The sequence below is a fragment of the Schistocerca piceifrons genome, chromosome 11, assembly GCF_021461385.2.
Source record: "Schistocerca piceifrons isolate TAMUIC-IGC-003096 chromosome 11, iqSchPice1.1, whole genome shotgun sequence".
In the NCBI taxonomy this organism is placed as follows: domain Eukaryota; kingdom Metazoa; phylum Arthropoda; class Insecta; order Orthoptera; family Acrididae; genus Schistocerca; species Schistocerca piceifrons.
In genome coordinates, this window is record NC_060148.1 from 63,013,500 (window position 1) to 63,276,541 (window position 263,042).

The 263,042-nt window shown below is 41.4% G+C and overlaps 1 protein-coding gene and 1 non-coding gene across 7 annotated transcripts; both read right to left on the bottom strand.

Annotated features, from left to right (window-relative positions):
• Window positions 1-105,128: 105,128 nt before the first annotated feature.
• LOC124720463 (26S proteasome non-ATPase regulatory subunit 10-like) lies at window positions 105,129-221,678 on the bottom strand. Of its 6 annotated transcripts, XR_007006165.1 has the most exons (6): window positions 221,564-221,646; window positions 193,619-193,716; window positions 157,059-157,205; window positions 129,397-130,162; window positions 114,094-114,389; window positions 105,129-105,277 (listed from the first exon to the last, which is right to left on the bottom strand). XR_007006165.1 is itself a non-coding variant. In XM_047245816.1 (4 exons), exons 3-4 carry the CDS (start codon window positions 157,190-157,192, stop codon window positions 130,856-130,858), a joined length of 621 nt encoding a protein of 206 aa, XP_047101772.1. In that variant the 5' UTR covers window positions 157,193-157,205; window positions 193,619-193,716; window positions 221,564-221,646; the 3' UTR covers window positions 130,790-130,855. The 6 variants fall into 6 exon arrangements, 2 of the variants coding, with proteins under 2 accessions (XP_047101772.1, XP_047101773.1); XR_007006167.1 differs by lacking the exon at window positions 105,129-105,277 and having other exon boundaries at window positions 113,350-114,389; window positions 129,397-129,563; XR_007006164.1 differs by lacking the exon at window positions 105,129-105,277 and having other exon boundaries at window positions 113,350-114,389.
• Trnat-cgu lies at window positions 135,645-135,719 on the bottom strand. The gene has a single exon. It is a non-coding gene; the product is annotated as a tRNA-Thr (tRNA).
• Window positions 221,679-263,042: the final 41,364 nt, after the last annotated feature.

The window sequence follows — 263,042 nt, forward strand, 5'->3', positions numbered from 1 at the left end:
TCTACAACTATGAACACGTGCTCATCTTCGCTTCTTGGAAACACAACTCTTATAATGAACAATTGCTCATAACTTTGAAGGCATGCATTTTAGAGTAAATACACTACTGGCCATTAAAATTGTTACACCGCGAAGATGACGTGCTACAGACGCGAAATTTAATCGACAGCAAGAAGATGCTGTGATAGACAAATGATTAGCTTTCCAGAGCATTCACAACAAGGTTGGCGCCGGTGGCGACACCTACAACGTGCTGACATGAGGAAAGTTTCCAACCGATTTCTCATACACAAACGGCAGTTGACCGGCGTTGCCTGGTGAAACGTTGTTGTGATGTCTCGTGTAAGGAGGAGAAATGTGTACCATCACGTTTCCGACTTTCATAAAGGGCGGATTGTAGCCTACCGCGATTGCGGTTTATCGTATCGCGACATTGCTGCTCGCGTTGGTCGAGATCCGATGACTGTTAGCAGAATATGGAATCGGTGGGTTCAGGAGGGTAATACGGAACGCCGTGCTGGATCCCAACGGCCTCGTATCACTAGCAGTCGGTATGACAGGTATCTTTTCCGCATGGCTGTAAGGGATCGTGCAGCCACGTCTCGATCCCTGAGTCAACAGATGGGGACGTTTGCAAGACAACAACCATCTGCACGAACAGTTCGACGACATTTGCAGTAGCACGGACTATCAGCTCGGAGACCGTGGCTGCGGTTACCCTTGACGCTGCATCACAGACAGGAGCGCCTTCGATGGTGTACTCAACGACGAACCTGGGTGCACGAATGGCAAAACGTCATTTTTTTGGATGAATCCAGGTTCTGTTTACAGCATCATGATGGTCGCATCCATGTTTGGCGACATCGCTGTGAACGCACATTGGAAGCGTGTATTCGTCATCGCCATACTGGCATATACCCGGAGTGATGGTGTGGGGTGCCGTTGGTTACATGTCTCGGTCACCATTTCTTCGCATTGACGGCGAACAGTGGACTTTACATATCAAATGTGTTACAACCCGTGGCTCTACCCTTCATTCGATCCCTGTAAAACCCTACATTTCAGCAGGATAATGCAAGACCGCATGTTGCAGGTCCTGTACGGGTCTTTCTGGATACAGAAAATGTTAGAATGCTGCCCTGGCCAGCAATTTCTCCAGATCTCTGACCAATTGAAAACGTCTGTTGAATGGTGACCGAGCAACTGGCTCGTCACAATACGCCAGTCACTACTCTTGATGAACTGTGGTATCATGTTGAAGTTGCATGGGCAGCTGTACCTGTACACGCCATCCGAGCTCTGTTTGACTCAATGCCCAGGCGTATGAAGGACGTTATTACGGCCAGAGGTGGTTGTTCTGGGTACTGATTTCTCAGGATCTATGCACCCAAAATGCGCGAAAATGTAATCACATGTCAGTTCTAGTATAATATATTTGTCCAATGAATACCCGTTTATCATCTGCATTTCTTCTTACTTTAACAATTTTAATGGCCAGTAGTGTATTTACTGGACATTTTTTCTTCATTTGGTCCATACAAGTACTTTCAAAAATCTGGAAAGCAAAGATCTTGCAGCAGAAGAGATTTGCTTCACAGTATCGAAGATGAAAAATTGCTCGTCGCTCTTAAGGTACGTATTTTCGACCCTATGTTTACTGAGACTTTTTTGCTTTTAGTATCGTGTACTTTCAACTGTATGCGTTTATGCCTTTAACTATGATACGCCCTGATATATATATATATATATATATATATATATATATATATATTTTTTTTCTGATCTTGATGAAATTTAACAGACTTCACCTTCAAAGCAAGAGGCAGATCTCTGTTTACACAATATTTCGCAGTCCGGATTGAAACATATATGTATGTAAATTACAAAGTGGAAAGGCTGTTATGAAAAAACTCTAAAACTTCTTGGTCGATTTACGTGAAATTTCCACAGGATCCCCTAATGAACATTTGGGTGGACCTAAACTGTATATTTTTTAATACAGAGAACATATAAATGAACATATAAAATTTATAAAGGAGAAACGTTGCTACCAAACATCTCAAGAAGTACTTCCCCGATTTATATCGAAGTTCTTGCCCGATTTACATCAAATTCCTAGATTCAGATGAAACCATGAGCATAATTAAGAAAAAGTTAAATGTGTAACAAACGAAGTATATCGAGGTACACTGGCTGTAATTCCTATCGTGAGATTGAATTACAGCGGTGATACCCGTCTTGGCGGTGGTACCATCAGACTGAGGAAACCTAGAGAATCTGACAGTAATCTGACAGCTCAAAGTATTTTTTGATTAGTTGCTGTTTTACATACGACATACACCGTACAGCTCCATTTTTCAGAGTCACTTTTATAATCAAAAACCACTGTGGTATACAAACGCTAAGGCAAGTAGTGGATATAGTATAGGACTGTTGATATTTTTAAAACTATTGGGAATCCGAAATATCGATATTTAAAAATATATAATTATATACAGTCGATATATCGAGAGAAAGGATCGACGTAAAGACATGCCGATGGAAAAAATGTTGATGAACCTGCCTCTAAAAATTTCGGCTGCACATTGTAAATATCGTGCTCGTTTTAGAGCTTGTAATGGTACTTGAATTACGTAACCATTAAGGCACCTCAACTCAACCTCTCGATACCAGCAATATTCTACTGTGTTTCTGTAAAGTAGTTGACAAATTTCTGAGACAACATTCTGATTTGATTTCATTAATGTAGAGGTACTTTGATACATCGATATGTTTGTATTGGAATGATATTATTCTTATGTATATTCTTTCTTTTGTCACTATGATCTTTGACGTACTTGTAACTCTTGATTTTTGGGCGCGCAAGCAGTTTGTTAGAGAGTCGGACCTTGAGAGGGTCAAGTCTTGGACGTCATGTTGGAAAGACGCATATTGTCGTCAGATTATAAAATGTGAACTTTAACGGTGAGGAAGATGTTTTCAAGTATGTTTTGTATTGTGAAGTGATGTTTTTGTGTGTTACGTGATATTGCAATAAAAACGATTAAAAGGAAGTGTAACTTAAATTCGGAGTGCTGATTACTTTTTTTACATCACCATTGTCCTGCAAAAGTGTAATCTTCAAGAATGGTTTGTGAGACACATGTATAAAACTTTTGAATATAGCAGAATAAAAACCTAGGCCTCTTTGCATCCGAGCTTGGAATCACCACCACCTAGATTTTCGGCGATTGAGCCGTGATTTTACAACGAGACCAGCGTGGGAAACACGAAAAGATGAGTGCCTAGTTTCTTCATTATTACATGAAATGTCTTTATTAACTGTGCTCTAATGACACCTGCCACATAATAACTTTGTTGTTGCCCGAAAATGCAGTGTTTAGCAGCTTGAGCAACACCACAATCATTATTAAATTTTGACCTCTGTTGTGGAAGGGTTGTTAGAAGCTCTATATTTAAGTATTGACTTATTGTTAGATATTCTGTACATCAAGACGCCAGCAGACTGCCTATCCCCCTCAGAGCAAGAATTGAAAGGAAAACGACGCACATTCACGCTCGGCGATAATCGCTTTGCTAACAATGGTAATGCATGTAAGCGGCACAATAAAAGCTGTCCGATGGATGGGTCCGTCGTTCGGTTTCGTGACGTATCGGATTTGTTCAGAACACTTATGTCGACTTCCCTGTTCTTTTTTTTTCATGTCTGCTTGCGACCTAGCAGTTACAGTGTCAAAATTTTGTGGTGAAGCTAAACGTTGCAGTTTCTGTTGGAAGCGCCAGTTACCTTAGCATTTCCCCTCACACGTTTCCGCCAACCGCAAAGACCAAGTCTTGTCATTTAGGTTTTTGTTCATCATTTCCAGCAACTGTTTTTTTGAACAATGCCGAGCCGGCCGCTGTGACCGAGCGTTTCTAGGCGCTTCAGTCCGGCATCGCGCTGCTGCTACGGTCGCAGGTTCGAACCCTGCCTCGGGCTTGGGTGTGTGTGATGTCCTTAGGTTAAGTTAGGTTTAAGTAGTTCTAACGAGGGAACCTCCCCATCGCACCCCGCTCAGATTTAGTTATAAGTTGGCACAGTGGATAGGCCTTGAAAAACTGAACACAGATCAATCGAGAAAACAGGAAGAAGTTGTGTGAAACTACGAAAAAATAAGCAAAATATACAAACTGAGTAGTCCATGCGCAAGATAGGCAACATAAAGGAAAATCTGAGCTCAGAAGCGCCGTGGTCCCGTGGTTAGCGTGAGTAGCTGTGGAACGATAGGTCCTTGGTTCAATTCTTCCCACGAGTGAAAAGTTCAATTTTTTATTTTCAGTTTATGTGACAAACTCTTATGTTTTCATCATTTTTTTGGGAGTGATTATCACATCCACAAGTAAACCTAAATCGGGCAAGGTAGAAGAATCTTTTTAGCCATTCGCCAAGTGTACAAGTTAGGTGGGTCGACAACATATTCTTGTCATGTGACGCACATGCCATCACTATTGTCGTATAGAATATATCAGACGTGTTTTCCTGTGGAGGAATCGGTTGACCTATGACCTTGCGATCAAATGTTTTCGGTTCCCATTTTAGAGGCACGTCCTTTCGTCTACTAATCGCACGGTTTTGCGGTGCGGTCGCAAAACACAGACACTAAACTTATTACAGTGAACAGAGACGTCAATGAACGAACGGACAGATCATAACTTTGCGGAAAGAAAGTAAACTTTTCACTCGAGGGAAGCCGGCCGCGGTGGTCTAGCGGTTCTGGCGCTGCAGTCCGGAACCGCGGGACTGCTACGGTCGCAGGTTCGAATCCTGCCTCGGGCATGGGTGTGTGTGATGTCCTTAGGTTAGTTAGGTTTAAGTAGTTCTAAGTTCTAGGGGACTTATGACCTGAGATGTTGAGTCCCATAGTGCTCAGAGCCATTTGAACCATTTTTTGAACTCGAGGGAAGGCTTGAACCAAGTACCTCTGAGACATCAATGAACGAACGGACAGATCATAACTTTGTGAAATGAAAGTAAACTTTTCACTCGAGGGAAGACTTGAACCAAGTACCTCTCGTTCCGCAGCTGCTCACGCTAACCACGGGACCACGGCGTTCCTGAGCTCACATTATCCTTGATGTTGCCTATCTTGCCCGTGGACTACTCAGTTTGTATATTTTCCTTATTTTTCATAGTTCCACACAACTTCTTCCTGTTTTCTCGATTGATCTGTGTTCAGTTTTTCAAGGTCTATCCACTGTGCCAACTTATAACTAAATCTGAGGGGGGTGCGATGGGGAGGTTTCCTTGTAAGTCTAGGGGACTGATGACCTGATATGTTAAGTCCCAAAGTGCTTAGAACCATTTTGAAGAATGCCGATGTGGAGAAATAGCACACTAGTTGCGTTAAAAATTTGTTTTAATGGATCTGGTCTGCTGTTTCTTCACATTGGAAAGTCTTGTTATTCCATTCACACCACCACCCCCTTGTGCAATAGATGTTGTTCATTGTGCCATCTACACAGGTTGTACATAAATTCTGGGAACACTTTCAATTATGTACTGGACAAGAACCAAACATTGTACAGATGTCATACAAATGTCATATTGAAGAGAAACCCTGAACCTTTTTTTCATGTATAACGCCACAGCTTAGTTTGGTAAATTCCCGATAGTCAGCTGCCGCATCGATGGATCGGTCGTGTTACAGGAGACAGCTGTTCCATGAAATGGCCACCCCGAACACCAGATATCACTCCATATGACTTTTTTCTGTCGGGGCACATTAACCACTGGTGCATGTTCCACCTCTACCGCGTGATGTAGCAGAGCTCCGAGAGAGAATACGAGAAGCAACTCCCACAGTCGATGATGCCGTGCTGGGACGGGTATGGCAAGAATTCGATTACCGTATTGAAATCTGCCGGCTCACTCATGATTTGCATATGTAATGTAAATGTTTGTAAAAAACTTTCGGAGTTTCTCTTCAAAATGCAGTACGTATGACATCTGTACAATGTTCAGTTCTTGTGAAATGAGTTATGGAAATGGAAGAGGAGGTAGATGAAGATGAAATGGAAGATACGATACTGCGTGAAGAGTTTGACAGAGCACTGAAAGACCTAAGTCGAAACAAGGCCCCAGGAGTAGACAGCATTCCATTAGAACTACTGACAGCCTTGGGAGAGCCAGTCCTGACAAAACTGTACCATCTGGTGAGCAAGATCTATGAGACAGGCGAAATTCCCTCAGACTTCAAGAAGAATATAATAATTTCAATCCCAAAGAAAGCAGGTGTTGACAGATGTGAAAATTACCGAACTATCAGTTTAATAAGTCACAAAATACTAACGCGAATTCTTTACAGACGAATGGAAAAACTAGTATAAGCCGACCGCGGGGAACATCAGTTTGGATTCCGTAGAAATGTTGGAACACGTGAGGCAATACTGACCCTACGACTTATCTTAGACGAAAGATTAAGGAAATGCAAACCTGCGTTTATAGCATTTGTAGACTTAGAGAAAGCTTTTGACAATGTTGACTGGAATACTCTCTTTCAAATTCTGAAGGCGGCAGGGGTAAAATACAGAGAGCGAATGGCTATTTACAATTTGTACAGAAAGCAGATGGCAGTTATAAGAGTCGAGGGACATGAAAGAGAAGCAGTGGTTGAGAAGGGAGTGAGACAGGTTTTTAGCCTCTCCCCGATGCTATTCAATCTGTATATTGAGCAAGCAATAAAGGAAACGAAAGAAAAGTTCGGAGTAGGTATTAAAATCCATGGAGAAGAAGTAAAATCTTTGAGGTTCGCCGATGACATTGTAATTCTGTCAGAGACAGCAAAGGACTTGGTCGAGCAGTTGAACGGAATGGACAGTGTCTTGAAAGGAGGGTATAAGATGAACATCAACAAAAGAAAAAAGAGGATAATGGAATGTAGTCGAATTAAGTCGGGTGATGCTGCGGGAATTAGATTAGGAAATGAGACACTTAAAGTAGTAAAGGAGTTTAGCTATTTGGGGAGCAGAATAGCTGATGATGGTCGAAGTAGAGAGGATATAAAATGTAGACTGGCAAAGGCAAGGAAAACGTTTCTGAAGAAGAGAAATTTGTTAACATCGAGTATACATTTAAGTGTCAGGAAGTCGTTTCTGAAAGTATTTGTATGGAGTGTAGCCATGTATGGAAGTGGAACATGGACGATAAATAGTTTAGACAAGAAGAGAGTAGAAGCTTTGGAAATGTGGTACTACAGAAGAATGCTGAAGATTAGGTGGGTATATCACATAACTAATGAGGAGGTATTGAATAGAATTGGGGAGGAGTTTGTGGCACAACTTGAGTAGAAGAAGGGATCGGTTGGTAGGACATGTTCTGACGCATCAAGGGATCACCAGTTTAGTACAGGAGGGCAGCGTGGAGGGTAAAAATCGTAGAGGGAGACCGAGAGATGAATACACTAAACAGATTCAGAAGGATGTAGGCTGCAGTAGGTATTGAGAGATGAAGAGGCTTGCAGACGATAGAGTAGCATGGAGATCTGCATCAAACCAGTTTCAGGACTGAAGACCACAACAATAACAACTGCCAACTGCTAGTAGGAATTCATTTGTTAAAAAAACTGTAAAACCTTTGGAATATTGTTTTCTTCCGCAGACTGAGAGAATCGTAAGGTTACCTCTGATGTGATCGCACGTATTTTTATATAATAAGCGCGAACTACGTAATTTTGGCTTTGTTAATGTGAAATATCAAAAGACTGTATGATGTACTAAAATGTGAGAAAATATATTTACGTAAAAAAAAATTCTGCAACAACAGTCTTCAAACTTATTTAGCTTGAACCAACCACGAGAACCAAATGTGAGATATTCAGCTTCGAGAAGCAGACCTCTCAGAATCTTTATGAGGACTTTGCTTATTAATTACTTGGACTGAACATTGTTTAATGTGGACAATAACTGTTAGTAGGAAGGGGACGGGAGGTTACAAGTCGTAATATAGTAGCAAGAAAAGTCACAAAATTGCATTTTCCACATGCAGCTTGTATTCGCTAAGCGTATCAACAAGGCATGGGGCCGATCAGTTTGTGTGGCAGTTATTAAACATTCCTGGAGACGCCGGTTACTGCGCCTACACGTGACGGAGAATGTAATGAAAAAAGAGCAATAGAAAATGTTGGTTCAGATCGAGGACTACTGAAGTGAATAAAAGAAACGCTAGAGAAGTTCATCAACAGTAATTAATGGAAAAATTCGGCTTAGAGGTCCTTCTAGTGAAGAAAAGTGCGATAAATGATAGAGAAGATGGTAATCAGTAGACCGTTCGCCTGGTGCAAGTCTTTCGAGTTGACGCCACTTTGGCAAATTGCGTGTCGATGGGGGTGAAATGATAATGATAAGGACAACACAACACCCAGTCCCTGAGCGGAGAGAATCTCCGACACAGCCGGGAATCGAACCCAGGCCGTTAGGTATGACATTCCGTCGCGCTGAGCACTCAGCTACCAGGGGCGGACATGGTAAACAGTGAAACTTCCTGGCAGATTAAAACTGTGTGCCTGACCGAGACTCGAACTCGAGACCTTTGCCTTTCGCGGGCAAGTGCTCTACCAACTGAGCTACCCAAGCACGACTCACGCCCCGTCCTCACAGCTTTACTTCTGCCAGTACTTCGCCTCCTACCTTCCAAACTTTACAGAAGCCGTCCTGCGAACCTTGCAGAACTAGCACTCCTGAAAGAAAGGATATTGCGGAGACATGGCTTAGCCACAGCCTGGCGGATGTGTCCATTATGAGATTTTCACTCTGCAGCGGAGTGTGCGCTGATATAAAACTTCCTGGCAGATTAAAACTGTGTGCCGGACCGAGACTCGAGCTTCTGTAAAGTTTGGAAGGTAGGAGGCCAGGTACTGGAGGAATTAAAGGTGTGAGGACGGGGCGTGAGTCGTGCTTGGGTAGCTCAGTTGGTAGAGCACTTGCCCGCAAAAGGCAAAGGTCCCGCACACAGTTTTAATCTGCCAGGAAGTTTCATATCAGGGCACACTCCACTGCAGAGTGAGAATCTCATTATGGTAAACAGTGATTAATAAATAAATGTGGCTCATATGTCCAGCTGTCGAAATAAGTTCAAATGGTTCAGAGCACTATGGGACTTAACATCTATGGTCATCAGTCCCCTAGAACTTAGAACTACTTAAACCTAACTAACCTAAGGACAGCACACAACACCCAGTTATCACGAGGCAGAGAAAATCCCTGACCCCGCCGGGAATCGAACCCGGGAACCCGGGCGTGGGAAGCGAGAACGCTACCGCACGAGCACGAACTGCAGACTCGAAATAAGTAAAGAGGGATATGGCGAATGCAATTAATAGAGAAAAAGACAGAATTAGATTGCCAGTAAAGAGGAAGAGAGGAGATGGCGCAGATAAGGATCGAGTCGGTACTTACCGTGAGCTGAGCGGCTGGGCGCAGTACTTGTCTGTGCGGCGAGGTAGAGATAGTGCGATCCCGCGCGGGTTGAGACAAACACGACGCGACACCGGCTGTTTAGCCAGCAGCTGGGCGGAAGACACGACACAAACTTCGCCTCGACGCCACTGGCAAGTGTCGGGGAGAGAGTGGTTTCCCTGAACGCAGGTGAACCCCGGACGTCTGCGCGTAAAGCCGCGACTGGCGACTGAGGAACGCCAGCACAGAAACACTGGCGCGTCACAGTGTGGCTGACGCAGCACTGGCGTAGTGGCGCGCCAGCGAGTGTTGCGAGCGGTCGCACGTGCGGAGAAAGAAGCGCCAGTCATAGGTAAGCCGCGCAGATAAGATAGCGCGGACAGCGTGGCGCACGAGGAAAACAGCCCGCGGCGCCTACGTCACGTCACGTGACACTGCAGGTCTTAAGGCCGGCTGCAAGATGAGAGGCAGGCCCGTGAGGTGGCGCAGGGGGGCTCACGCCAAATTCTTCACGGCTGCGTGAGTCACGGCGACAGTCATCGCAAGTTGGATCGCAGTTTCAATACGCAGTTTGCTGAGGAACTTTGGCTCTGGCAGAGATGGCGACTACTTCTGCTGTGTTAATAGATACAAGTTCAGAATCGGATTCCGATTCTGAGTTTGAGTTCGAAACGGTGTGTTACGTCGCTCTGATGAAACTGGCTACAGGTTCTCACGCCGAAGAAGGCACGAGGAGGAGCATATGGCGTGAGTCAGAAGGGGCAGAGTAGCTGGTGAGAAGAGCCCTTGCCGTCGCCAGGGCTACTGTATACAGGGTGTTACAAAAAGGTGCGGCCAAACTTTCAGGAAACATTGCTCACACACAAAGAAAGAAAATATGTTATGTGGACATGTGTCCGGAAACGCTTACTTTCCATGTTAGAGCACATTTTATTACTTCTCTTCAAATCACATTAATCATGCAATGGAAACAGACACAACAGAACGCAGCAGCGTGACTTCAAACACTTTGTTACAGGAAATGTTCAAAATGTCCTCCGTTAGCGAGGATATGTGCATCCACCCTCCGTCGCACGGAATCCCTGATGCGCTGATGCAGCCCTGGAGAATGGCGTATTGTATCACAGCCGTCCACAATACGAGCATGAAGAGTCTCTACATTTGGTACCGGGGTTGCGTACACAAGAGCTTTCAAATGCCCCCATAAATTAAAGTCAAGAGGGTTGAGGTCAGGAGAGTGTGGAGGCCATGGAATTGATCCGCCTCTACCGATCCATCAGTCACAGAATCTGTTGTTGAGAAGCGTACGAACACTTCGACTGAAATGTGCAGGAGCTCCATCGTGCATGAACCACATGTTCTGTCGTACTTGTAAAGGCACATGTTCTAGCAGCGCAGGTAGAGTATCCCGTATGAAATCGTGATAACGTGCTCCATTGAGCGTAGGTGGAAGAAACTAAAATGAGCTCTAACATGGAAATTAAGCGTTTCCGGACACATGTCCACATATATTTTCTTCAATCGTGTGTGAGGAATGTTTCCTGAAAGTTTGGCAGTACCTTTTTGTAACACCCTGTATATAGCGAGAAGTGAGCAAATTTCATTATTATCAATTAACAGAAACCGTATTTTCGTGGCAGAAACAGAATCCTATTAGTCATAAGGACTAACCAATAACAAATCAATTTAAGCAGTGCTCATAGAACTTCGTGTCATCACTTGGACGACAGTTTCGATTCTATATTGATATCAAAGATGTGGTGAAATTCATCTGTTCCGCTTTCACTGGTAGATTCGGAGGGCTACACGCTACTAAGGAATGATATTGTAAGGAAGCTAGGCATCTTTTTTGATAAACATTAACCAGGACAGAGCACATCACGAAAATTTGCTACAGAGTTTTAACAATGTCAATGTAGAATGTTAACGAATTACAATCCAACTTACCATTTCGTATGTCCGTTTCCTTGGCCACTTCCTCCCACTTCTCAGCGTTCAGTTTCGTTTTCAAGTAATCTTCATGGCTTCTATCATACAGAACTTTGCGCACACGTACGGCTTCAATTAGCTTTTCTTCCATTTCGAACTACCAACAGCCAGAACCACCGTGAGCCTCGCAGTAAACTGCGTACAGGAGACTGCGGTCCGCAGGGTCACCAACGCAGGAACTGCGTCACGTCACGCTGCGCTCTAACGTGAACTCATGAGTCACCCGGCGTCACCTCACGGACCCGCGTCTCATATTGCGGCCAGGCTTTAACACGAGTGCCGGCAGCCGAGTAATTATTTGGTCGGTCGGTTGTTTTGGGGGAAGGGGACCAAACACCGGGGTCATCAGTCCCGTCTGATCAGGGAAGGATGGGGTGGGAAGTCGACGGTGCCCCTTCGAAGGAACCATCCCACCATTTCCATGTAACGATTTAGGGAAATGACAGGGAACCTAAATCATGATGGCCGGACACGGGTTTGAACTGTCGTCCTCCAGAATGGGAGTCCAGTGTGCCACCTAGCTCGGTAGAGCAACTTTGGTGCCGAAGTTCGTAGTGTTCGTGTTTGCGTGTTGATGCCTGATTGCTACAGGTCCATTCATTGACTGTCATGTACTACACTACTGACCATTAAAATTGCTACACCACGAAGAAGACGTGCTACAGTCGCGAAATTTAAGCGACAGGAAGAAGATGCTGTGATATGCAAATGATTAGCTTTTCAGAGCATTCACACAAGGTTGGCGCCGGTGGCGACACCTACAACGTCCTGACATGACGAAAGTTTCCAACCGATTTCTTATACACAAACAGCAGTTGACCGGCGTTGCCTGGTGAAACATTGTTGTGATGCCTCGTGTAAGGAGGAGAAATGTGTACCATCACGTTTCCGACTTTGATAAAGGTCGGATTGTAGCTTATCGCGATTGCGGTATATCGTATCGCGACATTGCTGCTCGCGTTGGTCGAGATCCAATGACTGTTAGCAGAATATGGAATCGGTCGGTTCAGGAGGGTAATACGGAACGCCTTGCTGGATCTCAACGGCGTCATATCACTAGCAGTCGAGATGACAGGCATCTTATGCGCATGGCTGTAACGGATCGTGCAGCCACGTCTCGATCCCTGAGTCAACAGATGGGGACGTTTGCATGACAACAACCATCTGCACGAACAGTTCGACGACGTTTGCAGCAGCATGGACTATCAGGTCGGAGACCGTGGCTGCGGTTACCCTTGACGCTGCATCACAGACAGGAGCGCCTGCGTTGGTGTCCTCGACGACGAACCTGGCTGCACGAATGGCAAAACGTCATTTTTTCTGATGAATCCAGGTTCTGTTTACAGCATCACGATGGTCGCATTCGTGATTTGCGACATCGCGGTGAACGCACATTGGAAGCGTGTATTGGTCATCGCCGTACTGTCGTATCACCCGGCGTGATGGTATGGGGTGGCACTGATTACACGTCTTGGTCACCTCTTGTTCGCATTGACGGCACGTTGAACAGTGGGCATTACATTTCAGATGTGTTACGACCCGTGGCTGTACCCTTCATTCGATCCTTGGAAACGCTACATTTCAGTAGGATAATGCACGACCGCATGTTGCAGGTCCTGTATGGGCCTTTCTGGATACAGAAAATGTTCGACTGCTGCCCTGGCCAGCACGTTCTCCAGATCTCTAACCAATTGAAAACGTCTGGTCAATGTTGGCCGAGCAACTGGTTCGTCACAATACGTCAGTCAGTACTCTTGATCAACTGTGGTATCGTGTTGAAACTGAATGAGCAGCTGTATCTGTACATGCCATACGAACTCTGTTTGACTCAATGCCCTGGCGTATCAAGGCCGTTATTACGGCCAGAGGTGGTTGTTCTGGGTACTGATTTCTCAGGCTCTATGCACCAAATTGCGTGAAAATGTAATCACGTGTCAGTTCTAGTATAATATATTTGTCCAATGAAGACCCGTTTATCATCTGCATTTCTTCTTGGTGTAGCAATTTTAATGGCCAGTACTGTATATGTATTTCACTGTTGCTATCCGAGTTTGCCTGTTGTCATCTTGTCTTTTGGAGATGGTTAGTGAAGCTGTGGACGCTGGATTATGGAGTGCCAAGTGGAGAAATCGGGGGGCATTTCCGACATATTCTTCTGTTTGAGCTCAATAGAGCAATAGTGGGGTAACAGCAGTGGAGGCTACCAGAGAGATTTGCGCCGCGTTTGGGGACAGTATCACTGGACAGAGAACTGCAAGAAAATGGTTTTCTCGTTTTAAGGAGGACCGTTTTCACATCAGTGGCTCTCTGCATTCAGGGAGACCTTCTCGGTCAGACGATCATTTAAACACTTTAATCCACAATGCACCGCGCCAATGTTCTCGAGAACTAATCTGGTGAACTGTGACCATTCCTCCGTCGTGTAATATCTGCAGGCAATGGAGAAGGTTCAAAAACCGGTTCTACGGCTACCACACGGTCTGAGGAAAAATTGGCAGGTAGCCATGTGTGCACCTCTGCACGCTCGTCATCAAGTGGCTCTTGAACAACGCCGACCATTGCTATCCTACACCGTTACTCATCACGAGAAATGGTGCCTTTATGCTACCATTAGGAAAAGAAAGCAATGGTTGTGCCCAAACAGGGCATCCACAAAAGATAATGCTGCGCATCTGGTTCAAATGATTCAAATGGCTCTGAGTACTATGGGACTTAACTTCTGAGGTCATCAGTCCCTTAGAACTTAGAACTACTTAAACCTAACTAACGTAAGGACATCACACACATCCATGCCCGAGGCGACCATAGCGGTCGCTCATTTCCAGACTGTAGCGCCTAGAACCGCACGGCCATTCCGGCTGACTGTGCATCTGGTGGGACAGTGTCGATTTGGTGTACTACAGATTGCTTTCCTGTTTGCTGACATTTATTGCCAACAACTGAGACGTCTTACAGACGCAGTCAAGGGAACAGTGACCTGGAAGACTGTGTGAAGTGGTGCTACCCCACGATAGCGCGCGCCCGCATTCTGCTACACTGACAAAAAGTGGTACACAGGTGTTGGGTTGGGAAGTCACTCCACACCCGCCTTATTCACCTGATCTTGGCCCCACAGATTTTCACCTTTTCCACACTGTATCGAACAGCCTTCAAGAGACTTCTGGACGAAAATGCGCTCCAAACGTGGGCCAGTGAGTTCCTCACCTCAAAGCCATGTTATTTCTACAGTTGCCAAATCGACAGCTTACTCCGTCATATTTTCCTTTCTTGTTGTTTACTTACCCCAAATGGGGTAAGTACCACTCTTCACATGACAGTTTAAAATCTGGCAGAAAAACTCAGATAAAATATGACAGCAATTTATAAAATATGAGGAATTTAACCTTAACTTGGATTGCAAAAAGAAATTTAAAAATGAGCTATACTTTATGAGATATTCACTCTGCACAGCAAGACAATTCGTTCACTTGTCAGGAAGTACATGATGGTAATTGCACATATGAGGATCACACAGCCATAAAGTCACACATCATAAGCATACATATTTCTAGACGCAAAAATACATACCACGCAAACATACATACACACTGGTGAAAATACATAACATCATGCAAACTCATAGTCCAAAATTACATGCACACTACCGAGCGGGGTGGCGCAGTGGTTAGACACTGGACTCGCATTCGGGAGGACGACGGTTCAATCCCGCGTCCGGCCATCCTGATTTAGGTTTTCCGTGATTTCCCTAAATCACTCCAGGCAAATGCCGGGATGGTTCCTCTGAAAGGGCACGGCCGACTTCCTTCCCAATCCTTCCCTAATCCGATGAGACCGATGACCACGTTGTGTGGTCTCCTTCCTCAAACCAACCAACCAACCAAGATGTACACTAGAGGTCTGCATACTGGGGACTTTGTTTGCTTCCGAACTGTGCTCAGGTGTGGCTCGTTTTGGGCATGAATGCTCGGAGTGGGCAGTCTGTGGTCTAATGGGACGCTGAGGGGAATGCAGGGCAGCCGCCACCCGGCCTGGTGCACTTGAGAATTTGATGTTACAGCTGTCATAGCAGCTGTGCGTGTACAGCCTGGTATTGGTCCTGATATATTCCCACCAGCTGATGCAATTACACTCATATCAATTTAGTTTTGTTGTACAGATATTTTCCTGCATGATAACAAGTAATGCTTTAGACGACAAAGAAAACAGTGAAATAGTTAAGCATAGCACACGTCAACTGCACTGAAAAACTACCATCTCAGTTCTCTGTCTCATCAAAGTATGCATTCATTATCTTTTCACATAAACTCATGCTCATAAATTAAGGATGATTGCAGAATGTGGTGCCACACAACGTGGCACTACACAAAACTGGCGCTAATACCATAGGCACGTAGGTAACACAAACGACACAGGTCTGTAAGTCCACAGTATTGGTGATAAGTTGAGAAAACCGTCACGAAACACTTGTGCTACAAAACGCCACTGTTTCGTGTGCATCTACCTTGACATCAATATGGGATATGATCACCATGCACATGTACACAGGCCGCACAACGAGTTGGCATGCTCTGGATCAGGTGGTCGAGCAGGTGCTGGGGTATAGCCTTCCATTCTTGCACCAGTGCCTGTCACAGCTCCTGAGGTGTCGTAGGGGTTTGAAGATGTGCAGCAATACATTGACCGAGAGCATCCAAGACGTGCTCGATGGGGCTTAGGCCTGGAGAACAGGCAGGCCACTCCATTCGCCTGATATCTTCTTTTTCTTGGTACTCCTCCACAATGGCAGCTTAGTGGGGCAGTGAGTTATCATCCATCAGGAGGAAGGTGGGATGCACTGCATCCCTGAAAAGGTGGATGTACTAGTGCAAAATGATGTCTCAATACACCTTACCTGTTACAGTTCCTCTGTCAAAGACATGCGGGGGTGTACGTGCACCAATCATAATCCCACCCCACACCATCAAACCATGACCTCCATACAGGTCCCTTTCAAGGACATTAAGGGGTTGGTATCTGGTTCCTGGTTCAAACCAGATGAAAACCTGGCAAGAATCACTGTTCAGACTATACCTGGACTCGTCCGTGAAAATAACCTGGGACCACTGTTCCAACGACCATGTACTGTGTTCTTGACACCAAGCTTCACAGGCTCTCCTGTGACCAGGGGTCAGTGGAATGCACCTTGTAGGTCTCTAGGTGAATAAACCGTGTATGTTCAGTCGTCTGTAGGCTGTGTCTCTGAAGACAACTGTTCCAGTGGCTGCGGTAACGTCCAGAGCAAGGCTACCTGGCAGTACTCCGTGGCCGTCTTCGGGCACTGATGGTGAGATATCGGTCTTCTTGTGGTGTTGTACACTGTGGACGTCCCGTATTGTAGCACCTGGACACGTTTCCTGTCTGCTGGAATCGTTGCCATAGTCTTGAGATCACACTTTGTGGCAAACGGAGGACCCGTGCTATGACCTCCTGTGTTTGACCAGTCTCCAGTCGCCCTAGTATTCTACCCCTAATAACGTCATCATTATGTGTTCTCTGAGCCATTTTCAACACACAGTCACCATTAGAACACTTATTCGCTGCACCGTAATCTGACATGCCACTGTGCGACGTCCGCAGGTCAAATGCACCGCATGGTGATACCCCGAGGTGACTTAAACCCGCAAACCGCCTACCAGAGCGTTGTTTCACCGTGTATCAGCATTATCCTTAATTTATGAGCATGAGTGTAGTTTGTGTATTTATGAAAAGTCGTCTCTGTGCAGTACATTGTGTTAAGCGTAACCTTAGCATTTGCGGTAGCTTTAGTTTTGATGGTAACTATTTTAGTCGTTTCGTAATTGGCCTAAAAATCATCTAGCAGTAGTGTGGTATATCATATTGAATGGGAATAAGTAGAAAAGAGACTTCCTGTGGCTGCAGCTACCGAGTTAACGCAAGGGAAATGGATACGTGTAGCGGACAGCAGTTACTTTTGCCTGCGAGCGCGAGTGGTTAGTCTGTGCAACAGTGCAGCTCGCTCGCAGGACACGGTGGCCGATGCACAGTGACCTGGTATCGTCAAAAGTGCTGGGCGAGTCCATTCGTTTATTCGGAAGGGGAGTCCGACAAGTGTTTGCCGCCTTTAGGCCGGTCAGCGATGACAGTATCAAGGCGCGCGCACGCTGCAATCTTTTTCAAACAATTTTATGGAAACAGTTCAGTAAAAAAAATTTCATTTTTACTTTACTTATAGAGCTATATGTCAGGTCCATCATGATGTGCCCATCATTTCGTTAATGGTCATAGTTATTGTGATATTTACGTGAAAATAAGACACTGTCCAGAATTCGAAAAAGTTTTGCAATAAAATATAGGGGTCCCCATGATTTTTGCGTCTGATGCATATTACATATGAAACTTAGCTAACATATTGAATTTTGCTTAGAGTTGGGTACAGGTCTCTATCTGTCACGAGTCTCGAGAAAATTGATCTGACGCAGTGCACTCATTTGCGGTCCATCTGCTCCAGCATAAAGCCAGAGTGGAAAATGCACAACACTCCTCATATTTCATAAACGATTTGAGATAGCGAAATGAAATTTTGGCAAATGATAGCACTCACAGGGGAGATGTATAGGTACATAAGGAAAAGCCCCTACAAGCTATGACAAAAATTTGAAACCAGTGATAATAATTATTATCGCGGCCGCTGTAAGCGTCGATAAAGACATATTTTGCTACGCCAGAAGGCGAATAACAAATGATAAAAAAAAACTTCTTTCAATTTTTCTGTCAATTACTACAGAGACTGTCTTAAGTTCTCTTGGAGAGAAGACGTTTTTCTTGTAAATCAATGCGCAGTCTGAATAATAATCATATGAAAATACTGAGTCTCAAAGTTCATTTTTGTGCAATACCACGAAAGTTTTCCTTCCTTCCACACATTAACTCAATGTCAGGTCAACAAGCGGCCTGCATCAGAAGAGGAAGTCTAATCAACAATTGATGTTGCACACACGGTCAAGAGATAAATACTTATGATGGAAGAAGACGAATATAAGCAAGGATACCAGACGTAAATTCATGACACCAATGGTTCACAATTTACGGGATTTGTGAACTAAACGTGAAGAACTATTTATTTGCTGTAAAAATCCTAAAAAAAAATGAAATATGCCAATAGTGCACAGAGAGTATTTTACCATATCGTTATTGTGCAAAACTTAATCATCTGTCATTCCAAAAACTACAGGCTTTTTCTGTGAAAGTCGTCATTAATAAGGACAATTGATTGCTGGTGAAATTAGAAATACTGTGGGGTTTGGAACAACATATGCGACGACATCTCACTTTTTTTGCATCAAGGATGTGCTTTTTCCTGAGCTATTGACTTTACTTTTCCTTAGTTCCTCACTTAATAACCTTCTGTTTCAGAATTCTCTGTCAACTGTAACTGCAGAACATTTTAGTGAGGTGAGACAGTATAAACTCCGCTGTGTTTTGGCAAAAGAAACAAATTTTGTCATGGCAGCCAGAGGAATGTGTAGGTTTTCACTCTGGACAATTCTCTGAAAGTTATAAATGGTTAACAAGCCAGACGAAAATAGATCACTGCATTTTCGGCGGAATTCTTTTTAGATACTATCGAAAGCAGAGGTGACAGTTGCACTTTCTGAATGGTCACCGTGCAAGTGTGGGCGCAGAGGGGGGTTCCACTTAATAATTACAAACAATGCAAATGCAGGCTTCAGTTTAGAACGGCGCACCCTTCCCAGCGCTCGGCATTTCCCCTACAGCACCTGCTCGCTACCCCCACCACCAGCCACTGCTCTCCCCCTAGCCCATATAGTGGCCACAGTATTTTGTGCACACTATAGTCGCTTTATGCTGCTGTGCGAGTGAGGTTAGACTCGGTGAAGTACGGTCGAGTTTGCTATTTGGGAGAGATAAATGTAAAAACAATTACTGTGACTGTTTCCTTTAATTTTTGTAAATTTACGAACTGGAGTTGTACCTATCAGCCAGAAGGAAAAGTAGATGTAAAGGGAAATACAAGTAAATGGCTGTACTCAACCTCGAAAAAATATTCAGAATCAATTCAAACTATAAGGTATGTTTCGTGAACATTATTTTAATTAACAATCGTGGAAAAACTAGTAGAAGCCGACCTCGGGGAACATCAGTTTGGATTCCGTAGAAATGTTGGAACACGTGAGGCAATACTGACCTTACGACTTATCTTAGAAGAAAGATTGAGGAAAGGCAAACCTACGTTTCTAGCATTTGTAGACTTAAGGAAAGCTTTTCACGATGTTGACTGGAATACTCTCTTTCAAATTCTAAAGGTGGCAGGGGTAAAATACAGGGAGCGAAAGGCTATTTACAATTTGTACAGAAACCAGATGGCAGTTATAAGAGTCGAGGGACATGAAAGGGAAGCAGTGGTTGGGAAGGGAGTAAGACAGGGTTGTAGCCTCTCCCCGGTGTTATTCAATCTGTATATTGAGCAAGCAGTAAAGGAAACAAAAGAAAAATTCGGAGTAGGTATTAAAATCCATGGAGAAGAAATAAAAACTTTGAGGTTCGCCGATGACATTGTAATTCTGTCAGAGACAGCAAACGACTTGGAAGAGCAGTTGAACGGAATGGATGGTGTCTTGAAGGGAGGATATAAGATGAACATCAACAAAAGCAAAACGAGGATAATGGAATGTAGTCGAATTAAGTCGGGTGATGTTGTGGGTATTAGATTAGGAAATGAGACACTTAAAGTAGTAAAGGAGTTTTGCTATTTGGGGAGCAAAATACCTGATGATGGTCGAAGTAAAGAAGATATAAAATGTAGACTGGCAATGGTAAGGAAAGCGTTTCTGAAGAAGAGAAATTTGTTAACATCGAGTATAGATTTAAGTGTCAGGAAGTCATTCCTGAAAGTATTTGTATGGAGTGTAGCTATGTATGGAAGTGAAACATGGACGATAATAGTTTGGACAAGAAGAGAATAGAAGCTTTCGAAATGTGGTGCTACAGAAGAATGCTGAAGATTAGATGGGTAGATCACATAACTAATGAGGAAGTATTGAATAGGATTGGGGAGAAGAGAAGTTTGTGGCACAACTTGACCAGAAGAAGGGATCCGTTGGTAGGACATGTTCTGAGGCATCAAGGGATCACCAATATTGTATTGGAGGGCAGCGTGGAGGGTAAAAATTGTTGGGGGAGACCAAGAGATGAATACACTAAGCATATTCAGAAGGATGTAGGTTGCAGTAGGTACTGGGAGATGAAGAAGCTTGCACAGGATAGAGTAGCATGGAGAGCTGCATCAAACCAGTCTCAGGACTGAAGACCACAACAACAACAACTTATATATTCAGAGTTTCTTCTTTGGTGTGAATGAAGCGGGCTAATGTGATTACGAACTTGCAAACTTTTCGTAGTCAATTTTTTAACAAACAAACTTTCGAACAAAAGCAAATAATAAATACTTTATGTGGAGAAATCTTGTCTCATGTGCCCAATCGATATAGACAGACAGATATTCAGCATTCACAGGCCCTGCAGAGCATGTGCTGCTTCTACAAACTGCCTCCATTCCTTCCTGTTTTGTGCTCATTTCTTCCAGGTGTCTTCAATTCCCATGGCTGCTAGGTCCTTCGCCAGGTCGTCCATCCAGCGCTCCCATGGTCATCCAATGGGGTGTTCGGTGTTTCGTTTCCCCACTAGTGCCATCTTCGCCTTTCTTCCATCTGGCATACAGGCTACATGGCCAACCCATTGTATTTTTTTGCTCTTTATCTTCTGTAGGATAGTTGGTTGTCGCATCAGAAGGTAGATTTCCTCGTTTTTCCTCCTCCTTCATTCTCTGTTATCTAAAACTGGTCCCCATATCTTACTCATTACTCTTCTTTCAAATATTAATAGTTTTTCCTTTTCTCACTTAGTCATTGCATTACTGCTGAGCATATCACTGTGTCATAGAGTTTCACCTTAGTGTTCACTGAGATCGATTTAGAGCCGGGCGTCTCTCTGAGGGAATGCATGCATTTAATTCCCACTGCTATTCTTTCCTTGATGTCCATTTTTATGTTGTTTTCCATGGTAAACCAAGATCACAAGTATTTGAAATGTATACTCTCTTGAACCTCTTGCCATCTATCTCAATAAATTCTACCCGCTCTTGTCTTCTTCCCAATTGCATGAGCTCTGTTTTGTTTCAGTTCACCTTTAGCCCTACCTTCCGTGCGTAATTGTCCATTTTCTGCTACATTGCTTTCAACTCGAGCTTTCACTCACTTAATAGTACTATGTCATCTGCATATGCGAGACAATTGAAGTTACCGTCCATCTCTACTCCAGCCCACTCCTGTTGCCTACACTCTTTTGTTGCAGTACTTTCTCTACGATGACATTTAACAGAACACATGAGAGAGCATCCCCTTTTCTGAGGCCTGTCTCAGTCTTGAATGTTTCTGATTTGGCTCCTCGGAAACGTACTGCTGCCATACAAGATTGCACCATTTTCACTACCTTCTCAGGGATTCTGAAGCTCTGCATTGCATTGTCTAGGCTATTCCTGTGGATGCTGTCATACGCACGTTGAAAATCGACGAACAGGCTGTAGATATCTTTATCATATTCCCAATGTTTTTCAAACAATTGAAAATGTGATCTATTGTCGTACGGTTTGGTCGAAAGTCAGCTTGGTACTCCTGTATGTTGTTCTCTATAGTTGGAATTTTCTGAGGATAATGATGGACAGAACTTTATAATACGTTACATTCAACAAGCTGATTCCTCTGTAGTTACCGCATTCCATTTTGCTTCCCTTCTTGTATATTGGGCATATTATAGCCAATTTCCACCCTTCTGGCAGTGTCTCCTTCTGCCATATCAACTGGATCAGTTTATATATCTCTACGTCTAAGCTCTCACCTCCCTCCTTGATTAATTCTGATGTTTGAGTCTTTTTGATTGCGATTTTCACGTCTTCTTCACTAACTTCCCATTCTCCTTCATCTTTCCTTTCCTCCGCAATGTTTGCAGATAATATGCCTTCTTGATCTGGGCGATTCAACAGTTCTGAGAAGTATTCTTTCCATCTTCCTACAATTCTTTCCTTGTCATTTATCAAGTTCCCGTTCTTATCTCTAACGAAAAAAGTTGAGCTCTGAAATCCACGTTCCCGATTTCCCAATCAGCAATGGAAAACTGTTACTGTATTTAGTCTCTGTGTAGTTTATGAATGGCTGAATATTTCAAGTTTTAACCTAAGAACTTTTTCTGATGCTGTGAATGACAGATTGCCGTGAAGAACGTGCCAACGAGTACACACATCTTCGGAAATTTAAAGGAAGGGCGTTTCTCTCTACTGAATTTTTACTTATTTTCATTGAAAAAGTGCCAGATAACAAACCGACAACAGTTGAATAAAGAACTTCAATTATATTTATCACAAGAAATTCAAAGACTAATACAGACAATTCGTCGAAGTTGCTTCTCTTATGCAACAACTGGAAAGAGATAAGGTTAAACTCAAGTGCGGATTCATTAGTGCTTTTCTCACATTAATTTCCCCATTGGATGGAGGTATGTAAAGCACAACATATTAAGAGCAAAACACAATTAAAGACATTTCGTATTACAAAACTTGTCTGCATTTGGGCTGTTACATATGGTCTAAATTTAGGCTGCAGATAGATTTTGGACCACTTTGTCCATATAACTGACCTGTGCTGCTTTTGTTCTAGAATGCCGAGAAGTCAAAATATGGCCCAGAGGAAAGAAGCTAGAAATGGAACGAAAGAAGTATGAAATGAAACTAAATGGACACTGAAGTTGGCTAAATTATTTAATGTCCTGTAATCGAATTTACAAGCAATTAGTACAGCTGAAGCTCTCTAATCAAAAAACTTTAATGGAAAATTGGGGAAAACTTGTATTTGGTGTAGATTTGGAAGAGGAACTTGTGTCTTACATACTTCAAATAGAAGAAAATTTTTATAGTATCACACAAGGTGACCTACGTGAAATGACTTACCAGCTAACAACATGGAAGTGTCTACAACATATGTTTAAGAAGTGAGAGGCAAGAAGAGCTTGTATGATCTGTATCAAGCTTAAGAATAAATCGCTTTAATCACATAAAGTATGGAGTACTGTAAAACTATAGCGAATGATTCTCTAGTGTAGCTGGTCATCGACAGGGGAAAAATTCGTATACTAGCTGTTTGTTTTAACTTTGAAGAACTAAATGCCTTGGGAGACCCATCTTGTGTTATGAAAATGTTTTAGGTGAAAAGTTAATGTCTTCAAAGTGGAAATCTGTATCCACTAAAAATCGTCAACCCACCTCCACTGTGGATCAAATTTTTATTTTCAAAAGGGAACCCCTGTTTTTGTTGCAGATTCGGATTTCGGGCCAAAAATACGTAGCGTTTATCGGAAACAATGTTTTCTATTCGTAGATGGAACTGTAATTTTCGCGAGAGTTATGCCTGTTGGGCGGAAGAACATATCGCAAACAGTAACCCCTGGTGGTGAGATTCCAGGGGACTCACTGAAATCAAGTATTCTAATGGTGTGGGGATTGTCCACAATCAACGCTGAAGGGAACAGAAAACAACGTTACGTCAAAAGTAACGTACTTGCCACACTTTTAAATGTCTTAACCTAAAACTTTTATTTTACTATAAAATATGTAAAACTAGATTAAAGTTTAACAACTTTTTAAACTGTTTAGAACACAAATAGTTTACATTTTTCTCGAAAATGTAAAGCAGAATAAAATGAGTCGGTTATTAACAACAACCGGAAAAATTGAATTTGTTCAATTACAACGCCATTTACCATGAATGGACAAAAATATTGCAGGTAGGCCCTACACTCTAGATATTTTTGGCGCAGAATCTGAATTTGCAATAAAAATGGGGGGGCTCCTATTCGAATATATAAAGTTGATCTCACGGATGGTGGGTAGGTTATGGATGGGCAGTTTTGGCACACACAGATGTCCGTATTGAAAAAAAAAATTCACCTGGAACATTTTTTTCGTGTCATGCGTATTTTTTCAAGATATTTAGTAGTTCCAAGCAAAAAAAATCCTGTATATTTGGAATTATCTGATAATGGATGATTAAAATGACACTGGGCCTGAATTCATCGTCAGTAACTCAGTTTTAACTCATGAAGTGTTTGACACTATGGTAAATCAGCATGAACTGCATCTGCTTGTGATCGCAGCACTGACGCCATTTAATAACTGGCATTTACTTGCGAAAGACGACAGGTATCAGTGGCATTACCATTTAAAAAGTTTTTTTGGAGGTTTACTTGTATTTGAATCTCAGTGAGGTATGGTCTAAAATGTAGCAATCGGCTAGCTGATCACTACCACATTTTTTTCAGTACAAGGGTTCTAAATCAAATCACGTGCTAGACAGCTGGTGTCATTTCACAGTGACTGTTACGAATCATGAAAAGGTAAATGATTTATTAAGAACCTACAATTCCAAAACACCACATGTAAAAAATCAGATTTTTTTTAATCATTTACTTCTTCAAAATCGACAGACAAATGTTATGCAACTAAAGATTCATGCAAAATGACAATTAACACTTTCCTTTTTCCACAAGGAAAGTAAAGTTTTTGATGGAAAAATAAGTTCGCAAAACTTTCTGTCGTCGTCTTATACAGGGCGGTGGAAATTCCCGTTACAAACTTCTATGACATGTAGAGGGTAGTGAGTACATAACACTTTGAATATGAACCCATGTCCGGAAACGTATCGTTTCCGTTCTACAACAGTTTCAATGCAGATTATTATCTCATCCACACCCACATGGGGGATGTACTTAGGCGTGACCAAGTACAGTTGTTGTAATCCATTTGGAAAGACTACTGACTCGTTCTGTTATTACTTACGCATTTGTATTACAACTTACAGCTTATGGTTTACATTAGTCGACATCAACAGGAACCCAGCACCTACGGCACCAGCCGCAACGTACCGATGCATTAGAACAGCGGCTCGATGTGTTGTTACACACATTGCACCCCTGAAGCATGTCCTGGTACACTCTCTCCATCCCACCTGGTGTCTCTCCAGTGTCTTGTGCAGCGACCAGAACTCGTGCCAGCAGATCTTCCTCTGTCTCTACAGGTGTCTCATAAATTAGGCTCTTCGTATGACCCCACAAGAAGTGGTCCATAGGGGTTAAATCCGGCGATCATGGCGGCCACGCCATTGGATCACGACGGCCTATCCGTCTTTCACCATACTGTCTGTCGAGATGTCTCCGGACAGCCAGTGAAAAGTGAGGTGGTGCTCCATCGTCCTAAAACCACATTTCCTGACGGATGTTCAATGGCACAGCTTCCAAGAACGGGTCCAGTATGTCTCATAGGAAGACTAAGTTTGCGGGACCTGCGAACTTTGATGGAAGGGGGTATGGTCCAATCACATGACCGTCCAGAGTACCTGCCCACATGTTAATTCCAAACCTGTCTTGAAATCCCTGAACATACGTGGGTTGAGGAGATGTGTCCAGATAGCCAGTGAAAAGTGAGGTGTTGCTCCATCGTGCTAAAACCACATTTCCTGAAAGACATTCAATGGCACAGCTTCCAAGAACAGCTCCAGTACCTGTCATAGGAAGACTAACTTTGCAGGACCTGTGAGCTTTGATGGAAGGGGGTATGGTCTAATCATGTGACCATCCAGGATACCTGCCCACACGTTAATTCCAAACCTGTCTTGAAATCCCTGAAAATGCGTGGGTTGGGAAGATGTCTCCGGATGGCCAGTGAAAAGTAAGGTGGTAGTCCATCGTGCTAAAACCACATTTCCTGACAGACGTTCAATGGCACAGTTTCCAAGAACAGCTCCAGTACGTGTCGTAGGAAGACTAAGTTTGCAGGACCTGTGAGCTTTGATGGAAGGGGCTATGGTCCAATCACGTGACCATCCAGAATACCTGCCCACACGTTAATTCCACACCTGTCTTGAAATCCCTGAACATGCGTGGGTTGGGAAGATGTCTCCGGATGGCCAGTGAAAAGTGAGGTGGTAGTCCATCGTACTAAAACCACATTTCCTGACAGACGTTCAATGGCACAGTTTCCAAGAACAGCTCCAGTACGTGTCGTAGGAAGACTAAGTTTGCGGGACCTGTGAGCTTTGATGGAAGGGGCTATGGTCCAACCACGTGACCATCCAGAATACCTGCCCACACGTTAATTCCACACCTGTCTTGAAATCCCTGAACATGCGTGGGTTGGGAAGATGTCTCCGGATGGCCAGTGAAAAGTGAGGTGGTAGTCCATCGTGCTAAAACCACATTTCCTGACAGACGTTCAATGGCACAGTTTCCAAGAACAGCTCCAGTACGTGTCGTAGGAAGACTAAGTTTGCGGGACCTGTGAGCTTTGATGGAAGGGGCTATGGTCCAATCACGTGACCATCCAGAATACCTGCCCACACGTTAATTCCACACCTGTCTTGAAATCCCTGAACATGCGTGGGTTGGGAAGATGTCTCCGGATGGCCAGTGAAAAGTGAGGTGGTAGTCCATCGTGCTAAAACCACATTTCCTGACAGACGTTCAATGGCACAGTTTCCAAGAACAGCTCCAGTACGTGTCGTAGGAAGACTAAGTTTGCGGGACCTGTGAGCTTTGATGGAAGGGGCTATGGTCCAATCACGTGACCATCCAGAATACCTGCCCACACGTTAATTCCACACCTGTCTTGAAATCCCTGAACATGCGTGGGTTGGGAAGATGTCTCCGGATGGCCAGTGAAAAGTGAGGTGGTAGTCCATCGTGCTAAAACCACATTTCCTGACAGACATTCAATGGCACAGTTTCCAAGAACAGCTCCAGTACGTGTCGTAGGAAGACTAAGTTTGCGGGACCTGTGAGCTTTGATGGAAGGGGCTATGGTCCAACCACGTGACCATCCAGAATACCTGCCCACACGTTAATTCCACACCTGTCTTGAAATCCCTGAACATGCGTCGGTTGGGAAGATGTCTCCGGATGGCCAGTGAAAAGTGAGGTGGTAGTCCATCGTGCTAAAACCACATTTCCTGACAGACGTTCAATGGCACAGTTTCCAAGAACAGCTCCAGTACGTGTCGTAGGAAGACTAAGTTTGCGGGACCTGTGAGCTTTGATGGAAGGGGCTATGGTCCAACCACGTGACCATCCCGAATACCTGCCCACACGTTAATTCCACACCTGTCTTGAAATCCCTGAACATGCGTGGGTTGGGAAGATGTCTCCGGATGGCCAGTGAAAAGTGAGGTGGTAGTCCATCGTGCTAAAACCACATTTCCTGACAGACGTTCAATGGCACAGTTTCCAAGAACAGCTCCAGTACGTGTCGTAGGAAGACTAAGTTTGCGGGACTTGTGAGCTTTGATGGAAGGGGCTATGGTCCAATCACGTGACCATCCAGAATACCTGCCCACACGTTAATTCCACACCTGTCTTGAAATCCCTGAACATGCGTGGGTTGGGAAGATGTCTCCGGATGGCCAGTGAAATGTGAGGTGGTAGTTCATCGTGCTAAAACCACATTTCCTGACAGACGTTCAATGGCACAGTTTCCAAGAACAGCTCCAGTACGTGTCGTAGGAAGACTAAGTTTGCGGGACCTGTGAGCTTTGATGGAAGGGGCTATGGTCCAACCACGTGACCATCCAGAATACCTGCCCACACGTTAATTCCACACCTGTCTTGAAATCCCTGAACATGCGTGGGTTGGGAAGATGTCTCCGGATGGCCAGTGAAAAGTGAGGTGGTAGTCCATCGTGCTAAAACCACATTTCCTGACAGACGTTCAATGGCACAGTTTCCAAGAACAGCTCCAGTACGTATCGTAGGAAGACTAAGTTTGCGGGACCTGTGAGCTTTGATGGAAGGGGCTATGGTCCAATCACGTGACCATCCAGAATACCTGCCCACACGTTAATTCCACACCTGTCTTGAAATCCCTGAACATGCGTGGGTTGGGAAGATGTCTCCGGATGGCCAGTGAAAAGTGAGGTGGTAGTCCATCGTGCTAAAACCACATTTCCTGACAGACGTTCAATGGCACAGTTTCCAAGAACAGCTCCAGTACGTGTCGTAGGAAGACTAAGTTTGCGGGACCTGTGAGCTTTGATGGAAGGGGCTATGGTCCAATCACGTGACCATCCAGAATACCTGCCCACACGTTAATTCCACACCTGTCTTGAAATCCCTGAACATGCGTGGGTTGGGAAGATGTCTCCGGATGGCCAGTGAAAAGTGAGGTGGTAGTCCATCGTGCTAAAACCACATTTCCTGACAGACGTTCAATAGCACAGTTTCCAAGAACAGCTCCAGTACGTGTCGTAGGAAGACTAAGTTTGCGGGACCTGTGAGCTTTGATGGAAGGGGCTATGGTCCAATCACGTGACCATCCAGAATACCTGCCCACACGTTAATTCCACACCTGTCTTGAAATCCCTGAACATGCGTGGGTTGGGAAGATGTCTCCGGATGGCCAGTGAAAAGTGAGGTGGTAGTCCATCGTGCTAAAACCACATTTCCTGACAGACGTTCAATGGCACAGTTTCCAAGAACAGCTGCAGTACGTGTCGTAGGAAGACTAAGTTTGCGGGACCTGTGAGTTTTGATGGAAGGGGCTATGGTCCAATCACGTGACCATCCAGAATACCTGCCCACACGTTAACTTTACACCTGTCTTGAAATCCCTGAACATGCGTGGGTTGGGAAGATGTCTCCGGATGGCCAGTGAAAAGTGAGGTGGTAGTCCATCGTGCTAAAACCACATTTCCTGACAGACGTTCAATGGCACAGTTTCCAAGAACAGCTCCAGTACGTGTCGTAGGAAGACTAAGTTTGCGGGACCTGTGAGCTTTGATGGAAGGGGCTATGGTCCAATCACGTGACCATCCAGAATACCTGCCCACACGTTAATTCCACACCTGTCTTGAAATCCCTGAACATGCGTGGGTTGGGAAGATGTCTCCGGATGGCCAGTGAAAAGTGAGGTGGTAGTCCATCGTGCTAAAACCACATTTCCTGACAGACGTTCAATGGCACAGTTTCCAAGAACAGCTCCAGTACGTGTCGTAGGAAGACTAAGTTTGCGGGACCTGTGAGCTTTGATGGAAGGGGCTATGGTCCAATCACGTGACCATCCAGAATACCTGCCCACACGTTAATTCCACACCTGTCTTGAAATCCCTGAACATGCGTGGGTTGGGAAGATGTCTCCGGATGGCCAGTGAAATGTGAGGTGGTAGTCCATCGTGCTAAAACCACATTTCCTGACAGACGTTCAATGGCACAGTTTCCAAGAACAGCTCCAGTACGTGTCGTAGGAAGACTAAGTTTGCGGGACCTGTGAGCTTTGATGGAAGGGGCTATGGTCCAATCACGTGACCATCCAGAATACCTGCCCACACGTTAATTCCACACCTGTCTTGAAATCCCTGAACATGCGTGGGTTGGGAAGATGTCTCCGGATGGCCAGTGAAAAGTGAGGTGGTAGTCCATCGTGCTAAAACCACATTTCCTGACAGACGTTCAATGGCACAGTTTCCAAGAACAGCTCCAGTACGTGTCGTAGGAAGACTAAGTTTGCGGGACCTGTGAGCTTTGATGGAAGGGGCTGTGGTCCAATCACGTGACCATCCAGAATACCTGCCCACACGTTAATTCCACACCTGTCTTGAAATCCCTGAACATGCGTGGGTTGGGAAGATGTCTCCGGATGGCCAGTGAAAAGTGAGGTGGTAGTCCATCGTGCTAAAACCACATTTCCTGACAGACGTTCAATGGCACAGTTTCCAAGAACAGCTCCAGTACGTGTCGTAGGAAGACTAAGTTTGCGGGACCTGTGAGCTTTGATGGAAGGGGCTATGGTCCAATCACGTGACCATCCAGAATACCTGCCCACACGTTAATTCCAAACCTGTCTTGAAATCCCTGCACATGCGTGGGTTGATTGTTTTCGTACGCCCAGACCGGTTATTTCGAACATTCAGAACACAATCCTTTGTCAACCTTCATTCATCTGTGAAGAGAACTCGACGTGGAATCAGGGGCGCGTCGACGCAACGGTCCTTGAACCGTGTGCAGAAGGCAGCCCATTTTGGAAAGTCTACTGGACCCATAGTGTTTAGCCTTTGTAAGTGGTATGGATGGAATTTTTGCTCATGCAGGGCGTCCAAGACGGTACTGTGTCTAACAGCCACTACACGAGCAATTGTTCACGAACTCGTTGACGGGCTGTCTTCAATGCGATGCAGTGCACCTTCTAAAAATTCGGGAGTGTGGCATTGCTGAGGAGCACCACAGTCCTGCCTCCTCCCGGTGAAGTTACCCCTTTCTCGTAGCCGTTGTGTAACTTGGGCAAACAGTTTGTGCGAGGGAGTGTGACGGTGTGGTAAACGTTCGTGATACAGCCGACTAGCAGCTCTCCAGTTACCTCCAGCTTCGCCATACACAAGGAGGATGTCTGTGTATTCCGCAAACGTTTCCTCTGTCGTTGGTACACAGGTATTGACTCGGTCTCACAGCAGGGCGGACAATAAGTGACATCTGGGGATAGTTTAACGTAGTATACGTCAACGTGTCTATCCTGCATACCAGGGCAGGGAACTCTGAGACTTTTCTCTTGCCCTAAGCAGACATTGACGAGGTACACATCTGAATTGAAACTGTCGTAGAACGGAAACGGTACGATTCCGGACATGGGTTCCTATTCAAAATGTTCTTTACTCCCTACCCTCTACATGTCCTAGAAGTTTGTAACGGGAATTTCCGACCACCCTGTATATATATTGCTGTTTAAACTCCCTTATTTTTAATGTATGTATATGCTGGGTCGCAGCAGTTCTGGCGGCTAAGTATTACTGTTGTTAGTAACACCTGCTACGTGTTGCTTCAACGATTTTCTTGTTGTAGTCCTTTATCTATGTCTATTAATATTTAAAATACAGAGTAATGCTGCACATTTAATAGTCTTTCCCGCAGCAGGTTTTGAGTCATACATATCTTTCCAAATTATGTTTATAAATTTCATGCTCGTATAATGTGGTGTTTCTACATATAGTTTTAGTCTGTGTCTAGGTAATATGTAACTTGCTCTCCGTCTTGTCTCAAATAAGTCTTATGTTCACACTGTTGTTTCTTTTTAGCTCTCATCATAGCTCAGTTTTTTCCCCAAGACTAAAAGGTTTAAGTAGATTGGCCTTCTCAACCCAGAGAAAATTATTCTATACCTAACGATGGAAACATAATAGGCATAGTATACAGTTTCCTTTACAACTAAATCAGTCATATTACATTCAACAGTTATGACAAATCTGTGATTCTTCTGTCAGCTCAGTACGTTAGCCACATGATAACCCCGCGACATATCTTTGTACACTAATACACCACCAAGTTCAATACAGTTTGCAGATTTAAAGTTTTGTTGTTATAGCTTATTTTGCTAGTACATTGAGCAGATTGTTTCATGGTGAAGTTCAACAGTTTCTTTGTGGATGTACTGCAACCTTTCCTGAAACTGTACTGATTGTATAAAATAATGCTTGGGATTAATTGAAGCTCACATGCAGATTTTTAAAAGTTCTTTTAAAAACATTTGTAACTATGAGGTAGGTCCATAGTTCCCCATTTCACCTTTTTTCCAGTTTTATAGTCCATTTTCAGTATACTTTAATCAATCTGTAAAATGTAGCTCAACAAAAGACTGGTTGATTATGAGAAGAGTGGATGTGCAATACTATGACAGACCATTTTTATTATTGGAATCTCATCCCAACACATTGACTTAAAATTTTTTTTGTAGGGACAGTATGATTTTTATAATGGATAGCCTGCCAAAAACTGGACACAGATCAAGTATGAATAGAGGAAGAATGTGTAGTGAATTTTGAAAAAAGAAGCAGAATATATCCAGTGAATGTTCGAAGGTCAGATGTGCAACATCATGCCGATGTAAACAACCACAGTGTCATGGTAATGTGGTAACTTTGTTGGAATTCGAAGGGGGAAATCCATGTTCAAATCTCCCTTATGCACCACATTTATTGTTTTTTTTTTCACAAAATGATGGGCTGTTCATCCACTCATTGATGTGTCTGTTCACTGTATTCTGATTTGTGCCTGTGTCATGGTGCAATGTCCATTTGCAGCACGGAGGCATAAGGTTCAAATGGCTCTGAGCACTATGGGACTCAACTGCTGTGGTCATAAGTCCCCTAGAACTTAGAACTACTTAAACCTAACTAACCTAAGGACAGCACACAACACCCAGCCATCACAAGGCAGAGAAAATCCCTGACCCCGCCGGGAATCGAACCCGGGAACCCGGGCGTGGGAAGCGAGAACGCTACCGCACGACCACGAGATGTGGGCGGAGGCATAAGGAAGCAGCCTCCAGACACATGTACCTCCTATTTGTTCTATGCAAGTATCGCATGTTATGAGTCTTGTGTTCCATTTTGGAAGTGTTGACTCTTGCATTCCTTTGTTGCAACCTAGTTCTCAGCTGTTTATTTGTTGTTTTCATTTCTGTGGGAGGCCTATGCAGCATCTAGCCTGCTCCCACTATTGATCACATTTGCTCTGACAGTAATATATTCTTCTCACATGACTCGTATTCTATAACCATTGCAACTGCCAAGACTACAGAATGAGAAGAAACACATCAACAACCAGACAGAAAGTTCATAATTTTGTGGGGAAAAAAATAAGACTTGGTCATGAGGTACTTGAACACGTATCTCCAACTTTTGAGTCCAACATCATGAGCACACAACCACAATGCTGTGGTTCTTGCAGTTCACTTGTTGTTGCACATCTTGAGCTTGTTTCTATTTTGCTTCACTGTTTCTGTTTTGCTTCTTTTTTCACAGTGCAGCATATCTTCTTCCAGTTTTCATGCTTAATCTTCATTCAGTTTTTGAAGGGCTATCCACTAGGCCATTATACCACTAACTCTGAGGAAGGATAGGGGCAGGTGGGTTGGGGGTCACAATGGGGAGTTTCCCTTGTGAGCTTGATAAATGGGAAAACTTAAAACCTGAGCTATTTCTCTGGCATACTGGGATTCATATTTGGTAGTGAACAGTCACAGATTTTATTGCAATACGTGAAGAAGTCTTTGAAGGATTTGAATATGGCACTACACACTGTAACAACTCTGCCATTTATCGTTAGTCTAGAGGGGCATCTTCTCTCCATTTCGGTGGCAACATCATCACTTATAACAGACCAAAGAGCATTGATTCGTTTTTAGCATTTGAAATGAATCTGTTGTTTGTGGTACACTTAGCCAGTTTAACTACTTTGCCAAGTTTTTTGTATGTGATTATGTAGTAAAGAAATTCATGACTTCTGTTAACTTTTGACTGCATATGCAACTCCTCATCTTAATGTTAGAACATCTAATTCCAGTTTCAAACCATGATCTGCTTTTATGAAACTCAGTTAATACTTTTACAAAAGGGAAGCATTCACTGAATACATCCACAAATTTGGTTGTAGTAGTCCTTTGATGAAGTGTGTTCACTGACCAACCACATGGTATTGGTTTAATTTTTTAATTAACCCCTCTACATTTTCTTGACTGAACTTTCTACATCTTTTTGATGTACATCTGGAATTTAATTTTGAGAGTGATACTCCTAAATCTAGAATTTTTTTCTTTTCCACTGTAATTATAACTACTTACAATATTATAGAGGAAAACACTCCACATGGGAAAAATATATCTAAAAACAAGTATGCTGTAACTTACCAAACGAAAGCATTGGTATGTTGATAGAGACAAAAAAAAAACCACACAAACACACACGCAAATTTCAAGCTTTCACAACCCAAGGTTGCTTTATCAGGAAAGAGGGAAGGAGAGGGAAAGACTGAAGGATGTGGGTTTTAAGGAAGATGGTAAGGAGTCACTCCAATCCTGGGAGCAGAAAGACCCACCTTAGGGGGAAAAAAGGACAGGCACACACTCACGCACACACACGCGCATCCATCCGCACACACACAGACACAGGTAGACATATGTAAATGCAAAGAGGCTGGGCAGAGATGTCAGTCGAGGCAGAACGACAGGCGAGGCATGAGGAGCGGCGACCTGAAACTCGTGCCTCGCCTGTCGTTCAGCAGCACCTTTGCCTCTGTGCTTCCGCCTCGACTGGCATCTCTGCCCAGCCTCTTTGCATTTACATATGTCTGTCTGTGTCTGTGTGTGTGCGGATGGATGTGTGTGCGTGTGTGTGTGTGTGTGTGTGCGTGCGCGCGCGAGTGTGTGCCTGTCCTTTTTTCCCCCCTAAGGTGGGTCTTTCCGCTCCCAGGATTGGAGTGACTCCTTATCCTCTCCCTTAAAACCCACATCCTTTAGTCTTCCCCTCTCCTTCCCTCTTTCCTGATAAAGCAACCTTGGGTTGCGTAAGCTTGAAATTTGTGTGTGTGTTTGTGTGGTTTTTTGTCTCTATCAACATACTTACAATATTATGAAGACATGTAAAAGCAGTTGCTCTAACTGTTTGTTTAAATTAAGATTTAACCCATATTTGTCCTTGCAGTTGTTCAAATTGAAGCAAATTTGTCACCAGTTGTTGCATTCATGTTGAATTCAGCACATATGACTAGATTCACACACAGTTTTTAGTTTATGTAACAATGTTTTAAAGTATCTAAGAATACCAAGCTTACATGGTTCCCAGGGATGTTATATATACTGATGATTAATATGTTACAAACTTAAGTTCTATACAGCTACTTTCAAATGCAAATTCTACACTTAGGTGGCCAAAATTCTGTTTGATTTCAAGGGCTGAACTGGTATGCAAGTGTACGCATACCCATTTGCTCTATAGTAACTGTAGCCAGTTTGTAGCCTGTAAGTTTATAAAGAAAATTGATATTTTTAATTTTAGACCATTGTTCATTTAAACATATTACATTCGGTAATTGTTTCAATTTGCATATTATTAGGCTTGCTGATTTTTCCTTCTGAACGACCTCCAATGTTCAAATGCCTAATGAAATTACTGCTGTTAACATTATCACGAAGAGTGTCTTTAAAATAGTTTCTTTGTAAACAGCTATTTTCAGACAGCATTTCATGAAGAGCTTTGTGTGCATGTGGTGCATGTCTCTTCTTACCACATCTATTAAGGTGTTGTCTGTACATGGGAAACTAGCATTGTCATAAATTTTGTCATGAAGAAGGTTTAGATTTTTAAATTTTGAACAGAAGTAATTTAATCTGGGATTTGTTTGTTTAATTTCACTAATCATGCAAGACCAGTTCAGCAAATCAAGTCTCATAGGTGGATTCATTCTTATCACATTTGCATTCGGCAGCAACTGCAAGATAACTACGATTTCTCTTAGAGATGTATTGGTCTCATTGCATTAAACATTATTAAAGTCCACTGTGTAAAGAACAGAGTCACTTTTATGAGAATTGGCACATTCTTTTTCTATGCCAATTATCACATTTTGGACTTTGCCCCAGGCTTAACAACAGCTGGGATACTCAAGGTATTTTTAGCAGACTTTGATACAAAATTTGAAACATTGTGTGCATGGCCCTCATTCAATTTTTGAGCTTGGTCATATATTCATTTTTGTGTCACTGCAGAACTGCTGTTTGCAGTTTTTGTGTTTACTTTTGAGGAAGCATTTCTTTTAGCTACATTTTAGATATGTTTAGAGCATTATTCTTCACCTACGATTATTACACAGTTTGTTTCTAAATTGTCCTTTCCTATTTTTTTAGGTGTAGCACATTGTCAAGAATAGGGAACAAAGGGAACAAAACACTTAAAAGAAATTTTAGGAGGCAATAGCCAAGCTCTCAAGCGAGCACTGAGCACTGAGACGGGGCCATGTACTTGCTGGTGCTGTGGGGGCAGGCGCCTTCAAGGAAGCAGGTAAAGGCAAACTCAATTCCAATGGCACTGCATACAGCCTTCTGGGCAGCAACAAGTCCCAGTTACAAATGCCAGGTGAAACAAGGCTTCAAATCACAAGAACACAGCAGTGGAATCTTTTCAAAGAAAAATGAGGGTGTCAGCTGTAGAGGGTGATGCAGGAAGTACACATCACAGGAGAGTATTGTAGTGAGCCAGGGGTCACTCAGGGTCATTCAAAGTTACAGTCAGTAGCAATCCATCACACAGCTAATCACTATTCTTTAGTAGTAAAGAATGTGGAAGTGACATTGTTGTGTGATGGAGTAGGAGTAGTTGCTAGTAGAAATTTTTTAAGCACTACACCTCTCTAAGAACTTTACTTGCATCCCTTGTCTGTACCCTGTCAAGTTACTCAATTGACAAAAATCTATCAGTGTTTGGTTATTGTCTTCCTCATTCAGATATTTAGCAGCTGCTAATGGACCTACAACCTTCCCACATGGCTCTGCAGTTGCAGGTAATTGTCTCATTCTCACTTGCCTTTCAAGGGCATAACATACGGGCAATCAGGTTTTTGAGTACAATTGTGCAGTAAATGAGGCAGTTAATTAACTATCAGCATTGTAGGAAATTGGGTAGGTTGATTAAAAAGTACCCCTCATTGAGAGAAAGTGTCCTTCAATTACAGTCTGTTGTAGCCTCTGAGTTAATGGGATAGGCGAAAGAGGGAATTTTTGTAAAAACCTGGTCTGAATTGAGGTAGAGACTAATGATTTTGAGACTTGTAGCCATGAGCAGTTTTCCCAAACAGCAATGCAGATCTTCGCAAAAAGCAGTGCAGACCTTCATGAGTAGCAGTGTAGATCTCCACCAGATCTTCTGTGCAGTATTTGTTGAGAATTATCAAAGTAGACCAGCAGCTGATTAATATGCTCGCAACATGTTTGCAAGTCAGCAAGGAAAATCAGAAATGACAGTATAATGGTATTGCAGGGTTAATTAATTATGGTTCCAATTCAAGGAATGTACTCCAAGACTACTAGAGGCTTCCAATTTACAGTGACGAGTCAAATTAATCGAGAAGCTGTGTCTAGATCTGTTCGTACAGGGGTTGTATGATAAGTACATAAAAACCTTAGTTAGTATGAGGGAAATCACCTTATCTGAGGTGATACATATCGCATCTGCAGAAGAAAGTGCCATTGTGTGCCACAAAAAAAAAATCCATTTCAAAAAAGTACCTTTCAGTCTCTCGCTAAACAAACTATTAGTATACTGTATCATGACAAGTTAAGGAATAAATCCGTGAAATGTTTTAATTGCAGAATGCCAGGCCACATGTTGGGGGAGTGCAAGAATGGCTGGGTGGTATGCACAGTAGAAGCAAATCTAGGATTGGAAAGTAAAAAGAACCCAGGCCCAATAGATACAAAATTGTGTAAGGCCACTCCACTCCTAGTACCAGCAAAATGTACAACGTGCTACTTACCACAACATTCTGCACCTCTTACTGAATACAGACACCACATGCTTTAAATGTGATCAATGGGGACACTCTGCTTGAATTTGTTCAGTGAACCTGTGGTTAGCTCTCAGGAAACAACAGCCAAGAGGAAAATAATGACAGGCACAACAAAGTAGCGATAAATGTATATATGAAAGGATTTCCATGTAAAACATATATTTCAAGGAGTGGGCAATGACACAGATAATCCATTGTATGTCAAATTAAAGTAAAATTATCATAATGTGCTATCAAAATTGCTCATAAATCTTGTCATAACAAATTTTGACTACATTTCATTGGCTTGTATCTACTGGAAGAAGAAGTTTCTGAAGCTAATTCTTTACTCGTCTGCATCCTGTCAGCATGTTTAAAAGATCTGCAAGTGGCATATAGATTGCTCAAATAATGATTTATCTAAGTTCAAAGTATACACAAAAATTTAATTAGTCAATTTTTGCTCACTTTCAATACATTATACCTCAAAAGGAATTACTCAAATACGCTTATTCTGGCACAACTTTGCTGCATCAGAAAAAGTTGTATTATTTTTTTAGATATAGCATTTAAGAATAAATAAGCTTATATTTTTGGTACACTGAAAAATACACAGTCACATATTTGTGTTGATCTGTGGTGGCTTTGCCACTACTAGTCTTACTCTTCATAGTTCCAAAACCATAATATTTCAGTTAATTCATTCAGTTGCTGAAATGCAATTACAGTTCATTAAAGCAAGCTAAAATGTTGGGCCATTCTTGTTGCTGACCTGGAATGACAGAAATATGTTGATCTGAAAGCCTACAAACATACATTGTTGGCCAATAGAATGAATGTGCAGGTCTATTGGCATGCATTAAACTGACTAAGACATCATTTTCTTCATCTAAAACGTCAGTGACATTACCAATCCACCATTTTCCATTGTAAATACAGGCAATATATTGGCCTGTTTGTAAGGCTGCAATATTTCTGTGAGAAGCTGTTGTTTGACTTTGATCAACATTTGTCATACTACATGTGTATCATTGGAACTTGCTTTTCACTTAATGGCCCCAAGTTTTGATTCTCTCTTGTTCCTGATGCTGTGCAGCTGATTTTGAATCTTTCTTGCTGCTGAGTTTTTGATGCTTGACTTTCTTATTTTGAAACAAAAATGAATTGGATTCCACTGATATTCTTTGTGCAGTACTTAAAAAAATCGGTTGTTATCAAAATCTGGTCCTCAGTTGGCCTTTGAAGGCTTGCTCGCTCTTCCTGCTGCGCACTTTACAGTTCCTCCAACTTCATCACATGGAGATTTTCCATGGCTTGTAGTAAAAAAAGTTCCATTCAGCTGAGATCCCATCGTCATTTAGAATGTGGCAAAGATTCAGAAAATTTTCGAAGTTTTCATACTGTCTAATGACCCACCACTGTGTAAGTAGGCTGTTTATGTTTTCTCTATGTAAGTAGGCTGTTTATGTTTTCTCTATGTAAGCAGGCTGTTTATGTTTTCTTATTGGCAACGTTACGTAGCGCTCAATATGAAAATCACTGGCTGTGCTGTGTGCAGTCTGTGGCTGCTTTGCATTGTTGTAATACTCGCCATTGTAGTGTTAGGCAGCTGGCTGTGAACAGCGCGTAGCGTTGCGCAGTTGGAGGAGAGCCGCCAGCAGTGGTGGATGTGGGGGGAGAGATGGCGGAGTTTTGAAATTTGTCATGAACTGCTATATTTATATATGATGATATCAAGGTAAATACATTGTTTGTTCTCTATTAATATCTTTCATTTGCTAACTATCCCTATCAGTAGTTAGTGCCTTCCATAGTTTGAATCTTTTATTTAGCTGGCAGTAGTGGCGCTCGCTGTATTGCAGTAGCTTGAGCAGCGAAGATTTTTGTGAGGTAAGTGATTTGTGAAAGGTATAGTTTAATGTTAGTCAGGGCCATTCTTTTGTAGGGAATTTTGAAAGTCAGATTGCGTTGCGCTAACAAAATATTGTGTGTCAGGTAAAGCACAGTCCTGTATAATTGTTCAAAAGGGGACGTTTCATATGTCGACCCTTAGCCTAGGATACCTCACTGGAATCTTCTGATTTTTTCTTGTAGTTTGTGTATTTAGTGTAGCTTTTGTTTATTGCTAGCGCGTAATTGTAGAGAGAATCTCCTTTGTAGTTGTAGCCTTTCATTGTTGTACAGTAAAACAGTTGTGGCATGCATGTAGATTTGCACCAAGTATTTCGCAGCTACGCTTGCAATTAACTAGATATTATTTTCAGTGCTATGTTAATGTGTTCTCCCATTTTTGCACTTCAAATTGTGCTTTTCTGTGTTATCGTGTGAAATATTGTGACAATTATGGCATGTGAAAAACGTAACACTAGGCTCCAAACTAAACTGAGAAATAATAGTGACGACGAGCGTAGCTTATCAGCGCCGCAGAGTAATGAATTAACTAATGTTCAAAGTAGTAATTTGGTAACTGTGCACAGGGAAATGGAGCGGGCGTCAAACAATGGCGTGGACAGTGAAACAGGTAGTGAACAGGGAAGCATTATCGATCGATCGGTCGGCAACAGCTCGCCTCAGGAATCCGAAATGACAGGACACAATTTCGCAAATACTGTAGATTCAGGTTTTGGGTCATCACCGTTTTCTCAAATAAGTCAAGACACATTTTCTGCTTGTCAAAATGTGAATGTTGCCGGTGCAAATGCACTGCCAAAAAGCGTAGAGAAACAGATTCCCGACACTAATACATTATTATTGCAATTAATGCAACAAATGGAGCAAAATCAGAGACAAATGGGACAAAATCTTAAAAAGTTAGACACAGTGGAACAAAATCTTAAAAAGTTAGACACACTGGAACAAAATCAGAGACAAACACAGCAACAGCTTCAAAAGTTAGACTCATTGGAACAAACTCTTGAACAAATGCGTGAAGATTTAACTACTGAGTTACATAACATTGAATCGAAATGTCAAAAAGTCTGTAATGACGTAAAAACTCAAATTTGTGAGCATTTTCAACCTATTTTTTCGCGGCATGAAAAGGCATTACAGAATCACGAAGCAGCCATAAAAGAACTGCAAACTATTGTTCATGAAAATCATGAGACCTTGCAAGCTAAATTTGACTCAGTTGCATCTACCGATTCGGTTACGCAACTTGCAAAAACTCAGGAAAACTTAAAGAACACAGTAGATTCGATTTCAACACAAATGGACAATCTGAAACTTGGTTCAGAAAAACACATTGAGGAAATGTGTTCACTATCGGAGAAAGTAGCCGAACTTTCGGATCAGTTCACTAACTTATCTACGAAGGTAGATGATAATCTGAACGACACAAAACCGGTAGTCTTTAATGACACAGAAGAGTGCGAACAAATTAGGAAATTCAAACAAAATCAGAATCAAATTAATACGCAACACCAAAGAGAAATCCGGGAAGTACAAGATCAGTTGACTCAGGTAATACAAGAATTACGTATTTCAGAGGCCACTCGCGCTCCAATACGGGAAGAGGGACTTAGAAATACGGAACAACCACAAAATAATAACACAGGACACTTCGGAAGTTATGAAAGAAATTGGCAAGGTGCACCGAATTTTGAAATGGAACCGCCGAAACGACGTAACAATGACCGATATGCGACTCGCCGACATGATGACTTTGACTATAAGCTGTTCATTACTACACGTAAATTCAAAACATTTAAGAATTCTGGCAACGACATTCATCCACAAGCATGGCTCCATCAATTCTCTCATTGTTTTCCTCCCAACTGGTCATTAGAGCACAGATTAGAATTTATGTGTGGCTACTTAGAGAATGAACCAGCTGTAAGAATGCGATCGGTCATTCACGATTGCCACAGTGAAGGAGAATTTTACCATGCCTTCCTCTCAGCATATTGGTCTCAAGCCACACAAGACCGAGTAAAACATAGCATCATGATGATGAAACGTTTCGAACAATCTGAATTTTCCAGTCTTATGAAATATTTTGAAGACATGTTGCATAAGAATCAGTATCTTTCAAACCCATACAGCCCCTCAGAACTTATCCGCATTTGCTTAATCAAATTGCCTGAACATTTACGACACATTATTTTGGCAGGACGTTGCAAAGACGACATTGAAGCTTTTCAGGGACTGTTACAAGAATTGGAAATTGACACTGACAATCGCGGAATGCGGAAACAGGAACACAACAATTACAGGTCACATCCGTCACAATTCCTCGATAATAACTGGACGCGACAAGGCTATTCCCACAATACAAATCGTGACCAAAACAGACACCACCCGTATGACAACCGTTGGCAGAGTAGTAATAATTACAGGGAAAGATCACCTCTCCGCGGTAATGACTCTCACAGAGACAATCAGAGAAACAGACTATATGGGAACCAAAACAATTATTATTACGGGAGACAGAATAACTTGAGACGCAACGGTCCAGCGCGCAGTTACGATTCAGGGAGAAATTCTCCACCACTTAACCGACAAGAAAGAAACTACAGGAACTACCGACATGACGACAGACGATGTGATCGTAACGACAGACCTGAATTGCATCAGAACTGGCGGGATTCAAACAGAGCAGGGCCCTCTCGTCACGGTGAATTTGTAGAAGTTAGGTCTCCAAACCCCAATAACGACGCGCGCCAACAAAGAGACAATAGGCAATGACTCACACCGCTGGCAGCCACAAAACATACTTATGAAACTGACGACGCAGCTGCCGTAGCTAGTAATTACGTAAAAATGGAAGACATTAGGGACATCTTACTCCAGGAACACGACATAAAACACAACAACATTGCATATCCTGTGATTCACATTACAGTAAATGATGTAAAATTTACGGCAGTACTTGACTCTGGCAGTCCCATCTCAGTGATTAGTGAAACAGCCTTTAGCAAATGCAACAAATCGAACGATTGCCCCACACTTCCGTTACGTAAGATTAAATTGCAAGGTGCAATCTTTGGAAAAAGTGTAGATGTACGCCAACAAACCAACTTAGAATTCTTTTGTCAAAGCCACAGCTTCTCTATGAACTTTCTTATTGTTCCATTATTGTCGACGGAAATTATACTGGGAGTAGACTTTTTAAATGAATACAAAGCAATCTTAAGCTTTCACGATGCTGAAATAAGTTTAGAAAAAGAAGGTAAGTCAGTAGCTTTGAAATTTGAAGATTGGCTCTCAAACCATGACGAGGAAATTAATCGGCTTTACCTTCTGTTAGACAACAGTTCGGAATTTTCGACGGAACTTGACACTAACAATCACTCTGCAAGTACTGACAGGGGTGATATCGACGGCGCATTTGATACTAATGAGTTAATTCAGAATAAAATTCAAACAATTGAGAATTGTAATGACACTGATAGGCAGGACCTTTTTGAGATTTTACAAGAACATTCCACAGTTTTTACTCATAAAACAGGAACAATCAAGGGATTTCAATACCAATTTCGTGTTCGTGAGCATACTAAATTTTGTGTTAGACCATATGTAATTCCAGCACATTATAGGGACCGTGTTAGAACAGAAATACAATCTATGCTTGACGAGGGCATTATTGAGCCTGCAGTAAGCTCATACAACAATCCATTACATGTTGTTGAGAAGAAAAATGGATCGATCAGGCTTGTCTTAGATTCGAGACAAATCAATACGATCATTATTCCTGAAACAGACAGACCGCAAACGTTGGAAGAACTTCTTCAAAATTTTAATGGTGTAAAAGTGTTGTCTTCCATTGATCTCATATCCAGCTTTTATCAGATCGAACTTCATCCAGAATGTAGAACATACACAGCTTTCCTTTGTTTCGGCGTTTGTTATCAGTTTCGGAAACTTCCCTTTCGTTTGAACATTTCTTCAGCAGCATTCATTCGCGGGCTAAATTCCATATTACCTGAGTTCTTAAAACGTCACATCACCTTATATGTGGACGATATTCTAATAGCAGAAGCTTCATGGGAACTACATAATCGCATCCTCAACAGTTTGTTACGTATTTTTGCAGAATCTGGAATTACAGTTAACTTGGAAAAGTCTGAATTCGGTAGGACAAAGGTGAAGTTTTTGGGACATATTATTTCTTCTGAAGGCATTCAGCCGGATCCTGAAAAGTTAGAAGCAATCAGAGCCATTCCAGTTCCATCCACAAAAAGACAAGTCCGCAGTTTTCTAGGTCTCGTAAATTTTTACCGTCGTTTTCTGAATATGCAAATTCTTGTTACACCAAAACTTTGTTCTCTCACTGGAAAAAATACTATTTGGAACTGGGACGAACAAGCACAAATGGAATTCAATTCTTTGAAAGAAGCGTTACTTCACGCGCCAATCTTAGCTCATCCAGATCTGTCACAAAATTTCTGCCTTAGCACGGATTCTTCTAAAGTCGGTCTTGGTGCCCATTTATTTCAAGAAGCCATAGAAAATGACACTACCATTCAGAAAACCATTGCTTTTGCTAGCCGAGTGCTAACAAAATCTGAAAAAAATTATTCCGTTACTGAATTAGAAGCTTTAGCTATCGTTTGGGCATTTAACAAATTCCGTTTCTTTCTTTCTGGTAAGCACGTAAAAGTATACAGTGATCATCGTGCATTACAATTTCTTATGTCTTCAAAATTAAATCATGACAGGTTAAAACGTTGGGCATTGTTTCTACAAGAATTCCGCTTCACAAAAGTCTACATTCCCGGCAAGGAGAACATTGTTGCGGACGCACTGTCACGCGCACCGGCTGGGCTTGAGAAAAGTACCACAGAAGGCAACCTCGAGAAAAATTTCAGTATTCTTTACATTCAGAAAGTCGCCTTTGAAAACTTCATCACCACATATTTAAAGGACATTGCTCATGAACAAGATAAAGATCCGATTTGGAAAGACATCAAGAGCAAATGGCATGAAAAGACACACACACAGATTCGGCATTATTATCTGGTTAGAAACAACATACTGTTCAAACGCTGCACTGTTGATGACAAGCTATGGGTACTTTGCATTCCTGACGATTTTGTTAATAAGCTCATTTGGTACATTCATTTCAGCTACGCACATTTTGGTCCACGAAAATGTTATCATATTCTTCGAACGACTTGTTATTTTAACAATATGGAAAAAAGAATTCGAAGAGTCTTGTCTACTTGTAAACTTTGTCAAAAAGCGAAACCATCTACTGTCTCACATCGTGCTCCGTTGTTTCCTATTATTCCTTCTAAATTAAAAGAATTTGCTGCTGTTGATCTCTTGGGACCGCTTGTCAGAACATCCAATGGATTTTCGTACGTTCTAGTCGCTGTTGAACTTACTTCAAAATTTGTTTCTTTCACTCCGTTACGTAAAGCCACTGGACGATCTGTATCCAACGCCTTTGTTAAAAATTTCTTACGTGAAGTTGGCCACGTTGCTAAAGTCATTTCAGATAACGGACCGCAATTTAGATCTGCTGTTTGGTCACGCACGCTTCGGAATCATAAAATCAAACCTGTTTTTATTTCATTGTACTCACCACATTGCAACCCGTCTGAACGGATTATGAAAGAAATCAATAAGCTTTGCAGACTTTATTGTCACAGAAAGCATCAGCATTGGGACAGATATCTACAATTATTTCAAAATGTGCTGAATGCAATGCCTCATGATTCCACTGCTTTACCACCTACTCTTGTACTGAAGAATGAAGAACCACCGAACAGAATCAGAGAGCTTGTACCTTTCCCGAATACACGTAAACTTCGACACAAAGACATAATTGATTTGGCTCTTAAAAATATAAAATCTGCAGCAGACAAAAGGAGAAAACTACAGGGTAAAGCAAATGCAAAGAAATTATATATTGGTCAGAAAGTTCTCATTAAAGCTCATTCATTGTCACATAAGAAGAAACACTTGAGTCACAAATTCTTTCTAGTTTACAATGGACCTTACAGAATCCGACGTATACCACATGATAATTGCGTTGAAGTTGAAACTCTGCGTACTAGGAAGAGTAAAGGTTTACACCACATTTCACATGTAAAACCGTTTATTGAAAGATAATCTGCTTTTTAACTTTGTCTTTGCCATAAAACTTTTCACTTCACATTTCTAGTATGCTTTGTCAGATTTAGAATCTGTTAACATGTAACAATGTTTGAAGTGAAATATCCAGTCAAGAACCAAGAGAACTTATTTAAACAGAAATTACGAATGCATTGTTATAATGAACAGACGACACAGTGTTGTTAGTTGTACATTCTTGCTTGTTAGTTGCACGATTACGTAACGACTATCAGGCTTAGATACTTAGGACACATACTGGTACTGCTAATGAGATTTTAATGCAACTTTTGGTTTACTTGAAAATACATTCTGGGTTTAAAGTACTTTCTGTGAGATACCAGATGAGACAATAGTTAGTTTATGTGACAGCTACACGATGTTATCACGGCGCTACTAATGAGTGACAATTCACAATGTTGCTTTTGCAGTGTATCTGTTTTATATCTGCACAGTTTTCTGAATTCTTCTAGGAAGAAAAACATGTTTTAGTAGTGACTTTTGTGGTATAGCAACAATGAGACAGCCTTTTTCGTGGCATAACAATACGTTACTGTACAGTACTTTCTTCATCACGCCAATAAGCATAATAACTACGATATCTATACGCAAAGCATTTCACTTTTGTTTATCATGTGGTAAGTACATTGACTTCTGCAGAACTTAGCTTTCGGAGGACGATAACTACGACACTTCCGCAGAGATTATGTTGCGAGAAGATGCACAGTTAAGCGCTACAGTACACGCATTTGAGTGATCAATCTTATACTTAAAACACTTATTTTTAAATATTTTTTTAATTACAAAGAAAGTTTTCAGTAATACATTTCATTCCATTGCTGTAATTTGTAACACCTGGGAGTATAATTACATTTATCCTCAGGGGGGTACACACTTACTTTGTGTACCATGTGTGTGGCAACCACGAGGAACCCTAGCTAATATGGTATTTGCTTATACAACTTTACACATCGGTACCATATTTCTCTAACACACAAATTACACAGCTATCTGATCATGTAACTGAGAGATAAACTTTTTTATTACATCAGTGACATATGTTTACGCAATTACAGAGTTGGATTACTTCACACTTACGAAATTGTATTTTGTCTGTACTGTGTGAACTGTTCATATTTTTTTTGGAACCATTGTGATACTATGAGAGCTTTGAATGATGTATTTGGTATGGATTCATGATTTTTAAAGTACGTTTGAGGCAGATGACACTTTTGACATGAGCAGAGAATTTTTTTAATTATTGGAGGAAGCTACGACGATTTTGAGATTTGACTGAGGTTATTTTTACGACGACGATGTGTATTATGCTGCTGAGGTATGTTTATGATTAATAGGCTGATGCTATATGAGTTATTTGATTATGATACTTATCTGTTATGATGCAATATTGAAGAAGTGTCGACGAATAAGGTAAGGAGTAATGAATAGTGGTTAGGGACGCTGAATTGTGAAAAAGGATGTTGGAAACCGAGAATCGTACTTTAAGAGTTATGAAATGTGTGTGTAAATGCGTGACTGTATCACAATGCCGGCGAAAATTTTTTTGGACACTTATATTTATAGGATTTTCTTTCTACAGATTTGCAACGCTAATTCTTGACCTGTGAAATATTTTTATGTGAGACTGTCACTGTAGCGGAAACTGTTGTCGTAAATATTTCCGCAAGAAAATTAAGTGACCACCTGCACGTAATGCGTCGTGGGCGCCCAGCTGTGTCAGACGCCTGGAGAAAAAGCCACTAGCGCGTGCCTTTCAGAGCACAGGAAGAAAAAAAAAGGGAGGCCATTATCCTGGCCATTGTCATTCCTTTAGAGAAAGCATCGCAAATCCGACACGCTAATTACTTGGAAACATATCGTACTTTTTGATATTTACTGAAATGCCTAATGAAATGACAAGAAATAGTTTGTCTACACACCTGACTATGACTACTGTCTTTCTAGATGAGAGATTTTTTTTTTACTACTTATGAAATGCCACATGACTATTGAATGATATTTTTATGCTTTGCTTTTCATAGTTGCTTATTTCATTTGATATCTGGTTTCCAGCTGTGTTGCAGCATTGCTTTTATAAAATGAAATGCATTTGCTAATGTGAACACTTTCTGTCAACAGATCTATTAAATAATTATTTTATGATCCACATTCTTTAAAAAAGGAGCACTTGGAAAGGAAAGAACACTAAGAAGGAACTAGTAACAGTAACACATAATTTTCTTTTCAAGTACATGGTAATTTTTCTTTTTACAATCAGTTGTTGTGGTGCACCACTTTAATTACTTAGATATTAAGATGTGAATATACATTTCCCTTATTGTTGTTTTTCCTGAAATATTTTTTATGCTTGAGCTTTGTCATGCTTAGGTATACGTCATAGCATTTGCTGCTGCTGTTTGCCAGGCATAGTGTTACTGAATTTGACTTTGTGTTACTCTTCTAAGCTAGTTTTTCTTGTTTCCTGCACAGTGCCTTATATTAGTTGTAATTTTGCATTTTTTTGTTAATTTAGATTTACTGTAGCTTGCTTTGCAATTTTCCAATTTTTTGGTCATTGCTGTTTGTGTTACTTATTTTGTGCTGCTGCATTGCCTCGTCCCTTAGTTTAGCATCTGAGCTCAGTAGATTTAAGTTAGCTTAAGAGGGGGTAGCCTCTAAGAGAATGAGTTGCGATGAATTGGAAGAAATGCATTGAGAAAACAGGTTTAGGTAGGATTTTCTTGGAAATAAATGTTGAGGTAAGAAATGTGTGAACATATAAATACAGAAAGCATGCTTAGATAGAATTTTTTTGGTGGAAACAAAGGATGAAATAAGAGGAAAGATATATGAAGTTTTGGGTTGGACTGCAGTACCAAATGTTACACTGAAAACGAACCCTGTCCTTTCCTATTGGTGTTATCCCACTATGTGTTTGTGTACCCTTGTGTATTTGTTTTCTTCCTGTCTCTGTGTAGTTTCATAGAATTTTTTCTTCTTTTAGTATTAAGCTACATTCACTATGATGAGGAATACTGTTATCCTCAAATATAATTGGCATTAATAATATGTTATTTACTTTGTAAAGATGTTTAGACATTATTTATTCTGTTTTGTTTTAATGCTCATGTGTAAAATTGATGTTCCAAAAGTTATTCTGATCTTTTATGTATCTACTTATCTCATAATTCCTGTAACACTGATGTATATGTTTATTTCTATTCTTTTGTAAAGCCTGTACTACAAATGTTATCTGTATTATTATGTTCTTTAATGATGTATTTTGTACCTTTGTTATTGTATTTTTATGTTACCAAATTGTAATTGTTACCAGTTCTTCAAATTAAGTAACATTTCACTGCACACGTTTCTGTTGGTCATAGTACATGGACAATATGTGAGAAGTAGGGACTGATAGTGTTTGCACGTATGTTAATAATTCAGCAAGGGACTGGATAACAGCATTGCTGGTTCTAAGGACAATTCCAAAGACTTTGTGAGTGCACAAGTGGAGGTTTATGGACTTGCTATATTCTCTGCAAGACTCTTCGATGGTGATTGTGCACCTGTACAGTCACAACAGATGGCTGCTGGCCATCTCTACAAGGACTACAGTGGGTCTGTATCTTTGATGACCCACCAGTACCATTATCTCTACAAGGACTACAGTGGGTCTACATCTTTGATGATCCATCAATACCATTATTTCTACAAGGACTGCAGTGGGTCTGCACCTCTGGTGGCCCACCAATACCGTAATCTCTACCAGGACTACAGTGGGTCTGCTCTGTGATGACCTACCCACCAATATTCTTCAAAACTTCGAATGACTCTGCTGTGGGTTTGCTATGTTGTGGCCCATTACCTGTCAGCATGTCAACAGTCAGCACTGTCTTTCTGATGGAAGGACACTACTTCTTCAAGACAGCATGGAAATCCACTACTTCTGTGTGCATTTTCTTTTACTGCTCAGACTTTGAGAAAAACACTGCAATTTTACTGTGATGAATCAGGACTGTCTTTATAGACTGTGAGAAAATTTTAGCTTTTGACCAACATTGTATCAATAAGTGTGTGCATTTGATTTCTTTGTTATTGTAATTATGAAAAATTTTATCAAATCATTATTGGCCACTGCCCAAAAATATTTTGTAAAATTTTTTGTGGGGAGCATGGGGGCTATGTAAGTAGGCTGTTTATGTTTTCTCTATGTAAGTAGGCTGTTTATGTTTTCTCTATGTAAGTAGGCTGTTTATGTTTTCTTATTGGCAACGTTACGTAGCGCTCAATATGAAAATCACTGGCTGTGCTGTGTGCAGTCTGTGGCTGCTTTGCATTGTTGTAATACTCGCCATTGTAGTGTTAGGCAGCTGGCTGTGAACAGCGCGTAGCGTTGCGCAGTTGGAGGAGAGCCGCCAGCAGTGGTGGATGTGGGGAGAGAGATGGCGGAGTTTTGAAATTTGTCATGAACTGCTATATTTATATATGATGATATCAAGGTAAATACATTGTTTGTTCTCTATTAATATCTTTCATTTGCTAACTATCCCTATCAGTAGTTAGTGCCTTCCATAGTTTGAATCTTTTATTTAGCTGGCAGTAGTGGCGCTCGCTGTATTGCAGTAGCTTGAGCAGCGAAGATTTTTGTGAGGTAAGTGATTTGTGAAAGGTATAGTTTAATGTTAGTCAGGGCCATTCTTTTGTAGGGAATTTTGAAAGTCAGATTGCGTTGCGCTAACAAAATATTGTGTGTCAGGTAAAGCACAGTCCTGTATAATTGTTCAAAAGGGGACGTTTCAACTGAAGTAGTAAATATGTGTGATTTTTCCAAGGTGATACTTTTGATCTTCTATTAATTTCGCTATAAAAGTATGTACAGTGGTTACATCGTGCTTCATCCCGTCGATTATTACGCAGCATCTGATACTGTTGATGTCCATTTTATTTCTGAAGTACACAGCAAATGGGTGTAAATTTGCTTTGCTGTTATTCCAGTGAAAATCTTGGGCAGCATTTTGGAGAATAAACAAATAATTTTCCGAAAAATCCATTAGTACAATTAGTTCAGTTGGTTTGAGATGGTGCTTTATAATTTAATGATGAGGGCAAAGTTCGTCAATTTTTGAAATCAGACCTTCACTACAACCCTCAGTAGTCATCTGCTTGGTTTCTAATGTACCTTCGATCACTGTCTTCAAAACTACTTTCTTAAATCTTTTGCAGACTTTCTTTTCCTGGACAGATTTCACACCAAAGAAACATGCAGTCTTTAGATTCCAAATCTCACACTGTTTTGCCAACCAGGCTCTTGTAATCTTCTTTAACTCGACTGTTTTCAAATATCAATTTTACATTTTTGTGTAAAGTACAAATAGAGACCGAGTGGTTTCCTTTAGAACCAATAGTGATGCATCATTTTGGACTCAATTCACAAAGTTTGGAAAATCCAGTTTCAGTCCCATGTTCCTCGAAGTCAATATGCTGAAAACTTTTTTTTCTCAAATTATTGAGAAGACAGTATTTTTGCTCCAAAACTTTCTTTCCATCTATTCTACTTAATACACAGTCCTTTTTACTTCTGCAAATTTGGCTAAAATCTTCATTTTGAAAAAATGTTACTACTCTTTCTTTTACAGCACCTGGAATCTTCTTGCCACACCTGTTGGTTAGCTGCACTAATACACCATGTTATGCCTTTAACTACCTAGTTGCTTTTTCCATCCTTTCTGAAGCACCAGATTCTTGCATTGTCTTTTATTGTAGCTTTGAGGTACGAGTGTCAAAATCTGATTTTTTTTAGGCTGCCTTCACAATTTCAACTTTTCTTATAGTTCTTTAATCAGCTGTTTATAATCTGCTTGTACAAGCTGTTTGAAAATCTTTTGGGTCAAAGCATCAGCAATGTTATTCACAATTGCCTCTTGAGTTTTGCTTATTTTTCATTTTGTATAACCATTGGCATCCATTGTGGATACTCTCTGAAATTTTAGAGGGGAGACTCCAAAAGCAATTAGGCTTGTATCAAGTGATTCTGCTTCATCTCCCGACTGGGATGAAGATGAGAGTTTTCTGCTTCTCTTGCTGGAATTTTTTTCCTACAAGTTGGACAGACCTCTTGACCAGATTTCGCATTGCTGTTTGTCACAGCTTTCAATTGTTGTGCTGTTTCTGCATGAACAATTGACAAATCCTTTTTTAAAGAATGGTTCTTTGCACCAAGAGGGTTACAACAGGATCTCTGTAGAAATTTATACTTCTCCAAAGGTACTGCTTTGTGATGAAATCATATTTGTGCATTTTAAGTATGACATATTTAACTTCTTTCGTATAGTAATTATTGTTGTTGTACTGAAAGACCAGGAGCCTTGTTGATGTATATATATTTTCAGATAACGTAGAATTATCCACAAGGCCAACACTACCCAAACTGAAAAGTCTCTGATAGTCATTAAACTACAATTGAATTTTTACTTCCTATTGTCTTCACTTTCACTATTTGATAATGTAAAAGTTATGCATATCTGTAACTGGAAAAATTAAACAGTCATAGATAGCAAAAACTTTCACAGGGAGTTTGGCAATACAAAAGAAAAAAAATTAAATCATTAGATAAACTTTTCTAAAAAGTTGGATACTTTGAAATAATTTGTACTTGCAGAAAAATACATTTATGTAGTAATGGCAACAGCCTTTACATCATTTAAAAAAGCAAACATTAAATCTGAACATTCTTCACTACACAACAGTGTGCTTCAGAATCATTTTGGAGGCGAGTTTTAACACTCCACTGTTGCCACTAAATTTGTCTGTTGCAAAAATAAAAGCAACTTCTTCTGATCAAACAAAGTGAGCTCTTTCCAAAATTAGATTTGAGTGATCCCTTCTGAGATATGACATTTTGAAAATTAGCAAAATTGAGTAATTAAATTTCTGAGTAGACTTTGCACCTAGATTACTCAGTTATTATTTTAGCAATCTAGGTGCCACTTGCAGAGCTTTTTGACAGGCTGCAGGTAAGTAAAGAATCAGCTTGAGAAAGTTTTTCATTCAGCAGATACAAGCCAATGAGGTATAGTCAAAATTTATTATGATAAGAATTATGAGCAACTTTGACAGCACATAACTGGTGGGGAGGCTTGCATGACTCACCGATAAAGATGGCCGTACCGTACATGCAACCACAATGGAGGGGTATCTGTTGAGAGGCCAGACAAACATGAGGTTCCTGAAGAGGGACAGCAGCCTTTTCAGTAGCTGCAGGGGCAACATTCTGGATGATCGACTGATCTGGCCTTGTAACATTAACCAAAACGGCCTTGCTGTGCTGGTACTGTGAACGACTGAAAGCAAGGGGAAACTACAGCCGTAATTTTTCCCGAGGACATGCAGCTTTACTGTATGATTAAATGATGATGGCGTCCTCTTGGGTAAAATATTCCGGAGGTAAAATAGTCCCCCATTCGGATCTCCGGGTGGGGACTACTCAAAAGGACGTTGTTATCAGGAGAAAGAAAACTGGCGTTCTACGGATCGGAGCGTGGAATGTCAGATCCCTTAATCGGGCAGGTAGATTAGAAAATTTAAAAAGGGAAATGGATAGGTTAAAGTTAGATATAGTGGGAATTAGTGAAGTTCGGTGGCAGAAGGAACAAGACTTTTGGTCAGGTGATTACAGGGTTATAAATACAAAATCAAATAGGGGTAATGCAGGAGTAGGTTTAATAATGAATAAAAAATAGGAGTGCGGGTAAGCTACTACAAACAGCATAGTGAACGCATTATTGTGACCAAGATAGACACAAAGCCCATGCCTACTACACTAGTACAACTTTATATGCCAAGTAGTTCTGCAGATGAAGAAATTGATGAAATGTATGATGAGATAAAAGAAGTTATTCACATAGTGAAGGCAGACGAAAATTTAAAAGTCACGGGTGACTGGAATTCGGTTGTAGGAAAAGGGAGAGAAGGAAACGTAGTAGGTGATTATGGATTGGGGGTAAGAAATGAAAGAGTAAGCCACCTGGTAGAATCTTGCACAGAGCATAACTTAATCGTAGCTAATACTTGGTTCAAGAATCATGAAAGAAGGTTGTATACATGGAAGAAGCCTGGAGATACTGGAAGGTATCAGATAGATTATATAATGGTTAGACAGAGATTTAGGAACCAGGTTTAAAATTGTAAGACATTTCCAGAGGCAGAGGTGGACTCTGACCACAATGTGTTGGTTATGAACTGTAGATTAAAACTGAAGAAACTGCAAAAAGGCGGGAGTTTAACGAGGTGAGACCTGGTTAAATCGACTAAACTAGAGGTTGTACAGAGTATCAGGGAGAGCATAAGAGAACAATTGACAGGAATTGGGGAAAGATACAGTAGAAGAAGAATGGGTAGCTCTGAGGGATGAAGTAGTGAAGGTAGCAGAGGATCAAGTAGGTTAAAAGACAAGGGCTAGTAGAAATCCTTGGGTAACAGAAGAAATATTGAATTTAATTGATGAAAGGAGAAAATATAAAAAATACAGTAATTGAAGAAGTTAAAAAGGAATACAAACGTCTCAAATATGAGATTGACAGGAAGTGCCAAGTGGCTAAGCAGGCATAACTAGAGCACAAATGTAAGGATGTGGAGGCTTATCTCACTAGGGGTAAGATAGATAGTGTCTACAGGAAAATTAAAGAGATCTTTGGAAAAGAGAGAACCACTTGTACGAATATCAAGAGCTCAGATGGAAACCCAGTTCTAAGCAAAGAAGGGAAAGCAGAAAGGTGGAAGGAGCAAATAGAGGGTCTATACAAGGGCGATGTACTTGAGGACAATATTATGTAAATGGAAGTGAATATAGATGAAGATGAAATGGGAGATGTAATACGGCGTGAAGACTTTGACAGAGCACTGAAAGGCCTGAGTCGAAACAAGGCCCCGGGAGTAGACAACATTCTATTAGAAGTACTGACAGCCTTGGGAGAACCAGTCCTGAAAAAACTCTACCATGTGGTGAACAAGATGTATGAGACAGGCGAAATACCCGCAGACTTCAAAAAGAATATAATAATTCCAATCCCAAAGAAAGCAGGTGTTGACAGATGTGAAAATTACCGAACAATCAGTTTAATAAGCCACAGCTGCAAAATACTAACACGAATTTTGGAATGGAGTGAGACAGGGTTGTAGCCTCTCCCTGATGTTATCCAATCTGTATTTTGAGCAAGCAGTAAAGGAAACAAAAGAAAAATTCGGAGTAGGTATTAAAATCCATGGAGAAGAAATAAAAACGTTGAGGTTCGCCGATGACATTGTAATTCTGTCAGAGACAGCGAAGGACTTCGAAGAACATTTGAACAGAATGGACAGTGTCTTGAAAGGAGGATATAAGATGAACATCAACAAAAGAAAAACGAGGATAATGGAATGTAGTCGAATTAAGTCAGGTGATGCTGAGGGAATTAGATTAGGAAATGTGACACTTAAAGTAGTAAAGGAGTTTTGCTATTTGGGGAGCAAAATAACTGATGATTTTCGATAGGGGAAAGTACTGAAGGAAGAAGTCTGAAAAATGGGCATTATAAATGTGAATGTAGAGTCACAGAGGTAGGGCAATGGGAAGAAAAACTAACACAGTTAGACAATTATAGGAAGTAATGGTACACAGGCAAGAAATGCAGACAAGAGGTTATGGCCCACAAGTATTGGTGTGAGTGGAAAATGGACAAAGTATCAGGGGAAATACAGTAAATGGTTATTAATGAAAGTGATTTGCAAATAGAAAGTGGGGGAACTAGCCAGTGTGGAAGTTTGAATTCTACTGTAAATTCTGTGTGCCACAAAATTTTGCTGAGTTGCATCTAGTTTAATTAAAATTAGAAAAATTTGTTATAAGAAAACGAACTGAATTAATCACTGAATTGGTAAGCATTACCAATGTGTTAATATTAATTGTTGTGTACATAGTTCCGCGTAGTCAGCGTGTACACAACTTCCCCACTAGAGCGCGCCCCACTAATCACAACAGCGCAGGCGCAGCGCTCGTCCGTCTCCGCACTACGAGATGACGCTGCCATAAAGACGGACCAAATTCTGCTTCCGCCGATCCGCGTATTAATATGTAACGCAGCCAATGAGATTGCTGCTAATTTAGAACCTTTTCTCCTCGCGGATCACACTCGCGCAGTGATACCTGAACGCTCGAGGTATTATAACGAGTGTACAGACCTCTGATTAGTCAGTCTGCATTAGTCTGCATTTGTCTGTAGTCAAGTTTCAGTCTGCGCCTAATAAGATTATCATATTCCTGCAGATAGCCATGAAGATAAATGAATAGACACTTTGTCAAGTATCAGAGATATGTGAGAATAAGATTAACGTACCAAGACCAAAGGAACTTCAGATTTTCAATTGTAAATAGCATCCAGAATCAAGTAATTTCTATGCTTTTTATTATTTTAATAAATATGTGTGAAAATTAATCAAGTTCTGTTTAAAGTTGGTCACCGTCAATCTGCTACTCTAAGCGTACAAGTGGCATTTCTATTGTCTGACCTAACGGCAGAAGATAAACACGCCATGAGAAGACCACGAGACATATTGCTGACACTCGCCTACTTCGTTAGAGCGACAAGTCAAATAATCTGATGGTGTGTGTACCGAAGGTTTTACAGTACGCACACCACATTAATAAAAAGATCGAAGTGAGTAGATGGAATGAGAAAAAAAAAATAAGCTGCTCAGACAAAAATCTTGAAATATAAAACATACAGTTGCACTGCAGAAACACCATGTTGGATGCATTAAAATAATCTTACAGTAGGAGAGCTGTTTGTGTGGGAACAGTTATCATAGTTTATCAAAGTTCATTGACATGAAACACAATCTTAAAAATTCACAAAGTGATTTTAAAGCATGGTACGATGTTGCCTGTTATTTAACCATTAACTAACATGGCGCAGTCTATTTGACAGTGTACTTTTGTCAATAATTGCAATTTAGCTAGTTCCCTACCCATTACTGTGGCCATTGGCTTGTTAGCTTCAAGTTTAGTTGTGAGTTGACTGGCAACACATGTGGTGTTATTCCAGAGCTTCTATAATGTCAGTGACATCATTTTGAAAATTACTCGCAGTCATTTTTGACAACACTACATTGTTTGTGTAATTTCTTCTGCAAATACTTTCCTTACATATTTGCAATATTTTCCATTTCACAGCTTTTGAAATATGGTGGAACCTAGTAATTCTACCGGTAAAGTATATGATGCAAATAGCAGACAATGTGTGAACACTTCAGACCAAAACTTTGAGGAAACTGTGAGCAGATGTTTGGAGGAATCAGACGATAGTGACTGTGATGATAATCCTGACGAAAGTGAACCCATTGTGAGTGAGCATGACACATTGTCAGAACAAAGTGAATCAGAAAATTAGTCTGGTGAAAGTAGTGATCCATGTGACGAACAATGGAGAAGCAATTACTTCCATGGCAAAAATCAGTAAAAACGGGCCAAATCACCTCCGATCCGAGCTTTTAGAACTCCTTTCCATAACATCATCATGAAATTTCCATCCACCACATTGACTACAAGAGATCCAAAAGACCCATTTTCACTATGGCACCTCTATTTTGATGACGAAGTTCTCAATTACATCCTACTATGGACAAATGGTAAAATAGATTTCATCAGGCAGAAGTACTCTGACAAAAGCAAAGCTGAACTACAGAACCCAAATTTCGATGAACATTTGCCTTTTTTAAGACTTTTGATATATTCTTCTGTTTTTAAATCCAACCGCGAAAATGTAAATTATATATTTGCAACTGATGGTTCAGGTTGGGAAATTTTCAAATGTGTCATGTCTAGGAACTGTTTCCTAATGTTGTTGAATTGCTTACGGTGTGATGACTTTTGAAGTATAAAAGAGAGTCTCAAAGTTGACAAAATGACAGCAGCCTCTTTTCTCCTTAGAAAAATTGTGGAAAATTCCCAAAACTATTTCAATTTAGGCACATGTGCTACTGCTGATGAGCAACTCCTTTCCTGACATGGTAAATGCTCATTTGTGATCTACACGCCAAAGAAACCCGGTAAAGACAGTTTAAAACAGTTTAAAAATAATGTCCTTGGGGGATGAAAGGACCAGTTACTTTTATATTCGGTATATGTACACTGGAAAACGTTCTGATGATGATAAGAAACTGATGATACCAATGAAGCCTCTGTTGCATTTGTGTAAACCAATCTATGGCAGTAATCGCAACATTGCTGCTGACATTTGGTTCAGCTCAATACAGGCACTAGAAGAATTAAGGAAAAGAGGACTGTTGGAACTCTAAAAAAGAATGAGAGAGAGATTCCACAAGCACTCCTACCAAATAAGCATGGGCCAGTTGGTTCCTCTTTGTACAGTTTTACAGAAGGCACCACTTTGTTGTCGCATATGCCAAAGACAAACAAAGTGGTTCTTCTTGCTCTTCCATGCCTCATAGGATTTGACTTTTCATAAACCAGAAATAATATCATACTACAAGGCCACTAAAGGAGGTGTTGATGAACTGGACAAAAAGTGCTCCATATACTCATGCAGTCGAAGAACCAATGTTGGCTGATGTGTTTATTCTACTGTTTTTTGGACATCAGCACAGTAAATGGATATGTTCTTCAGAAGAGCAGATCAGATGAAGCTCCTGTCGGCAGAGGTATCTTCCTGAAAGAGCTCGCCTGTAGTCTTGTGCTGAAACATAGGCAAAAGCGAGCTCAGAACCCACGACTTCCACAGGAGTTACGACTAATGACCCGCCGGATTTTAGGCCCTCATGCTCCTACAGAATTAGCAGTAGAAGCAGAATTAGGTCCTAGGAATAGAAAAACGTACAGAATCTGCCCAGCCAGCAAGAAAGGAAGACTTCACATGTTTGCTACATCTGCAAGAGACCAATATGCATGCATTGCTGTTCCCAGGTCTGCAAGCACTGTTGTGAAAAACTGTGATTCGGAGGGCTCTGATTTTGCATGAGGTACTTTTCAGGTTAAAAACGTTACATACTGGAATGTCATGAAACTATAGGGGCTGAAGCAGGGAATATTCCACAATGTCCCACAGCAAATTCCATTTTTTCAGTCAAACCTGGCCAAGAAAAAAAAATGTGTTGCATTACTTATTAAGTGCCACTCATATAACTATTTGAATATATCATTCACTATCTTCACTAACATGATGCAGAGATTGAAGGAATCTATGGTGCAATAAAAGAAATTATTCAGATGGTGAAAAGAGGTGAAAATGTAATAGTTATGGGGCACTGGAATTCGGTAGTAGGAAAAGGAAGAGGAGAAAAAGTAGTAGATGAATATGGAATGGGGGTAAGGAATGAAAGAGGAAGCCAACTCGTAGAGTTTTGCACAGAGCATAAATTAATCATACCCAACACTTTGTTTAAGAATCATGACAGAAGGCAGAATACGTGGAAGACACCTCAAGACACTGGGAGATTTCAGGTAGATTATATAATGATTAGACAGAGATTTAGGAACCCGGTTTTAAATTCTAAGACATTTCAAAGTTCAGATGTCGACTCTGACCACAATTTATGGGTTGTGGACTGTAGATTAAAACTGAAGAAACTGCAAAAAAGGTGGGAATTTAAGGAGATGGGACCTGGATAAACTGAAGGAACCAGAGTTTGTAGAGAGTTTCAGCGAGACCATTAGGGAACAACTGACGGGAACATGGGAAGGAAATACAGAAGAATGGGTAGCTTTGAGAGATGAAACAGTGAAGGCAGCAAAGGATCAAGAAGGTAAAAAGATGAGGGCTAGTAAAATCTTGGATAACAGAAGAGATATTTAATTTAATTGATGAAAGGAGAAAATATAAAAATGCAGTAAATGAAGCAGGTGCAAAGGAATACAAACGTCTCAAAAATGAGATCAATAGGAAGAGCAAAATGGCTAAGCAGGCATGGCTAGAGGACAAATGTAAGGATGTAGAGGCATATGTCACTAGGGTTAAGATAGATACAGCCTACAGGAAAATTAAAGAGACCTTTGGAGAAAAGAGAACTGCCTGTATGAATACCAAGAGTTCATGTGGGAAATTGGTTCTAAGCAAAGAAGGGAAAGCAGAAAGGTGGAACAAGTATATAGAGGGTCTCTACAAAGGCGATGTGTTTGAGGGTAATGTTGTGGAAATGGAAGAGGATGTAGATGAAGATGAAATGGAAGATATGATACTGCACGAAGAGTTTGACAGAGCACTGAAAGATCTAATTTGAAACAAGGCCCCGAGAGTAGACAACATTCCATTAGAACTACTGATAGTCACTCAACCATCTGGTGAGCAAGTTGTATGAGACAGGTGAAATACCCTCAGACTTCAAGAAGTATATAGTAACTCCAGTCCCAAAGAAAGCAGACACGAATTCTGTACAGGTGAATGGATCTGTTTGGATTCCATTGAAATGTTCCAACACACAAGGCAGTACTGACCCTCCAACTTATTTACAAGTCTTTAACATAGTGCAGCGCTTCAGTAACCGAAAATTGTTCAGAAATTAAGAAATTCAGCCTTCAGTTGCAAGGTAAAATTTTATTCGTATACCTAGTGAACCGTGCGTGGCTCATGTTCGTGCCATCTTCAATTTATTATCCTATTTTACCTCACTGTCACCTCGTTATGTGAATTTGAATTACTGGTGCCACCGAGTTGCTGCTTTGCCTCCCCATAAGTGGCAGCAGCAGCGTTTATCAATATAGGCCCTGCCGTATTATCTTTGCTGGACTGTTATTACTTCCCGGTCGTTGTGTGTCACCCAGTGAGTTGTAACACACCAGCAGTGGAGTTCGGACCTGGCAGTCGGACAGTTGGGACGTGGCAGTAGTTTGGTCAGGTTGGAGTGGCAGGTAGGTTCGGATAGCCATGACTCGCCCGACTGTTGCTGGTACACGTGGCTTGAGTGGGGATGGTCTTGGGTGACCGTCAGTTGGTCGTGTTACCATACGACATGTATTTGCTCACCAATCGCTTACGGGTCGGCGGTGTGTGTGTCTCAACTCGTGTATCATCCTTGTGATTGCATAGTAACTGCTTTCAGCATTGGTCACGTTCTTCATCCAAGTGTTTGTGAAATTGTGTGTAGTATGATGTCAACTGCCCAGTTATTTTAGTGCTGTTTCCATGCTGATGTGTAGCAGTTGGTCGGCTGATACACTCGCATCGTAGCACCAGTGTGGCATGTACTGCCAGGGAGGCTCGGATAGCCATCACTCGCCGATGATTGCTGACACACGTGATTTGAGTGAGGATGACTTCGGTTGATTGTCTTGTCGGACGACATGTTTTTGGCCAGCGATTGCATATGGGCTGGATGTGTGTGCCGAGTCATGATTCGTCCTTGTTATTGCACAGTCACTGCTGTTAGCATCATCTCATTCTTTGCGCAAGTGTTTGTGAAAACGTGCGTAGTTCGTGTGATTTTGACTGACTAGTTAAGGTAATTTAATGTTGTTGCCGTACTGGCTCTGGGTTGGTCAGATGACATGGAGTAGTGAGGAAGGACAGGATAGCCATCACTTGCTCAATGCTTGCCGACCCACACGTTTGAGTGGCAATGACCTTGCTTGGGTGTTTGGTCGGTTGTCTGATTAGACGACGTGTATTTGGGTCGTCCACTGCTTATGGGTTCTCTGTGATCCATTCTTCTTGTTGTTCCACATTCTCTGCTGTTAGCATCGTTTCAGTTTTGGTGCGGATCTGATTTTGATCATTGGTCTGTTGACTGTCTGTCAGTTAGGTTGCCATCGGATTGAAAATGGTTGGGCCGATTGCCTGTCTCACCTAAGTGAGTGTTTGAATTCCATGCCAACCCTCTAACATCTGAGCACTCTTGGGTGTACTGTCCTTTTTTATTATTTGTTCTTGTTGTTGGTACTTGAATGGCTTCTGGCCAATTTTTAAATTGCTTTGCCTTGAGGCATAAGATTCTTTAGGCCGTCAGCCTAATTTAAAGGATAGCTTCACGTAAGGCCTTTGGCATTTTAAAAAATTTAATATTGTTGCATTTTAAGTGTTGGGCCTTCAGCCGATTTTGAGTTTGAGTTGTTTTGCTCTTAAGGCCTTAAGCCTAATTTAAAGAACTGTTTCACACCAAGGCCTTTTGCTTAGCCTTAACTATTGGGCTTTCAGCCGATCTTGAATTCAAGTTGTTTTGCTCTGAAAATCTCAGATTCTTTGGGCCTTCAGCCTAAATAAAGAGCTGTTGTAAGATAAGGCTTGCCTTTTAAATTTCTGATTATGCTTGCATTTTAAGTTATTGGCCTTCTGCCGTTTTTGAATTAAAGTGGTCTTGCCCTTAAGGCATGAAATTGTACAGCGCTTTCAGCTAGTGATCAAATTCCAAAAATGGAAGCTGTTTTTGTTGTAAAAAAATTTTAAATTTTTTTCTTGGTTCTTGTAATGTTTGAGTTTGAGTGTAACCGACAGCTGCTTATTTTGGCCCCTTTCCACAATTTATACTGCATGTCCAGTCCTCCTTGTTTAGTGGGGCATCTCACCCAGGTTTCGAAGCCAATAACAGTATCTCCTTCAGAACCTATAAATTGACCCGTATGGACATATGTTACACATTGAAATACATCGTGAATCTAATGATTTCTTAATAAAGAACATTGTGGTACTTACAAAAATTAAATTATTTTGGGGGCCAAATGTTGGCCATGTCACAGAATAAAATTAATACAGAATAAAGGCGCATCGTCCTAAGCTTATGTCTGTCAAAACTAAAAACATTAAGACAAATGTAGACAGAGCTACACCGGCCAGGAATAAGTCACATGTAAGCAACAGGGAAACTAGGCATCGCGAGCAGTTCCACAGCGAGGCTTGGCCAGCGGCCGAGTGCACATGCGAGCACAAGTGCAAGTGTGAGCACACAAGTGCAAGTGCAAGCGCAAGTGCTAGAGACAAGCTGTCTCACAAGTACTTAGAGGAGACGTAAATTGAAAACAAATTGTGGTGGGAAGCAGACATACAAATGGACAAACCTACCTATTGGTACAGTACATTAAACAATTTACCTGAGAACTAGCTACAATGTCAGGGCATGAAAATTTACATTCAAATATTATAATAAGAGGGCGAAGCCTCACTACAGTAGCTAATAAATTAGTATGCGAAACACAAGCGTGCGAAGCTTAAAGTATCTTGAACACAAAATTGGCAAATTAAGAAACATCTTAGCAACTCAGTGTCATTACCAGTATAATACAAAATACATAGAGACACAATGTACAATCGCACTATAATAAAGGGACAAAGCAGATAGGAAACAGTATCGGTCATTCGAATCAGACTGTGGGTCAACTCCACTGGAGTAAAGGTTGAAATCCTTCGAAATAATTTCTATTTTTTAGTTGCACCTGATCATTATGTAAATTATCTCTATTAATAATAAGATGTTTAAAAATTTGCAATTCTACAAGGGTGTCTAATTTACATCCTTTGACTTCATTACGCAAAAGTTCTGCATCTTTTAGAGGCTTCAGAGCATGGACCATTTGGACAAGATGTTCAGCAAATGTAGATCCTCGTGTTCCATCACCACTTTTAGTCAGCAGATGTTCTTTAAACCTAACAGACAGGGCCCTTCCAGTCTGCCAGTGTAATAACATGGAGATTCAGCACAAGTGATCTTATACACACCTGACAGAGATGATTTATCAGTACATTTAACAAGAGAACGGAACAAATTATTTTTAAGGTTGTTGGTGGTAGAGTATGAAACTTAACACCCTGGGTTTTTTAATACATATCAGTTCCCTTTGTAAGTAATATATCCTATAAGGTAGATCATTTATTAAAAAACCAGTAAGTAAGTTCATGTGTTGATACATATTTAGTTCACCATTTTGCAACTGCATAATCCTTGTCAAGTAACGGGTTTATTTTAATATCTTTTTATTCTTTTATCACCTTCTTTATAATTTGAAGCCCATGTGCAGAATATGTTTCATCACATTCCGCTTTATTCCTTCTTGCTGATCATGCATCATATGACGGCCATCTCCTTAATTTTTTGTCTTCAAATTGTGGGTCCTGTGCTTCAGTATCACTGCTGACGTTAAAGCTTCATTCAGTGATATGGTAATGTCCTGTCCGAATCTGGAAATTATAATCTCAGGGGCAGCAGTTTTTTCTTGTATGTGTTGTATTTGCTAAGACTGACTATACATGTCAATATTCAAATATAGCATGGAAAGTTTTGGCAGAATATAAATAATTTTGGAGTGTAACCAACAATTCACCAAATACCAGAAGTTTCGAGTTGTAGACAGACACATGTGAAAGAATGAAACTTTTTCTTGCTTATGGATAGAGTTACCACATGGCGAGGATTATCCTGAAACGTCCTCATTTTTAATTCGGTCCAGAGATTGCAAAAATGTCCAGAGTTTGAGAATTTTATGACTAGTGATGTTTTTTTTTTTTTTTTTAATTTAAACCTGTATCTGTGACACTGAATTTTTAACCATATTCTTTCTCAGCTATCCTCAGTGAGATGTGGTTACCATTTCTGCCGCAGCTTTTTACTTAGCCATTTGGCAACACAATGGAGCAACGTGTTTATGATGTTCTCATACGCCAAGCAACTTGTCTACACATTACTGATCATTGAATCTCTCTTCATTTTCTGTTTTGTTACTTAGCAATAGGCAAAAGAAGGTCTTGCATTTAATGTTAATCTGCAATGGGAATACAAAATTTTGGAACTGTGTAATGACAGTAACAATGAACATTTCTGTTGAGCACTGCATTCTAGAGAGTTTTCGGTCACTTTACCGACGGTATGAAATTGTCAAAAATAGAGTGCAAAGTAAAACGGGTAAGAAAGACACGACAGGACGAACTTTGAACTCAAACAACAAGACAAGTGAAAGTGAATCTAGATCATCTGTGTGTTCTAACGAGAGAAATGTTTCTTCAAAGTGTACTATAAAACCAGCAGAACGAGGGCACCTGGAGAACAACAAATATCAAGCCTGTGTATTAGGTGATAGTCATGCAAAGGGTGTGGAACAAATAATAAATAATCAGCAGTCCCAATTTAGCGTAAGAGACATTGTCAAACCTGGTGCTCCCCTTAATGAAATAGTAAATATTTGTGAAAACTTAGTTAAGACTGGAACATGTTGTGCGCTAATAGGTGGAGCAAATGATATATACAAGAATAAAAGCCAACTAGTGACAAGGGCACTTCAAACAACTCTAAAAAAGCTGTCAGATCTAAATTTAAAGGTTCTCGCTGTAATTGTGCCACATAGACATGATCTAATCGAGGAGTCATGTGTAAACAAAGAAATAAAGTCAACAAATAATAAATTTAGGAAGATCTGCTGTGCTTTTAAGTGTGCAACTTTTGTGGATGCAAACAGCTCAGTGAGAAATCATTTCACAAGGCATGGACAGCACAGGAACTATTATGGAAAAAAGATGATGGGTGAAAATATACTAGAAGAAATAACCTGTATATCAATAGAAAAGTTCCCTAAACTCCCACTCCAGATGAGGGCAGTTCCCTAAAATCCCAGTCCAGATGAGGGCAGAAGCAAAAGAAGTGAAAACCTTAGCAAGAATAACATTTGCTGAAGCACTAAAAACGTCAACATCTGCTATAGTGAATATTAAAATGTCATCAGCTGCCACAGCTAGTATAAACAATCAATCAGCATCATCCACAAGTAGGAAAAGCAACAGAAGCAAGAAACCTGTGGTACAACAGGATTTTTGGTATCCGGCCTTAATGAAAACTCCAAGTTAGCAGTGCTAACCGAAAGGAAAAATACCATCAGTGCTCACTCCCCTGTTCTAAAGACTATGACTCTAAATCTGCACTGCTTCAAGAACAAATTTTGTGAACTTGAAATAGCGATAAGTAACACCCAACCTGATGTCTTGTGTATTACTGAACACTGGTGTAAGGACCATGAAATTAGTAGTATTCATATTAATCCATTTAAACTGGCAAATCATTATAGTAGGAAAATTGCAAAAGGTGGTGGAGTTGGTATTTACCATAGACAAGAGTTAGAATTTAAAAAGATATGTGAAGCAGAGAACTTAAGTATTGAAAAGTTTTTTGAAGCTGGTGCTGTCCAGCTATATGGCCTGATGAAAAAAGTCATAGTCATAACAGTGTATAGGTCACCATGTGGAAACATAGAAGTCTTCTTTGATAAATTAGAATTGTTGCTAAATACTTTGTACAAAAAAGAAACTGATAATTCTTTGTGGTGATTTCAATATTAATCTTCTAGTTGAAAGTCAACAAAAAAGGCAATTTTGGACATATTAAAGAGTTTCAACATATCACCACATATAAACAATTCAACTAGACTAACAAACACCTCTAATAGCCCCATAGATAACATTTTCTCAAATATGTCAACAACTGACATAGAGGTAACAAACAGATTTAGGATTGTGTGACCACAATGCTCTCACCATTGAAAACCCTTTAAGGTTGAAGGAAGATAAAGGTTTAAATAATATTTACAAAAGAAACTTCTCTGTGGACAGCTGTCATCTGTTCATAGGTATCTTAGAAAATGAAAATTGGTTAGATGTTATGAAACAAACAAGTACAGATGAGGCATACAATGTATTTGCATCGATTTATATGATGAACTTTGAGATGTGTTTTCCAAAGAAACTGACCGGAATCAAGTCTACTGGACACATACAGTCAAGTTCTTGGATGACTCTTGGCATTAAGAAATCACGTGAAAACATGAAAAAACTGAATTCAGAGTTGAGGGAGTGTGCAGATACTGATTTTATATAATATATAAAAAGGTATAGGAAAATATACTACAGAGTAATTGCAAATGCAAAGTTACTAAGTAATGATATGGAAATAAAACAGTCAAGAAATAAAACTAAAATAGCATGGGAAATTGTGAGAAAAGAAACCGGGGTACCTATCAAAGGCAAGGAAATTATTCTAAAAGATGAGGAGAATAAAATGGCAGAAAAATATGCCATGCCTAACTATATAAATAATTACTTTTTAAATGTACCCCAGACATTAAGCAGGAATTTTGGGGAGCAGATTAAGATGAAAGCACCCAAGGCAGCCAGGAGTATGATGGCAGCTTCAGCAAATGAAAAGGAAGTTTTAAAAGTAATTAAAAGTCTAAAGTCCAAGATATCAGCTGGAGTAGATGAGGTGCCAATAAGACTAGTAAAGAAAACAGCTAATCAAATAGTGAAACCATTGGCGCACATAGCAAACTTGTCAATGGCTGAGGGTGTGTTTCCATAGAAACTGAAAATTTCTAAAGTCGTTCCCCTGTTGAAAAAGGATGATAAGCTTAAAATAGAAAACTACAGACCTGTCTCACTTCTCCCAACTTTCTGTAAGGTTTTAGGGATACTAATGAAATATAGTCACACATTATCTTAATACCCACAATCTGATAAACAGTAATCAGCATGGATTTCAAGCTGGGAGAAGTATCGAAACAGCTTTACTGGAATACACAAAAGAAATAATCAGTAAACTGGAAGAGGGAGAAAGTGTAGTTGGGATAAATCTAGATTTGTCAAAAGCCTTTGACAATGTTGACCACAGCATACTTTTGGAAAAGCTTGAAGCTATAGGTATCAGAGGACCAGTAAAAAAGTGGTTTGAGTCATATCTGGAAAAGAGGATGCCGGTGGTTGAAATTACAGCACCAAATATTAACCAAAAAATTAAACTAAGATCAGATCCAAGGGAGGTCACAGTAGGAGTATCCCAAGAAAGCGTATTAGGCCCCTTGCTGTTCCTCATTTACATTAATGATATTCAGGTGTCAGAAAGAAAATCTAGAATCATGATATTTGCTGATAATACTAGTTTAATAGTGATATGAAGCAGTCATTGCACAGTACTGTGGACCATGTCCTATAAGATATACAAAAATGGTTTAGTGCTAACAAGCTAACACTGAATGCAAAAAAACTAATTATGTGCAATATGGAAAAATATGAGAACATGACTACCTAAATCCCACCATGGAGGGCAAACAACTTGAGAGTACAGCGTGCAAAATTCCTGGGTATGCACATGGATGAGAAGATTAACTGGAAGGATCATGTGGTGAGCTTAGCACTAATACTAAATTCAGCATGTTTTGTACTTAGAATAATTTCAAGAGTTTGTAGTAATGACTGAACCAGATTACTATATTTTGGCTATTTTCAGTCCATTGCATCCTATGGGATAGTATTCTGGGGAAAAACAAATTGTCGTCTAAATGAGATTTTCAAATTACAAAAATGTGCTAATCAGATAATGACCCAGAGCCCACCTCAAACACATTGTAGGTCCCTATTTAAAGCATTGAAAATTTTAACAATTCCATCATTACACATTCTGAACTGTCTGTTAGTGATCAAAGGAAATCAGGACAAAATGAAAACCAACACAGACAACATAATTACGATACACAGCAATGTAAAGATCTCCACATACAAGCTGTAAAAAGGACCCAAAGTCAGAAATATGTATGTAATCAAGGCATCAAACTTTTTAATGCACTACCAAAACATATCAAAGAGCTGGAAAATGAGGTTAAATTTAAAACTGTTTTAAAGAATCATATGCTTGACAAATGTTGTTACAGTGTAAGTGAATTTCTACGCTTAACTGTATTAGAATATAAAGAACCACATGCTTGGCAAATGTTATTACAGCATAAGTGAATATCTCTGCGCAACTGTATAAGAATATATGTTTAAGTTAATGTGACAAATAAAATTACATCAGTGAATATGTCTGTCAAGCACATAACAAATTATGTTATAAAAACACTTATTAGTTGTATATTGCATTAAACATAAGATAGATTCATATGAATTCAGCATAGATAAAAATTTTGTGATATTATATAGTTGTTAAAATGTATCCTGGCAAATCCTATATGACAAATATGATCATTGGGATGATAATAAATAAATAAATAAATAAATGGGTGACATTACAGACCACATGAAAACAGTCAAATGTAGGAATGCTAATAAAGTGATTGCTTCACCAAACATAAGATACATTTTTAAAGCCGAAAACAGAAATAACAATGTTGTGGAATGTGTTCCTGCATTTTCATACCATGCTGCTAGACATGAACTCGGTTTCAAAACATCAGATTGCATATCTGACCTTGTTAGCCCATAATTTTCATCTGCTAGGACCAAACCAGATAGAGGTAATGTAATGTCTAGTGAGAAATACAAGTGAATAAATAAAGTGTAATGTTTAAGTACACAGTTAACACTTAAGTAATATGCTCCAGGTCGGTCCCAAAATATTTGGTATGCCTACTTTTGGATAAATACTTTAAAGAGGGTAGCATGTACATAAGCACATGTTCACTGACAATGTAGCTGCACAGGTTTTTGTGTGTGTGATACACATCAAACAGAAGGGCTTATAGATGTGCCATGTCTTCTGGTAAAACTGCAGGACTGTTGACAGAAAAGTAGAATAGATTACAGTAGATGATAGCACTAGAATTCAGATATACAGGGTGTTCATAAATTGCCATAACAAAGTTCTAGGACTTGTAGAGGAGAGTGGGTACATAATATTTTGAATAGGAACCCATGACCAAAAACATACTGTGTCCATGATATAGCCATTTGAAAACATTTTTTAAATAACTTCCGGGAATTCAACCAGGTAACACTTTCAGCGACATGCAGTCTACAGGAAACGTACTCACACCGACTTGTACTTACAGGCTAATAGTTGTCACCATCCGGCTCAGCGTGGAGGGGTACTTTGTACCTTGGTGCACAGGGCACATGGCGTTTCTGGCGCTGAGACTTTGCCATCTGAGCTGTCCCACCTTGAAGTTACATTTCGTCAAAATGGTTATACTGATAGACAGACTGAACGTTCATTGTGCTATCGACCAACTGTACATCGGGTGATTGATATTAATTCTGAGTCAACACCTAAGTCTACTGCCTTTTTGCCTTACATAGGAAACACGTCCAACAAGATCGGTCGTATTTTACGGAAATACGATGTGACATGTGTTTTCTGACCTCCATCTAAAATTAGAACACTTGTGAGTTTCTTTAAGGATGATCTTGGATTGCGTAAGGCGGGTGTGTATCGTATTCCCTGTAGCTGCGGCATGACATATATTGGTCAAACTATCAGGACCGTGGAGGACCGATGTACTGAACATAAACGGCACACACGATTACAGCAGCCAAATAGATCTGCTATTGCCGAACATTGCTTGGATGCTGGTCACCCCATGTTATATAATAACACCGAGATATTGGCATGCACGTCCAGCTATTGGGACAGTGTTATTAGGGAGGCAGTTGAGATTAAATTAGCGAGCAACCTCGTTAACAGGGATGGAGGTTTCTGTTTAAACTCTGTTTCGAATCCGGCTCTGTCCCTTGTCAAAAAACAGAGGGACAGAGTCAATGCCACCTCACCTGCGAATTCATAGTCTCACTATCGATAGCTCTGACTTTGGTCATCTTTGGTGACACTAGTGTTCAGTGCATGATTCAGTGTGTGTGTTATCTTTCCTGCTTCAGTCCGAGAACCGAGGTTTTAAATTTGCGTGTACGCCGACTGTCCGTTGCAGTTTGCCTTGAAAATGGCGGGGTGTTCTCCCGCCGAAATATCGGCGGTCGCTGAAAGTGTTACCTGGCTGAATACCCGGAAGTTATTTGAAAGTTGTATACGCCAGGAGAAACTCAGGTCTCACATTTGAAAACATGTTTGTTAGATAGGTATGCAACAGTGTGGTCATGGTGGGAGGGTGGTTAGGTGAGATTGGCATATGACATACGATGTCCATCCAACATCTCTGACCTAGTTTGAGCCTCATTTATGTGCCTGTGAGTGTTAGAGCAAACATGATGGAGCATGCATTTGCAGCTAAAGCTGCTCGTTGCCTATATTGGCACAATTACCTAACAGCTTCAAGAAAGGGTACTTTCACCATCAGCAGGCTTGACTGTGGTCCTCCAAGGAGGTGCCACACACCCAGACTGGAAGAAGCCATACAGCAGCAGACTGAAGAGAACCTGTCAACAGTTGCAAGACCACTTTCTTTGGCTATTAATGAATGGAGCTGAAGAACAAGTGATGTATTGGGTCATGCCAAATCAATTATTTATAAAAGTGGTTGCTTTAACAAAATAATTTTCAAATGGTTTTAGCACAGAAATGGTACATTTCTGGGTATGGGTCCAGATTCAAAATAGTATCTACTCACTACCCTCAGAAAGTCCTAGAAGTTTGTAACACCCTGTGTATAGGTCAGGATTGGTGATGTTTTCATAATACTTTATGAAGCACTCACTTGCTAGCAGAGTTTTTTTACTGCATACATAAAAATAAAAATTTAATGCTTAGGTCCTTTAAGTGGTGAGACGATGGATGTACTGAGGAAGGTCATGTGATCTAATGCTATTATTCATGAACTAGGGAACTATATTGTTGTTGTGGTCTTCAGTTCTGAGACTCGTTTGATGCAGCTCTCCATGCTACTCTATCCTGTGCAAGCTTCTTCATCTCCCAGTACCTACTACAACTTACATCCTTCTAAATCTGCTTAGTGTATTCATCTCTTGGTCTCCCTATACGATTTTTACCCTCCACGCTTCCCTCCAATACTAAATTGGTGATCCCTTGATGCCTCAGAACATGTCCTACCAACCGATCCCTTCTTCTAGTCAAGTTGTGCCACAAACTCCTTTTCTCCCCAATTCTATTCAATATCTCCTCATTAGTTATGTGATCTATCCATCTAATCTTCAGCATTCTTCTGTAGCACCACATTTCGAAAGCTTCTATTCTCTTCTTGTCCAAACTATTTATCGTCCATTTTTCACTTTCATACAAATGCTTTCAGAAACGACTTCCTGACACTTAAATCTACACTCATTGTTAACAAATTTCTTTTCTTCAGAAACGCTTTCCTTGCCATTGCCAGTCTATATTTTATATCCTCTCTACTTCGACCATCATCAGTTATTTGGCTCCCCAAATAGCAAAACTCCTTTACTACTTTAAGTGTCTCATTTCCTATTCTAATTCCCTCAGCATCACCCGACTTAATTCGACTACATCCCGCTATCCTCATTTTGCTTTTGTTAACGTTCATCTTATATCCTCCTTTCAAGACACTGTCCATTCTATGAAACTGTTCTTCCAGGTCCTTTGCTGTCTCTGACAGAATTACAATGTCATTGGCGAACCTCAATCTTTTTTTCCTTCTCCATGGATTTTAATACCTACTCCGAATTTTTCTTTTGTTTCCTTTACTGCTTGCTCAATATACAGATTGAATAACATCGGGCAGAGGCTACAACCCTGTCTCACTCCCTTCCCAACCGCTGCTTCCCTTACATGCCCCTCGACTCTTATAACTGCCATCTGGTTTCTGTACAAATTGTAAATAACTTGTTGCTCCCTGTATTTTACTCCTGCCACCTTCAGAATTTGAAAGAGAGTATTCCAGTCAACATTCTCAAGAGCTTTCTCTAAGTCTACATATTCTAGAAACGTAAGTTTGCCTTTCCTTAACCTATCCTCTAAGATAAGTCGTAGGGTCAGTATTGCCTCACATGTTCAAACATTTCTACGGAATCCAAACTGATCTCCTCCCGAGGTTGGCTTCTGCAAGTTTTTCCATTTGTCTGTAAATAATTCGCATTAGTGTTTTGCAGCCGTGACTTATTAAACTGATAGTTCGGTAATTTTCACATCTGTCAATACCTGCTTTCTTTGGGATTGGATCTATTGTATTCTTCTTAAAGTCTGAGGGTATTTGGCCTGTCTCATACATCTTTCTCACCAGATAGTAGAGTTTTGTCAGGAATGGCTCTCCCAAGGCTGTTAGTAGTTCTAATGGAATGTTGTCTACTCCCGGGGCCTTGTTTCGACTTAGGTCTTTCAGTGCTCTGTCAAACTCTTCACACAGTATCATATCTCCCATTTCATCTTCATCTACAACCTCTTCCATTTCCATAATATTGTCCTCAAGTACATCGCCCTTGTATAGACCCTCTATATACTCCTTCCACCTTTCTGCTTTCCCTTCTTTACTTAGAACTGGGTTTGCATCTGAGCTCTTGATATTCATGCAAGTGGTTCTCTTTTCTACAAAGGTCTCTTTAATGTTCCTGTAGGCAGTATCTATATTACCCCTAGTGAGATAAGCTCTACATCCTTACATTTGTCCTCTAGCCATCCCTGCTTAGCCATTTTGCATTTCCTGTCGATTTCATCTTTGAGACGTATGTATTCCTTTGCACCTGCTTCATTTACTGTGTTTTTGTATTTTCTCCTTTCATCAATTAAATTCAATATTTCTTCTGTTACCCAAGGATTTCTACTAGCCCTCGTCCTTTTACCTACTTGATCCTCTGCTACCTTCACTACTTCATCCCTCAAAGCTACCCATTCTTCTTCTACTGTATATCTTTCTCCCATTCCTGTCAATTGTTCCCTTATGCTCTCCATGAAACTCTGTACAATCTCTGGTTTAGTCGGTTTATCCAGGTCCCATCTCCTTAAATTCCCACCTTTTTGCAGTTTCTTCAGTTTTAATCTACAGTTCATAACCAATAGATTGTGGTCAGAGTCCACATCTGCCCCTGGAAAAGTCTTACAATTTAAAACCTGGTTCCCGAATCTCTGTCTAACCATTATATAATCTATCTGATACCTTCCAGTATCTCCAGGCTTCTTCCATGTATACAACCCTCTTTCATGATTCTTGATCCAAGTATTACTATGATTAAGTTATGCTCTGTGCTAAATTCTACCAGGTGGCTTACTCTTTCATTTCTTACCCCCAATCCATAATCACCTACTACGTTTCCTTCTCTCCCTTTTCCTACTACCGAATTCCAGTCACCGAAGACTATTAAATTTTCGTCTCCCTTCACTGTCTGAATAACTTCTTTTATTTCATCATACATTTCATCAATTTCTTCATCTGCAGAGCTATTTGGCATATAAACCTGTACTAGTGTATTAGCGTGGGCTTCATGTCTATCTTGGCCACAATAATGCATTCACTACACTGTTTGTAGTAGGTTACACACACTACTATTTTTTTTAATTATTAAACCTACTCCTGCATTACTCCTATTTGATTTTGTATTTATAACCCTGTATTCACCTGACCAAAAGTCCTGTTCCTCCCTTTTTAAATTTTCTAATCTACCTGCCCGATTAAGGGATCTGACATTCCACACTCCGAACTGTAGAACGCCAGATTTCTTTCTCCTGATAACGACGTCCTCTTGAGTAGTCCCCGCTCAGAGATACGAATGGGGGACTATTTTACCTCCGGAATATTTTACCCAAGAGGACGCCATCATCATTTAGGCAAGGAGATGTATGTAAAATCTTTTCCACTCCATTAGCTGGCAGGTACAGCTACCATTACAAGTTATTTCAAAAAGAAAAAGTCTTGTTTGCAAAATAATGATTATTAAATGAACGCATTTCACCCTTGTAGGGCTTCATCAAATTATGTAGTATTATCCAAAGAAGGATTAATCAAAAAATAAGGGAGATAAGGTGTGGACCATAAACCCACCAGCTTCTGTAGACATCTGAGGATGCTGCTGTGCTCAATGTCTATCCCTGGCTCATCCACTTTTTGATGAATGCGAATCTGCAGAATACTACATAACCTGAGGATGACACATAGTATTAAATAATCATTATTTTACAAGCAATGAATGTTTTCTTTTTGAAATATGTGTTTGTTATCTGCATGTCAAAGTTTGCATACTTGGTGAACATACAACATCTAGATTCTGTAATATTATTGGTCTGTAAGTACCAATCGGATAGGTTACGTATTAAATCATCAATTTATATGATGAGACCTATTCTTTAAAAGACATTTGGTTTACATAATTTACATAAGTGTAAAAATGTGCATCTAGCGGTAAAACTAATACATCGACTCTGCAGTCAGAGATACATTTTAACAGAAGCTAAACTAAGCATTCCGCTTCGATCTAAATAAAAAATATGACGTTAAGAACTTTTGTAGATCTTCAGATTTTATCGCACTTCTTCTTGTAATGTGACAGGGTAAAAAGATCTGTTGTGAGCCCTAAAAACGAGCGGCCTTGCCTGCGTGCAGACAACAGTTATTAATAGGTGTAAGTCAAGTAATTTATGTTTGATATTGTAAATCAGTAAGTTATTGTTATAAAAGTGTTAAACAGTGAAAGAATTGCACCGAAAGAAAGAGATAAATAATGTGTGTAATTTGTGATATAGACGTGAACTGAGAAGCGATCACAGGACAGGCTGAAATCTTATGGCACCAAAACAGACAGAAAATTAATTATGTAAGTTATACTGTTTATAAATAAGCCCTAATTGCTTGTGAGAATTATTCGAATATATTTAGTGTTTACCAGAATTCTTATTCTATTCTTTACTTTTCTTACCTCCATGTCATATTATTTTTATAAATATCAATCAGCCTTTGCTATAGCAGAGAATACTGCTGCATCCTTGTCGTAGACAGAAGGCCGTTCCTTGTCTTTCATACAACTCATAGCTGCTCCATTTATTAATGATTTCATTTGCAAATGCAATTTTTATTGTTCATTGTTAAAGGTCCCTTAGGTAATCATAAAATTCATACTGATTACGAAAAGGAATCCGGGTTGTTCTTTTCCAAATAACAGAAGCCTTTGCATAATCAAAAACTAACCTCCTTCGGACAACGATCAGGAGCTGACCAGTAGACGGTAGTCTTTGGCCTCTTTTGTATTTCCTGTGGCAAAGTTGTGCCAAACTGGGAACATGACATTCTAGTATGAAATACAACACCCATATACGTATTAGATTAAAACTGAAAAATTGAAATCTATCGATATTTAATTTAATTTAATTTATTTTTTTAATCATACTAGATGTGGTGCCCCAACTGCAACCTGATAAAAAATTAATCTAATAATAATAATTATTATTATTTTATTCTCGTTAAGCCATTACACTGATAGACAAAGTCTTACACAAAATACAATACAGTACATGCTATAAAAGAACAGAATTGTTAATAACATTACAGTTTAATATCACAGGACACGAAGTCCTTTATATTGTAGAATGGGTTTACAACTAACCAGTCATAAAGTGTTTGTTTGTATTGTTGCTATGGTAAATTTTGTATAGCTTGTGGAAGTTTGTTAAATTATTTGTGGCCCATAAGTTCATAACTGTTAACTGATTGTGACAGTCTGTGGTAGGGCATATAGATACAGCTGTTTGTTATTGTTCCATGACATCATCTGGTGGACATTTGGAAGCCTCAAATGAAGTACTGAACGAAAGTGTGGAAGTAGTAAAAATTTTGAAAAATAACAGCAGTGCACAAAACGACATATGTAAGTACGGTTTACATTACACATAAAATCTCGCGTTTTGTATTAAAAAAACTAATTTCCGGAATTTCTTTCCTTACAGCTTCTTTTGTCCAATCGCTGTCAATTTCCTTGCAGAAATGCTTATCTATGTAGTTAGAATTCATTTCTGACCACTCCTTCATGGAAAGTTTATTTGTTAGCAGTAGTAGCATCTTCATTGTTACTACGGTTAAGAACACAAGATGGATGCCATAATAGTAGGATTCAGTGTCTAGTAGGTGATTGTCACTTACTTTCAAAGCCAGGTGCCATCTTGTCTTCTGCCCGGTATAACTCTGCAATTGTCAGCTACTGTGGTGTGACGTTTGACTCGCAGTGTGCGCATCTGAGAGTTGACAATCCGCGTGCTGCGAAAGATTTCTTTGAGCAGTTACGTCACGAACTTGAAAATAAACATGTCAGATGACAGAGGCAAGCCGACAAATAGTGTGGATGACGTTGATGACACAGTTGTCAAGTCATACCCACTACGTTCGCAAACAGGAGTAAGCAGACCTGATTCGTGAATGGAGAGAACGACAGACGATGATAGTACGCGTGACGTATCGCCACAGCAATCATTGTCACAGCAAGAGGGAGAAAATTCGATGGTTGAAATGATGAGAATTACAAGAACAACGTGATAGAGAACAGGAGAAACGGGAAAGGGAAGCTTATAAATTACAAAACAACGTGATAGACAAGAAAGGGAACAAAAAGAAAGGGAAAAGGAACAAAGGGAAAAACTGGAAAGGAAACAAAAGGAACAGGAGACAGAGCAAAAATGATTTGATCTAAATACCACCATTGGTAATCTGACCTCTGTTACTGTTACAATGAAAACTCGGCTAGATAATGTTCATGCCAACTTAGAGGCAAGAATAAGGACAGTCACGGTGGGATGTATCGCGGAATTAAGTACTAAAGTTAATGAAAGGATAGAAGGTATTCTGCAGAAGGTAGATGCATGTGAGAGCACAGCAGGTAACGTGTACAAAGATTTCAAAGTACAACGGAAGTCTCAAAGAAGTCCGCTGAGGTCGGAGCTAAAGTAAACAAGCTTGCAGACAATGTCGTCACTCTGCAAGGCCAGGTCAATGACCTGACACAGGCGCTATCCGAAATAAACATTGAAAAGAGGGTGAATGATGCTGCAGCCAACGTACGTTCCACGATAGGAAAAGAATTTGTAGAATGGGTCGAGACTAAGCAACAGTACGTAGAAAACAAGGTTCAACACGACTTAAAAGAAGCCGTTAAGTCAGCCACAGTTGAAGTTTTAGCTGCTCCAGGTACATCAGGAGATACGATTCTCACTGAATTAGGAGAAATTCGTAGAGTTTTTCACCGAGATCTTCCTAAGTGGAAACGACATCCCACTGAGGAAACAAGAAGTCAAAGATTTTCCTAATGACAATAGAAGTGAGTATTCACACTTGCTTTCTTCAGAACATGAATACGATAACAGTCCCGTGTCTCGTGTAAAATTCTCTCCACTTGTTCATGGTCACAGCAGTAAGAACCCATAAGTATGCAACCAGAATGATCAAGTAACTCTTGTCGAGCTTATGAAAGAAGAAAGCGTTCTCAAGTACTATGTGTTCCAGCCTTTTCTGCCAAAGAAACGCAACATCCAGCCAATTTCTGAAGTCATTTAATGATGACTTTCCCGAGAGCTGGGATGACAAACAACGTATGTGCTTTATAGTCGGTTACATTCAAGGAGAGTGATCTGTCTGGGGAGCAGAAGTGATTGACAGATTTAATAATTACGCTGGCTTCGAAAAACAATTTCTGAACAAATTCTGGAATTCAGGCATACAACAACGTGTCAGAAAGGAAGTATATAATGCTGAACCGTTTAATACGAGAAGTGCTGATCTCCGTAGGTACTTTGAGAAATATCTGCGAAAAATATAATATTGGGACACGCCCAATTTCTCGAAGGACGTAATTAAGATCCTTAAGTCAAAGCTACCGGTATCAATCAGGGAAAAGTGCCGACGGAGGCTTTTGTCAGTACTTGACAACCTTGACATGATTCTAGAGGACGTGCGTGCAAGTGCGCGGAGTAATTGTAATCTTGGCCTGCAAACTACACAGCCGCACGGCGTAGGCGCAGACTCAGGTATGTCATACCAACCCAACAAAACTAAAGGACACAATTTGCAGTGTGATAATAACAAATACAATCGCCGCAACGGGAAGCAGAAACATAAATTTCAGGATCAAAACAGGTATCACCCCATATACCAGACAACACAACAGCAATATGGTAATTCACCGGTTAATTACAATGTCCGCTATTACTACAATAACGATCACCAAGGCAATAATAATAATAATTTCAATGGAAAAGGACGCTGTATTAATACCGACAGCCAACAGTAGTATGGCAACCAACCTAGTTTCCAGCACTGTTCTCAAGGGAGAAATGCTCAAGATCCTTCCATACAATACAAACAACGGTATGCTCCAAACTTTAGGAATAGTCCGCCACCTTTTACTAACAATCAACTTCAAAATCATGAACTTCAAACTTCTCGCATCTATGCCCGAGAAAACCGGCCAACACACACAATCTCGGCCGAAATTCCAGCAAATAGCCCTCAATTTATGTGCAATACGGAAGTAAACTTCCTACCAAGCGTACCAACCAGTACTTCAAAGGTAATTGTGAGCGAAATTCAACCTAATGAACATGCGGAAAACAAAAAGCAGCTTCTTTTTCTTGCCTCCTCAGGGAAGCTGTGGAACATGTTTGGGGCGATTTCGTTAGAGGACAAATCAACCTTATCCGATATGACTTGTTGAAAGAGAATGATGTTTTGAATGGTGAGGATTTTTGGGAAAACCAGGTTCAGGCCTCCACTATGATTCATATTCATGATGTATCACTTGTTGCTATAATAGATACTGGTGCCAATATCAATGTTTTGTCTTTATGTATATACAAGACAGTGTGTTATGTAGCAAAACTTCTGTCATTGTCAGTACAAGAGTGTACTGTACCCCCGGCAGTAGGCTCTGTGGTTCAAAAAGTGACGCTACGAATTCATGTACCAGTGAGATTTGCATCAGACACCGTACCATGTACTTTCCGTTGTTAAAAATCTGTCACTACTTTGCCTCCTAGGAATGGAGTTTCTACCTAAGAATCGTGTCATCATAGATTTCTATGAAGGTATATGCACTCTCAGATGTAGTGATAAGAGTATAGTCATTCGACTTATGAGGACAAAAGTTAAGTTGTCCAGCCAAGAAAATAAAGTAAAGCTCCGCAAGCTCACATCTCGACAACAATATTTCAGTTATTTAAACGAGTCAGGAGATGCGGACGAAGACTTTGACTCATTACCGATACATGAAGAATTACTGATGAAGGCTAATGAATCTGACGGATTAGGTGACCGACAAAGAAATGAACTATACGACCTGTTGCCATAATTTATCAATGTGTTTTCTAAGAAACCGGGAACTATAGCCAACTATGTATTCGACATGAAAGTTAAGCCCCCCAGCACCTACTGTAAAGCCACCTATGCAGTTCCGCAATCGTGCAAGGAAGCAGTACGACAGGAAATCAGCAAAATGTTAAAACTGGAAAATAATTGAGCCCTCTGACTCTCCATATTTGAGCCCATTATTGTCTATATTTAAACACGACGGAAGTGTTAGGCTTGTTCTAAACGCTAGGAACATCAACAAAATTATTGTTCTGGCGTGTACCCGGCCGGAAGCATTGGAGGAGCTACTACAAAGGTTTTATGGTATTAAATTTCTGACCTCCATCCATCTTCGAAGTAGCTATTGCTGGGTGAAGTTGTCGCCATCTTCAAGAAAGTACACGGCCTTTATGTTTGTAGGTCGGTCATATCAATTTCGTGTCGTACCCATTGGCTTGAGTATTAGTTCACGTGTCTTTATTGCAGCTCTTGACCATGTCTTAGATCACGATTTACTGCACAAAATAACTATCTATGTCGATAATCTCTTAGTAACCTCGACTTCATGGGAGGAACATCTTGACTTGATTCGGAAGATCTTCGTGAAGTTTGATAACTTTGCGTTACTGCCACTTTACAGAAAGATAGAACTAAAATTCCTTAGTCATATCGTATCTTCTGAGGGAATTTCTCCCGATCCTTACAAACTGACTGCTATAAGGAACTTCCCTGTGCCCTGCACCAAAAGACAATTAAAAGGTTTTCTAGGGTTAACGTCTTTCTTTTGTCGCTTTATACCAAATCAATCCATGAACAATCCAGTATTGCACAATCTATTTAAGTAAAACGTTCATTGGGCATTCACCTCTGAATGTCAGAAAGCCTTTGACAAAAACAAACAAGATCTTCATATAACACTACCGTCTGCTACTGCTATACCATAACCTTAAAGTAGGAGGCAGGTCGTGAAATATAACTATATAGTTAAAACAATTATGGTGTAAAGCAACAGAGCAGTGTTACCCTCTGAGAGGAATTTTGTTATGTTGACCGAGTTGTACCTAACGGAGGTGGCTTATCGGAAATTAAAGTCAGAATTGCGTAAATATTTGAAAAGTAACAAACAAAATTTTTGCCTATCTGCACTGTTTAACGGATAAAGAAAACGGTCGCCAGCCTAAATAGGCAAGAGAATGATTAACATTCTTGTTCAAGAAAATAGTTATTAGTAACTTTAACGGATAAACACAACCTATACTTTGTCACACGCGAGTGCAATGAAGTCTGACACATACATATGTTTACGGTAAGATTGAAGCTAATAGCTGGAGCAGCACAAACTACTGGCGATACCGAAACACACTATTACTTTCAGGGCTTGTTCAAACTGAATGGTCTTTATAACATTACTAATAATATTCACTGTAAGATCATAGATTGGACGTAAGTTCAGTATTACTTTTTACGCATTTTCCTAGCTGACATAAAATTTTAAATGTAATGCACTGCAAAATTATGAGCTGGTCACAGGTTAAGTCTCTCTCAGTTAAATACTTTACTATTTAAAATGAAAGTTAGTTGAAATTCACTAACAGGTTACTTCTCACTGTCTTTTGAATAAATAAATTATGGTTTTCATAAATAGTGATCTTCCTGTTACTTATTACCTAGCATTAGCACAATAGACAAACTGTGGATCCTGTTATACTATTGATATGCACTTCCAATACACAAGAATGAACATATAATTTTCTACTATTGCAGTTTTCCACTTTTACTACAGTGAAACACAATGTTGACAAATTTGCAAGAAACTGACTCACCTTTTAAAATTCACTACAGATCACTACTATGATCATTAATTAAGCAAAACTTCATAAGCTTCATTTTTATGAACTTTTAATCTTTAAAAGAAACAGCAAATTATCTTTATTACCACAGTCTTCTACTTTCAGATAAATGATTAAATAGGTGACTTTAAAACTTTACAAAACTACATTTACTGCTTCCCACAATTTCACCAAATCCACAGTAAATCTGAATATTCCCTTCTTATCAAAGATCAAACAACATGATGTAATTAACTGTCTAACTTTGAGGCTTTCATTTTTTTCCACAAAATAGGAGACTTGGTAATCATAGTTCAAATGGAGAGGAAACTGAGAGGAGTTGTGATAGGGAAAAAAATCAAGGTAGGTACATAAATTCAGTTACAAGTTACCTTATATTTGTGCACATTAAAACACCCAATAAGCTGATCCTTTACTGTACATTATTACAGTACTCCTTTACAGTGATTGCGTAATGTGGTGGCAACTGCATGTTGGTAGGTGGATTTGCAGGCAGAATTGCAGGACTCTGGCCCTTCTTGGTGGCGATGATGAATACCAATTCCAGAATCGCTCCAACTATTTATCCATCCATCCGAGGAATTGGAAAGTGGCAGAAAAAGCCTCTCTCAGAACCAGCACAATATGCAACTTTTACATGGCAGTGCACAGTTTGGTAGCTCGTCCCCGACTGACTCTTGTTCCACCTTTTCTACCTAGGCCAACCACAATTTGCACACGCTACACAGTTCCGTTCCTGAGGGGAACCACTACACCATTTTTATACAAACTAACTAAGAATCCTAAGTGAAGGTCAGCAGTTTACATAACAGTAACCAAATACATTAAATAAAACAGAACATTTGCACATATCGACATTTCTACAAAAAGGTATTCACATAGAAATTACAATTATATACAGTAAGTTTTGTGCCCTCCAAATGGGACAAAGAATTTAAATGACAGATATACTACATTGCATAGAATCAAGCCACGACATCAGAGTTTTAAACAAAGAAAAGATTTTACAATTTTGTGTTATCTATTCAATCAAACACATTTACAGAAGCTCAACGATGTTACATTAAACCAAAGCAAAAGCCAAAATAAATCCGTACAGCAATAGAGCTATGGTGTTACATTCGGAATAGCAACATCCTCAGTCATCCGGATTTGAACTCAGAATTCTGCATTTCTTGTGACGCCTCATTTCAAGGCTTGGGCGCTTGTTTGTTCCAGCGTAAGAAAACTGGAGATAAAGAGGAGATTAGGATAGTTAGTTTCGCCAGTCGTGCGCTGACGGTGTGCGAGAGATTGTACTCTGTCACGGAGTTGGAAGAATTGGCAGTTGTATGGGCGTTCCGCCATTACAGTTATTACATTTTACGGTCATCCGATCAAAGTGTATTCCGACCATGAAGCTCTTAGTTTTCTCCTTTCGTGTAAGCTCTATCATCCGAGACTTACTCCCTGGTGCATATTTCCACAGGAGTGCAATTTCGAAATTGTTTACGTGAGAAGTACGAACAAAATCGTTGCAGATGCATTGTCATGCATGCCGGAAGGTATGCCGGAGCCTACGGAACATTTAGAACAGGTTTCCAACCATAAGATACTTCTCATGAAAGATCCCTTGAATCGTACTTATTTTCTACATCTTTGCAGTCAAATGGGTACTCTGCAAGAAAGCGACCGTAAATGGAAGAAAGTCAAAAAACTTCTACAAGACAACCCTAATCATCGTTTGTCAAAATTTTATAAATCACACAATGGTGTTTTATTTCACTGTACATCTATGTTGGTGGAGCAATGGTGTGTTTGTGTTCTGAGGAGTACGTTGAATATCTCATGCGGCACACTCACCTATCCTGGGGACATTATGGCGCTGAGAAGTGTAAAAGGAAGATTTCTGCTTATTGCCATGTACCCAATATGCATAAGAGAATTAATAAACTGCTAAGCACTTATGTAATCTGTCAGAAGGCAAAGCCCTTGAATCTATCGAATGTCATACCTTTGAATCGTATCTATACTGAGCGTCCTAACCAGATAGTCAGTCTTGACTATGCAGGCCCACTTCCGAGAGGAACAGGAGGTGTTAAGGGTATACGGAAGGCCCTATGCTTACAATGTTAAATTGAGCTAAAAGTTAGAAACATTTTCTCATTTGTTATTTGGACGATACTCTTGATTTTTTCACAGAACACATAGATATGTTCTGCTTTTATGCTGAATTATTAATTTTGAAAAAATAAGCTATAGTTTTCAGATATTTTATTTTTTGTAAATGTTAAAAAAGTTATACATTTTAACAAGTATTTTAAAATTTACATCCATTAATACAAAATAATTCCGCATATCTTTTAATTCAGATATATTAGAAGGTCTTAAGGAACAACTACAGAAAATTTCATCTTTCTACTATAAATAGGCCCGGAGAAAATGTACCTTATACACAAAGAAACTAAAGTTACGGGAAATTAGCTTCAAAGTTTTTACTTCAGTACAAGCCTGCTCCATAGCTTGTATCATCAGAATCGTCCTCTTGATGGCTCTGCTATGCTGTCTAGCCATCTTTGAATACACTTTTATGGCATTATCTGAAGACCTGAACCGTTCCTTGTCCAAACAAAGCATAGCTGCGGCAGTTCGTAGTCCTACACAGAGCCCCAACTTCTGCAGAACTTTGCACTTTGTTATATTGCCCTGACTGAATGATGAAACAGCATCATAAACGCCAAATTGAAGTGTGTTTATACCCACAAACACAGTTTTAAGCAGTCTATTCCATATCACATGGTTCACAAACTCATTTGGATTTTGAGTCCGGCCATGAAGATATTTCTTTAGTAGACTAATATCTGCGAGGTCTCGGAATATTGGTTTTATTTCATCCATTATGGCAGGTGGCAGGTGATGAGGGTGATTTTGTTGTTTCTTAGTTACCTTGCCTCTGTTGTACTTGCACCAACTATCGTCTCCTTTTGGACATAGCCCATGTTGGGGATTCTCATTGTTTGAAGCTGTATGAAAAAAACATAGCCCAGATTGCTCTTCTCATTAATTCTGCATCTGCTGTATTCTGTCTTATTGCTAGACCATAGCACTTCTGAATATGATCTATTGTAGCATCTGTCAGTCAATTTTTCCCATCTAAAGTTTTTCCATCGCTCAATTTCTTGCCTTTCATGCTAGCATTGAGCTGTCGAAGTCTTGATCCCATCCTTTTCTGAACATGGCCAACACACTCCAGTTTGGAAATTTTCACATCGTTACCATAGGGTCTCAGTTCCTCAATTTCTTTGAAAGCCTTTGAGTCACCATCTCCAAGATAATTTATGTAGCTAACGTTGTACCGTTTTACTGAGCGTTGATAAATACTTCATACACCAGCAACTTCCATACCACCACTTGACCCATAGTAATTTGCCATGCACTCCTCTTCATGTTTATTTTTCATTTTCTCCATGCATCTGCAATGGTTGGAAAGTATTGCCACATCAACTACCTTACCAGTGTCCACACTTGTAGCTGTTACTACACCAGTCAGAGATGTGTGGCCTCTCTTCTGCCAGCTTCCATCAAAAGCTATGGACAAGTCTCTGCTATTATTATTTTCAACAACTGCTTCCTCAACAGCATCTTTCATGTTTTCCTGTGCCACATCTTCTACAGCAGAGCCTATTGCAATTATGTGTTTGTTAAATTTTGAAGGTGGAGTAGGGAGAATCACACCACACAACATGCCACCTGCAGCCCTGCCCTTTCCTATACACCGTAATCCATAAACAAGTCTAATGTTTATATCGTATAGTTTACCTGTATCTGCAGTAACATGTGAGGAATTGAAGAAAGTAACACTGTGTTTGCAATAACTGCACATCAACTCTAATTCACAAGCAAGTCCCACATGTAAGTTTGTTTTCAATGAAACACCACATTTTCCACATTGTTTGCAGCACACATTGTTCTCCAAAACGTCTGATAATAAAGAGACGTTAATTACCTCATATTTTGTAGTCCCAGCATTTAGTTTCTTGTATTCTTCCTCAATTCCAGCTAGTTTTCTTCTTGAAGCACTTTCCGGTGTAGTGGCAGCAGCATTACTCGATGTATCACTACCAGTGTTGAGGTTAGCCGCTGCTGGAACATCAGATACTGATGAAGATGAATCAGACCAATTTTTAGTACACTTTACTTTCTTGCGCCAATGTACACGCTTTCTAAATACCTTCAGACTAGGTCTTGGCATGTTGAAGGAAAGAAAACTCAAGGACTTCTTCACATACGACTTTCACAACAATGACATGGATGTACTCACAAAGGAAACAATACAAATGGTGCAGAATCTATTTTCAACTGTCTAGCAGTGTTGCCAACAGAAAAGCTAACTCTCTTGTGCTCAATTATATCTCTGGCAAGGCTGTCTATATCAGGTATATTTCGTGTCTCATATACAAGGTGTGGAACATCGTGTGTCGAAATTATTTTAAAAAATTATTTAAAATAGTTCTATTCACGTCATCCAAATATTTTATACATGGTATTAAACGGGAGAGTCTAAATTTTTCGAAAATGCATTTACCCAAAAATCGATTTTTTCATCGAAAAACTCATTCCATATACCCTTAAATACCTTGCTGTTTTGCTAGATCTCTTCACTCAGCACGTGCATTTATACGTGATGAAGTCTTCCAGTGCAAAACCTTTAATAAGACGAATAGAAAAGGATTATTTTCCTCGTTTTGGTAAGCAGGAAACCATGTTACCTGTTAATGCTTCAAACTTCTTTGGAAAACAGTGGAGACAGTTTCTTGCCAGTATTGGTACTAGACAGATTCTTATTTAAAGATTTAGACCCCAAAGTAACCTGACAGAACGAGTCTTCAAAGAACTTAATAGTTTTATTCGCACCTATGTACCGAACCAGCAAACACAGTGGGTCGATTTCGTTACTCCATTTGAATAGATTGTAAATAACCTTCCACACACTTCGACTGGTGTCACATCTTCAGATCTAATCTCCAGGTGAAAGGAAAGCAATGAATGGACTGATCCTATCCTCAAGACACAAGGTCCAGAAATCAACCTAGATAATAAGTTAAGACAAGCCCTAATCTCTCTCACAACTCATGCTAACTTAAGAAAAAAGGCATTTGACAAGGATATCAATAAAGTTCTGTCGTACCGCTTGAACGAGCGTGTTCTTCTGAGGACAAACTTCAAACCATCCCTCATTTTACGTAAAAATCGTAAATGGCAACACCTAGACGAAGGACCGTTTGTTATAGTCAAGAAGCCACATACTGGTTGTTATGTGTTGGCACATCCAGTCAGTGGACAAGTAAAAGGACTTTACTACCAAGTAGACCTAAAGAAGTACCATGAAAAACATTTTAAAAAATCATTTATTATGTTAAGCTGCAACTTGAAACAAGAGTGTGATTTGTTTAAGCCTAGAAAGTATGTGAGCTAACAGCATGTACATATATTCTGCAGGTGACGTAATTATTTGAGTGAGGTGGGCGCAAAGTAATAATGGAGCGTAAAGGATATGAAGTGATTGAAGAAGGTACTATACGTATTTGGAAAATAAGATTTTCTTAGTTTTAAGTTTCTTGAGCCATAGAAGTCTGCAGTCGTCGAATTGAGTAGGGATGTGCCGAAGTGCCACCTGCTACTTTATTTTTAAGTTATGGCAAATCCCTCTTTTACCAAGTAGTAAAGGTTTTCTTTAAATTCCTCATTCAGACCAGAATGTCTGTATATGTGAGATAATAACCTAAGTTAAGCTTTCAAAGGATTGATATTTTAGTCGGTAGAACCATGTACGATGCAAAACTGATACATTGTAATCTGTAGATTAAACAGAGTATAAGCAGCAGCAGCGACATATAGTTAATGTACAAAGAAATGAGTAATAGTACTCGCAACGGGAGAGCAACTTTACCTTATTTATTACTATGAGTCAACCAGGTCAAGAAAGATGCGTTTATAATGATAATTAGGTCCTGTATTTGAGAAATTTAGAGAGACTGTTCCTATGCCACGTGCATCATATAGAAACCATCGATACTAAGATACCTAGTAGAGGACTGAGATAATCTGCTTATATTCTACTGCTGTGTCAGCATGGCGTGATTTGGAGAGATATACATGTATTGACGATGCTTTGGAAGCTGATTTGTGCGACATTTTAATGCTGATGTCAAGTTATACCGCGTGAATGACATTAAAAGCGGTGTAGCCAAAGAATGAATTTGCTGAACTGATTATTTCACTTATTATCTACCTTCGTATCTTTTATTTCTTTGCATAATCCTATTGTAGTTTTGTTCTTTAGCATTCTTACCTTTCTACCTTACCCGGTAGGGGAAGAAATTTGGAAATTGGTTCAAAAGATTTGACGTGTGTATATTGACGATCGTGGCTCAATGGTTAATGCGTATCTGCAGTTACTTATCGAAACGCGATGTAAACCTGATTTGCTGTGAGCAAAAGCAGCCTGGGAAATATGAACAATTTTTTCGATTTCTATTGGCTGATGTTTTGAACGTAAACTGATCTACACGTCAAGGAGGGTACATTTTACTGATTATTAACGTAACGGAGTAAATGAACAAAGAAACTCAAAAAGGCTATTGTAGAACAATAAGAAAAGGAAAAGAATAAGATTTAAAATGCATATAAAATCTAATGTGCTTCAGAAGCACCAGTCAGAATAGCAAACCTATTTTCGTTAGGTCTTGGACAGTAGTTAAAAACTCTATGTATATTTTGTAAATAATTTTTTTTATAAGTGATTATAGCATTACCTGTGTTACTCTATAAAGAGACTTATATGGACACGTATGGATTGCTGCGTGTGGCTCACTCAGTGACAAAATGATGGACACATATATATTAGTGCGTGTAAAACCATAATCTGACACATGTATGGACAAGAATAACTAGCTATATGTCGTGTGAATCAGAACTGTGATAAACTTATGGACACGTGTGATATTCAGCGTGTGAAGTAGCATTATAAGTATTCTCACGTTTCAACGACGATACAATTACTTCCAGACAAAGGATAGACAAGCTATTGTACTCACCGCAACAGGTAATAGTATTCATTTTCATCGACGACTCTTCTTTGTCGCTGGTGCAGTCAATTTACCGTCCAGGTCGACCATGTCGCCTTGACTAGCTGCTCCAGTATCCACGATTCGACAAGATGCACAAGTTCTAAAACGATTAGGAGCCACTTAACTATCTGCCTCGTGCAGGACGCGGACTGCCAACGCTGTAAAACCGCCAGTTCGTTACCACGTGACTGTGAAGCACTGTGGCAACATTCAACGACTGCTCACCGGTCTGTGCTCAACAATAAACATTCCTCTGCATAACGGGCGCGAGCGTGCTCCTGATTTGAGATGAAAATGGAAATGAAAAATAATAAAACGTTAATTAACAGCGCACGATTTTACTACACTTACATGAAAAGAACACTAATGATGACTTTTCCCTAAAACTGCTACTGCAATATTGCTAAATACATTGCTTAGGAAAGACCTGTCCCAGACGAAACGTGTTTTGCTAATGCTTGCTAATGAGAGAATATGAAACCTACACACAAACCATGAATAATATATAATATATATGTACATAGTCTCTATAGTAATTTTTATTGTCTTAAATTCTTGCTCTATACTCCCTTAGATTAAGATACTAGTTAATGAGCAAGACCTAATACAGATTCTCTTTTCTGTATTTTCATGTGCTGAAACATGAATTGGAATGAGATTAAGACAGCCACCAAACTGACTCATTCGTCATTGAACTGGTCATCAGCTTTCCTGATTCCCGACACTACCCGATGGATCGTCAAGTCAAGAAATATCACTTGTCCCATCACACAGCGAAATTCCCAGTGCTTTCTACCAGAATGTGTAAAGGTGATTCCCAGTTACAGTACACAGAAAAGTGAAATATGATGAAAGAATATCTCAGTGAAAATCACCCCAGTTCACAAGAAATACCCCCAACCTCAATGTGAAGAGTGGTGTAGCTGCGAGAAAGACTGATAAAAGTTTTATGTTCTGTTCAAAATTGGTGGAAATGCACCAACACTTCAAATAAACTCCTACAAACTAATTTGTTTTCTTCTTGTAATTATTTGTGTATATATGTGTGTTTATATGTATTTACATTTGTATTAATACCTATGTTAGTATTTCAATGCTCCTATTGATTGAAAGTAATTCTTGAGAATACGAAAGAAGGAACCTATGTGAAATCCTTGAACACTTATGATGGCATCAGGTCACAACCAAGTTTGTTAATGATCAAGCAACTGTTATGCTTTTGACTACTTAATGTGAAACATATACCTTTATATGCCTTATGTTATGTTTATTTTGCTCCCTACAAGGAGAGATCCTTAAATACTTCATTCACTAAGTATGTGAATCCAGTAATATTACGATTGCGCGTGAGTCTTAAGGATCTTTCAATATCATTACTCCTCACACGGGAAGCGATGTAATATTATTGGACTTTCCGCCCTATGAAAGCTCTAAGTACCCTCGGAAAGGTATTCGCCTAGCTACGTATTAAATCATCAACTTATAAGATGAGACCTATTCTTTGAAAGACATTTGGTTCATATAATTTATGTAACTGTAAAGATGCGCATCTAGCGCAAACGCTAATACATCGACTGTGCACTTAGAGAAACATTTTAACACAAGCTAAACTGAGCCTTCCGCTTTGATATAAATAAAAAATATGACGGTAAAAACTTTTGTAGATCTTCAGATTTTATTGCACTACTTCTTGTAATATGACAGGGTAAAAAAGGACGACTGTGAGCCATAAAAATGAGCAACCTTGCCAGCGTGTAGACAACAGTTATTAATAGGTAAAATTCACGTAAGTTTTGTTTGATACTGTATATCGGCAAGTTATTGTTATAAAAGTGTTATTCAGTGAAAGAATTGCATTGAAAGAAAGAGATAAGTAATGAATGTAATTTGTGATATAGACGTGAACTGAGAAGTGATCACAGGACAGGCTGAAATCTTATGGCACCAACATAGTCAGAAAACTACCTATGTAAGTTATACTGTTTATAAAAAAGCCCTAATTGCTTGTGAGAATTATTTGAATATATTTAGTGTTTACCAGGATTCTTGTTCTATTCTTTTCTTTTTTTACCTCCATGTCATATTATTTTTATAAATGTCAATCAGCCATTCTTACAGCAGAGAATACTGTAGCATCCTGGTCGTAGTCAGAAGGCGTTTCCTTCTATTCTATACAACTCAAGCCGCCCCATTTATTAATGATTTCATTTGCAAATGCAATTTTTTATTGTTCATTGTCAAAGGTCCCTTAGGAAATTATAAATTTCATACTGATTACGTAAAGGAATCCGGGTTGTTCTTTTCTGAATAACAGAAGCCTTTGTGTAATCAAAAACTAGCCTCCTGCTGACAATGATCAGGAGCCGACCAAAAGACGGACATCTTCGACCACTTTCGTGTTTCCCGTGAAAAAGCTGTGCCAAACTGGGAACACAATATTCTAGTATGAAATACAACACCTATATAAGTATTAGATTAAAATTGAAAAAACTGAGCTATAAAAATATTTAATTTAATTTAATTTTCTTATCACACTAGAATTCTCAATGAAGCTGCACACTGAAAGCAATCCACATATAGCTGCTGTGGAGTCCAAAATTTGTTTACACCTAGATAAAGTGACTATACACAATCAGCAACATATATAACCTCAATGGGATACAATTGAAGTGTACGAGGGTTCAAAAGGAAATGAATAATGTAGTTAAAACAACTACACTGTCACGAAATCATGACACTGAATTATATACTTGACAAAAAGCATATATCATGATACCAATTTCAGTTCAACACTAGAGCAGTAAAACTGATATTCTCAAAATTCAGCTTCATTATCACTACACTTTTCACCATCTCCTTTCATCCACATACTCTTACTACCATGGCAGAGCATCAACTGTGTTACAGTAATATTTGACATGATCCTTATATCAGATTTCCAGCTGAATTACTTCCATATTACTGTAGAGTGGCTTTCATACCAGGTGTTAATGAACGGTTGCTCATGTGAGTTTGAAAACACCACTGAGGATTTTGTTAAAAAATAAAGTTATGCAGAACACAGCATGAAACAGTGTCCACGCCTGGAACAAAATTAATTGGGTTGAGCAGAACGCCAAGCTTACTTGCCATCATGCAAAAAGTATTTTTGGGGCCTGTTCATGCTCTCCTAAAATGACGTACCTGCAGTGGAGCCCAAGACCTAGGTTAGATTGGGAAATGACTGGTTGAGGACTGACAATGCCAATGAATGTGAACATCTGACATTTAGGTTATGGTGACACACTGAACATATTATTATGTTACTAGTGTGCAATACAAACCAGCTGTCTGCCATCAGAACTAACCATTTCAAACTAAGGTTGGTTGTTTTTGGGGGAGCAGACCAGACAGCAAGGTCATCGGTCTCATTGGATTAAGGAAGGACGGGAAAGGAAGTTGGTCATGCCCTTTCAAAGGTACCATCCCGGCATTTGCCTGGAGCGATTTAGGGAAATCACTGAAAACCAAAATCAGGATGGCCGAACGCAGGATTGAACCATCGTCCTCCCGATGACGAGTTCAGTGTGCTAACCACTGCGCCACCTCGTTCAGATTCAAGCTAAGGGCATGAACGGCTTCTCACAATGTTTTAACAAATGGGATTCCAGATTGCTACAGATGTCAGGAAAGAAGCTCAGAGTGAACACGTATTGTACTAATTTAACTGGATGGACGCTGAAAAGAACCAAATGAGCCTTCTGGTAACTGCAGCAGTGTAGTTAGAAAATCTGTCAACAGCAAACATAAGGAAATCCAGCAGCACATTCTGTATTTATCGTAGTTATGCGAGGCACTTGCTTTAGGTCAATAATAATGATAATAATAATAATAATAATGCTCTGCCAGTCGTAAAAGGCGACGAAAAGAACAAACCACTAATAGGGCTAACCCCCCTTTTAGTGTGATTACTTGGTTCAGGACAGAACTAAAGAAGCCTCGGAAAAGCGCCGTCATGGTCGGGGACAATGCTTGAACCCTATGCCCGCCTACAATGGTAACGAAACTGCTAGTCAACTGGAAAATGATTTAAATCCAAATAGAGGTGTTTGGCAGGATATGCTTCCTGCAACCACCCTAGAAGGAAAACAAAGACAGAGGATGAGATGGTCAGATGTAGTTAATCGACACCTCATGTTCTGTTATTACCAGGCAACAAACCTAGGAACCAACACAACTGGATACAGAACACAAGTATACACAACATTTATTACCAGATACCCAGAATTAAAATTTAAAACAGAACTAGCTGATCAGATCCATGTAATAATAAAAAATAACAGGATACCCCAGTCAGAATTAGAAAACATCAAACAACAAGTACAACAAATACTGGAACAAAATAATGTGCACTTAGAAGAAGAAGAAAATACAGTAATGGACACAAACATCCCAGAGAAAACAAACAAAGAACAAAACGCGTCAGTTAAACAATCAGAGGGAAACGAAATCTTAAGACAGCCACCAGAACAAGCACAAATAGAACACGAAGTGACACACATGTTAGATATAGCAGAAAAATTTCAGTTGACATATATAGAATACAAAGACCCAAATACAGACATTAGACCATTCTTGCATAGACCACCAAATAACCCACAAGTCGAAACAACAATAACAACTATCAACACAATCATACACAACAAAATAAATGAAAATACAACTATGGAAGAGTTACAACTACTGGTTTATGTATGGGGCACTCACTACACTAAATATACACACTAGGCAGAGATCAGAACCAACCAACACACAGAAGAAACCCACACAACCAGCATGGCAACACAGGCTACAGATCAGAATAGAAAAACTGAGAAAAGACATCGGACAGCTAACAATTTATAAGAAATTAAATATCAGACAAAAAAAAAGGTTAGGTAAAATCTCACAACAAGAAGCAATAGAGCAATTAGATGAAAAGAAGCAGAAATTACAAGCATTGGCCAAACGACTTAGAAGATACAAAAAAAGTGAAAATAGAAGGAAACAAAACCATACATTCAACACAAACCAAAAGAAATTTTACCAAACAATAGATAACACACACATTAAAATAGACTATCCACCAAACATAACAGACATGGAAGACTTCTGGAGCAACATATGGTCAAACCCGGTACAACATAACAGGCATGCACGGTGGATACAAGCAGAAACAGACTCATACAAGATGATACCACAAATGCCTGAAGTGATAATTTTGCAACATGAAGTCACCCAAGCAATTAATTCTACTCACAGTTGGAAATCCCCTGGAAAAGATAAAATAGCAAATTTCTGGCTAAAGAAGTTCACCTCAACACATTCACATCTAACTAAATTATTTAACAGTTACATTGCATACCCATACACATTCCCTGGTACACTTACACATGGAATAACTTATCTGAAACCTAAAGATCAAGGAGACACAGCAAACCCAGCTAAATATCGCCCCATAACATGCCTACCAACAATCTACAAAATATTAACTTCAGTCATTACACAGAAATTAATGACACATACAACACAGAACAAAATTATAAATGAAGAACAAAAAGGCTGTTGCAAAGGAGCACGAGGATGTAAAGAGCAACTGATAATAGATGCAGAGGTGACATATCAAGCTAAAACCAAACAAAGGTCGCTACACTACGCATACATTGATTACCAAAAAGCTTTTGATAATGTACCCCACTCATGGTTACTATAAATATTGGAAATATACAAAGTAGATCCTAAATTGATACAGTTCCTAAACATAGTAATGAAAAACTCGAAAACCACACTTAATATCCAAACAAATTCTAATAATATCACATCGCAGCCAATACAGATTAAGCATGGAATATACCAAGGAGACTCAATAAGTCCTTTCTGGTTCTGCCTTGCTCTGAACCCACTATCCAACATGCTAAATAATACAATTTATGGATACAATATTACTGGAACATACCCACACAAAATCACACATTTGCTATACATGGATGATCTAAAACTACTGGCAGCAACAAACCAGCAACTCAACCAATTACTGAAGATAACAGAAGTATTCAGCAATATGGCTTTTGGAACAGACAAATGCAAGAAAAATAGCATTGTCAAGGGAAAACACACTAAACAAGAAGATTGCATATTGGATAACAACAGTGACTGCATAGAAGCGATGGAAAAAACAGATGCCTATAAATATCTAGGATACAGACAAAAAACAGGAATAGATAATACAAATATTAAAGAAGAACTATAAGAAAAATATAGACAAAGACTCACAAAAATACTGAAAACAGAATTGACAGCAAGAAACAAGACAAAAGCCAGAAATACTTATGCTATACCAATATTGACCTACTCATTTGGAGTAGTGACATGGAGTAACACACACCTAGAAGCACTCAATACACTTACACATTCACAATGCCACAAATATAGAATACATCACATACATTCAGCAACAGAAAGATTCACATTAAGCAGAAAGGAAGGAGGAAGGGGATTTATCGACATAAAAAACCTACATTATGGACAGGTAGACAATTTAAGAAAATTCTTTCTAGAACGAGCAGAAACTAGCAAAATACACAAAGCAATCACTCATATAAATACATCGGCTACACCACTGCAATTTCATAACCACTTCTACAACCCTTTAGATCACATAACATCAACAGATAGGAAGAAAGTAAATTGGAAAAAGAAAACACTACATGGCACGCACCCGTGTCATCTAACACAGGCACACATCGATCAAGACGCATCCAACACATGGCTAAGAAAAGGCAATATATACAGTGAGACGGAAGGATTCATGATTGCAATACAGGATCAAACAATAAACACCAGATATTACAGCAAGCATATTATTAAAGATCCCAATACCACAACAGCTAAATGCAGACTTTGCAAACAACAAATAGAAACAGTAGATCACATCACAAGCGGATGTACAATACTAGCAAATACAGAATACCCCAGAAGACATGACAATGTAGCAAAAATAATACACCAACAGCTTGCCTTACAACATAAACTTATAAGACAACACGTTCCCACATACAAGTATGCACCACAAAATGTACTTGAGAATGATGAATACAAATTATACTGGAACAGAACCATTATAACAGATAAAACAACACCACATAACAAACCTGACATCATACTCACCAATAAAAAGAAGAAATTAACACAACTAATCGAAATATCCATACCCAATACAACAAATATACAAAAGAAAACAGGAGAAAAAATTGAAAAATACATACAACTGGCTGAGGAAGTCAAGGACATGTGGCATCAGGATAAAGTTGACATTATACCAATTATATTATCAACAACAGGAGTCATACCACACAATATCCATCAGTACATCAATGCAATACAGCTACATCCAAACTTATATATACAACTACAGAAATCCGTAATTATTGATACATGTTCAATCACCCGAAAGTTCCTAAATGCAATACAACATATACCACACAGCTAAAAGGAAGTCACGCTTGATCAAGGTCCACGTCACTTTCCATTTTTAACCAGACCTAAGGTCTGAGAAAGGAAGGAGGTAATAATAATAATAATTCCCTACATACAGATGAACAGAAGTCTGTAAACAGATTTCAGCTGGCATCAGTTTGAGATAAAGTAATAAATCGTTTAATAATGTGGCAGCCATTAAAAAGATCCAAGTTTAAATGGAGTGTCTTCCTGGTCTTGAGCCACACAGATGAAAGTCCACCGACCAAGGTTGCGCCAGGTCAGGAAACTTCTGGAGTGAAAAGAAATCTGCCACTTGTGTGGCCCAGCAGATGAAAGCTAACCGTTTGACCACCCACCAATTTGGCACTGCGACTACTTTTTTCAACCGTAGGCATGCTATTGTGATGTGCAGACCAGCTAAACAGACCCCCGTAGCATCACCATTACAGGCTTTCTGTAATGTCGTCTTGGAATGTCCCACTGCTCTTTCAGCCACAAACGCCTCCTGTCTATAGATTCCAATGGTTTATCAATATTTGTCTCACCCAACAGCTGGGTCAAGCTCTTCTCACTCAGGCTGACTGGGATAAGAAACCGTGGCAATCAGTGAGGCACGGTAGCTGTGGCAGTCAGTTTAGGTGTGGTAGCGCATTACACCTGGTCACTGGAAACCAATGTTGGGGGAAAGTGTTATTTTTTCTATTTATTTACTTGTTTTTTTATTAAGAATGGCTACAAACTTCTTATGACAGGCAAGCCTACCTAACAAATTTGTTTTGTCTTAGAACTATCAGGAGGATAAACTGGTGGAGATGTTTCTACAAGTACTTGTAGCAAGTTTCTGAAATAATCATACCAAAATGACTTGGAGAAGTGCCCTACCCCACCCACCACGCCCAGCCCTGCCACACAAAGCCAAGCCAATCCCCACCCGCCACGGCCAGACATGCCCCGCCACACCAAGCCTCACACCAGGGAGGTGATGCGCAATGCACAGGGAAGGAGCCCTCATACCGGGGAGTGAACTTTTTAGTTGGGCCTTTTTTACTATGGAACTTGGGAACAATACCAGATTATTGGGTTTATATTCCATGAGTGTAGCACCTTTGATGCTAAGTTCTACCTGTTTCTGTGTGGCTTTTCAGTTCTTCCCGCTAATGCATTTTACAATTACAAACAACTAAGTTGTGAGAGGTCTATGACTAAGGGATTTATTTGCTAGCGCACTCGAGCAGATGTACGAGGGAATCCACAAAGTACATTACGATTTGGAATTAAAAATAAATAAAGTGTCTGAAATTTTTTTTATATGTACAGATGAAAGCCACACTTAAATACTACTTTTCTACATAGTTGCCATTTAAATTAAGGCACTTATCGTAGCGATGGACGAGCTCGGAAATTCCTTCGTCGTAAAATTCGGCCGCCTGCGCCTTCAACCACGTGGCTACCTCTTCTTGAAGCTGTGTGTCGTCATCAAAACGCTGCACAGCCGACCACTTCTTCATTGCCGGGAATAAGTGGAAGTCGCTCGGTGCCAGGTTGGGACTGTAAGGCAGATGAGGAAACAACTCCCACTTAAAAGATTCGAGAACTTCACGAGTGGCATTTGCCGTGTGGGCCCGGGCGTTGTCGTGAATCAGCAAGATCTTGGGCAGAGTTTGGCAATACCTTTGAGAGTTTATTGTAGTGCCTCTTTCCAGGAAATCTACAAAAATCACATCTTTTCTGTCCCAAAAGAGGTAACCACGTGGTTCAAGGCGCAGGCGGCCGAATTTTACGACGAAGGAATTTCCAAGCTCGCCCATCGCTACAGTAAGTGCCTTAATTTAAATGGCAACTATGTAGAAAAGTAGTATTTACGTGTGGCTTTCATCTGTATATAACAAAAAAAATTTCCAATACTTTATTTATTTTTAATTCCAAAACGTAATGTACTTTGTGGATAGGCCTCGTAGTATCGATGGATTGCTCACGCGCTGTCTGCGATATGTATGCTGCAATAGAATCGCAGACCAGAGAGCAATGTCGGCTGCTGTAGGAGCAGTGTCGGCTGGAGTAGTAGTGGCAGTAGCTGGCAGTCGAGCGGTTGGGCCGGTCGTGGAGAGCGATGGCGGTGCCTGAGCGATGTGCTATAAGGTAAAAGCAGCTGCGCGCATATGTAATTTGTAACAACTGATTTGGTACTATCGTTACATAAAGTCCCATGTAAATGTTTTTAAGAAATCTTTTAATAATAATCTTTCTTATTACATTAACTTTTGACAATCATTCACCTGAATTTAAAGATTTTACTAATTTCTCCTATCCATGGTTACCCCGATTATCGTAAAGAAAAATCAGTTGTTTCTTTTTATGCATGAAAAATCTAGCAGCCAGCATTGCACTGTGCTGTGCCAAAAAATTTCTTATAGGACCAGATATATACGTGTTATCTGGCGACTTCATTAAGGTAAGAATTTTCAATTTATTCAGAATGAGTTTTTCAGTGCCATGATTTGCTGATGTCCAGATTTACCAGTTTAGATTCACAGTCAGTTAATTATTGAAAGGTTATATATGAGTCAAGGGCGTACCCAGGATCTGAACTGGGGGGGGGGGGGGGGGAGAGGTCATACTAGTCTCAGGAAACAGGACATACAGCACTTCTTATTAAATAAAACACTAAACCAGTGAAAAACTGCTTTTAATAAACATTTTAAATACAAGAATGCACTTGTACACTCCGAGAAAACATGCAGCATTTCTTATTAAATAAAACAGTAAACTAGTGAAAAACTGCGAATATCTTCTGGGGGGGGGGGGGGGGAGGGGGTCAGCTGCCCCCTGCCCCTCGTTGGGTACGCCCATGATATGAGTCACAATTTTATTGAGAGGTTAGTCACATTTTATTATCCCGAGGTTACGGAAGTAATCTGTTGGGAGGTTACACTTGGCGACAACCGGCCAGGATCGTATTTTTTTGTGAATTTCTGAGAAGTAGACGATTATATATCTGGTCTCATTTACCTAATCTTAAATGTAGTTTGCATCTGGCGCAACGCATTTAGTAATTAGTCACTCCTTCTTTCACAGGTCATCAGAAATTTATTGCTCTTTGTTGCTATTGTATTTGTTGCACTCTAGCTTTGTCTTAGTTTTATTTTCTGCCCACTTTTGATTTGTGAAAAAGCCACGAAAAATTGCCAACAGTACATCGCGATGCGTAATGAGTGAAAAAGCCGACTTGAACAATTTGGCTGATAATACTAGCAACACTCAGTCTCGTGGTGATAACCCTAAATTACAGATAATCAGTTTTTGCCGATCACCAGTAATGATTTTAATCTAAATGATGAGTAAACAAATTCAATTATATCCACAGTAAATTTAACGACAATTGATGATGCGGCACGTTCCGCTACAATGAAGGCTGCCCAGTTTGACACACCTGATTTGCAAAATTTACACAGTGAACAGATAAATGTTTCCAACGAAGATGAACAATGTACTCAAACACGTCAGATTTATTTGATTCCGATGTAGTGACCAACAGTGCACATACAATTAGCAAACCTTTTCATGAATGAGACAATGACCAAATGGATACACAAAACGTGACAAATGCAGATACACCACCATACAGCACAGAGAATAGACACGCTAATTTTGCCATTGATCAAGTTATGGCAGTATTGCTACGACTTAATGAATCGAACAAACAACTTAATGAAAATCCCAAACAGTCGAATGAAAAACAACAGTTATAAGCAACTTAATGAATCGAACATACAACTTAATGCCAAACAGTCGAATGAAAAACACGATAGGTCGATCAAACAAATTAATGAGAACCTTACACAGATTATTGAACAGATTACAGTCATTACCGTGCAATGTAATGAAACTAAAGAATAACTACGTAGGGAAATCGGCTTCTGCTAGGAACAGTAGTGAAGAAATTTCATCCGTTGCATAAGATACACAGTACGTAATTCACATGCAGCCACAACAAAATTACTTAGAGATGAAATTAGTGCATTTACTAAACAATGTTCTGAAAACGCAACACAGTTAGCGACGAGTTTAAATTAATGTCAGCAGAACTTTCACACACACTGGATGCGAAAGTCGACGAGAAATTTGAACAACAGAACAGCTAAATTAATCACCACCTACAAAATAGTGAAACGCGTTACTGTAAATTCATACAGGAACAGAACAAAGTAAAGAAACAAGTCTTGGAAACAATTACGGCTCAGAGACAGGAAGACAAGCGTAAGTTGTTTACGAAAGCAAAAACATACGTAGACACCAACATTGCTACAGTATCAGACGAAATCAGTACTGTCAAACAGTTGAACACTGAATTGCATGGTGAAATCTCCGATCTAAAAACAAAAACAGACACTGATATTCAGACTTTGGAAAATAAATACAAAGTAGACTTTCAGTGAGCAGCAGATTTGAACAATTGGAATTAATACAGAATCCCGATGCCATTAAAGCAGACGTTAAGAAATTAAACAAAACCACACGTAAAATGCAAAAACAAATTAGTGCTTGTGACACTAAAAATGACGATCAGGTAAAAGCAGTGACTGAAAAATTTGATGAAATGGCCAGTCGTATTGACGTTATCGAAAATAATAATGACACCAAATCAGACGACACGTCACCAGTTTCATTCAGTCAAACACCCGAATTCCAAAATATACAGCAGACAATCAGTGACATAGGTACGTCCGACAAAACATTACGTAGAAAACTGTCATCTTTACAGCAAGAAATGACAGGAATGAAAAATATTTCAGCCTCTAGCAGGCCACAGCATACGCCACATCATGAACATTTGTCACACTCACACAACCAGTATAACTTAGGTAATTTACAAAGAGTACGTGACTTAGATTCCGAAAAGACACAGACAAATAGATTCTCATACAATCCTGAACTTGCTCAGACATTCAGCACTTTCTATCCGTTAGGAAATTTAAGGTATTTAAAAATGATAGAACACAGATTCACCCTTTGGATTGGATACAACAATTTGCTTTTGCATTTCCAACAGCTTGCCCTGTAACGCTGAAACTAAAATTTATTTGCAGTTTTTGACCTCAGGGGATTCATTACACTTCGATGAATATGTGCCGTGGCGTGCACATGGCCTCGAGCCGTAGTAGTGCTATTTCTTCTTTAGTTTTCTGCATTGTTGCCTACTCTTTTACTATCCTTTATATCTAACAAAACAACTCTTCAACTATCGATCTATCTAGGATTATGAATGAGTGAAGAAAACCTGATATGACACGTTTCACCTGAAAGTGACAGTTTTTAATAGACGCTCAAGGAATGACAACCACCAGAACTTTAATGCCAGACAAAATTTTAATTATCGGTATCTTCAAATTTTTAAGCAACAGCAAAAACATGTTGACAACAACAGAGGTTTTTCCACACAACAGCGACAAAACCAACCAGTTGGCATACCTAACCGACAATGTGGTTTGCAAGGTCAACCAAGCTTTAATGTTTCGCCACCTACATGTATAGCCCCGGCTCCTCCAAATAGTAACGCACAGCAACGAGGAAATCACTACATACAGACACATCATTTCAACTCCAATCGCAATGCAGCGAATAGTAATGGCTATCATGATGTTGTTGTTGTTGTTGTGGTCTTCAGTCCCGAGGCTGGCTTGATGCAGCTCTCCATGCTACTCTATCCTGTGCAAGCTCCTTCATCTCCCAGTACCTACTGTACCTTCTGAATCTACTTAGTGCATTCATCTCTTGGTCTCCCTCTACGATTTTTACCCTCCACGCTGCCCTCCAATGCTAAATTTGTGATCCCTTGATGCCTCAGAACATGTCCTATCAACTGGTCCCTTCTTTTAGTCAAGTTGTGCCACAAACTCCTCTTCTCCCCAGTTCTATTCAATACCTCCTCATTAGTTATGTGATCTACCCATCTACTCTTCAGCATTCTTCTGTAGCACCACTTTTCGAAAGCTTCTATTCTCCTCTTGCCCAAACTATTTATCGTCCCTGTTTCACTTCCGTACATGGCTACACTCCATACAAACACTTTCAGAAACGACTTCCTGACACTTAAATCTATACTCGATGTTAACAAATGTCTCTTCTACAGAAATGCTTTCCTTGCCATTGCCAGTCTACATTTTATATCCTCTCCACATTTTATATCATCTCTACTTCGACCATCATCAGTTATTTTGCTCCCCAAATAGCTACTTTAAGTGTCTCATTTCCTAAACTAATTCCCGCAGCATCACCCAGCTTAATTCGACTACATTCCATTATCCTCGTTTTATTATTTTGATGTTCATCTTATATCCTCCTTTCAAGACACTGTCCATTCCATTCAACTGCTCTTCCAAGTCCTTTGCTGTATCTGACAGAATTACAATGTCATCGCCGAACCTCAAAGTTTTTATTTTTTCTCCATGGATTTTAATACCTAGTCCGAACATTTCTTTCGTTTCCTTTACTGCTTGCTCAATATACAGATTGAATAGCATTGGGGAGAGGCTACAACCCTGTCTCACTCCCTTCCTAACCACTGCTTCCCTTTCATGTCCCTTGACTCTTATAACTGCCATCTGCTTTCTGTACAAATTGTAAATAGCCTTTTGCTCCCTCTATTTTACCCCTGCCACATTCAGAATTTGAAAGAGAGCATTTCAGTCAACATTGTCAAAAGGTTTCTCTAAGTCTACAAATGCTAGAAACGTAGGTTCCCCTTTCCTTAATCTTTCTTCTAAGATAAGTCGTAGGGTCAGTATTGCCTCACGTGTTCCAAAATTTCTGCGGAATCCAAACTGATCTTCCCTGAGGTCGGCTTCTACTAGTTTTTCCATTCGTCTGTAAGGAATTCGCGTTAGTATTTTGCAGCTGTGACTTATTAAACTGATAGTTCGGTAATTTTCACATCTGTCAACACCTGCTTCCTTTGGGGTTGGAATTATTATATTCTTCTTGAAGTCTGAGGGAATTTCGCCTGTCTCATACATCTTGCTCACCAGATGGTAGAGTTTAGTCAGGATTGGCTCTCCCAAGGCTGTCAGTAGTTCTAATGGAATGTTGTCACTCCTGGGGCCTTGTTTCGACTTAGGTCTTTCAGTGCTCTGTCAAACTCTTCACGCAAGTATCATATCTCCCATTTCACCTTCATCTACCTCCTCTCTCATTTCCATAATATTGTCCTCAAGAACATCGCCCCTGTATAGACCCTCTACATACTCCTTCCACCTTTCTGCTTTCCCTTCTTTGCTTAGAACTATTTTTCCATCTGAGCTCTTGATATTCATGCAAGTGGTTCTCTTTTCTCCATAGGTCTCTCTAATTTTTCTGTAGGCAGTATCTATCTTACCCCTCATGAGATAAGCCTCTACATCCTTACAAATGTCCTCTAGCCATCCCTGTTTAGCCATTTTGCACTTCCTGTCGATCTCATTTTTGAGATGTTTGTATTCCTTTTTGCCTGCTTCACTTGCTGCATTTTTGTATTTTCTCCTTTCATCAATTAAATTCAGTATCTGTTCTGTTACCCAAGGATATCTACTAGCTCTCGTCTTTTTACCTACTTGATCCTCTGCTGCCTTCACTATTTCATCTCTCAGAGCTACCCATTCTTCTTCTATTGTATTTATTTCCCCCATTCCTGTCAATTGTTCTCTTATGCTCTCCCTGAAACTCTGTACAACCTCTGGTTCTTTCCATTTATGCAGGTCCCATCTACATAAAATCCCACCTTTTTGCATTTTTTTCAGTTTTAATCTACAGTTCATAACCAATAGATTGTGGTCAGAGTCCTTACACCCTTCTTACATGATTCTTGAACCATGTGTTAGCTATGATTAAGTTGTGCTCTGTGCAAAATTCTACCAGATGGCTTCCTCTTTCATTTCTCTCCCCCAATCAATATTCACCTACTATGTTTCCTTCTCTCAATTTTCCTACTCTTGAATTCCAGTCACCCATGACTATTAAATTTTCGTCCCCCTTCACTACCAGAATAATTTCTTTTATCTCATCATACATTTCATCAATTTGTTCATCATCTGCAGAGCTGGTTGGCAAATAAACTTGTACTACTGTAGTAGGCGTGGGCTTCGTGTCTATCTTGGCCATAATAATGCGTTCACTATGCTGTTTATAGTAGCTTACCCGCACTCCTATTTTTTTTATTCATTATTAAACCTACTCCTGCATTACCCCTATTTGATTTTGTATTTATAACCCTGTATTCACCTAACCAGAAGTCTTGTTCCTCCTGCCACCGAACTTCACTAATTTCCACTATACCTAACTTTAACCTATCCATTTCCCTTTTTAAATTTTCTAACTTACCTGCTCGATTAAGGGATCCTAACATTCCACGCTCCGATTCGTAGAACGCCAGTTTTCTTTCTCCTGACAAGGACGTCCTCCTGAGTAGTCCCCGCCCGGAGACCCGAATGGGGGACTATTTTACCTCCGGAATATTTTACCCAAGAGGACGTCATCATCATTTACCCATACAGTAAAGCTGCATGCCCTCGGGAAAAATTATGGCTGTAGTTTCCCCTTGCTTTCAACCATTCGCAGTACCAGCACAGTAAGGCCATTTTGGTTAGTGTTACAAGGCCAGATCAGTCAATCATCCAGACTGTTGCCCCTGCAACTACTGAAAAGGCTGCTGCCCCTCTTCAGGAACCACAAGTTTGTCTGGCCTCTCAACAGATACCCCTCCGTTGTGGTTGCACCTATGGTTTGGCTATCTGTATCGTTGAAGCACGCAAGCCTCCCCACCAACGGCATGGTCCATGGTTCATGCGGGGGGGGGGGGGGGGGGCATGATAGACGTAAAAATAATGAGCACAGTTTTCAGTGCACGTATTATAACAGTAGGTTTTATTATCAGCAGAATCATCCACAACCACAGATTATCATGAATGAACCAGACAGTCGGTATCATCCTCAGCCAAATACGCCAGGACTAAGTAACAGAAGAGTACAGATAGTTGAAATGCCGCAGCATCCTCCTGCAAATAACAGCACGTTAGAAAGAATTTGACTAGATACAGTACATGTTGCATCTTCCAGCAACGTAAGCAATACTTTTGATACACATAATATTGTTCACGAAAATGTTATTACTTTTGACGACATCCGAGACACATTTTTACATAAAAAACTAGTTATACAAAAAAACCATATCCCACCCTGTTATTGAAGTAAAGATTGGATCATCCAAATTTTCAGCAGTAATCGATTCTGGATCACCCATGTCAGTTATAAATCAAGAAACTTTAAATGAATGTAACTAAGAGAATACCTATCCTACGTTACCACTAGGCAAAACTAAAGTAAAAGGAGCAGTATCTGTAAAGGAGAAGATGTAAAATTACACACTTATCATTTTGTATTGCAGGTCATACGTTCCATACAAATTTTTGGATTGTTCTCTTATTGACAACAGACGTTATTTTAGGTACGAATTTTCTGTTACAACATGACGCAATTATTGATTTACAAAATTCCTATTTAATGTTAAAGAATGATAAGGTACAACTGGCATTAGAATTTCAGTACACTTTATCTGCAGAAGAACAAACAATTAATCGAACAGAGCTCATTTCTACATTGCGTAACACAGACTGTCATTCCACATTCTTCACAGATACATATGTACACAACTACAATACACCAGACGAAGCCGACTATGACGTTATGCAAATGATTTCTGATAAAGTAAAACAGAGTAATGCAAATACAGATGACGAACGTACTCAACTACGAAAAATTCTTTCACAGCAAGCTCCAATTTTTGACAACATCCCAGGTATTATGTCCGGTTTTATGTATGAATTTCAAATTAAGGGGCTCCGGAACGCCCTATACTTGCAATGTTAAAATAACGCTTATAAATTACATCTTTCCTCACAAAGTATTTGAGGTAGGAAGTTGAACTTTTTACAGATTATTTATTGGAATATGGGCTACAACTTAACACAGGGATTTTACAAAATTTTAGTTCAGTTATTAAAGATGATTTTTTTTCAATTGTAATGAAAATTCACATTTTTTTGCAATTTTTTATTTATATATTCAAAAATATACAGTTTTTTGGAAAAAGGCTGTGTTAAATTATGCAGAAGTTACTGTGTAACATTTACTGAAAGTTTAAAAACAAATATGTTTGGAGGATCCTTAGAAAACATGTAATTAGTATGAGAAAATAAAAGTTTTGGGAATCGAGCGACAAAGATTGGATTAAGTTTTTAGTGCATTCCAGGTCCATAGGATGGATTATCTTCATCCTCTGCAAACTCCTCCTCCAGCTTCCTCCTCCTGTTTACTCTTGCTTGTATTTCTAGACTCTTTACAGCCCTGTCTGCAGCCCGAAGGCGTTCCTTGTCTAAAGCAAGCATCGCTCGTACCATGTTAGAACCTTTCTTCATTCCCATATTTCTAAATACCTTGCACCTTACAATGTTGCCATCATTGAAAGTCGCAACAGCATCATACACACCAAAGTGAAGTGTTTCTATTCCAACAAATACAGTCTTGGGGATTCTCGACCATATAACACTATTTACACTTTCATTGGGGTTTTGAGTTTTTCCGTGAATACACTTTTTCAACAGTTCAGGTGCTGCTAAGTCTCTGAAAATAGGTTACCCATAACACATACTTTATCTCACATCACTAAAATGTACCTGATGAACACGGACGTTAATAATAACACCATTTGACAGCAGTTTAACAGCGCCACAGTGGGTCACGCCCATGTAGAACACATTTCAAAAAAAATTTAAAAATACTTGTAGTCTTCGGAATTGAATAAATTATATATCTATTAAAAGGTAATAGTCTGCAGATTCAGAAAACGCAAAAAAGTAAAAATTGAACTTTTCATGACTTTGAGCCTTTGAGCCTTTTGAAATGTGTTCTACATGAGCGTGACCCACTGTGGCGCTGTTAAACTGCTGTCAAATGGTGTTATTATTAACGTCCGTGTTCATCAGGTACATTTTAGTGATGTGAGATAAAGTATGTGTTATGGGTAACCTATTTTCAGAGACTTAAACAGCACGACACATTTAAAGCCAAACATTATCCTATTCAATATATCCACAGAGAACAAGTAAAGAAAGAATTTACAGGTATGCTTCACTGAGGTACACTCCTGGAAATGGAAAAAAGAACACATTGACACCGGTGTGTCAGACCCACCATACTTGCTCCGGACACTGCGAGAGGGCTGTACAAGCAATGATCACACGTACGGCACAGCGGACACACCAGGAACCGCGGTGTTGGCCGTCGAATGGCGCTAGCTGCGCAGCATTTGTGCACCGCCGCCGTCAGTGTCAGCCAGTTTGCCGTGGCATACGTAGCTCCGTCGCAGTCTTTAACACTGGTAGCACGCCGCGACAGCGTGGACGTGAACCGTATGTGCAGTTGACGGACTTTGAGCGAGGGCGTATAGTGGGCATGCGGGAGGCCGGGTGGACGTACCGCCGAATTGCTCAACACGTGGGGCGTGAGGTCTCCACAGTACATCGATGTTGTCGCCAGTGGTCGGCGGAAGGTGCACGTGCCCGTCGACCTGGGACCGGACCGCAGCGACGCACGGATGCACGCCAAGACCGTAGGATCCTACGCAGTGCCGTAGGGGACCGCACCGCCACTTCCCAGCAAATTAGGGACACTGTTGCTCCTGGGGTATCGGCGAGGACCATTCGCAACCGTCTCCATAAAGCTGGGCTACGGTCCCGCACACCGTTAGGCCGTCTTCCGCTCACGCCCCAACATCGTGCAGCCCGCCTCCAGTGGTGTCGCGACAGGCGTGAATAGAGGGACGAATGGAGACGTGTCGTCTTCAGCGATGAGAGTCGCTTCTGCCTTGGTGCCAATGATGGTCGTATGCGTGTTTGGCGCCGTGCAGGTGAGCGCCACAATCAGGACTGCATACGACCGAGGCACACAGGGCCAACACCCGGCATCATGGTGTGGGGAGCGATCTCCTACACTGGCCGTACACCACTGGTGATCGTCGAGGGGACACTGAATAGTGCACGGTACATCCAAACCGTCATCGAACCCATCGTTCTACCATTCCTAGACCGGCAAGGGAACTTGCTGTTCCAACAGGACAATGCACGTCCGCATGTATCCCGTGCCACCCAACGTGCTCTTAAGGTGTAAGTCAACTACCCTGGCTAGCAAGATCTCCGGATCTGTCCCCCATTGAGCATGTTTGGGACTGGATGAAGCGTCGTCTCACGCGGTCTGCACGTCCAGCACGAACGCTGGTCCAACTGAGGCGCCAGGTGGAAATGGCATGGCAAACCGTTCCACAGGACTACATCCAGCATCTCTACGATCGTCTCCATGGGAGAATAGCAGCCTGCATTGCTGCGAAAGGTGGATATACACTGTACTAGTGCCGACATTGTGCATGCTCTGTTGCCTGTGTCTATATGCCTGTGGTTCTGTCAGTGTGATCATGTGATGTATCTGACCCCAGGAATGTGTCAATAAAGTTTCCCCTTCCTGGGACAATGAATTCACGGTGTTCTTATTTCAATTTCCAGGAGTGTATAATGACAAAAAAAGCGAATGGGTGGCAGCTGTCATTATGACATTATGATTCTGAGTGTGGCTTTCCAGCAGGGATACGACTTCCTCAAATCATGCCCTGAAATGAGATCCATCCTTCATGAAATCCTCCCCACTCCACCAAGAGTGTCTTTCTGCCATCCACCTAACCTTCGTAACTTCCTGGTTCATCCCTATGAAATCCCCAAACGACCTTCCCTACCCTCTGGCTCCTCCCTTTGTAACCACCCCCAGTGTTCCATCCACCCTCCCACCACCACCTACTCTAGTCCTGTAACCCAGGATTGGAATGACTCCTTACTCTCTCCCTTAAAACCCACATCCTTTCGACTTTCCCTCTCCTTCTCTCTTTCCTGATGAAGCAACTGTGGGTTGCAAAATATATATATATATATATATATATATCATGACATGGCATTGCTGATGTCCAGATTTACCAGTTTAGATTCATGGTCAGTTAAGTGTTGAAAGGTTACATATGAGTCACAATTTTATTGAGAGGTTAGTCACATTTTATGATTCTGAGGTTATAGAAGTAAACTGTTGGGAGGTTACAAAGTAAATGATCCATATCTTCCTTATCCTATGGTGACGTTTTTATCACTTTGCATGTCTCATTTAGTACTTGTACCTCTGGGCAATGGTGAGCTTGTTTCTTAAACCTTTGCGAGGACTTGATGGTATCACGCTATCAGTCTTGTTTTTCTATTTTGTTGTGGTGATACCTTTATCCGATGGAGCAACTTCAGAAGTAAGTGTAGGTGGTGCTGCCTGAGTGGGCGCACCACATTGATGATACGGCTTTAGCTGATCGAAGTGTACTATTGTAGTATGATCCGGTAACTGGATTTTGGTATTTATCAGGGAGTCAATGCATGGTAGACAGAAGGGGTCCTAACACCGAGGAGTGAACTTTTTGGTTCGTCCCATCTTTATTACAGGTATTCAGAGCAATACCATATTACTGGGTTTATGTTGAGGGAGTGTAGTGCCTTTGATGCTGCATTCTAGCTGTCTTTGTGTAGCTTTTCAGTTCTTCCTGCTAATGCATTTTATAATTACGAACAAATAAGTAAATGATTCATATCTTCCTTATCCTATGGTGACATTCTTATCACTACGTCCATCTAAATTTGTCCATGGATCCCAGGGCGAATCTGTGCTTGTTTCATAAACCATATCAAGGACAGGATGGTATTACCCTATCATTCTTCTATTTCTGTCTTGTTGTGGTGATACCTTTATCGGTCAGATCAGTTTTAGAGGTAGGAGCAGGTTTCTCAGCTTGAGGGTGCCCAGCTGGTCCATGATACAGCTTTAGCCAATCAAAGCGTAGAATTGTATGATTCGGTAACTGAATTTCAGCATTCACCGGGAAATTGTTGCTGTGATCTAGCTGTGTTTGTGTGGCTTTTCAGTTCTTTCCTGCTAATGCGTTTTAAAATTACAAACAAATACAAGTAAGTAAATTATCCTTATCTTCCTTATCCTATGGTAATGTTCTTAGCACTATACACGTCTCATTTTGTCCATGGACCTCAGGGTGAAGATGAGCTTGTTTCCTAAACCATAGCGAGGACATAATGATAGCACCATATCTTTCTTCTTTTTCTGTTTTGTTGTGGTGACACCTTTATCCATCAGAGCAACTTTAGAGGCAGGAGCAGGCGGCGCTGACTGAGCGAGCTCAACCAGTCTGTGAAACAGGTTTAGCTGATCAAAGTGTACTATTGTAGTATGATCCGGTAACTGAATTTCGGCATTCAGAGGGAGGTGATGCGGAATGGAATACCAAGGAGTGAACTATTTAGTTCGTCCTTTTTTTCTATGGGATTTCGGAGCAATATCAGGTTTACATTGAGGGAGTGTAGTGCCTTTGTTGCTGTGTTGTAGTTGTTTTTGTGTGGCTTTTCAGTTATTTCCCGCTAATGCATTTTTTAAGTACAAACATGTAAGTATATGACCACTATCTTCTATTTCCCATGATGACATTCTTACCACTACGCACGTATCATTTAGTCCATGGACCTCGGGGCATAGAGGTGCTTGTTCCTTAAAAAATAGCGCCTAAGTGACGATATCACCATATCTTTCATCATTTTCTGTTTTTTTTTGTGATGGTACCTTTACTTGTCGGTGCAAATTTAGAGGTAGGAGCAGGTGGTGCTGCATGAGGGGGCACAGTTGATCCATGAGAAGGCTTTAGCCGACCAAAGTGTACTATTGTAGTACTATCCGGTAACTGAATTTTGGTATTCACCGGAAAGGTAATCCCCAGTAGAGAGAAGGGTCCTTCATACTGAGGAGTGAAATTCTAAGTGCATCCATTTTTTTACTGCAGGATTTCAGACCAATACCAGTTCACCAGGTTCATATTGGGGGAGCGTAGTGCCTTTGTTGCTGCATTCTAGCTGTTATTGTGTGACTTTTCTGTTCTGCCCTGCTAATGCATTTCATAATTACAGACAAATCAGTATATGATATTTGTCTCCCTTATTCTATAGCGACATTCTTACCACTACACATGTGTCATTCAGTCCATGAAACTCAGGGCATAGGGGTGCTTGTTTTTTAAAGCACAATGAGTATGTGATGGTATCACCCTATCTTTTTTGTTTTTATGTTTTGTTGTGGTGATACCTTTACCCGTTGGAGCAACTTTAGAGATACGAGCAGGTGGTGCTGCTGGTGGGGGCGCAGCTGGTCTGTCAAATGGCTTTTGCCAAACAAAGTGTGCTGTTGTAGTACGATCCACTGACTGAATTTTGGTATTCGCTGGTTAGGTGATGCGCAATAGAGAAAAGGAGCCCTCATAGTGAGGAGTGAACTTTTAGTTTGTTCCTTTTTTACTGCGGGTTTTCGGAACTAAAGCATATCACCGGATTTATATTGAGGGAGTGAGTGCCTTTGTTGATTCGTTCTAGCTCTGTTTGTGTGACTTTCAATTCTTTCCTGCTAATGCATTTTATAATTACAAACAAATAAGTAAATTATCCTTGTCTTCATTATCCTATGGTGACATTCTTACCACTACGTGCATCTCTTTATGTCCATGGATCTCAGGACGTGGGAGTGTTTGTTTCTTAACATGAGGGTATCATCACATCCTTCTTCATTTTCTGTTTTGTTGTGGTGGTACCTTTAACTGTGGAGGGACTTCAATACATCTTTTACAATTTATAGTATAAGTGCCCTAAGTATGAACCAGCTTCCAATACACATTGCATGACGCAATGTAAACTGTGGTTATGGTGGTCGAATTGGGCAGCACCTTGGGTTGAACAGTGAGCAGTCATCCGTTCCACAGTACAAATTGATAGTGCCAAGGGAGGAAATTGGAGGCAGCTTTGCCTGGAATTTTGCCTCAGATGTGGATTTGGCTGCTGCTTGGTACTCTCTGCAATAATGAATGGCTCTAATATGTTGAATAATCATTGGAAAGAAGAAATTTTATAGAACATTCAAACATCAAGAGCTGTGAGTACAGTTAGCTGCCACATCTCTTGCTACCAAAACTTCGCCACTGCTCCACCAGCAATAATGAATGGCTCTAATATGTTGAATAATCATTGGAAAGAAGAAATTTTATAGAACATTCAAACATCAAGAGCTGTGAGTACAGTTAGCTGCCACATCTCTTGCTACCAAAACTTCGCCACTGCTCCACCAGCAATAATGAATGGCTCTAATATGTTGAATAATCATTGGAAAGAAGAAATTTTATAGAACATTCAAACATCAAGAGCTGTGAGTACAGTTAGCTGCCACATCTCTTGCTACCAAAACTTTGCCACTGCTCCACCAGCTTCATGCATACTGATATGTATCAGAGCTTGGACCAGTCAATTTGTGTGTGATTTTAATAACAATCCAAATGCTATAAGTCTGTGTTTGGGATCGTATTTTCTCTCCTGATCATGAACCTATGCAGGATCCCCTCGTAAGTGTTACTAAAACCGAGCACCCTGTTTCAAATGAACTATTATTGATTATTTATGTTCTTCAAACATGCAAGAACGAGCAAAAGTTGAAGTTAAAACTACAAAACTGAAGTTAGTTAGAATTTTGCTGAAGTTCTCTCAGATTAGTACAAAGTATCGTTTTGCAAAATTCTGTGTCAGATTGTGCATATGTTGCTGTCTAAAATACCTGCTTCACAGGTTATGAAAAAGGCAAATAAGTTGAACTCGTTTGAAACATAATTTAAACTTGATTACTATCGTGAATGATTTTTTTATGTTAATTGAGCTCAGTTTTTAATAATTAGTCTTGACAAATAAAATATAAACTATCCCAAGTGAAGTTAGGAAGTGACTTCGTTTAAATTAAATTTTGCTGCTGAAATAATCATAGTGTTTGTTGAGTGATGCTATACCAGTTTATGGGTCCCCACCACATTATTCTCATATTAGAAAAATAATTGGAATATTAGCGCTACTAAGGAAAACAAATATAAGCAGAGGGATATGAACAGTGTTATTCTGGTATCATTTATCTTTATTTGTGGTTTTTACATGCCAGTCAAAACAGAGGCCCCACAGGTACATCTTTAGTCCTCCACTTCCTGCATTGACATTTCAGCACTGGTTCAATTCTTGAGTGTAACTGTTATTAGTGTAAGGTGGCTATAATTTCGCACGTTACAAGCACTCATCCACATACTTTGCCGTGATCTACAAACGCAATTAGGTATCATGTGATAGGTTGTACACAGTATATATGAATATATAAAGCAGACTGACATTGTCCGTACGTCTTGTAAATAATTGTTAACGCTTATTGCATGAAAAATGATGGAGTGTCTTTATTATGAAAATGGCCTAATGAATGATTTCTTATTATGTAGAATCCCATCAGCGGCAGACATACCAAACCAAAGGCTATCGACAGTGAATTCCCCACAAGGAATATTATCCAACTGTGGATCAGGTAATATCTGCACATTTCTTCCAAAGCAATACTTCCTGCACATACTATACTCCAAGGTATTGGCGCATAGAGCACCTGAGGATAGGATTCAGAAGGCAGTAGTAGATCGTTAGGAAACTAGATGTCGAATGAATGTATACATTTGGTAGCAGAATGAATTTAGCCACTTACAGCTGAGAAGTGTGAGGGCAGTATCAATCAGTACCAACGTAGATAACTCAGGTGCACCTGCCATACAATACATGATCTCACAACACAGGCTCTGTATTATACCCATCTTCATCATGCATGGATTGTATCATACCTAAAGGAACATCCTGACAAATGCTGAATGAGTTGACTGCCATTCAGACCACGAGGCACAGGCTGATGTTTGCCATCTGCATGTGGGCTAGATGGCTATTTACGGCTATGTGGCACTACCTCTGCACCATATCGTCCAGCAGCTGCATGGGGCACTGCTCGTGCTGCTTGATAGTTTCCAGTGGCAGGTCTTCCAGTGGGCACATTGGGTGGTCACGACATTTGCCAACAGCCGCATGCAACTAGTGTCGACTTAGAGTGTAGCTTTACTTCAGTCTCCCAGCTGCTACTCTTCATCTGCAAAACAATCACAGGAAGTAAGTGGTCTTCAAAGAATAATGGTAGTCCTCTGGACAACAAGTCAGGGTGTCATTTAATTAAATCATCAGTGATTAGCGGTTAGAATAAAAGACAACCTATGAATAGCCAGTAGTAATTAGACAGAATGATGTAAGGTAGAATGTCAAAACAAATTTTAATTTTCAGAAAGACGTGTCAGCGATTTGTTGAATTAATAGTGCCCAGGTCTATTTGACCTGAAGTGTATCTGAGAATACCCCATATCCATCTTTATTTCGCATAACTTAGTAATAAACAGGTTTTATTGATATATTTGCACTGAATCTGACAAAAAGGATTGTTTTCAGTACTGTATTGCTTAATTTTAGTATTGCACCGTTTGAGTAGTGACTCCATGGCAACACACTTACAATGTAAACGAGCTATTAGCGATGTGTGTGGTTGCATAAACGTCCGTAGACAGGACAAAAAATGAAAGAGAGAATGAGAGCATCCCTGCGTGACAGAGAAATGTCCTGAGCTCGCAGCCAGGGTCTGCGACACGCCACGTACTGGACTTGAGAATGCGCAAGAGGAAATGTGTGCCGTCGTCCTTCAATCAGCTGTGCAGTCTCCAATCAAAGATGTTCATGAATGAGCAGCTGAACCTAGCACTGTAGTGAGCAACACGCGATCGCACTAGAAAAGGTTTGAAAATTAAAGGATCTAGGCTATTTGTGACTCTTTTATCTGACAAAGTACATGGAGTTACGAGTGCAGTGCTCTGTTGGCAGAATTTCTCCATCTCTTGCTCAAGAGTGTCACCCATACAAATTTTAAATAAAAGCCCCGACCACATGCAAAGGGTAATCTAGGAGCTACCATTTGTATTTCAATATAGTTTTTAGTAACAGAAAGATTTATTCATGTTGAAAGTCTGTGTGTACAAATTACCAGTTCTCCAGCCATAGACACTCAGTACTCAGCTGTGCGAAGCTGGAGTAGGTCGCTAGTTTTCTAATAAATGTACAATTATCGCAGTTTGCACTGAAGGTACACCGTTTTCTAATCTAAAGAAAATCACCAATATGTGCAAGAGTTGGGAAGGAAACTGCTACATCTTATGTCATCATGACGCCTGTTCAAGCCACATTTATGGAATGGTAAGTGAATTTAATTATCAGGAAGTCGTTTCCGAATGTATTTGTATGGAGTGTAGCCATGTATGGAAGTGAAACACGGACGATAAATAGTTTAGACCAGAAGAGAATAGAAGCTTTCGAAATGTGGTGCTACAGAAGAATGCTGAAGATTAGATGGGTAGATCACATAACTAATGAGGAGCTATTGAATAGAATTGTGGAGAAGAGGAGTTTGCGGCACAACTTGACTAGAAGAAGGGATCGGTTGGTAGGACATGTTCTGAGGCATCAAGGGATCACCAATTTAGTACTGGAGGGCAGGGTGGTGAGTAAAAATCGTAGAGGGAGACCAAGAGATGAATACATTAAGCAGATTCAGAAGGATGTAGGCTGCAGTAGGTACTGGGAGATGAAGAAGCTTGCACAGGATAGAGTAGCATGGAGAGCTGCACCAAACCAGTCTCAGGACTGAAGACCACAACAACAACAACAACAACAACAAGTGAATGGAATTTTTTAATTGACCTAATTGAGAATCTTGTTCATACTTCAGCTAAAAGACAAGGAGATCATAGACCATGTGTGGTTACAGTATGACAGAGCTTCAGGAATCTTCGCTATTATGGTACATGAGTTTTTTAATGAACACTTTTGCCCAGAGTTGGGTATGGTTCTACTACATCTCCAGCCGCCATTTAAACGTGCACCTGGAATTCTGGACCTAACAATACCAATAACTCACTATGAGGAACAATTAAGTACCATGTGGCTCCACATTCCAAAACAAATGAGAAATTGCCCAAAGGCGTTCAGAAAGCCTTCCAAATGCAGCTCCACTGCGACTAGGCCCAATGCCGAAATTCAAATGTGTGACAACACCCACAAGCTCACCTCTTACACCATGTCAGTGGGTCCACCCTTTACTGTGTCGACAACTGGCGTTTTGAGACCTTTCGATGGCACTTGGTTGGTCGTGCACTTGACCTAATCCGCAAATAAGACCTTGTTCCGAAAAAGCTGGCATCTGGATCCAGCTCGTCTTGTAATTGGTGTCTGCTGTATGTTGGATTCCGCCATGAGGCCACGTCATTGGGAGCTCCTGCTGGGGTCAGCCACAGCCTGGATGGGCCGACATTCAAGCTAACGTCCTCGTAGCTCCTAGCCACTGGGGTCCATCAGTGTCCGCTTCCGTCTCTCGGTCACCAGTCCTAGACCCAATCCTGGAGCCCCACGCCAGCCCTTACCGACCACATTTACTAGATCAGAAGTGTTCCTTCTGATTCTGTAAGGGCAAAAAGATGCACAGTTAGTGAGGTCACTGCCAATGCTTCACTGACAACATTGCTGACACTGGTGCTTTCTTGCCTGCCATCCTAGCGTCAGTACCAACCTCTGCCTCCTGCAGACACTGTGAATGCTTGTCCATCCTACAAGCCAGTAAATTAATTCTCAGCACTGATTGCTTACATCTTCCATATGAAGCTACCACCTCCACCAGCGAACCACTCAATCACATCAAATCTACACCTTTATAAGTGCATCAGAACATATATTGGATACGTAGAATAGTGACGATTATAGTAGTTGTACAGCAATGGCGTACTACGAAAATGTGCAAGTGAGTGCCAACTTTCACTTTTATTGTGTATGGGCCTGTCCATTAACCTTGTGTCTTTCCTTTTTTTCTTTTCTGGGTGTGTTTTACACTTCATTTAGTATTAGATGGGCAAAACGGCATTAAGTGAAGAAGCATCAGCTCAGGAAACAATTCAGCACTTGCTGAATCAGTTACCTCAAATGCAGACTGACAACGAAGATTTACATATGGATGAAAGAAGGGAACAGTCCACATCTCCTCTATCCCCATCTGTTGTAGACTGCTTCATTAGTGGCTGCATTGTCAAGTAAATCTGGGAAGGATATTTTGGTTATTTTTTACAGTTTACACATGGCTGCAAAATTAGGAAATTGGAAACATCACTAATTGTTGAGGATGTTGAGACTGAAATTGGAAGGCGATGCTTAATTAAATATGCTGAATGAAAAGTTTGGAAATGCTCAATCTTTGCAGAATTTGCAGGAAAGATTATATACACACTTGACAGCAACGTTCACTGTGGATATTGTATCACAGACAGAGTCCCTTTGACTTTTCAGAGAAGTCACTAAACCTGCCCAAAGATGTAAACATCCATGCATGAGCAACACCTATTAGATGGAGGGGGTCTGACAGCCGATCAGTTCCAGTCATTCCACCATGAAGGAGGTATGCTGCTCTCATTGCCTGTGGTTCATCCGTGCCTAGATGGCCAATAACGTGGTTCGATCGCGTCCGCATTGTTACTTTGTGCCAGGAAGGGCTCTCAACAAGGGAAGTGTCCAGGCATCTCGGAGTGAACAAAATCGATGTTATTCAGACATAGAGGAGATACAGAGATACAGGAACTGTCGATGACATGCCTCGCTCAGGCCACCCAAGGGCTATTATTGCAATGGATGATCGCTGCCTACGGATTATGGCTCGGAAGAACCTTGACAGCAACGTCACCATGTTGAATAATGCTATTCATGTAGCCACAGCACGTCGTGTTACTACTCAAACTGTGCGCAATAAGCCTCATGATGCGCAACTTCACTCCTGACGCCCATGGCGAGGTCCATCTTCGCAACCAGAACACCATGCAGCGCAGTACAGATGGGCCCAACAACAAGCCGAATGGACCACTCAGCATTGGTATCAGCGATGAGTGTCTTATATGCCTTCAAACAGACGATAGTTGGAGATGCGTTTGGAGGCAACCCTATCAGGCTGAACGCCTTACACTGTCCAGTGAGTGCAGCAAGGTGGAGGTTCCCTGCTGTTTTGGGGTGGCATTATGTGGGGCCGATGTACGCCGCTGTTGGTCATGGAAGGCACTGTAACGGCTATACAATACATGAATGCCGTCCTCTAATCGATAGTGCAACCGTTTTGGCAGCATATTGGCAGTGCATTCGTCTTCATGGACGACAATTCGCGCTCCCATCGTGAATGACTTCCTTCAGGATAACGACATCGCTTGACTAGAGTGGTCAGCAAGTTCACCAGACATGAATCCTATCGGACATGCCTGGGATAGATTGAAAAGGGCTGTTTATGGATTATGTGACCCACCGACCACTCTGAGGGGCCTACGCCGAATCGCTGCGAGGAGTGGAACAACCGGGACGAACAGTGCCTTGATGAACTTGTGGCTAGTATGCCACGACGAATACAGGCATGCATCAATGCAAGAGGACGTGATTCTGGGTATTAGAGGCACTGGTGTGTACAGCAATCTGGACCATCACCTCTGAAGGTCTCGCTGCATGTTGGTACAACATGTAATATGTGGCTTACCTGAGCAATAAAAAGGGCGGAAATGATGTTTATGTTGATCTCTATTCCAATTTTCTGTACAGGTTCCAGAACTCTCGGAACCAAGGTGATGCTAAACTTTTTTTTGATGTGTATAGAAGAAAGAACACACCTAGATTCTATCATGAACTACTTAATGGCATAATTCAGAGGCAAGGAGAGTCTGTGGTGAGTTTTCTGGACCACACAACACGGATAAAAAAATAAATACGTTTGAACTGACAGAGGACAACAGCACCAATAAGATTATTTTGTGAGAGGCAGAGCACAGAGCACTAGATGCGTTTTTGCGAGGTTTGTCTACTGGGATGACGTGTAAAGTATGTATAGAGTTTCCTTAAACAGTAAATGAGGCTGTATCAGCCACAACAGCATTAGCAGAGGTTGATTCAGTGACAAAGCCCAAGGAGAGGAAAGTGGTTTTTAACACTGAGATGTATGTTACAGATGTGGTCAGCTAGGACACAGTCATCGTTACTGTAGGAAATAACAATATAAAATGTGTAATCAGTTTGGACACTCTGAACTTGATTGCTGGCGCTGTGGTACTTGAACACAAGGCGTCACAAGGTGGATCTCAAACCCAAAAATTAAACGAAAAATGAAAGATTGCAGGCACTGTGCGGTATTCCCAGTGAAAGTTAGCATGTAACAACACCATGTGGAAGCAGTGGGAGACCATCATTTAACTGGCGTTATAGGAGGAAAATGCGCAAATATTTCATAGATATGAGATCATAGGTATCCACAGCCAATCAAGGCACGCTTAGTGTAAAGAATTTCACCCCATCTCAGTGCAGTCAGTGGTGTGGTTGGGAGTATTATTCACTCAGTCAGTATGGCAGTTTTGACATTGACATTGGGGGGTGGGGGTGGGAATCAGACTTGTGTGGAAGTTCTCTTTAGCATAGGCTTAAGCTATGATATTCTACATCATTTAGATATTCCGACTGAACAACATGCCAGAGTCGATCTACAACAGTACATGGTGGAGCTGGATGGTGCATTGTTGTCGTCATTGTACTGCTTAAAGAAAGACACAAGGCACACCACAGGCACCAAAGACACTTGCTGAACAGAGTCCTTTATGTAGGTATCTTAGACCAGACTTGTGGGGTGTAATACTGAAGTGTACAGGAAAGATAGTAGGAGCTGACATGTCAATTATTGCTTTATGTATAGCTCAGCTCTTGATCGGAAATGAAGAACTGTTTAAGGCGCAGTTTGTTATACAATGCAGATTGAAACATGGCAGTATTGTGTCATCTCACTGTTAGTAAGTTTGCAGATTGTGATACTAATTGAGGTAAGGCTGTCGGTGAAATCTTATGTAGTTGGACGTGAAATTATATTATTATGAGATGGCGAAAACCGCATCACGATCCAAACTTGGTATAACAAGATATTTAAATTTTCATGGAGTGTAATAATCAAAATTGACAGTATCTGACTACAATCACAAGAAGACATCATCTTCCAATATGGAGAAGGCACGAACAAAACCACAAGTCACCACATTGGATTTTCAAGTGCAGTGTGGGGAAGTTTGGAGGGCTGAAGTAAGAATACTAGCAAGGGCAAAAATAAAAAGGAGGTATAGTTTACAGGGCAAGTACAAGAATCAAAGGCAGAGCTGGACACAAAGAAAAAATAGTCCATCAAAAATTGTCAGAGTTAAGAGGTAGGGAAAATTATTTCACATAGCATTCTGAGAGTGTCTCCACAGGAGTAATCAAGCAGGACAATTACATTATAGGAATCATTGATATTTGTAAAGTGGATTGTCGGACGTCACTTCAGTCCTTAGGAGTGGGGATGACAGATCAGAGAGATGTTGGGTGTTGGAAGAGGTCAAACCAGCATCAAACAGGCGCTACGCCATCTCAGTAAGTGGTACAATGCCGACTATATTGTCACTGATGACCTCTCAGTCACAACAGCAGACGTACATCATTTTGTGTCTTGGAAAATATCATGTTACTTGCTGCAAGCAGATCCAAAATTATTCTGGCGTTGTAGTCTGAAGACGCACGTGGCACAGAGCATCATATGCCTCACAGCATAGCAGCATTGTGGCAGTCTAGATTCATATAATCATAAGAGCAAAAAATTTATTCTTGACAGTAGCGCTATATTGATTGAAAGTAGTTGCTGTCATATGAACTCTATGAGTTCTAACGAACTAAGATTTAACATTGCATAATTGCTGTAACGAATGTACACCTACCAAATTGGAGGACACTATGCCTCAACTATGTGTCAAGATTTTACTAGATTTGTTTGCTCTTCATTTCCTTGTGTACCAACTTCTCTCAGAACATTATTGTGTTGGAGTACATCATTAATGGAATTCGTATGTTGAAGAGCAGGGGCCACTCTGGTGGCACTACACACAAAGAGGTACTGGCACTCTGCCAAACCATCTCAGTCCCCACACGTACGATGACTGCGATCCAATGCGGGAAACACAAGAGAAAGAAGACACAAGAAAATGGGGAACAAAATAGCACAAAAGACCAGATAAAAGGTAGGGAAAAGGAGGGGATGGGGATACCTGACTGTCAGGGAGACAAGGCTGAAAGCCTCCTAAACCAACCCCAGTGTTAAATGAGGTTCTCTGACAGGAAATTCAGATATTTAAATCTGGGAGGACAAACCACTCTCATGAAGAAAACTGAGAGAGATATAACGATGTGAGTGTCATTCGCTCACACCATGACAAGGAGACTTGGAGAAAATATTTATTGTGAAGGGCCAAAAGACGTGAACAGACCAGCAAAACATGGATCATTAGAATGGGAGTAAGGGTGGACATTAATGAGTAAAAAGTCATGGGGGAACCTTGTATGACCAATAAAAAGATGGAAAAGGATGGTAGATTCCTGCTGGAAGAGGCAAAAGGAAGAATGCCACATGACACGAGTCCTCTTAATTGCACATAGTTTATTAGATGGTGGTGGCCTGCATATAGCCAGTCCACGACTCAGTGAAAGTGGATTTCACATAAAATTGCATGTCTGTCCCTGGCGGGGTGACAGAGAATAAGGGGTAGGTGGCTGTCCCCCCCCCCCCCCCCCCCGCCCAAAAATTGGCAAGCTCTTTACCCAGGATACCCACACTGCTGGGAATCCAAAGGAAATCAACCGAATAAGCAGTATGGTCAAGACTGACAAGAAGGTCATGGATGGCAGAGACCAAGGGTCCCACGAACAGCATGTTCAATAGCTTGAAGGCCGCTCATTTAGTACATATATAACAAAATCAGGTGAAGGAGGACTGTCTGATAAGGCAAAGTGCCTGGTAAATGGCCATGAGTTCCACTTTAAACACCCCATACAGGGCAGACAAGAGACAGTGTTCCACTTCAACAGAAGATGTGAAGGCATATCCTACATATTCAGAAGACTAGAGCCATTGGTATAAAAAACAATAGTATCCCAAATCTTCCACGAAAGCAGACAGAGCAAACAACAGTGCACCATGAGAGTGACGAATTCCTTTGGATTCTAGGAGAGATCCACTCGAATCCTGGAGGAACTAATCAAGGGGGTAGGGTGCTTGGAAAAGAACGTGAGGAACAGGTCAAAGAGAGAAATAGCAATTGCAGTGAAGAGAAGCAAAGCAGAGCCCAAATGGTAAACCCATCGCAGGGCGGGCAGCAGGCAGGCAAAAACTCGAAGCTGTGAAAAGAAAGAGTAGGAGGGTTGAGCAGGGAAGGAATAGAAAGTGGTGTCATAGGAAACCAGGAGGTAGAACTGCCAAACCGAAAGGAGGAGCAGTCCAGCATCAACCAGAAGACTATCGACAGGTCTAATGTACAAGGCATTTGTGGCCAAATGGATATAATGACGGTAGACCATGTCAAAGAGGAAAGGGCAGCTGAGTCATAAACTTGACAACCATAGTCCACATATGAGAGAGCTAAGGCCTAATAAAGGTAGAGAAGAGTAGAGTAATCTGCACCCAAGATGTGTGGGCAAGGAATCTAAGGACATAGAGATTAAGGAAACAGCTAATCTTCAGAAGATGAATATGTGGCAATCAAAGTAAGCTTGTTGTCAAACAGAAGATCTATAAAATGGAACTGGGAACAACAGATAGGCACTGGGCATCAACATAGAGCTCTGGATTGGGATGGGCCATAGTATAGTGACTGAAATGCACTACCAACGATTTAAGCGGGAGGGAGAAGTATTGAAAACCATGTGGAAGTGTATTGGACAACACCTTGAAGCTGTCGATCACCAGATGCTACCGAGTAGGAACTAGCCCAGTTACAGAAATCATCCATATACAGAGCAGGGTAAATTGTGTGACAAAGTCCAGAAGCCCATTAATAGCTATGAGAAAAAGGACATTTAATATAGAACCCTGTGGAAAACTGTACTCCTGGTTCTGCAGAGAGCTGAGAACTGTGCCAACCCGAACTTGGAATGAAGGGTGAAACACGAACTGGCGAATAAAAATTGGAAGGGAGCCTGACGTCCCCACTCATGGAGTGTAACAAAGTTGTCATGGTGCCCAGCTGTGTCGCAGGCCTTGGGAAGATTGGAGAAAACTGTGACAAGATGGTGGCAGCTTACAAAAGGTCTCCCCTGTGGTTTCCAACGAAAGCAGATAGGCAACTGGAGACTGTTCCTTCCAAACGCCACACTGATAAGGAGACGAAACGCCCAGAGATGTGAGGAACCAACAGAGCTTTTGAGCCACAATCTGTTTAACTTACAGGGACATTGATCAGATTGATCAGCCAATAATGACTGAGGTGTGACAGGTCCCTATTGGTCTTTCGTTAGACACCCAGAGGAGATATTGTTGTTGTGGAGGACTGACGTTTTGAAGCACTTGGTTGTGGATGGAATTGGGGCCAGTGGCTGTTTTGTAGAAAGAGGAGACAGCAAAAAGGACCCCAATTCAGTATAGGTTCAGTGTAGGATTTTGCCTGACAAGGGATAAATCACAAGTGGGAAGCATCGACCCACTGTTTCTGGAGCACAAAGATGGCTGGATAGGAGGATGACGCTAAAACCATCGCAAAATGAGATACAAGTTGTTCCATGAGAACTGTTGGATCCATACAAAGGCCACCTAGGAGGTCAAGACCCATCATGGAAGATAGCCATTTGCAACCTTGGAGGGTGTGGAGCATGGTCTACACATGTGCCAAAGAGAGAGAAGAACCTAGGAAGAAGACAAAGCATGCCCAAAACATCTGACTGCTCTGTTTGATTAAGTAACAGGTTTCGACATGAAGGCATTTGATAGTAATACGAATGGCGAGGGACGGGTGCTACTCAAGATGCTGAAAGGCTTGATGGCGATCACAGATGAAGAATGCAATGTCTGTGTTCCATCATGGGACTGGCTGGCGGCGAAATTGGCCTGTCTAGTGGGGGACTGGCGAAAATGGTGGCGCTAATAATCTTACCAGATACATCACAGACAACTTCATCGATAATACGATACTACTTGATGAAGAGAGGGTAAACACGTCCTGGGAGGTATATAGAAACCAGTCAGGGCGATGGAAATTACTCTGGTGTAATCTAGCCATCAGGGGGTGAGAATAAAACGAAAGAATTAAGAGAGTGGTCGCTAGTACATAGGTTATCATGTGGAGTGAATTACTGACAGGAGAATGGAAGTGAGCAAAAGATCAATGGCTGAGAAAGTGCCATAAGCGACACTAAAATGGACCATGGATTAAGAAGGTATGGGGGCAGCTCCCAAAGGGTATGGAAGGGCAACCACAGGGGAAGAGAAAAGGAGAAAGGATGGTACTGTGGCGAAAAGGAGGGAGGAAGGGGAAAGGAATTAACAGAGACCAAATTAGATAGATGCCATAGACACAGGGTGAAGATGGTCATATTTCTGATGGCCATCAGTTAGGATAAACAATCAATGGACTTGTGCTCACGCATCTTATTTTCCTTCTTATGAACTGGACAATCCTGCGAACATGGAGGGTAATAGTCATGACAGTTAATGCACAAGGGTGGCGGAACACAGGAACACACCTTATGGAGTGCGCATCCACATTGCAAAAAGGGTCCTCTACACAATGGGATGGTTTGAGCCCAAAATGCGGACAGTGAAAACACCTCATGGGTGGCAGGATGTATGGCTTCATTTCACACTGTAAACCATAACCTATACATTCTCTAGTAGGATGTACACTTCAAACGCCAGATTACATGCACTGGTATTGATGTGATTGTGCGTACAGTCTTTTTGAACACACCAAACAAACTGAACGCCTGGCTGTTCCAGAGTGGGCCAGAGTTCCTCATCAGTTCAAGGATGAGGTGCATAAGAAAAATGACACCCTGAACCATATGCAAAGACTGGTGAGCAGTAATTTACACCGGGAGGTTGTCAAGATTGTCTCAGGCAGAAGGGCCACAGAGTGGTTGGCACAAAAGGTTTTGATCAATATTTAACCAAACTATGTCTTAGGCAGAATCCACTTTGCCAAACTTTTCTTTGATAGTTTCTACGAAAACTAATGGTTTGTCGGTGGTAAAAGTGTCCCCACTAGTCCTGGTCTCACGCCAAACCAACCAGTGAGCACAACCCTTCTCCCAGAGAGTGGCCAGGGAGTGAAGGCGACAGGGTCATAAGAACCAACATTTAAGAGATAGCCATAGATGAATAGCCAGCTTTTTGGAGCTTAATATGTTTCATAAGCACAGCATCCGGCCTGATGTTCCAGAATGACAAGCAACCACTCCTGGGCATACATAGGAAGGTAGCAGCTCAGGTATTAGAAGCATGATCACTGTGTTGTCAGGGGGTCTACCAAAGGAGTAAATAACAACCACACCACATAAACTGGCTACTGTGCCGGTTATATAGCATGAGAAGGACAACAGAATTGAGTAAAAGATGGAAGAGACAGTCAGGCCACATACTCAAAATACTACATAAGGTGTTGTTCTCCAGTTGGTTTACGCTATGGAGTCAAAATTTAGAAGGGCAGGTCAAACCCTAAGGAGACCAAAATGCCGAAAAAGAAAGATGAAACAAGAAGAAGAGGAACAAAATCGAAAGGGACAGCAGAACAAGGAGGATAGCTGGGCCGACAAACAAGGACACCAAGAAAGGATGAGGAGGGGGCAGAGGGGAAGGAATGAGGACAGGGAGGGGCATAGGGAAGGGCATGCAGCCCAGGAAGAAAGGAAGGGCCACAATAGCGTCATCCATGAACTCACAAGAGTGCCGTGAACTCCTGGTGGGGGGGGGGGGGGTGTGAGATGAGAAGGGGAAGTGGAATATCGTATTGTTTTAGTGGTAAATTTAAAACCTCAACCAATCAGTGCATGGTATTAAAATCATATGTAAAAACGGTGTCAAAATAACGTTATTCCTGACACACTTGTCACGAATTTCCTCTCCCATCTCCCTCCTTACTCCAGTCAATTATTACATTTAAGGTGATGGATGTAGACCAGTTTTGCCTTATACCTCATGCCTCCTGTTTCCAATATATCAGAATTTAGTACTAGAAAATTGCGCCGAATTCCATTATATACGTGAAAGGGCTCATGGCATTCGACCACCCACTCCTCTTCTCCAGAATAAAACGTGGAGTGGCTAGGGCTTCCTCACGGGTAGAAGGGCCGCCTGGTGCAAGTCTTTCTAGTTGACACCACTTCGTAGACTTGCACGTCGATGGGGATCAGATAATTATGATGAAGACAACACAACATTCAGTCCCTGGGCATAGGAAAGCTCCGACCTATCTGGGAATCGAATCCAGGCACCTCAGCATACTGTTCCATCGCACTGACCACTCACAGAATTGAAAGACCTCAATTACATTGTACCTCTATATGGGCTGTGCTCAGAAGTACCCAAATGACTTACATTATAAATCAAAAGCAAATAAGGGAAATGTACACACTTAGTATTTAACCGCTCATATTTAGGAGACGAAAAGGTTAAAATAAATTTTTTCCTGTACCAAATTACTGGTGGGTTATTTAGGAACAATATATTTCAGTTACAGATGTGAAACTTTTAGCACAAACCTTAAATGTCAACAAAGTAAACACTCTGTTCATACATACTTCTAGCTGTGTCATATAAGATTACATGACATGTTGTTAAAGAGTACTCACTAACATAAATCACAAGAAATTTCACTATGTCCTTCATGACATGTGCATCCTTAATGCCACCACTGCTAGCAAATATTACACTTGATCCAGTCTTCTGTGATAGGCTCCTTGTACATTTCACCACACCCTGTGCAATTCAAAACCCCTCCTTGGAAGCAAGTCGGTGTCAGGTTTTCCCTTACTTAGTTCTTCAGCATCCTCATGACCTGGGACATACACTAGTTCATAGGATTATTTGAAAGTGCAGCACATCTGTTCAGCAATTCACATACACCAGGCCACTGCAACCTATGCTAGTGCACTGTCCCAATCTTTTCAATACTTACATCACTGCAATGTCAAACAGTCACTGAGCTTTACGGTAAGGCGGTAGCATTCTCGCTACCCGAGCACAGGGTCCCAGGTTCGATTCCCGGCGGGGTCAGGGATTTTTCCTGCCTCGAGATGACTGGGTGTTGTTGTGTCGTCTTCATCATCATCATTCATCCCCATTACGGTCGGAGGAAGGCAATGGCAAACCACCTCCACCAGGACCTTGCCTAGTAAGGCGGCGAGGGTCTCTGTAAAGAAGTATGGGACTCATCATTATCACCCTGTAGATGAGAGTGCTACTGACACCATCAGCGAGCTCAAATGGTCAAGCTGTCCACAAAACTCTGTTGCATAGTTATAGAAAACGGGTATTGCAGGTAATATTTCCAATGCTTTTGTTGCCTTCTTTGTTTACCTGCACAGGGACCTTGAGAATAAAAGAGATGGCTATTATGCCACATATCGATGCAATGCAAACAATATTTTTCGCTGACCCAGTTGTGAAACGAATTAATCAATGTTCATATGGTGTACACTTTGCATTTCCTATTTTTTGTATCAATATTCTGTAAACCACTCAAGTAAATGGCTGAGGGTTCTTTCCGCAGTATCACATAAGAGGTATTGCCTCTGTACATGCTACTATTATCTTCACAGTTCGATACATAGAGGTTTGCAGTCTATTCCTAGATTTCTCTAGTAATAGTATCCAACGCTTTTAAGTGTGCTTTTACAGGACAGTTGGTTTCTGTCTTCAGGCGCCAGCCAGTCCAAATTTCTCAGGATGTCTGTGATGCTCTCTTGTGAATCAAACAAACCTGTGCTCATTTGAGCCACCCTTCTTTCTATACATCTGAAATTTTCTCATAGTTCTATTTGCCATGGGTGTAACAAAGAGCAATATTAAAATAATACACAAAATAGGTGTGTTGTAAATACTTTCTTAGTATCCTGTCAGAGCCTATGTCAACAATCCCTTTCACATCCCTAAAAACTGTTACACACAGGTGTTTGTAAAAGTTGACTGATTCCATGTGTGACTCATTAACGTAGGAACCATAGGACACTAAGTTTTAATGTTCTGTAAAGTGCACTGCACTATATTTCTGAATATTTAAAGCAAGTTCCAATCTCTGCACCAATTTTGAATCTTATTAAGATCATAGTATTTATACAGTTTTCATCTGATAACACTTCATTATGGACAACTGTGTCATCTATAAAAACTCTGAAATTACCGTTATTCTCTGCTAGTTTATTAACATAAAATATAACAGCACATCAAAACAACTCAATGGGCTATACCTGAAGTTGCTTTTACTTTGTCAATGACTCTCCCTACCAATAAAAGCTTAATTCAGTAACAAATTACATTTAACATCCCATGAAATCATACCTTCATCAATAAACATTGCTATGAAAATGAAAAATACTGTATCCATCTGACTGCACTAAATGATATATTTTAAGTAACGTGTAATAAAATTGAGACTTGGATTTCACATAATCAATGTACTTGAAATCTATGCTATCTGGCATGAATGATGTCTTTCTGTTTGAAACACTGATTCAATGATTATATCGAATATATATTGCCCAATATATATCTGCTTAGTTTATTTGGTTTTGTTTTGATTTGTTTGTTAGGGCCTTAGGATGTGAAACAGCTGAGGTCATGAAGCAGCCAATGTTGTTCTAGTAACCTATCTGTGGTACATTGCTCATAAAAATCTGAGTCATCCACACAATATAACTGAAATGTCTTTTAAATGAAAACTTCTAATTAGTTTTTGAAATTGTAGCTCTTGACTTACAACATGAAGAACATTAGTGGTATAGATTTATAGAGATACTGTAATATGAGAGGCTGATTTTCAGCAGTTGTGAATGCTTTCATCATTACAGAACATCTTAACATACACAAAAATTCTGTATCATTTAGTGAAAACCAGAGAAACTGTACAATTCCCATCAATAAACATATATTAATTTCCATTAATTAAGGTAACAGAAATACATGTGTTAGACTTACACTGTCAATTAAATTTACTCACTTGCTTTATGGGCCAAATTAAAGCACTTTTTGTCATGTACTTTTGTGATTTTCGTTACTTCATCTGTGTCCCATTTTGTGTGAATTGTGTTGTTCTCTTGTTGTATTCATAGTTGAAGGTCTCTCTCTTGCCTCAAGTGCTACAACAATTGTTTGGCCAGCAGCAGTCTGATGAAGAAGAGCATATACGACAATATTACAAGGATGGAGATTTAACTTATGAGTGTATTGCTGTTACTGGTCATTTCTTCAACTGTTTTACACTAAACCCATCCCATAGAAGTCCCCCTGACTATCTCTGAATTCTGCAGCTCAAGTTTCTGAGTTCTTAACAGGCTGCTGCTACATTGCTGTTATGTCACTACTCATGAAGTAGGCTGTTGTTACTACTTGGCAGTCAGTTGCAAAATCCTCTTTGGAAATTAAGGCTGTTGGTCGTTGTGCTTTCTTAAATAATTAAGCAAAACTGTGATGTTGTGTCTGTCTCCATAGTAATTTCGTAAAATCTTATTTGGACCACTGGTTTCTATTCTTTTCGAATGGTGTAGCATTCACATCTTGTGTGACGTATTTAGTTTTGTGATCCAACTGTATGCATACATTCTTAACATTACTCCATGAGCTGTACAGTTTGTTTGAGCCATAGTTAAGAAGGCTGGCCTCTGAGACAATGAGAGCGCAGTTGGCAGCGGCACATGCTGAACAGAGTTGCTGTGCAGTGGGTTGTGTGGTGGTCCTCACAGGCACTCTGTCGAGATGACACCAGGCTGGAGAAAATGCATTGAAGATAGTGAGAAATGTGGAAAGTATGAATATTGGCTACAGCGCTAACAAATTCACACTGCACCATCTGTACAGAAGACACAGAAGTAAATTCATTCTGAGATCAATCAGTTCTAAATAAGCATTCTAACCATACAGCTGACATGGCAGAAATTTTGGAATGCTGCAGTTTTACACTAGTATAATGTAGCACCATACAAGCTCCTGCCAAATACTTTTGAGTAATCAAATAATGTAGAGGACTGGTTAAAATATCTTACAGACTTGCAACTGGATAATGCCTTACAACCACCAATATTTCGCAATGTCAAAGTATCAGCAGTTGTCGAAGGGGTCACATCCCTGCATTAACTTGCTTGAGCATTCTATACAGCAGAATAAATTAAAGTTTCAGGTAATGACCCGACATTTTTTGATAATTATAGGAGTATTTTCAATCACTGAGTTTTTAAAGGTTATTCAAAAATGTTTTTGAGACTGTTTCCTCAAAAGAGACGTTACATATGTTACTTTATATCTGTTATTGTCGTACCAATAAAAGTGTAACTGAAGAAGTCATACGTGTTACACAATGACAGATACGAACGAATAAAAATACAAGTAATTGCTTTTTATTGAAAAGGTAACAAAGTCATGTAGTTGAGCTTTGTTTTACTCCACATATCCTCATAATAGTGTTACCTTCTTGATAGAATGTGTATGATCTGCTCATTGTTGCACTCCCTGGCTATGTCAAAGGGGGTGTACCCCTCATGATCTCTGGCAGACCTGTGAGCTCCCACCTCAAGCAGTGCAACAGCTGCCTCAGTGCAGCCCTTTTGTGCAGTGCAGTGCAGTGGCGTCCTCCCTGTTTTACTCATGGCATTGGGGTCTGCAGCGTATGATGCCAGTAGCCGCACCACAGCTGCGTGGTCATTGAATGCAGCCCTGTGCATAGGTGTGGTGTGCTTATTGGACCTGGCATGCACATCCACCCCACTTTCAAGCAGGCATCTCACCATCTCCACCTGTCCCTTGCCTGCTGCCCTGCGCAGGGCCATCTCTCTGTGTTTGTCGCTCTCCCCCATTTGTGGATCTGCCGCCAGCAACACCCGCACATCTTCCACAGCTCCCTCTGTTACTGCCTGCGACAGCCTCCTGACTCTCTCCTTGCTAGAAAGGCTCCTGCACAAAATATTGAGATTCCTGTATTTTAACACACATCCCTCACACACACATACACACATACCAGATTAAAGAAGGTATCACAGATGGGAAACTGTGAGCATTCTGATCATGCACCTGCCCACTGACCAATTAGAAATCTCCCTCCCATCATACATAGTAGTCCAAAAGGCAGTGTGTAAGGAATGGTTTTATAACAGTATCCCCCAATTAAGGTCATCACTCACTTTCCATTAAAAATTCCTACAGTCCATTTCACAACTAATTGACTTGTGATGTTTTGTCACAGTTCATTCCAGACAGTGAGTTCCTTTGACTGGCAGATGCTATTGTTATCCAATCCTTGACCTCTGAAACATATGCTTAATATAGCTACCATTATCCCTCTGGCCACAACTTACCTTCTGACGAAATGGGAAAACATGAAACTAATCACATTGTTAGGTATTTCAAAGAAACATCTTGACATGGTAGCAGGGAATTTCAGTTCAGTTATTCGTAAATTTTCTGACACACTGTCGCCAAATAGAAAAAATTACTGGTTTTCCACAATATTTGTCACTCGAAATATTTCAGATACAAAAATAATACTAAATCCATTCTCCCCACCTCCTCTCTCTCCCTCCCTCTCTCTCCATCTCTTTCTCTCCCCCCCCCCCCCCCTCTCTCTCTCTCTCTCTCTCTCTCTCTCTCTCTCTGTCTCTGTCTCTCTCTCTCTCTCTCTCTCTCTCTCTCTCACACACACACAGTGTGTGATGGTGCATGCAAATTAATACATGTCCACACATAATCAGCCATCAACTAAAAGCAGACATGCACACTTACATACAGGCTCACATACTCAACCATGTTCAGTCATTTGCACACTTCTTAACTAGATTCTTGTGCCTTCCATGTGTCTGAATGCAGCAACAAAATCTGTAGGCTTGGATAGTAAATTAATATTTCATGCACTTGTGTACATTACCATCAGACATCTCTTCCTGTAAACCAGCCTTGGCTTCTTGAACACACTGTATGCCTCACATTATTGATGTAAGTACTGAGAAACAACACTGTGTCATTGATATGTGAGAACCTCATTAAAATAAACACAACAAACCATACCTATATTCTGTTTCCAAAAAATATGTGTTACATGCGGAGACAAGTAAAATACAACAAATTATTTATAAATCAAAGGTAATTAAAAATAAATTCATTTCTCATTCTGTCGAAGGAAATGTTACAGCTGAAAAATCCAGTGTAAATCAACCATGCACCCAGTATCTTTTTCTTTAAATACCATATGCACATGCAGATGTTGATCTAGCTGTTTTCAACTGGAAATGAGTTTGTACAAACAAGCAGATCTTAGTGTTCTAACAATTATATGAAATGATTCATATATTTCCCCTCTAATGGCGAGATACACTACGTGAATTTTATAGGAGTATACAGTGGCAACGACCTGGAAGCAGTTTTGACCACCACAGTGATTTCCTAGGCATGACCAGGCGAATCCTGCATACATCTGGAGGATATCCCAGATCACACACACGCGCAGAGTGATATGGAATACTAACGCTGGTAATACTTCCTTTTAAGATACACAGAGCTATGACAGAGGTCAAGGTCATGTACTGATCCTACAAGTGTGGATCAAACCATGGACTGATGACCTCAGAAGTTAAGTCGCATAGTGCTCAGAGCCAATTTGAATCAAACCATGAACTGTCGATTCAGCAACTTCAGTATGGAGCGACCAAAGTGGTTCATGTACAAACATCTGTATCTGTGCCTATCACCTGCCCTGTTGTAATGACAATCCCAACCTGGTGGATCAGAGACTCTCTACCATGTGCTCCCATCATTACAGTACATGTCGTTGAACCAGCATTTCAATTGGCAACTAGTCATCTCATTTTCACTTCCAATGCAAGAACCCACTTGCTCCAGTTCATTACATATTCTGGAAGGCTGTGTTAGTGGAAGTCTACATTCTGTATGCTGGAAGATTCATGAGGGAATTTCAGTGCAACTGGGTAATTGGTAGTTAAGAGAAGGGGAATTATGTACTTTACATCCATTGTGGTAGCAGCCATCTACGTCATCTACAGTGGCAGGTGGTTCTGCTTTGGATGTGTGGTTACTTGGACTGGCAGTTAACGCCAGCCTATGGGGATGTGCCTGAGGTGTGAAATGAGGACAGCTTCCCACTACACTCTGATGAGCTGTGGCGAGAAAACAGCCTATGAAACAGTTTGGTGAGGGGCGTTCCTCTCAGTGTCAGTGAGTAGAACGAATGAGTTATGAACTGGGCAACAAATAACTGCATGTATGAATGTGGAGGCAGTCTCAAGGCCTACAAGGTGCTGTTCCAGAAAGTTTACCACTCACTTTATCTCACCACTTTCTCTACAATTCTGTTCAAAAACTGCACGCTTATTAACTTCAGTAACAGCAATAAATCAGTCCAAACTGCCACAGGGTTGCCAGCAATCAGTTTCTACAATTACTGGTTGCTTTGTCATATTTGGAGTACTGTATGTACAAATTCTGAAGAAGAGATTGCAGGAGATGGATAAAGCTAATGATTTAGTTACAATGTTATGGACACTATCTAAACAAAAAAATTATTACTCTTCAAGTTTTATAACTTTATGATTCTGGAAATAATATTTTCGTTTAGAAATTTTTTTCCTCTCTTTTTTCTGAAGAAAAATCTGAATTTTTCTGAAGAAAAATGTTTCATCTGATGATAGCTGGCTGCAAAAAGAAGGTAATCTGGAAATATTATTGTATTATCTTCAGAAGGATCTGTATGTGCCATACACAAGCAATAATGTAAGTGAAATGCACTGTAAAGAAATGAATGAGTCAGTCCTGACTGAATCAATGAAGAAGACATAAAAGGGAATTTCAGTGCAGACCTCTCAGTTATGGCCAACATGCAATGTAATAAACCTGTGATGCCAGTTCAAAATTTTTGTCATGCCATCACTAAGGCGTGATTTCCTGTTCAGCATGAGCACTTATCTTAAACCTTTCTTTTTAATCCGTCAATTTAACAGAAAATTAGAGGAGTTCTTTACTCCTGAAGTCTAAGAGTCTTCAATATTCCTTTTCATTAAAATTGTGATTCAGTGTCAGGAGATCAGTCTAATGTGGATGAAGAATATGCATCAGTTTTATGTTATCTCAAGCGATCTTTTATCATCATCCAATTCCATGCATCCTTCTGTCTACTAATGTCATTATATGTGGTGCAGACATGGACCTGAAGAAGTCATCTACATTACGTCTCTGATATTGATCACATCATTAATTACATCCTATCAGCTGGCTTTGATTTGGGAGGGCAGCATGGGATATTTCTGTAGTATTTCTTGTTAATAACTGGTATACATGTACTATTATCGAATATATTCTGGTTGGTGTGTCATCTCGCCAATGTTGATCGGGATGACTTTGCTAGGATACTCCAGTGCCATAAAAAGACATTTGGATGTAGAACTGAGGGGGTTCCTCTTCTATGATGCCAGAACCATTGCTTCAAGTCCAACGTCAGTGATTCCCAGCAGTACTCCCATTTGCTGTTACATTGTGATAATAAAGACACTCTTGAAGATATTGCCATGTCATACTAAGTGGTATAATACTGTTCTGTTAGCAAATGTGTCAGGCAGTGGAAGAATCCTGCTAATTATTTATTATATCGATAGCATATGTGTTCATGAAGATTACCATTTTTAATTTAGTAGAATTTCTTGTTTCGCAGCCCATTATCGTTGCAAGGATTGCCATACATTTATGCTCACAGTTAACTAAAATGATGTCTCCCAAACAAATGAAAACAGCAACTATTTAGGTTATTAATAGACATGCCTAATTCCATGACTTGGGGATTTTTATAATCACTTTTCAGTCCTGTTAGTTGGACACATATTGTCAAAATTTGTTTGTTTTCCTGCATATCTCCCTTCTTGTTGATCAGCAAACTGATTTTATGCGCATCCTCCTGACATATCGTCTTCAAGTTGAAAAATATTCTACTAATTCGAGACAGGTTCCATGTCAGCTGCATGTAACGTTGCAGGCCACAGCCATTCTTATCGAATGGCCTTTTTAACAACAATAATGTCTTAAGTTATTCTGTAATGTTGACTGTGGAGGTCTTATCTTTTCTACTGTTAAACATCATGTTAGTCATCTTTTTGAAGTTAAGTTAGTCATACATGTTGTCAAAGCACACAAGCAATATGGCTCATTCTGATCTGTGGGTCAGATATAATATGAAACTTCCTGGCAGATTAAAACTGTGTGCCCGACCGAGACTCGAACTCGGGACCTTTGCCTTACGCGGGCAAGTGCTCTACCAACTGAGCTACCGAAGCACGACTCACGCCCGGCACCCACAGCTTTACTTCTGCCAGTACCTCGTCTCCCACCTTCCAAACTTTACAGAAGCTCTCCTGCGAACCTTGCAGAACTAGCACTCCTGAAAGAAAGGATATTGCGGAGACATGGCTTAGCCACAGCCTGGGGGATGTTTCCAGAATGAGATTTTCACTCTGCAGCGGAGTGTGCGCTGATATGAAACTTCCTGGCAGATTAAAACTGTGTGCCCGACCGAGACTCGAACTCGGGACCTGTGGGTGCCGGGCGTGAGTCGTGCTTCGGTAGCTCAGTTGGTAGAGCACTTGCCCGCGAAAGGCAAAGGTCCCGAGTTCGAGTCTCGGTCGGGCACACAGTTTTAATCTGCCAGGAAGTTTCATATCAGCGCACACTCCGCTGCAGAGTGAAAATCTCATTCTGGAAACATCCCCCAGGCTGTGGCTAAGCCATGTCTCCGCAATATCCTTTCTTTCAGGAGTGCTAGTTCTGCAAGGTTCGCAGGAGAGCTTCTGTAAAGTTTGGAAGGTGGGAGACGAGGTACTGGCAGAAGTAAAGCTGTGGGTGCGGGGCGTGAGTCGTGCTTCGGTAGCTCAGTTGGTAGAGCACTTGCCCGCGAAAGGCAAAGGTCCCGAGTTCGAGTCTCGGTCGGGCACACAGTTTTAATCTGCCAGGAAGTTTCATATCAGCGCACACTCCGCTGCAGAGTGAAAATCTCATTCTGGAAACATCCCCCAGGCTGTGGCTAAGCCATGTCTCCGCAATATCCTTTCTTTCAGGAGTGCTAGTTCTGCAAGGTTCGCAGGAGAGCTTCTGTAAAGTTTGGAAGGTGGGAGACGATGTACTGGCAGAAGTAAAGCTGTGGGTGCCGGGCGTGAGTCGTGCTTCGGTAGCTCAGTTGGTAGAGCACTTGCCCGCGAAAGGCAAAGGTCCCGAGTTCGAGTCTCGGTCGGGCACACAGTTTTAATCTGCCAGGAAGTTTCATATCAGCGCACACTCTGCTGCAGAGTGAAAATCTCATTCTGGAAACATCCCCCAGGCTGTGGCTAAGCCATGTCTCCGCAATATCCTTTCTTTCAGGAGTGCTAGTTCTGCAAGGTTCGCAGGAGAGCTTCTGTAAAGTTTGGAAGGTGGGAGACGAGGTACTGGCAGAAGTAAAGCTGTGGGTGCCGGGCGTGAGTCGTGCTTCGGTAGCTCAGTTGGTAGAGCACTTGCCCGCGAAAGGCAAAGGTCCCGAGTTCGAGTCTCGGTCGGGCACACAGTTTTAATCTGCCAGGAAGTTTCATATCAGCGCACACTCCGCTGCAGAGTGAAAATCTCATTCTGCAGATATAATATGTACCTGTATATTCTGTCAACTGGTCTAGCATCCTCATAACTTCATTTAAACTTTATTGGTATTAGCCTAGATCCTTATTTAGTAGTGGCTTTTGTCTGCTTTTGACCAGGAATGCTAAAATTTGTAGGCAGCATTAAGTAACATCAATCTATAGCCTTGCAGTGACATTCATAGTTCTTTGAGATGAATGCTACTAGACCCTCGATAGGAAATAATGATCCTCCTTAAAGTTCATTGTATACATTTGTGGAGTCTCTCCCAATCATAGCCAATAAATGTTCAAAAAATTTGAAAGACATTTCATTAATTCCTTATTCTCCATTTCTGAAGATGATTTGATCATCTTGCATATTTCTTGTTTGGTGAAAAGTAGAAGTATATTGTCGGTAGATATGCAGCACAGGCTTTAGATAAGTGACGTTGAATTCCAGGAACTGGTATAATAAGAAGGGGGGGGGGGGGGTCATTCCAGCATCTGGTAACGACTTACAAGGTGTCGTCAGGTTACATCTGAGGTAAGTGAGCAAGATCGCCCCCATTCCCTTCCCCCCAGGGAACCCCTGCCCACTTCCGTTCCACCTCTCCCTCCACTAACCCCATTTCTCTCTAGACAAATAGGAGGGCTTAAAAATGCAGGAAACTTGTAGACAAATAGGAATCGTGTATCCCATCCTCTCCTTCCTTTCAATATTAAGAATCCATTCTGGGTGTGTGCTTTCATTCAAGGACTGATGAAGGCTGTAATGGAACAACGATCAGGTTGTAAGTATTTGTTATAAATATTTATATTAATATTCCAGTTACCTATGTTTCGTAAATTGAGGTCCTTAGTCGGCAGTGACAGGATTAGTGTGTGAGTATTTGTTATAAATAATTTTATTGTTATAACAGTTACTCTAGTTTCGTTATTTTAGGTCTGTCGGCTGTAGTGAGAGATTTACGATGTGGTTATTGGTTGTAAAAGAATTTATGGTTATTCCATTTACACAAGTTGCGTCCCACTGTTCTCAACATCATGGCATAATTCTCTCAGCCAATCACAATGGAACCTGTCCCCAAAAATATCTGAATGCTCTATCAATCATGCACTGCTGCACTCCATTTGAATCCTGTTCTTTGCAGAATAATTGTTAGGTTGTTAATATATTTGTGTTGTTCCAGATGCACAAAGTGTCTGTGATCTTGTACTGCTAATTTACTGATTTCCATCTATATCATAAGCAATTGCCTTAGTACATTATTTAACAACAAATACTCCCTTCTAGAGACGTTAACTGCAAAACAAATAAATTCTTGTTACATACAAAGAGTACATTACTGGTGTGTGTATGATTCAAAATGAAGCCATTGTCCTACTGCACAAAAAGTGGTGTCACGGAATATTCTGCAAAAAAGACCATGAGTTTTAGTCCTCCAATATCTATCAGCCGTACCGTAGGTGCAACCACAACGGAGGGGTATCTGTTGAGAGGCCAGACAAACGTGTGGTTCCTGAAGAGGGGCAGCAGCCTTTTCAGTAGTTGCAAGGGCAACAGTCTGGATGATTGACTGATCTGGCATTGTAACAATAACCAAAACGGCCTTGCTGTGCTGGTACTGTGAACGGCTGAAAGCAAGGGGAAACTACGGCCGTAATTTTTCCCGAGGGCATGCAGCTTTACTGTATGATTAAATGATGATGGCGTCCTCTTGGGTAAAATATTCCGGAGGTAAAATAGTCCCCCATTCGGATCTCCGGGCGGGGACTACTCAAGAGGATGTCGTTATCAAGAGAAAGAAAAGTGGCGTTCTACGGATCGGAGCGTGGAATGTCAGATCCCTTAATAGGGCAGGCAGGTTAGAAAATTTAAAAAGGGAAGTCGATAGGTTAAAGTTAGATATAGTGGGAATTAGTGAAGTTCGGTGGCAGGAGGAACAAGACATCTGGTCAGGTAAATACAGGGTTATAAATACAAAATCAAATAGGGGTAATGCAGGAGTGGGTTTAATAATGAATAGGAAAATAGGAATGCGGGTAAGCTACTACAAACAGCATAGTGAACGCATTATTGTGGCCAAGATAAATACGAAGCCCACACCTACTACAGTAGCACAAGTTTATATCCCAACTAGCTCTGCAGATGACGAAGAAATTGAAGAAATGTATGATGAAATAAAAGAAATTATTCAGATAGTGAAGGGAGACGGAAATTTAATAGTCATGGGTGACTGGAATTCGAGTGTAGGAAAAGGGAGAGAAGGAAACGTAGTAGGTGAATATGGATTGGGGCTAAGAAATGAAAGAGGAAGCCGCCTGGTAGAATTTTGCACAGAGCACAACTTAATCATAGCTAACACTTGGTTTAAGAATCATGATAGAAGGCTGTATACATGGAAGAACCATGGAGATACTAAAAGGTATCAGATAGATTATATAATGGTAAGACAGAGATTTAGGAACCAGGTTTTAAATTGTAAGACATTTCCAGGGGCAGATGTGGACTCTGACCACAATCTATTGGTTATGACCTGTAGATTAAAACTGAAGAAACTGCAAAAAGGTGGGAATTTAAGGAGATGGGACCTGGATAAACTGAAAAAACCAGAGGTTGTAGAGAGTTTCAGGGAGAGCATTAGAGAAAAATTGACAGGAATGGGGGAAAGAAATACAGTAGAAGAAGAATGGGTAGCTTTGAGGGATGAAGTAGTGAAGGCAGCAGAGGATCAAGTAGGTAAAAAGACGAGGGCTAGTAGAAATTCTTGGGTAACAGAAGAAATATTGAATTTAAATGATGAAAGGAGAAAATATAAAAATGCAGTAAATGAAGCAGGCAAAAAAGAATACAAACGATCAAAAATGAGATCGACAGGAAGTGCAAAATGGCTAAGCAGGGATGGCTAGAGGACAAATGTAAGGCTGTAGAGGCTTATCTCACTAGGGGTAAGATAGATACTGCCTAAAGGAAAATTAAAGAGACCTTTGGAGATAAGAGAACCACTTGTATGAACATCAAGAGCTCAGATGGAAACCCAGTTCTAAGCAAAGAAGGGAAAGCAGAAAGGTGGAAGGAGCATATAGAGGGTCTATACAAGGGCAATGTACTTGAGGACAATATTAAGGAAACGGAAGAGAATGTAGATGAAGATTAAATGGGAGATGCAATACTGCATGAAGACTTTGACAGAGCACTGAAAGACCTGAGTCGAAATAAGGCCCCCAGAGTAGACAACATTCCATTGGAACTACTGACGGCCTTGGGAGAGCCAGTCCTGACAAAACTCTACCATCTGGTGAGCAAAATGTATGAAACAGGCGAAATACCCTCAGACTTCAAGAAGAATATAATAATTCCAATCCCAAAGAAAGCAGGTGTTGACAGATGTGAAAATTAATAAGTCACAGCTGCAAAATACTAACGCGTATTCTTTACAGACGAATGGAAAAACTAGTAGAAGCCGACCTCAGGGAAGATCAGTTTGGATTCCGTAGAAATATTGGATCACGAGAGGCAATACTGACCTTAGGACTTATCTTAGAAGAAAGTTCAAGGAAAGGCAAACCTACGTTTCTAGCATTTGTAGACTTAGAGAAAGCTTTTGACAATGTTGACTGGAATACCCTCTTTCAAATTCTGAAGGTGGCAGGGGTAAAATACAGGGAGCGAAAGGGTATTTACAATTTGTACAGAAACCAGATGGCAGTTATAAGAGTCGAGGGACATGAAAGGGAAGCAGTGGTTGGGAAGGGAGTGAGACAGGGTTGTAGCCTCTCCCCAATGTTATTCAATCTGTATATTGAGCAAGCAGTAAAGGAAACAAAAGAAAAATTCGGAGTAGCTATTAAAATCCATGGAGAAGAAATAAATACTTTGAGGTTCGCCGATGACATTGAAATTCTGTGAGAGACAGCAAAAGACTTGGAAGAGCAGTTGAACGGAATGGACACTGTCTTGAAAGGAGGATATAAGATTAACACCAACAAAAGCAAAACGAGGCTAATGGAATGTAGACGAATTAAGTCGGGTGAAGCTGAGGGAATTAGATTAGGAAATGAGGCACTTGAAGTAGTAAAGGAGTTTTGCTATTTGGGGAGCAAAATAACTGATGATGGTCGAAGTAGAGAAGATATAAAATGTGGACTGGCAATGGCAAGGAAAGCGTTTCTGAATAAGAGAAATTTGTTAACACAGAGTATAGATTTAATTGTATGGAAGTCGTTTCTGAAAGTATTTGTATGGAGTGTAGCCATGTATGGAAGTGAAACATGGACGATAAATAGTTTGGACTAAAAGGGAATAGAAGCTTTCAAAATGTGGTGCTACAGAAGAATGTTGACGATTAGATGGGTAGATCCCATAACTAATGATGAAGTATTGAATAGAATTGGGAAGAAGAGGAATTTGTGGCACAACTTGACAAAAAGAAGGGACCGGTTAGTAGGACATGTTCTGAGGCATCAAGGAATCACAAATTTAGCATTGGAGGGCAGTGTGGAGGGTAAAAATCGTAGAGGGACACCAAGAGATGAATACACTAAGCACATTCAGAAGGATGTGGGTTGCAGTAAGTACTGGGAGATGAAGAAGCTTGCACAGGATAGGGTAGCATGGAGAGCTGCATCAAACCAGACTGAGGACCACAACAACAACAACAACAACAACAATGCAGAAATTCCATAGTACATTGCTATGAGCAAATACCACTGCTCATTATTTTAACAACATTGACCAAGTTCTCATCGCTCATTGCTGATAAGAGATTTACTGATTGTCCATCAGCATCCCAAAAGACGCACACGTAAATACAGATGAATTAGCCTTGTTTCGAGTCTACATGGAACTATCCACAACACCGCTGGCGTCAACGTTCTCAGTAAAAGACTCCAGCAAGTGCTCCTATCTGTCCGAGGCACGCAACGTGTCTGAGGCGCATTTAGTTAAATGTCGAGCCAGGGGAGCATCACCACAGTCCCATCTTTCGGGCAACACTAGCTCATTCGCTACAGGATTCTTTTTCCGAGTCCTCAGTCTTCTGACTAGTTTGACGCGGCCCGCCTCCAATTTCTCTCCTGTATCGACCTCTTCATCTTAGAGTAGCACTCGCCCACATATTCCTCCTCTCCGACTCTGCCCAGAACCTCCTCATTCCTTACCCTATCAGTCTACTTAATTTTTTGCGTTAGTCTGTAGCACCACATCTCAAATGCTTCGATTCTTTTCTCCAGTTTTCCCACAGTCCATGTTTCACTACCATACAATGCGGTGCTCCAAACGTACATTCTCAGAAATTTCTTCCTCAAATTAAGGCCGATATTTGATGCTAGTAGACTTCTCTTTCTTAAGGTTCGCCCTGCAAATCTCGCAGTAAATTTACGTGAGAAAACTGCTTTCGCTTTACCAGCCACTGTCTACACCATTTTGACCGCTTTCTCTGTTTCCTGCGGTTGGTCTGAATGTTTTTTGCAACGCAAGTTGCGAACACAGACCACAACAGAACTTCCTCCATTTCTATATATCAAAAGAACCGAATTAAATTTTTGACGTTTACGGGGAGCGTAGTCGCTAGCCACTGATATTTCTTTTCTCCACCGACAGATGGCGGGCGAGTAGTAGATTGGGGTTTGTGTCGTGTGAACACACCACATTTGCAGCGATCTTTTGCATGTACAGACATCTGCACCGATGTCTGCGCAGACAGATCGTTGCGTGTGGACCGGGCTTTAGTCGTCCACTCTTATTATTTCCACTTGACTATTGTACAGAATGTATATTACCCGTCTCTCCCTATAGCGTACCCCTATTTTTACAAAAAATTGGAACATCATGTACCACTTTACATTTCTCAACGCTTTTTCCAGGTCGACAAATCCTATGAACGTGTCTTGATTTTTCTTTAGTCTTACTTCCATTATCAACCGCAACATCACAATTGCCTCTCTGGTGCCTTTACCTTTCCTGAAGTCAAACTTATCTTCATCTAACACATCCTCAATTTTCTTTTATATTCTTCTGTGTATTATTGTCAGCAGCTTGAATTCTTCTGTGTATTATTGTCAGCAGCTAGAATGGATGAGTAATGAAGCTGATTGTGCGAAAATTCTCGCACTTGTCAGCTCTTGCAGTCTTCAGAATTGTGTGGATGTTTTTCCGAAAGTCAGATGTTACGTCGCCACATTCTACACACCAACGTGAATAGTCGTTTTGATGCCACTTCGCGGGCCGGTGTGGTCGTGCGGTTCTAGGCGCTTCAGTCTGGAACCGCGTGACCGCTACAGTCGCAGGTTCGAATCCTGCCTCGGGCTTGGATGTGTGTGATGTCCTTAGGTCTTTAGGTTTAAGTAGTTCTAAGTTCTAGGGGACTGATGACCTCAGATGTTAAGTCCCATAGTGCTCAGAGCCATCTGAACCATTTTTTTGATGCCACTTCCCCCAAAGAGTTTAGAAATTATGATGGAATGTGATCTATAGCTCCTGCGTTATCTGACCCTAAGTCTTTCAAATCTCTGTTAAATTCTGATTCTAATACTGGATCCCCTATCCCTTCTAAATCGACTCCTGTTTCTTCTTCTATCACATCAGTCCAATCTTCCCCAACGTAGAGGCCTTCAGTCTACTCTTTCCACCTAACTGCTCTCTCCTATGCCTTTAGCAGTGGAATTCCCTTCCCGCTCTTAATGTTAACACCCTTGCTTTTCATTTCACCAAAGGTTGTTTTGACTTTCCTATATACTGAGTCAGTCCTTCCGACAATCATTTGTTTTTCGTTGTCTTCACATTTTGTCTTAGCTTCTCTGCACTTCCTAATTATTTCATTCCTCAGCGGCTTCTATTTCTGTATTCCTGAGTTTCCCTGAATATTTTTGTGTTTCTTCCTTTCATCAATCAGCTTAAGTATTTCTTCTGTTACCCATGGTTTCTTCACAGTTATCTTCTTTGTACCTATGTTTTTCTTTCCAATTTCTGTGGTTGTCGTTTTTAGAGATATACACTCCTCTTCAACTGTACTGCCATTTGAGCTACTCCTTATTGCCGTATCTATAGCCTTAGAGAATTTCAAGCGTATCTTGCCATTCCTTGGTACTTCCCTATCCCACTTCATTGTATATTGGTTCTTCGTGACTAATCCCATAAACTTCAGCATACTCTTCATCACTACTACATTGCGGTTTGAATCTATATTCGCTCCTGGGTACACCTTACAATCCAGTATCTCATTTCGGAATCTCTGTCTGATCATGATGTAATCTAAACTTCCCGTATCACACGGCCTTTTCCACGTATACTTCCTCCTCTTGTGATTCTTGAATTGAGTATTCGTTGTTACTAGCTGAAATTTATTACAGAACTCAATTAGTCTTTCTCCTTGTCCCAAGCCCATACTCTTCTGCGAACTTTTCTTCCACTTCTTCCTCTACAACTGCACCCACTCCCCATGACTATCAGATTTGCATCTTCCTTTACGTACTGTATTACCCTTTCAGCATCTTCATATACTTCCTCTACTATTCATCTTCAGCTAGCGATTTCAGTGTGTGTACCTGAACTATGGTTGCCACTTCCCCCAATAATTTTAGAAATTCTGATGGAATTAGTGTTGGTTTTCTGTCCATTCTGATAAGAACAACCCTATCACTGAACTCTTCACTGCAACACACTCTCAGCCCTACCTTCCTGTTCATAACGAATCCTACGGCGGTTATACCATTTTCTGCCGTTGTTATCCTATACTCATCTCACCAGAAATCCTTTTCTTCTTTCCATTTCAGTGCACTGACCCCCACTGTATCTAGACTGAGCGTTTGCTTTTCCGATTTTCAAGCTTCCCCATCACTTTCAAGCTTCTGACATTCCAGACCCCAACTTGCAGAATGTCATCCTTTCATTGTTTATTCAATCATTTTCTCATGGTTACGTAATGCTATGTTAGTGATAGGTTCGATCAACATGCATGTGTTACGTGAATTCAAAACAGAATAGCTGGGTTGAAGACGACGTACAATCCATGGTTCAAGATCAATGTTACTAAATGGATTGATATGAAAAATATAATAACGTTGTCAGAAAAAAATGTGTTTTGTGATCAAATACAGGGTGTCCATAAAGACACTTTACAACTTCAAAATTTTATTACATGGCAGTTGTTAAAATATTTTAACGAAATTTCTATTAACGTAATCAGCGTTTACTGAAGTTTTTATATATACTAAAGTTTTGTGTTTCAGATACTGTGTTGATGGAAGGAACTGAACCTCTATAAAATGGCAACTGCTCAACAGAAGGCACAATGTGTGTCCTGGTTTATTGAGACAAACTCGGATGGTCAGACTCAACGAAACTTCAGAACGAAGTATGGAAGAGATCCACCATCGCGCTCTTCAATCCGTGCATGGCACAAAAAATTTATGGAGACAGGGACAGTGTTGGATAAAGGGAGGAGCGGGCGGCCAAGAACCTGCGACGAAAACATCGATCGCGTTTTAAACGTCTTCATTCGTTCACCTACTGCTGCCAGAAAGTTGCAACTACCACGTCAAGCTGTGCATAAGGTCCTCCACAGGATCTTACGGTTGTACGGTTACAAAGTGCAACTGTTGCAGACACTTGTGCCAAATGACAAGTCAAAACAGACAGAGTTTGCATTCAACATGCTGGAACGCATTTCGGAGGATGAAACATTCCTCAAGTGAGTTTGTTTCAGTAACGAGGCAACTTTTCATGTTTCTTGGACATTGAACAGGCACAGTGTGAGAATCTGGGGATCTGAACACCCCCATGTGACTAGGGAGCTTCACTGGGATAGTCCAAAAGTGAATGTGTGGTGTGGAATCACGTGCAACCGAATTATCGGTCCATTTTTCTTCAACGAGTGAACAATTACTGCAGATGTTTAGCTCGACCTTCTGACGGAACATGTAGCACCGCAATTGTTTGACTTACAACCAACTATCATTTTCCACCACATTGGGGACTGCATGTTCGTTGGCTCCTCAATGAAATATTTCCAGACAGATGGATTGGGAGGGATGGGTCAATTCCTTGGGCACCGCGTTCGCCAGATATCACTTCACTGGACTTTTTTTTATGGGGGTATGAAACGCAGATATGGGACATTGCTGACTTGAAGCAAAGGATTCGTAATGCCATTGCCACCATTGATGCTACAGCGAACATGGCAAGAAATCGAGTACGGTCTTGATGTGCTTCTGCAACTAAAGGCGCCCATATGGAGGCCTGTTACACACTGTCAAAAACACTTTTATGAACACTACTTACAATAAAAGAAATATTGTTAAAATATTTCAACAGCTGCTGTTGTAATAAAATTTTGAAGTTGTAAAGGGACTTTATGGACATCCTGTATATTTAGAACTATGTTTAGATGTGAGATACGTAGTTTAAGTACAAAAATTCACTCAAGTCATGTCGTAATTTGTTGAATCGAACAGTACAACTGAAGTAAAAAACTTCTGAGAAGGAAAGATTCATTGCAACTGTCCTAAGGACAATTAGTCTCACTAGACTTTTTCTGCATATTCCACATACCATCAAAACTTTGGGAAGGCGGTGCTGTTTCGGCAGTATGTAAGCCCAAATACTAAGCGTTGTACCCAGTATTGGTTCTATAAGTTTTCGACTCCAGTAACTGGAGTGATGAATCTGTTTCCACGTAGATGAACAACCTGTCATCCACTGCCTCCAAACATTAAGATGTGTAATGTTTAACGACTTCCATACTGATTTTGAAATATACGTATTTTGCCAATGATGAACACAGAATCATCCCTCAGGGAACACAGAATTCCACCAATATAACTGCCAGTATTGCTGTTTGTATAACCGATATCCAAATTAAATAAGTAGACTTATACACACAGAGAGCATAGATTTATAATTCACTATCTGGCATTATTGCCTGGCCTGTTTTTCGATAATTATTCCAAACTAAAACCTTTGGAGTACCTGTGAAACTTTGACAGACCTAGTCCGACCGTATTCTGCGGTATTAGTTTACAAGAAAGTATACAGTATAAATGTGTGCCATCGTTGTTGCGTGGTCATGGATTGATATATTATAAGAATTGACAGGCAGCCAGCTGTATTTAAGCTATGGTTAAAGTTAGCAATCCATGTTTGTTGTAGCATATATAAGCGTGGGGCTGCATAGTTAATTCGTGTGTTAGATGACTTTTTTTTTTTTTTTTTTTTTTTAAGAAACAGTTTGTGAATGCTCTGGCCAGGCGGGGAACCAGCATCACAGTTGAAAGAAAAAGTGACCGACACCAGGTAAGGTATATACTTGTACATTTACGCAAAGACTATGAAAAATATGGAAAAAGACGTAAAAAATTTTTAAAATATATAAAATTCCGGAAAAATAAAAAAAAATGGTAAATAAAAATCCGGAAAAAATGTTGAATCTCATGCACTGTAGTAGAATTGTCTTCAGTGATACGTCCTGCTTCGAACTGAGCCCCGATGACCAGAAAAGTCTGGACCCCTTTGGTTTTCACTCGCACCACCTTTGCAGGACAGTGGTATGTACAGGATATTTTACATCCTGTTTTGCTGCCCTTCATGGCGAGCCATCCTGGGCTAACATTTCAACAAGGTAATGCCCACCTGCACATGGCGAGAGATTCTATCGCCTGTCTTCGTGCATCCCAAACGTAACGTTGGCTACCACGATCGCCAGATCTCCCCCAAACTGAGAACGTTTGAGGTATCATGGGCAGAGCCCACCAACCTCCTCGGAGTGTTGACGATCTAATGCTCCAGTTTTACAGAATTTGGCACGGTTTTCCAGAAGGTGGGACTGTGATGGTACTCACCCAAGCTAGACATTTAAATAAGTGCGCCACAGACATGTTGCGTTTCTCACACAGATATGAGTATTTTGCTGGGAACACTGACGTCAATGATGTGGTGACTAAGTTCCTTACAGACTTGCTACGAGGCTAATGCATCTCTATTCACAAGTGCTTCTTTCGAGATGCTGAGCCAGAATCAGTAAAACCGTTATCAATAATGAAGAAAAATGGCTCTGAGCACTATGGGACTTAACTTCTGAGGTCATCAGTCCCGTAGAACTTAGAACTACTTAAATCTAACTAACCTAAGGACATCACACACATCCATGCCCAAGGCAGGATTCGAACCTGCGACCGTAGCGGTCGCGCGGTTCCAGACTGTAGCTCCTAGAACCGCTCGGCCACTCCGGCCGGCATTAATGGAGAGATGAGATCTTCATCGATATTGTTAAAATAATTTGCTTATAAAAATGAATTGTGGAATGTTTGCGTCAGGTGAGTCAGAAGCTTGTGGACAGCGTCAGTTGACTCGTTGAGATTTGCTGAGACGCAATGCGCGATCGCAACATCTATGGCTGCCTGTATATTTTACTGGCAGAGGTGCTTGTCACCTCAAAGACTCTATGTCTTGGTATTTAGATTTTTTTGTAATATACTACCAGTGTTCCATATTAATTTTGTTCACTCATTTTTAAATACTCTGATCGTAAATCTTGTTTTATGTCGAATTAAGTCCTTTGTTAATTCTGTGTTGCATCACACCAGGGGACGATTTAAATAATGTCTACAGTGAATTGTCAAAACCAATTGTAATACTGCATTTCCTGTCATTAGCTGGCTGTAAGGTCAATTTCCAAAAGACAATACATTAAAAAAAAACTTCGTCAGAGTGTTATTTTCAGACCACATTCGTTCTCAGAATGCATATGCTGGTGCCCAATATGCAGGTAGCTGCCCTAATGTTAAGATCAATTAAGTTTGACACATGGGCAAAGTGCAATTTGATTCTGAAGACTCCGTCACACACGTAGATCTGCTATTTACAAGATCCACGCACCCCTTTCAGAATACCACTTCCTGACAGATATAGTTTACATTTCTTCTGTTGTTGTTTAAGTTTTGGACCCCAATCATTTTCTCTCATAGCAGAGCAATGTGTTTTGTTTGTTTTGACACAAAGAATGGTAACAAGTCTAGTTCACTAAAATATAAAAGGGATAAGCGAACAGGTTACAATTATGGATGATGTTCTCACTCATGATTTCCAAACACTACCACTAAAGGTTCTTCGATGCAAGATTTTGTAGTAAGAGAAGCCACGGTCCTCCATCGAATCCATCCTCCCACCCCATCCACCCTCCCCCCATAGCTCCATAGCTGCTATTCCCATATATCTCGTGGGAGAAAATCTGACACTAGTGTTTCAAAAGAAAAGGTCAGTATATCAGTTTGAGACTTTTTTTTTTTTTTTTGGTTGGGTTTAAGGGCGCTCAACTGCTGAGGTCATTAGCGCCCAGTCACTGTTGTTAGAGCACATGGAATCTGGTAAAACTCAAGGGGATGGAGGGGACACCAGAAGGACCTGACAAAGATGCAGACAAAATAAGTAAAAAGATTAAATGTCTTTGGACAAGCCAGCTAAAGTTATAAAACGCAGAATACGAGCAGCTGCTCGAGCGTCATCAGCTAAAACATCCGGTAAAGTAGATGGCAGGGACAGGACAACACGAAATTGACTAAAATCGGGACACGACAATAAAACATGGCACACTGTTAATGCCTGACCACAAGGGCACTGCGGGGCTGGGTCACCGGAGAGCAGGTAGCGGTGGCTAAACCGGCAATGCCCAATCCCCAACCTGGTCAGAAGGACCTCCTCGCGCCGAGATGGTCGGGAGGATGTTGTCCAAGCAGTTGGTAGCGGTTTTACTGCCCGGAGCTTGTTTCCTTGGAGGGATGACCAAGCATCCCACCACAACGACACAAGCCTCTTACATACATCCCCACGAACGTCGGATGACGGGACACAATGGGAGGCTGGCCGAGGCAGGAGGACTGCAGCCTTGGCCGCAGCATCCGCAGCCTCATTCCCAGGCACTCCTACATGTCCGGGAACCCACAGAAAGCTGACAGAACCACCGTTATCAGCGAAAGAATGGAGGGACTGCTGTATCCGTTGAATCAAGGGATGGACCGGATAGGGAGCTCCAAGGCTCTGAAGAGCACTGAGTGAGTCAGAGCAGAGTACATATGATGAATGGCGGTGGCGGCGGGCATACTGAACGGCCTGATGGAGAGCAAAAAGCTCGGCCGTAAAGCTGGAACATTGGTCGAGGAGCCGGTATTTAAATGTGGCGGCCCCGACGACAAAGGCACAGCCGACACCATCGTCAGTTTTGGAGCCATCGGTGTAAATAAAGGTGTGACCGGCAAGTCGAGCACGAAGTTCGACAAACCGTGAGCAATACACTGCAGCCGGAGTACCCTCCTTCGGGAGTGAGCTGAGGTCGAGATAAAAATGAACCGGAGCCTGGAGCCAAGGTGGTGTCGGGCTCTCACCCTCTGAAGGTGGTAGGGGGGGCAAAATCCAATTGTCGAAGCAGGCGACGGAAGCGGACTCCGGGGGGCAGCAGGGCAGACACATACAACCCGTACTGACGGTCGAGAGAATCGGCGAAGAAGGACTTGTAAGAGGGGTGGTCGGGCATAGACGACAGCCGGCAGGCATACCGACACAGCAGTACGTCGCGCCGGTAGGTCAACGGTAACTCGGCAGCTTCAGCATAAAGACTCTCGACAGGACTAGTGTAAAAGGCTCCGGTCGCAAGACGTATCCCCCGATGGTGGATGGAGTTGAGCCGGCGTAAGAGGGACGGCCGAGCGGACGAGTAGACGAAGCTCCCATAGTCCAGCTTCGATCGGACTATGAACCGATACAAGCGAAGCAGGACAGTGCGATCCACTCCCCAAGATGAACCGCTAAGAACTCTGAGGACATTAAGGGAACGTGTACAACGGGCCGCCAAATAAGAGACATGTGGAGACCAACACAGTTTCGTGTCCAACGTGAGCCCTAGAAACTTACTTGTGTCCACGAATGAGAGAACAACGGGACCGAGATGTAAGGATGGCGGAAGGAACGCTTTATATCGCCAAAAGTTGATACAAACCGTCTTCAGAGAACCGGAAGCCATTTGCCACGCTCCATGAGTAGAGGCTGTCTAGACAACGCTGAAGGCAGCGCTCCAGGAGGCATGTTCTCTGGGCACTGCAGTAGATCGCGAAGTCATCGACAAAGAGAGAGCCTGAGACATTAGGTGGAATGCAATCCATAATTGGATTGATCGCGATGGCAAAAAGGGCTACGCTCAAGACGGAGCCCTGAGGCACTCCGTTCTCCTGGAGGAAGACGTCGGACAATACGGAACCCACACGTAACCTAAACTTTCGATCCGTTAAAAAGGAATCAATAAAAAGGGGCAGGCGACCGCGTAGGCCCCACCTGTGCATAGTGCGGAGGATACCTCCTCTCCAACAGGTGTCATAAGCCTTCTCCAAGTCGAAGAACACGGCTACCGTTTGGCGCCTTCGCAAAAAGTTGTTCATGATGAATGTCGACAAGGTCACAAGGTGGTCAACAGCGGAGCGGCGGCGACGAAAGCCGCATTGGACATTAGTAAGTAGCCGTTGAGATTCAAGAATCTCGACTAACCGAGCATTAACCATGCGCTCCACCACCTTACAGACACAGCTTGTAAGAGAAATGGGGCGGTAACTAGAAGGAAGGTGCAGTTTGAGACAGGACTGAAGGTTTGCTCAGATGGCCTAATGATCCAGACAACTGCTTGCAGTAAGCAGGAAGCTCAGGTTCAAGTCATAGTGTGGCACAAATTTTCAGTAGTCTCTATAGACACTCATGCTCATAAATTAATGATAATGCCGAGACATGGTAAAACAACGCTCTGGTTGGCGGTTTGTGGGTTTAAATCACTTCGGGGTATGACCAGGTGGTACATTTGATCTGTGGTCGAGGCACAGTGGCGCAGGCAGCAGTCCACATATGCAGAGGTGTGTTGGTGCATGCCAGAGTATGGTGCCGCGAGTAAGTGGGCACAAAACGTTTTCAGACATGCTAATGGAGACTGTGTATTGAAAATGGCTCAAAGAACACATATTGATGACGTTGGGTAGAATACTAGGGCGACTAGAAGCTGGTCAAACACAGCAGGTCGAAATACAGGCCCTCCGTGTTCCACGAAGAGTGAAGATTATGGCAACGATTCCAGCAGACAGGAAACGTGTCCAGGCGCTACAGTACGGGACGTCCACAGTGTACAACACCACAAGAAGACCGATATCTCACCATCAGTGCCCACAGACGGCCACAGAGTACTGCAGGTACCCTCGCTCGGAACCTTACCGCAGCTACCGGAACAGTTGTCTCCAGACACACAGCCTACAGACGACTGAACAGACACGGTTTATTTGCTCAGAGACTTGCAAGATGCATTCCACTGACCCCTTGTCACAGGAGAGCCCATAAAGCCTGGTGTCAAGAACACAGTACACAGTCATTGGAACAGTGGTCCCAGGTTATGTTACGGACCAGTCCAGGTATAGTCTGAACACTGATTCTCGCTGGGTTTTCATTTGGTGTGAACCAGGAACCAGATATCAACCCCTTAATGTCCTTGAAAGGGACGTGTATGGAGGTCGTTGTTTGATGGTGTGGGGTGGGATTATGATAGGTGCACATGAACCCCTGTATGACTTTGACAGAGGGACTGTAACAGGTCAGGTGTATTGGGACGTCATTTTGCACCAGTATGTCCACCTTTTCAGGGGTGCAGTGGTTCCCATCTTCCTCCTGATGGATGATAACACACAGCCCCACCGAGCTGCCATCGTGGAGGAGTACCTTGAAACAGAAGATACCAGGCGAATGGAGTGGTCTGTCTGTTCTCCAGACATAAACGCCATCGAGCACGTCTGGGATGTTCTTGGTCGACGTATCACTGCACGTCTTCAAACTCCTACAACACTTCAGAAGCTCCAACAGGCACTGGTGCAAAAATGGGGGGCGATACCCCAGCAGCTGCTCAACGCCTGATCCAGAGTATGTGAACCCACTGTGCGGCCTGTGTAAGTGTGCATGGTGATCATATCCCATATGGTGTTTGGGTACATGCGCAGGAAACAATGGCGTTTTGTAGCACATGTGTTTCGGGACGGTTTTCTCAACTTAACACCAATACTGTGGACTTACGGATCTGTGTCGTGTGTGTTCCCTATATGCCTATCCTCTTGGTGCCAGTTTTGTATAGTGCCACGTTGTGTGGCACCACATTCTGCATTTATCCTTAACTTATGAGCATGAGTTTATTTAAGTGCCCAGAAAATCATTTAAAGAAAATTCAAATTTCATTAAACACACTAGAAACAAGCCATCTCCTCACTTGTGTGCTTAATATCTGTTTTTTTATCTCTCCTACTGCTACTTCTGCTTACTCCTCCTTCAACATATCTTTCTGAGAACCTCTACATACTATATCCACAGCTACCAAATACTCATTCACATAACATCTACGTTTTGTTGTGTGACAGTGGATCAACACCATGCTTGAACATCCATTACCTTCAGGACTGGTATATCATATACGAAATCATCATTGAAAGCACAAATTGTCGTAAACACACCGATATATAAAGAATCTTTCCCAGATAATTACATTTGAGTGATTCTGAACTAAACATAATTCCACTGTCACTCCTGAGAAAGATGTACATCTCTTATGCTCACTCACTCAGAATTTCTCCATATCTCACCTCATCTTCACTTCAAGCATTAGGCTTGTTTTTTTGTTTTGCCTGTTATTACTTCCTCTATCTTCCTTAAGTTGTTCTCCCAAGTTGGTTAAGTCCTCTTATACAGAGAGGTAATCTTTTTCCACCTATTCTTTTGAATATTCGTTCCTGTTTGCCGACTTTCTTGTACTTTATTGAGAATCGAAATCAGTCAGCTCTTCTGCATCCCTTTCTGACCTTAGAGACCTCACTTTTCTTAGGATTTTCTTATATAACTTCAATAGTTTTTCTTATTTCGTTTTATTCTTTGGACATCTCTTTATTGTTGATTTGATTTCTTCTCTACAACTTTGTCATACTCAGATGTGACATCGTAGCCTAAATAGTTAAAATGCTGGAACTGTTACACTGTCAGTAACAATTTTTGTGTCTACAAGGTGTTTTCCCTTAAAAGCCATTAATTGCGTCACTTTCCTGAAATCGTCAAATAGTGCTCTTCGCAAATCTTAATTAATGAATGTATTTCCCTTTGTAACTCATCTTAATTCTCCAGCAGTAACATGGCATTGTCCGCAAATAAAAGTCAGTTCAACTGGGAATTTGAGTTAGTATTAATTCTCCCATTAATATCTTCTTCCATTCCCAGTCTGCATCATCAAAATGAATGTTAAAAATTGTGGGTGAAAAATGCTGCATTCTAGCCAAACTCCTTTTCTTGCATTTATAGGCTGTATAAGAAAACCATTTATATCTAAAATTGCAGTCGTGTTTGAATAGACTCTTCGATATGTACACAATAAACGATAAACTAATTTGCCTATACTATTTCCTCCATTTTTCGATTATTTGTTTAGTTATAAACACTGCATCTGTTGTCAAACTGACCCTCCAAAATGGTTCTTTGGCTAAAAACTCTCAGCTGTAACCTTCAGCCTTTTGTTTACTACACTTGCAGAAACTTAGTATGTGGTGTCCAGTAATCCGATTGCTCTTTAGTTCTCGCAATTGTTGCTTGTGACCATCCTCCTGAAATAGCTCCATTTCTCTATCGCATATTAAATAAATGTATTAGTCTCTTATGTAGAGGAGTGTCTCCATGTTTTAACAGTTCAGGATCTATGCCATCCACACCATAAGCTTTTCTTTTTACAGTTGAGGGCTTCTCTCTCGTGTTCTGATAACCTTATCCTTATTGGACGCCCGGCGTCGCCTACATACACCAGTCCACATTTGCACCCAATTTCATGAACTCCAGCGGCATGTAACTTATCAATTGTATCCTTCGTCGAGACCAGAACGTCTTTTATTTTCTTGTTGCTACGAAAAATCAGATTAATACCTGCCCGATGGAGAATTTTGCCCGGACGTTCAGTGACCCCTTGTACGTATGGTAGCACGACGGTTTTCCGTGCTTCGTTCTGCATTTCCCTATTGCCCTTCTCCTTTGGTGCCATAGTTTTATGTATCATCATCATGTAGTAGCCATTTGCTCCAAAAATCTGTGCAACGTGTTTGTACATTCCACCAGTCTTTCTAATGTCCTACCCACTGTGCTTTTTGGATGTTGTTTAAATGAGCAACTTCGTTTTTCGTTCGACTGAACATCTTCATCGCTTATAAGTTATAATTTACCTTCTATGAACACATTCTTGTACTATGCTTTAACCTATCCCAAGATACATTTCACTGCTCAATTTGCTGCATTCTTCTTTTGTTCAGAGACTTTATGATGTCCCTGTATTGCTTCAGTGAGATACTTATGATAAGCTCTTTTGTTTTTCTTTACAACTTCATCTAATTCTGGTGTCCAGATTTTAACCTTCCTTCTCTCTCTTTTCTCTAAGGCTTCATCAGCTGCTTTCTTAACTGCAGTTTCTATATTTTTCCGTTCCTTTTCTATTTTTTCCACTCGTTCTTTCAGCTCTATTTTTCGATTAACGCTCATCTAATACTGACCTCGGTGCCATGTTCATTTAGTATATATACCGCGTGATCAAAAAGTCAGTATAAATTTGAAAACTGAATAAATCATGGAATAATGTAGATAGAGAGGTACAAATTGACACACATGCTTGGAATGACATGGGGTTTTATTAGAACAAAAAAAATACAAAAGTTAAAACAATGTCCGACAGATGGCGCTTCATCTGATCAGAATAGCAATAATTAGCATAACAAAGTAAGACAAAGCAAAGATGATGTTCCTTACAGAAAAGCTCAATATGACCATCATTCCTCAACAATAGCTATAGTCGAGGAATAATATTGTGAACAGCACTGTAAAGCATGTCCGGAGTTACGGTGAGACATTGGCGTCGGATGTTGTCTTTCAGCATCCCTAGAGATGTCGGTAGATGACGATACACTTGCAACTTCAGATAACCGCAAAGCCAATAATCGCACGGACTGAGGTCTGGGGACATGGGAGGCCAAGCATGACGAAAGTGGCGGCTGAGCACACGATCATCACCAAACGACGCGCGCAAGAGATCTTTCACACGTCATTTTGTGAACTTTGTTTTTTTTTTTGTTCTAATAAAACTCCATGTCATTCCAAGCACGTGTGTCAATTTTTACCTCTCTATCTACATTATTCCGTGGTTTATTAATTTTTCAAATTTATACTGTCATTTTGATCACCCGATACTTCCTAGATTACTTACTTCATCTCTTCGTCTGTCAGTTTTTTGTTCATGCCTCATTTGGAGTACATAACTGTTTTAGGTATCACAAAAAAGTCACCAGAACCTATGTTATATTTTCTGTACATTCTTGTGCCTCTTACCTCGCATTTCAATTTTTTGTTAATGATAAAGTGCTCGATAAGAGACTCAAATCATCGAGCTGGCTGTGTGTAACTTTCTTTTTTTCTCCTCAATGAATACTGTCTTAACGTAGCACTATATATATATGTGAGGAAGTTTGCATGCTCTGGATCCAGAAGGCTATGCCAGCAGTAACTCAGCTACTACAAGGATCACTCAAGCCGCAGTTGCGAAAGGGGAGAGCCAGACAAAGTGTGACCCACAATAGCTTATTGGTCCCTTTCTCCTACCCTAACTCTGTCCTTACTATTTCCTTCTCCTCCATCTCCAGTTGAAGGATAGTGGGTCTATTAGGCATATGGAAGCTCCCTAGAGGAGTAAGCTCTTGGAAAATCCTACTACCCAACTATCCTTGAACAGGCGTTGAAAGGTGGCCAGGTGAATTATCCAGTTACTACTAGTACCCAAAGCAGCTATGTTTGAAGGTCAGATTTCACCGTATCATAACCAAAAAGATACGAAAATGAAACTTTTTTCCTTCTGCTTTATCCAAAAGCTAAAAAAATGGGAATTCGGTTTTTTACTTCGTTGATGCCCCCAAGAGGTACCACGAGTGCATAAATTGTGCATGTGTAGTGACAACTCACCGCATGCGAGCGATGGCAGCTTCATCAGGTGGAGTAGTGTGACATGGAGTCGTCGGTGGTGCTGCAACAACAGGAGTCCGGCCGTGGTAGCTGTGGGGATGACTGTGAGTGCCAGGGGTGGGCCTCCCCGCCATAGTGGCTGGAAGTCTGCACAGAGAGACACTGCGTGGGTGAGTGTGTCCACACGTGGACCAGCTGCATGCTTGCTGCAAGTAGTGTAAAGATAACAGAACACACAGTCACAACACGGATAGCGTGTCAGTTAACACGAATGACTTTCCTGTAAATTAAACAAGTTTCTACGAAACTTCTTCTACATTCCCCATAGATGTAGGTTTCCATGTCTGGTGACAAACTGTTCAAAATGAGGCACAAACTAAAGATATACACAAGGGCCCCAACGTTGCTGGACTGACAGCGTTATTTGACAGGACACTTCAAATACGTCACTACAATAATAATAACACAGAAATTAGAAGGGCACTAATCAGACTGTCTCAGATTTTTAAATGATCTCATTGCAACATATGATCAACCGACAGTGTTCACACCATTTGCATCTGAGATTCATGGACTGGGCTATAAAAGGCATCGACCAAGAGGACGATGGAAGGTTTTGAATTCAGCAGAGAACGTAATTCAGAATGGCAGCAGTACAGAAAGATGACAATTCGTGATAGCAAGGAGCTAAACCATTGGGAAATTTAACTGCCCTTAAAAATATTGTCACAGAAATTTCAATACTTCCCTATAAATAAAAGTTGATATTCATGGGCAAACAAGAACTCTCGCGCAATAGACCAACTGCAAGCTTCGTCAAATTGCAATGTTGACAAAGTGTCTGAGGGAGAGCAGTAAAGAGAAGTACTGTAAATGTGTTAAAACCTGGCATTCTATCAGAGTTTGTACGGCAATAAAATTCAGTGTAACCATACACTAATGTACTTGACAAACGGAAGTGCCTAGAAGACATGTTTGGATGTCACCATCTTTATACACATATGCACCATCAGCAGACATGTAAACAATTTGTGTTTCAGGTTGCTGTCAGAGGTAGAATTGTCACCAGAGTGCATTAGTGTTGCTCATGTTCAGTGTTGTTACCAGGCTTGGTAGGGCAGATAAGCAGCATGCTCAGTGTCAAATCACTGAAACATGCAGATGCTGCACACTCTAGTGAGACAGACTTATAATTGCTAAGGTTTCAAAGAGTCCTCATTGTGGGTCTCCATTTGGTAGGTATACTTGTCATCAAAATTCTGGTCAACCACGTCTGACCAACACAAGGGGGGATCGCTGCATTCTGCACTGACCACATCATAACCTATTTGCATCTGGGCCTGCAGTCAGAGAACAAGGTATAAAGTCCAGCAAGATTCTGTGCCATACTGAACCATTGGGTTGATGCTAGCAGCAGCCATACTAGGAAATTACCCTGTGTGTAGACTCCCATGAAAACCACAACACAAATGACTGTGTTTGGAGTGGTGCTGTGACCAGGAACTATGGACTGCTGATGAATGACTTCACACTGTGTCCAACAATGCATTCTGGTTCTGCACTGTGCAAGGTGATCATTGTTGACAAGTATGGAGGCGACATGGAGGTAGGTTCCATTCTTCTAATGTATTTTATAGGCATGGTGTTACTCCAGGTGTCATGGGATGGGAAGCTATCCCATACCACTTCAGGTCCTGGTGGTAGTTGAAGGAACGATGAAGGCGCAATAGCATGCAATGGACACCCTACATACTCAAGTTTCCTGTGATGTGAAAGCATCATACTGTCATGTTCAACAGGTCAAAGCTTGTCTGCATACAGCATGTATCCCTAACGAACTGTTTATATTATGTTGAGCTAATACCTTGCCCAACAAGATCCTCAGGTCTGTCCCCAAAGGCACATATGTAGGATCAGCACACACACTAACTCTGTTCCAGTGCCATTATCCAGGGTATTAAAGACCACTTAAGATCTTGTGGACAAACTTGCCTCGGGAGAGGACACCCTTCCCACGAGAATCAGTGCATTTATCCCTGCGAGGGCGGTTGTAACATCATCCAGGTAGGTTGGCTCATACTAATAAGTTATTTGCAAATCTGACTCGAGTTTTACTCACCAAAATAACTTCACATACCGTCCCAACCTATGAAATTCATTTCAATTCCTCCTGTCCTTCTGTGTGCTTACTTCATTTGTCAGACAGTGTATTTACCTGATATCTAATGCTGTAGCTCCTGGGGTATGGAGGCTCAATATTAATAAAAGAAACAACAAAAAGGCGTATATAAGTCAACGGTCAGTTGGCTGTAACTCACCTGTAAGGAAATGTGGAACCTAATGCCTGGAAGCTGAATGAAGTCCACTGATGTGTGTGTGTGTGTGTGTGTGTGTGTGTGTGTGTGTGTGTAAGTCAGAGATTGGCCACATAACCAAAAAACATGAAACTTTCATTGCACATACAGGACATGACAATGAGAAGTTGTATGATATAGTGCATGGGGGCTTAATTATTATGCAGTAATTTTAGTAGCTGTGTGACCGGTTGCAAAGTCTCGTAACTGGATGGCCCTGACTAGTATTAGTATCTGACTGCATAAAATAACAATAAAGAATGAAAGGAAATTTCCGTTAACACAATTGATTAATTAAGTCCCCAGCAACTATAAAAGCTACAAAACAACAAAGCACAAGTGTAACTGTTCTGTGTGTGGTAGTGTGATTCAACGTACATGTATCTGGCATGGTTCTTCCTCAATACGATGCGATATTTCAAACACCATTTACAATGAACAAATTGAAAAACCAGAAATACTATAATTCAACATAGAAACCAGAATTACAAGTCTAATACATGAACATGAACTAGATGCTTTGTTGACTGAACCTGTGACCAAGAGGCATTGTCATTTAGGAAATGTGAAATATTTTTTTTACCTCCATATACACTCCTGGAAATGGAAAAAAGAACACATTGACACCGGTGTGTCAGACCCACCATACTTGCTCCGGACACTGCGAGAGGGTTGTACAAGCAATGATCACACGCACGGCACAGCGGTGTTGGCCGTCGAATGGCGCTAGCTGCGCAGCATTTGTGCACCGCCGCCGTCAGTGTCAGTGTCAGCCAGTTTGCCGTGGCATACGGAGCTCCATCGCAGTCTTTAACACTGGTAGCGTGCCGCGACAGAGTGGACGTGAACCGTATGTGCAGTTGACGGACTTTGAGCGAGGGCGTATAGTGGGCATGTGGGAGCCCGGGTGGACGTACCGCCGAATTGCTCAACACGTGGGGCGTGAGGTCTCCACAGTACATCGATGTTGTCACCAGTGGTCGGCGGAAGGTGCACGTGCCCGTCGACCTGGGACCGGACCGCAGCGACACACGGATGCACGCCAAGACCGTAGGATCCTACGCAGTGCCGTAGGGGACCGCACCGCCACTTCCCAGCAAATTAGGGACAATGTTGCTCCTGGGGTATCGGCGAGGACCATTCGCAACCGTCTCCATGAAGCTGGGCTACGGTCCCGCACACCGTTAGGCCGTCTTCCGCTCACGCCCCAACATCATGCAGCGCGCCTCCAGTGGTGTCGCGACAGGCGTGAATGGAGGAACGAATGGAGACGTGTCGTCTTCAGCGATGAGAGTCGCTTCTGCCTTGGTGCCAATGATGGTCGTATGCGTGTTTGGCGCCGTGCAGGTGAGCGCCACAATCAGGACTGCATACGACCGTGGCACACAGGGCCAACACCCGGCATCATGGTGTGGGGAGCGATCTCCTACACTGGCCGTACACCACTGGTGATCGTCGAGGGGACACTGAATAGTGCACGGTACATCCAAACCGTCATCGAACCCATCGTTCTACCATTCCTAGACCGGCAAGGGAACTTGCTGTTCCAACAGGACAATGCACGTCCGCATGTATCCCGTGCCACCCAACGTGCTCTAGAAGGTGTAAGTCAACTACCCTGGCCAGCAAGATCTCCGGATCTGTCCCCCATTGAGCATGTTTGGGACTGGATGAAGCGTCGTCTCACGCGGTCTGCACGTCCACCATGAACGCTGGTCCAACTGAGGCGCCAGGTGGAAATGGCATGGCAAGCCGTTCCACAGGACTACATCCAGCATCTCTACGATCGTCTCCATGGGAGAATAGCAGCCTGCATTGCTGCGAAAGGTGGATATACACTGTACTAGTGCCGACATTGTGCATGCTCTGTTGCCTGTGTCTATGTGCCTGTGGTTCTGTCAGTGTGATCATGTGATGTATCTGACCCCAGGAATGTGTCATAAAGTTTCCCCTTCCTGGGACAATGAATTCACGGTGTTCTTATTTCAATTTCCAGGAGTGTATATTGACGAAAAATACACTGTGATCATTGCAACATCTTCCATCCAAACATTACATCAACTGAACAGCATCTACTCTCTCGCCCAACAGAACAACAACTGCACACGACATCCTCTGAACTAGAACTGCTCTCGACATCCTCTCAACGAGTACTGCCCACGGCAACCTCTGAACTACTACTGCCCAGTGGAGGCGGCGTAATAACTGGCGCAATCTCTGGCGCTGTGGCTCAGTGTAGCCACCTTTCATATGCCCCTCCTCCACAGCCTATAATTTGATGGTATTTTTGCCAGCATTGGTGGTGAAAATACCACCAAATTCGTCCAAAAAATACAGACAAAATAAAAGATGATATTAATAAGTAAATTTCACATAACTAAATAAATTTTGGCTTTGCACTGTCCCTTCAATAACCTAATATATAAAATACAGAAAGGAGTACAAATACTTGCATACGTGTGATTTTACGTGATAGTTTACACAAGTATCATTTGTTACAATGGTTAAATAATTCACTCAGTGGCACCAGCAATGACGAATAGGTGCAGATAAGAGTCTCATAACATTTCATAAACAGTAAATACACAAAAAATTAGTTTATACAAATATTCACATAAAATCTTTTTAATAGTTCAATAAACAAGTAGCACTCCTAAGAGTAGTTGACAGTTCCAACAGTAGCACCCATCAATGGTGAACAGGTGCAAATAGCAGTCCCACAACATTTCATCAGCAGTATTTAAACAGCTCCAATAGTGGCACCCAGCAATGGTGAGCAGGCGCAGACACCAACAAGTGACATTATCTCAGTAGCAGCAGTTCCATCAGTGGCACCCAGTAATGTTGAACAGGTACAGACAACAACAAGTGACATCATTTTAGTAGAAGCAGTTCCATCAGGGGCACCCAGCAATGTTGAGCAGGTGCAGACACCAACAAGTGACATAATTTCAGTAGAAGCAGTTCCCATCAGTGGCAGCCAGCAAAGGCGAGCAAGTACAGGTAACAGTCCATAATATTCACAATCAATAATTAAACAGTTCATCAGAGTTCATCAGCAGAAATTAAAGATTTCCAAGAGGCACCCATCAATGTTGAACAAGTGCAGGTAACAGTCCATAATATTCACTATCAATAATTAAACAGTTCATCAGAGTTCATCAGCAGAAATTAAACATTTCCAAGTGGCATCCATCAATGATAATGGGTGTAAGCATGAACAACAGTTTGAATGCACACACAACCGCTTTTACAAAATTATTATCAATGCTCTTACACTAAAGATACAAATTATAATAAACACACAAATGATATCAGATAATTGTGATATTAACTATTACAAATACACAAATATCAGTAAACCTATAATATTTAAGGGTGTCAGTGCAAGCCACAACAAACAAGTAAAATAATATTTAGGAGGTAGGTCAGTACCAATTATTTGGGATTAGGAAAGGAAAACACACAAAACACACTCACTCACCTTTGTAATTCAATGGTGTTAACTGTGTAAATGCAATTCTGTCAAAGTTTGATGTTCAACATGTGTATCAAGTAGTAGTGGCAGCAGTGTACAACAGTCAATAATAGTTAGTCAACGTCATAGTCATCATGTCAAGACCAATGTTTGCCAAGCCAAATCAAAATGTACGGTTGCTGAACAACTGTCAATGTGCCAAGATATGCAAATACTTCCTCTCTCCTAAAAAAAATATATACTGCTTATTAATTTAACACAGTGTGTGTGTAGACAGTCTTCCTCCCACTTGAGTGTTCTAGTCCGCCATCTTCATCCTCCTTGTTCCACATAAACCAACAAAAAGAAATATGCTCCTCACTTAATTTATCTCTTATCCACCGAAACTCCAATAATCATCAACATCACACAATCTCAATATCTCAATAATACCTCTTCAATACATCGATACATATAAAGCTTATCACCAATATCATTTCACTTCCGCAACAACTCTTTCCTCTAGTCAGTCTCCTCGAACAAGTACAGATAAAATCCTAGTGCAAACTTCAATTCATCATCCCATACAATACGAAGACACAATGTCCACACACTACCTCTGTGTAACCCACCTGATCCAAATCTTCTACTCATTATGAATTATAAAATACATTTTGGTTACCTTGTCCATCATTAAATAAAAGAAATGCATACATCACCTCTGACAGCCTTTAGTTTGAATAACTTTCAGTTAGTAGGTACGAGTACGGAGTGTGAATGATCACATAAATCGTAATATTTCACAGTGTGTACATCACTTCAAGAATCATGGCAAAACAGAAGCAAACATGTGGAGTATTTTTTTTGTGTCAAGTGTCACTTGCTATATCAATTGCTCACGAAGAATGCAGTGTAATAACTGTCAGTGGTCTAAACCTAGTGTTGGTATTTCATGTCGTTAGCTTCCTTCCTATTAGCATAAATTTATACAGCTTCCATTAAACCTCCACCTCATGTGACTTCAATGAAGTTTCTTGTACCAATGTCGTTCATAGAATTATAGCAGTTCATTTTCTTATCTTAAAATATAAAGCACTGAGCGTAAGCAAAACATGCAATAGCGAGAAAATATACCAGTAGAGAACAGAATGTCAACAAGTGGATGTAGCACAATCCCTACAACGAGGCTCTGCCAAGCGAACAATCTATAATTAATACCATAGTGTGACCTAAACTCCATCTTCGTACACAGTATTTCAGTATTTCTATACACCAAATTAAAGAGTAGTTACGACAACAAGACATAAATGTGTAAACATGCAATCCATACGCAAAGCAGCAAGTATATATCTTACATAATAAACAGGTCATTATCGTCATATCAGCATAAGCAAATAAATGTTAATATGTAATCTCAATAAGTAAACATGAAGGCGCAAGCAGATAAATCACAAAGTATGACTTATATAAATAACCATATCAGCACAACTAATCAGGTGACAATTGTAATTTAAATAAATAAGCACAGCAGGCACTTAATAAAAAAATATGACATCAGTGAAACAGCAGAGCAGCCAAGCGATGCATAATATATGTAAGTAACAACCCTGTTCATTAATCAATCATTGTCAAAATCAGTTAACACAAAGTATAAATCACGTAATCGCGAGCAGCAAATTACGTATAAAATACATATCTAAGTAGAAATATGTTACCCTTTTTAGTTTATTATTTTCTTCTTCGAAATTACATTCTTCCTGAAATTTTCTCGATAGCAAGTCCTCTTAACGTCGGACACACACAGAATTTACCTGAAGTTCTTAAATATTTTATACAACCGTATCCTGAAAAAAACTGAACGTTAATAACATAATTTATCAAGTCACTATAGCTTTATACTGAACTTATTCGGAGAAATTAGACTGTGTATTTGTTTACGGTTGTCAGTGCATTCGCACTGAGAGCTCGATCAGCTGTAGGTACGCGTGACGTAAGAAGTAATTGTTTGCGGTCAACGACTGCCTTGTGCGACGCGCAGACTTGACTGTTGCTTTGAGTATGTGCCGCCACCGGAACACGGTGCGGTATCCTTGTATTCTCTGCGTGTTTACGTGTAACTGTTGGTTTCTCAAAAGTATGTCATTCTACAAAAATTTTAACGCTCGTTATATGATGTATTCCCTTAGAGCGCCGTCATTTAAGAGTTTCTACTTCGACAGTGTTATCACGAATAATTTTGTGAACTCTATATGGACCGTTATAAAGCAGAAAAAATTTGCGACACAAGCCTTTTCTTTGTGAACAAACGATGAGACTTAATTAACACCTTTTGACCAACTGACAAAGTTTTTAAACGACCAGGGCGTTTAGCTGATTTCTCTCTTCTAGCAACCGCAGATGCAATATTTTGTAGAGCCAGGTTGACAACTTCAGAATGCCGCAGTTTCCGTGCAGGCGGAAAAGGAGAAGAAGTTGAATCATTAGGGAGTTCATTCAGAATGTTTTGAAAAACATGAAGATACTGATCCCACGTTCTGTGATTCTGATGACAATAAAGACGACACAATTTATTGATTTCCTTCATCCATCTCTCTGAAGCGTTAGACTGAGGGTGAAAAAGTGAAATGAAAATTGGTTTAATCTTACAACGCCGTAGAGTACGAAGCCAAATTTTAGAGCGAAACTGTGATCCATTATCTGATATAACTTTATGAACGTGACCCACATCTTTAAGAAAATGTTTGATGAAAAGGTGTAAAACACACATTTTGATGTCAATTCCACTGCTACCAAAATGTACGCAAAACCATTAGTAGAACGAACCACTGGACCGAAGAAATCGACTGCAGCCATCTCTTTTAATTTCGCTGGAATGATAGGAAACAACGGTGCTCTGGAGAGAAATAGTTGGCGGTTTAGCCTTTTGACATAATACGCATTTGGCAAGAACAAATCGAATACGTTTTTCCATATTACTGAAGTAGCAATTTTCTCGTAATTTATGAAAGCATTTTCTGGGACCAAAATGCCCATAACTGAAATGTGTATACCAAATCAATTTATTAATCCACTCATCAGGAATGCAAACTAACCAAACAGAGTTGTCAACCGATTTTAGTTTAAAAAGAATGTCATTGCGAACTAAATAATACTGTCTAATCGCTACTCTTTCCTTTGTCATAAGGCTGGTATCTATTGTCCTGTCTGTTACGGCTGTCATTTTCCAAATTACCGCTATAACGTCCGTTCCGATCATTATCCCTTTTCTCTGAAATTCTATTGCGATTACCGTTACTGAAAAAATTACAAGAAGTTCCGTCGTCGTTGTCATACTCAAGTTCTTGTAGCAAAGTCTTAAGAGTTTCAATGTCGTCTTTACATCTTCCGGCTAAAGCTATGTGTCTTATCGATTGTGGCATCTTAGTTAAACAAATGCGAATTAATTCAGTCGGGCTATAAGGGTTGGAAAGGAACTGATTCTTTCGAATCATGTCTTCAAAGTATTCTGCCGGCGTGCGGAACTCAGACTGTTTAAAATTACGCTGCATAATAAGACTATGCTTGACTCTGTCTTGCGTGTTTTCGGACCAATATGCCGATAGAAATGCATGATAAAATCATTTAAATCATTACAATCTCTAATATGTGAGCGCATGCGCGTCGCCGGTTCTTTTTTCATCAATATTCTGAGAACTGTCACTTTTGGGTAAAATAGTCATATCCGGTTATTCTTTACTGACTCCTTTTTTAGATAGATTGATAGTTGAAGAGTTGTTTTGATAGATACAAAGAATAGTAAAAGAATAGGCAGCAGTGCAGAAAACTAAAAGGGCAATAGCACCACTACAGCTCAGGGCCCCATGCACGCTACGGCACATATTCACTTAGTGTAGCGAATCCCCTGAGGACCTAAATAGCCACACATAAATTCCAGTTTGTGACTTAGTGGCCAATTTGGTGGAAGTGCGTACATAAATTGATCTAACCATGAACATGGATGTATGTCATTATTAGAATTGCGAAAGATCTTAAATTTCCCAACAGTTAAAAAGTGTTTATAGTCAAAGTTTTCGCCTCGTGGCGACAAAGACCTACCACGTCTGTCCCAGTCCGAATGTCGATTATTGTCAAGTTCGCTAGCCTGGCGCTCTCTTGTTGCATCTCGTAAATGAAATAAATTATTTTCTTCAAAACCCGTTGCTATCTGTGATTCTAAATTTCTTCTACTGTCTTATCCTACGATTTCGCTTTCAATTTGTTTAACTTGCTTTCGTAACGCCTCAAATTCCCTTTTAACGCGTTTATTAAATTTCCCCTGATTTTCAACATGTTTATTTATATTCTGGTACTCATCTTTTTCTGCAAATGGCACTGGAACTGTATCATCTGAATCTCTGTCCCCATTGAAACTGAGACTTGTCAATTTATCTGAAATCTCAATTCTTTCCGATAAGTCACCTATTTGTTCTTTCTGTTTATTTACGTCTTCCGTAAGTGTCGCGACTCGGGTTTCAGTATTGACACATTTAGTAGTTAACTGTTCGTATTGTTGTGTTAGGTTATTTATTCTGTCATTTCGTACGGATTCCTCATTTCTTTCAAATATTTCTTCCTTATCGCGTGCACGTTGTAAATTTAACTCTGAAAATTTTTGTACTATCACGCGATCTTTTTCTTCCTGTTCTCTATCCTGTTCCTTTTGTCTAATTTCTTTTGAAATTAATCTGTTATTGTAGCATTCTAAATCGGTTGTACTTCTCTAATTTCTTTCTTTAATTCACCTTTCATGTTTTTGAAACATGTCCCTATTCGTGAGTCTAAGCGTGTTTCCATTGTTCCCATATCAGTTTTAATTGTTCCTATTTGTAAGTCTAACCCTGCAGTCTGGAACCGCAAGACCGCTACGGTCGCAGGTTCGAATCCTGCCTCGGGCATGGATGTGTGTGATGTCCTCAGGTTAGTTAGGTTTAACTAGTTCTAAGTTCTAGGGGATTAATGACCTCAGCAGTTGAGTCCCATAGTGCTCAGAGCCGTTTGAGCCATTTTGTAAGTCTAACCGTGTTGCCAATGTTCCCATCTCTGTTTTTAATTCAGATCATAACTGTGTTTCCATTGTTCCCATACCAGTTTTAATTGTACCTATTTGTGATCCCAAATTTAATATTGCACTCATCAACTGCTCCATATTAACTGGTTCGAAATTCTTTTCGCTCCTAACATTTCCCGTAAAACTAACTTCCTTCCGCATAGCCGTAAAGCTATCTGTGTTCGATACTATTTCAGAATCTTCTATCGTTAATCTCATATTCTGAAAATTTTCCGATTGTGAAACATTTTGAACTGGTTCCGGACTATTTTCCTGGCTTATTAAATTTTTTCTACTTCATTATGGCGAGTTCGCCATGTTAACAATTTCTTCAGTTTGACTATCCATCATTTTTGCCTTTTTCATCGATCACGTAATCATTTAAAAAACATACAAAACTCGTCACTATACGAAAATTACACACAATATAACATTTTATCACCAACAATACCATTCACACGAAATGCTTCCCGAAAACACGATTAACAAACAATTAAAACCTTCACAATTGCACAAAATTGTCAAACCCGTATACGAGATATCAAAAATTAAATTCTGCAAAAATACCATTAGAAGAATGACAAGACAACCACAAATGTTCAATTACCAAATCTACCCATGCAGTATAGACTACAATTACTAAACTACAAATTACTACAACAATACTACTGTCTGCTATTTTTACTGTCAAAAGAATTCCAAGGGAAGATCTGAAGCAGCGGTCGCCAGGCGCATGGGGGCTTAATTAAATAAAATGCAAATATTTTTAGTAGCTGTGTGACCGGTTACGAAGTCTCGTAACTGGTTGGCCCTGACTAGTATTAGTACGCAATCTGACTGCATAAAATAACAAAAAGAATTAAAGGAAATTTCCGTTAACACAATTGATTAATTAAGTCCCCTGCAACTATAAAAGCTACGAAACAACAAAGCACAAGTGTAACTGTTCTGTGTGTGGTAGTGTGATTCAACGTACATGTATCCGGCACGGTTCTTCCTCAATACGACGCGATATTTTAAACACCATTTACAATGAACCAATTGAAAAACCAGAAATACTATAATTGCACATGGAAACCAGAATTACAAGTCTAATACATGAATACGAGCCAGATGCTTTGTTGACTGAACCTGTGACCAAGAGGAATTGTCATTTAGGAAATGTGATTTATTTTTTTTTACCTCTATATATATTGACGAAAAATACACTTTGATCATTGCAGCATCTTCCATCTAAGCATTACACCAACCGAACAGCATCTGCTGTCTCACCCAACAGAACAACAAGTGTACACGGCATGCTCTCAACAAGTACTGCTCTCGACATCCTCTCAACAAGCACTGCCCACGGTAACCTCTGAACTTCTACTGCCCCAGTGGAGGCGGCGGAATAATAATCTTTGGCGCAATCTCTGGCGCTGTGACTCAGTGTAGCCACCTTTCAATATTTACATATTGACAACTAGATGGGCAAATACCATGTGACAGTGTGTGAAGCCTCAGCGAATGAAGAAGATGGTCATGACTCTGAACAAGTATCCTATAATACAAGAGCACTTTTAAAATTTACTTTTGTGTAAGACGGCTAAAGCTATGTCTCAGTAATAGTATTTCTTGAAAAGCCTGTCGTGGTGATATGTTTCCTTTCAAACATAGATTTTCATGTTAAATTACAAATGCATATGATAGACTGAGTTTGAGGAGTTTAGAATACAGGCGCCAACCAAACGAAAAAATGTATTAGTGTAGGCAATATTATTCCGAAGTCAATGTTTACAGTTTGTCAAAAATTCAAATGGTTCAAATGTCTCTGAGCACTATGGGACTCAACATCTTAGGTCATAAGTCCCCTAGAACTTAGAACTACTTAAACCTAACTAACCTAAGGACATCACACACACCCATGCCCGAGGCAGGATTCGAACCTGCGACCGTAGCAGTCCCGCGGTTCCGGACTGCAGCGCCAGAACCGCTAGACCACCGCGGCCGGCTACAGTTTTTCTAGTAGCTCACTATGCACTGTGAAGGAAAAGCATATGTGCATCATCAGGTGTATAATTGTATATTTACCCTGTAGCGGTATCAGTTACAAAAACCACCTTTACAGGAGAAAAACGGTACATCAGTGGATTCATTTCTTCAGTTTCCATCTTTATTGAAGACAAAGTTGAGACTCATATGTCTCCAGTAAAATGTAAGTCAGATCAACGGATTAAAAATCGTTTTCACCAATTATGACACAATCAAATGTAGAAGACATAAAACTGTCTTAAGAACCTATCTGAACATAATCCATATAAATGTGCCGTAAACTAAACTAAACTCCGCCCGAACAGACCACGAAGACCCAACGGTACCGACCGGCCGCCGTGTCATCCTCAGCCCACAGGCATCACTGGATGCGGATATGGAGGGGAATGTGGTCAGCACACTGCTCTCCCCCAGCTGTATTTCAGTTTATGAGACCAGAGCCGCTACTTCTCAATCAAGTAGCTCCTCAGTTTGCCTGCTTGCCAACAACGCTCGGTGGACCGAATGGTCACCCACCCAAATGCCCGACAGCGCTTTACTTCGGTGATCTGACAGGAACTGGCGTTACCACTGCCGCAAGGCAGATGGCATGTACAAACAGTACAGTGGCATAATTACAGGAATGTACACTTCGTGAGAATGTTACACTTCATCTCATCTGTCTATGTGCATAGGTAAGTTTGTACAGAGCCCTCAGACCACGGGGCTTACTTGCGATTCGGCAATTTCCTTCTGTAATTCTTAACTCTTTATAACATTTCAATGACTGTTAGCAGAATATGGAATCGGTAGGTTCAGGAGGGTAACACGAACGGCGTGCTGGATCCCAACGGCCTCGTATCACTAGCAGTCGAGATGACAGGCACCTTATCTGCATGGCTGTAACGGTTCGTGCAGCCACGTCTCGATTCCTGAGTCAACAGATGGGGACGTTTGCAAGACAACAACCATCTGCACGAACAGTTCGACGACGTTTGCAGCAGCATGGACTATCAGCTCGGAGACCATGGCTGCGGCTACTCTTGACGCTGGATCACAGACAGGAGCGCCTGCGATGGTGTACTCGACGCCGAACCTGGGTGCACGAATGGCAAAACGTCATTTTTTCGGATGAATCCAGGTTCTGTTTACAGCATCATGATGGTCACATGCGTGTTTGGCTACAGCGCAGTGGATGCACATTGGAAGCGTGTATTCGTCATCGCCATACTGGCGTATCACCCGGTGTGATGGTATGGGGTGCCATTGGTTACACGTCTCGGTCACCTCTAGTTCGCATTGACGGCACTTTGAACAGTGGACGTTATATTTCAGATGTATTTCGAAACGAAGCTCTACCCTTCATTAGGTCCCTGCAAAATCCTACATTTCAGCAGGATAACGCACGACCGTATGTTGCAGGTCCTGTAGGGGCCTTTCTGGATACAGAAAATGTTCGACTGCTGCCCTGGCCAGCACTTTCTCCAGATCTGTCACCAATTGAAAACGTCCGGTCAATGGTGGCCGAGCAACTGGCTCATCACAATACACCAGTCACTACTCTTGATGAACTGTGGTATCGTGTTGAAGCTGCGTGGGCAGCTGTACCTGTACACGCCATCCAAGCTGTGTTTGACTCAATGCCCAGGCGTATCAAGGCCGTTATTACGGCCAGAGGTGGTTGTTCAGGGTACCGATTTCTCAGGATCTATGCACCCAAATTGCGTGTAAATATGATCACATGTCAGTTCTAGCATAATATATTTGTCCAATGAATACCCGTTTATCATCTGCATTTCTTCTTGGTGTAGCAATTTTAATGGCCAGTAGTGTAATTACTAAAAAAATTGCATACATAACTGTATTGTAAACTTACCGTACTTACTTCCCTTCCCCTTGAGGAACTACGTAAAGTTGCTTCCATAACCAAGAACTTCATTGTATATAGAATAAAACTAAACACAGGAGTTATTGTTCACTCACAGATGCAGTGGCACAACTCACGACACTTCTCTGTTCTGCACTTCAAACAGACGGCGAGTCACGAAAGCAAACGCCACTTTGATCTGTTTGCCAAACTTGTAACTACGTGAAGCGATTGCTAACGGTATCATTGAAGCATTGGGAAGCTAAAAAAAGTCAGGAATACTTAATGATGCCATTTGGAATCGCAGACGCAGAAAGGGTCAGGCTCTTGCCCGTTAATGCTGAAACCCGTTGTCTGAGAGTTGTGCAGCGGGTCAATAAGCTCACCATTATCATTTCTCCCATTTTTTCGAGTTTACGTCATTCTGCAACCTGATTAATAACTTTTCGAGTGTCACGAGGAGGAATTCTGGCTCTACGGCGTATCGTACGAGGTGACCTCAATGTGACAACAATGGCGTCTTCGTCATTCATTTCTTTATTTAAACGCCACGCAGCAACAGGGTTATTCTTCATCACGCAACTGTAGTGCCACAACTGTAGAATCGCCGTCTTTGGCAGCAGTGGGGCCACCCAACAGCACAGTAGCGAACAAGAGTGCCGAATGGTGCCGGCATGAAAAGATCACAACTTCTCGCGCGCCACCGATGGTCTCTGTTGGCTGAGGAAATTCGCGCTTCCAAGATTATTTTGCTTATGTAAGAGGTACGTAAATAGAGTTTTTTTATTAGTGTTTTCAAAATGAACCGTAAAAAATGGTTCAAATGGCTCTGAGCACTATGGGACTTAACATCTGAGGTCATCAGTCTCCTAGAACTACTTAAACCTAACTAACCTGAGGACACCACATAACACCCAGTCATCACGAGGCAGAGAACATCCCTGACCCCGCCGAGAATGAACAGTAAAAATCAATCATCCGTGTGGAATTTTTTCAAGAAAGTTGGGATAATAGCCAGTTTGTAAAGTGTACCATCTGCATTAAAGATTATAAACATGATCAGGGAATTGAATTTAAGAGACCACTAAAAAGAAAGCATGGTGTAAAACTAGGTCCCACGAATTAGTAATAGAAAGGCGTGGGATCAACTTGTGAGCTAGATGAAGTGCAAGGGGTACAACCAAAAGAATCGAGAACCCTTATAAAAAATTATTTTAACAGAAGTCAGTTCTACGATGCTAGGTCAAAAGGGAAAAAAACTTGATTCCCTTTATGCAAAAATGGTTGCTATCGAATGCTACCGTAAGGAAGTTTCGACCATCAACGTTTGCAAAAAATTGATCATACAGTGTAAGCTTTTGCAAAAAAAGTGTTTAAGCCTTAGACAGCAGATATGAGCTGCCGGATAAAAGCACACTTAAAAGTTTACTGGTCTCAAAACTATAGGAAGAGATAAAAAATAAATAAAAGGAAGCCATTACGAAACGTAAATTCTTTTAGTGTTACAACCGACACGTGCAACGCGAATGAAGGCATACTGCCCTTGACTTGCCACTTTATTATAGACGATAAATCAGTTTCATCCATATTAGAAGTGACAAAAACAGCAGGTCATGACTACGCAGAATCTATGCAAATGTAACTAACATTTTTTTAAAATTTTTCTTTCTTTAACTCGTCAATGCCATGGTGAGTTTCGTTTCATTCTTGTGTTCGGTACATGTCGGTGTACGTCAAATGGGCGTAACTTTTAAGTTATTTCTTTGAAGTTTCATCCGTCACTTTCCCGACCACCTCTCCCTCACCCCTATTGCCGACAGAAATCTGAAGCCGTTGTGTCATTTGTGTTCTGTTTACGGACACTGCCAACCTTAAAAATTATTGAATAATTGCGTTACAACAGGCTTAATATATTTTCTTATGCATTACTACAAATAAGCAACACATTTGGACATAAAGCACTCCGTCTTCAGGCCACAAGTGGCCCATCGGGACCATCCGACCGCCGTGTCATCCTCAGAAGAGGATGTGGATAGGAGGGGCGTGTGGTCAGCACACCGCTCTCCCGGTCGTTAAGACAGTTTTCTTGGACCGGGTCGCTACTTTTAGGTCGAGTAGCTCCTCAATTGGCATCATGAGGTCATTTGAACATAGATGTGTCTATAATGTGCTTTCTCAAAACGTTGTTTCTTCCGCGTCATAGTTTTCAATTGAGAGTTTGTGCGATAGCAGACTAACAAGTGAGAAACCCGGACACCGTCTGAACCAAATTTAGTACAGAGCATAGCAAAGTCAGCTGGCAGCGGCGTTACAATTACTGTCCTGCTGTCTTCCGAGTGCATAAACAACGGTTTCTGTGGTGGTTTATACGGAAGTGGTTCCATTATATTAGCGAATCGGAACAGAATTAAAACTTTCGGTGCTTATAAAACAGCGTCAGTATTAACGCATATATTTGCCAAAAAAGACTAACCATAGCAATTTGTAAATATAGGCCCTACTAACTGAATCGCATCTTTCCAGTGGTAATGGAAAACTCTCAGTTACTGTGTAATGGAAGCTGTTGCAAAGCCGCTGTATTGAAGCCGACAAAACGCCGTCTACCAAGTTCTGTCAAATGCAAACTTTGAGCGGCGCGGGTACATTATAGGAATCGGTATGATGCGTGAAGGTGCCACCACTCTTGTCCCTCGCCGCACCTTCCCCTATCCTTCATTAATACCGTATTCTGCTCTTTATACACCCAACAAAATTTCCGCAAGGTACGCACTTTATGTCGATTGAACCAAGATCACAAGTGCTGCGCCGGCCGGTGTGGCCGTGCGGTTCTAGGCGCTTCAGTCTGGAACCGCGTGACCGCTACCGTTGCAGGTTCGAATCCTGCCTCGGACATGGATGTGTGTGATGTCCTTAGGTTAGTTAGGTTTAAGTAGATCTAAGTTCAAGGGGACTGATGACCACAGATGTTAAGTCCCATAGTGCTCAGAGCCATTTGAACCATTTCTACATCTACATCTACATCTACATGACTACTCTGCAATTCACATTTAAATGCTTGGCAGAGGGTTCGTCGAACCACAATCATACTATCTCTCTACCATTCCACTCCCGAACAGCGCGCGGGAAGAACGAACACCTAAACCATTCTGTTCGAGCTCTGATTTCTCTTATTTTATTTTGATGATCATTCCTACCTATGTAGGTTGGGCTCAACAAAATATTTTCGCATTCGGAGGAGAAAGTTGGTGACTGAAATTTCGTAAATAGATCTCGCCGCGACGAAAAACGTCTTTGCTGTAATGACTTCCATCCCAATTCGCGTATCATATCTGCCACACTCTCTCCCCTATTACGTGATAATACAACACGAGCTGCCCTTTTTTGCACCCTTTCGATGTCCTCCGTCAATCCCACCTGGTAAGGATCCCACACCGCGCAGCAATATTCTAACAGAGGACGAACGAGTGTAGTGTAAGCTGTCTCTTTAGTGGACTTGTTGCATCTTCTAAGTGTCCTGCCAATGAAACGCAACCTTTGGCTCGCCATCCCCACAATATTATCTATGTGGTCTTTCGAACTGAAGTTGTTCGTAATTTTAACACCCAGGTACTTAGTTGAATTGACAGCCTTGAGAATTGTACTATTTATCGAGTAATCGAATTCCAACGGATTTCTTTTGGAACTCACGTGGATCACCTCACACTTTTCGTTATTTAGCGTCAACTTCCATCTGCCACACCATACAGCAAACTTTTCTAAATCGCTTTGCAACTGATACTGGTCTTCGGATGACCTTACTAGACGGTAAATTACAGAATCATCTGCGAACAACCTAAGAGAACTGCTCAGATTGTCACCCAGGTCATTTATACAGATCGGGAACAGCAGAGGTCCCAGGACGCTTCCCTGGGGAACACCTGATATCACTTCAGTTTTACTCGATTTGAACAAGTGCTGCCGATCTCAGCGATGTAGCACTGCAGTACTGTGATGGCCCTTTTGTTTTGCACCGAGCGTCATCTCAACTAAAAAGGAAAAAAAAAAAAACATAATGAGTGAAGAAGCAGCCCTTGATCTCTTCAACGAAGTTTCAATCTTGTTATTCCCATGATCAGTTTATACCGTATCTGCTGCAGTTCATCAGCACGCATACCCACCGAAGGTAGCGGTATTGCGTGGCAGACTAGTAAACACTTCACCTCTCGCATCCCTTTTCCTTACTGTGACCTCCCTCTCCTTCTGCTTCCTCTTCCTGTTCCTGCTTTCCTCGTGCTTCTGAGACGCTGAAGCTCAACGTAACATCGACAATTAATATATTGCCCCAATTCTTATGAGAATTATTTTTTTATATAGGAAAGCAATTTTTCAGATAACAAGACGTCAAAAAAAGAAATTTTTTGACAATATCATACAAAATTTCGGACATACTGGCGGGTTGCTTTAACATTACATTTTTTTCAGGTTATCAATCATCATCATCATCAGTGTTCTGCCTAAAGGCAGATGTTCACATGGTAGTTCTCCAGGCTGTCCGGTCTTCTGCCATCCTCTTCGGGTCTACATAATTTCCTCTTCCCTTTATGTCGACTATCACCTTGTATCTCCTTCTTCTCCCACAAACCAGTCCTTCTAAAGCATCTACTAGCAAGCACTCCCTTCTCAATGTATGTCCCAACCAGTTTTTTCCTTTCTCTTACAACCTTCAGCAGACATCTTCTCTCACCAACCCTTTCCAATACTCTTTCATTACTTACTCTTTCCATCCAGCTTATTCTCTCCATTCTCCTCCACATCTACATCTCAAATGTTTCTAACCTTTTTTCATCCTCTCGTCTCAGAGTCCATGTTTCTGCCCCATATAGTGCCACACTCCAGACAATACATTTGGCAAGCCTTTTCCTTAGTCCTTTACCTAATTTGCCACATAAGAGTCTCCTCTTTCTGTTGAATGCCTCCTTCGCTATGACAATTCGAGTTTTCACCTCCTGGTGACATCTCAAGTCTTCAGTTGTTGTGCTTTAGAGATATTTAAATTCACTTACTTGGCTAGTGGTAGATTGTCCTATTTTAATATTGAACAGTCTGCGTCTTGTACTGATGACCATACTCTTTGTTTTTGCTGTGTTTATTTGCATCCCATATTCCACACAAGCTTCATTTAGATCTTCAGAGCTTCATTCAGCTTATCAATCATATCTTTCTAGAATATAATATACCTAATAAGACAGTGGTAGCGGTTACAGACAACGCTGCAGTCACGAAAAAGCTTAAGGATTCGAGATTCACCCTGTTTTGACCACTGCATCAAAACAGTTTCAAAGCAGAACGTTTTCCAAAAAGTTATTCAAAACAAAGGTTACTGTGACTTTCTTTCATAACTCTACACTACCCAGTGCAAAACTGAGCAATGTTAAAAAAAAACAGCAAAAAAGAAAAAGAACTGAGACTGATACAAGAGGTGCCGACTCGATGGAACAGCTCATGCCATGCGCTCAAAACAATTTTGGAAGTGGAAAGTGAGTTTGAGATTGCCATCAATGAAAGTTCAAACGCAAGGCCTACCCTCGCAGCAGAAAATTACTTAGGCCGGTATTACACTATCAAATTTCTTTGTCAAAGATTTGATCAAAGATGTGATCAAATATTCCGTCAAATATATTTAACAAAAACCTTTGACGTAGCGCTAGAAGGGGTATTACACTGTCATCATATTTTTCGTCAAAGTTGAAGATGGCTGACAACAACAACTTGTTATTAACCGCAGCAGTTGCATGTACCACCGTGGGTTTTACGACGACACGATAAAAGCATTCAACAAAACTTGTTACGTGACCTTATAGTGGAGGACGTCAAGTCGTACATCAATTACTTACGAATGGATGAGCATACATTTCAGTATGTGCTCAGGAAGTGTTTCCTCATATCACAAAGCACAATACTCACTTAAGAACTGCTATATCTACAGAAGACAGGCTCACTGTAACACTCCGATTCCTTGCTACAAAAAAGGGTTAGGTTAGGTCAGGTCTCCAATCTTCGTGATCTATTTTTGTATTCAGCGTGCCTCACGTTGTAAAGCGCCTCATCACCTTCATACATCTCTATTAGTTTTGTAGTTGTCGGCACACACCAATTGTATTTACCCGCAATGTTTATAAAACACTACAGACGACAGAATTCAGTGATCCATGTGGTAACATGTCACATTGCAGTGAACAGAAGACAAGCGACTTCTTCGATCAAATCTACAGCGGGACCTTAGATTTGATCAAATATTGGACGACATTTGACAAAGTTCCCTACTACACCATCAAATATCTTTGACAAACATATTGGACAAAGATATTTGACAAAGAAATTTGATAGTGTAATACCGGCCTTAGCTATACAAGGGATTTTAGATCTTCATGAACGTCTTGAAGTCGCAACGACAACACTCTCAGGGGAGTCATACATCACTGCTCCTGTAGTTATACCTCTTATACGAAGTATAGCTGCGAAGGTAAGGACCTTAACAACTAATAAAGACCAAGTGTTCTGGATTCTTTGATTACATCAAGCAATGAAAGAGTGAAACCATTTAACACATTGACTGTTAATATTTTTGTGACATTATTAGATCCTAGGTTTTAAAAAACGTGTTTCAGGACATTTTAAGAGGCAGAGAACGCTGCACAAGTACGTTAGAAAGAGTATAATGCTGTCATCGCATCAACTATACGAGTAATACGTGAAACAACATCCATGAGCAGTGTTATTACGTCTACTGCTAGGTCTAACAGTTTGAAATCGGATGACCTACATTTTTTGCCCAAGTAACAACAGCGTAACGTCGATGTCGTTACACCAGTCGGTGATTCCATAATTGACCTACAGCAGTATTTTGAAAAACTTGTGACAGACAAGCATGCTTCTGTATGAGGATACTGTAAAAAAATCTAATAGTATGTTGCGTGGCATGGCCAGTAAATTTTTGTTGTGCCAGCGTCTTCAGTTCCTGCAGAGAGGGTTTTCTCCTAGGCGAGATAAATAATTTCTTAAAAACGCAACAGACTAAAGGAGAAGAATTTAAACACCTTACGTGCATCCTTTAATACTGTATCTTAAACAACAGGCTAGAGGACAAGAATTTGAACACCGTACGTCTTACAAAACAAAATATGCACATCTTGTAGTGTTGTATTTTAAGCAATAAAAATTGTTAAAAATTTATTTTTCATTTGAAATACCTGCCCAAAACAATCAATAGTTAATCATTACATTACTAGCTTTTTAAATTACTATCGACAATAGCGGATTATCTCACAGTGATTAAAATTCTTCTGGGTATTATGCCGCGCCATTGGTAAAAACTAACAACAATAATAAACTAAAAGGGACTTTACAGCCAAATTGCAATGGGCGCGTGCCCTGAGGAAGGCCATTGCAATTCGGCCGACGTCGGTTTTAGTTTATTATTGTTGTTAGTTTTTAGCAATAACGCGGCATAATAGCCAGAAGAATTTTAATCACAATGAAACCAGCAGCGGAAGCCTATGTTCTTATATCTTATCTCGTTGTTGTTGTTGTTGTTGTTGTCTGCAGTCCTGAGACTGGTTTGATGCAGCTCTCCACGCTACTCTATCCTGTGCAAGCTTCTTCCTCTCCCAGTACTTACTGCAACCTACATCCTTCTGAATCTGATTAGTGTATTCACCTCTTTGTCTCCCTCTACGATTTTTACCCTCCACGCTGCCCTCCAATGCTAAATTTGTGATCTCTTGATGCCTCAGAACATGTCCTACCAACCGGTCCCTTCTTCTTGTCAAGTTGTGCCACAGACTCCTCTTCTCCCAAATTCTATTCAATACCTCCTCATTAGTTACGTGATCTACCCATCTAATCTTCAGCATTCTTCTGTAGCACCACATTTCGAAAGCTTCTATTCTCTTCTTGTCCAAACTATTTATCGTCCATGTTTCACTTCCATACATGGCTACACTCCATACAAATACTTTCAGAAAAGACTTCCTGACACTTCCTTGCCATTGCCAGTCTACATTTTATATCCTCTCTATTTCGACCATCATCAGTTATATCTTATCTCACGGTTACTGATTTCGTACACCCGGGATCATTGATGAGCCCACTTCCTCTACCCCAGGGAACCACCTGGAATTAATCAACATCACGCAGGGGAATCAGAAAGGTAATTGTGGTACTTTATTCAAGCTCATGACATTAACCAGTCGTGTGACATAAAAATCGCGGGAGCTGCCGGCGACCTCGGTTACAAGGTAAATCAGCCAAATCTAAAGGCCGTAAATTCAGCTAAATAGCTACCAATTACAATTACGAACAGCTTAAATTGGAAGGAACACACAGAAAATGTGTGGGATTAAGAAAAGGCAAACCTACGTTTCTAGCAGTTGTAGACTTAGAGAAAGCTTTTGACAATGTTGACTGGAATACTCTCTTTCAAATTCTGAAGGTGGCAGGGGTAAAATACAGGGAGCGAAAGGCTATTTACAATTTGTACAGAAACCAGATGGCAGTTAGAAGAGTCGAGGGACATGAAAGGGAAGCAGTGGTTGGGAAGGGAGTGAGACAGGGTTGTAGTCTCTCCCCAATGTTATTCAATCTGTACATTGAGCAAGCAGTAAAGGAAACATTCGGAGTAGTTATTAAAATCCATGGAGAAGAAATAAAAACTTTAAGGTTCGCCGATGACATTGTAATTCTGTCAGAGACAGCAAAGGACGTGGAGGAGCAGTTGAACGGAATGGACAGTGTCTTGAAAGGAGGATATAATATGAACATCAACAAAAGCAAAACGAGGATAATGGAAAGTAGTCGAATTAAGTCGGGTGATGCTGAGGGAATTGGATTAGGAAATGAGACACTTGAAGTAGTAAAGGAGTTTTGCTATCTGGGGAGCCAAATAACTGATAATGGTCGAAGTAGAGAGGATATAAAATGCAGACTGGCAATGGCAAGGAAAGCGTTTCTGAAGAAGAGACATTTCTTATCATCGAGTATAGATTTAAGTGTCAGGAAGTCATTTCTGAAAGTATTTGTATGGAGTGTAGCCATGTATGGAAGTGAAACATGGACGATAAATAGTTTGGACAAGAAGAGAATAGAAGCTTTTGAAATGTGGTGCTACAAAAGAATGCTGAGGATTAGATGGGTAGATCACATAACTAATGAGGAGGTATTGAATAGAATTGGGGAGAAGCGGAGTTTGTGGCACTACTTGACAAGAAGAAGGGATCGGTTGGTAGGACATGTTCTGAGGCATCAAAGGATCACCAACTTAGTATTGGAGGGCAGTGTGGAGGGTAAAAATCGTTGAGGGAGACCAAGAGATGAATACACTAAGCAGATACAGAAGGACGTAGGTTGCAGTAGGTACTGGGAGATGAAGAAGTTTGCACAGGATAGAGTAGCATGGAGAGCTGCATCAAACCAGTCTCAGGGCTGAAGACCACAACAACAACAACTGTGAAGGTGGTTGGATGAACCCTTTGCCAGGCACTTAAATGTGATTCGCAGATTATCCACGTAGATAGAGATGTAGATGCAGACTCCAAGTCGCCACCGCAGGCACTGCCGCCGCCAGAGTTGTTAACGTATTGCCTCCCTGTACTTGTAAGTATCGCGACTGAGTGGAAGAGCATTGAACGAGTGTCAGATAACGACGTGCCCATTGACACAGTCGCTCTGCGATAAACAACATACTCTGTAACAGACTCATGAAGATCATACTGGTCGACCTAGGGACAACGGGCTCTGACCTGGTAAACGTCTACCCACACTGAGGAAGAAGTAACTACTTATTGTTTTTCATTTTACAAGCAACACAGTCCAGTTTAAACGGTGGAGGCCCATCAGTCTGGCATCGGGCATTCACATCGTAATGCCCAAGCTGATACAGAAAAAGATGTTAATCGTTGTGAAACACTTGCGGCAGTAAGTTAAATCTATAAGGAGTGTCACATAACTGAAGTATAAGCTGTGTGGGAAACAAGTGCATTTAAACTGGTGCGTCTTTCCTATTAGCACTTAGAAATATTTCGTGATTTCAGACACTCGAACATGGTGGTTTTAGATCGCTCGTCATCCTCTTGGAACCCATAATCTTCCAGCTGAATCGTTATAACAAAATGAAAAAATGAAATGTCGTGTGGCTAGGGCCTCCCGTCGGGTAGACCGTTCGCGGGGTGCAAGTCTTTCGATTTGACGCCACTTCGGCGACTTGCGCGTCGATGGGGATGAAATGATGATGATTCGGACAACACGTCACCCAGTCCCTGAGCGGAGAAAATCTCCGACCCAGCCGGGAATCGAACCCGGGACCTTACGATTGACATTCCGTCACGCTGACCACTTTTTTTATTTATTTTTTTTAAATTCTGACTTGCATCTTGAAGACAATGTTAGAAAATTGTAAATTGTAATCCGAATTGATTACGGTGAAAATAACTCTCTCTATAATACTACTGACCGCATTAACGGAACGCAAAATATTCTTCCATTAGAATTTTAACAAAAGTGAAAGAGAAGCAAAAGTAAAAAGTAAGATAGGAAATTAAACTTCTTCAGTGATGCACGTCTTTTGCATGAGAATAGTTTTTCCCTACTATTCTTGTGCTGTGGCATGACTCCTGTTACTTCTTGGGAAAACATGGTTTTTCTGGGTTCTGTTGAGGCCTTCACGGCTACCGTATTGGTCCCGGGGCACACGAATTCCCCCACCGTACTTCACCCTCAACAGCAATCCCCTACTTTGGCAGTCTATCTTGTTCGGTCCATTTCATATTATTTAGGTATTAACCGATGCCTTGTTTCTGAAACAAAATTTGCATCATATTCCCGAGTTTCTTTTTATGGTCTTTGTTCCGGTATATTTTGAAGTATTCGTCTTTCATATATTCTCGATATTCTTGTAGATTGTCATTGCCTTTGTTGTTAACGACATAACTGACAAAATTTCCGAATAGCCACAAAATGACATTGTTTTTTTGTGGTGGAAAGGAAATTTCTTCTGGAAAGAGTATATCGTTTAGTGTGATTTCTCTTCCATCGGTCCGTTTGAGAAAAGCGACTTGCAATACAATGTCATTCCAAATATTCTTGTATCCATTACAGATGAAGCGTAGCTTTAAGGAGTCCGAATTGTGACATTTTTGGCACACATTGGTTGCTTGTAGTCCTATTGAATACAGTTTTTCATTGGTACTAATGATATTGTAGACAACTCTGTACCAAGACGCTTGCACTTCCGTAGTCAGTGTTTTGTTATTTATATTAGTCCATATTTTTTACCAGTTTTTGTTGGGATACTTCAGCTCCATTTTATTTTGGTTTTCGCGTGATTGTGACTTCTCTACTATATATTTACTTGTCCTCTTATTTTTGTCTGTTAAAATGCATGTCAAGTAGCTTGATTCTACATAAAAGTCCTTAATATGCTTTAGGTTGTAATTTATGTTGTGAACATCTACTGGCGGCTGCATGCTTCCAGGTTTGAGAAGGTCAAATAGAGCGGCAGTTATACTGTTGCGCTGTGTCTCTATAAGTTTCAGCGTTCTTTTAATGAAGGGGGCAGTGTTTTTCCTTCGAAGGTCTGTCAGCCCTAGACCTCCGTTTTCGGGTCTCGGTGTAGTCGTTCCTACTGCTACTCTAAAAATATGGCCTTTCCTTACGTATCGACAGATTGTGCTCATTATAGATTTCGCTATGTCTGGAGGTATAGGTAAAATCTGAGCGACATATGCAGCTTTCGAAAGAACTGCACAGTTTATTAGTTTAATTCTTTGCTTGATATTTAAGTCTCTCGTTTCATGCCGTATTAAGCTGCCTCAGATTTTTCCTAACACCTGTTTCCAATCAGCAGCCGTTGTTCTTAATGGGCAACTGTAAAAAGGTATGCCCAAAGCAGTGTGACGCTCCACCCTGTTTGCCCACGGTAGCTGCATATTGTCAAGACCCTGTAAATTTAAAAACAAACTTTTCGTTTCATTTATCCTCGCACCAGTTGTCCTGGTATAAAGCAATAACTTGTCCGTTAGCTGGGCACAGTCATCATCGCTCCTTACTAGAACTCCCACATCGTCAGCGTATGCATTTGTAACCGTCTTCAATCCAGCTATTGTTATGCCTTCTAAAGTTGTGTTCAAAAGCCGTAAAAGGGGTTCCAGAGAAACCACATAAAACAACATGGACAGGGGACTTCCCTGAGGAACTCCACTAGATATCAATACTTCATTAGTATATTGTCCATTGATCGAGATTTTGGTTCGTATGCCTCTGACGATGTTCATTAAAACCGCTAAGTTGCCATCATTGAAACCTATGTGTTTCAAGGTTCTGAACAGATATCCGTAGTTGACTCTGTCAAACGCTTTAGCAAAATCAATGAAGGCAATGCCTCCATTCGCTGACGATGGTGAGAAAATAGAAATAATGTCTCGATATTCACATACAGTCTTAAAAATGGTACGCCGAGGGAGACACGTCTGGTGGCGTCCAATAACTATTTCTAAAATCGGTCCCATTCGTTCTTTAATTACACGTGCAACCACCTTGTAATCTGAGTTCATTAGACTGATCGGCCTCATTTTAGTAATATCTTTCGTGTCCGTACTCCTTCCCTTTGGAAATAGTGCAGTTACACTTTCCTTGAAAGCAGCAGGAATTTCCTCTCCCCTCAAGACGTCATTAACTACTTCCGTGAATTGGGAACCTATTAGGTGCCAAAAGGTCCTATAAAACTCCACAGGGCCTGGAGACTTACGTGAAGGTGAAGATTTGAGTATATCAAAAACCTCGTCATTCGTAATTTCTAACGTTAAACCTCTGTTCTCCTCCTCTGTAACGACTGCCTCTATTCCGGAGTTCTGTAAAAACTCTTGTACTGAGTTGTCGTCAGTAGCATTTCCAGAATATAATTGCTGAAAAAAATCTATGTGCTTCAGTTAAGATATCCCTTTGTTCCGTCAGGACTCTGTTATCCTCCGTTCTGAGGCTGGAAATAAAATTTCCACTTCTGTTTTTTGTGTGTTGTATCAAGTGGTAGATGGAGGTGTTTTCTGCCTCCACCGTCGTTCTAGTGTGTGATTTGATTTGTAATCTTATTTTGTAATCTTATGATACTTATACTTTGTAATCTTATGATACTTATCATTTTGGCTTTAACGTTTTTAATATTGATAAAGACGTCTTGGGACATAGGTTGGTCGTAAAGGTCTCTTAAGCAAGAGTAGTAAAACTCCATTGTGTGTCTTGACCACATTGCCCTTTCTTGGGCATAAGATATCAGCGCTGCTCTTATCTTTTTCTTAGCGGCCATAGTCCACCATTCAATAGTTGTTCTACATGGTTATTACAAATGATTGAAGCGATTTCACAGCTCTACAATAACTTCATTATTTGAGATATTTTCACAATGCTTTGCACACACATACAAAAACTCAAAAAGTTTTTTTTGGCATTCACAAATGTTCGATATGTGCCCCTTTAGTGATTCGGCAGACATCAAGTTCCTCCCACACTCGGCGCAGCATGTCCCCATCAATGAGTTCGAAAGCATCGTTGATGCGAGCTCGCAGTTCTGGCACGTTTCTCGGTAGAGGAGGTTTAAACACTGAATCTTTCGCATAACCCCACAGGAAGAAATCGCACGGGGTTAAGTCGGGAGAGCGTGGAGGCCATGACATGAATTGCTGATCATGATCTCCACCACGACCGATCCATCGGTTTCCAATCTCCTGTTTAAGAAATGCCGAATATCATGATGGAAGTGCGGTGGAGCACCACCCTGTTGAAAGATGAAGTCGGCGCTGTCGGTCTCCAGGTCTGGCATGAGCCAATTTTCCGCGGGCTACGCGTGAAACTTGCCCGCACGCGTTCAACCGTTTCTTCGCTCACTGCAGGCCGACCCGATGATTCCCCCTTACAGAGGCATCCAGAAGCTTTAAACTGCGCATACCATCGCCGAATGGAGTTAGCAGTTGGTGGATCTTTGTTGAACTTCGTCCTGAAGTGTCGTTGCACTGTTATGACTGACTGATTTGAGTGCATTTCAAGCACGACATACGCTTTCTCGGCTCCTGTCGCCATTTTGTCTCACTGCGCTCTCGAGCGCTCTGACGGCAGAAACCTGAAGTGCGGCTTCGGCCGAACAAAACTTTATGAGTTTTTCTACGTATCTGTAGTGTGTCGTGACCACATGTCAATGAATGGAGCTACAGTGAATTTATGAAATCGCTTCAATCATTTGTAATAGCCCTGTATATTTAGTACGCATCCTTAAAACAGACTGCCAAGTTTCTTGCATCTTTAAAGCTAGAGCGTTTTCAGAGAGGGTATTGATATTTAATTTCCATAGTGGGCGACCCCAATATGTCTCTTGCCTGGTTAATTTGATGCTGCACCTCACTCCGAGGTGGTCACAGAAGGCGGCTGGTATCACCCCGATACTACTGACTTTGGTGGCTAAACTGGGGGTGACATATATTCTGTCGATTCTGCTCTGTGTAGCACCAGTGATATATGTGAAGCGAACCAGCGTCGGATATTTTATTTCCGACGCGTCAAACCACTTCATGTTGGTGACCAACGCCTGCAGTTCTTGGGAGAAGTTAAAATTTGGTCGCTGATCCTTTTTATCTAAAACGCAATTAAAATCTCCACCAATCACAATTTCTGCAGGGTTTTCTTGGAGTAGAAATAAAATGTCACTTTTAAAAAAAGCTGCCCCCTCTCGTCTCGCATTGTTGCCTGAAGGTGCGTATACACTACTGGAAATTGAAATAAGAACACCGTGAATTCATTGTCCCAGGAAGGGGAAACTATATTGACACATTCCTGGGGTCACATACATCACATGATCACACTGACAGAACCACAGGCACATAGACACAGGCAACAGAGGATGCACAATGTCGGCACTAGTACAGTGTATATCCACCTTTCGCAGCAATGCAGGCTGCTATTCTCCCATGGAGACGATCGTAGAGATGCTGGATGTAGTCCTGTGGAACGGCTTGCCATGCCATTTCCACCTGGCGCCTCAGTTGGACCAGCGTTCGTGCTGGACGTGCAGACCGCGTGAGACGACGCTTCATCCAGTCCCAAACATGCTCAATGGGGGACAGATCCGGAGATCTTGCTGGCCAGGGTAGTTGACTTACACCTTCTAGAGCACGTTGGGTGGCACGGGATACATGCGGACGTGCATTGTCCTGTTGGAACAGCAAGTTCCCTTGCCGGTCAAGGAATGGTAGAACGATGGGTTCGATGACGGTTTGGATGTACCGTGCACTATTCAGTGTCCCCTCGACGATCACCAGTGGTGTACGGCCAGTGTAGGAGATCGCTCCCCACACCATGATGCCGGGTGTTGGCCCTGTGTGCCTCGGTCGTATGCAGTCCTGATTGTGGCGCTCACCTGCACGGCGCCAAACACGCATACGACCATCATTGGCACCAAGGCCGAAGCGACTCTCATCGCTGAAGACGACACGTCTCCATTCGTCCCTCCATTCACGCCTGTCGCGACACCACTGGAGGCGGGCTGCACGATGTTGGGGCGTGAGCGGAAGACGGCCTAACGGTGTGCGGGACCGTAGCCCAGCTTCATGGAGACGGTTGCGAATGGTCCTCGCCGATACCCCAGGAGCAACAGTGTCCCTAATTTGCTGGGAAGTGGCGGTGCGGTCCCCTACGGCAGTGCGTAGGATCCTACGGTCTTGGCGTGCATCCGTGCGTCGCTGCGGTCCGGTCCCAGGTCGACGGGCACGTGCACCTTCCGCCGACCACTGGCGACAACATCGATGTACTGTGGAGACCTCAACGCCCCACGTGTTGAGCAATTCGGCGGTACGTCCACCCGGCCTCCCGCATGCCCACTATACGCCCTCGCTCAAAGTCCGTCAACTGCACATACGGTTCACGTCCACGCTGTCGCGGCATGCTACCAGTGTTAAAGACTGCGATGGAGCTCCGTATGCCATGGCAAACTGGCTGACACTGACGGCGGCGGTGCACAAATGCTGCGCAGCTAGCGCCATTCGACGGCCAACACCGCGGTTCCTGGTGTGTCCGCTGTGCCGTGCGTGTGATCATTGCTTGTACAGCCCTCTCGCAGTGTCCGGAGCAAGTATGGTGGGTCTGACACACCGGTGTCAATGTGTTCTTTTTTCCATTTCCAGGAGTGTAGGTTTATAAAAGTGGTGTTAAAAATTTTGCAGCTAATTCCCCTCCCCGACTCTAAAAGGCACACGTTTGTCATCTCAATCCCTTCTTTAGCAAGGATGGCTGTTCCACACGCGTTTTCTGGAGCCACATTCAACACCTCTTTGTACCCTGAAACATACAATTCTTTGACATTAACTTCCTGCAGGAAGGCGATATCTGTATCTGACTGATACAGAAAGTCCTTCAGTGCAGTTACCTTTGCTTGACTCTGAATTTTGTTTATGTTTAAGGTGGTCACGTTATATGTGTGTTCCACTGTGAGACGCTACAAGACAGTAAACAGAGGACACGGTATTGGAGCCGCGTACAATAATTCCGGGTTAGATATATATAGTGTTATTTTATTTTACTTGTATTCCATTGACGATTTTCCTTCTTTTTTTCTTTTTTTCTTTCTTCTTAGAGTTCGGTGTGACAATTTTCAATAAAAAAATTCTTCCTCAAAACCCCATTCCGCCCCCATTGCATCGGTCTGATCCTCCTTTTCGCCCGCCCAGTTAAATCGTGGCTCGGTGATGTCGTGTCCATGTCCTTGTCCAAGTCGGGTTTCGTTGTCCATATCTGATGTCGTATTGTCATGCAAGGGTTCATATGTTCCGTGTGGCGTGTCAGCCCGTTCGTGTCCCTTGTTCCGATCCGAAGATTCGCCGACCGCTTCCTTTTGTATATCTTCGTCCTTCTTTTCGGTCTCCCGTATCTTCCTCAGCCGCTCTCTTAATAGGAGGGGCCAAATTCTCTGCAGCTTGATGTGCTCTTCGCCTCTTTTTATTTTTTGATGATTTCGGTGATATCGTCGGTGAAACCTTTGGTGAACTTCCTGGCGACTCCATGGAAGGTCGAGGAGAAGTCACCTGTCCCGCCTTCGTGGCGGAAGATTTTTGAGCTCCGTTAATTTCTGAGTCGGCCGTTGCTGCTGTTTCTACGACACGTGAGACGGGTGGTGTCACTGGTTCGTCTTCTTGCGCCCCTCCTTTTCTTTTGACGTTTCCTGAACCTGTCTGTGGTATCCTGTCATCTGTGTGGTTGTCAGTTTTCTGTTGTATCACTTCCTCTTTATGTCCATCCACTGTAGTGCCCTCTGGGATGTTGGCCCTTTCGTGTGTAGCTACCGCTTCGTACTCTGCCATGTCTACATCAGGTATTATCGGTGAGGCTTGTTGCTCGTTGGAAGAGTTGTCAGACTCACAAGGGGAGGCCGCCAATTGTGAAATTCAGATTCAATTCATACTGCGCATAATAAAAGCTCATGGCCAGAGGTGTAATGTGGCAAAGCACCAAGATGCACTTCTCAGCCGTTGTCGAGAAAATCGACAGTTAAAAGAAACCGTTGCGGTGAAATGCTCACTACGATTTATAATTGCCTACAGCGTCGTGGCGCAGCGGTAAGCGCTCGGGTTCGTAATCTGAAGGTCGCCGGATCGAGTCTCGCGCCATGCAATTTTTTTTATTATTAGTTTTTTGTAATTCGAATATATATATATATATATATATATATATATATATATATATATATATATATATATATATATATATATATATATGAACTATTAATGAATTGTTTATGCATGTTGTTGAAGGCGGATCGCTCTCAAATTGTACCGCCTCCATTTTTCCGTTTTTTTAACACGGTGTACCAAAGCTCTCACGTACGCACTGATTTTCGACGCTGTTATAAGTTGCGCTAGGGACTGCATCTACCTTCTTTCGAAGTTAGCACGCAACTACGCTGTTATGCGGCGGCTCGTATCGACCCATTCAACATCTGTCCTTCAAGTGTAACGAGCGAGTAAAGGAGTTTATATTTCATACCTGCCACAGCAAATTTGTGTTCGTGGGGTCTCTATTCTAATTCGAACGTTTGACTTACGCTATACGTATTCGTTTCGGAATATCGTTTCTACGTCTTCCGTTAACTATACGTGGTTAACATTATGAAGACAATTAATAACATTTGTGAAATACAAACTTGTTTCCGGAAAACATAATGATGTTCGAAGTCGCCAGTTTTTCCACGACAAACGACTTTCAACAACTTATTATATGCATCATTGTTGCAACTGATTGCCGGGAATTATATATATATATATATATATATATATACACATACATATATATATATATATATATATATATAATATGTGTGTGTGTGTGTGTGTGTGTGTGTGTGTGTGTATACATTTGAATTACAAAAAAACAAATACTAGGAAAAAAAAGGTTGCTTGGCGCGAGTTTCGATCCGGCGACCTTCGGATTACGAAGCCGTGCGCCTACCGCTGCGCCACGACGCTGTAGGAAATTATTAATCGTTGACAGTATTTCACCGCAACGGTTTCTTTTAACTCGATTTTCTCGACAACGGCTGAGAAGTGCATCTTGGTGTTTTGCCACATTACACCTCTGGCCATGAGCTTTTATTATGCGCAGTATGAATCGAATCTGAATTTCACAATTGGCGGCCTCCCCTTGTCAGAGGGCAAGAGCGGTGCGTCCTCAGTGACATCATTACTGGCCAGATTCTGATTGTCCTCGTTAGTGAACTCCGCGGTTCGAAGTCGCCAGTTTTTCCACGACAAACGACTTTCAACAACTTATTATATGCATCATTGTTGCAACTGATTGCCGGGAATTATATATATATATATATATATATATATATATATATATATATATATATATATGTGTGTGTGTGTGTGTGTATACATTTGAATTACAAAAAAACAAATACTAGGAAAAAAAAAGGTTGCTTGGCGCGAGTTTCGATCCGGCGACCTTCGGATTACGAAGCCGTGCGCTTACCGCTGCGCCACGACGCTGTAGGAAATTATTAATCGTTGACAGTATTTCACCGCAACGGTTTCTTTTAACTCGATTTTCTCGACAACGGCTGAGAAGTGCATCTTGGTGCTTTGCCACATTACACCTCTGGCCATGAGCTTTTATTATGCGCAGTATGAATCGAATCTGAATTTCACAATTGGCGGCCTCCCCTTGTCAGAGGGCAAGAGCGGTGCGTCCTCAGTGACATCATTACTGGCCAGATTCTGATTGTCCTCGTTAGTGAACTCCGCGGTGCCTCCCGTTTCCGTGCGCGCGTCGGAAGGTCCCGCCTGCTCGGCCATATTCTGTTGATAGGGGGCCCGGCTAGCTGCCGCGGCAGCGTACGTCACTTGCATGCTAACAACTTGGTTCAAATGGCCCTGAGCACTATGGGACTCAAGTGCTGTGGTCATCAGTCCCCTAGAACTTAGAACTACTTAAACCTAACTAACCTAAGGACATCACACCTTTTTCCCCTCTGCCGGTGTGCCCCAAGACTCCGTCCTCTCCCGCCTTCTGTACCTTTTGTACACGGCGGACATGCCGCCGCCGTCACCCCCCGTCCACCTCCTCCAGTTTGCCGATGACACCGCGTTCCTTGCCCTTGCCCCCACCCTGCAGCGCTCCCAACACCTTCTCCAATCCCATCTTGACCGGTTCACCACTTGGTGCAACCAATGGTTGCTCAAGGTCAATCCCTCCAAAACCCAGGCGATCATTGTAGGCAAAACCACCCCTTCCTTCCGCCTCCTTGATTTCTATCTCACCATCTATGGCCGTCCTATAGCCCTCACTCCCACCCTTAAGTACCTTGGCGTCACCCTCGACCGTCGCCTCTCCTGGACTCCCCACCTTCGGACAATCCAAGCCAGGGCACGTTCCCGACTCCGTCTCCTCAAGCTCCTCTCCGGCCGTACGTGGGGTCTGGACCCCTCCACAATCCTCCACACCTATAAATCCCTCATCCGCCCTATCCTTTGTTATGCCCATCCGGCTTGGATCTCCGCCCCCCCCCTACCTTTTATAAATCCCTCCAAATCCTTGAAAGTCATGCTCTCCGCCTCGCTTATCGCATCCGTCTCCCCTCCCTCACGCGGATCCTGTATGATCTCATCCCCTTCCCTCACCTCCTCCTTTTCCTTGAAAGGATACAGATCCTGTACACCTCCCGCAAACTCGATCCTCCTCACCCACTCGTCTCCCCGATCCTCTCCCACCCCCGGCCGCTGCCGCGCCTGTATTCGCACGTCCCACCCGGTCTCCATCTCTCCACCCTCCTTACCCTCTCCCAAGGTGGCTTCCGCCAGCTCCCTCTCCCTGATGATGCCCTCCTCCCCTCCATCTACCCCTCCTACCAACTTTGATCCTCCCGCCCTCCTCCTGCACTTACTCCTCTGGGCACCCTCCCTCCCTTCTCTTCCTTTTCCCTCCCTCCTCCTTTTCTCCCCCCTCCTCCCCCGGGCCTCCCCTCCCCTGCCCCTCTCCTCCTGCCCCCATCTCCTAAGCCAATGGCATCCTTTTTTTCTCCCCTCTACCCCACCTCACCCCTGTTCCCCTCTTGGCAGGTCCCTGGACTCGCACACGCTCAGTGGACATTCGCGCGCCGGAGATCACCGCCATCAGTGTATCGTGTGTGCCGTCATGTTTAGTGTTCAGTGTTCACCGTCACACTCCATTGTTCACCAGTGCCATCGTATTCTTCAGTGTTTGTGCGTCGTGTCAACAGTTCGTAGTGTGGATTGTCATCGAGTGTGAACGGCTTCTTGTGCCTTTATGTTCTTGTGTCTACTGTTTTTTCCCGCCGTTTTTCTAAGTGATGTCTCTTCTCTGTTTATTTCCTTGTACTCTCTTCGGCTGAAGAGCGGCGTATTGTGCTGCTGCCAGCCTACCTGATTGTTCAGGTGTCAAAATAACAATAAAGTAAAAAAAAAAAAAAAGACATCACACACATCCATGCCCGTGGCAGGATTCGAACCTGCGACCGTAGCAGTCGCAAGGTTGCGGACTGCGCGTGTAGAACCGCGAGACCACCGCGGCCGGCGCCAACAACTTGTCCTGGGACAGCCGCCTCGTTAGTCAGTAACTGAGGAACCCGCCTCCTACTGCACTCACTTCTGACGTGCCCTGTTGCGTTACATAACGCACAAGTCCGTGGCTGCCCATCATAAATTATGAGAGCACGATGGCCACAGATATTCAAGTAAGAAGGGATATGCCGTAAGAGCTCAGTCTTAATCTGTCTAACTCCATTCAAAACCGGAAACATATATTGCTCCGGCCATTTTTCTGCAATATTAGATATAACCCTACCATAGGGCTGAAGAGCAGCATTGATTGCTCCGGCAGGGACCTCGAACGGCAGTTCGAAAACTCTCACTGTTCGAATGCCTAGCCCAGCATGGGAAACAAGAACGTCACTAACGGTTCCGTCTGCATGATTAAATTTCAATTTGTCACCACACTTGTCAACTATCGACGAGCACAAATCAGAGGTAATCAATTTCAAAAAGGCAGAATTTGAAACAAAAGATAGATGAACGCCAATAATTTCGTCTCCTGTGATCTTAACTGTTTCTGAAAGCCATCTTTTGATCTCAAAAGCCTTTGGTCTTTTACAGGTCCAATCAAAAGTGAATCTAACCGTATCTCTTCTTTCACAGCCAATTTCGTTCATTTTGTCATTTTAAATCACTGAAAGATGCAAAGTAAACAAAGCGCTCTACTGACCTTCGTAACAGCCACACAGCCGCTGTTTACGCCAGCCCTCCCAGCGCTGCCGCCACACGTCCGTCCGGCTCGGCGGCCGAGCAGCGAATATCACTCAGCTACCGGGGCCGGACATAACAAAATAAGGAATGTCTAAGTTATGTTGTCATCTTCTTGAATACACCGAAGTTGTGTACTCACTAAACAGAAATTAATAGTAGGCACATCAGCGAACCTGACTTGTAGTACACACGCACTGCCCTCTCTTGAGTCAACAACAGACACAGTAATTCCACAAATTATCAAAAATGGCTCTGAGCACTATGGGACTAAACATCTGCGGTCAGAAGTCCCCTAGAACTTAGAACTACTTAAACCTAACTAACCTAAGGACATCACACACATTCATGCCCGAGGCAGGATTCGAACCTGCGACCGTAGCAGTCGCGCGGTTCCTGACTGAGCACCTAGAACCGCTAGACCACCGCGGCCGGCCACATATTATCATCATCTTGTTCATTCTTGTGATGAACTGGCAGAAAAGACCAGTGTGTGCCACTTATGGCCGGCCGAAGTGGCCGTGCGGTTAAAGGCGCTGCAGTCTGGAACCGCAAGACCGCTACGTCGCAGGTTCGAATCCTGCCTCGGGCATGGATGTTTGTGATGTCCTTATGTTAGTTAGGTTTAACTAGTTCTTTCTAGGGGACTAATGACCTCAGCAGTTGAGTCCCATAGTGCTCAGAGCCATTTGAACCATTTTTTTGTGCCACTTATATACTTTTTAAAGTTGCAAAGAATTATATAAATAACAAATAATGTGAAAGTCGCGAGCTCTATCTTCTTATGTCGTGTTTTCTACTGAAAATCTCGATCTTGTACTGTCGTTAACTTTACTATTACAGAGATCGCCTAAACTTTATTATTTTTTTTTTAATTGGCCCTGTGCACAACAAATAACTTACTTGGTCTTTCTGCTGCCACTGCCTGATCTGCTGCATTCCATTATTTAACAGAAACATAAAGGAACCTATTATTCATGCTGAGTGCAATGCATGTTCTGTATGGCGGTTCCTGCTGTTGCTGCTTACCACAACTACATGTAATTCAAGAGAAAGGGTTTGCTCAAATCTTAACTTGCTAAATTATAACCCAAACACGTAATTCCATTTTTCAAAAACTATATTCTGAAAGCGATTCTTTCTCATTCAATCAATAAAACGCTATAAGCTCTTTCAGCAATTGCTTCGTGTGTAAATCTGCCTCCAGTGGCATTACAAATTAATCAAACTCTTGAGACAGTCTGAAATACTTCTCAATTAAATACATAGTGAAACAATTCCCTGACAGTTACAAAAGAAATCAATGACAAAAATCAATACTTAATCTGTTCACCTAACAATGGTTTTCCTTAAGAATTCAACTCCTACCATTATCAAAATTACCGTCTGCTGCTACGCACATACACAAACCCTTTTCTTTAAATTAATAAGAGCGCTGCAAATTATAAAAAAATATCAACTCGGTACCAAATCCTGTGTCGCTGCCGGCGGTCACGTGCGCACCACAGCATGCGGGCTCCTACACGGGCCTCCAAACTGCCACTGGTTAATCCGTGCGCTACGAAGCGCGACAACAATATCTTAGATTCCAGAGCTTGTGTATGCGCGCTGTAGCCAACCTTCAAATCCTAAGAGAGTGTTGCCAACTCTCAAATGAACAGCTCACCGAATCGCTAGACAACGGACAAATGGGTAAGGTGTCACAGCACGTAGCAGCAACAGCAGACGAAATGAAGGTGTCACATGATGTGGTAATAATGTTGTCTAAAGTTAACTACAGTTTAAACAACAAAGGCTGTAAACATGTTAGCATTGGTATGATTTCTCATCGAGAGTTCTATCTGGTGGTCGTCCTTGAAAACCCTTAATTTTGCAACGTTAAAGTGATATTATCGACTGATGAATGGTATGAACTATCCATTACGTCAATACATATTCCTATACCGTTCCACGGCAATGTTCATTCGCCGTCTGTAATTCTGGGGGATCACACATTCACAGTACGAGACTTCCCTGGAACAATTAAAATATTTTACGTCAGTGAGTGTGTACATCTCCAGGAACAGACATATAAGAATCTAATGTACACAAGCCATAGCATAAAGTATGCTGCAGACTATCGACTAAGGTGGCAATCGTACGTTTCCACTGTGAAAAGAGCTTTTGGAGTCTATTCCCCACACTCTGCTCACTTTTATGAATTATATTCGAAATACACACAACAACAGAAGTTTTGCATCACCCCAGTTCCCAGAACTCTACATAGTTAACTTTGTAGATTCCTAATTGTGAAAACGGTTCTGGTTTATGTGGTATGTGTCTGAATAATCGCAGTAGATTGTTAGTGGTTCTGCAACTAGTGTATGAGTGAATTTAATCGGAAATAATGGCCATACAAGGACTTTATTTTTGTGTGTTTCGTTTTTGTCTCTGGTTAAAGTGACGTGCTCCGACAATAAAAGAACAAATATTTATAAGTTATTTCAAAGAAGTTACAGTGATATTTACACCAATGACGAATGATAATTGAATATAATTGAGAACAAAAGCATATGCGGGTTGGTTAACTAATTTCTGCAAAATAATTGTAACCTTCGTAGTGTTAAGTACGTTAAAACACGAGTCTTATATATAAGAGCTTTGCAACAACTGCTCGAAAGTAACGTGCTTCTAAAATAGTGTAAAACATCTCTGATTTATTTTATGAGCATAACATCGAATCATAGGAGGAACGACGTGCATGGCATAATGTACTACTAAAAAAATCACCCATACAGTAAGTTATAAGGTATATATACAGATATGACTTGTTCCTACATCAAAATCACAGGTGTCACTAATGTATCCAATGTATAACGCTTCCGTTTCAGATACCTGAAAGCGGCCTTACGCCTAAATTGTAAAATCGTACATGAAATAAAGAGAATGGCAGATGAAGCCATCATGAAATCTTACAAAAAATTCATCAGAGCTGCAGACCCTATCGCACTGAAAATTACACAGTACATTACAGTGAATGACGATTTATCAGTTAATGTCAGCAACACTAAAATTGCATATCGTCTACAGAAGTACGTCATTGGACGATCAAAAGGAAAATCAGTATGATGTGGAAGAAAAATGGCTCTGAGCACTATGGGACTTAACTTCTGAGGTCATCAGTCCCCTAGAACTTAGAACTACTTAAACCTAACTAACTTAAGGACATCACACACATCCATGCCCGAGGCAGGATTCGAACCTGCGACTGCAGCGGTCGCGCGGTTCCAGACTGTAGCGCCTAGAACCGCTCGGCCACTCCGGCCGACTAAGATGTGAGGAAAATTTTTACTTCTCATAATACTGGTAGCCCTTTTTAAATGTGAGTAAATGTAAGAAAAAGCCTCTAAAAAGAAGAAAAGAACAGCTGTAAACCATCACAACTTCACTTTTAGAAGATCACAATTCGTAAGTATCGACAGGTATAACTAAGAGATGATGTGAAATGTTCTGGTCACGTAAGACCAGTATTAGGGAAGGCGCAAGGAAAACTTGAGTTTTGTTAGAAGGGTTCTGGCAAAGTACGGCCTATCTGCAAACCGTCTTGTTGGTGCGAGCAATCCTACTGCCACAGTGTGTAGGGGTCCTTATCAGTCAGACAGGGACAGGCAAACGGCGCAAGTTGTGATGTTCGCGTTGTGTGGACCCACTCTGTCCCAGACATCGCATAGGGAGAGAACATCCGAGAGATTATTTCTGTGGCTTCCGCACTGGTGTTCCATTCCCACTCCCAGGGAAATGTATTTGATCGTAGAGAAATCCTTCCACGGGCTAGATAAGATGAGTTCTGGCTTTCAGACAGAGAAGAGTACTATCCTCACTAATTAAAGGCTGATTGGAGAAAATTAGTACTACCAGGTGTTTCCAAACGAATGTCGAAGTTTTAAGCCTTTACAGCGTTTATTACATTTAACTAGCAATTATACACTAAAGCGCCAAAGAAACTGGTATAGGCAAACGTATTCAAATACAGAGAGATGCAAACAGACAGAGTATATCGCTGCGGTCGGCAACGTCTATACAGGGTGTTACAAACAGGTACGGCCAAACTTTCAGGAAACATTCCTCACACACAAAGAAAGAAAATATGTTATGTGGACATGTGTCCGGAAACGCTTACTTTCCATGTTGGAGTTCGTTTTATTACTTCTCTTCGAATCACATTAATCATTGAATGGAAACACACAGCAACAGAACGTACCAGCGTGACTTCAAACACTTTGTTACAGGAAATGTTCAAAATGTCCTCCGTTAGCAAGGATACATACATGCATCCACCCTCCGTCGCACGGAATCCCTGATGCGCTGATGCAGCCCTGGAGAATGGCGTATTGTATCACAGCCGTCCACAATACGAGCACGAAGAGTCTCTACATTTGGTACCGGGGTTGCGTAGACGAGAGCTTTCAAATGCCCCCATAAATGAAAGTCGAGAGGGTTGAGGTCAGGAGAGCGTGGAGGCCACGGAACTGGTCCGCCTCTACCAATCCATCGGTCACCGAATCTGTTGTTGAGAAGCGTACGAACACTTCGACTGAAATGTCCAGGAGCTCCATCGTGCATGAACCACATGTTGTGTCGTACTTGTAAAGGCACATGTCCTAGCAGCACAGGTAGAGTATCCCGTATGAAATCATGATAACGTGCTCCATTGAGCGTAGGTGGAAGAACATGGGGCCCAATCAAGACATCACCGGCAATGAGTCGCATGTCAACACAAGCACCGAAGTCAACATTACCTTCCTTCAATTGGGCCAACTGGCGGTGAATCGAGGAAGTACAATACATACTGACGAAAGTAAAATGAGCTCTGACATGGAAATTAAGCGTTTCCGGGCACATGTCCACGTAATATCTTTTCATTATTTGTGTGTGAGGAATGTTTCCTGAAAGTTTGGCCGTACCTTTTTGTAACACCCTGTATAAGACAAGTGTCTGGTGCAGTTGTTAAATCGGTTACTGCTGCTACAGTGGGAAGTTACCAAAATTTAAGTGAGTTTGAAAGTGCTGTTATAGTCGGCCCACGAGAGACTGGACACAGCATCTCCAAGATAGTTGGGATTTTCCCGTACGACCATTTGACGGGTGTACTGTGAATACCGCGAATCTGAGAAAACATCAAAATCACTGACGTCGCTGTGGCCCGAAAAAGATCATGCAAGAACGGGACCGACGACGACTGAAGAGAAACGTTCAGCGTGACAGAAGTGCAACTCTTCCGCAAATTGCTTCAGATTTCGATGCTCGGCCATCAACAAGTGTTAGCGTGCGAACCACTCAACGAAACATCACCGATATTGGCTGTCGGAGCCGAAGACCCACTCGTGTCCCGTTGATGACTGCACGACACAAAACTTTACGCCTCGCCTGGGCCCGTCAACACCGACATTGGACCTTTGATGCCTGGAAACATGTCGCATGGTCGGTCGAGTCGCGTTTTAAATTGTATCGAGGTTATGGACGCGTACGGGTAAGGGGACAACGTCATGAATCCATGGACATGCCAGCAGGGAACTGTTCAAGCTAGCGGAGCCTCTGTAGTGGTGTGGGGTGTTTGCAGTTGGAGTGATATGGGTACCCTGGTACATCTAGATGGGACTCTGGCAGGTGACACGTACCTAAGCATCCTGTCTGATCACCTGCATCCAATTATGTCCACTGTGCATTCCGACGGACTTGGGCAGTTCCAGCATAACAATGCGACACCCCACACGTCCAGAATAGCTACAGAGTGGCTGCAGGAACACTCTCCTGAGTTTAAACACTTCCGCTGGCCACCAAACTCCCCTGACATGAACATTATTGAGCATATCTGGGCTGCCTTGCAACGTGCTGTTCAGAAGAGATCTCCACCCCTTCGTACTCTTACAGAATTATGGGCAGTCCTGTAGTGGGACGCGAAATTGAAGCGTCACCCATCCACCAGTGTCAGCCCAGTTTGCAGGTGAATATAAGTTTAATTTAGTGTTTTGTTTATGTATTTTGTAATATTTGTAATGTTTGTGAATTATCTAAAGTTTTGTATTTATTTTTATGTTTCATGTACGGAGAGAGCGGCGCAACGAACGGAGACAGCATCTTCAATGCCGGGACCAGAGAGGCCGGCCGAAGTGGCCGTGCGGTTAAAGGCGCTGCAGTCTGGAACCGCAAGACCGCTACTGTCGCAGGTTCGAATCCCGCCCCGGGCATGGATGTTTGTGATGTCCTTAGGTTAGTTAGGTTTAACTAGTTCTAAGTTCTAGGGGACTAATGACCGCAGCAGTTGAGTCCCATAGTGCTCAGAGCCATTTGAACCGGGACCAGAGAGAAAATTGCTGTCCACTATACGTCGCGGGTCGACAGCCAAGAGCAACAGAAGATCCTGAAACCGAGTTGTTGCGTCGTGCTTCTAAAAACTGAAAAAATAAGAATTTGTAATGTTTCTACAACAATGACGTCATAGAAAGTCTAATCATGTTGTAGATGTTCAGTCCTATCTTGTCAAGGCTCATGTTCACGGCTATATGTAGTATACACTCCTGGAAATTGAAATAAGAACACCGTGAATTCATTGTCCCAGGAAGGGGAAACTTTATTGACACATTCCTGGGGTCAGATACATCACATGATCACAATGACAGAACCACAGGCACATAGACACAGGCAACAGAGCATGCACAATGTCGGCACTAGTACAGTGTATATCCACCTTTCGCAGCAATGCAGGCTGCTATTCTCCCATGGAGACGATCGTAGAGATGCTGGATGCAGTCCTGTGGAACGGCTTGCCATGCCATTTCCACCTGGCGCCTCAGTTGGACCAGCGTTCGTGCTGGACGTGCAGACCGCGTGAGACGACGCTTCATCCAGTCCCAAACATGCTCAATGGGGGACAGATCCGGAGATCTTGCTGGCCAGGGTAGTTGACTTTCACCTTCTAGAGCACGTTGGGTGGCACGGGATACATGCGGACGTGCATTGTCCTGTTGGAACAGCAAGTTCCCTTGCCGGTCTAGGAATGGTAGAACGATGGCTTCGATGACGGTTTGGATGTACCGTGCACTATTCAGTGTCCCCTCGACGATCACCAGTGGTGTACGGCCAGTGTAGGAGATCGCTCCCCACACCATGATGCCGGGTGTTGGCCCTGTGTGCCTCGGTCGTATGCAGTCCTGATTGTGGCGCTCACCTGCACGGCGCCAAACACGCATACGACCATCATTGGCACCAAGGCAGAAGCGACTCTCATCGCTGAAGACGACACGTCTCCATTCGTCCCTCCATTCACGCCTGTCGCGACACCACTGGAGGCGGGCTGCACGATGTTGGGGCGTGAGCGGAAGACGGCCTAACGGTGTGCGGGACCGTAGCCCAGCTTCATGGAGACGGTTGCGAATGGTCCTCGCCGATACCCCAGGAGCAACAGTGTCCCTAATTTCCTGGGAAGTGGCGGTGCGGTACCCTACGGCACTGCGTAGGATCCTACGGTCTTGGCGTGCATCCGTGCGTCGCTGCGGTCCGGTCCCAGGTCGAAGGGCACGTGCACCTTCCGCCGACCACTGACGACAACATCGATGTACTGTGGAGACCTCACGCCCCACGTGTTGAGCAATTCGGCGGTACGTCCACCCGGCCTCCCGCATGCCCACTATACGCCCTCGCTCAAAGTCCGTCAACTGCACATACGGTTCACGTCCACGCTGTCGCGGCATGCTACCAGTGTTAAAGACTGCGATGGAGCTCCGTATGCCACGGCAAACTGGCTGACACTGACGGCGGCGGTGCACAAATGCTGCGCAGCTAGCGCCATTCGACGGCCAACACCGCGGTTCCTGGTGTGTCCGCTGTGCCGTGCGTGTGATCATTGCTTGTACAGCCCTCTCGCAGTGTCCGGAGCAAGTATGGTGGGTCTGACACACCGGTGTCAATGTGTTCTTTTTTCCATTTCCAGGAGTGTATATGAAGATAATAAACTAGTGTATACTACAAAAGTTTAAATACGTGTTTCGAGAATTTATTTATGAAGAATTATGTTAAGGAAGAAGTATTACTGATTTATGTGACAAGATTATTAATTTTTGACAGCGTTCATCGCGAGTTTGAGTCTTGAAAGTTTATTCAATGTGGTTTTAATATTTATTAAAGCAGATAACTTGCATTAATATAATTTCTGAGAAGAAGCAAACGACATCTAAATTGAAAAAAGTTTGCGCAAACCAATTGGACTGAGTGACGTAATTCTGCGCATACGATTCAAGTTATGATTTTTAATTACAGTTTCCTTCAAGAAGCATTCAGAGACAATTTTAAAAAGAATTTAAATAATTTGAAGTGTTTTGTAACTGGTAGGTGACGAAGTCTGCACATGGTCATATGTCAAAAGAAAATCATTTATACAAAACTTACGACGTTACACTACACCAGCCCTGCAGGATTCACGGTATCTGTTCCCTCGAGCACTACTTCAGACATTAGTCGATTTCAAGCCAAGTCGTGTTGTGGAACTCCTGCATGCTTGCGGCGACCCTACACAATATTAGGCAGGTGTACAAGTTTCTTTGGGTCTTCAGTATAAACAATACATCAAATGAAATGGCAGCACAAATAGTTTTGTCCGTATATCGAGGAGCATGGGCATGCACGGTTTCCTGTGTCTTCCGACTGGTTAAAGGACGTTGTAGCAGACCGCTGGAATGGCCGAAACAGGCCGAAAGTTATAGTGTTTCGCACGTCCTGCAACTTCGGCCCAGTTGACGTCAGGCGATGTTCACCTCTGAGGGTGGGAAGAACTGGATCGATGCGTGCCGTGTGACGAATTGCGCCGTAATATTTCTGGCCTTCCAGCCATCATATTCAGCTGCTAGAAGCTCTCTTAGAGCAGTTGAGAAGCCAGCAGTAGGAAGACGACATAATGTGGTGAGAGGTACCGATGTCAGATGGTCTGCTCGGCATCGTGAGGAAGACCGCCTAAATTCTGGTCCTTTTCAGCAATTGCCTGTTCGGAATTTGCGCGCCTGAATGATAATCTCCAGTTATTAACCCTAGGACGCCGAAGGGGGGAGGGGCGTTCGTTGAACCCATAGTTTTTTTATGTCCCCTGCATTTGCCCAAGTAACTTTCATTCTACATATTCCCTTTGAGTTATTGTTTGTTGGCTATTTTATGAAACGTTAGTCTCAGTATATTTTATAGAAAATTCCTGCTTTGAAAGAAAAAATAAATAAACTTATTATGGGTTGTGATATTATTGGTTCAAAAATGGGTCAAATGGCTCTGAGCACTATGGGACTTAACATCTTAGGTCATCAGTCCCCTAGAACTACTTAAACCTAACTAACCTAAGGACATCACACAACACCCGGCCATCAAGAGGCAGAGAAAATCCCTGACCCCGCCGGGAATCGAACCCGGGAACCCGGGCGTGGGAAGCGAGAACGCTACCGCACGACCACGAGATGCGGGCGATATTATTGGATTTCAGACATTTTGCATATGAGAAAAGGACAGCCATCGAGCTGTAGTTTGTAATGATACTAAGCATGACAACGCGAGAGTAAAGAAACGAAATCTGTTTATAACGTGCGCCTATACCAAGACGCGCGGCCAGCGTTTAAAAGGTACTTTTAAACACTATGAGTCGCTGGGCGCAGATATTTAAAATCATTGCCGCAGCGCTTGATAGCAAGAAGCTGCGAAACAGAAGAAAGAACAATTTATCATTTGTTAGGAAAATTTTATAGAGTCTTTATAGTTGGTTGTACTTCTGGTCGCCGATATGTTAACATGTACTTCATTACCTTTGATGTCTGGTCGTCGACTTGTTAAGACGTGTTGTGTAGCACCGCTACAAGTTATATTTCATTTAGTGTGAAAAACCACGTTATCACCAAGAAAAAAAAAACCGCTTTTGTAATCCTCGTGACGATAAAAAATACTTACGCGCACGCCAGGACATTTAATTTTTACAAAGTATCACACTTACAAAAGCAGCGATTGTTGGACTGCTCCATGTATGAGATAAACATAAAAATGTAAGTTTCGTATTCATTGTAAATTTGTTAATGTTTATAGTTTAACGCCTTTGTTCTTTGAGAATATATTGATGCTTCACTGTACAGAGAATCTACGCTTATTCTTTTCTTTGAATTAACCACAAATAATGTTTATCTTTAAATGAACTTTGTTACAGGTTCGCTCTTTATTGCGGTGTCTCGATTGTATTTGGGAGACCATTAATGTGTTCAATTTCCGATCTGACAACTTTTTTTACAACATTTCACTGTTTTGCATTCCTTTCCAATTTTTTATTACAGGGTGAGGCAGTGAAACGGCACGATTTTGTAAAACCACCAAAGATTTATTTACGAGTAAAATCATAATAGTTGAACATGGATCTCAAGTACAAGAGTGGAAATTAAAGATTTAACTTAAAAACAATCATTTTTTAAATATGGTGTCAGTGAGGTGTCGTCCTTGGTTTTGCACACATTGTCTAAGCCTGAGATGAAATTGTCCCATGACGTTTCGTAGCATCTGTACTGGAATGTTGTTAATTTCCTGTCGAATTCGCTCCTTCAGGTCTTCTTTTGTTCTTGGTGGATTTTCCTGGAAGACTTTGCACTTGAGGTAGCCCCAAAGAAAAAAGTCTGGTGCCGTCAGATCTGGTGAACGGGCAGGCCAGGGGAAATCGCCATTCGTGCTGATTAGACGTTGTGGAAATGCAAGTCTGAGCAATTCCATTGAGACATTAGCAGTATGGCTTGTTGCACCATCTTGCTGGAAGAGTGTTTCAGCATCTGGATCATGTCGATCAATTCCAGGCAGACCAAAAATGGTCAACATGTCAGCATAACGTCCAGAGTTTACCGTCACTGTGTTGCCATCTTCATCTTCAAAAAAATAGGGCCCCACGATTCCACGAGATGACATTGCGCACCAGACTGTTACTTTTTCAGAATGGAGAGGTTTTTCATGAAGTTCGTGCGGGGTATCTGAGGACCAATATCTGAAGTTTTGCTTATTTACGTACCCACTAAGATGAAAGTGGGCTTCATCACTCATCCATAAGTTATGCACTCTTTCTTCATTTCGTTCAATAACGTTAAGCATTGACTGGCAAAAGCGTATACGGTTATTGTAGTCATTAGGTTTAAGGGCTTGCACTACCTGAATTTTGTATGGATGATAGTGAAGGTCACTCTTCAAAATCCGTCTTACTGATCGATTGCTGAGACCAAGTTCTGCGCTGTGCCGTCTCGCGGATTTTCGCGGACTTCGTCCCAACGCTTCGCGCACACGATTAATGTTCTCGGGTGTCCGGATTGTTTTTGTGCTGCCGCCTCTTTTCTTTGTTGTGCTAGCAGTAGCTTCAAAGGTTTTAACCCAAAGGAGAATGGCTTTCCTTGATGGCACGGGAGCCCGTGGCGGCAGGTTGAATTCACGACGAAAGGAGCGTTGAGCACCAACCACACTATCCGCGTTTTTGTAATATGCCTTTACGGCATATGCACGTTGCGCACTCGACCAACGCTCCATGGCTACTGAAACTTCCACCACTCTAGACGCCCAAGGTCACTTAACCCACTCTCGCAACCCCCCTCCGCGCCCGACAACCACTATCGAAATCGTGCCGTTTCACTGCCTCACCCTGTATTATTCAAATAGGTCCCTTAGGTAATTTCATTGAAGGGTCTGATTGCGTGAAAGCAATCCGGGTTAAGAGGTCATTTGAAAAACTACTTTCGCCCAATCAATCTGTACGTCTCCTGAACACAATCGAGAACCGACGCATCGGCGATCATTCATTAATTTTTCTTTCTTTCCAAGTCGTACCAAAAAACGGCCAAGGAGAACTGCCGTGAGTACGCAATCTAGTGTTAAAGGTTGCATTCCTTATCTTGTCGGCAAACATTGCCATAAATTATCATCATCAATGTTATATTTGGTTAAATGTGAAAAGCAAAAAAAAAAAAAAAAACCTTTTAACGTTAGATGTGGCGCCCGAACAGGGACCTAACTAAAAAACTAATTTGTTCTTTTTATTTTCATGCTACCATCTGGAGAAAATTGGAAGCCAAAACCAGTGATAAAAAAAAAAGGACGCATATGCAGAAAATCGCAGTAAGAATCCACAGCAGCAATAAATAGCAGTGCGCAAGACAACTAATGTGAGTACGATTTTTCATTACGTTTGAAGCTTTGCGTACCGAGCATTCAGTCGGCTCGTGACATTCACTCTCTACGCTTTTTTCCTTTTCTTCAAGCAATTTAATTTCCAAGTTTCTGTTTCCTTTTGCTATTAGATCCGCCTCTATCACATCATTTCGCTTACAACAGTTAGAAATAGTTAGCAAGAATTTCCATTGTTGTGCATTTTAGTGAATCACAATGGCCGCTATCTGTGCCAGTTTCAGTGCTCTATAAGTGTTTTTCATTTATTTTATCACTCCCGTTGCCATATTGGCATTTTCGTGTGTCAGAGTTTCAATTGTTTATAACGCGCAAGCAATATCTGAGAAATCAGGACGCGAAATCCTTGGCGCACCTGACAAGTGAAAATCATAATTAAAAAAATTATCTTTTCTAGCTCGTGCAGTGTAACTACTTTAAATTTACAATGGCTGATGAGCAACCAAGGCAACTTAGACCGCGCGCGGGTGTAGACAAACCTGAATCTCGTAGTGAGGGAACAACAGACGACGAAGCGACACGTGAGCTGTCGGCGCCACAGACCGCATCGCAGTCACGTGAATGCTCGCTGTCAGATATACTAAAATTGTTTGCTGATATGAAAACCAGTTTTGAAGCAAACATGGCACAGCTTACAAACCAAAGTGACAATCTTGGAACGCAAATCAGTCAGTTAGCAAATCAAAGTGACAGCAGGTTCAACAGTTTAGAATCAAGGATAGAGGACATCCAAGCACAAATCAGAAATTCGAATGACACCATGCAGGAAAAAATTAAAGCCATTACCACTGCTTACGCAAGCGAGCTGAACGCAAGCGTACATGCAAAAATTGATAGTGTTCTTTCGATGGTGGAATCCGCCGAGACCATTATTGGTAGCAAGTTCATAGATATGCAGGCCCAAATAGATGTGTGTAAATCAACTGCGAGTGACTCTTTGAAACATTACAGTGATGTTTCAAAGAGAGTACGCCAACTGACAGAAGGTGTCAACCACGTTGGCGAGCGAGTTGAAGACCTTGCTCAGCAAATATCCGATGTCAATACTGACAAAAAGATCGCAGATGTCAACACCGGTATAAGAAATACACTTAATAGGGAATTTGAAGAGTGGATGCAATCTAAAGAACGGTACAGTGTCAGCAAGGTACACGCTGAACCAAAGGGTACGGTTAAATCTGCTACAGCAGAAATCTTAACCGCTCCCGGTACTTCTGGTGACACTTTAACCAGTGAATTAGGTGAAATCAGACGAGCATTTAGCAACGATCTTCCGGAATGGAAACGTCAGCTAAGCAATGATATAGATCAACTGAGACGACAAGTTACGGAATTGCAAGGTGACAATCAAAGTGAGTATTCGCTACCGCCAGAACACGATAATCGTCAATATCCCGCGAGTCAGGTACAATTCTCACCAACAGTAAATAATACGCGTGACGAAACTTCTACGTCACGTAGTCATGCCGATCAAATAACTCTCGTTGAACTAATGCGAGACGAGAGTGTGCTAAAACACAGAGTTTTTCAGCCTTTTATACCTGAAAAACGAAATATACATCCCATAGTATTTCTACAATCATTCACAGGTGCTTTTCCGGAATCATGGAACGACAGGCAGCGGATACAGTTCATCTTAGGCTATGTACACGGTGAAGGATCAATTTGGGGTACAGAAATAATAGACAAATGTCACACCTATGCAGATTTTGAAAAGCGTTTTTTGAATAAATTCTGGAGTTCAGGTATACAACAAAGACTCCGAAAGGAGGTTTACAACGCCGAACCTTTCAACACCAAAGGAGGAGGTTTGAGACGTTATTTTGAAAAATATCTACGTAAAATTCAGTATTGAGACACGCCCATTTCAACCAAAGATGTAATCATGATCTTAAAGTCAAAACTTCCTGTGTCAATAAGAGAAAAACTAGTTAATGTGAGTGAAGAAGACCTAGAAGCCTTTCTTTCTGTTCTTGACAATTTGGATATGATCTATGAGGATGCGCGTGCGAGTGCGCGGAATAATGATAATAATGGGCCGCACGCTCCGCAGCAGCACATAACAAATTGGGTCAATGGAATGTCGTACCAACATAACACGAGACAACCAAATGCTCAGCCTTACGGCAATCATAACAGTTTCAACCGCCGTAATGGAAAACAATATAACAAATATCCACACCAGAATAGATACAATCCGATTTATCAAAACACACAGCAACAATACGGTAATTCACCGATAAATCACAACGGTAATTACCAGTACCAGAACAACAAGACGAATAATGGAAATCGTCACAAGGGAAAGAAATGGAACAATTATAACAGACCACAACAGTACAGTCAGCCGAGTCACTTCACTCCCTCTCACCAAAGGAATTTTGCACAGCCGAAAAATGCGACATTTTCTCACCAACCCAACCAACAGTTCAGGAACAATAGTCAAGACAATTCGTCGCATGCTTTTCCTGACCCCGCCGGTCATAATAGCCAAGGAAATCCGACCATTTTTTGCACACAGGCGAACCAAGCACCAAACGCGATGTCAAATAACACGCAATCAAGAGATGCACAAGTCGTATGGGATACGAACGCAAATTTTCGACCTGGTATGTCGCAAAATACTAGTGAAGTAAAAATAACTGACATTTCAGCTCCATCCCAGTCGGAAAACCATTAGCAGCTTCTTTAGGCCTCCACGGTGAAGCTGCGGAACCAATAAGCTCTCATATCTTTAACCACTCAGCCAACCTAAGAAAAAAGGCGAATGACAAACACATTAGCAAAGTCTTATCGTATCGTATAAATGAACGAGTGCTATTAAAGACCCACTTCAAACCATCTTTGATTCATCATAAGAATCGCAAGTGGCAGCACTAGTATGAAGGACCATATATTACCTTAAGAAAGCCGCACATTGGTTGCAATCTATTAGCTGACCCTGTATCTGGACGAATAAAAGGGTTGTTTCATCACGCAGACATGAAGAAATACCGAGTCAACCATTGAAAATATCTGTTAAGTTAAGCTGCTAAAATAAAATATACACACACTATAAGTTGTCATACTATGTGTGAAGTACCAACGTATGTAAGAGCAATGCACAGGACTAACATCCTGTCGACCTGCCACAACAAGATAAGTAATTTATACGAGCACCTGAAGTAAAACACATTTATTGTAGGAGAGCAAGATTTGCCTTAGATGTAAGTTAGTTTTAAGTTAATTGAGCCATGAACGGCCACAGCCGAAAGAGCTGACAAATAAATATTATAGTAGGGACGTGCTAAGTGCCACCTGCTACCACTAGTTTTAAGTATAGCAAAGCTCTCTCCTCTTGAATGAAATAAATTAAAATGATCATTCAGACCAGAATGATTGCTCGTAGGTATAAAAAAAAATATTTATTAAGGTCGCCTACTCTAATGAGGTAAATGTTACGTTATGCATAAGGAGTGTGTGACAACAAATTTTATGAGACCACCTATGAAACGCAGCAGACAAAAGGCAGCAGCTTAGTATATAAGAATCAAGTAAGTCAATAACGATCCAGGTAGCAGGAAAGAAGTGCGCAAGTCAATTATTTTATTATAATACGGAGAAAACCGTATACGCTCATAACAATTTTACGGCACAGTGCAGCTGAAATACTTACAAAGATCATTTATAAATAAACTAATTTAGTACTAGAAATATCTATTTCAGGTCCTCGAGATACGATGATTTTTTTTTAGAAAACCAATTTTACGATACATGGAACAGAAGATAGTTAACAGACACAGTTCACTGCTAATGCATGGTTTAAGTAATTTTAGATATGCATAGAAAATTCTTTAGAGAGCTGGATCAGACGACATTGAAACTACTGTATCGATTTAATTATACTGTTTCTCATGAAAAACTAAGGTGATAATAATTTATGTTAAGCCCATCATATCATACGTCACTAACGCTGTGTCTTCAAATCTCTTCACTCCATAAAAGTCTTTTGTGTTTTCCTCTAACCAGTATCCTTACCATCCTACCTTATCCAGTAGAGAAATGAATTTTACGAACTGGTTGCACGATTGATACATACAGGCTATACGAATGGATAGTCGTGACACACTGGTTGTCGACGGGCTATGCTTATTCTCCGCAAATTGCGAGTTCAATTAAGATTTGTTATGTGCAATTGCACGACAGGGAACACCAAGCTTACCAATTTCCCTAATAGTAGTTTGAACACGAACTGTTCATCACGTAAACGAAGCCACATTGACTATGTCTTCAAACTAACGACGTAATAGAGAGAAAATAAAAGAGCTGAACTTGAGAAAAGAGTAACTATTGTAAAAAGAAAAGAATAACAAGATTTCGAACAAAGTGTAAACCTAAAGTGCCTTGGACGCACAAACTACGAACAAGAGACACGCTTTTCGTCAGGCCTTGTAGTCACAGAGACTAAATATTTTTTTGTAAATAATTTTTAGACATGATATGTATACTAAATGTTAACTGTACTTTGTAGTAATAATGCAGTCAGTAATAAATGGACACGTATATGCTTCTGCGTGTGAACCGACCGTAGACAAGTAATTAATGGACACGTATAAAAGTGGTACGTGTAAACCTTAACATGACGATAAAATAAATGTGAACACGAATTAATAATAACGTGTGAACTGAAAAGGTGATAACTCCAAGGACACGTGTGAAATACCGCGTGTGAAGTAATGTTATAAGTACTTGTACCACGAAACCACGATGTAGAAAAGCCGAAGAGTGAAAGTGAATAACTGTTGTACTTACCACAAACGGTACTGTACGCCTTTCCACGGACACATTCTTCGAAACAGCTGCGGGAGTCGCCGCATCTGGCTGCTTCCGTAATCCAGAGTCGATGAAAAACTGTAAAAACTCACACCACGGCTAGTAGACACCAAACGCTCTGCTTCTCGCAGAATACTGCTGCTAGCGTTGTGGAACTGTCAAGTTATTATCACGTGATTGTGACCAACGGACGTAACACTGTGTACGCTGAGCGCTCAACAATAAATTGTTCTTTGCACAACGAGCGCGGATGCCAAATGTGTTTCAAATGCATTCAAAATAAAATATGATAAAGCAATGAATTAAGCACTCATGTACCTTGTGAAATTATAAAGACACTAATCGGAAGAGTCTTAAGCTCGATTTTGACAATTGCTACCGAATTTACTGACCAGGCCGAGTAATGACGAAAACGTGTCGAACCAAATAAAACCAGAAAAATAGATAAATATGAGAACTAAGCATTCCTAAGAGAATGAGACCTTATGTACATAAACAATTGTTATCCTTACCTAATCCTATTTTCTTTTAGACTAACAACGGGAGGCCGCCAATTGTGAAATTCAGATTCAATTCATACTGCGCATAATAAAAGCTCATGGCCAGAGGTGTAATGTGGCAAAGCACCAAGACGCACTTCTCAGCCGTTGTCGAGAAAATCGACAGTTAAAAGAAACCGTTGCGGTGAAATACTCTCTACGATTAATAGTTTTCTACACCGTCGTGGCGCAGCGGTAAGCGCTCGGGCTCGTAATCCTAAAGTTGCCGGATCGAATCTCGCGCCATGCAACCCTCTTTTTTTTAATGTTTGTCTTTTGTAATTCATATATATATATATATATATATATATATATATATATATATTTCCCGGCAGTCAGTTGCAACAATTATGCATATAATAAGTTGTTGAAAGTCGTTTGTCTTGGAAAAACTGGCGACTTCGAACATCATTATGTTTTCCGCAAACAAAGTTGTATTTCATAAATGTTATTAATTGTCTTCATAATGTTAACCACGTATAGTTAACGGAAGACGTAGAAACGGTATTCCGAAACGAATACGTATAGCGTAAGTCAAACGTTCGAATTACAATAGAGACCCCACGAACACAAATTTGCTGCGGCAAGTATGAAATATAAACTCCGTTACTCGCTCGTTACACTTGAAGGACAGATGTTGAATGGGCCGAAACGAGCCGCCGCATAACAGCGTAGTTGCCTGCTAACTTCGAAAGAAGGTAGATGCGGTCCCTAGCGCAACTTATAACATCGTCGAAAATCAGTGCGGACGGGAGAGCTTTGGTACACCCTGTTAAAAAAACGGAAAAATGGAGGCGGTACAATTGGAGAGCGATCCGCCTTCAGCAACATGCATAAGCAATTCATTAATAGTTTTTATATATATATATATATATATATATATATATATATATATATATATATATATATATATATATATATTTGAATTACAAAACACTAATAATAAAAAGAAATTGCATGGCGCGAGATTCGATCCCGTGACCTTCGCATTACGGACCCGAGCGCTTACCGCTGCGCCACGACGCTGTAGAAAAACCATTACTCGTAGAGAATATTTCACCGCAACGGTTTCTTTTAACTGTCGATTTCCTCGACAACGGCTGAGAAGTGCATCTTGGTGCTTTGCCACATTACACCTCTGGCCATGAGCTTTTATTATGCGCAGTATGAATCGAATCTGAATTTCACAATTGGCGGCCTCCCCTTGTAAGTTATTAGTAAGTAAGCACATTCTAATACAGATTTTTTTTCTGTATTTTTCATGTACGAAAACATAAATGGAAGCACGGACATGTGTCAAGTGAAATAGAGACCGTCACCATACGGCTCAACATGTTGCAGAACCAGTCTTCCAGCTCCTGACCCACGACGAATTTCCAACGCAACATCACACCCCGACAACTACTCCAACTTCCATAGTGAAAGCGATGCCCTACTTTTCCTCCGCTGTGAAAGTGTAATCAATTTCCCCACTCAAGTACAGTGCTATCATTTATACTCGAAGTTCTACCACTCCCAGTGCAGCTCATACCTACCCAAGTGTAGTGAAACATTTTTATTCCAGGTCATGAAAGCCACAAATAAGTAAAGTGCTACGTATTTACTGAAAGAAATCTTCGACGAAACAACGACAAAAATATTCCTGTAATATGTCATTGTAAAACAAGAATGTCAATTTTTTTGTAACAAATTTTTTCCACGAGTGCACACAGCACCCAGACTTCCTGCGAAGTCAAGTAATTTATTTCTTTGTTATTTTTTAATATTTATTATGCCATATATAATGTATCTATGTATGTGTATCTTTGTCTTAATTTAATTATCTTTTACATAGAAATGAACATTTGTTACCCTTGTGCAATACACTACAAAGAGCACAGTTCAATTGTCATGTAGTTACCCTATGGACAAATTACTATCAATTTCAGTCGTACGAATATACTTACCTGATACTCTGTACGTTAACCACTTTGCCTGATGTAGTGTGTAAAATCTATTGTAAAGAATTTTTGCAAGTAATACTAACTTGTTTCACGATTGCAATAATATCACGACTACGCGTGAGTCGCGATGATCCTGACGGAGTCATCGCTCCTCACGCGGGATGCAATGTCATATTATTGGATTTCACACATTTTGCGTATGAGAAAAGGACAGCCATCGAGCTGTAGTTTGTAATGATACTAAGCATGACAACGCGAGAGTAAAGAAACGAAATCTGTTTATAACGTGCGCCTATACCAAGACGCGCGGCCAGCGTTTAAAAGGTACTTTTAAACAGTATGAGTCGCTGGGCGCAGATATTTAAAATCATTGCCGCAGCGCTTGATAGCAAGAAGCTGCGAAACAGAAGAAAGAACAATTTATCATTTGTTAGGAAAACTCTATAGAGTCTTTATAGTTGGTTGTACTTCTGGTCGCCGATATGTTAACATGTACTTCATTACCTTTGATGTTTGGTCGCCGACTTGTTAAGACGTGTTGTGTAGCACCGCTACAAGTTATATTTCATTTACTGTGAAAAACCACGTTATCACCAAGAAAAAAAAACCGCTTTTGTAATCCTCGTGACGATAAAAAATACTTACGCGCACGCCAGGACATTTAATTTTTACAAAATATCACACATAGAAAAGCAGCGATTGTTGGACTGCTCCATGTATGAGAAAAACATAAAAATGTAAGTTTTGTATTCATTGTAAATTTGTTAATGTTTATAGTTTAACGCCTTTGTTCTTTGAGAATATATTGATGCTTCACTATACAGAGAATCTACGCTTATTCTTTTCTTTGAATTAACCACAAATAATGTTTATCTTTAAATGAACTTTGTTACAGGTTCGCTCTTTATTGCGGTGTCTCGATTGTATTTGGGAGACCATTAATGTGTTCAATTTCCGATCTGACAACTTTTTTTACAACATTTCACTGTTTTGCATTCCTTTCCAATTTTTTATTATTATTCAAATAGGTCCCTTAGGTAATTTCATTGAAGAGTCTGATTGCGTGAAAGCAATCCAGGTTAAGAGGTCATTTGAAAAACTATTTTCGCGCAATCAATCTGTACGTCTCCTGAACACAATCGAGAACCGACGCATCGGCGATCATTCATTAATTTTTCTTTCTTTCCAAGTTGTACCAAAAAACGGCCAAGGAGAACTGCCGTGAGTACGCAATCTAGTGTTAAAGGTTGCATTCCTTATCTTGTCGGCAAACATTGCCATAAATTATCATCATCAATGTTATATTTGGTTAAATGTGAAAAGCAAAAAAAAAAAAAAAACCCTTTTAACGCTAGAGGGTCCAACAACCCTCCCCCCCCCCCCCCCCACACCTAGGCTTCCATGTTATAGAAAATTTCCCTTAGTAGGATTTCGTATTTCTCATCTCTACAACAATGCAACTTAGTTTCTTGTTGGTTGGTATTCTTGATATTTACAAAAATCGCTTTACTTTCAGAGGAGGTTTAGGGTTGGTTAGTGTTGTTTAACGTCCCATCGACAGCGAGGTCATTAGAGACGGAGCGCTAGCTCGGCTGAGGGAAGGACGGGGAAGGAAATCGGCCGTGCCCTTTCAAAGGAACCATCCCGGCATTTGCCTGAAACGATTTAGGGAAATCACGGAAAACCTAAATCAGGATGGCTGGAGACGGGATTGAACCGTCGTCCTCCCGAATGCGAGTCCAGTGTGCTAACCACTGCGCCACCTCGCTCGGTACTTTCAGAGGAAGTGATTGTTGATGTCAGTCAGCTTTTATTTATCTTGTAAACTTGCAGTGAGTTAGTGCACCTCCCAACACGTAGGCCTCCAGTAACTTTGGTGTCCTACACAGCAAAAGCAAAACGAAGCAAAAACTTACTGATGTTGTCAACAATGCACCAAGATAAAGGCACTGTTGGAGGAGTGAAGAATAAAACCGAGATAAATGCATATTATAATTCCACTAAAGGTGGAATTGACACCATTGATCAAATGGCGCGTATGTACACATGCAAGAGGGGAACTTAGAGATGGCCTCTATTTTACTCTCTCATCGACATTTATGCTATCAATGAAACCACCATATTCATCCAGCAACATCGAAGATGGAATGAAAAGAAACACAGCAAACAGAAACTTTATCTTCTACAAGCTGGGATGGAACTAGTGAAATTCGAGCGAGGTGGCGCAGTAGTTAGACGCTGGACTCGCATTCGGGAGGACGACGGTTCAATCCCGCGTCCGGCCATCCTGATTTAGGTTTTCCGTGATTTCCCTAAATCACTCCAGGCAAATGCCGGGATGGTTCCTCTGAAAGGGCACGGCCGACTTCCTTCCCTAATCCGATGAGACCGATGACCACGCTGTCTGGTCTCCTTCCCCAAAACCAACCAACCAACTAGTGAAATTGCAAGTAGAAGAAAGAAGTGCCAATGCAAGAAGGTTATCTAACCAAATTGTTCAATCAATGGAGACTGTTCTACAAAAGAAAATCAAAGCAGTGACAACAAAAGCACGTCAGCCTCCTGCAGGGAAAGGTCAGTGCCATATTTGTGTAAGAAAAGCTGAAACAAAGAAGCAGAAGTACAACAATCTAAGTAAACCAAAACAGAATTGTGGACAGTGTCATAAACATGTGTGTAACACACATTCAGAAAAAATTGTGAAGTGTGTCTCTTGCCTTGAAGTTGAGGACTCAAGAGTAGTCTATTGTATATGAACACATCTGTATTTCGTATTGTAACATGTCAATTTTTTATTCACTCAATCCAATATTTATAACAATTCACAACATGGTTAAACCGATGCCTTAGTTAAAATACATAAACCATTTTGAAAGTTGTAATTTTTCGTCAGTAAACTTATTTAATACCTGTGGGCTCGCCGAATCCCTCCCCCCCCCCCCCCTCCCCCTTATGCATCCAAGTTAGAAAAAAAGGCTTGGGTGACCTAGGGTTAATATTAACCAAACTAAACAGCATATTTGCTTACATTTCACGTTAAAGCATCTCTCAATAGCGTGCTATCACTCCATTATTTCACAGGTATTAATAACCAGCATAAAAATAAACAACTGCTAAACGAAAAGGCAGACGATGCAAGTCGGTGATCTTCGGATCGCGCCTAACTTGGAGGGCCGGTGAAGTGGTTCGGCTGTAGGATCAGATCTGGTTCCGCAGTGTCGGAGAAGAGTCGTGTTGTCTGCCGTTGTCGGTGTCAGTTAAGCCTTTATTAGCAATGTGTGATTATTTGGACATGTACTTGAGAACAGTCCGACAGTAATTACGGAAATACGGAGTTCATTACTTTGTTGAAGAATGGAAATTATTTGTGAAGAGCCGGCCGAAGTGGCCGTGCGGTTAAAGGCGCTGCAGTCTGGAACCGCAAGACCGCTACGGTCGCAGGTTCGAATCCTGCCTCGGGCATGGATGTTTGTGATGTCCTTAGGTTAGTTAGGTTTAAGTAGTTCTAAGTTCTAGGGGACTAATCACCTCAGCAGTTGAGTCCCATAGTGCTCAGAGCCATTTTATTTGTGAAGTGGAATCTAATAGTGCAGTTTTTCATGTTCTGCTAGTAAAATCCAAGTGGCATCCCGTATAAACACACTAATTGGAAATTTAATTATTTCTAACATACAGTTCCCTGCTAAGAGTTTTTACAGCCTCAAGATATGGGATTCAGGACCTACGCACTGTTCTCTGCGCAGGGGACAAATAGACCACAAGTTTCTAATTACTGCACGTTTTGTTCCCGGCTCCTTTCTCGGATTTTTTATTTTATAGAATTTTACTGGAAGAGTGAATTTCTTATTTTTCAGCTATCGCACGGAATGGCCTTTTTCTAAGTGTAAGAGGAGTAAGCTGTCTGCAGCTGGTCTAAATTTTGATGCATGGGTCTAAGAGCTGCTACATGATATAGGCGAAGAGGTAAACGGGAACGATTGCGATACCTTATATAGTTCTGATGCTGATCCCTGTTTTGTGGTAGCTGATGATCGCCATGAAACAGAGAGTAATACTGGTGAAGAAAATAAGTTGTTGAGAGAAGAGGCTGGTGTGATCTGTACTACAGACAATTCCTCTGAGCAAACTCACTAGTTTTATGGAAAAAATGATTTCAAGTGGGGTTGTTCTGAGGCTGTTACAGTAAGAAATCCACCGCAGCATAAACATTCTGATAAGGATAATGCCAGGACTAAAAGCCACGATTCGAATTTTGGGACAAAGGCGTTCTAAATCTCAAATATTTCTGGAACTTATTTCATGCAGAAATATTAAGAGCATACCACGTGATGGAATGGAGAAGATGAAGAGGTGTATTAAGTGTCCCGGGTCCAAGAAAAGAAAAACGGCGTACAAATGCACCAAAATGTGTCAACCAATTTACCTGCAGTATCATAGAAAGATATGCTTAGATTACGCGAAAGTATTGTGATTTAATATTTTCAGTTCATTTGGTCACTGTTTCCGTTTTCATTTTCTGTAATTTTTCATTTATTTTCGAGAATGTTGTAACAATGTTATCAGACATTTGAAGACTGCACATATCCATGATGTTTCGCGTTCATTTACAGAATAATTTACTTGTAATACGAATAAGATGATTATTTACTTAATTTTCGACAGCTAATTTGGACTTACATGATTAAAAGTTTTACGTGGTCTGAAGACTACATATTTTATACTTGTTACATTTGGGCAATTTTTCAAGTTCAGGGTTAAGCAAAACTGAGTTGCTCTTTATACATTAATTACAATTGTTAGGTGAATGTAATAAATACCACAATCCTTAAAATCCCAATACTGACTTTCAGTCACCCGGTATATCATACTCTTTCTCACGCTGGCCCGGCGACTCAACGGCGTAAGTGCGGGAGTGAATCTGTGCGTTGACGTTCGAATTGTGCGTGATGTCGATTATGAGTGGTGTTAGGTTACACTCTAAGGACACTCTGTATAAAGTGTATAATTTTCTAAAAGCGCAAGAAAACTGTCAGGATAAGGTGTGTGATTTTTTTGAGATAGGCGCAAAAATCAACGGCAGAATCAATTCTCGGTAAGAACAGTGCAACGCATCTCTGACGAAGCTAATAAAAGTGTAATCGAAAATAAAGATGCCCTACGGCCAAGCTTTTTCTCTCCAAAACAAGGGAAAAAAAGCATTGCTTGCCAAAAACCTGTCAAGCGTTAGACGATGCCCAGAAAGACGTAATCCGTCACTCAGTTCAAAAATTTGTTAGTTATTGTGAATACTCAATATTTAAAAAACTTAAAAGCTGTTTCAAAACCTACAATATACTATGCAAGAGGTATTATTTCTTTGTATAAAATTTCAAGAAAACTTGGATTTAGATATCGAAAAGCTAATGACGGACGGAGATTTTTGATGGATAGAAAAGATAGTCGCAAAACCTAATTTTTAAGGAGAGTGCATGAGATAATGAATGAAGGCACTATTACGAGGCTAATCCCAAAAGTAAGGTCTCCTATTTTTTTTATAAGTTCATAGACCTGTTTATTTCTACAATGGTTTACACCAGTTTACAGCTTGAACATTTATCTACACTACTGGCCATTAATATTGCTACACTAAGAAGAAATGCAGATGATAAACGGGTATTCATTGGACAAATATATTATACTAGAACTGACATGTGATTACATTTTCACGCAATTTGGGTGCATAGATCCCGAGAAATCAGTACCCAGAACAACCACCTCTGGCCGTAATAAGGCCCTGAAACGGAAAAACTTTAAGCCATCTGCACATACGCGCCTTTGCTTGAAGCACTTCGAGGAGAAGTGTTTTGATAGGTTAGTTATTGAAACTTCCTGGCAGATTAAAACTGTGTGCCCGACCGAGACTCGAACTCGGGACCTTTGCCTTTCGCGAAAGGCAAAGGCAAAGGTCCCGAGTTCGAGCCTCGGTCGGGCACACAGTTTTAATCTGCCAGGAAGTTTCATATCAGCGCACACTCCGCTGCAGAGTGAAAATCTCATTCAGGTTAGTTATTATTTACAATGTATATTTATAATTTATATTTACAGTGTCTGTCATTTTTAAACCTGATGTTTTCATAGTGCTAAGACTGGAGGGAATTGGCTTAAGTAGTGATGCTATCCCGACACTTTTTTATTTTCCAGAGCATATGAAATCGAAGAGGCCTAAGCTCCGTAAATCACACACTAGAAGGCGTTCGTTAGATGATGCCTCGTCTTCTGAAATCTGTGCTTCCAATGCCTGTAAGTCTGAATGTTGTTAGAATGTGTGTGATAACTGCGAGTTAGTGAAATATTGTATTAGAATAGAACTGTAGCACGTTACGTTAAGTGCCATTTTTTTCTACCTTCTAATTCTACTAAATAAATGTAGACTCCAAAATTATTTTCTGAAACTTCAAAGTCTCAAAAAAAAAAAAAAAATATTCAAATGGCTCTGAGCACTATGGGACTTAACATCTAAGGTCATCAGTCCCCTAGAACTTAGAACTACTTAAACCTAACGACATCACACACATCCATGCCCGAGGCAGGATTCGAACCTGCGACCGTAGCGGTCACGCGGTTCCAGACTGAAGCGCCTTTAACCGCTTGGCCACACCGGCCGGCTTCAAAGTCTCACCTTTCATCTAAAATATCATTTTTTTAACTGATAGTTTAAACTTTTGTAAAAATAGTGGAACTGAACCTTTGAAGTGCACCTAAAACTGATACTCTAAAATGGACCTGCTCCTAAAGTCGACGATTTTGGCAGCTATAGTTGACATAATTCCCGTATCCCATTTCCTTTTATAAGTAACTAGAGCTCAAAACGTGGCGAATCCAATGTTTAGAGATTTGACACGAGCCCACTCTTACTGTTTAAAAGAACTTTTAACGACATTTTACTTTAATTGATAGTTTATAGTAATTTCGTCCCGCTGCCCACCAGAGTGGCGTTCGATGTATTTGTTAGATTTTATAAATGGTACTGTGAACAAATCCAGGTCAAATGTGGTTCTGGCATAATTTTTCGCAAATAAAAAAGTAAATTTTGTTGGAAGCTGTGATATTCGCTATTTTTGGCTTCATTAAAACAGCAAATAGCTTTCAGCCAGAAGGCAAATACTTGTTTATAAAGAATGATTAATGTATAACAAGGCGTCGCATAGTGACGGTGGAATTTCCTAAATACTGTAATTCGTCCTCTTTGGGCGGTAATATAAACAGAAAAATACGGATAGATATGCGATCCTTCACTATTTTGTTCGCTGGAGAACAAATGAAGCCTTGAGCGCAAAACACTTGTACTGTTTTTCTTAAGTAAGACGGACGCAGATTTGTGGCAGTCTGATCTAACTTTTACTAAATGTATAAAAACGTGTTACGTCTAAGTTTGAGTGAAGTGTAAAAAAAATAACTGTTATAACTTAACGTGATGACGCACGAGCAACCAAAGAGGACAATGGCTATCTAAATAAAAGAGCGCTCAATGGACATGAAACGGACATAAAAATCTACCGTCATTGTAGTACTAAGCTTAAGGTACGATATATGTTTTAGTTATAATAAATATTTGTTCTGGGAATACTGAATCATTTAGCAGTGCTCATTCCTATCATCTCCCCAGTATTATTTTCATTTTAATTATTCATTATGCTAAGATTACAGGCACCAAGATCAGCAGTCCAATGTGCGTGTCACATTGATAAAAAGAAAACTGTTTTATCGTCTTCTTGCATCAGCTTTAATATTGAATTTACCTTTTGTGTGATGTTACAGTTGTTTTGCGCCCTTAAGAACTTTCTGGTCCCTTAGGAAATTGTTTTGTCATAGCAATAACTTCACCACCAAGTATGATCGTATCTACGATCATGAAGTAATTAGAAAGACGATAATGCAATTTCTTAATCAATAGCACACTAGCTGTGACTGCTTCAAGCCACGCGAAACTGCAATTAAAAATTTCATAATGCAATATTTTATGACAATGGTCAATCCATCATTCTTACGCCAATTGTGATTGATAAAACAGTAAGCGAAATCTCAAACTGCAACTTTTCAATTGAATAACAACATCACTTTTATTTTGTTACATCACAAAGCGTTTGGCAGTCAATTGAGAAATGTGGGGAAAATCCGATACAAACATAGGATGGCAGACCGCTGATTTGAAATCCCGCCACGTTTTGCCAACAGTCACGTGGTTTATGTTGGATTCTGCACAGCAAGGCCAGTCTACTAGTATCTATGGTCGAAGGTCGTACGAGAAGTCCGCAGAAAGCGACTGCAGCACATCTACGGAGCAGCGAACTTCACAGATGGGTCCAGAACAACGCGGCAATATTCGCAGCGCTCGAAATTGCAGTGCGGGCCAGCCGGTCGTCTTACCTTCGTGTAGTATCTCACGGGAAGCTAGTACGCGGCTAGGTTTAGCGCTGTCGACAGCCCAGCTTCTCCGCGCCACACAAACAGCTGACGCACGCAGCCACGCTGCCCGCTGCCCCCTCCCCCCCCCCCCCCCCACCCGTAGCCCTGACGTCATGAGGCGGCGTTGCCAGCTCGCGGCTCACAGCGTGCGCGATAAAGGGCAGATTCGGCACGTAGCGTTCGCATGCAATAGAGGTGGGCCAAACGGTTATTCTGGAGTAACCGTTATCACAGTTCCAGTAATTCTTTGATAACCGTTATTTTTAACAGTTATTAATAACTGTCAAGTTATTTTTCGCTAGCGAATACTGTAGAGGTGGGCCAAATGGTTATTCTGGACTAACCGTTATCACAGTTCCAGTTATTCTTTGGTAACCGTTATTTTTAATGGTTATTAATAACTGCCAAGTTATTTTTCGCTAGCGAATACTGAATGCTCCGACGGGGCTACAGTTAAATAACGACATAGTTGGAATCCATCAGTTTAGTCATCAGTATAACTGCGAGTAGTATGAAATGGCAGGAATGTCGTATGAATCGTGTTTACCTAATTAACTCTGGGTACATTTTAGTTTGATGTTAGAACGATTGGCTCAAATAGCTCTGAGCACTATGGGACTTAACTGCTGTGGTCATTAGTCCCCTAGAACTTAGAACTACTTAAACCTAACTAACCTAAGGACATCACAAACATCCATGCCCGAGGCAGGATTCGAACCTGCGACCGTAGCGGTCGCGCGGTTCCAGACTGTAGCGCCTAGAACCGCTCGGCCACACCGTAGCGGTCGCGCGGTTCCAGACTGTAGCGCCTAGAACCGCTCGGCCACTCCGGCCGGCGTTAGAACGATTATTAGTGTTTCATATCATACGTATGTAGGTTATCGGTCGCTATTAGAAATATCTTCGCAGCTGCAACAGAAAGTACGCGGAACTTCGCCACAGCACTGTTTAAGTAAAATGTTAACAACGTGCGTTTTTAAGTATGAAGTAATGTGTAAACTGAATACTGTAGGTTAAATTCGAAGCTTAATTTCCTGTGCTGCTCACTTAATAGAATACGTGTACAGCCTTGTAATACAACAGAAAATATACGTAATGTGACGGATTTGTTTACTCCTGTCCTGTACAAGATAGTCCTATTGGGGAAAGTGTGAGTACGCTAATCCAAGTTTTATGTGAGATTTGGAAATTGCTCGATTTCTCCAGCTACCGCATGTTTACAACATATGAAGACATGCAGATCGAAAAGGTTGACAGTGTTACATTTCTGGGACTACAACTCGATAATAAATTCGGTTGGGAAGGGCATACCACAGAATTGATGAAGCGCCTAAACAAGTCTGTATTTACAGTGAGAAAAAAATGGATCAAATAGCTCTGAGCAGTATGGGACTTAACGTCTGAGGTCATCAGTCCCCTAGAACTTAGAACTACTTAAACCTAACTAACCTAAGGACATCACACACATCCATGCCCAAGGCAGGATTCGAACCTGTGACCGTTGCAGCAGCGCGGTTCCAGACTGTAGTGCCTAGACCTGCTCGGTCACTCCGGCCGGCTACAGTGACAAAGATGTAGGAGACATAAATATAGAAAAGCATTCCGCTACACCAACAAAATCTGCAGGAATCGGACACTTCCCTTGAACAGTATAGGTCAACCATATACCAAAACACCAGTACCCACAACTAAAAGTACGAAAATTGGAATCAGACATTTTCCTTGATGTACGTAAGTCAACCTCAGATGGCGATACCAAAACATCAACACCTACAACTATGAAAATGGGAATCGGTCATTTCTGGTGGTGCACCGCAACTACTGATGCCAAAAAGCCAACTACCTACAACTGCGAAAAATAAAACCAAAACCACAACCCCAAAAATCCACAAATCAAACATCCCTACATAAATTAAAACACATCCAATACTCCATAAATACACAGAACATCACAACTAAAAAATAAAATAATTACCACCAGCAAATTCCGGCACTGTATACTAGATCGGCAAACCCCCCCCCCCCCCCACACACACACACAAAAACAACTCATAAGCACCGTGCCGTATTGACATTCACACACCCCAACATCTTTACGTCAAAGCAGACGACTGGAATCAGACGCTTCCATTGACCCCTCCTTCTACTCTTTAGATGAATATCTTAACAGAGCCTGATAGACCAGCTGCACTTGGTCGCAACAGTCATGATCGGGTATTCTGTGAACGATAAATTTATTAAAAGTGCGTAACTGTGTTTTGTTCTGGAAGTTTATCAATTCTGTAAATATTAGCAGTTACTGTAATATATTCAGATATTTTGACAATCTCCTGACAAATGATGAGGATAATAATTATTATATTCAAATGTATTATGTTATACTTTCTGACATCATTCGCGATGGCGAGCGGCTATTTCCGAAGAAGTATGAAAATATTTGTTCGCTCCAGTTGCTGTCCTTTCTGGAAATATCACCGGGGTCCAGACTGGAGTCACTGTGTCCGGAATACCGATGACTGACACTTATTTCTATAGTCGCTCGAATTCCTTATGGTAACTCTCCTTGTACTATCCGTCCAAGCTAAATTAACACATAAGGCGGTGGCTCAAGGGATCGACTGTACTTGTTAATGTCTGTACTGCAGCTCCTATCATCCACCGCTCGGACAAACTTTATTTAATTGTTTGTGCTAAAGTAACGAAGGCCCACGAAATAGTACACAGTTCTTATCAACAGATGGCGCGCAGTCTCACAGTTATTCCCATGGCCTATAGAACGCCTTCCAAGTGCGCAGTACGATCTTCGGTCAACAGATGGCGCGAGGCACTGTTGACACTAGAGAGTTATTGAAATAACTGCCAGAATCAGAGGAACGGTTATCGCAGTAACCGCTACTTCTCAGTAACCGGTTATTTCTATCAGTTACGTTATTTTTTTTGCCACCTCTAGCGTGCAACGGGTCGCCACGCGGCCAGAGCGTCTCATGCTGCGCCAGTTAACACAGGAGCTATACGTCACGTTCACTCAGGGAAAGATGAACAATCTCCCTCCCTTTATAATTTTATTTTCACGGCAATAAACGAGAACATGTGAAACAAGCTTGGAAGCAGCATCGCAGACGTCGACACCTTGTCTGGCAGCACGACGTTAGTCAGTTGGTCCCGATAAAGATGGTGTACATTCTTGTCCTCGTGTTGAATTTTTATTCAGATCCTTAAAATGTTGAGAATGTTCGAGAGCGCCTGGCGTCGCGATCTCACTTGTAACGGCGCACAGCTGTTTCCGCGGCACTTGATGAACTGCACGTGGTTTCAATTGCTCTGTTATCTAATGCTGAGGAATTACACACCAATAAACTGATGAGAAATATGATTACAATGATGATTTGATAAAGTGCTTAGCTTGCAAGACAGATACGTTGAGCGTGTTACCTCAGCTCAAATTCCACTGCAGAGTGGAAATACATTCCGAAAACTATAATCGCTGCTTACACAAATTTAAGTTTAATTAACATTAATACTGTCAATCTTCAATCTTTGATAAGGAAGACGATTGCCAGACGTCCCGGTTTTCCGGGACAGTCCCGGTTTTGGATTTAAAAAATGAGCGTCCCGAAAATTGCTTTCGGGACGCCAGTTTAGCCCGGTTTTGTGATGCTACAGAAATACTCTCATACAGCTGAATGCAATGGACAGTGTCTTCAAAGGAGGGTATAAGATGAACATCAACAAAAGCATAACGAGGATCATGGAAAGTAGTCGAATTAAATGGGAATGAGACTCTTAAAGTAGTAAAGGAGTTTTGCTATTTGGGGAGCAAAATAACTGATGATGGTCGAAGTAGAGAGGATATAAAATGTATACTGGCAATGGCAAGGAAAGCGTTTCTGAAGAAGAGAAATTTGTTAACATCGAGTATTGATTTAAGTGTCAGGAAGTCGTTTCTGAAAGCATTTGTATGGAGTGTAGCCATGTATGGAAGTGAAACATGGAAGATAAATAGTTTACACAAGAAGAGAATAGAAGCTTTCAAAATGTAGTGCCACAGAAGAATGCTGAAGATTATATGGGTAGAACACATAACTAATGAGGAATAGAATTGGGGGAGAAGAGGAGTTTGTGGCACAACTTGACTAGAAGAAGGGATCGGTTGGTAGGACATGTTCTGAGGCATCAAGGGATCACAAATTTAGCATTGGATGGCAGCGTGGAGTGTAAAAATCGTAGAGGGTGACCAAGAGATGAACACACTAAGCAGATTCAGAAGTATGTAGGCTGCAGTAGGTACTGGGAGATGAAGAAGTTTGCACAGGATAGAGTAGCATGGAGAGCTGCATCAAACCGGTCTCAGGACTGAAGACCACAACAAAAACAACAACAGTCTATTTCTTCCCAAATGGAAGCGTCTATTTGTATTTTAACTGTCACTTTTAGGCAAAATAATGATTTTTGTTTCATTGTTGCACCTGCCAGTGTCTATCAGGGGCGTTTATTGCGCGTAACGCTTCTTTCTGTTATTAACTCTTATCTTGCGATTCTCTTCAGTTGAGGCGTTACAGGTATGCGGTTCTCTGTCGGAGGCTAAGTTCATATTTTTGTGTGTGTGGAGTGAGCTCCGAAAGTTTTCCTATCAACACAAATATACAGAGGAATGGTCTTTCCGTCAAACGAGAAAGACATGACTATGAAGTGGAATGTGGAATATTTAAGTCGTATTTTTCCATTCCACATGGAGGAAGGGCGGATATTACAGATCATTTAGGCAGCCAAAAGCATAAATTAGACATGTCCTCCGATAGGACTTTAAAAAAAGATAACTTTTTTTATTTGAAAATTATCAAAACAGAGCCAATGAGTAGCAGCAGCGCAATTAATAATGTGTTATCATACCGTTACACATCATATGTCTTTGAAATGTGTAGACTGTACTTCTAGGCTAAGCTGCAATCTTTTTAACTATTCTGTCACAGCGAGGAGTGTGACATCGGGCAGAACCAAAACAACAGCACTTTTGAGAGCAGTTATGGCACCTGACACGGTCAAACAAATATGCGACGATCTTTCAGTGGTCCGCTGTAATTCAATAGCTACAGATGCGAGTAATCGCAAGGCCGAAAAAATATTTCAATTAATAGTTCAATATTTTACATCTCAGAATGGCATTCAAGCAAAATTGCTTAAATTTGTTTCGCTACCAAATGAAACAGCCGCTACAATAACTACTACAATACTGAACCAGAAGAAAATAAAATTGATAAGAGCGAGTGTATTGCATTTCGCAGTGACAATGCTTGGATGAGTGCGACGAGCAGGTACAAACAACGTATTTGCTAGACTGATAACTGAAGTAAACGAAAATCTTTTAGGAGTTGGCTGCCCTGTTCGCATACTGCACAGTGCTGCCAAGACAGTTGCTGGCGTGATTAGTGTTGACGCACAAACCTCTATAATTAAACTTTTCAATTACTTCTCCACATACACAGTGCGAACGGGGCGTATAAAGGAGTTTTGTGAGTCGCGTAGATTGCATTGTTGTCACATACAAAAACAAGGTGGTTAATTTTTCTTTCTGTAGAGAGAGCACTGAAGTTCTATGATGCCCTTAAATCATTCTTCCTCTTAGAAGAAAAGGCACCTAAATTTCTGACAACCCTCTCCCAGAATCCGTTAACGGAAGCATGTCCGTGATTCCTGCATCGTCAGTTGGGCGTGTTTCAAGATAAATACTTAAACTTGAGAAAGCAGACAGCAGTGTTAAAGAAGTAGTTGCAATTTTGGAAAATACTAGCAGAATCATACAACATCGTAGAGAAAAAAGTTTTGTTCCACTCAAAGTGACATCTCTCTTGCAGAACATCAATGTTGAATTAACTAGTGAAATTCAAAAACTTCATTTTGATGTAGAAGAGCTTTATGAATCGTGTACAACTTATTTAGAAAAATGATCAAGAAATAGATATTGGTGGACGTAGAACCTGAGTGGAGCAATGTGACAAGCACAGTAACATTTGTACAGGGAAGAGGATTGTCAGTAAATGAAAGTTTATTGATCGACCAGTTTTATTTACTCAAGCAGTGCTCTGAATCAGAAATCAATAAAAATAGCGGTAACTGGGGTAGTAAATGTAATGACACATTCCGACGCAGAGACATACAATACCTTAAAAGCTGCGCCAAAGATTAAATTGAGAGGCATGTAGATTATAATCTTTGTAATGTTCACATTGGATTCTCTTTTGTTTCATACTCCAAGGAGCTAAGGGACACTTTCGATTGTTGCCTTGTGGAGGATGGACGTGATTTTTGGACTGTGCGGAAAGGCAGCCATATAGTTAGTAATTATGGTTTGTGCGACGAGCACAGCAAGTCATATTGTGTTGTGAATAAAAAATAGTGAGAAGTATCGAAGTGTTACGAAAATTATTTAAAGCGACGTAGCATTGTATTCCTTGATTTCCACCGTCTTCGTGAAGTGAACCGATGCCGACTCAGGAGGATACACACGGTCAACAAAGGGAAGAACACCGATGGCGACTAATGAACTAATACTGTGGCCGAAAGACGAATTTTACGTCTAAGGTGAGAACTCTGAATAAATCAACAATGACGTAGAATTCAAAAATGTAATTAATCGGAATGGTAAATTATATTACAGGCATATTTCACGCAGCACTGAATTTGTCCGCATTCAAGCCGGTCAATACAGTCCGTAAAAAAGCCCTTCAAAAATTCTAAAGTTACAGTTCCATGTCCGTAATTTTTCCTTTTTTCAAAAAACCAATAAATTTAATTTTTTTTATTTATTTCGCCACATAAATTATGCCAGGAGAAGTAGACCTACTTCTTCCGACAGACTGGATGCGAAGAACATTATTCTCAGCCGCTGAATCTGTGTGAATTCGTCTTCAGTATTCCAGGGCATAATGCAAACCTGCGACGAGTATTTTCTCTCATGAATGTGCAGTGGACTGAGTAACGAAACAATGGTCGAAGCAATATTTAAATATGTTTTTGAGTATCAAATGAATTGCTCCAATTTTATGAATACATCACACAGCGGAAAGATCTTCTCCCCAAAGCTCAGAATTCAGATAAATATGAGGCGTAGGACAACAAATTATGTGACCTTTGGTCTTCAACATAAAGTGTTGCAGTAAACAATTTTGTATCTCGTATTAATGTTTGGAAATAAAAAAAATTATTGTGTTATCAGTACTAATAACGTAAAACGTTATTGCCATTTGAATCCCCCTCCCCCCTTGGGTTTTATTAAATTAATTACAGTATAAGGTGTTCATTTATTTATTTATTTATTGTACTAAATCAATTGGATACAGCAATAATTTGAACAAATATTTCACTTTTTTAACGTTAAGAAAAAGTGTCGGTTTTTTTATTCACAAATTATGGCCGTTTTTAGCTAATTTTAGAGAAACGTCTCGGTTTGCTAGCGACAAATGGTGCCAACTTTAATAAGTAATAGCTTATCAGTGCACTGGTACGACATTGTATAGGTCTCAGAGAACTGATCTAGTCATGCTCTTTGTAGGATTCTTGTAAGAACAACGTGTAGCTGTGAATGTACACCTTACGCTGCTGTAAATATTTTAGAAGACTCATCGCCATTTGAAGTTATTTTTGTTAATGGTAGACATCAGCTACGCAGTCAGAATCTGTGGTGCAGTGGTTGGAGACTGTACATGAGTAATTAATCGGAAGTATGTGTGAGTGTGTAGACAACGATGTGTCATTAGGCAGTGGGTCAACTACACTGCAAAGACTGACCGCAGCTGTGGTTTATAACCAGTAGGTCATTGGTTCGATATCGACACTGGCTGGCAGTGAAGATACAGTCTGAGTAAGGTAAATAAACGTTACCATTCGTATCTAAAACTGTGTGTTAGGGACGTGTACTTGTTGTTTAGTGCGGAGTTGGTGGCAGTAATTGTTATATTTTGTGTGAAAATATCACACAGCAATTTTCCAGAGTGCTTTCTTCAATCAGCTAGTTAAAGTGATGAGCAGAACGAAGTTACAGCACAGCAACTGCCGACATATTCAGTTTCTGGAGACAAATATTTCAGGCACTTCGCACTGTTCGTCGCCCTGGACCAGGGAGTGGATTTGTGGAACGTAGCATCCACACATCCATACCACTCCAGTTGTTTTTCTCCTTTGTACCAATCCTGAGCTTATTTTCACCTTTCTTTTGCTGTCTTCACTTCCTACCCCGCCCACGAATGCGATTTTTCAACTCATTGTCCTTTACAAGACATCTATTACATGTAACCTTTCTTTTATTTCCTTTGAACAGTGGCCACGTTTATGCCCCATGCGACAGAGCGCTTTCCACAAAACCCTTCTACGGTCGCTCCTTTAACTTTGAAGAGGTTGTTACGCCCTACCTTCCAAATTTTTACCATGGTTGTCAGCATTATGAGAACACTGTGCGTATGCAAGTTCGTGTCAAGCTATCCATTACCGTAAGTTGTATAGAAAGGGAATACGTACTGATCGTTGTCTGCATAAATAGTCTAACCACCACATTAGACAAAGAAGAAGAAGAGGGGTAATAAAAACCTTGGTAGACAGGGTGTACAAAATTTGTGAACCTGTTTATTTAAAAGGTGAGACTGAACACCTACTGTCACCCTTCGTGAAGAATGGCTATTCTAGCAAGGAGATAGATCGATGACTTCGCTGTAGGCAGAGAATCACGAGCAACAACGAACAACAGCCGCCCAATGGCGAGGTTTTTCTTCCGTTCATTAGTAAGGTCACAGATCGCATTGGGAAAGTGTTAAGCAAGCACAGGGTGGAAACTATTTTCAGACACACCAGGAAAATAAAAGAATATTTAAGATCGACAAAAGATGCACGACATGCTTTGCCTACACTAGGGGGTATATACACTACTGGCCATTAAAATTGCTACTCCACGAAGACGACGTACTACAGACGCGAAATTTAATCGACAGGAAGAAGATGATTAGAAATGATTAGCTTTCCATAGCATTCACACAAGGTTGGCGCCGGTGGCGACACCTACAACGTGCTGACATGAGGAAAGTTTCCAACCGATTTCTCGTACACAAACAGCAGTTGACCGGCGTTGCCTGATGAAATGTTGTTGTGATGCCTCGTGTAAGGAGGAGATATGCGTACCATCACGTTTCCGACTTTGATAAAGGTCGGATTGCAGCCTATCGTATCGCGACACTGCTGCTCGCGTTGGTCGAGATCCAATGACTGTCAGCAGAATATGGATCCCAACGGCCTCGTATCACTAGCAGTCGAGATGACAGGCATCTTATCCGCACGGCTGTAACGGATCGTACAGCCACGTCTCGATCCCTGAGTCAACAGATGGGGACGTTTGCAAGACAACAACCATCTGCACAAACAATTCGACGACGTTTGCAGCAGCACGGACTATCAGCTCGGAGACCGTGGCTGCGGTTTCCCCTGACGCTACATCACAGACAGGAGCGCCTGCGATGTTGTACTCGACGACGAACCTGGGTGCACGAATGGCAAAACGTCATTTTTTCGGATGAATCCAGGTGCTGTTTACAGCATCGTGATGGTCGCATCAGTGTTTGGCGACATCGCGGTGAACGCACATTGGAAGCGTGTATTCGTCATCGCCATACTGGCGTATCACCCGGCGTCATGGTATGAGGTGCCATTGGTTAGACATCTCCGTCATCTCTTGTTCGTATTGACGGCACTTTGAACAGTGGACGTTACATTTCGGATGTGTTACGACCCGTGGCTCTACCCTTCATTCGATCCCTACGAAACCCTACATTTCAGCAGGATAATGCACGACCGCATGTTGCAGGTCGTGTACGGGCCTTTCCGGATACGAAAAATGTTCGACTGCTGCCCTGGCCAGCACTTTCTCCAGATCCCTCGCCAATTGAAAACGTCTGGTCAATGGTGGCCGAGCAACTGGCTCGTCACAATACACCAGTCACTACTCTTGATGAACTGTGTTTTTTTTTTTTTTTTTTTTTTTTTTTTTTTTTTTTTTTTTTTTTTTTTTTTTTTAGATGGGGCCCGTCCACGCCCTCACCAACGTGGAGACCAAACCAAAAGTTCTACTGTCACCTCCGTCAACATGTTAGTTATCTAGTAAGTGGATCACAGGATGCTGGGCTGTGATGTTATCCGTGCGTCTGTGTAAGACTACGCATTAACACGGTCCATCAGGTGATAGATAGTGGACGAAACGCGAGTGAGGGTAGCGATTTGAAGAGCAGAGGGAAAAAAAGTGCCAAGGCTAGTGCCGTGGGAGAAAAAACCTCTGCGACAGTAGGATGGGTAGTAGGAGCAGTAGTGGCTTACTAGCTGCGATAGTTCATGCAAGTTAGGATTTGTTAGTATGGGCATCACGCATCATTACCGTGGAAAGCGATGGCGCTGTATCCCAGCTGCTGCAGCCGCTACATTCCTGGAACAATCAAGATCGTTATATAGTAGTGGAAGATCGGCCATAGATCATCTCACTGTGTGGGGGATGTGTGGAGCTTGTCTGCACGCAGTGTACGGTACGGCTTCCCTGCGTGGTGCCACTTATTCGGCAGTCTATTCCAGCTGGATATCCAGTAATGGCGTCTGATTAACAGGTGCTCACCTGTACCGTTGTGTTTGCGTGTGCTTGGCCATAGATGTTAGGTCCTTATAAGTATGTCTTTTGGTCTTTTATGTTTCCATCTATGGTTGTGGTCGTAGTTCCCCAGATTCAGAATAAACGGGTTCTGCGAATGTCTGGAGTTTCTGTATAGTCTTGTGGTGAGTTTGTGGATTACCTCCGTGAGAGTCTCAAGTCGGTATTCCCGGTGAAGGTCCGCGATGCGTGTGTATCGTGAAGCATTGCTTATGATTTTGAGTACTTTGTTTTGTATGAGCTGCAGACGGCACAGGCGTGTAGGCGCAGCGTATCCCCAGACAGGAGCTGCGTACGTCATCAGGGGTCGGATAAGTGTCATGTACATGGACCTCGACACCCTTCTGTTCAGTGTGCTACGCCTGTTGAGCATGGGGTAGAGCTGTTTGAGCCTCGCGCTAGCTCGGTTGGTCATGTGTTGTATGTGGTCCCCCCAGAGTAATTTCCGGTCCAGCCAGACACCGAGGTATTTGACTTTCTAGCGGAAACGTATTGGGCGTGCATGTAGAGCTATTGGTCTGCAGTAGCGGTGTTTGCGCAGTTGCTTCGGCCTTCTAGTGAACAGAACGGCTTCGCACTTGTCGACGTTTACTCTAACACGCCATTTCTCCAACCAAGGCTCGGCCACTCTGAGTGCAGTCTGTAGGCGTGACGTAGTGTTTGATGGATTCCAATCTTGCGCAAGGATGGCTGTAGATTGGCGTAGATGGCGTAGATGGCGTAGATTGCCATCGTTGTGTTGTGTGTGGTTGGGAGATCGTTTATGTAGAGGTTAAACAGTGGGGGCCCTAGGATGCTTCCCTGGGGTACTCCTGCGTGTATACCGTGTCGTGTTGTTTTCCCTGCACGTCAGTGTTGAAACTCTTGTTGGTTGGTTGGTTGGTTGGTTGGTTGTTTTGTGGAAGGAGACCAGACAGCGAGGTCATCGGTCTCATCGGATTAGGGAAGGACGGGGAAGGAAGTCGGCCGTGCCCTTTGAAAGGAACCATCCCGGCATTTGCCTGGAGCGATTTAGGGAAATCACGGAAAACCTAAATCAGGATGGCCGGACGCGGGATTGAACCGTCGTCCTCCCGAATGCGAGTCCAGTGTCTAACCACTGCGCCACCTCGCTCAGTGAAACTCCTGTCTGTGAGGTATGAGTGTATTAGACGCACCAGCCCGTCGGGGAATCCCGCGTCGCTGAGTTTGCGAATGAGGCCGTTGTGCCATAGACGGCCGAAAGTCTTTTCTATGTCCAGGAACACCGCCCCTGTTGCTTTGTTTATGTTGAGGCCATGTGTTATATGTTCAACGACCCATAAGAGTAGTTGTGTTGTGGAGTGGTGATTCCTGAAGCCGAACTGCTCCTGTCTCAGGATGTCATTTGTTATGCAGTGCCTAGTGATGCGTTTGAGAATCACCTTCTCAACAATCTTACTGAGCGAGCTCAGAAGGCTGATGGGTCGGTAATTTTGTGGGAGGCTGTGGTCTTTCCCCGGCTTCCTGAACATCAGGACCTTGGCCGTGTTCCAAAAGGCGGGGAAGTGTTGGTGTTTTAGTATGGCATTCGTTATGTGTGTTAGGTACTCGGTAGCTTTATCCGTGAACTCCTGGAGGACACTGTTTTGTTGAAGCTGCATGGGCAGCTGTACCTGTACACGCCATCCAAGCTCTGTTTGACTCAATGCCCAGGCGTATCAAGGCCATTATTATGGCCAGAGGTGGTTGTTCTGGGTACTGATTTCTCAGGATCTATGCACCCAAATTGCGTGAAAATGTAATCACATGTCAGTTCTAGTATAATATATTTGTCCAATGAATACCAGTTTATCATCTGCATTTCTTGTTGGTGTGGCAATTTTAATGGCCAGTAGTGTAAAATTCCTTGTAGTTGTGGACAGGTTTATATCGGTACCACAAAGAGAAGTCTTAACACCCGTCTAGTTGAACATAAGAGGAATTGCCGCTTGGGTCACGCAGGTAAATCGGGCGCAGCAGAACATGTTTACCAGAAACGTAATCACGAAATAAAATGCAGCGAGACGAGCGTCATATCTGAAACCTCGCATTTCTTTCCCAAATTCCTGAGGGATCAAACTGCTGAGGCCATAAGATCAACACAGACACACACAAACGCGCACGCGCTCACACACACACACACACACACACACACACACACACACATACACATCCGTGCCCAAGGTAGGCTTGGTACCTCCGGCGGGAGTGGCCGCGCAGTCCGTGTCATGGCGCCTCGAACCCCGCGGCCACTCCGCGTGGCATCGCATTCCTATGTGCGCATACAAAGAGAGTCTATCGAGATTGATAAACAACGTAATAATTTCGACAGGAAAGAGGAAGGTGTTATACCGGATAAAATTTTGATGTCAGCTTTGCACCGGAAGCGTGTCGATCGATTACTTTCAATCGAGGCCGGCCGGTGTTGCCGTGCGGTTCTAGGCGCTTCAGTCTGGAACCGCGTGACCGCTACGGCTGCAGGTTCGAATCCTGCCTCGGGCATAGATGTGTGTGATGCCCTTAGGTTAGTTACGTTTAAGTAGTTCTAAGGGACTGATGATCACAGATGTTAAGTACCATAGTGCTCAGAGCCATTTGAACCATTTTGGAACTTTCAATCGAGAATGTTGGCATTACCAGAGACAGTCTGATAGCAAGCGCCTCGTGATGGACAGCGGCGCCCTCTGCACGGCCTATATAATCAGCGCTTCCTCGAGTTCTCCTTGCAGTTCGCCGTTTTACCTCCGAGGATGTCTCCCGCAGTTGGACACGAAACGTTAGGGGAGAGTTTTATACATCGGCCACGGCCTACCAGCCCGGAAGTAACTACAGTAGCGGCCGTGAAAGCCTACATTGTGTGATTATCCGTTATCTAAAACTTCATGGCAGATTAAAACTGTGTGCCAGACCGAGAGTCGAACTCGGGACCCTTCTTCCACAGTACTAGTTCTGCAAGGTTCGCAGGAGAGCTTCTGTGAAATTTTGAATGTAGGAGACGAGTTACTGGCAGAAGTAAAGCTGTGAGAACGGGGCGTGAGTCATGCGTGGGTAGCTCAGATGGTAGAGCACTTGCCTGCGAAAGACAAAGGTCCCGAGTTCGAGTCTCGGTCTGGCACACAGTTTTAATCTTCCAGGAAGTTTCATATCAGCACACACTCCGCTGCAGAGTGAAAATCTAATTCTGGAAATATCCCCCAGGCTGTGGCTAAGCCACGTCTCCGCAATATCCTTTCTTCCAGGAGTGCTAGTTCTGCAAGGTTCGCAGGAGAGCTTCTGTAAAGTTTGGAAGGTAGGAGACGAGGTACTGGCAGAAGTAAAGCTGTGAGGACGGGGCGTGAGTCGTGCTTGGGTAGCTCAGATGGCAGAGCACTTGCCCGCGAAGGGCAAAGGTCCCGAGTCTGGCACACACTTTTAATCTGCCAGAAAGTTTCATATCAGCGCTCACTCCGCTGCAGAGTGAAAATTTCAATCCGTTACCTAGTTCTTCAACATCACTACAGCATGGGGTGCGTACATTTGTTGGCAGGATTCTATGAAGCTGTGGTTCATGTGTTGAGTAATTCATACAGAACAGACTACTGAAACCTGTATCCCAGTGTTTGCAATCTTTATTACCTGTCGCAATATCAGACAGTTAAACGAGTTTTAAGGCATGTTGCAACGATTTTAGCGGGTCAGTATTGTGCAGATAAAAGTGTAACTGGGATCAACAAGGAGTTTACATGAGACTGTCACGAGGAAAGGCAACCTTTCTGCAAAACCCAGTTGGGTAAATTCAGAAAACAGGCGCTGAAAATAAAATTTGCAATAGCTTCGCTGGCTGTTTCGTTTACCTACATGGGGACTTTGAGAATAATGTGAAGGACATTACGTCAAATGTGGAGGCAACACAGGCAATAATTTTTCCTGGCGCAGGCCGCAAACGAGTGAATCAGTACTGATACGGTGAAGTCCTAGACACAGCCATTTACTGTACAGTACTCGTCAACGTTTCTGAACATTTCTCCTTGAACAGCTACACTTCGTAACCCATTGTAGTACATGGTAGAGGATGCTTTCCATGATTCCGCATTCTAAGCACTGTTCCCACTCACCTCTCGTATGCAGCTAAGGAAGAATGAGTGAGAAAGTTGCTTCTGTGGGCCTGCAGTAATCAGTATAGTTTTCACTCCGTGGTCCCTTGTAATGTTGATGCATTAACTTGTTCTGAAAGCGGTGCTGAATTCAAGACAATAAAAGCGTGTTAAAAGCCATGAGCTATCTGGGGAAGTTAACCTTGCATTACTGAGCAACTGTTTCACCAGGTATCCAGTCTAGCTTACCAAATTCCCAACCAGACTAACATTAATTATAATCTTTTAATAGTCATCTTACGACAACCGGTGATATATATATATATATATATATATATATATATATATATATATATATATATATATATATATATATAAGGACAATTTAGATAAAAAGAAATAAATCGGTTTATATTTGGACATTTATTTTAACATTGATCATTGTTCCGTTAAAATTTCAGCATATTAAACTTGATTCTTAACTAAACTGGTGCGTTATTTAGGATTGTGAAAATGTGAGTTTGTAATGTTATGGAACACATCAAATATGGAACCAAGATTTGGAGACTGCATACAACACTGCATTCATAAAATAACACACGAAGAACGGTGAAACACATGCAAGAGGAAATTAACCACAACCAACCGATTTAATTTTCATCCAAATAAGTTACGTTCGTAGCGCAATCCTGTCCGCCATGAAATTACCACACACTGGTATACTAAATTCATACTAACTCTCTGTGAAATCTTCCCGAAAAGAATAGCTGAGGGCTACTTTGATGATTACACCACATGCTTCACGTGGTCAACTTGGTTTACACAAAGAGTGTAACTCCACCATAATTTTAATAATTAAAATAAATTACATCGAAACGCAATTTACAAAAGAAAAACCTCGAACTGGTTACTATCGTCTTACTATTAACCTGATGGGTCAAACAATTGTATAAGCACGTGGTACTGGTCTCACAAAGTACATCTCACGTGGGTTGAACATAAAGAAAAGTTGCTATATTGAAAAATACTGTCAAGACGAGACGCTATAATCTCACGCACATTCGCATTTAAGATTGATGATCTTAGTTAGAGTTACGGATCCTCAACACGTGGTTCCACTTTACTCACAAAGTAGTGACAAAGAAACTACTGGAAGATATTCTGAACTTCACACTCGAATTACACTGCGTTGCAATTTAAGATAACATAAGATATTTTAAGTCTAAACCTGAAATAAAGGTGATTAAATTGTCAGTTAGGCTGAACTTAAGAAATCCATTGTCCTACGGACTTAGCAGACACGCGCTTAGCCGGAGATCTTACCACTTCAGACGCTCGCCGCGGACAGACTGCCGTGGTCCCTTCCTGAGGGTGGCTCACAAATGCAAACGGAAGTGGCCAGAGGGGCAGCTTCCTATACCAACATGACAAGGGACGGACAGGACCATACTGAATAGAAAGCTCTCTGCTTTTAGAAAGCGTAGCTACCTGTTCCAACGTTGGTCCTACTGTTCTCTAGCAGACAGGCTTGTCTGCTACCATCAAGCATGCAACTAGAAACACATTTGCTCATCCATCCTTTCACACAGAAGGGAAGGGGGATGACAGTATCTTATCATATACAATATATAAAAGAAAGCGTATGTAGGTTCCGTATGAGACTGTGTGACATGAATTACATATAAACTGTGTTTTAAAGTGTAGTAGTGTGACAGATCGTTCTTGTTTATGTGTAAAAGTAACACGTTCCACTGCTCAGTCTCCTCCCAGATAGTCAGAAACACCACAGCAAATTTAGAAGAGGAATTTATGCCGTAGATGACAACGGATTTAAGAAATTAACATGAAAGGATTCCAACAGACACCTTTCACCCTTACGTCGAGGGTGTGCAGTACACTGCTGCACACCTTAAGTAAATTTTGAAGTGCGCTACCTTCGGGCATCTGCCAGATCAGGTTTTTCGCCACTTCTGCGGCGCTCTTTCGTGGATGAGACAGACCTGTGGCCACTAGCGCTGCCCTTCGTCCTACAAATTCTTACCCCCTGTCAGTTCTAATCGCTCTAAGCACTATGGGACATCAGTCCCCTAGACTTAGAACTACTTAAACCTGACTAACCTAAGGACATCACACAGGTCCATGCCCGAGGCAGGATTCGATCCTGCGACCGCAGCAGCACCGCGGTTCCGGACTGAAGCGCCTAGAACCGCTCGGCCACAGCGGCAGATCCTGTCTGTTTTCTTTGGTATTGCTGAAATCCGCAATATAAAAAAAATAAATACAAGATAGATGTTTCGTAAGTACTGGGTGAGCCTATTGCCCTCGTACGATTATCAATATACTGAGGTGATGAAAGTCTTGGCATAGCGATATGCACACACGCAGACGCGTTCACAGAGTGTAAATGGACGGTGCATTGGCGGAGCTGTCATTTGTGCTCAGGTGATTCATTTGAAAAGGTTTCCGACGTGATTGAGGCCGCACGACTGGAGTTAACAAAGTTTGAAAGCAGAACAGTAGATGGACTAAAAATGCGAAATTCCCTTTCGGATATCGTTACAGAATTCAGTATTCCGCTATCCACAGTGTCAAAAGTGTGCCGAGAATACTAAATCTGAGGCATTGCCTCTCACCTCGGACAACGCAGTGGGCGACTGCCTTCACTTAACGACCGAGAGCAGCGGCGTTTGCGTAGAGTTGTCGGTGCTAACAGACAAGCAACACTGCATGAAATAGCCGCAGATATCATTGTGGGGCGTTTAGAGAGAGCGGTGATATCTGGCATTAATGGACTATGGCAGCAGATGACCGACACGAGCGCCTTTGCCTGTCGCCTGCAGCGCCTCCCGTGGGCTCGCGACCATGTCGAGTGGACTCTAGGCGACTGGGAAACAGTGGCCGGGTGAGTCCCCATTTCAGCTGGTAAGAGCAGACGGTAGCGTTCGAGTGTGGTGCAGACCCCACGAAGCCGTGGATCCAACTTGTCAACAAGGCACTGTGCAAGCTGGTGGTGGCTCCATGATGAAGTGGGCTATGTTTACATGGAATGGACTAGGTGTTCTGGTCCAACTCAAAAGACGATTGACTGGAAATGGTTATGTTCTGCTACACGGACTCTATTTGCAGCCATTCACGAACGTCACCTTCAACGGCCGTTGTGGCTGAGCGGTTGTAGGCGCTTCAGCCTGGAGACGCGCGTCCGCTACGGCCGCAGGTTCGAATCCTGCCTCGGGCATGGATGTGTGTGATGTCGCTAGGTTAGTTAGGTTTAAGTAGTTCTAAGTTCTAGGGGAAATTGCCCCTAAAGGCGGAAGAATCAGCAATGATCAACGACATGAGGATGCAGAAGGCAATGGAAACCACTGCATTAAAGACACGTAACGTGTATCCACAGGACATGTGGCCTGTAATTGAACAAGTGACATGATGATCTCTCCATTGGAAAAAGATTCCGGAATAGTCCCCCATTCGGATCTCCGGGAGGGAACTGCCAAGGTGGAAGTTACCATGAGAAAAAGATTGAATAATCAACGAAAGGATAACGTTCTACGAGTCAGGGCGTGGAATGTCAGAAGCTTGAACGTGGTAGGGAAACTAGAGAATCTGAAAAGGGAAATGCAAAGGCTCAATCTAGATATAGTAGGGGTCAGTGAAGTGAAGTGGAAGGAAGACAAGGATTTCTGGTCAGATGAGTATCGGGTAATATCAACAGCAGCAGAAAATGGTATAACAGGTGTAGGATTCGTTATGAATAGGAAGGTAGGGCAGAGGGTGCGTTACTGTGAACAGTTCAGTGACCGGGTTGTTCTAATCAGAATCGACAGCAGACCAACACCGACAACGATAGTTCAGGTATACATACCGACGTCGCAAGCTGAGGATGAACAGATAGAGAAAGTGTATGAGGATATTGAAAGGGTAATGCAGTATGTAAAGGGGGACGAAAATCTAATAGTCATGGGCGACTGAAATGCAGTTTTAGGGGAAGGAGTAGAAGAAAGGGTTACAGGAGAATATGGGCTTGGGACAAGGAACGAAAGAGGAGAAAGACTAATTGAGTTCTGTAACAAGTTTCAGCTAGTAATAGCGAATACCCTGCTCAAGAATCACAAGAGGAGGAGGTATACTTGGAAAAGGCCGGGAGATACGGGAAGATTTCAATCAGATTACATCATGGTCAGACAGAGATTCCGAAATCAGATACTGGATTGTAAGGCGTACCCAGGAGCAGATATAGACTCAGATCACAATATAGTAGTGATGAAGAGTAGGCTGAAGTTCAAGGCAAAAGTCAGGAAGAATCAATACGCAAAGAAGTGGGATACGGAAGTACTAAGGAATGACGAGATACGTTTGAAGTTCTCTAACGGTATAGATACAGCAATAAGGAATAGCGCAGGAGGCAGTACAGTTGAAGAGGAATGGACATCTCTAAAAAGGGCCATCACAGAAGTTGGGAAGGAAAACATAGGTACAAAGAAGGTAGCTGCGAAGAAACCATGGGTAACAGAAGAAATACTTCAGTTGATTGATGAAAGGAGGAAGTACAAACATGTTCCGGGAAAATCGGGAATACAGAAATACAAATCGCTGAGGAATGAAATAAATAGGAAGTGCAGGGAAGCTAAAACGAAATGGCTGCAGGACAAATGTGTAGACATCGAAAAAGATATGATTGTCGGAAGGACAGACTCAGTATACAGGAAAGTCAAAACAACCTTTGGTGACATTAAAAGCAACGGTGGTAACATTAAGAGTGCAACGGGAATTCCACTGTTAAATGCAGAGGAGAGAGCAGATAGGTGGAAAGAATACATTGAAAGCCTGTAAGAGGGTGAAGATTTGTCTCATGCGATAGAAGAAGATACAGGAGTCGATTTAGAAGAGATAGGGGATCCAGTATTAGAATCGGAATTTAAAAGAGCTTTGGAGGACTTACGGTCAAATAAGGCAGAAGGGATAGATAACATTCCATCAGAATTGGCAACAAAACGACTATTCACGTTGGTGTGTAGAATATATGAGTCTGGCGATATACCATCTGACTTTCGGAAAAGCATCATCCACACAATTCCGAAGACGGCAAGAGCTGACAAGTGCGAGAATTATCGCACAATCAGCTTAACAGCTCATGCATCGAAGCTGCTTACAAGAATAATATACAGAAGAATGGAAAAGAAAATTGAGAATGCGCTAGGTGACGATCAGTTTGGCTTTAGGAAAAGTAAAGGGACGAGAGAGGCAATTCTGACGTTACAGCTAATAATGGAAGCAAGGCTAAAGAAAAATCAAGACACTTTCATAGGATTTGTCGACCTGGAAAAAGCGTTCGACAATATAAAATGGTGCAAGCTGTTCGAGATTCTGAAAAAAGTAGGTGTAAGCTATAGGGAGAGATGGGTCATATACAATATGTACAACAACCAAGAGGGAATAATAAGAGTGGACGATCAAGAACGATGTGCTCGTATTAAGAAGGGTGTAAGACAAGGCTGTAGCCTTTCGACCCTAGTCTTCAATCTGTACATCGAGGAAGCAATGATGGAAATAAAAGAAAGGTTCAGGAGTGGAATTAAAATACAAGGTGAAAGGATATCAATGATACGATTCGCTGATGACATTGCTATCCTGACTGAAAGTGAAGAATTAAATGATCTGCTGAACGGAATGAACAGTCTAATGAGTACACAGTATGGTTTGAGAGTAAATCGGAGAAAGACGAAGGTAATGAGAAGTAGTAGAAATGAGAACAGCGAGAAACTTAACATCAGGATTGATGGTCACGAAGTCAATGAAGTTAAGGAATTCTGCTACCTAGGCAGTAAAATAACCAATGACGGACGGAGCAAGGAGGACATCAAAAGCAGACTCGCTATGGCAAAAAAGGCATTTCTGGCCAAAAGAAGTCTACTGATATCAAATACCGGCCTTAATTTGAGGAAGAAATTTCTGAGGATGTACGTCTGGAGTACAGCATTGTATGGTAGTGAAACATGGACTGTGGGAAAATCGGAACAGAAGAGAATCGAAGCATTTGCGATGTGGTGCTATAGACGAATCTTGAAAATTAGGTAGACTGATAAGGTAGGGAATGAGGAGGTTCTACACAGAATCGGAGAGGAAAGGAATATGTGGAAAACACTGATAAGGAGAAGGGACAGGATGATAGGACATCTGCTAAGACATGAGGGAATGACTTCCATGGTGCTAGAGGGAGCTGTAGAGGCCAAAAACTGTAGAGCAAATAATTGAGGACGTAGGTTGCAAGTGGTACTCTGAGATGAAGAGGTTAGCACAGGAAAGGAATTCGTGGCGGGCCGCATCAAACCAGTCAGTAGACTGATGACAAAAAAAAAAGTTCTAGGGGACTAGTCCCATAGTCCTCTGAGCCATTTGAATCAACGTCATGTTCCAAAACAGCGATGGTAGTTTTGTGGATGACAATGCGCCAAGTCACTGGCGTACTACTGTTCGCAATTGGTTCGACGAACGTTCTGAACAGTTCGAATAAAGGATTTGGTAACCTGGGTTGCTCGACATGAATCCCATTGACAGTTAGGGGACGTTATCGAGAGGTCAGTGCACAAAATCCTGCACCGGTAACACTTTGGCAGTTGTGGGCGGCTATAGAGGCGGCATGGCCCAGTATGCTTGCAGGGGACTGCAATGACTTGTTGAGTCAATGCCACGTAGAGTTTCTGCACTACATCTCGCAAAAGAAGGTCCGATACCATATTAAGGAGTATCGCATGACTTGTCAAAAATGGTTCAAATGGCTCTGAGCAGAATGGGACTTAACATCTGAGGTCGTCAGTACCCCTATAACTACTTAAACTTAACTAACCTAAGGACATCACACACATCCATGCCCGAGGCAGGATTCGAACCTGCGACAGTAGCGGACGCGCGGTTCCAGACTGAAGCGCCTAGAACCACTTGGCACAACGGCCGGCATAACTTGTCACTGCAGCGTATTTATTAAATAAAAATAAAGCGCCAAATAATATGGCACAGGCATGCGTATTCAAATACAGAGATATAAATAAACAGGCGGATTATGGTGCTGTGGTCCGCAACGCCTACACAAGACAAAGAGTGTGGCGCAATTGTAAGATCGCTTACTACTGCTACAATAGCACGTTATCAAGATTGAAGTGTCTAAATGTGGTGTTACAGTCGGCGCACGGGCAATGGGACACAGCATCACCGAGGTAGCGATGAAGTGGGGACTTTCCTGTACTACCATATCACGAGTGCACCGTCAGTATCAGGAATCCGGTAAAGCACCAAATCCCCGAAACAGCTGCGGCCAGCGAAAGATCCTGCAAGAACGGGACCAATGACGACTGAAGACAATCGTTCTGCGTGACGGAAGTGCAGCCCTTCCGAAAACTGCCGCAGGTTTCAATGCTGGGCCATCAACAGTGTCAGCGCGCGAAAAATTCAACACATCCTCATCGATGTGAGCTTTCGAAGGCGAAGGCCCACTCGTGTACCCTCGATGACTGCACGGCACAAAGCTTTACGCCTCGCCTGGACCCATCAACACCGACGTTAGACTGTTAATTACTGGAAACATGATGCCTGATCGGAAGAGTCTCGTTTGAAATTGTATAACCGTGTACGGGTATGGAGGCAACCTCATGAGTCCATGGGCCCTGCACGTCAGTGGGGGAGGCTCTCTAATGATTTGAGGCGTGTGCAGTTGGAGTGATATGGGGCCTAACATACCTCAAGATATGATTCTGACAGGTGACATGTACGTAATAATCCTGTGTAATCACCTGCATCCATTCGTGTCCACCGTGCATTCCGACGGACTTGGGCAATTTCAGCAGGACAATGCGACACGCCACGCGTCCACAACTGCTACATGGGTTTCGAAAAAGACGATCGTGTGAAACCCAGCTCGCGCTATTCGTCCACGATACTCAGAGGGCCATAGACACGGGTTCCCAGGTAGATGCCGTGTCTCTTGACTTCCGCAAGGCGTTCGATACAGTTCCCCACAGTCGTTTAATGAACAAAGTAAGAGCATATGGACTGTCAGACCAATTGTGTGATTGGATTGAAGAGTTCCTAGATAGCAGAACGCAGCAGGTCATTCTCAATGGAGAGAAGTCTTCCGAAGTAAGAGTGATTTCAGGTGTGCCGCAGGGGAGTGTCGTAGGACCGTTGCTATTCACAATATACATAAATGACCTTGTGGATGACATCGGAAGTTCACTGAGGCTTTTTGCGGATGATGCTGTGGTGCATCGAGAGGCTGTAACAATGGAAAATTGCACTGAAATGCAGGAGGATCTGCAGCGAATTGGCGCATGGTGCAGGGAATGGCAATTTAATCTCAATGTAGACAAGTGTAATGTGCTGCGAATACATAGTAAGAAAGATCCCTTATCATTCAGCAACTGGAAGCAGTTAATTCCATAAATTATGTGGGAGTACGCATTAGGAGCGATTTAAAATGGAATCATCATATAAAGTTGATCGTCGGTAAAGCAGAAGCCAGACTGAGATTCATTGGAAGAATCCTAAGGAAATGCAATCCGAAAACAAAGGAAGTAGGTTACAGTACGCTTGTTCGCCCACTGCTTGAATACTGCTCAGCAGTGTGGGATCCGTACCAGATAGGGTTGATAGAAGAGATAGAGAAGATCCAATGGAGAGCAGCGCGCTTCGTTACAGGATCATTTAGTAATCGCCAAAGCGTTACGGAGATGATAGATAAACTCCTGTGGAAGACTCTGCAGGAGAGACGCTCAGTAGCTCGGTACGGGCTTTTGTTGAAGTTTCGAGAACATACCTTCACCGAGGAGTCAGGCATTATATTGCTCCCTCCTCTCGCGAAGAGACCATGAGGACAAAATCAGAGAGATTAGAGCCCACACAGAAGCATACCGACAATCCTTCTTTCCACGAACAATACCAGACTGGAATAGAAGGGAGAACCGATAGAGGCACTCAGGGTACCCTCCGCCACACACCGTCAGGTGGCTTGCGGAGTACGGATGTAGATGTAGATGTATTGGCTCCAGGAACACTCTTGAGTTTAAACACTTCCAGCGGCCATCAAACGCCCCAGACATGGAACATTAACGAGCATATCTGGGATGCCTTGCAAAGTGCTGTCCAAAAGAGACCTCCTCCCCCTCGTACTGTTACGGATTTATGGACAGCCCTGCAGGATTCATGGAGTTAATTTTCTCCAGCGCTACTTCAGGCTTTACTCGAGTCCGTGCCATTTCGTGTTGCGGCGCTTCTGGGTGCCTGCTGGTATCCTACGCGACATTAGGCTGGTGTACAACTTTCGTTGGCTCTGCAGTGTATATAACGTAAAAATTTGTTGTTAGTGACACGTGAAAGAATGAATCACTAGTTTTGTTTGCATATCTTCGTTGCGTGAAGAAGCTGAGTAGAGAGCAGTACAATTGCTGTCGTTGTAAAATGGCGACACGCGAAGACAAGGCGCAGTTTGTTCTGAGGTATCACGAGACAAAAGCAGTATGGAAGGGAAGCACCTGGCAGTAGAGGTATTGTTCCGCGATACGTGAAGTTTAAACATGTCGGGAGTGGGTTGCGAATGGGTTGCACCTTCCACAAGCAGAGCGGCTCTCGGTCGGTGAACAAAGTGTGGGAGCTATTAAGGAGGTGCCGTTCCGAATCGACTTGTCACGCATCTCGTGAATTAGGGATTTCTCGGACCACAGTATGAAGAATTCTACACACCAGATCGCACCTGCAGTGGTATAAGATCCAGATAAGACACGCATTACAAGCATATGATGGAACTCATCAAGCAGTTTTTGCTACTGAGATATTAGCACGAATTGACACCAGCGTTGACTAGCATCAACGAATTTGTCTTTCAGGCGAGGCAGCTTTCCACATAGAACAGAGTTAAGAAGCACAATGTGAGAATCTCGGTTTCATAATGCCCACATGTTACCTTAGATCACGTCAGTCATCTGGAATTTCCGTAGTATGAAAGCTGTGAGTACCCTTGGAAAGGCATTCACCTATCTGTATATTAAATCATCAACCTATGAGATGAGACCTAATTTTTAAAAGACATTTGTTTTATATAATTTACGTAAAGATGCGCATCTAGCGCGGACGCTAATACATCGATTGCGCAGTCAAAGAAACATTTTAACAGAAGCTGAACTGACGTTCCGCTTCCATCTAAATAAAAGATGACAGTAAAAAAAAAAAAAATACTTTTGTAGATCTACAGATTTTAATGTACTACCTCTGTTTGTAATGTGAAAACGTAAAGAAGGTCGACTTTAAGCTAGAAAAGTGAGCGGTCTTGCCAGCGTGCAGACAACATTATTAATTAATAAAATTCAAGTAATTTATGTTCGAAACTGTAAATCGGCAAGTTATTGTTGTCTTTAACGAAGGAGAAAAGTAATGACTGTAATTTGTGACAAAAACGTAAACCAAGGAGACAGCACAGGGCAGGCTGAAATCTGATCGCATCATACAGTTAGAAAAGTACTTATGTAAGTTATGTTGTTTATAAATAAGCCCTAATTTGACAGTGAGAATTGTTTGAACATATTTAGTGTTTACCAGATTTCTTATTCTGTTCTTTTCCTTTATACTTTTTTAACCTCCATCCCATATTATTTTTATAAATGCCAAACAGCCTTTATTACAGCAGAGAATACTGCGGCATCCTGGTCGTGTACAGAAGGCCGCCCCTTGTCTTCTATACAACTCATAGCTTCCCCATTTATTAATGATTCCATTCGCAAATGCAAATTTTTTTTTACTATTCATTGTTAAAGGTCCCTTAGGTAATTATAAAATTCATACTGATTACGTAAAGAAATCCGGGTTGTTCTTTTCCAAATAATAGAAGTCTTTGCGTAATCAAAAACTAGCCTCCTCCTGACAACGATCAGGAGCCGACCAGAAGACGGACGTCTTCGACCGCTTTCGTGTCCTGTGGCAAAGCTGTGGCAAAGCTGTGCCAAACTGGGAACAGGACATTCTAGTATGAAACACGGATTTAAATTGAAAGAATTGAAATATATTTAACCTGATAATTTTTTTTATCATACTAGATGTGGCGCCCGAACAGGGACCTGATAAAAATTTTTTAATCTGTTCTGTTATTGTTTCATGACATCATCCGGTGGACATCGGGAAGCCGTAAAGGAAGTACTGAACAAAACCGTGGAAGTAAAAAAAAAAATTTCGAAAAATAACAGCAGTGCGCAAAACGACTAATGTAAGTACGGTTTTCATTACGCATAAAATCTCGCGTCTTGTATAAAAAAAGCTGATTTCCGGAATTTCTTTCCTTACTGCTTCATTTTATCCTATCGCTGTTATTTCCTTGCAGTTTTGCTTATTTACGTAGTTAGAATTCATTTCTGATCATCTCTTCGTGCAAAGTTTATTTGTTAGCATTATTAGCATCTTCATTGTTGCTATGGTTAAGAACACAAGATGGATGCCATAATAGCAGGATTAAGTGTCTAGTAGGTGTTTGTCACTTATTTTCAAAGTTAGGTGCCATCTTGTCTTCTGCCGGGTCACCTACCGCGGTGTGACGTTTGAGTCGCAGCGTGCGCATCTGAGAGTTGACAGTCGGCGTGCTGCGATAGATTTCTTTGAGCAGTTACGTCACAAACTTGAAAATAAACATGTCAGATGACAGAGGCAAGCCGACAAACAGTGTGGATGACGGTGATGACACAGTTGTCAAGTCATACCCACTACGTTCGCGAACGGGAACAGGCAGACCCGATTCGCGAATGGAGAGAACGGCAGACGATGATGGTGTGCGTGACGTATCGTCACAGCAATCATCGTCACAGCAAGCGGGAGAAAATTCGATGGTTGAAATGATGAGAATTTTTTTTTTCAAGGAAGAGAACAGGAGAAACTGGAAAGGGAAGCTTATAAATTACAAGAACAACGTGATAGAGAACAGGAGAAACGGGAAAGGGATGCTTATAAGTTACAAAAACAACGAGATAGACAAGAAAGGGAACAAAAAGAAAGGGAAAAGGAACGGGAGGCAGAGCGAAAATGGTTTGACCTAAATACCATGATTGGTACAATGAAAAATAGGTTAGATAATATTGATGCCAACTTAGAGGTGGAATATATCTCGGAATTAAGTACTAAAGTTAATGAAAGGATAGAAGCTATTCTGCAGAAGGTAGATGTATGTGAGAGCACAGCAGGTAACATATACAAAGATTTCAAAGTACAACGGAAGTCTCAAAGAAGTCATCTGAGGTCGGAGCTAAAGTAAACAAGCTTGCAGACAACGTCGTCACTCTGCAAGGTCAGGTCAATGACCTGACACAGGCGCTATCCGAAATGAACATTGAAAAGAGGGTCAATGATGCTGCAGCAAACGTACGTTCCACGATAGGAAAAGAATTTGTAGAATGGGTCGAGACTAAGGAACAGTACATAGAAAACAAGGTTCAACACGACTTAAAAGAAGCCGTTAAGTCAGCCACAGTTGAAGTTTTAGGTGCTCCAGGTACATCAGGAGATACGATTCTCACTGAGTTAGGAGAGATTCGTAGAGTTTTTCACCGAGATCTTCCCGAGTGGAAACGACACCTCACTGAGGAAATCGAGCAGTTGAAACAACAAGTCAATGATTTTCCTAATGACAATAGAAGTGAGTATTCACACTTGCTTTCTTCAGAACATGAATACAATGATAATCCCGTATCTCGTGTAAAATTGTCTCCACTTGTACATGGTCACAGCAGTAAGAATCCGTTAGTACGCGACCAGAATGATCAAGTAGCTCTTGTCGAGCTCATGAAAGAAGAAAGCGTTCTCAAGCACCGCGTATTCCAGCCTTTTCTGCCAGAGAAACGCAACATCCACCCAATGGTTTTTCTGAAGTCATTTAATGGTGTTTTTCCTGAGAGCTGGGATGACAAGCAACGTATGCGCTTCATAGTAGGTTACATTCAAGGAGAGGGTTCTGTCTGGGGAACAGAAGTAATTGACAGATGTAATAATTACGCTGACTTCGAAAAGCAATTCCTGAACAAATTCTGGAGTTCAGGCATACAACAACGCCTTAGGAAGGAAGTATATAATGCTGAACCGTTTAATACGAGAAGTGCTGGTCTCCGTAGGTACTTTGAGAAATATCTGCGGCGTAGGCGCAGACTCAGATATGTCATACCAACCCAACAAAAGTAAAGGACACAACTTGCCGTGTGATAATAACAAATACTATTGCCGCAACGGGAAGCAGAAACATAAATTCCAGGATCAAAACAGGTATCACCCCATATACCAGACAACACAACAGCAATATGGTAATTCACCGGTTAATTACAATGACCGCTATTACTACAATAACGATCGCTAAGGCAATAATAATGATTTCAATGGAAAAGGACGCTGTATTAATACCGACAGCCAACATTAGTATGGTAACCAACCTAGATTCAAGCACTGTTCTCAAGGGAGAAATGCTCCAGATCCTTCCAAGCAATACAAACAACGGTATGCTCCAAACTTTAGGAATAGTCCGCCGCCTTTTACTAACAATCAGCTTCAAAATCATGAACTTCAAACTTCTCGAATCTATGCCCGAGCAAACCGGCCAACACACACAATCTCGGCTGAAATTCCAGCAAATAGCTCTCAATTTATGTGGAATACGGAAGCAAACTTCCTACCAAGCGTACCAACCAGTACTTCAAAGGTAATTATGAGCGAAATTCAACCTAATGAACATCTGGAAAACAAAAAGCAGCTTCTTTTTCTTGCCTCCTTGGGGAAGCTGTGGAACATGTTTGGGGCGATTTCGTTAGAGGACAAAACAACATTATACGATATGTGACGTACGGGATGACTTGTTGAAAGAGAATTATGTTTTGAATGGTGAGGATTTATGGGAAAACCAGGTTCAGGCATCCACTATGATTCATATTCATGATGTACCACTATATTAGATACTGGTGCCAATATCAATGTTTTGTCTTTATGTGTATATAAGAAAGTGTGTTATGTAGCAAAAGTTCTGTCATTGCCAGTACAAGGGTGTACCGTCTCCGGAGCTGTAGGCTCTCTAGTTCAAAAGGTGACGCTACAAATTCATGTACCAGTGAGATTTGCATCAGACACCGTACCATGTACTTTTCGTTGTTAAAAAATCTGTCAGTACGTTGCCTTCTAGGAATGGAGTTTCTACGTAAAAATCGTGTCATCATAGATTTGTATGAAGGTATATGCACTCTCAGATGCAGTGATAAGAGTCTAGTCATTCGACTTATGAGGACCAAAGTAAAGTTGTCCAGCCAAGAAAATTAGGTGACCGACAAAGAAAGGAACTATACGACCTGTTGTCACAATTTATCAATGTGTTTTCTAAGAAACCGGGATCTATAGCCAACTATGTATTCGACATGAAAGTTAAGCCCCGCAGCACCTACTGTAAGGCCACCTATGCAGTTCCGCAATCCTGCAAGGAAGCAGTACGACAGGAAATCAGCAAAATGTTAAAACTGGAAAATAATTGAGCCCTCTGACTCTCCATATTTGAGCCCATTATTGTCTGTATTTAAACACGACGGAAGTGTTAGACTTGTTCTAGACGCTAGGAACATCAACAAAATTATTGTTCCTGCGTGTACCCGGCCGGAAGCACTGGAGGAGCAACTACAAAGGTTTTATGGTATTAAATTTCTGACCTCCATCCATCTTCGAAGTAGCTATTGCCGGGTGAAGTTGTCGCCATCTTCAAGAAAGTACACGGCCTTTATGTTTGTAGGTCGGTCATATCAATTTCGTGTCGTACCCTTTGGATAGGCCTTGAAAAACTGAACACAGATCAATCGAGAAAACAGGAAGAAGTTGTGTGGAACTATGAAAAAATAAGCAAAATATACAAACTGAGTAGTCCATGCGTAAGATAGGCAACATCAATGGCAATGTGAGCTGTTTTGGTGATAGTTATCAATTTCGGTCTATCAATTTCATTAGCAGCGTTTATTCGCGGTTTGAACACTATAATTCCGACAGAACGTGAAGACAGAATCACAACGTATACAGACGACATCCTTATCGCAGAAGCTAACTGGTCTGAACCAGTTTGATTCTTGAACAACCGTTGCAAACTTTTCGTGCACAAGGACTCACAGTTAATCTTAGCAAATCGCACTTTGGCAAAACTTCCATAAAATTTCTTGGACATGTAATTTCAGCAGAAGGCATCGCGCCTGACCCAGAAAAACTTCAAGCTTTACGTGACATTACTGTTCCAACGACCAAGAAACAAATACGGAGCTTTCTGGCTTTAATTAACTTTTTCCGTTAATTAATTCATTACTCTGCATTAGACACCCCTAGATTATGTCAGTTGACGGTATTTGGTCCTGGGATAGCCAAGAACAGTCAGAGTTTGTCAATCTGAAACATGCCTTGTTGAACGCACCGCTTTCATCACACCGAGATCCTACCAGAAATTCCATTGCTACCGACGGTTCTAACACCGCCTTAGGCGTACACATTCAGGAAATTGAAGAAGACGGTGCTACAGTAATTAAAAACATCGCCTTTGCAAGTCGCATTTTGTCACCTGCTGAACGCAATTATTGTGTTACAGAACTTGAAACATTTACCACATTTGGGCATTTTCTTTATGGAAGACATACTACCGTATATACAGATCATAGAGGTATACTGTTTTTACTTTCCTCTAAATTTACACATGACAGGCTAAGCAGATGGAAGCTTTATTTACAGGAATTTAATTTTACGATTTTTCACATTCCCGGTACACAAAATATTGTAGCAGACGCACTATCCCGTTTCCTCAGCAACAATCAGCAAGACACCGCAACCGAGTTCTGCCAAGCAAATTTTAGCGTCATGTATATTCAAGTTGCATTTGAAAATTTCATTTCGTCGTCATTACGAGACATAGCACAAGAGCAGAGCAAGGACAACGTATGGAAAGAAATTAAACTCCTTTGGCAAGATAGGAATAACGTTACCATCTGAAACAATTATGCTGTACGCAACAGCATTCTGTTTCGCCACACTCACCCTGACAGCAACAATTGGTTATTGTGCATTCCTGACAAGCTTGTTAACAAATTAATTTGGTATACTCATTTACGTTATGCACATTATGGAACCACAAAATGTTTTCTTATACTGAGACAGAACTGTTACTTTGCCAACATGGAGAAACGTATTCGACGAGTTTTAGCGTCATGTAAAAACTGCCAGAAAGCTAAATCAGACACGACTTCACATATTCTTCCATTACATCCCATTGTACCGATTAAATTGTGACATATAGCCGCTGTAGACATTTTTGGACCGATTCCCAGATCTAATAGAGGCTTTTGTTACATCTTTGTCACTGTTGAACTCACTTCGAAATTTGTTACCTTCACTCCGTTACGTAAAGCTACTGCTAAATCTATTTTGAATGCATTTGTTAAACATTTTCTATTTCATGTAGGGCATGTATTGAAAGTGATTTCCGACAATGGACCACAATTTCGATCTGCGATATGGACACGTATATTAGGAGCTAGAAAGATTTCTCCGATCTATGTATCCAGGTGTCACGCTTCTTCGGACCCTTCCGAACGATAAATGAAAGAAATAGTTAGAATATACTGCCATAAAATACATATTGATTGGGACACACACATACTCTCATTCCAGGATGTAATTACCTCCATACCAAATGAATCTACTATGCTATCTCTAACTGCTATATTGAAAAATGTTGAACCACCTAATAAAATTAAAGAATTAGTATCTTTTCCTACATCTCGTCGACTGCGACACCATGAAATAATTGACATTGCGCTCAACATCAAACGTGTCGCAGAACGCCGCAGAAGACGACGAAAACAGGTTTGTACACGCCGTGAATTTCACAAGGGACAGAAGATGTTAGTACGCACACTATTTATCCAACAGAGGAAAGAGTAGATGCAGTAAATTTGAGCTTCTATACGCTAGTCCATATAGAATTCGCAGCATTCCTGACCCCAATGTAGTACATGTCGAAACTTCGAGGGCCAGAAAAACCAAGGGCAATCACCATATTTCCAATATTAAACCCTTTATTGAATGAACATACTTCATGATTTATCACACTGTAATGCCGTTTCCTGATATTCATATGACCACTTATGCACTTATATCTATGTGACTACTTGCTGATAATGATCATATTTTTTCTTGGCAAGTGCCTGGCAAGGTAAGGTTAGCAGGTCGCTTTTCTTGTCATATATCAGACCGTGCACTTATTCCATTTTTTGTATATATGATGATTTTCCAATCGAAAGTAGAATTTTCTCTGTATGCACTATGAAATCTTTAAGATATAACAAACACCAGTTGATTTGACATTTTGCCTTATGATATCCCAATATCTTGACTATGTTACATTTTTTGCTATTACATTATGATATTGTGTGTACATTTTTGCACTTGAAAATTGTCTATGGTTTTGACCTAATACGTTTTCTGATATGCTGTGCTATATGCTTAATCATATCATTAGAAACACGCTTTCATTTAATGGGTATATGATTTAAATGCAAGGTATTAATAAATATTCATCATTTTCAGAAAGCAATAACGTGTAAAAGAAATAAATTAAACAACCACAGTATGAAATGGAAATTTTACCATCAGAATGAAAGAATGAAGATACAATACTTTGTCATGAAAAGTAAATAGATTGCAGTTAACAAGCATTAACAAGAACATACTATACACACTGTATGATAGCAGTCTTGACTAATAATTTTTCTTTCAGAATGTGAGGCGATTGTGGCAGGCTGTCAGACAAAACTACTCATGTTAATTTTAGTGATGGATGCTAGAAGTAAGAAACTCTCTGATATATGAAATAATGAATGATAATGAATAGTTGTATGAAGAAAATGGTAATAAGAATAATGAATAATGAAGTGTCTATTTTTTGCAGATGATAATAAATGATGATGAATAGTTATATGAAGAATATTGTTAAATGAATAATGAAGTTTTTCTTTGCAAATGATGATAATGATGAAGTTTATATATTTACTATTAGTTAAGAGATGCTATGTTGTTATCTAAGTATTTGTTGCAGTTCTTTTTGACAGTATGTCATATGTCGCATAGTCTAATGACTGAATGTTTTGGAAAAGACAGCCAGAGTACATACAAATTAAGTACACGTTTCATTGCCTGTTAATTTGAAGTTTACTACTTTTCAGCATAATATGAATACATTTCTTCTTTCAGCTCAATAATACACTTTGTATTTTTTCCAGGAGAAGCATTTCATGATATTAACATCATTTCTGAAATATGTCCTTATGTTATATACTACAGGCACTCAGTTATTAAACCTGTTCTAGTACATGCATTTTTTTACCCAGTTGTCTATCATTCATGAATGTGATCACATATACTCTACTTGTTTGATAACCTTGCTACAGCTAACTTATGATGAATGATGTTAATAATCCTTATTTCCAGCAATAAGTCAAAAGCAAATATTTTCATGCCCCAGCAATTGACTGTTTATGCCAATGCAATGAATTGCTAGTACAACAAAGAAATTATTACTAGTCCCAACTATTACCAGTATACAACTGAATAATGCTAACCATTTAAGATTATTTCTAATCTTAAATATAATGCAAATTTTTCTGATGTATTGATAACACTATGTCTCTGTATTATTGGACTAAACACCTTGAGTACTAGTTCCAATGTCTTACATTTTAGATATGTCTTATGTCACATGCATGATATCGAATATAGTCACTAGCAGCTTGTTGCTACACGCAGTAATTCCTGTTTTGAATGATGACTTCTGAATAATACTGAATAATGTTTTGTATTACTACATAAATGCTTTGTAACTGGCCAATGAGTGCCAATAATTATTCAAATTCTATGATACACTAGTGTAGTGTATCATTATGACATTATGACAGCTGCCACCCATTCCATATCAAACAATCCCTACCCTACAGCTTAGGTCTTCATGGCAAACAATCTGCTCCAGTCCTGAATCCCTGAACCATTACACCAACAACCTGAAAACAGCTTTCGCATCCTGTAACTACCCTCCCGACCTGGTACAGAAGCAAATAACCAGAGCCACTTCCTCATCCCCTCAAACCCAGAACCTCCCACAGAAGAACCCCAAAAGTGCCCCACTTGTGACAGGATACTTTCCGGGACTGGATCAGACTCTGGATGTGGCTCTCCAGCAGGGATATGACTTCGTCAAATCCTGCCCTGAAATGAGATCCATCCTTCATGAAATCCTCCCTACTCCACCAAGAGTGTCTTTCCGCCGTCCACCTAACCTTCGTAACCTCCTGGTTCATCCCCATGAAATCCCCAAACCACCTTCCCTACCCTCTGGCTCCTACGCTTGTAACTGCCCCCGGTGTAAAACCTGTCCCCTGCACCCTCCCACCACCACCTACTCCAGTCCTGTAACGATCAAAGGCAGAGCCACATGTGAAAGCACCCACGTGATTTACCAACTGACCTGCCTACACTGTAAAGCCTTCTATGTGGGAATGACCAGCAACAAACTGTCCATTCGCATGAACGGACATAGGCAGACAGTGTTTGTTGGTAATGAGGATCACCCTGTGGCTAAATATGCCTTGGTGCACGGCCAGCACATCTTGGCACAGTGTTACACCGTCCAGGTGACCTGGATACTTCCCACTGACACCAACCTATCAGAACTCCGGAGATGGGAACTTGCCCTTCAATGTATCCTCTCTTCCCGTTACCCGCCAGGCCTCAACCTCCACTAATTTCATATTGCCGCCCCCCGTACGTCACTTGTCACTCAACAACATCTTTGGCTCTGTACTTCCGCCTCGACTGACATCTCTGCCCAAACTGTTTGCCCTTACATATGTCTGCCTGTGTCTGTATATGTGCGGAAGGATATGTGTGTGTGCGCGAGTGTATACCTGTCCCATTTTCCCTCTATGGTAAGTCTTGCCACTCCCAGGATTGGAATGACTCCTTACCCTCTCCCTTAAAAACCACATCCTTTCGTCTTTCCCTCTCCTTTCCTCTTTCCTGATGAAGCTACTGTGGGTTGCAAAAGCTTGAGATTTTGTGTATGTGTTTGTGTGTTTTTTTATTGTGTCTATCTACCAGCACTTTCCCGTTTGGTAAGTCACAGAATCTTTGTTTTTAATATATATACATATATGTGTGTATATATATATTATATATATATATATATAAGATTCTGTGACTTACCAAATGGGAAAGTGCTGGTAGATAGACACAATAAAAAAACACACAAACACATACACACATATATATATACATATACACATATACATACACACACACACACATATATATATATATATATATACACTCTGTGACTGCAGAGTTAATAAACTAAATAGGTTATAGAGTAATTTATTGCTTATGGCAAGTCCAACTGACTCACCATCGTTGCCAAATTTTTACCCTCCCCCCCCCCCCCCCCCCCCCCCCCGTGGAGGGTTATGTAAGAGATCCATGACTAAGGAATTTATTGCTAGCGCAATCAAGCAGATGTAATTTCAATGGATTGCTCACACACTGCCTGCGATTTGTATACTACAATATAATTGCAGACCAGAGAGCAGTTCCGTCAGCAGTAGTAGTTGTAGCTCCGGCAGCAGTAGGGGTAGTAGCTCGCAGTCAGGCGGTTGGGTCGGACGTGGAGAGCGATGGCTGTACATGAAAGCAGCTGCGTGTATATGTAATTTGTAACAACTGATTTTGTACTATTGTTATATCAAGTCCCATGTAAATGTTCTTAAAAATTCTTTTAATAATAATCTTTCTTATAAAATTAACTTTTGACAATCATTCATCTGAATTTAAAGATTTTACTAATTTCTCCTATCCATGGTCATTCCGATTATCATAAAGAAAAATCAGTTCTTTCTTTTTATACATGTCAAACCTAGTGGATAACATTGCACTGGGCTGTGCCAGAAAAAATTCTTATAGGAGCAGATATATACACGTTATCCGGCGACTTCATTGAGGTGAGAATTTTCAATCTATTCAGAATGATTTTCTCAGTGCCATGACACAGCATTGCTGACGTCCAGATTTACCAGTTTAGATTCACGGTCAGTTAAATGTTGAAAGGTTATATATGAATCACAATTTTATTGAGGGGTTAGTCACATTTTATTATTCCGAGGTTATGGAAGTAACCTGTTGGGAGATTACAAAGTAAATGATCCTTATCTTCCTTATCCTATGGCGACATTCTTACCACTACGTCCATCTCAATTTGTCCATGGATCCCAGGGCGAAGCTGTGCTTGTTTGATAAACCGTATCAAGGACATGATGGTATTACCCTAGCACTCTTCTTTTTCTGTCTTGTTGTGGTGATACCTTTATCGGTCAGATCAACTTTAGAGGTAGGAGCAGGTTTTTAGCTTGAAGGGGCCCAGCTGGTCCATGGTTCAGCTTTAGCCGATCAAAGCGTACAATTGAAGTATGATTCGGTAACTGAATTTCACCATTCACCGCGAAATTGGTGCTGTGATCTAGCTGTGTTTGTGTGGCTTTTCAGTTCTTTCCTGCTAATGCTTTTTAAAATTACAAACAAGTACAAGTAAGTAAATGATCCTTATCTTCCTTATCCTATGGTAATGTTCTTATCACTATACATGTCTCATATAGTCCATGGACCTCAGGGTGAAGATGAGCTTGTTTCTTAAACCATAGCGAGGATGTAATGATAGCACCATATCTTTCTTCTTTTTCTGTTTTGTTGTGGTGACACCTTTATCCATCAGAGCAACTTTAGAGGCAGGAGCAGGCGGCGCTGACTCAGCGAGCTCAACCAGTCTGTGAAACAGGTTTAGCTGATCACAGTGTACTATTGTGGTACGATCCGGTAACTGAATTTCGGCATTCAGAGGGAGGTGATGCTGAATAGAATACCAAGAAGTAAACTATTTAGTTCGTCCTTTTTTTCTATGGGATTTCGGAGTAATACCATGTTTATATTGAGAGAGTGTAGTGCCTTTGTTGCTGTGTTGTAGTTGTTTTTGTGTGGCTTTTCAGTTCTTTCCTGTTAATGCATTTTTTAAATACAAACATGTAAGTAAATGACTCGTATCTTCTTTATCCTATGATGACATTCTTACCACTACGCACGTGTCATTTAGTCCATGGACCTCAGGGCATAGGGGTACTTGTTCCTTAAAAAATAGCGGCTAAGTGACGACATCACCATATCTTTCATCATTTTCTGGGTTTTTTTTGTGACTGAAAGGGTATCTGCACAGGAATTAAACATCGCTAGAGATATGGTCCCCGCAACTACACAGGGCACGACTAGATCACTAATTGCGAATATGGAGAACAGCAATGAAATCTTTCTTATGCATAATTGTTATCCGATAATGCGTACCACGGAACATTTTTTCAGTGAGGAAAACGTGACAGGGAATAGAGGAGAGGATGCCCAAGGTAACGATAGACAGGAAAAGTTAGCGCCAAGTGACAGTGTGATAGGCCGAGCGGGAAGAAACTCTAATGAAATTTTCGATTTTAAGCATTTTATATCTGTACGAAAATTTCAACACTACAAAGACGAGGGAGACAAGGGACAATTTGATTTATCACTACCTCCTCACTGGCCTCTGATGTACAAACTGGACAAGCACGAAATAATGGTGAGCAGAGACTTTGAGAGTTCAGGGTTCCATAGTCCGGCAAAGTTTTTCAAAAACATGACCAAGAAAAATCAGTATTTGGACGATCCATGCACACCGGCTGAGATCATAACGTTATGTTACATGAAGTGCCAATTTCCTACCAGCAAATACTCGTCGGCCGATGTGGCAGTGATGTAGAAGGGTTCAAAGGTATCCTAAGACAGTTGGAGTTCACTTTCAAGGAGCAGCAGGCCCGAGAAAAACGTAGGCAGAGAGACGTGCAAGGTAAAAGAAAGGAGAACAACTGAGGGAATAATAGAGGCCATAATTGGCAAAACATTGTAAATCGTGCGCCTCCAAATACAAGGACCAGAGTGATCGTAGTGGGAATAATGGACAATGGAGGAACTATGGCAGAGAATATAGGCAACAAAAAGACTGGAGATGGGAGCCACAAAATAATGGCGCATCATGGGGTGACAATAGAGAAACTTGTCAATGGTCAGATCAAGAATGGGGTGTAATGAATAGCAACAGGCATCGGGAACACTCATTTGAAATTAGACCACCCAACCCTGGGAGAATGCAGCAAAATAGCGTAGAATAAGGAGGAAGAATGAAAGTGAGTTGGTATGGCGAAAGTAAAGTATTGTATATAGTTAGGAATTAAGTATTACACTGAAGGTATCTGTAGATGTACCAAATTTTCTATAATATTATCATGTTAAAAGAGGTACTACAGTACATAAAAGGGCGGGATGTCTTGGGTAAGAAAATTAGGGTAAGTTTTTTGTGTGGACCATAAATATGTGCACAGCAAGCTGAGTGTACAATTTTAGATAGTGTTTAGAGTTTAAGATGTGCTCTCTGTCCATGAAGGAATAAAGTCAAATTGAGAAACGTGTGGTACTGTAAAAATGTTGTAAAGATGTGTGAATAGATAAAAAATTGTTAACCAGTTGGTGTAGAACGTATTAGGAGAGAACGTCAGAAAAGATTTAGAAATGAGTGTCTATTTTACATGTTAAGCAATAGGATAATAAATGAGTGACTTGCTAATAGGTTTTCCGGTGCACGCAGGTGTGCCTTCCAAGTATGATTTGTCTCCATTCAGAGAAACGGGAGATCAATAGGTGGCCAGCTCCACGTGTCTATATGAGAGCTCACCGTTATTTGTATGGGACAGTTGTATTTATGCTGTACAAAGAGATGGAATAGTTGTGTACATGGTGGCCAGTTCTGCGGAATTCCGTATGAGTGCACCAAAATAATATTTGTGTGTTAGAGGAATATGAAATAGAAGTGTAATAAGGGGATATAGACACGCAAAAGGTAATAAAGGAAAAGTGCGAAGCTGTACGTTCAAAGCACATGTCACACAGGTTAATACGTAAGGACATGCAGTCATGTTGATGAGCAGTAATTCTATACAACGTACTAAAATCTTTATATTTCCAGATACCATTCATAAAATGTAACTTTATTAAGATAAAAAGAAGAGACCACCAGAGAACGGTAACAGCAGCAGATCTGCAAAAGGGGGACAGCGACAATGAAGGTAGTATTGAGGAAGACCATGAGAAAAGGCACGTAAAAATATGATTAAAGAAGCTAGCAGCAATTTTTACTAAACTTGCTATGGAGTTAACAATTGTCCGCAGGAAACAAACCAAAGCATGAAATGAAGAAGAGGCCCACCTAATCATTCATCTGTGTATGTTTGTGTGTGTGCGAACGTGCACTTTATTGTTCACAGATATTCACGACGACAGCCACGACGGAACCAAGATCCATGAGATCGAATGATCTTGTGATACCCACGACAGTGTAGTAGTTAGACTAGTACAAAAATCCTACTGGCCAGTAATTAACAGTAGTGTAACAAATAGTTAACAAGTAATTTGCAATTATTAACATTGGATCTGGTGATGAGTATAATGCTACTACGGTTGTATGACAATTAATGAACATGTATTTTTTTTATATGTATACAGGTGCCGACAGATATTTAATAATTACAGTACAAAGGTTGGGGTGTGTTCTCTTATTAGTACCATTAACTTTTTATATGAAAAAATTATAAAAATAATAATAGTAAATACGTGTCTTGGCTAACAATACAAATAAAACAGAAATAAATGTAAAGGTAAATATCCTCACTAATGACGGCATCTTAAAATTTTATGTTTCATAAATGTCCGTAAATTGTGTTATGTATTGTATAGTAATTGTTGTAAATCGGAAACTAATTGTGGGCGTTAGTGAGCACAGGATTCGCAAAAAACTTTGCGAGTCACACAGGCAACAACATGATGTGCGGATGGAACGGGAGGCTAGAGGGACGCCGTATGTAAACCAAAGCCCAGTTGCGGACGTGGGCAAACAGATGGGCTATTGATGGGCGATCTGAAGCTCTCTGGCGGCAGACAATGACGGCGCAGGTAACAGGCAGCAACCGCAACAAAAAATGGTTCAAATGGCTCTGAGCACTATGGGACTTAACATCGAAGGTCATCAGTCCCCTGGAACGTAGAACTACTTAAAGCTAACTAACCTAAGGACATCATACACATCCATGCCCGAAGCAGGATTCGAACTTGCGACCGTAGCGGTCGCGCGGTTCCAGGCTGAAGCGCCTAGAACCGCTCGGCCACGCCGGCCGGCAACCGCAACAGTCCTGTTCGTTTGGGGCAACATGGCTATTTACACGGCCATTGATGATTTGTCTCCACTGTTGTACTACATGATGGAGATGAGATAAGCCAATTATACACATAATACAGTCAAGTAAGCCTACAGCAACTGATAATAGCTGTACGGAACTGTCAACTGTGTTTGCTTTCTTCTGCAGTCCTCCGCCATCTTCTGCACTCACCTGCCATTGACTTTTGAGGAATTTGAGTCGCACACAACGACTCAAGTTCCATGTATAGGGTCACCAAACAGCTAACCTACCTGTCCACAATTACTGATATCTTTATCCAAAATACAATAGTTATATCAAGATAAAGAAGCGATATGAAGAACAGAAGAGTAGGAACACATAGTAAAAGAAGAAACATGAAGAAATGAAGACTAGGCACAATTACACTTCTCTTAGCCGACGCAGAAGAATTCTAGGTGACCTATAACGATCTTGCCTGACTGTACCTCCCTCATATTATGTGCAAATTCGACGAAAACCTGGCTGTTTCAAATCATACACCCACTTATCTGGCTGTATAATCTGAGGATTCTTCCGCATCATCAATTCTGCGAGAGACTGATAACCTGACGAGATCAACAATCGGCTGACGGTCCCAAGACTGACTTGTAAAGGCAACATGTCCGATCTCGAACAATCTTCGTGTCCTAACTTCATAAAACTGGATCTTCGATCCCCACACACAAATGAAGACGAAAGTGTGTCGTGAAATCCGAATCAGTGTGTGACTCTTGATAAAAAAGGTCGTGAACACTGAACAGTTACACCCACAAACTAACAGTTTCCGATATCTACCATTTGTGTAAACGTTTTGTACTTATTTTTCAGGTTAGTCTTAAGAAAATATTTGTGTATGTATTAATGTAAAATATTGTTTGACATTCTCTTTGATAATGACGCGATGTCCTTCACGGTTTTTGTATATCTGCGTATTTCCAGAATTTTATTTGTGTAAGTATTTGTGTAAAATTATTGCTTGTCATTTCTTTGTTAATGATACTATGGGTTGTTAATGGCTTTATGTATTACATTTAACACACTGTGATCAAACACATTAGATAAATTGGTGGTCAATCCGAACTCTTATTACAAATATTAATTGTCACAGTAAATGTAAATGCAGTCATCAAAGAACACTTTAGAACAGGGGCGGGCAAACGTTGCACGCGGCTCATGAGCGCACAGCGCTGCAGGTGTGCTGCTCGCGTGCAGCCGTCGAATGGGGCTGTGGCGACAGCCGGCAGGTTGAGTCGGTGTAGTGGCAGGCTAAGCTGGGGGCGTTGAAGCGAAGCGACCAC

Coding starts and splice junctions, on each gene's coding strand:
- LOC124720463 (XM_047245817.1), bottom strand. CDS start 157,192: ATGGCGGGGAGGCCCACCCCTGGCACTCACAGTCATCCCCACAGCTAC. Junction 131,343..157,058: donor GCTGCCATCGCTCGCATGCG/GTGAGTTGTCAC, acceptor TATTTTGTGCAG/GAGCCTTTCTAGCAAGGAGA.